Source organism: Ranitomeya variabilis, chromosome 1 (assembly GCF_051348905.1).
Source record: "Ranitomeya variabilis isolate aRanVar5 chromosome 1, aRanVar5.hap1, whole genome shotgun sequence".
In the NCBI taxonomy this organism is placed as follows: Eukaryota; Metazoa; Chordata; class Amphibia; order Anura; family Dendrobatidae; genus Ranitomeya; species Ranitomeya variabilis.
Window position 1 is genome coordinate 682,650,798 of NC_135232.1, and position 288,358 is coordinate 682,939,155.

General features: G+C 43.9%; 3 protein-coding genes and 1 long non-coding RNA gene across 4 annotated transcripts; 2 read left to right on the forward strand and 2 right to left on the reverse strand.

Moving 5' to 3' along the window:
* Positions 1-11,281: 11,281 nt before the first annotated feature.
* On the forward strand, positions 11,282-172,648 carry MNAT1 (MNAT1 component of CDK activating kinase). Its single transcript, XM_077265553.1, has 8 exons — positions 11,282-11,625; positions 30,548-30,700; positions 34,164-34,237; positions 43,947-44,050; positions 48,136-48,276; positions 58,211-58,330; positions 98,111-98,232; positions 172,272-172,648. The coding sequence occupies exons 1-8, from the start codon at positions 11,537-11,539 to the stop codon at positions 172,390-172,392; spliced, it is 924 nt and encodes a 307-aa protein (XP_077121668.1). The 5' UTR covers positions 11,282-11,536; the 3' UTR covers positions 172,393-172,648.
* LOC143817160 (uncharacterized) lies at positions 61,221-92,910 on the reverse strand. The gene is made up of 3 exons (XR_013224082.1): positions 92,298-92,910; positions 68,033-68,205; positions 61,221-61,705 (listed from the first exon to the last, which is right to left on the reverse strand). It is a non-coding gene; the product is annotated as an uncharacterized LOC143817160 (long non-coding RNA).
* A 1,125-nt stretch (positions 172,649-173,773) lies between the features above and the next one.
* On the reverse strand, positions 173,774-184,346 carry TRMT5 (tRNA methyltransferase 5). Its single transcript, XM_077265526.1, has 5 exons — positions 184,259-184,346; positions 180,006-180,640; positions 176,844-176,968; positions 174,908-175,556; positions 173,774-173,963 (listed from the first exon to the last, which is right to left on the reverse strand). The coding sequence occupies exons 1-5, from the start codon at positions 184,261-184,263 to the stop codon at positions 173,896-173,898; spliced, it is 1,482 nt and encodes a 493-aa protein (XP_077121641.1). The 5' UTR covers positions 184,264-184,346; the 3' UTR covers positions 173,774-173,895.
* On the forward strand, positions 184,269-225,889 carry SLC38A6 (solute carrier family 38 member 6). Its single transcript, XM_077265538.1, has 16 exons — positions 184,269-184,583; positions 187,780-187,910; positions 188,515-188,588; positions 193,022-193,074; positions 193,453-193,492; positions 201,898-201,976; positions 204,611-204,693; positions 205,167-205,225; positions 216,155-216,220; positions 219,934-219,984; positions 221,955-222,034; positions 222,502-222,602; positions 223,449-223,573; positions 223,675-223,819; positions 224,626-224,720; positions 225,189-225,889. The coding sequence occupies exons 1-16, from the start codon at positions 184,500-184,502 to the stop codon at positions 225,270-225,272; spliced, it is 1,350 nt and encodes a 449-aa protein (XP_077121653.1). The 5' UTR covers positions 184,269-184,499; the 3' UTR covers positions 225,273-225,889.
* Positions 225,890-288,358: the final 62,469 nt, after the last annotated feature.

A 288,358-nucleotide genomic window follows, 5' to 3' on the forward strand; every position in this document is an offset into this window, starting at 1 on the left:
TTTAGTATTAGCAGCAAGGATGGATTTTATTAGAATAAAACCTAACTTGTAATATGTAGCATGAGAAATGCACACTAACCACAAGTGCTAAACAAACAAAATACAAAAAAGTGCTCAATAAAAAAAGGGCATATTAGAAAAATGGTACGGTTTCGCTCTCTTGATGTCTCGAATGAGCCATCCAAGGTCCAAAGGACAGCATGGTGGGGTGATGGGGGTATTTTGCTTGTAGACTACCCTGTCATGCCTCGTGCAAGTTCCCTTACCCAAGTGTGGTCCTGCTCTCACTAGTATCCCTTAATTCCCTCCCGGGGACGAAACGCGCGGGGGGTTTATTAAGGAACACTAGTGAGGGCAGGACCACACTTGGGTACGGGGGACTTGCAAGGGGCATGACAGCGTAGTCTACAAGCAAAATAACAACCCCCGCTCCCATGCTGTCCTTTGGACCTTGGATGGCTCGTCCGGGACATCAAAAGGGTGAGACCGTACCATTTTACTAATATGTACTAGTTATATTGAGGATTTTTTTGTATTTTGTTTCTTTAGCACTTGTGGTTAGTGTGCATTTCTCGCCTTTGCATGATACATATTAAAAGTTAGGTTTTATTCTAATAATATCCATCCTTGCTGCTAATACTATTGACTGATCAGGTTCCATTTGCTGTTTTCTACAGCATATGCAGCTTTAGTCACTAATTCGCCTATCTTCAAGTGGGCACAGGATCACACAAAATAAAAACCTCCAGCAGAAAACAAGCTCATTTGGAGATGATTTTAAAAGTACTCACTATTAGCTTCATTGATATCCTCAGTATAAAAAGAAAGCTTATAATAAAATAATAAATATAAAATACATTCTGTATAATACAAACAAACACAAATGGGATAAATATAAAACTGTAACAAATAGTCATCACTGGTTCTTTACTGCCAAAGTATAAAATCAATCACCTTGAAACTTGGAAAACCAACTGCTTAAAAATCCAGCGTGCATTCATGTTTGCTATTAAGATACGGAATGAATCTACAGTACAGAAGAGCTGTGTATTAAGCCTCTGTTTTTCGCGTACAAGTGCTATCTGTGAAAATCTTGTACCTGTGATAGTCCATGGGGTCATTCACGTGTCCATGATTTTTCACGGACCGAGTCGTCCGAGGAAAATCTCGGATACATCCGAGGGTCGGATCAAAACCAGCAATGCAAGTCTACAAGTCCGTGAAAAATCAGAAGGCACTCAGATGACAGCCAAGTGCATTCCGATTTCCATGGACTGTCAGAATGAAGACAGAGAAAAACTGATGACACTTGGATCACAATCAAAATAATTGGTTCATTTTCCTCATACGTGAGAAAAATGGACGTCTGAATGATGTCTTAATTGACATTTCTTATCCCTTATGACTGACAACTACAAAGTAAATGTTCATTAAGATTTAGTGAAGGGGCAATCATGGAATAGCTAGACCATACCAAAGGTGTCCAATGTCAAACACAGGCTGCCAATGGCAGATAGCTTAAAATCTGCTTATTCACGTGGACTCCTAATGGCTCTGATCTCAAATCTAACTATAAAGGTGCTTAACAGGGCACTAGAAGAATACAGTCAGGGTTTCATCAGGGATGGTTATTTTACAACCTGCGAAAGGACCGGAGAGTACTTTATATATTCCTGTTTCATATATACGAACTCTAGTTACAAATGTAGTCCAACAGGACTGAAAAATGTCTTTAGTCCCGTACTGTAGAGTCTGTAGACCGTTAATATAGCTTACAAGGCCAGACTTGGCTCCAGCTACTCCACTTAGTGGGTCCAAGAAAATGCTCTATTCTTCACCCTTTTATATCTATAGAGGGATCTGGGCTACGCTGCAGTGGTTCATGGGTTGTGACCATTGAGTAGATGCTGGCTGGTGGAGTGGGATGGCTTAGAATCATCAGCAAGCTGGTCAGTATCAGAAAATCAGCAGTCAGGGAGGTGTGTATGAATATAGGTGTAGTAAAGTCCAGGGGGTAGAAGCAGAGATGAAGGTAAAGGAGGTGTCAGACAGAGGTTCAAAACCAATAAGGCAACTGAAGGGTCAAATAGCATAATGAGTACAAGAGCCAGGTCAAAAATACACAATCAGGAATAATTGCTCCAGGAGTAAGGTAACAGCACAATAACTGGCACTGAAAAGGTGTCACATGGGGGCTTAAAGGGAATCTGTCACCAGATCTGAGAGCAGCATGATATAGCGACAGAGACTCTGATTCTAGCAATCAAATCACTTACTGGACTCCTTGATGTAGTTTTGATTTATCAGCAGATTATCACTAGAAGACCAGTAAACCTGCTGCCATGTAGTTCTCCATATTATGAGCTCTGTATAACCCAGCCCCCACTGATTGGTAGCTTTCTGCCTATGCACAGTGTATGCAGAAAGCTGCCAATCAGTGGTGTGGGCGGGGTTATACAGAGCTCACCATTCAGAGAATTGCTATATCTGCAGCAGATAAAACAGTTTTAATCAAATCTGCAGCACCCAGTAGACACATCATTGAAATAAGAGATCGGGTGACAAAAACCTGGTGACAGATGACCTTTTTGCTGCATAGCCAATTCATTATTTTAATATACAGAGTGAAAAAAACGGACTCAATTCAAAATGACACAGACTGCGGAGTGAGCTGTCAATCAATTTAAGGGGCGTGATTAAAGCTGTGCTGTCTGTGTAGTGAGCGGTCACTGTAACAGCTCTCTGCCCTTTCCCCCCCACAATAACTGGGGATAACATTGGACAAAATGCCTTACCAACACCAAATCAGATTACAAATGTGCTAGCAGGATGCAGCAGACCCCAGGATAAAGGTGGGGGCAGCACAGGTGCAAAATACTGATGAAAACAACCACTCAAAAACCTACTAATTTATGGAGAGGTGGCTGCCTTGTATGTAAAATGAACCCAGATGAGGCTTGTATAGGACACCAATTCACACAGATAGGTATGATGCACAGTTTCTGGCTTACAGCCTATTGATGATGCCCCATACTATTAGACCCAGTGGGCCGCCCAGTACTATGTAAGTGCACACCACAAGGACAGACGCCCTCAGTACACCCAACAAACACTAAATGTCTAGGCTACATCCTGCATAAAGATGGAAAATAATGTATAAGATAAAACACATTACATGAAGAATTGGTCGATATTTTGGCCAAAATATGTAAGCTCGCACCCCACGTCAAGGCTCCTCATACTTGCGAGTCCTAACACTAAAATTAAAAACGGCTAACATGCTAGTGCATTTGTAATCTGATTTGGTGTGTTGGGAAGGCTTTTTTTTTTCTGGATATTTCCCTCCCCCTAATAATTGGAAGCGAGCGGCTGCAGGGAGAATATAACGTCATTTTCTCCCTGAGGCCGCTGCTCCAGTAAGCTTGCCAGACATGGTGTAAATGCTTTTACCTGCAGATTACCCATATATCCGCTTGGAAATATCATTTTTGCAGGTCACAGGTTCCTTTCAGTAAATACTACTTCGTGGCATTAAACCATACACCTGAAGACCGATGTGGCGCTATTTTTGAAAGAAAGCAGGCATGTGGGTTTTTTTTGCTTTTTTTTTAAATTTTTTTTTGCACAATTCCAATAGAATTGTCTCTGATGCCACAATCAATTATCCAATGATACTATTAAATTGTGACTTAATTTGTTCCTTCATATTTCAGCTTTCATTCAAGAGTGGAGAGAGCGTGTGGCCAGTTATAAAAAATTGTGTCATAAGGAGCTCAGGATCAAGAGAACCTTCCTACAGAGTCCAGAGAGGGTGGATGCAAATGAAATCTTTCTGTGTCTGCCGAACGTGTATATAGAATTTTGGAGCCTTTGCTGGAGTGAAAATATGTAATTAGCATGCAGCATTGTTGTTGTATTGGTTGACATTGAGCAGACCATTTGGGCGGACGTGACAATAGCAAGAGAACAGATGCCTATAGATTCTTGGAGGCCCCTTTGGAAGTGTCCCATAGGGCTTGAAAACTCATAGGATGAAGAATTTGCACTATAACCTAATTTACATCACTCTCCAAAATACAACAGGATACATTTTCCAGGTCTTGAGGACTATATGTTTTTTTTTTAAGTCATTTTAATTTTGTCTACGTAATAAACGAATTGAAACCAGTGGGCAGTCATGTAATGGAGGGTCCTCCAGGGAGGTAGATGCTATGTGTGGCCTCTCTTCAGCTGCCAAATAGATTAGGGTTCGGAATGGGAAACTTTGCAGCTATTAAGGTGATGATCTAGCCCAAAGTAAATATGTTACCATACGTAGTCAATGTTCGCCAACATACCTGGAGTCCTACTTTTAAAAGTTGCTGCTTGTCTGCTAAATGGCCTCCACGGTCTCACACTACACCATGCACAGCCTATTCTGGAAGACTGTAACAACCCCCCTGCCTGTAAGGCTGCCGTCACACTCGCAGTATTTGGTCAGTATTTTACACCAGTATTTGTAAGCCAAAACCAGGAGTAGGTGATAAATACAGAAGTGGTGCATATGTTTCATTATACTTTTCCTCTATTTGTTCCACTCCTGGTTTTGGCTTACAAATACTGATGTAAAATACTGACCGAATACTGCTAGTGTGACGGCAGCCTAATAGTTTATGTCTGAGTCTTCCCTCCTCCACCAAGTTGCTTATCTTAATGAATAAAAAAAGTGTGACCAGCTCACCCAAAACCACTCCTGCTCAGTGGTAGCAATAAAGGCAGAGGGATATCCAGACGTGTTTTTTGGATGAAAAAAAATGCAAAAATTTTTTTTGTAGAATTGAATAAAAGAGAACATTCCCAGTACTATAGGGGAAAAAAATGACAGTTTTTACGACATGCTTCAAACTGAATCTCAGTCCTTACTCATGAGTAACGACTGAGATTTAATGATGAGTGAACATGCTGGGATAAGGTGTTATCTGAGCATGCTTGGATGCTGAGTGACTTTGCCATGCTCAAATAACATGTTTGAGTCCGCCTCGCGTTTCGACAGCTACAACACATGCAGGGATTGCCTAACAAATTGTGCATAAAGAGGTTTGTATACAGTATGTGGTGACTATTTTGCTTGCGGGCAATTGGTGCTTAAGAACAGAGGAACAGCAGCTTTTATAAGAGTGTCAGATAGGTGTGAGACTGGTGGGGTCTAACCTCCAGCACCCCCAACGATCAACTGTCATGTGCTCCGATAGCGTCAGTATATACTCTCTCTCTATATATATATACTGTTCACAAAAAAAAAGGGAACACTAAAATCCCACATCCTAGATATCACTGAATGAAATATTCCAGTTGTAAATCTTTATTCATTACATAGTGGAATGTGTTGAGAACAATAAAACCTAAAAATGATCAACATAAATCACAACTAATATCCCACGGAGGTCTGTAGTTGGAATGATGCTCAAAAGCAAAGTGGAAAATAAAGTTACAGGCTGATCCAACTTCAGTGGAAATGCCTCAAAACAAGGAAATGATGCTCAGTAGTGTGCGTGGCATCTACGTGCCTGTATGACCTCCCTACAATGCTTGGGCATGCTCCTGAGGAGGCGGCGGATGGTCCTCTGAGGGATCTCCTCCCAGACCTGGACTAAAGCATCCGCCAACTCCTGGACAGTCTGTGGTACAACGTGACATTTTTGGATGGTGCGAGACATGATGTCCCAGATGTGTTCAATCGGATTCAGGTCTGGGGAACGGGTGGGCCAATCCATAGCTTCAATGCCTTCATCTTGCAGGAACTGCTGACACACTCCAGCCACATGAGGTCTGGCATTGTCCTGCATTAGGAGGAACCCAGGGCCAACCACACCAGCATATGGTCTCACAAGGGGTCTGAGGATCTTATCTCTGTACCTAATGGCAGTCAGGCTACCTCTGGCGGGCACATGGAGGGCTGAGCGTCCCTCCAAAGAAATGCCACCCCACACCATTACTAACCCACTGCTAAACCGGTCATGCTGAAGGATGTTGCAGTCAGCAGATAGCTCTCCACGGCGTCTCCAGACTCTGTCACATCTGTCACATGTGCTCAGTGTGACCCTGCTTTCATCTGTGAAGAGCACAGGGTGCCAGTGGCGAATTTACCAATCCTGGTGTTCTGTGGTAAATGCCAAGCGTCCTGCACGGTGTTGGGCTATGAGCACAACACCCATCTGTGGACGTCGGGCACTCAGACCATTATCATGGAGTCGGTTTCTAACCTTTCGTGCAGACACATGCACATTTGTGGCCTGCTGGAGGTCATTTTGCAGGGCTCTGGCAGTGCTCCTCCAGTTTCTCCTTGCACAAAGGCTGAGGTAGCGGTCCTGCTGCTGGGTTGTTGCCCTCCTATGGCCCCCTCCATGTCTCCTGGTGTACTGGCCTGTCTCCTGCTGGCGCCTCCAGCCTCTGGACACTACGCTGACAAACACAGCAAACCGTGCCACAGCTCGCATTGATGTGCCATCCTGGATGAGCTGCACTACCTGAGCCACTTGTGTGGGTTGTAGAGTCCGTCTCATGCTACCACGAGTGTGAAAGCGCAACCAACATTCAAAAGTGACCAAAACATCAGCCAGAAAGCATTGGTACTGGGATGTGGTCTGTGGTCCCCACCTGCAGAACCACTCCTTTATTGAGTGTGTCTTGATAATTGCCAATAATTTCCATCTGTTGTCTATTCCATTTGCACAACAACATGTGAAATTGATTGTCAATCAGTGTTGCTTCCTACGTTTCCTAAGAAGTTTGATTTACTTGGAGTTATATTCTCCTGTTTAAGTGTTCCCTTTATTTTTTTGAGCAGTGTATATATATATATATATATATATATATATATATACAGTATATATATATACACAGCACAGACCAAAAGTTTGGACACACCTTCTCATTTAAAGATTTTTCTGTATTTTCATGACTATGGAAATTGTACATTCACACTGAAGGCATCAAAACTATGAGTTAACACATGTGGAATTATATAATTAACAAAAGGTGGCTACTTTGAAGAACCTAGAATATAAGACATATTTTCAGTTGTTTCACACTTTTTTGTTAATTATATAATTCCACATGTGTTAATTCATAGTTTTGATGCCTTCAGTGTGAATGTACAATTTCCATAGTCATGAAAATACAGAAAAATCTTTAAATGAGAAAGTGTGTCCAAACTTTTGGTCTGTACTGTGTATGTATGTATGTATGTACGTACTCGTATATATACAGGTCCTTCTCAAAAAATTAGCATATAGTGTTAAATTTCATTATTTACCATAATGTAATGATTACAATTAAACTTTCATATATTATAGATTCATTATCCACCAACTGAAATTTGTCAGGTCTTTTATTGTTTTAATACTGATGATTTTGGCATACAACTCCTGATAACCCAAAAAACCTGTCTCAATAAATTAGCATATTTCACCCATCCAATCAAATAAAAGTGTTTTTTAATAACAAACAAAAAAACCATCAAATAATAATGTTCAGTTATGCACTCAATACTTGGTCGGGAATCCTTTGGCAGAAATGACTGCTTCAATGCGGCGTGGCATGGAGGCAATCAGCCTGTGACACTGCTGAGATGTTATGGAGGCCCAGGATGCTTCAATAGCGGCCTTAAGCTCATCCAGAGTGTTGGGTCTTGCGTCTCTCAACTTTCTCTTCACAATATCCCACAGATTCTCTATAGGGTTCAGGTCAGGAGAGTTGGCAGGCCAATTGAGCACAGTAATACCATGGTCAGTAAACCATTTACCAGTGGTTTTGGCACTGTGAGCAGGTGCCAGGTCGTGCTGAAAAATGAAATCTTCATCTCCATAAAGCATTGACCCTGCCCTTGATGAAACACAGTGGACCAACACCAGCAGCTGACATGGCACCCCACACCATCACTGACTGTGGGTACTTGACACTGGACTTCAGGCATTTTGCATTTCCTTCTCCCCAGTCTTCCTCCAGACTCTGGCACCTTGATTTCCGAATGACATGCAAAATTTGCTTTCATCAGAAAAAAGTACTTGGGACCACTTCGCAACAGTCCAGTGCTGCTTCTCTGTAGCCCAGGTCAGGCGCTTCTGCCGCTGTTTATGGTTCAAAAGTGGCTTTACCTGGGGAATGCGGCACCTGTAGCCCATTTCCTGCACACGCCTGTGCACGGTGGCTCTGGATGTTTCCACACCAGACTCAGTCCACTGCTTCCTCAGGTTCCCCAAGGTCTGGAATCGGTCCTTCTCCACAATCTTCCTCAGGGTCCGGTCACCTCTTCTCGTTGTACAGCGTTTTCTGCCACATTGTTTCCTTCCAACAGACTTACCATTGAGGTGCCTTGATACAGCACTCTGGGAACAGCCTATTTGTTGAGAAATTTCTTTCTGGGTCTTACCCTCTTGCTTGAGGGTGTCAATGATGGCCTTCTTGACATCTGTCAGGTCTCTAGTCTTACCCATGATGGGGGTTTTGAGTAATGAACCAGGCAGGGAGTTTTTAAAAGCCTCAGGTATCTTTTGCATGTGTTTAGAGTTAATTAGTTGATTCAGAAGATTAGGGTAATAGGTCGTTTAGAGAACCTTTTCTTGATATGCTAATTTATTGAGACAGGTTTTTTGGGTTATCAGGAGTTGTAGGCCAAAATCATCAGTATTAAAACAATAAAAGACCTGACAAATTTCAGTTGGTGGATAATGAATCTATAATATATGAAAGTTTAATTGTAATCATTACATTATGGTAAATAATGAAATTTAACACTATATGCTAATTTTTTGAGAAGGACCTGTATATATATATATATATATATATATATATATATATATATATACAGGTCCTTCTCAAAAAATTAGCATATAGTGTTAAATTTCATTATTTACCATAAATGTAATGATTACAATTAAACTTTCATATATTATAGATTCATTATCCACCAACTGAAATTTGTCAGGTCTTTTATTGTTTTAATACTGATGATTTTGGCATACAACTCCTGATAACCCAAAAAACCTGTCTCAATAAATTAGCATATTTCACCCGTCCACTCAAATAAAAGTGTTTTTGAATAACAAACAAAAAAAACATCAAATAATAATGTTCAGTTATGCACTCAATACTTGGTCGGGAGTCCTTTGGCAGAAATGACTGCTTCAATGCAGCGTGGCATGGAGGCAATCAGCCTGTGACACTGCTGAGATGTTATGGAGGCCCAGGATGCTTCAATAGCGGCCTTAAGCTCATCCAGAGTGTTGGGTCTTGCGTCTCTCAACTTTCTCTTCACAATATCCCACAGATTCTCTATGGGGTTCAGGTCAGGAGAGTTGGCAGGCCAATTGAGCACAGTAATACCATGGTCAGTAAACCATTTACCAGTGGTTTTGGCACTGAGCAGGTGCCAGGTCATGCTGAAAAATGAAATCTTCATCTCCATAAAGCATTTCAGCCGATGGAAGCATGAAGGGCTCCAAAATCTCCTGATAGCTAGCTGCATTGACCCTGCCCTTGATGAAACACAGTGGACCAACACCAGCAGCTGACATGGCACCCCACACCATCACTGACTGGGTACTTGACACTGGACTTCAGGCATTTTGGCATTTCCTTCTCCCCAGTCTTCCTCCAGACTCTGGCACCTTGATTTCCGAATGACATGCAAAATTTGCTTTCATCAGAAAAAAGTACTTGGGACCACTTAGCAACAGTCCAGTGCTGCTTCTCTGTAGCCCAGGTCAGGCGCTTCTGCCGCTGTTTATGGTTCAAAAGTGGCTTTACCTGGGGAATGCGGCACCTGTAGCCCATTTCCTGCACACACCTGTGCACGGTGGCTCTGGATGTTTCCACACCAGACTCAGTCCACTGCTTCCTCAGGTTCCCCAAGGTCTGGAATCGGTCCTTCTCCACAATCTTCCTCAGGGTCCGGTCACCTCTTCTCGTTGTACAGCGTTTTCTGCCACATTGTTTCCTTCCAACAGACTTACCATTGAGGTGCCTTGATACAGCACTCTGGGAACAGCCTATTTGTTGAGAAATTTCTTTCTGGGTCTTACCCTCTTGCTTGAGGGTGTCAATGATGGCCTTCTTGACATCTGTCAGGTCGCTAGTCTTACCCATGATGGGGGGTTTTGAGTAATGAACCAGGCAGGGAGTTTTTAAAAGCCTCAGGTATCCTTTGCATGTGTTTAGAGTTAATTAGTTGATTCAGAAGATTAGGGTAATAGGTCGTTTAGAGAACCTTTTCTTGATATGCTAATTTATTGAGACAGGTTTTTTGGGTTATCAGGAGTTGTAGGCCAAAATCATCAGTATTAAAACAAAAAAAGACCTGACAAATTTCAGTTGGTGGATAATGAATCTATAATATATGAAAGTTTAATTGTAATCATTACATTATGGTAAATAATGAAATTTAACACTATATGCTAATTTTTTGAGAAGGACCTGTATATATATATATATATATATATATATATATATATATATATATATATATAGATATATACACATACACACACACACAATGCACAGGGGAGAGAACCACAGCTCTGTATATTATGTGATGGCTGCTGATGAGTGCCGTGATTTTTCTTTTCATTGCCATTTTCAACATTTAGGAAATAATAGTTTGTGCATTTTTGGCGCATTTTTCTCTATAGGTTTGGGGAGCTTGGAAAACCTCACATAAAAAAACACAGTTGTGTTTCATAACGTAGAATCAAAACTTGTAGCTGCGTTCACACGATGTGTTGTACAATAAAATCGCCATGTTTTTTGGAAAACTTTCAGTGAAAACAAACCTCACGCAGCAATACTATACTAATAGAGAAAAAATGCTTCAAATCTGCACCAAACACTCATCAAAAAAGGGGAAACTAGAGCAAAAGCACAGAGAGGATTGTTATTGTGTATTGTGGTGCAGACACCTGCAGATGGAAAGCAGCAGAACAAATGTAGCATTTGTGCTACGTGTGAACAAGGCCTGGGAGGTTTTTTTTTTCTGTTTTAGATCTTAAAGAACGCTCGGAGGGGAAAAAAAGTGTGTGCCATGTCTCCTGACGGAAAATGCTCAAAACCAGCCGCTGTTTTTTTTTTTTTTTTTTAAATCTTCCAAATCGAATTAAAATTTTTTCAAAACATTTCAGAAAAAAATCCCCTCCAAAAGTAGGAGCTTTTCCTGAAGCAGTTTTCACCAATCCAAGTGTCATATGGGGCAGTGCAACATTACAGAACTGGGACCCCAGGAATAGCGCCACCTTGGTCTGCTTCTGGTATTGCAGCAGTCACTTCTGGTGGAAGGAGCTGCAGTACCAGACAGGAACATGCACAGCAGTGGAGCTTACAGTCCCTCTGGTACTAAGGGGTTAATAAGCTGCACCCACACAGTCTCCCGGTATTTCCCGTCCTGTCAGTCCGGTGGCCGCACACAGAGCTCAGCACCGGCCGCTGCGTCCTGACAGACGGAACCAATCTGCCGGGGGAACGCGCTGCGGGGGAAGAGTGTTAGCGGCGCACCGACAGAGAAGAGATGGATGACCAGGGCTGCCCGAGGTGTAAGACCACGAAGTACCGCAACCCGTCCCTGAGGCTGATGGTGAACGTGTGCGGCCATACCCTGTGAGTGCCTGCGTGTAGGCGGGAAGATAGGCCCGAGCTCCGTGCAGACTGAGTGCTGCTGTCAGCCAGTGCTATCTGATGTGCATGGCCGCTCTATGCCAGTGTACGGGGAAGCCTCAATAAAGCGAATATGTGCGGCTTGTAAAATCCACACCTAAAGTTTGCAGCAAAGTATCAGTCAATGACGTATTCATGATCCCACATTAAAGGGTCTGTGCACACGTTGCAGATTTCCTGCGGAGCTGCAGCTTTTTTTCTGCGCAGAAACGCTGCAGATCTGCAAGTGATTTACAGTACAATGTAAATAAATGGCAAAAAAATGCTGTGCTAGTGGATGGAAAACGCAGCAGATTGCAAAAAGGACCATGTCACTTATTTTGTGCAGATCTGCTGCGTTTCTGCACCCATTCCATAATAGAAATCTGCAGGGGGAAAAAAAAGGAAGAAATCTGCACAAAAATCTGCAACGTGTGCACATACCAAAAAAGGTGCAGATTCTGACCTGCGTTTTCTGCTAAGAAATGCAGAATCTGCACAGAAAATTCCACAGTCAAATCCGCAACGTGTGCACATAGCCTAACACGCAGCTTGTGCACACGATGCGGATTTGTAGTGTTTCTGCAGCTCCAAAACCGCAATGGATTACTACTTAAGAAATGTTAATGACAATCCTGAAGTGTTGTACACATGATCTGGAAATTTCCATCCTTGTTTTTCAGCGTTTTATTTTCCACAGCATGTCAATTCTTTTTGCAGAATTGCAGCGTTTCCTCACCCTTTGAGTCAGTCAGATCTGCATCCTGTGCACATAGCCTAAAGGGGTCATCCAGGATGAGAGCAAAGGATTTTTTTTTTTTTTTTTAAGGCCGCAGTGCCATTTTGGTCAGCAGGATGACTGGTATCGCAGTTCACAGACATAAACGTAATGTTAATAGTGTATAGGATTTAGCCACTTCAATATTTGGCTTTCCAAAATGGGGTGGAAAAGGCAGGACACTCAGCTGAATGCTTCTGCCTCTTTATCCAGCAGTAAGATTCAGCACCCCAACCCCTGTGATCACAACCTGGTCAGTCAGAAATCAAGTGGTAACCATAAAACATTCCAAATGGAGCATTTTTTTTTTTTTTTTTAGGGTCACCGGTGTTATCTTCAAATTGCAGCCATTAGGTATGGCTTTTTCCCAGGTGGATTCCCATAAACTTTTCTTTTATGTTTAAAAAAAAAAAAAAAAAAAAGCCTTGGGTGTCAAAGATTTCACCGGTGGATCCCACCACTAGCACCAGTGTTTCAGGGTGAACACCAGAGATCTTGATCATGCAGATCACACTGCTGCCACCAGTTTGTCACAGAGATGCAACTTCGCTGACTGCAATTATCAAGGCAATTACACAATTGACTGACAAGTGGTGGATGAGCCCACGGCTGCTTCCACTACTAGGCGGGGTATTGGGGAATTCACAGTGAGCGTATGGTATATACACCTCTGATCCCAGCTCATGAGATAGATATGTAATCTATCTTAAATGTTACAGGTGGCATATGGCTTCAGGGGTGTGATTTGCAGAGCAAGAGGAACAGAGCTATTAAAGTTTATAAATTTTAATCCCAAAAAAAGGGCAGTCTTTATAAAAAAAAAAAAAAAAAAAAATATGTACAAAGATTATTCAAAATGGGAACAAGACAATTCAGTATATGCAATCACATAGAATCAAAGGGCTACCAAAAGAAAAAGTACTAAACCTGTGGAAATGGCTCAGAGCTTAGTGGAGGGAGAAAAATGGTCAGAACCCACAGGCTTATATGGGGGAGGGAATGGGGGGGTTGGCCGTGGGATGTACTAAGTCTTTTATAAAATTATGAGATCCCCAACTGTCATGATATCTTCGCCCCTGGAGGTTACAGGCGGGTGATACAGTTGTCATGTTTCTTATCATGATTTTACCCTTCTAAAGAGGTGAAACATGGAATTAATAGCATCATCCATCTGTCCAACATTCAGTTGGAGGGATTCTGCCAGCCTTACAGTGATGTGAGTGAATGTGTTCTATTCATCCCTTCGCCACAATGCCATAAATATAGCTCCCATGAATATTGGATATTTGCAAACCCCAATATTCATCACTGGCCACTGGTTCCAAAAAGTGTGCGATCAGTGCTATGTACAGAGGTAGCTCTTGTCTTTGAAGTGTACTTCTCTGCCTAAACAAATCCAAGTCTTGGTGGCTGGTTCTCAAAGCAGATCTCCTGTTGTAATTACCTGTTCACGACAGAAGGTCCTACTTCAATGTACGTTGAGGTGTCCTTATAAGTTTGTGCCAAAAGATTAGTAGACGGAAATGAAAAAAAAAATGTAGTAGCCTAGCTGTGACATACACAAGGCCGCTTTCAGACTATCTGTGCCTGTATTACAGCCACAAGTCCCAGTCAACCATGCGTCTAATGACATGATCTGAGAGCATGATAGGTCCATAGGTCAGCTCGACACTTGCAGCCTTGTGTGAAACTGGCTTGAAAGAAAGCGAGGGCCTAATGGCAAGAATTCATGATTCCCCAGTTGTTGTATATTGACACATGGTGGATCTATTGCAAAAAATCTTAGCAGCTGAAAATCTGCTCACTATATCTGAATAGGGCTGTGTCTGCAGAAAGCGCATGGATGTCTGCAAACCCAACTCAGAATTGCAATTGAAAGTAAAACAAAAAAAAATCCTGTTACACTTTGCCTTCCATTAGTCCATATAGATTTTCTTTCTTTGAAGCATACATCTATGTTAAGCGTTACTTCCATCATTGATGTCTTCTTCTAGCTGTGGCTCCTTGACTTGTCATTTTTTTTTACTAGAACACCTGTGTTACCCAGTCTAGAGAGGATTCCTCCTCAATTAGGTCACTCTCTTCCCGTCTGGTGCCAGGCGTAGCGTCACTCATGAAAACCACACTGGCGGCCTCAGCATCTTCTGTGCCGTCTGCAGGTTCAGCTGCTGTGCCCTTGAAGCCATGGATGTTTTGAAGCCTTAGCAGCTGAACCAGCAGTCTTCAAAGACACAGAAAACAGGCCCAAGCAGCAGACACCAGTGTTGAAAGATGCCAAAGCCGGCTTTTAACCTGAAGTCAGTAGTTGAACATGTGTGAGACCACCACAAGAAGTTACTCTATTAGCCTCGTTATGTCTGGGGAGCTCAAACAATTTACTTTTATAGTCTGCTTTTTATTTCTGTTTCACTGAACATTTACGTTTTCACCCTCTCACGTGTGCGTTCTCTTTTTAGTAGTTTATTGTGTGTATACAGTGGGTACGGAAAGTATTCAGACCCCTTTAAATACTGTTCACTCTGTTTCATTGCAGCCTTTTGGTAAGTGCAAAAAAGTTAATTTTTTTTCTCATGAATGTACACTCTGCACTCCATTGTGATTGGAAAAAACAGAAATGTAGACATTTTTGCAAATTGAGCCGCCTTGGGAAAGATGCAACAAGTTTTTCACACCTGGATTTGGGTATCCTCTGCCATTCTTCCTTGCAGATCCTCTCCAGTTACGTCAGGTTGGATGTGAACATTGGTGGACAGCCATTTTCAGGTCTCTCCAGAGATGCTCAATTGGGTTTAGGTCAGGGCTCTGGCTGGGCCAGTCAAGAATGGTCACAGAGTTGTTCTGAAGCCACTCCTTTGTTATTTTAGTTGTGTGCTTAGGGTCATTGTCTTGTTGGAAGGTGAACCTTCGGCCAAGTCTGAGGTCCAGAGGATTCTGGAAGAGGTTTTCATCCAGGATATCTCTGAACTTGGCCGCATTCATGTTTCCTTCAATGGCAACCAGTCGTTGTGTTGTCCTGTCCCTGCAGCTGAAAAACACCCCATAGCATGATGCTGCCACCACCATGTTTCACTGTTGGGATTGTATTGGGCAGGTGATGAGCAGTGCCTGGTTTTCTCCACACATACTGCTTAGAATTATCACCAAAAAGGTCTTTCTCCATCGCCACATTGGGGGACACAGGACCATGGGTGTATGCTGCTGCCACTAGGAGGCTGACACTAAGTAAACCAAAAAAGGGTTAGCTCCTCCTCTGCAGTATACACCGCCCACTGGCTCCGGATAGAACAAGTTCATGCTTAGTGTCCGTAGGAGGCACACTGGGGAATGCTATTCAGACCATTCTTTATTATTTTAATTTTTTAGTTTTAATTTTTACTTTTTACCTATTTTTCACAAGATGACTGGGGCGACAAACCCTTTCAAGGGGCTGATCTCCCCCAAACAGGCGAGCACGGCGAGTGTCGCCTCCCCGTACCCTCTCCTGTGACATGGGATGCCAGGCCTGAGCTATTTTTGGAGCGACGGTTCCCTTCAGGGCGCCAATCTCTCTGCACCAGCAACAGACGGGGACACGGAGTGTCGCCTCCATGTACCCCCCTCTGAGCCAGGCCACAGCCGGACACAGCCCTGTGAAATCCTAGTGGATTGAACCCATAGGATACACAGAGGCTCCCTCCCCATGGCGTCCGCTGTACAACCACTGAATGAACAGTGGTGCTGCATGGAGCTGGACGGTCCCTCTCCACCTCCCCATCAAAGGGGATGGTGGATTGAGGGTTCCTGCACCGTCCCCCTGCATTACTGACTTTGCAGCAGAGTGGACCTCTGCTCCTTGATCCTCCAGCTTCAGTGGTGAGTTTCGGCAGGGGGGTGGGGGGGCTCCCAAGCGCATCGTGGGCCCGGACGCTTCTCCCGGCTGGGCACATCTAATTTAGTCCCCGGCTTCGGCCTCGACAAGGCCACAGGCCGAAAACTCCGCCCACAGCGCGCATCACGCCTGAAGCCCCGCCCACCGGTCTGGCGCTTCTTGTTCACTGCGAGAAGTGCCCTCCTAATCTCGGCGGCCATCTTCTGCCTCCCTAAGGACGAAGGGCACAAGATCACCGCTGGGGACATGGTCACAGGGACAACAAGGCCACCGCTAGGGACACGGGCACAGGACTTGGGTAACTGCTCTGCCACACTGCCCACAGGTCCCCTCTCAAAGTGCTCCGCTGGTCTTACAGCCGCACACAAAGTGCTCTGCTGATTTTTCAGCCACACACAAAGTGCCTTGCTGACCTTACAGCACATCCCTGCAGTATTTTGGAGGTTCACAGGAATACAGCATGTCTCTACCCAAAGCCTCCAAAAAGTCCTCGAAAACACAGTGTTTTTCACTTCTTGCACCTCCTGTCAGGCTGCGCTACCAAGTGGACATACTACTCAATTCTGTCATGCTTGCGACCCTAAATGCGCTCAGGAGCCCCACCCCACGACAGAGCCCGCCGTTACCAGTCCACCTGAGTGGGCTTTGTCACTATCGCAATCTATGGCTTCTTTAACTAAGGTGATTAAGTCCCTCCAGGATCCTTCCAGGAGCAGGATCACGAATCCTTCTGTCTCAGAGAATTCCCCTACATCAGGGGAACCATCGGCTTGCAGGCGCCGTTCTCATTCAAGAAACAAACGGGCATCTAGGAAGCGTCTACATAGCTCGTTCCCCCAGGCCCTCCGGTGCCTCAGCGTCCGTTAGCTTCGCTTCCCGCTCTCTCTCTCTAGGCGCCTATAGCGACTATGACTCTAAACCTGAGTCTGATGGGCCCCTTGACCTAGAGTCGCCAGATTATCAGACTACAGTAGATAGTCTCATTGAGGCCGTCAACCAGTCACGGCAGGTCGACGAGGAGCCCACTACTTCCCATTTGGATAATGCAGTGTCCTTTAAAAGGACCAAACGTACTCATAGGGTGTTTGCCAATCACCCTGAGTTCCAGGACATAGTTCGGTGACATAGAGAGCGTGCGGACAAACGCTGTGCAGGTCAGAGATCTCTGGAGACCAGATATCCCTTCTCCCCTGACCTCCGCAAACAATGGACAGAATCGCCTCCAGTGGATCCTCCCGTGTCACGTTTGTTCTCCAAAACTCTTCTGTCCCTGCCGGACAGATCCTTCTTCAAAGATCCCACAGATCTCCTGATTGACAGCCTTGCCCATTTGGTTTTTGAGGCATCAGGCTCGGCACTTTTTCCCTCCTTTGCAGCTACCTGGGTAGCCAAAGCCGTGACTTACTGGGCAGTTTCCCTTCACAAGGCCATACAGAAGCGTGATATCCCTTCCAAGATAGCGGAGTTGGCCAATCCAATTTCTTTGGCTGGTGATTACTTATTAAACGCTTTCCTGGACGCTGCTAATTGCTCTGCACTTACAGCTTCAAATGCAGTGGCGATTAGAAGGGCGCTATGCCTGAGAAACTGGTGCGCGGACTCTGCATCTTAAAAGTCCTTAACGTCCCTTCCCTATCTCAGTGGTCGCTTATTCGGAGAAAAGCTGGACCAACTGATTTCAGATGCTACAGGCGGGAAGAGTAAGTCCCTTCCCCAGCAGAGAATTAGGCTACCAATCCGCCGACAGCTGCAGACTCGTTTTTGGTCCTTTTTACGGGTGGTCCTCTACAGTCAGTTCGGGATGTCCCGCTGCGAGAGACAAAAGTCCACAGACCTAGTACAAGCCCAACCGCTTGTGGAAAGGCCGCCCCATGCAGTCCAGATCTAGGGGATCCAGACCCCAAAGATCCTCAACGAAATGACTCGCAACATTGTCCGGACGACACCAGCAGAGTAGGCGGCCGCCTTCGCCATATCTGGCTCGCAGTCGTTCACGACTAGTGATGAGCGAATATACTCGGTACTTGAGAGTTCCCGAGCATGCTCGGGTGTCCTCCGAGTATTTGTAAGTACTCAGAGATTTAGTTTTCAGCACCGCAGCTGAATGATTTACATCTGTTAGCCAGCATAAGTACATGTGGGGATTCCCTAGCAACCAGGCAACCCCCACATGTACTTATGCTGGCTAACAGATGTAAATCATTCAGCTGCAGCGCTGAAAACGAAATCTCCGAGTACTTACAAATCATGAGTACCGAGTATATTCGCTTATCACTATTCATTACGAGTGGGTCGGGGATCTGGTGTCCTCCGGAAACAAAATCAAATTTTTCTCCAACCTGATTTTTTTTTTTTTTTTTTGCCTCTCGGCCTCCCGAAGCGGGAACGCGAGCTCAGGCCTTTTTCCAGGCCATCGAGTCACTACGCCGAGATGGGGGTCATTACCCTGGTCCCAGAGAACGAAAGGTTCCAAGATTTTTATTCAAATCTGTTCACTGTCCCCAGGAAGGATGGTACAGTCAGACCCATCCTGGATCTAAAGCTTTTAAACAGATTTGTCAAAGTCCAGCATTTCAGGATGGAGTCCCTCTGTTCCGTCATCGCCTCGATGGAGCAAGGCGAGTTCCTAGCCTCCATCAACATTTGGGATGCGTATCTTCACATTCCAAGCTTCCCTGCTCACTAAAGGTTCTTTCGTTTCGCTGTCCACGGAGAACATTTCCAGTTCACGGCCTTACCTTTTGGTCTCGCCACCGCCCCCAGAGTCTTCACAAAGGTCATGACGGCTGTCATTGCCATCCTACACTCTCTGGGCCTAGTCGTCCTCCCCTATTTAGATGACTTACTGGTCAAATGTCCATCTTTCCAAACCTGCGAGTAGTGCGTCCACATTTCTTTGGATACCCTTTCTCTGCTGGGCTGGTTAATCAACCTGAAAAAGTCTTCTCCTGTCCCAGCTCAGCAGATCTCCTTCCTGGGCATGACTCTGGACACTTTCCGAGAGTGTCCCGAGGGTTGGTGATTCTCCCTCAGGACAAGGTCCTAACGCTTCAACAGGGGGTCCAGAGGCTCTGACGACCGTCTCCCTATTCCATCCGTTTCAGCATGAGGATTCTCGGGAAGATGGTAGCCGCAATGGAAGCAATTCAATTTGCGCAACTGCATCTCCGTCCCCTACAGCACGCACTATTGGACGCATGGGACAAGTCCATTTTCCCTCGATCAACCGTGTCCATTGACCCCCCCTCGGGTCAAGCAGGCACTCCAATGGTGGACGCTCCGGGCCTCCCTCCTCCAAGAGAAGTCCTTCCTTCCAGTCCATTGGCTGGTGGTCACTAATGATGCCAGCCTCCTTGGCTGGGGAGCTGTTTTTCATCATCACACTGCCCAGGGGAGCTGGTCTCCTCAGTTTCGCCTTCCCATCAAATTTCTGGAGATCCGTGCGATTTGGCTGTCCCTGCGGCGGTTCCATCATCTCCTAGTGGGCCGCCCCATCCGTATCCAGTCTGACAATGCCACGGCTGTGGCCTATATAAATCATCAGGGAGACACTCGCAGCAAGGCTGCAATGCGTGAGGTGGAACACATTCTTCGTAGGGCTGAAAGGAACCCCTAGGTCATATCGGCCGTTCACATTCCAGGGGTGCAAAACTGGGTGGGCCGCAGACTTCCTAAGCCGTCAACGCCTTGCCTCGGGAGAGTGGTCTCTCATCAGGACATTTTCCAGCAGATCTGCCTTCGTTGGGGTACTCCGGCCGTAGACCTGATGGCTTCCTGGTTCATTGCCAAGGTACCTCAGTTTTTGGCCCGGTCGCGGTCCCGGGACCCGAGGGCAATCGGGGTGGATGCGCTGGTCCTTCCTTGGAGTCACTTTCGTCTTCCTTACCTGTTTCCTCCCTTCCTCCCGAAGGTCATCAGGAAGATCTAGGCGGAGGGGGTGCCTGTGATCCTCATTGCTCCGGATTGGCCTCGCCGAGCGTGGTACACGGAGCTCGTCCAACTGATCGCAGACGTTCTTTAGCGACTACCAGATCGTCCAGATATGCTTTCTCAGGGTCCGATTTACCACCAGAACTCAAGGGCCCTGTGTTTGACGGCTTGGCCATTGAATCCTGGGTTCTGACCCAAGCTGGTTTTTTCCGCAAAGTAGTTTTCACCTTGATCAATGCACGAAAGCAGGTGTCATTGCACATCTATCATCGACCTGGAAAATCTTTTTTGAATGGTGCAGAAGCAGAGGTCGCCTTCTGCTGGTTTTCAACATTCCCACCATCTTGGAATTCCTTCAATGTGGTCTGGACTTGAGGCTATCGCCGAGCTCCCGCAAGGGGCAGGTGTCGGCCTTGTCCTTTCTTTTCCAGCGTAAGATTGCTTCCAAACCCCAGGTGAGAAAATTCTTTCAGGGAGTCTAGAACTATCGTTCTTCTTTACCTCTCACAAAGGCTTTCTCCCACAATTGCTCAGTTTGGCTGGACGGCCAGGGCTAGGAAGACTTCTGGTGGTCCCAAACTTCTTCCATTTAAGGATTATGGAGGCCACTGTGCTCTTAGGAACCTTGAGTACTGCAGAAATTCCGTTGTAACCTTGGCCAGATCTGTGCCTTGTCACAATTCTGTCTATGAGCTCCTTGGCCAGTTCCTTTGACCTCATGATTCTCATTTGGTCTGACATGCACTGTGAGGTGTGAGGTCATTGGCTACGTTCACATTTGCGTTGTGCGCCGCAGCGTCGGCGACGCAACGCACAACGCAAACAAAAACGCAGCAAAACGCATGCACAACGCTGCGTTTTGCGACGCTTGCGTCCTTTTTTTGGTTGATTTTGGACGCAGCAAAAATGCAACTTGCTGCGTCCTCTGCGCCCGGACGCGTGCGCCGCAGTGACGCATGCGTCGCAAAACGCAAGTGCAACGCATGTCCATGCGCCCCCATGTTAAATATAGGGGCGCATGACGCATGCGGCGACGCTGCGGCGCCCGACGCTGCGGCGCAGACCGCAAATGTGAACGTACACTTATATAGACAGGTGTGTGCCTTTCCAAATCAAGTGCTATCAGTTTAATTAAACACAACTGGACTCCAATGAAGGAGTAGAACCATCTCAAGGAGGATCACATGGAAATGGACAGCATGTGACTTAAATATGAGTGTCTGAGCAAAGGGTCTGAATACTTATGACCATGTGATATTTCAGTTTTTCTTTTTTTATTAAATTTGCAAAAATTTCTATATTTCTGTTTGTTTGTTTTTTTCCAGTCAAGATGGGGTGCAGAGTGTACCTTAATGAGAAAAAAATGAACACTTTTGAATTTACCAAATGGCTGCAGTGAAACAGTGAAAAATTTTAAAGGGTTATGAATACTTTCCGTACCCACTGTAAGTATCCGTCAGTGCATTTATTGGGGCAGTCTGACTTTTCAAAACCGCAAACTTTAGACTAGACCCGCTTAAAACGGACTTTTCAGCATGGTTTAGGAATGTAAATCTTAATATGATGCACATATTTGATACAATATAATAATAATAATATAATAATAATAATAATAATAAATATAATAATATAATTGATACATATTTTGATGCAATTCATGGTGTCATTGTTCAGTAATCACTCATTGAAGTTATATATTAATGAAGCGCAAAGTGCCTTGGGGGCGCACTCTGCGTTAGAGATAGCAGCAGGGCTATAAAAAGATCACCATGAGAGAAAGCATCTACAGACTCGGGGAGGGCTGAGTAAATAGGTTATAGAAAGGAAGGACATAAGTGGAGAATAGAATCTGTGCAGATTAAGGAGCTAATAAAGACAGTAGCACACTGGATACACACAGCTCACATCCTGCTTATATTACTGGGAGAGATGCTCCCTCGAGATAAAAATCTAAATGTTTGATCAGACTACAAACTGCATCTCAGGATTTAAAAATAAATTAAGGAATGAGGATTGCCGTCAGAGACTTTATTAGCTAAAGGTAATAATAATAATAATAATCTTTTTATATAGTGCTAACATATTCCGCAGTGCTTTACAGGTTGCACACATTATCATCGCTGCCCCCCTTGGGGCTCACAATCTAAATTCCCTATCAGTATGTCTTTGGAATGTGGGAGGAAACCGGAGAACCCGGAGGAAACCCACGCAAACACGGAGAGAACATACAAACTCTTTGCAGATGTTGTCCTTAGTGGGGTTTGAACCCAGGACTCCAGCGCTGCAAGGCTGCTGTGCTATCCACTGCGCCACCGTAATAATTATCATATGTAAAAATATATTTTTCCATGTCAAAAGTGAACCTGTAAACAGAATTAAAAAGTTGGTATTTCTGCTCTCATCCTTTACAAGTCACCTGTGTAATGTGTACATGAACTGTCCTGATTCTCATATGATGGCTTAAATGATGGATTGATTTCTCAGGACTAACGGCTCATTCAGCTGCCTGTGTATGCACGTACTACCTGCGAGGGCTTCTGACCTAACAGATATGAGGATGTTGAGTTTGAATTGGGAGACCCCCAGCCAGTCCACATGTCTGAGAGTGCAGGAAGGGTGTTGCTGAAATCTTCACTGCTGTGGTTTAGAATATGTCATACTAGATGTCTTCTATCTGAGATATTATTGTGTAGTGTCTCTTTAATGGAAATAAAACCCCTCCTGGGGTGTGAGGTATGTGCCTTGATTAAAAATAGTGATGCTCCGGACTGTATGACCTAATTTCTATTTTCACACTCCATGAGTGACCACCACACACGTAGCTGGTCAGATCAGTGTCTTTTTCTTTTCTTTTCTTCTGATCTTTGTAATTCCTGGGGTCATGGCATTGCTAAGATGACCTTAAAGAGGTGCTGTCAACAGGTCTATGCTCTTATTTGATACCCGCTGCTCCATGGTGTATTTGTTTGTTTTTTTTTGTTTTTTTTTATATTTTTTAAACTTTCCATACAGCTTAATTGCTGTAACTTCTAAAAGATACGGTCAACCCTACTGAAATTTGGACTGTACATACTTTGGTTCATGAGAAGTGAGAGTGCAATGAACCTCAGCGATGGAGTCTAGAAACATCCTCGCCAACATTTCGCCCTGCTGGTCGTCTTCACTACAAGAGACTTCAGTAGTTTGTGTGGTGCTTGCATTTTACTCCTGCCAAATTCCGTCTTCATTTGTTAACAATGTTAAAATACAGTTTGGCGGAGCTTGTTCTCATTGGGAAAGCTTATTGGAAAATGGAGTTCTTTAACCCCTTTCTGACCTCGGACGGGACAGTACATCCGAGGTCAGATCCCCTGCTTTGATGCGGGCTCCGGCGGTGAGCCCGCATCAAAGCCGGGACATGTCAGCTGTTTTGTACAGCTGACATGTGCCCACAATAGCGGCGAGTGGCATCGCAATCCACCCATTAACTAGTCAAATGCTGACAGCGGCTTTTAACTAGCGCTTCCGGCCATCGGGCTGGAAATGAGCGCATCGCTGACCCCCGTCACGTGATCGGGGGTCAGCGATGCGTCGGCATGACAACCAGAGGTCTATTGAAGACCTCTATGGTTGTTGATGTGGTCGGCACACCCTGTGGTCGGCGCTCATAGCAAGCCTGTAATTCAGCTACATAGGGGCGATCTGAGCATCGCTCCTGTGTAGCAGAGCCGATCAGGCTATGCCAGCTTCTAGCGTCCCATGGAGGCTATTGAATCATGGTAAAAGTAAAAAAAAAAAAAATATGAAAAAAATATTAAAGTTTAAATCATCCCCCTTTCGCCCCATTCAAAATAAAACAATAAAAAAAATCAAACCTACACATATTTTGTATCGCCGAGTTCAGAATCGCCCGATCTATCAATAAAAAAAAAAAAGATTAACCTGATCGCTAAACGGCGTAGCGAGAAAATCATTTTAAACGCCAGAACTACGTTTTTTTGGTCGCCGCGACATTGCATTAAAATGCAATAACGGGCTATCAAAAGAACGCATCTGCACCAAAATGGTATCATTAAAAATGTCAGCTCGGCACGCAAAAAATAAGCCCTCACCCGACCCAAGATTACGAAAAATGGAGACGCTACGGGTATCGGAATATTGCACAATTTTTTTTTTATTTATTTTTTTTTTTTATCGAAGTTTGGAATTTTTTTTACCACTTAGATAAAAAATAACTTGGATATATTTGGTATCTATGAACTCCTATTGACCTGGAGAATCATAATGGCAGGTCAGTTTTAGCATTTAGTGAACCTGGCAAAAAAGCCAAACAGAAAACAAGTGTGGGATTGCACTTTTTTTGCAATTTCACCGCACTTGGAATTTTTTTCCTGTTTTCTAGTACACGACATGGTAAAACCAATGGTGTCGTGCTAAAGTACAACTCGTCCCACAAAAAATAAGCCATCACATGGCCATAGTGACGGAAAAATAAAAAAGTTAATGGCTCTGGGAAGGAGGGGAGCGGAGGGGACCTCCCGTCATAATCCATCGATTTTTTTTTTTTTTTATTTTTTTATTTTTTTTATTTTTTTTTTATTTTTTTTAAAAACAGGATCCTCTATTTTCCCATAGACTTGTATTAGCGACGGATTATGACGGATGGCCATCCGTTTCATCCGTTGTGCACTGGATCCGTGGGAAAATAACTCTCCGTCGAGCGGATATAATGGAAGCCCATGGGCACAGGATCCGTCGCTGACCGTCCAAAACAGGAATCCAGTGACGTATCCCGTTTTCCTCTTCTGAGCATGCCTGGAAGGATTTTCTAGTGTCCCTCTCCCTCTCCTATTTTAAGACATCCGTCAATACCTCACATCGACGCATCCAGATTTGAAGTGATTTTGGAGGTTCTATAAATATATTGGAAAAACTTCAAAAGTGATATCATTTTAAAAGCAGCACCCTTCGACGTATTGAAAACTGCTCTCATGTAGTTTATTAACCCTTCAGGTTCTGTTGAAGAATGAATGCAAACTGACATGACAGGAATGAAAGTGTATTTTCACCATGTAAATGTTGTTAACTTCTGAACAGGTCACTATAGCTGGCAGACTCTAAGGCCGCTATTTGGCCATGAACTGCCATCGCAAACATCAGGACCACCCGATAAAGATCTTAGGGTGTCGATGGGGTTTATAGAGGGAGCCCCCACACTCTGGTAACCATTTATATGATGTAGTCACTATTGACTGCAGCATCTAAGGGGTTTAACAGATATGGACGGTGCCAACACTGATCATGGCTGATGCAGCAAGTTGTCAGCTATAGTGTACAGCCGACAGCTGCTGGATTGTTGCCCACGTAGGGTGCTATTCTCTTTATACCTCAGGTCAGCAAAAAGACGTACTGGTGGTCATTAATGGGTTAAAATATCAGTTTCTCATGAGCCAAAGTATGTACAGTCCAAATTTCTGTACATTAGTTTTTTAAATAAAGTACTGTCATAGGTATACTGCGACAGAGAGGAGCCAGAAGACCGCAGCGTCTGATTTCTCCTACTCCTGTTCTGATTAGAAGCACTTCACCTTCATATTAAACGGTGTAAATTTCTTTAGACAGTGTAGGGGTTAATCTGCTCTGTTGTGAGCTCTTGAAGCTAAGGGTACCGTCACACAGTGCAATTTTGATCGCTACGACGGCACGATTCGTGACGTTCTAGCGATATCGTTACGATATCGCTGTGTCTGACACGCAGCAGCGATCAGGGACCCTGCTGAGAATCGTACGTCGTAGCAGATCGTTTGAAACTTTCTTTCGTCGCTGGATCTCCCGCTGTCATCGCTGGATCGTTGTGTGTGACAGCAATCCAGCGATGCGTTCGCTGGTAACCAGGGTAAACATCGGGTTACTAAGCGCAGGGCCGCGCTTAGTAACCCGATGTTTACCGTGGTTACCAGCGTAAAAGTAAAAAAAAACAAACCGTACATACTCACCATCTGATGTCCGTCAGGTCCCTCGCCGTCTGCTTCCTGCTCTGACTGAGCGCCGCCGTACAGTGAGAGCACAGCACAGCAGTGACGTCACCGCTGTGATCTGCTCTCACTTTCCGGCCGGCAGACAGTCAGAGTGGGAAGCAGACGGCAAGGGACCTGACGGACATCAGATGGTGAGTATGTACGGTTTTTTTTTTTTTTACTTTTACGCTGGTAACCACGGTAAACATCGGGTTACTAAGCGCGGCCCTGCGCTTAGTAACCCGATGTTTACCCTGGTTACCCGGGGACTTCGGCATCGCTCCAGCGCCGTGATTGCAAAGTGTGACCGCAGTCTACGACGCTGGAGCGATAATCATACGACGCTGCGACGTCACGAATCGTGCCGTCGTAGCGATCAAAATTGCACTGTGTGACGGTACCCTAAGACTCTTAGCTGAGCACTGTTTGCTAATCCTATCTCTTATATAGACTGAGTCCTGAATAAGGCCGGGGTCACACTTGTGAGTTCAGTGCGAGAAACTTGCGCATCAAGTTCTGGCACTGCCGCCGGCACTCGGGACCAGACTGTGCGGCTTCATGTATTTCTATGCAGCTGCACGCTCTGGTCCCGGGTGACAGCGACAGTGTCGGGATTTGATGCAAGAGACTCGCTTTGAACTTGCAAGTGTGACCCTGGCTTAACACACATTGTCAGAGCTAGTTTTTGCTGCATGGCTTGGAGAATACTTGTTGGTGGCTATTTGATTAGGCATTTGGTGGGTTTATCTGTGACTGTTGCTTAGTTGTGAGTGTGATAATTCCCTTTCTTCTCCTACTTTGGTTTTACCCCATCCTCCACTCCCTGATGCATCCCTCTGTTATTTGTGAGTGTATATTTGTATGTATGGTAGTTTACTTTACCCCTATTCATATTACCTTGTTAATCTGGTTGGTGTACTACGGTGCACTATTACTCCCCTCTTCCCTGGGTGGGTGAAGGGTACATACTGAGGGCGGATTCAGGAGCTAAGGCAAGGTACGTGGCCCTGGCATCTTCACCTTCAAAAGTAACCCAGGGAACAGGGAGAGCTTGGGCGCCCTTTACCATTTGGGACAGGAAAGGAGCCCCTGGTCCCGGGTCACCTGACAATAGAGTCTTGACAATTACTTTTCTGGGTAGTAAATGAATCGCCCTGTATTGTTTTTATTTTCATTACCAAGGGGGTGCTGCTCAGAGTAGTAATACAGAATAGCTTATACACAAGCCCTCAGATAATGCTGTGAGCAACTCCCCCTTGTAAAGGCCATAAAAATGGCACCTTAGATTGACAAGCCTATATAATGGGAACTGTGTAGTGGATTTAAAAAACAAAACAAAAAAAAAAACAGATTAATCACGGGAGCATCAGGAATAAAATATGTGACTGCCTTCCCGCACACCTGCCCTCTGACTGCTTTCCTGCATGCCTCTATGCCTTGTGGTGACCTACCCCCTCCGCTCTCTGGTGACTGCCCCCTCCGCCTCTGGTGAGGGCCTTCCCATGTCTCTGCCCTCAGTTGGTCACAGGGCAGTATTTTACTCTATTTCGGGTCTGTTTTGACCTCCCTGCAAGTCTATGCTCCATTGTCCCTGTGAATGCCTCTGTGCTCTCAGGTGTCAGCCTCCCTGTGCTTCTCTGTTCCCGCACCATTTTTGTATTTGGTGTGGGTAATGAATGATCCTGATGGCAGCTCTGATTTAAAGACATGTGGGTCTTGCGTCTAACAGCAAGATTGTTTTTCTGACTTTTATTTTTTTTTTCAAAGCCATATAAGACTTACAATGTGCACTGACATTGGGGTTTATAATGTCTCGTTTCCCCATGAAGCTTCTGGACTGGGCATCTTTACCTTGCAATTGTCTTCCTATGCCAGGGGTGGGGATCGTTACTTGGGAAGCTTGTATCGCATCAGCCCAAGATGTTAATTATGCTCTGCAATCATTGCAGTGGTTATTAGCATTCACGCTGGAGGTCACGGCTGCTCAGTACTTCTATTTGTGGCCTCCTTCTGCTGGATCAGCAGCAATGGGCAGAACATTTTCTTTGCAGACAGCACTATTTGCCATCTGCGTTTAGGACTTTGTCCATTTGGAGATCAGGAGTTGAGCTCCATAACTTCTTCTACGCTGATGCTTTCCTTATAAAGATGGTGGCGGCTTTCCAGTGAGTTTGCCGGTGACTGTTTGTTCCCTGCAGTCCCATCTCTGTACACAGTGTTCAGACTGAGGGATGGGAATAGCAGGGTCACCACGATTGTGACATTGGAGAAATTATTGCACGGGCACAAATCCATGAAAACGTCTCCTGGTGCGCGCCACAGGCTCAGGGCTTATATGCTATAACTAACCGTGCAACAGAAAGGTAAAAGTAAAATCTGCAAATACCATATTAAAGGCAATCGGAGACTTGCTGAACATCTGGCCCCTCTCCGCACTCTTAAGTACTCAGTTACCCTGACTGGACTTTTGGACACACCAGGTCACTGACAGTGACTTTCCGTATATCGATTGTGACCCACGTGGTTTCATTGATCCGAAATTAGAGAACCATGTGGAACTATAATATTGCTTCAGAAGAACAAAAGGGGTCCCAATGTTTCATTTGCAACACCGTTATTAGGGGGTCGATTCCCTACTAATGCTAGGAGCCTGCTTCACAGATATCATATTTAGCTGACCAAAATATGGTGCCATTTTTCCAATAAAACACTGGACAGTGTTTTGGTACCCGGCAGGACTCTATTATAAGTTCGTATCGTCCGTCCGACACCATTAGTGCCAGTCCAAGGATGGTTTCATTGTAACGCCATTGCACAGATGTGAACGCAGCCTGAGCCTCGCTGTCTCCACAAATCACGTTTGGTTCCTGCAAAAATCACACAAAGAAAAATACACACCTTGTAAAACAAACATGTGCAAACCTGTTTTCTGTCGATCCCATAGTAAACACGCTCCGTGCAATCACTTTGAAGTATTGTGCGGATTATTCTGTATAATGGTCCTCTGTGGAAGCATTGTGCAATTGTGAGCGCATGAAAGGCACAGTTATGTATCGAGGATAACCGCTGTGCAGGTGCATAGGGTTTGGTAGGATTCTCTCCGAACTGTGCAGAATAAAACTGGAGAGGTAATCTGGACGCATCAAGACGTAGATCATTATGATAGCGCACTTTCTGATCGATTGCAGGAATTCTTTTTTGGACGTTTAATTTGTTTTTTTAAGTGTCAAACATAGCAGCCTTCATTTGCACTTGATGCACCGCTCTGCAGCATTGGCTTCAGTTCTCCTGTGAGAAATGCATCTAGGAGTTCATGATAGTGGAAGATATTGGGACAAACTTAATTGGGAATCTGTCAGCAGGATTTCACCCCCCCAAACTATAAGCGCTTTCAAAGACAAGTCCAGCAATACCTTTACATGGCCAGTCCTTTCCTCCATTGCTGAAAAATCAGTGTTTAAATTGCTGAAGAGCTATGGTAGATCTGAAGTCTGTCATTCCAGCTCTGTTCCACCTCCCAGCGCCGCTGATTCCTGCTTGATTGATGACTGTCAATGAAGCTAAAGGAGGTGAAGCTAGGTTGGGCATAAATCTGGAGTGATAGAAGCTTCAGATCTACCATGTTAATTCAGCCTCGATTGCATATCAATTCAAAAGCCTCTAACTCCAGCTCATATTTCCCACCCGTATCTGCCGCCTCTTGCTTTACTGTCTGCCTCTAAGCTTTATACAACTTAGCCACCACTCAAGCAGAAGGCAGGAAATAGAGCTGGAGTGACAGAGGCTTCAGATCTACAGTAGCCCTTCAACTTCATTTGCATATCAATTCAAACTCTGATTTCTTAGTAGTGGTGGAAACGACTGGCCATGTAAGTGTTGGTGAACTTGTCACGAAAAGAGCTGCATGCGTATATAAATAGTTAAGAGGGATGAAATTCTGCTGACGGATTCCCTTTAAGTTGAAATATGTTTATCTGATTTTAATGATGTTAGAAAAAGCATAAAGTGCACATGGGCTTGTGTGTAACTGGTTGCTGAAATATTTTGAAACACTGGTGTGTTTTTTTAAACTTCTGGATGTTTTATGCTCCCATAAATCTGCAGAATCTCCAAATTCAGCATTTTTAATTTTATTAATGCATTTTAATAAGCAATTTCCTTGTATTTCAACATATTTCTTAGTATGTTCAAAAAAGAGCAATCATAGGAAGGTGCCTATTTAGTTCCCGCCTGCCTGCCTGTTCCAGTTTTAGTAATGTGATATATTTGTTATGATTTTGCATTTTTCAGACTCACTTGTTATTGTTTTTCTAGATGTGAAAGCTGTGTGGATCTTCTTTTTGTCCGTGGTTCCGGCACATGTCAGGAATGCAATACTCCCCTCAGGAAAAGCAATTTTCGAGTTCAGCTCTTTGAAGACCCCACAATTGATAAGGAAGTGGAGATTCGGAAAAAGATCTTGAAAATGTAAGTCTGACCATGTGCAGCGACACCGGGATAGATCACTCTAATGGCTGTGTCAGACAGCCATATGAATCGGATGGAGGCATGACCACAATGCACGGACTGGCTGACAGCTCTTCTGATCCGTGCACGACAGCGTCATATATTTCAATGCAGCTGTCGTGCTTAGGTCGAGGGAACCATGGCCAGTCCGAGCATTGCGGTCTGATCTCTGTAACACTTTTACGAGTTAGTCTTCCAACTGCCCCCTAACTTTGGGCTTTTGGAGCTGGCAATACACATGAGAGAGCTGGATGGAGTGGCCAAGGGCTCCAACAAATTACAAAGGGGTGTACTTCCATCTAGGGCATGCATGCAATATCAACAGTACATGACATATGCCACACCACATTGCTGATAGGTGGGGATTCAATTTTGGGGACCCTTGCTTATTGGGGAAGCACAAAAACAGAGGAGCATTTTGCAGCTTCGCTTCACCTGTTTTTCTTCTCTCCCCAAATACGGAATTTTGGGGTTTGAGAGAAGCTGATGAGAACCTAGTTGGCATGTGACTGCGACTAAGAAAATCGCACATCTGTCACGTGATGAATGCTTAAACTGGCAATAAAGAGGAATCCTGACGTTGTGCATATTGCACACAGTCAGGGCTCGACTGTCGGCAGTCACATAGAGTAACTGAAAAAATTATGCTCAGCCAATAAAACTCAATGAATCTGCTCAGAATTGCACCCAAACAGTCTCCACAGCTCTGCTATAAGGCTGCCAGATACTTAAAAAAATGTTCCTCATTAGAAACTTATAGGGGGTTCATCCTGCACTGATCCCCTTGATCAGTGAGGGTAGGAGAGTATGGAAGTGCCGTCTAATGATTTACTCCATTTCCTGTGAATGTGATGGAAGTGTTAGGGTACTGTCACACCGTGCAATTTTCGTCGCTACGACGGCATGATCCGTGACGTCGCAGCGTCGTATGAGTATCGCTCCAGCGTCATAGACTGCGGTCACACTTTGCAATCACGGCGCTGGAGCGATGCCGAGGTTCGCTGGTAACCAGGGTAAACATCGGGTTACTAAGCGCAGGGCCGCGCTTAGTAACCCGATGTTTACCGTGGTTACCAGCGTAAAAGTTAAAAAAAACAAACCGTACATACTCACCATCTGATGTCCGTCAGGTCCCTTGCAGTCTGCTTCCCTCTCTGACTGAGTGCAGCCGTACAGTGAGAGCAGAGCGCAGCGGTGACGTCACCGCTGTGATCAGCTCTCGCTTTCCGGCCGGCGCTCAGTCAGAGCGGGAAGCAGACTGCAAGGGACCTGACAGACATCAGATGGTGAATGTGTACGGTTTTTTTTTTTTTACTTTTACGCTGGTAACCACGGTAAACATCGGGTTACTAAGCGCGGCCCTGCGCTTAGTAACCCGATGTTTACCCTGGTTACCAGCGAACGCATCGCTGGATCGCTGTCACACACAACGATCCAGCGATGACAGCGGGAGATCCAGCGACGAAAGAAAGTTTCAAACGATCTGCTACGACGTACGATTCTCAGCAGGGTCCCTGATCGCTGCTGCGTGTCAGACACTGCGATATCGTAACGATATCGCTAGAACGTCACGAATCGTACCGTCGTAGCGATCGTAATTGCACTGTGTGACAGTACCCTTAGTGGTTTTTTTCTCCATACCTGATATACTCATTTACATTTGTAAAGTTAAAGAGATTGTTCACTTTGTGATCAAAAGGATTGTGCACTTATGAGTGTAACCCTATTTTAAGGTGTTTGGTTGCTGGGACCTCAACCAATTTTCTGTAATTTGTAGGGGAACAGGGTAGCAAATGTTCATTTCCCTTTAGCACCAAAAGAGAAAAAAATTGAACATGTCATGGGTTCAATGAAATTAATGTGCTGCCCGTGTGATACATGAAAATGTCAGAGTAAAATACGCTCTTCATAGCTGCTCTCCATACTTGGTCAACAATGAATCTGCCCCATCAGTAACTCCGAATACCCTAATAGGGGACCAGACATCCTCTGTAAGGACTCCTGCAGGTGTTATTCCTATAGAAGCACAGTAACAATAGACTGACATGTCCTTGGACGTAACCAGAGCACAAATGACCATTGTGTTCATTGCTGGCTGCATTCAGAGAAGATCCCACTTTGTGCAATGACTAATAGGTTTAGAACATCTTTAGATTTCGGTATAATGGCCCCATCACATGTTCTGTACATAGCGACTCCTAGTCCAGACTCTCCCACGTGCTGTGTCGCATGTTCTTTCCATTTCTTTCCTTTCGCTAGTGTTTGAAAAATTGGATTTTGGGGGGTTTTGATCTGCTCCGTACAGTGCTTTTTGCATTTGGTTTAATGGTTTGTGTAGATAATCATTTCTCTTAAAATTGATGTATCAACATTCTTTTTTTATGGCAACACAATTTGGAAGAGATTCTCTTAACCATCCTGTTTTATGTGAATGTCAGCCCCATGATCAGCTGCAGATATGGCTTCAGAAACGCCCAATGATAACCCGCTATTAAATGCCTGCAGTTCAGACATATATATTGTAGGGTTTCACACTCCAGTAGACATTGGGTAGCGTTCACACAGGCATTGCGGTATGGTCCAAATATGTGCAGTTTTATTACTTTCATAAAAATCCAAGGGATTCAAAAACCAAAGGGCACAAAGGTATCACAGCAAATAAACAGTTCATTCAGCAGGGTACATATACCAGTGCAGGGCTCACCCGAGTAGATTAGTCTTTTCTCCCCAGAGCAAACTTTGTACACAGAAAAGGCACAATCAGACCAGTGTTGGTATTACCTTCAGCCTTACCCCCAGCATCCTCTAATGCCAAACAGAGGTATTCAACTCCGTGCACAGTTCACATTGGACAGCCTATAGCTTCCATATGTTTCTCTGCAGCTCCAACACACAGACTGCACAGCTTTCCTAGCTGACACATGCAGTCCCCATTCAGAGACTCTGGATTGTCTTCTCTCCCAGTTACAGCTACAACTCACATTTTGGCTGGATACTCACCAGCTTCATTACACTTAACTCTGCTTCATTCAGCAGACTGACAGACCTCTAATTAAGGCCCTCGTTCTAGTTAAATGTAAGTCAGGTGCATCTAATCAAATCCCGTAAAGCTAGGACTTAACCCTGTCCTACCTGTCTCTGCTACAAAATAAATATTAATACAATATATATATATAATTTTAATTGTTTTTGTTTTTCTAGAATGTCCCATCTAAAATTGTGTTTTGTAGTAATATCCAGGTAGCAACGATCGGAGCGTCTCCTGAAGTGCTTTCTGCCTCTTTTCCTAAATTGCTCTTCGTACTGACGCCTTGCATTGTGAAAATAGAATAAACTGAATTTCTATTGATTGAATTTCCATTAGGCCGAATAGATGTTGCTAAAATTATTGAATTACATGTGATTTTCTCCATCTTCTCACTAGATATAATAAGCGCGAAGAAGACTTTCCATGTCTGAGAGAATATAATGATTTTTTGGAAGAAATTGAGGAAATAGGTAAGTCTGAGGAAGTTTGTGAATTTTCAATCAAATCGCTTCCTGAAACTGTCATTTACCAACCTGGGGTAAGAATTAATTATTGTGGAGATGTAGCTTAACCATTTATTAACGGGGGTTCTCCACAGGGAACCATCTCCTTTCCAGTGTCCAGGCCCTCTAACTGCAGCAGTAATCACAAAGGGAGAAATGCTAAAGGTTATACATTTTACTGTAATCTAACTTTGTGGTATTAGACAATACCTCCCTAATATTAACAAGCTACATGGTGATAAATATTGCAGGATGAACATTTTTAGTTGGCTCTGGATATCAGATGGTGAAGTCTAGAGCTGATGACTTCTACTCTGCACAGTCACATTTTGCACTTTTTTTCAGGGCATATAAATATGAAAAATGGGGAAAAAATTGGACAAGAAATGAAGAATATTTCTGCACCCCCCTTTCAGACCTCCTCCTACTGCAATTTAAAGCAGAGAAATCATTAAAAAAATAAAAAATTTCCATGCAAACGAGATCAGTGATGTCCTTCTCACAAATTGTAAAGGCGTCGGGTTAAAAGTTCATTTAGACAAGCCAATATTGGGTCACTTAACGAGTGTTGATCAACAATATACGAGCTTATCCTCGCTCGTTTAATGGCCTGCGTACATAGGCCGCTGCTTTCTGATGTGGCCAGAACAATCGGTATTTCACTCTCTGATTCTTAACCTATGTAAATGCTCTTTAAAGGGATTGATCGGTGGGGGTCCAACTGCTGGGACACTCGTCGATCGCCAAAACAGAGAACTTTTATCCCTGTTAGAATGGAGTAGGAGTACATATGTGCGCCTGCCACTCCATTCATTTCCTATGGGGACACTTGAGTGTTGCGTTCAACTTTTTCTGGCAGCCCCATAGAGAATGAATAAAGCGCTGTTAAGCATGTGCAGTGCTGCTCCTTTTTAACCCCTTAGTGACGGAGCCACATTTTTGAATTCTGACCAGTGTCACTTTATGGAGTAATAACTCTGCAACGCTTCAACAAATCCCAGTGATTTTCAGACTGTTTTTTCGTGACACATTATACATTATGATAATGGTAAATTTAGGTCGATATGTTTTGTGTTTATTTATAAAAAATATCAAAAATTTGAGATAAATGTTAAAAAATTAGCAATTTTCAAAATTTGAATAATTATGCCTTTAATCCAGATAGTCATACCACAGCAAACCATTAATAAATAACATTTCCCACATGTCGCCTTTACATCAGCACCATTTGTAAAATGTTATTTTATTTTGTTAGCATTTTAGGAGGTTTAAAAATGTAGCAGCAATTTTTCATTTTTCAAGGGAGTTTACAAAATTTCTTTTTTTAGGGACTTATCCATGTTTGAAGTGACTTTAGGGGTCCCATATATTGGGAAACCCCCAAACGTGAAACCATTTCAAAAACAGCACCCCCTGACATATTGAAAACTGCTGTCAAGTAGTTTGTTAACCCTTCAGGTGCTTTACAGGAATTAATGCAAAGTGGTATGACAAATGAAAAGTGTATTTCCAGTCCACCACCTGACAGCACCATTGGAGGACGTCCTACTTATCCGCAGTGGGACAGGAACCACAAGCAGTTAAAAGGACCCTCCCCACTCCACCCACCAGTGTTTTTCCTGTCCCACTGCGGATAGGAACTGCAAGACGTAGCCTCCGACGGTGCTGTGCAGATGGTGGGGATCGGGGGGCCCAGCCTTTCCCTTCCCCGCCGCAAGATATCTGCGGCTGATACCTGCGATGGGGGGTCCCTCAGCCTCCCCCAGTGTAGCGCTGCTCCTGGGGCCAAGGTCCGTTTCTCCTTGCTTGGGCTCTCGGTCCGGGCGCTGTCTGCTGGAGCGGCGGCTGTTCCCGCATGCGGCCGCAGCCATTTTCGACGAGGGCTCTCTGTGCGGCAGCCGCTGCCGGCTCCAGGACACGCGGCCACGTCATTTCCGGTCGGCGGCCGCGTCACTTCCGGTCGCGGCGAGCATCAGACCGGAGGACTCCAGCGGCGGCGCCGGCCTTCAGGAAGGCCTTTGTCAGCATGGTCGACCGCGCGGGGCTCGGTAAGGAGGCAGGATCAACCAGGTAAAACCTATATAAACATGCTATGGGGGTCGTTGTTCCGCCGGCTATCCTGACAAGGGTGCACACGGCTGTATTGTAATATTATCCTCATCATGGAGGAGACTACCAGACCTGAGGGGACTGACCAGCTTCAGGGGCACTTGAGTAGGCTATGTAAAAGCCATACCACAAAGCCCACCCCTTCCCCCCCCCCCTCTGCTTCCCTACTTACGGTGCCACGTATATCTATTTACCCTAGGCTGAGCCTCCCATCCCCACAACTGAAAGGAAAAAATCGGGGAAGAATAAATGCCCGATTTGTGCCACTAAGTTTCCAGAAAATTGGCGGAAACCATTGTGCAGATCGTGCACATCCAAAATTGTGGGTGATGAGCAGACGGCACTACTATCCAGCATGAGGACCATGATTCTGACCAGGAAGAAAGAGACGGATCTGTGGGCAAAGGGAAGAGATATCTCTTCTCCGCAGCAGACACAGATGAACTTCTTTATGCTGTACGTAACACCATGCAGCTACAAGATACACCAGAGGAAACCTCGATCCAGGACGAGATGTTTGGCGGATTACATGCCCAGGTGACAAAAGTCTTCCCCGTCAACAACCACATCCGTTCCATGATCCTGGAAGAGTGGCAGGAAGCGGAGAAGAAGCTAGTGATTCCCAGGGACTTTAGACTTCGTCTGCCCTACAACCCTGAGGACATTAAAGTGTGGGATGAAGTTCCCAAGATCGATGTCCCACTAGCAAAGGTGGCGAAGAAGACCTCAATTCCATTTGAGGACTCTTCCGCGTTAAAGGATCCTATGGATCGTAAAGCGGACGGTTTGCTAAGGAGAACTTGGGAGTCCTCCGCGGCAATAATACGGGCCAATATAGCGGCAACTTCCGTAGCCCGGTCAATGCACTTATGGATTGACGATTTAGAGGATCACCTCAAAGCCAAGACTTCTAGAGAGGTTATCCTTAAATCATTGCCTTTGCTCAAACTCGCAACAGGCTTTATGGCGGACGCTTCTGCCGAATCTGTACGGTTTGCGGCTAGAAGCGAATCCCTGTCTAATGCGGCCAGAAGAGCCATATGGCTAAAGACCTGGTCGGGGGATCTCCAGTCAAAAAATAAATTGTGTGGAATCCCATTCTCAGGAAATAAAGTATTTGGGCCGATTCTAGACGATATTCTAGAAAAAGCCTCAGATAAAAAGAAGGGTTTCCCTGAGGAGAATACCAAAAAATATCAGCCCTTTCGTAGGTCCCGACCTGGTCAGAGGACAAACTACAAGGGGAAAGGGAAGACTGGGAGGTGGTCTTATCCAAAGGGTGGAAAGGGTAGAGACTCCATCTTCCCTAGTGCAGGCACACCAAAGTCAAATAAATGACATAAAGGTGGGAGGTCTGTGAAGGAAGCCCCTGTTCCTCCCACGTCACCAATCCGTGACGTCACTACACAGGCACAGCTCTCCGGCGCCCCCTTTGTCTCTCAGGTCAGTAAGGGAACTGCACCTAGAGCAAATGGCCGCCGGGGAGACTGCCCTGTTACCCACACTGGGTATTCTAAGATTCGCAATCAGAGTAAAAGGATCAGCCCAAAATTAATTTATGATTTAATTGCCTTAAGGGCGCACTAGGTAATTACAAGAAATATACAATCACAATATACCAAGAGTTACAGTCAGAGTACAATATAACAACAATGATACAAGGCTTAAGGTATAAAGCTGGAGGTCACTTTACCAGGTTAGAGGTCGCTTGTGGAAGCCGGGGGGGCGCAGCGTTCCGCAGGTCCAAAACTTTAGTTGCCGGGCAGCCCCCAGAAAGCGTGTGCTTGCCCCCCTCTGGCTGGCATATGCCCTGTTTCTTAGCTGGTCATCTTCTGTGTGTCACTCTCCACATGTTCCAGCTCTTAACCCTGCCGTGTCCCTCCCCCTGTAGCTGGGTGGGCTTAGCAATCCCCACCCCTCTGCCTCCCTGCGATATTTGTTCCAATATCTAATAAATGGGATAACTGCTCTCAGGATGATCGGATCAGCACACGGGCAGTACCAGCGCCTGTGGTTTGTTCTGCCGGTCGTACTGGGATCAAACCTGGACCCATTCGGTCCCTGTGGGAGGCTGATCTCTATATCTCGGGTTTCAGACCTCCCACGGATACAGGAGTCGCACCATTAGATGCACCATTTCTTTAGGACGAGGGGAATATTTTTTATGAGCCGGTACCTCGGACGATGCGTCCATAATTCACGATTCCATGTCAGAGACGGTTCGGCTGGACGACCATACTAGATGTGTATCCAGTGGCTACTTGACATGCGTGCTTTAATTAAGCCCCCATGCATTTCCAAGCCCCCTGCTGGTGTGGTTTCCTCCCTGAGCTTTGAAGTACCTTCTGCAATCTCCTCTGAGCTCAGCCGATTACCATACTAATAGGCACTATGTTCATTAGAAAAGGTGGGGGCCAGGAGCACTCCTCTCTGCAGACCTGTGACCAGGAGACAAAATGGAGTCACGCCAATCTGTGTTAGTAGGCCCGTCCAAGATGGCGGCTGTTCCCTCATCACACCAAAGAGAGACAGAGGAGGAGGCAGAGACTGCCTCAGAGAGACAGAGGAGGCAGAGACAGCCTCGGAGAGAGACAGAGGAGGGGGCAGAGACCATGGTAATGCTGATGGGTTGTCCCGGCAAGGAGAAAGTGCGGAAGGGCGCACGGGGGAACACAGGAATGTGATGCCCCCTAGCGCCCTCTAAAGCAGGGAGGTGTGATGAGGGAACAGCCGCCATCTTGGACGGGCCTACTAACACAGATTGGCGTGACTCCATTTTGTCTCCTGGTCACAGGTCTGCAGAGAGGAGTGCTCCTGGCCCCCACCTTTTCTAATGAACATAGTGCCTATTAGTATGGTAATCGTCTGAGCTCAGAGGAGATTGCAGAAGGTACTTCAAAGCTCAGGGAGGAAACCACACCAGCAGGGGGCTTGGAAATGCATGGGGGCTTAATTAAAGCACGCATGTCAAGTAGCCACTGGATACACATCTAGTATGGTCGTCCAGCCGAACCGTCTCTGACATGGAATCGTGAATTATGGACGCATCGTCCGAGGTACCGGCTCATAAAAAATATTCCCCTCGTCCTAAAGAAATGGTGCATCTAATGGTGCGACTCCTGTATCCGTGGGAGGTCTGAAACCCGAGATATAGAGATCAGCCTCCCACAGGGACCGAATGGGTCCAGGTTTGTTCTGCCGGTCGTACTGGGATCAAACCTGGACCCATTCGGTCCCTGTGGGAGGCTGATCTCTATATCTCGGGTTTCAGACCTCCCACGGATACGATATTCTAGAAAAAGCCTCAGATAAAAAGAAGGGTTTCCCTGAGGAGAATACCAAAAAATATCAGCCCTTTCGTAGGTCCCGACCTGGTCAGAGGACAAACTACAAGGGGAAAGGGAAGACTGGGAGGTGGTCTTATCCAAAGGGTGGAAAGGGTAGAGACTCCATCTTCCCTAGTGCAGGCACACCAAAGTCAAATAAATGACATAAAGGTGGGAGGTCGATTACAGAAATTTCTAGGGGGTTGGCAGAAGGTATCCCAGAATCCTTGGATTCTACAAGTAGTTGCACAGGGATACAAATTAGAGTTCTCCAGCAGTCCCCCAGAAAGATTTGTAGTGACCCGACCCTGCCCGCTCTCCGACTCCTCCATGTGGGGGGGAGCCTCAGCTGAGCAAATCTGTAGGGCGGCGACTTGGAATAGTCTTTCTACCTTTGCTAGACACTATAAATTAGATGTCGTATCAGACCAATTAGCCTTTGGTAGAAAAGTCTTACATGCAGTAGTCCCACCCTAGTTAAACATCCTTTGGTATTTCTCCAATGGTGCTGTCAGGTGGTGGACTGGAAAACGGTAATTAGTTCTTACCGGTAATTGTATTTCCAGGAATCCACCTGACAGCACTACTAGTTCCCTCCCACTGCAAACTTTTACTACTGACTAATGTGATATAACATTGGTGTGTAATTGTAAATAAACTCTCTTTTTTGCATCCATCCAGATGTGGTACTTAGAAAATCACTGGTGGGTGGAGTGGGGAGGGTCCTTTTAACTGCTTGTGGTTCCTGTCCCACTGCGGATAAGAAGGACGTCCTCCAATGGTGCTGTCAGGTGGATTCCTGGAAATACAATTACCGGTAAGAACTAATTACCGTTTTTTACCACCTAAATGTCTCTAACTTCTGAACAGAATACTACAGCCGTCTGACTCTATGGCCGCTATTTGGTCGTGAATTGCAATTGCAAACATCAGGGCCACACAATCATGATCTGAGGGCACCAATTTGGATAAAGAGGAAGCCCCCAAACTCTGTTATCCATTTATAATGATATAGTCACTATTGACAGCAACATCTAAGGGGTTAAACAGATTTGGAAGGTGCAAACACTGATCGTGGCTGATGTAGCAAGTTGTCAGCTATAGTGTACAGTGGACAGCTGCTGGATTGTCACCTGTATGGGGAGGCTATTCTCTTATATATCAGGTCAGTTAAAAGACGTATTGGCTGTCACTAAGGGGTTAACTGGGATAAAATTGCCCTTTTGAGGACAAAAGTCCCCATTCTGCCCATCGGTTCGAGTCCTAACTTCAGACCCCCACCAATCAATAAGCTTTCATTTATCCATTAGATAGGTCATAACTTATTTTTACCGGACATCTCCTTTTAAGGTTGGCCAAACTCGCTCATCTTCCCACCATTTAATGTGTATTAGGGCTCATACTCACATGCGAGAAACTCGGATGAGTCTCGCACGTCAATACCCGGCACTCAGGAGCGGAGCATGCGGCCGCATGTATTGCTATGCGACTGCACACTCCGATCTGAGTGCCGGCGGCAGTGCCGGGTATTGACGTGCGAGACTCATCCGAGTTTCTCGCATGTGAGTATGAGCTCTTAGGTGTTCAGCCGATGTTAGTTTCGACAGATATTGGGGTTTAAGAAAGAACTTGACATGTTGAATTTTAATGTATGCCCAAACTCTCCTCCTCAATAGAGATAAAACTAGGATCAAAATCAATTTTATCAGGAGAAAAGATGAGCAAAAAATATACCAAAGTTTTAAATCCAACAATTGTTTTTATTTAGTAACAAATTTATAACATACTCATTAAATACATAGGTCTCAAATTACAATTATGTGAATCACACCAAAGTGTTTAAAAGTATGACACAGAGAGGAGCGTATCGGACCAAAATAAATCAGCATTTTTGAAGGTCATTTTAGTAGTTAGTACTAAGTAGCAGTGTATTCACATGGACTAAGTATGTCTCTGACTACAATAGTATCCCTCACTACTTGTAACACGGCACACATACCATGTGTTACAAATAACCTAATCATTCCTTTAAATGCTTAAAAATATCAGCAATATTTACCCATAGTGGGGTCCAAGGTCCGGCTCCTAGTCTGTATCATAAACCCCAACGTACGTTTCGCATATTATATATCGTGTATCGTAGTGTCGCTTCCTCAGGGGGCGTGGGGGCCCACGCCCCCTGAGGAAGCGACACTACGATACACGATATATAATATGCGAAACGTACGTTGGGGTTTATGATACAGACTAGGAGCCGGACCTTGGACCCCACTATGGGTAAATATTGCTGATATTTTTAAGCATTTAAAGGAATGATTAGGTTATTTGTAACACATGGTATGTGTGCCGTGTTACAAGTAGTGAGGGATACTATTGTAGTCAGAGACATACTTAGTCCATGTGAATACACTGCTACTTAGTACTAACTACTAAAATGACCTTCAAAAATGCTGATTTATTTTGGTCCGATACGCTCCTCTCTGTGTCATACTTTTAAACACTTTGGTGTGATTCACATAATTGTAATTTGAGACCTATGTATTTAATGAGTATGTTATAAATTTGTTACTAAATAAAAACAATTGTTGGATTTAAAACTTTGGTATATTTTTTGCTCATCTTTTCTCCTGATAAAATTGATGTATATATGAGTTATTGTACCTACATGGGTCCATAGTAATTTCTGGTACCGTTTAGTAGGATCAAAATCAGTAGGTTTGTGAAAATAAATGGACAGCACGGCATCCATATGTCATCTGAGTGCTGTTTTTTTAACTTTTTAATGAGCAGGAGAATCTTTGATTCCTCTTCAAAAACTGATGCACAGACCAAAAATGAATGAAAATCCGATCCAAATCTCTAAGAACAACTGGACTTCCAACAGAAAAAAAATCTGCCAAGGCTGGAACTAAATCTGTTGTAACCGCTCTTTACTCAGCAGTGTGGGTGAAGAGGAGGATTATAATCACTCATGTGAGTGAACCACAAGCTTCCTGCATGCAGACCTATTTTTCTATTTTGCTTTATCTGACCGGTCGATTTTTAAGTCCTTCTCTGAGATCTAGTGAGGCCATCAGGCCATCCTATCTCTTGTCCTCCTTCACCATAAATGAATGGCTGATAATACAGTACAAAGTTTACTTTACCTTGTTGGCATTTCTTTACGCCTCTCGCTGATGCAGACAAAGTATAGAAAAATATGTTCTTATACTATGCTGGGGAGTTAGGAGCTGGTGTAGGACTCCTCTATTATCCACCCAACACTGCTGCCTCCTGCTTGACTGACTGCCTCATTGCTGTGTGTCTTCAGGGTAATGAGCTGCCAATCAAGCAGGAGGCAGGAAATAGAGCTGGAGTGACACAGGTTTCAGATCTAGCATAGCCCTTCAGCCTCACTTGAACATCCATTCAAATTTTGGTTTCTCAGTAATGCAAGAACGGACTGGCCATGTAAAGGTATTGATAGACTTGTCTTTGAAACATTGGGGACGGAGCGGGGTTAAATCCTCTTGACAGGTTCCCTTTAGACTATGTGCACACGTTCTGGAAAGTGTGCAGAATTTTCCTGAGAAAATCCTGACTACTTTCGCAGGATATCCGCTTGCGTATTTTTTGTGTTTTTCTCGCGTTTTTTGCACTGATTTTTCACATTTTTTTCTGAAGCTTCCCAATACAATATATAGCTGTAAATCCGCAAAAATCAGCAAAATTAATGAACATGCTGCATTTTTTTCCACGATGTGTTTTTATTGCAGAAAAAAAACGCAACATGTGCACAAAAATTGCGGAATGCATTAAAAATAATGGGATGCTTAATGTATGCAATTTTTAAGCGTTTTTGCTGCGGAAAACCGCTGAAAAACACGCAAAAAATCCGGAACAGGTGCGCATAGCCTTAGAGTAGAAAAAGCTGCATACTACAAGTCCTAGTTAGCCTCTATATATCCGTCAATGATGTCCATTTATTTATAGATAATTTTGCCTTTTTAGGAGTACAGGGAATTGATCGATTTAATGTATACCGGTAAATATTCATGCGGATGTAATGCAAGTGATTTATTACACCAGTTCTTTATTGACTGTATTATATGTAGTGTAAAATGCTGCATTCTTCTGTACGAATTTTTTTTTTTTCTACCACCTTTTTTGGCCCATTTGATGACTCTTCATAAACTCTCGTATTTGGGTTTTTATTTCTTTTAACTGGTTAAACTTTTTCTATCTGTTTCTCTCTTGGACAGTATTTAATCTGACTAACAATGTGGATCTGGACAACACAAAGAAGAAAATGGAATATTACCAAAAACTAAACAAGGACACAATTCAACGAAACAAGATAAAAATGGTCAGTACCATATCAAACACCAACCTATTATTATTGGGTATAGTAAAACCCAATGATAAAAGGTGACTTTTTAAAAATTAGAACTGTTGAATGTAAAAGATAAGGTCCAGCCTTTTAGTGGGGTTGTCCTATGAACAAAGTACTTTTTAATCAATAGCTCTTAAAATAATAGGATGTTCCACAATTGAATCTGTTGCAAACCTTTTTTGTCCTGTGCTGAGATAATCTTATAAATGTGCCCCTGCTATATACTTTTATTTGCTGTTTCTGACCATGTAGAGCTGCTCCAGTTTATGGCCAGAAAATAAAACCGCTCCTGGCCGGGGGAGAAAGCTTAAGTGAGTCACTTATAATAAATGAGTATACAGATGAAACAGCTGGAGCTGTTGAGGTATCACATTTCCCTGCATTGTTTATCACAGGAGTGTGTATTTTTTGCCCACATCTCCATCCTTCTGGGCTCATCATAAATCAAGTCAGTGATGTAGGAACTCCAGTGGCCACTTAGCTTACATGTGACTGACTTGATTTATCATGAGCACACAGGACTGGTGACGGGGCAGAAACACTTGCTCCTGTGATAAAACAGGCAGGGAAATGTGTCAGAAAGTAGAGGCTGTGAGCCCCTGCTATGTAGTGTCTGTATACTGACATATGTGACTTAAACTTTCTTCCTGCCCAGGAGTTGTGGTATGATCAGACCTTGTTCCTGCACGGTCAGTCACATACATTACACAGTACACAACGGGCACACATTTATAAGATTATCTCAGCACAAGATGTTTATTTTATTAACACGTCCAATTCTGGAATGTATCATTCTAAGATCTATTCATTAAAGTGTATTTTGTTCGTGGGACAACACCTTTTAAATTGAGTAAAGATATTGCTTCCACTATGACACGAGTTTCCTATCTCCTTGAAGTACGCACCACAAAAAAAAAAAATTAAAGGGGTCTTTTAGTTATTCGCTCTCCTATAACAGCACCACGAGAGAGGGGATCCACCCTTCAAGGACAATGGTTTCCTGTACTTGACTGGTGAACCTCTTTCAGACATACCTGTGAAGAAGATAGAAGAGTAACTCATTCCCAGGCTCGGCCAGTCGGTTCAGGCAGGCCTGGATCCACTGCCTCAGCCGGTGCGGGGTCCCTAGAAGCACCACAGTGGGTCCAGGGGGACTGCACGGTAATGAGCGGAAGCAGGAGAGTGTTGTCCAGGCAAAGATTACTGGCTCTGTCGTGGTCGCAGTTGAGCATGCCTGGGACTGATGGTGTGTGGCTTCTGGGGGTTGCGGTCCTGACACGTGTGCTGGCGTGCTTCCGGGGGCCAGGACACGCCCCCTGTGACGCAGCCGGGGTGCGATTCCTGGGGTTGTGGGCTGGCGCGTCCGGAGGAATGGGGGGGCGCCAGGCTGTGGGTTATTCGGGTCTGCATAATCAGGCTCGCAGGGAAGTCGCCGGCAGTGGGCATGCTGGGGGGCACGGTTGCGGGGGCATGGGCACAGCCTGCAGACCACAGGGGAGGAAGCACCTGGCAGACCACATGGAGGACCTGCTGACTAGAGATGAGTGAATTTGCTCGGGTTCCCTCTTATTTGGCAAGCTATATCGCTTGCCGAATAAGCTGCAAAGAAAACCCGGCTTCCTGGATCGCGCCGGCCGATCAACTAATCGGTGCCGCAGCTGCATGTGTCGCGGCTGTGTGACAGTCACAACACATGCATGGACAGCCCAACAAACAGGCTCTCCAACTTGTGCAGATGTAGGGATGTTCGGACATAGACCTCTTTGCCACCAGGGGAACAGAAAGGTGCATCGGTTCAGTTCTCTAAACCCCAGAGAAGGTCCACAGGGAGTAGATGCTCTGCTGATTCCATGGGACTTCAGTCTGGCATGTGCCTTTTCCCCAATAGCCCTGATTCCATTGGTGTTGAGAAAGATCCGGGAGGACAGGGCACGAGTTATCTTAATCGCCTCCTTTTGGCCCAAAAGGCTGTGGTTTTTCCTTGCTGAGGATGATGTCAGTCACCAATCCATGGGTTTTTCCGGAACTCCCAGATCTCCTCTCCCAAAGACCAATCTTCCATCCACAAGTGTCCAGTATACATCTGATGGTGTGGAATTTGAGAGGGCGCTGTTGATGGGGAAAGGGTTTTCTCACAATCTAGTGGCCACTCTACGTCAGAGTTGGAAAGTATCCACAACAAAGAAATATGCCAGAACCTGGAATAAGTTTCTATTTGCCTCAAATGCAGATATTGGGGGAGAGGTTCAGGTAGGGCAAGTTGTGGAATTCCTACAAAATATATATATCTACTATATAATTGTGTAAGGGTCACTTCCGTCTGTCTGTCTGTCCTTCTGTCTGTCACGGATATTCATCGTGGCCTCTGTCTGTCATGGAATCCAAGTCGCTGATTGGTGTTGGCAAAACAGCCTCGACCAATCAGCGACGGGCACAGTCCGGAAGAAAATGACCGCTCCTTCCTCCCCACAGTCAGTGCCCGCTCCGTACTCCCCTCCGGTCACAGCGCCCGCTCCGTACTCCCCTCCGGTCACAGCGCCCGCTCCGTACTCCCCTCCGGTCACAGCGCCCGCTCCGTACTCCCCTCCGGTCACAGCGCCCGCTCCGTACTCCCCTCCGGTCACAGCGCCCGCTCCGTACTCCCCTCCGGTCACAGCGCCCGCTCCGTACTCCCCTCCGGTCACAGCGCCCGCTCCGTACTCCCCTCCGGTCAGCGCTCACACAGGGTTAATGGCAGCGTTGACCGCGGTGTAACACACTCGGTTAACGCTGCTATTAACCCTGTGTGATCAACTTTTTACTATTCATGCTGCCTATGCAGCATGAATAGTAAAAAATATCTAATGTTAAAAATAATAAATAACTAAAAAATAGTTACATACTCACCCTCCGGTGGCCCCCCGGATCGAAATGGCCGGTTACCGATGCTCCTCGCGACGCCCCGGTGACCGCTGCATGCAGTGCGGTCTCGCGAGATAATGACGTGCGGTCTGGCGAGACCGCTACATCATCATCTCGCGAGACCGCAATGCAATCTTCAGACCGGAGCGTGCGAGGAGCATCGGTAACCGGACGCTTCGATCCGGAGGCTCCAGAAGGTGAGTATGTAACTATTTTTTTATTTACATTTTTTTTTATCAGGGATATGGTGCATACTACGTGACTGGCCAATATACTACGTGACTGGGCAGTATACTACGTGGCTCTGTGCTGTATACTACGTGGCTGGGCAATATACTACATGACTGGACAATATACTACGTGACTGGGCAATATACTACGTCACTGGGCAATATACTACATCACTGGGCAATATACTATGTGGCTGGGCAATATACAACGTGGGCTGCGCAATGTACTACGTGTGCTGCGCAATGTACAAAGTGGGCTGCGCAATGTACAACGTGGGCTGCGCAATGTACCACGTGAGCTGCGCAATATACCACGTGGGCTGCGCAATATACCATGTGGGCTGCGCAATATACTACGTGGGCTGCGCAATATACAACATGTACTGCGTGGCCACCCCGGAGCACGAGCATATCATTAACTCAACACTGAAAATAAAGATTAAACAACCACAAGATGGATTTCATCAACCAAGGTATCATTGTAGTCAGTATAATGGTGCCGACCTGACACTGTGTGTAGGTTACTGTGCACAATCCTGCTGACAGGTTCCCTTTAAAGACCTGTTGATAGTTGGGGTCCTGTTGGGAGATTTTGCATTGGGACCTGTGAGTTTCTAGTTCCCCACTGATTATTCCGTATTCTGAGAATAGGTGACAAAATATAATCCAGGCACCCCTTTTATTTTCAGAATATGAAATAAAAAAAAAAATTACATACTTGTCTAAAAATGATAAAAAGTTAGTACCGTATATATTTTTGTAAGGACTGGAGGGGAATAAACTTGTGGATATACTTTTATATATTTGGTGGATATAAAAAATGCATGATGTCAGCTATTTAGTTACTGGCTCCAACTTTATAAAATGAAATGTGTCACTATATTTAGAAAGAATAATAGTTATTACTAGTCATCTCTTTCGTTATAGACCAGGGAGCAGGAAGAGTTAGAAGAAGCTCTGGAATTGGAGAGACATGAGACTGAGCAGCGGAGGATCCATCTACAGAAAGAAGAGCATCTTCAGCAAATGATGAAGAGGAAGAATAAGCAGGAGCTGTTGGATCAGCTGGTACGTAACAATTTACCTCTCCAACTTCTTTTTTTTTTTTTGCATTGCTGATTAATGACAACTGTAGTTGTTCACCACCTTTACTGGTCAGGTCTGCAAGGGGCGTACATTCGAGACGGACGGCACCTTTAGACTCATTCAGCTTAAAGAAAAGGACTAATATTGGCTCACAGTTATATTATCAATCTGTGTAGCAACGGATGCTAATATGGGAACCAGAGAACTCTCCGGGGTCATACTGATACATGGAGGCAAAAAGATGTTTTTTTCCCCCTTATGTTGTGTAAAGTTCTGTAAGATGTTTATAAGTCACAGATCTGTACAACATGGATCCGGCAGCATTCGTGAGGGCTTTCATCGTGGTAAAGCACTTCACTTATTAAGCTATTGATTGTTAGTAGTTGTCCACATGCCGCGTCAGCTAGAGTTAAAAGCTTCTGCGGAAGGAAACTTTGCTTCTGTGGGCGCTGTGCAATTCTTCATTACCCGTACATGGGAGTGCCAGTAAAATTACCCCACTGGTCAGTGGATTCGGTTGACCATTTATTCATATCCACATGGCGAAGGTAGGGACAATATCTTCTGCTTCTTTGAATGACCCAATACACAAAGGCTGAAATTTACCATTCCCTCTATACCAGATTTGTAATGTCGAAAGTTGAAAAATCTGTGGCATTCACACCTCAACTTTGCGTCTTTTTACCCTTGTGCGGCTTTCTAAAAAGTGACGGGGGGGGGGGGGGGTCAGCGTACTTGGACATGGGCCATGCAGTAACATGCCCCAGAACATTGTCAGTGTAGATTTCATTTTCTGTCACACAAAAAGCCCAAATTACAAAAGGGAATGATTAATAAATTTGGTGCACCTTACTTGGCTTCAAGTCCCAAGCTTGATTCACCAGGGATGAAAAAAACTCCGCCCCCCCCCCAAGGTGAGGTGTAATGATGCCGGCATTCAGTATAGAGCTGCCCCCTGTTTATCGTAATGTCATTATATCATCTCTTCCCTATATTTGGAAGCATGCATGGAAATCGAAAAATGCAGAGCTTCAGCTGTTCTGGTCAGTCGTGACGTTCCTGCTACTTTAAATTGATTTAAGGTGCATTAGTTGAGGAGTCTTCGGATCATTTGTTTACGGCATTAATAATCGTACTCGGGTAGTATCTGCTCTTTGTAGTTTTACTTATTTTAGGCTATGTCGACACGATGCGTTTTTGTGGCAGTTTTTTACACACGGAAATGGTCCAGAAACGCAATGGAATACTAAAGCAAGATAATGCAATGACAATCCTGTAGTGTTGTGCACATGATCACTAAATTTCCATCCTTATTTGCAACGTTTTATTTCCTGCAGCTTGTCAATTCTTTTTGTGTTTCTGCAGCGTTTTTGAGTCATTGACTTCAATTGAGTCAGTCAAATCTGCTGCAAAAACGCAGGTCTAAAAAAGTTTGCGGATTTGCTGTGTATTTGCTGCCAAAAGCGCTGCGACTTGTCAAAGGGAAATTATGTCAGAAGGAGGAGGAGTGTGTGGGTGGAGTGTGTGTGTGTGTGTGTGTGTGTGTGTGTGTGTGCAGAGAATGTGTGTGTGTGTGTGTGTGTGTGTGGGTGGGTGTGGGGGCAGAGAATGTGTGTGTGTGGGTGTGGGTGGAGAATATGTGCGTGTGTCTGTCTGTACCCATGCGACCTGTGTACCCAGGCGTCTTCTGATGAGTCCCATCTGGCTGTGTTTTGTCACATATAACAGAGACAGCATGAGCCGATGATGGGAGAATAATCTCATCATCCGGCGCCTGTGTTCAATTGTAAAAAAAAAAAAAAATCAAAACATTTACATATTCACATACAAAATACATACTCACCGAACACCTAATCCCGTATGCCCATGTCTCCTGCAAACAATCAAAGATGATAAACCAACATATATTTACCTTTCCGCCGTAGTCCATTTAATACCGAGTGTTCCACGGCGATCTCACGTGTAGAACTGTCACATCGGGAGATGTGACTGCTCTACCTGGCCTCCGGCGATACACTGCGGGAGTGATTACCTCCTGTCAGTGTATCACTGAGCTGCCGTGAGAGTTCACCGGAGTTCATCAGCTGATCAGCTCCGGTGCTCTCACTTACAGCACCGCTTCGTGAGAAAGTTCTTACACAGCGGTAGTGCCGTAAGTGAGAGCACCAGAGCGGCTGAACTCCGGTGAACTCTCATGGCAGCTCAGTGATAAACTGTGGGAGCGATTACCTTCTGTCAGTGTATCGCCGGAGGCCGTGTAGAGCGGTCACATCTCCCTATGTGACTGTTCTACGCGTGAGATCGCCGTGGGACACTCGGTATTAAATGGACTACGTCAGAAAGGATAGTATTATATGTTGGTTTATTATTTTTTGATTCTTTGCAGGAGACGAGGGGATTAGGTGTTGAGTAAGTATGGTAAATTTAGATTCAATAAAGGACTCTGTGATTATTTCAAATTAAGGACTTTATTCTGGGTGTCAGTTTTATACAATATCACTATGGGGTTAGTAATGGACAGGTGTCTTGTAGACGTCTCTCCATTACTAACCTGTGGGCTTGATGTCACCTGACAATACAAAGGTGACCTCAACCCCACAAATATGAACCCCACTTGCCACTGCTACAGGGCAAGTGGGAAGAGCGAGACTAAGTGCCAGAATTGGCGCATCTATAAAATGTGCCATTTCTGGGGTGGCTGAGGGCTGATTTTTTTTAGCCTGGTGGGTGCTAATATCCATGGCCCCTTCCTAGGCTATTAATATCAGCCTGCAGCTGTCTGCCTAGACTTTGCTGGTTTGGTTTTATAGGGGGGCCCCATGTCAGTTTTTTTTCTGGGGTTCCCCTGTAAACTAGCCAGTAAAGGCTAAGCAAACAGCTGTGGGCTGATATTAATAGCCTTGGAACCTTTATGGCTATTGGCTCCTACCCAGAATATTAACATTAGCCCTCAGCCGTTGGCTTTCCCTCTGTTTGTTATGAATATTATGCGGGAGCCCACGCTTTTTTTTTTTTTTCGTTTTTCGAAAAATAAACAGATATTGGATTTCACGCAGATTACTGACAGCTTCTATTTTGTTACAGCATATGTAGTTTAATTACTGTATATACTCGAGTATAAGCCGAGATTTTCAGCACCAAAAAATGGGCTGAAAGTGCCCCACTCGGCTTATACTCAAGTCATGGAAGGCGGGGGGGGCCGGCGAGTGAGGGGGAGCGACGCCTGTCAAATACTCACCTGCTCCCGGCGCTCCTGACGCGGTCCCCACATGTGCCACGGTCTTGGGGAGCTGCAGCTTCTTCCCCTGTTCAGCGGTCACTGGTACCGCTCATTAAAGTAATGAATATGGACTCCACTCCCATAGGGGTGCCGCTCCCGTAGACCGTGGGACATGCAGGGACCGCGTCAGGAGCATCGGGAGCAGGTGAATATGTCCTATTTACCTTCCTTCGTTCCACCGCCGCCCCGTCTTCCGCGTCCTCTGCAGGGATTATTCAGGTCAGAGGGCTCGATGACGTATTATTGTGCGCACCGCCCTCTGCCTGAACAGTCAGTGCGGAAAGACTGGATGCTGAGGAGCAGCGGGCAGCGACGAGAGGTGAGTATGTCATTTTTTTTTTTTTTAGTGCAGCAGCAGCATTACATGTGGCACAATGTTATATGGAGCATCTATGGGGCCATAAAGAACTGCATGGAGCATTATATGGGGCATCTATGGGGCCATAAAGAACTGCATGGAGCATTATATGGAGCATCTATGGGGCCATAACTGTATGGAGCATTATATGGGGCCATAATGAACTGCATGGAGCATTATATGGAGCATTTATGGGGCCCTAAAGAAATGCATGGAGCATCTATGGGGCCATAATGAACTGCATGGAGCATTATATGGGGCCATAAAGAACTGCATGGAGCATTATATGGGGCATCTATGGGGCCATAACTGCATGGGGCATCTATGGGGCCATAACTGCATGGAGCATTATATGGGGCATCTATGGGGCCATAAAGAACTGCATGGAGCATTATATAGAGCATCTATGGGGCCATAAAGAACTGCATGGAGCATTACATGGAGCATCTATGGGGCCATAAAGAACTGTATGGAGCATTATATGGGGCATCTATGGGGCCATAAAGAACTGTATGGAGCATTATATGGGGCATATTTGTATATGGAGCATCTTATAGGCCCATCATGAACTGTATGGAGCATTATATGGGCTCCTGATTCAATATGGATATTCAAAAACACTTAACCTACTGATGTCTCAATTAATTTTACTTTTATTGGTATCTATTTTTATTTTTAACGTTTACCAGTAGCTGCTGCATTTTCCACCCTAGGCTTATACTCGAGTCAGTAAGTTTTCCCAGGTTTTTGCTGCAAAATTAGGGGTCGGCTTATACTCGAGTATATACTTTGTTAATCCTCCTACACAGGCTGGTGACTGTGTGTGTGTGTGTGTGTGTGTGTGTGTGTGTGTGTCTTTATTTAATATTAATGAGGGTATCCGGCTGAAGAGGTTGAACAAGGAAATTACATCACGATTCTTTTTTTATATTTATTTAGCTCTATGGATTTACAAAAATGTATAAAAAGCTTGCGTATTTCCAGTGCGTATTTCCAGCTGCATTTTCTGCCAGAAACCTTGCAGAAATTTCTACAAGCAAATGCACAACGTGCGCACATAGTGTAAAGCCACAGTCCTCAACTCAAGGACTGAATGTTACTACAAATTTAGTGCACTATTTCCGTTGTTGTAACACATGAATATGAATACCAGGCCTGGTGTTCTTTTATGGCTTTAACAGTGGCATCAGAAGCACTGGTACGTCTGTACGGGCACTACTGCAAGTCCTATATTGGGGCATTTTTGCAGACACTAGTGGGCTTCTTTCTGATCTGTACTGCTTTATACCTACAGGTACAGGCGAGCTTTTCGCTCCAGCATTCGTGTACATAAGAGAATACACCATGTGCTCTGTTAGAAGCCTGGGAGTCGCGAAGCATAGAAGGAGTTCGGTCAAGGGAATCCATTTTTATTGGCATTGGTGGTGTAGGTTTCAGGACCACCGAAGCAAGGAAAGCGGGGGAAATAATGTCACAGGATCTCCATTGTATAAATCCAATAACACACAAAAGCTTTTTATATGGCAGAGTGGAGCCCAGTGGCACGGGTAATTGTAAGGTGAGGCAGCGCTTATTACTATGTTGCATAGGTTTCTTAATTAATATTCTATATATTTGTTTGCCAGTTACACTTTTAACACTGCAGATCACAGTGTCAGACTTTGAAAGCTGTTTATTTTGCCTAGCATTTAGCTGAAAAGGACATGTGGTAGGAACATTGTGAAATGGCTAAGAGGTTACAAAAGACCATGTTCAATCTGCATGTTCTCGGCAAGGCTAACTGACTTCAAGCCCATACTCACTTCATCCCTAATGTCCGCTCCAGCTGGATGCCAGTCTAGTAGTGCTCCTCCCAAATGTTCTTTTCAGCTAAATGCCATGCACAATATCGAGCACTAGTTCCTTGATCTGAGCATCCACTAAATTACATCTTTTTTGGGCATCCACTTTAAGTCTTTTGTGTACTTTGAGCAATATTGTTTGTCTTATAAGCGAGTTATGATAAAACCTACCATATTTTTCCCCCCGTTCTACAATTTGGGGGAATTTAGAATGAAAACACTGAAATCTCCATTTAGTTGTTTTTATTGGCAGAAGTCCGTTCCTCTGGCCCAATCTGATGTGAACGCTGTTTTATTAAACAATACACAATATATATTATCATCGACATTTTGTGAGATAGATTCAATCCTACTTTAATGACTAAATCTCGAATTACAGAGCAAACAGTATAAGATCTCTTTCTTCATTTTGGAAGGCTTAACGGTGATTAACACCCATCGCTTTATTGAAAGTACTCATCCATGTCTAGTTTGAAAGTGCTGACAATTTAATCTAAACTTTTTTTTTTTTAATTAAGAATTATTCTAGTTCTAGGGAATTCCAATAAAAAGACATATATCCTCAGCAATCATTGATTGTTGCAAAGTTCAGTCCTTTTTATTTTCACAAGGAGATACTGTCTGAAGAAGGATGTGAGTGTGAAGCGACAGTGGGCTGTGTTTCAGTTCCCTGATTTTTACTGATCTGTCTCCTTGTAAACAAATAAAATAAAAAAGTGTGTGTATTCTGTATATGTAGACTTAAAAAGGATGCCCATAAAAGATGTAATTTGGTGGATGCTCAGATCTCATTAAAAATAGATCAAGGAACTAGGGCTGGATATTGTGCTTGGCATTTAGCTGAAAAGGACATTTGGGAGGAGCACAGCTAGCCAAGTATACCACTGGAGAGGACATTAGGTATGAGGTGAGTACAGGCTTGAAGTCGGTTAGCCCTGCTACTGAGAACAAGCCTTGCAATGCCTATTGACTGAAAGAATGCAAAAGACCATGCTCTTTTCACAGTGTTCCTCCCCCATGTCTTTTTCAGCTAAATTCTAGGCAACATATACAGCTCTTAATAGTAATAAAGAAGCCTATGCAACATGGTGTGTATGTATATATACAGTGGGTACAAAAAGTATTGAGACTACTTTAAATTTTTCACTCTTTGTTTCATTGCAGCCATTTGGTAAATTCAAATTCATTTTTTTCTCATTAATGTACACGCCGCACCCCATCTTCACTGAAAAAACAGAAATGTAGTAATTTTTGCAAATTTATTAAAAGAGAAAAACTGAAATATCTTATGGTCATAAGTATTCAGACCCTTTGCTCAGTATTGAGTAGAAGCACCCTTTTGAGCTAGTACAGCCATGAGTCTTCTTGGAAATGATGCAACAAGTTTTTCACACCTAGATTTGCGGATCCTCTGCCATTATTCCTTGCAGATCCTCTCCAGTTCCGTTAGGTTGGATGGTGAATGTTGGTGGACAGCCATTTTCAGGTCTCTGCAGAGATGCTCAATTGGGTTTAGGTTAGGGCTGAAGCTGGGCCAGTCAAGAATGGTCACAGTTGTTCTGAAGCCACTCCTTTGTTATTTTAGCTGTGTGCTTAGGGTCATTATCTTGTTGGAAGGTGAGCCTTCGGCCAAGTCTGAGGTCCAGAGCACTCTGGAAGAGGTTTTCATCCAAGGTATCTCTGTACTTGTCCTCATTCATGTTTCCTTCAATGGCAACCAGTCATCCTGTCTCTGCAGCTGAAAAACACCCCCATAGCATGATGCATCTTATTTCTCATTGTCTGGGACTCCTTTCATTTGGTTTTTAGCAAACTCTATGCGAGCTTTCATATCTCTTGCACTGAGGAGAAGCTGCGTCAGGCCACTCCGCCATAAAGGCCCAACTGGTGGAGGTCTGCAGTGATAGTTGACTTTGTGGAACTTTCTCCCATCTCCCTACTGCATCTCTGGAGCTCAGCCACAGTGATCTTGGGGTTCTTCTTTACCTCTCTCACCAAGGCTCTTCTCCCACGATTGCTCAGTTTGACTGGACGGCCAGGTCTAGGAAGACTTCTGGTGGTCTCAAACTTCTTCCATTTAAGGATTATGGAGGCCACTGTGCTTTTCGGAACCTCGAGTACTGCAGAAATTCTTTTGTAACCACGGCCAGATCTGTTCCTTGCCACAATTCTGTCTCTGAGCTCTTTGGCTAGTTCCTTTGACCTCATGATTCTCATTTGGTCTGACATGCACTGTGAGCTGTGAGGTCTTATATAGACAGGTGTGAGCCTTTCCAAATCAAGTCCTATCAGTTTAATATATATATATATATATATATATATATATATATATATATATATATATATATATATATATATATATATATATATATATATATACACACACACATATACTAGATGGTGGCCCGATTCTAACGCATCGGGTATTCTAGAATATGTATGTATGTATGTATATAGCAGCCACATAGTATATAGCACAGGCCATGTAGTATGTAGGAGCCATATAGTATATAGCAGACAAATACTACATGGCCTGTGCTATATACTATGTGGCTGCTACATGCATGCATACATACATACATATTGTAGAATACCTGATGCGTTAATACAGGCCACGCAGTATATAACACAGCCCACGTACTATATAACACAGCCCACGCAGTATATAGCAGCCACGTAGTATCTAACACAGGCGACGTAGTATCTAACACAGGCGATTTAGTATCTAACACAGGCGACGTAGTATATAGCACAGCCCACGCAGTATATAGCAGCCACGCAGTATATAAGACAGGCACACAGGCGACGTAGTATATAGCACAGGCCACGCAGTATCTTACACTGGCTACGTAGTATATAGCAGCCACGCGGTATATAACACAGCCCACGCAGTATTTAGCAGTGTGGGCACCATATCCGTGTTAAAAAAATAAAATAAAAAATAATTAAAATAAAAAATAGTTATATACTCACCCGCCGGGATCCAGCGGAGCTCTGGCGATGCGCTCGCGGCTGCCGCCCCGTTCCCAGGATGCATTGCGAAATTACCCAGATGACTTAGCGTTCTTGCGAGACCGCGAAGTCTTCTGGGTAATTTCGCAATGCATCTCTGGGAACGGAAGATGGCGGCAGGCGCGAGCGCATCGTCGAACGACGGAAGGTGAGAATAGCAGGTTTTTTGTTTTTTTATTTTTAACATTAGATCTTTTTACTATTGATGCTGCATAGGCAGCATCAATAGTAAAAAGTTGGGGGGGACACAGGGTTAATAGCACCGGTAACGGAGTGCGTTACCCGCGGCATAACGCAGTCCGTTACCGCTGGCATTAACCCTGTGTGAGCGGTGACCGGAGGGGAGTATGGAGCGGGCGCCGGGCACTGACTGCAGGGGAGTAGGGAGGGACTAATCGGACTGTGCCCGTCGCTGATTGGTCGCGGCAGCCATGACAGGCAGCTGGCGAGACCAATCAGTGACGCGGGATTTCCGTGACGGAAGTTGCCGACAGAAAGACGGAAGTACCCCATAGACATACATATATATATATATATATATATATATATATATATATATATATATATATATATATATATATATATATATATATATATATATATATATATATATATATATATATATATATATATTACTAGATGGCGGCCCGATGCTATCGCATTCGGAGGGCGGTAATGTCACGATGAGGGCAGGCTTTGTAGTGTTGAGAATCTCTCCCCCACCTCTCCACTCGCTTTCCCCATGTGCTGACTTCTCCCGTCTGTGCTCTCTTCTTTGACCTGTCTACCCCATGTCTGCTGTCTCTCTCCTTCCTGTGCTGTGTTCTCCCCTCATGTGCTGTCCCGTTTGAGCTGTCTTCCCCCTGTACTCTGTCTCTCTGCTGGTGTGTGTGTGTGTGTGTGTGTGTGTGTGTGTGTGTGTGGTGTACGGCATATACAGTGTGTGTGTGTGTGTGTGGGGTGTATGGCATATACAGTGTGTGTGTGTGTGGTGCGACGGGGTTCCACTGGTGGTACCGCGCAGTTTCCATATTGAGACACCCATCACTTGGGTGTCCGAATATTGAGGTCGGTGAAATTCTGCCGCTTGGAATTCTGGGATCCTGTCACATCTGGATGTGAAGACATTACAAGGTAAGTATATATGAAGGAAAAAAAAAAAAATGGATTGAGCTTTGCAGCTATTGGTGAGTGCCATGGATCACGCTAACATTACATTTTGTGATGGGCTACAATCATTTGACATTTCGACCAATCTAGATCTTTATCCAGTCACGTTTGAAAAACAGTGAATTGAGCAGAAGAGCGCAGAGCACAGGTCGATATGTGCCATTTTTTTGTCTCCCTTATTTGCATGTGTTTGTCAAGTTTTTAATGTAAATATGTTTATTACATTTTACTCCCTTTCCCTTCCAACCATTGCAGGAGACTTCTCACCTTCCGGCATCTATTCTCCTGGCCCAACACAAGGGTAAAACCACTCAGATCGAAGTGCAGATTGAGAAGACAAGACCAGCAGTCACTTTTTCTACTGGCATCAAAATGGTAAGTCCGTTTCAGTATGTGTTAAATAGTTAGTATTGTGTCCATCAGTCTTTGTCAGAATGTATTGTGCATGACAAGTGATTATTCAGACCAAACGGATATGGTTGTCTTGCTTGTTTTGGTTTCCAATCTCAGGAACCCTGTTGAAGGGAATCTGTCAGCAGGTTTTCTCTATGTAATCAGAGAGCAGCTGAGGCCTTGATTCCGGCGAGATATATATGTATATATATTATACACACTTACTGGGCTGTGTGTTGTGGTTTTAATAAGATCAGGAGACTCACTACAGGACTAGATGTCTTGTGCCTCCTGGTCCAGCCAGCTTCTGTCAATGTGCAGTGTACACAAAGTTTCCAATCAGTGGTGTGGGCGGGGTTATGCACAGCTCAGCATTCAGAGCTTCGCTAGATCTGCAGCAGAGAAAACTGTGATTATATGAAAATGAGAGCAAGCAGCCCAGCAAGTGACACATTGCTGGAATCAAGGTCTCTGCCGCTGCATCATGCTGCTCTCGGATTACATGACAGAAGCCTGCTGACAGATTACCTTTAAAAATCATCTGTAGAGGACTTTAGAGCTTATGGAGCATTAAAGGGGTTGTCCACTAATTGGACAACCCATTTTTAAATAAAGTTGCAAATGTAAAATAACCGATACCTCTCGCGCTGGTACCATCATCCCAGGGCTCACGTGATGATGTTAAGCCACGTGAGCCCTGCAGCTAATCCGCAGTCCCTATTGGGCTGCTGCGCTCCCACATCTTCCTCTTGTACAAGGTTTGGCCGAAGGAAGTGAGAGCGCAGCAGCCCAATAGTGACTGCAGATCAGCTGCAGAGTTTACGAGGCATAACGGCATCAATCGAGCCCTGGGAGACCTAGCACCAACAACGCTGGAACTGCACCAGTGCAGGAGGTCAGTATATGGTGCTTTTATTTTACCAGGGGGAATGCTCTTTTAAAAAGGGGTTGTTCAGGTAGCAGACAACCCCTTTAAGATAATCTTTCCTTCACCTGTCTGTACAGGTTTTTGCCAATATACATCTTTATACTTCTGTTTTAAACTTTAAGGGAACGTTAGGCCTCATTCAGACGTCTGTGTTGTATCCATTTTCACAGATAGAACACACACCAATTCTAATCTATGGTGCTATTCACATGTCCGTTTTTTTTTCCTGGTATTGCGGCTGAAATGGGTCAATACAAGTGTATGGGTCCATGTAAAAAAAAAAAAAACACATATAGCACACGGATGGCATCTGTGTATCCGTGTGCCATCCATGTTTAACATTGCAAAGTATAGGAGAAGCTGTGTAATTTCGTTCTTTATCCATTCATGAAAAACACTGATGGTAAAAACGGACATATGGGTGACACACTAGTGACACCGGCACCATTTTTTCATGTACATGTTTCAACGTGGATATGTGAATGAGAGCTAACCTTGCTCATATTTAGACTGTGAGCCCCATTGGGGACAGCGAATATGTGCAAACTGTAAAGCGCTGCGGAATATGTTAGCGCTATATAAATAAATATTATTATTATTTGCAGTGACCATTTGGTATGTGCAGCAGGAAAGTTTGTACCATTTGTCAAATGTACCCCACTAAAATGTCTTTTTGGCTGGTATACTCTTTTTTTTGCTATTTTTTTTTTTCTTTAAAAATTACTGTAGTTTGCTAAACTCTTTTTTTACAGACTCAATCACCACATTATGTAAGGTAATGGCATTTAATAAAACTGATATACCCCATGTTTTGGCTATAAATATTATCCAGAGTAAAGAAGAGATCCATCAAGATGAAAAATTAGGGATGAGCGAACATACTCAGCTATCACTCGAGTATCACAGTGCTCGGATGTACTTGTTAATTGGTGAGTAATGGGTGGTGCTCTATGTAAACTCGAATCCCCTGCTGGATAAAAGCTTTGCTTTCCCATTGATTCCAATTATACTCGTTACTGGAAACAAGCATGCGAGGATCGGGAATTACTTGGTTCCAGCAACGAGTATCCAAGCATTTTAGTCCTCGCTCATCTCTATTGAAAAAATATCTTTATTAACAGCAATAAAATCAGAGCAAGTTATAAAGCACAGTGCCTCAAGGAGGTAACACTACTATATTCTGACTAATAATTATATTGATACCATCATAAAAATTAATAGTAGTAAGTTGTTCTGAAGAATAGTGAAAAAACCTTGTAATCAGTCTCTTAAAGCAAGAAATCCTTCTAGTCCTCCACCAATAATAAAGACACAGAACACAACAAAGAGAAAAATGTCAGTTGCGCAGTATATAAAATATTGTAGCCAGATAAGGGCATAAAATGTCAGTTGTGCAAAAATATTGATAAATGTACTGCATATCTAAGCCTTCAAATGAGCTGCGGTAGCAGTATAGTACACACACACACACACACACACACACACACACACACACACACACACACACACACACACACACACACAAAAAAAAAGAAGTGCATAGACAGCTCAAGCATAATCTGGAGAAATACCTATGAAGATGAGCATGCCGTAAGATGAAATGACCAGACATGTCAGGTGTAGTGTGTCCACATCCAAACATGCGTTTCGCCACAAGCTTCTTCCGGAGGTGTGGCACACAGGAGGGTCGCAGCCTATTTGAATAGTTTGACCATCAAAAGATGCTGTGAAAGACCCGATGACGGTATGGATGTTGTGGCACATGATATGTCTGCCACACACCATATGGTAATTGAACTTCCTGGAAAGTACTATTTGACCCGCATACGTGGAACAGCTATGGGGTATACATAACTATATAGGTGCCATTGTGTGCTAAATAAAATGCACGACTACAATAAAAATGACACTGTATCCAAGGAGTATATTGATTGCACCCTCCCACTCACTGTGAATAAAGTAATCCCAGCCTCAAAGGATAAAGGATACAGACGTCATGTGTTACAATATATCCGCCCATAACTGAGGGCATAGCTCACACTTAATCAGTTCTTGTTGACCCTATTAGTGAAGGAATAACTAACCTATACAGCGACAACATAACTAGAATAAAAAGAATAACATCCCACTATCGCTGTCACCAAAAATCCCTCCCAGCACAAGCATTGACATTACAAAAAAAGGCCATTGTGTAGAGATGATGATTTAGTTCACTTTTGGACAACTGCGACTTTACGGTGAACGCATGATCCCAATGGAAAGTTCTTCAGATGCCTACTGCTGGAATGGGGGTGAAGTGACTGTTATATCCTAAGGGACGACATCAATATGCAAGGTGTCCAAACTTAGTGTAGAAGCCCAGATGCAGTCCTTGTTTACTTCATGGTATCACACCAACGTCTTCCACAGTTAGTCCAAGATGACTATATCTAAAACCAAGATAAAGAGAGAATACCTTTAAAATAAAGATTAAAAAGAAACAGCCTCAACTTCAAAGAATACCCCCCAACTCCTAAAAATGATACGTCTTTATAAGAATGCTGTGAAGCCCAAATGTTCATTGAGCCCTTTGTGGGCTGAGAGTACCCAGCCAGTAGACCCATCTACTTTCCACTTGGGACAGAATTTTACCAATGGCTCCCTCACAGGGGCCCAAATCTACCTGATCGATCCCCTTAATTGTGGGACCTCTTGGATTAGTCATGGAAACACTTGAAATGTCGTGGCAAGGTTTTGAGAAGAGTGCAATCCTGTATGGATTAGGCCTTCTCTACATCCCTAATATGTTCCCTGACGTTTGAGCTCTCTAGTGGTTAAACCAACATATATGTTTCCACAAGATTCTAGACCCATCAAAGTTCATACATTTTCTTCATTTAGCTAGATTCAAACATGCTTTCTATAGACCACCTGGGAAAAATCTCTTGGGTGCCAAAGAGCGATCTCAGGTAGATTTTTTTTTTTTTTTTTGAGGGGTCACAATGACTATGCACTAGAAGGTCTTTTAGATTAGCTGATCTTTTGGCAACGAAGGAGACGCTGGTACGATTTGCTCCGAGGTAGGGTCCACAAGAAGAACATTCCAATATTTGTTTGATAGTTCTGAGATCCTGCCTTTGAGTACAGACAGTGGATATGAAATGTGCCTGTTCCTTGACCTCCTTTTTCATCTTTTTTGATGTTACCATACAAGAATACATTTCTTGTAATCTTGGCCGTCCTCTTACAGCCCCGTCTAATTAGTCTATTTACTATAGCCTCTTTCGTGAGATCTCCGGGCAAAGTCTGCAGATAGATTTTCAAAGAAGCTTTTCTCTGAACATATACTTTTAGCTGTAAGAAATTGTTCAATTGGGATTTTTTTTTTAACTTGTTCTGATTTTGTCATTAATAAAGATTTTTTTTTTAAATTTTGATGAGTAGTATTTATAGCCAGAGCATGGATTTATTTTTTAGAGGCATCATTGCAAAAATGTGTATACCCTACAGTATACCTTTTTTTTTTTTTTTTTTTTTAACGTAATGGACGTAGGTAGTTTGTTGTGGAATCTTCTGCATATACCTCTAATGTACACTGCTAATGTCCATTATATCCCCGTATCCCAATTTGTACGTATATACAAGAGGTTTTCTGGGTTTATAGAAAAAGGAATATTTAGCTTCTGTGCCCTTCTCTTAAGCTAAAATGAGCAATAACATAATTGCACGTTAGTCATTCAGATCAAATCTCTCCTTCCTCTCTCTATCCACACCAATGAGCAGGTTTGCCTTCAACCTAAAGGGGTTGTCCTGTTTCAAATATTATAGGCTTGTAGACTTAGGAAAAGATTAAAAATAAATATAAGCTAAGCTTTTACTTTCCTCCTTCGAATGACTCTCCACTGCTGCGTCTGTCTTTTTGATCGGCTGCAGCGTTGACAGCTCTGCAGTAAATTACGGGGCTCAACAGTTCTACCTAGCAAGATGGAACAAGCCACCAAACGCAGTGATTGTCCGCAGTGCTGTCTGCAAATACCAAAGAGGCAACAATCGGAGGGGAGCGTAAGATCCCAGTTTATATTTTTTTAAGCTTGGGAATCCATAGGATGATTAATATTTTGAAATGGGACAGTCGCTTTAATAGAAATGCAGACAATACCTTTAATTTAGTAAATAAATCCTCATTATACAATGATAGAAATTGTTCTGACGATACAAGACAGAGCTTTAGATGTTATGGTAGTAAACAGAAGTTTCATGTACGTGGCCGGTTGGTGTGCAGCGACGATCACGTAATCACCGCCGCAGTGTGTAGGTTTTGGCTAACATTGGCTAATTTGTTCCTTTTTATAGCGGCTCAGATTTGTGAAATGACTGTTTTTATGTTTTATTAGTTTGCAGTAATTTCCTGCAGAGGGAAAAGCTGCGAAATGGTGTTGTGGGTGGGCTGGAGGTGTGTGGATTCAGCTTATTCATATTCCCCATGGATTTCATTTCCAAACCTCTCTTCTTTATTTTTTTCTCATTAAGGAATAATAAAAAAAAATTCTGGAAAAGACACTGATTCTGAACCCGATCTATAGAAAAATGTGCTTTTTCTGGCAGCGTAAAACATAACAAAGGATGGTCCAGCCTGCCTTCTCTCGTCCTAAAGAGAAGTAGAAGCACTTTATAGGAGTCAGCTCTGTGTGACTGGCTCACCGCTGACTCCAGTGTCGCAGCACTCGTGTACGGTAACCCTGAAAGTCCACTATCCAATAATATTTGTATTCTTCCATCTGGAAAAGTCCCACGTTCTATAGATGAATGTCTTAATATAAGTTCATAGCATTCACAGCTCTATTTTAGGCTGTAAGTTCAGTTCAGAAAAACAGGAAAAAAATTGGTGAAACTATTTAAAAATGACCCCCCCATTGTCGTGTGGGGTATGCGCACACGACATCTTTTTCTTATTCCACCCCAGAAAGCACTCGAGTGAACATATGCTACCTGCTGTTCATATGTTCAGTCTGTTAACAACTACTGCATGCTGATTGTATGTGTGTGTATATCTATATATATATATATATATATATATATATATATATATATATATATATATATATATATATATATATATATATATATATATATATATATCTCAATGCGAGTTTTAATAGGATACAGATTTTTTTTTTTTGTCAAGGGAGCAAGGAGAATTTTAAAAGTGAATGGTTTCCATATTTTTCCAGGGTTTGCGAAAAACATTGGTGAATGTTGTGTGCAAAATATATGGTAAATGAAAAAATGCCATTGGCAATTTGTGTGATAAAGAAAAAAAAAACGTATCACAGCAAAAAATGTTTGAGACATTAGCAGCAGCACCACTTCCATTAGCCATCCTTGCAGTATTAGTACAAAACGCAAGTCACACCTTGTCCCTTTTGCCTCTGGCAAGTGTGTTAGTGGCTAGGAAGCAGAGGTCGTAATGGAATATGTCACATCACTAGTCTCTGTTATAGCTGTGTGTTGTTACCTCTAACTGTGACACCATCAGCTTGAGTACGTGCTCTGCTTTAGTCTACCTTCTACTCCACCTTAACAGATAGTATAGTATAGTATAGTATAGTACAAAGTGGAATTTCCATTTCATCAATAACACCTGCATCTATTGTGACCCTTAAAAGGGAATCTGTCACCACCTGCGATACTTTTCAGCTATTACTATGGGCATACAGGTATTAGAGATGCTAATCTAGTCTGTATGCCTCATAGTTGCTGTCTAGACGTGGAGAAATCCCTGCCTCTGCTCTTCATTATACTATCACCTCCCTCCCATGCTGTTATGATCCGGTGACCTTGGAGCCGCATGAGAGACTTTCTCAGGAGTAGGTGGTACCTGTACTGACCGCAAACCCTAAACTGACACCGCAACTAGAAGTAGCCGTGGGGTGTACCTAACATGTCCTAGACACCTCGACACAGCCGGAGGACTAAATACCCCTATAGGTGGAAATGGGAATTCTATCTTGCCTCAGAGCAGAACCCCAAAGGATAGGCAGCCCCTGACAAATATTGACTGTGAGTATAAGAGGAAAGACACACGCAGGCAGAAAAACAGAATTTAGAAAAAGAGGCACTTCTAGCTAAATAGAAAAGGATAGGACAGAATTCTAAGCGGTCAGTATTAAAATCCTAAAAATATCCACAGCAGAAAATACAAATATTCTACATCTAACTAAAGACATAGCAAGTATATCTGCAACTCCTGAGAATCCAGCATGACTGAAAAATCCAAACAAAGTCTAAGCTGGACAAAAACACAATGAATTGCGCTGAATTGCAAAGCACACTGCATGTGTGCACAGAGACAAAAAACCAGACACTTATCTTAGCTGAATTGGCAGCAGAGCATGAGGAACCAGAGAGAGATGCAATCCCTCCAAGAACAATGGACAACTGGCCAGGAGTAATGGATCCTGCACACCTAAATACCTAATAGAGCTGCAATCAGCAGAAACACCTGCCCTGGATTACAACCCCAAGACAACTGCACTACCACTAACAACCACCGGAGGGAGCCCAAGAGCAGAATTCACAACACATGCACATTACACAGACCTGTGACGTGCAGTTGTGGATCCAGAATCCCGCTCATGCGTCCAGCAGTCACTCGCCAATCTGTACCTTTGCGCAGGATTCTGTTGCGGGATTCAAGCACTAAAATTTGTAAATTGTAAGCTTGTGAGCAGGGACCTCACTCCTAATGTCACTGTTTAAATTGTCTTAACTTGTATTGAATTTATTGTCTGTACATGTCCCCGCTTAATTGTAAAGTGCTGCGGAATATGTTGGCGCTATATAAATAAGTTATTATTATTACAACATTTCTATTACCTGTATGCCCATAAAAATAGCTGAAAAGTGTCCCAGGAGGTGACAGATTCCCTTTAATCTCCTACATCACAGCACCCCGTGGGCTAAAGAAGATGCTATACCAGAATAACTTTTTCCAGTTGATCTTTTTGGAAGAGATGAACTGTCAGTCTTTGTACTTAATTGACGAGCGGCTGGATGAGACGCAGGACACAATTCTAATGCCAAGCTGTCTCTGCGAGCTGTAGTGGTAGCACTCTGAATCAGGGCAAATATTGAAGTGGGAATAAGATGGTGGGGGGTGCAAGGATCTCTGGCTACTTTCCACACCAAGGCAACTCTTCTTCTTCTCCTCCTTCTTCTCGTCCAGACATTGACAAGGTTCGAAAAAAAGATTTTGATTTTAAATAATAATTTTCTCCTTCAAACTTTGCTTTTGTCAAAGAATGCTCCCTTTGCAGCAATTACAGCATTGCAGACCTTTGGCATTCTAGCAGTTATTTTGCTGAAGTAATCTAGAGAAATTTCACCCCACGCTTCCAGAAGCCCCTCTAACAAGTTGGTTTGGCTTGATGGGCACTTTTTGCGTACTATATGGTCAAGCTGCTCCCACAACAGCTCAATGGGGTTGAGATCTGGTGACTGCGCTGGCCACTCCATTACAGATAGAATACCAGCTGCCTGCTTCTTCCCTAAATAGTTCTTGCATAATTTGGAGGTGTTCTTTGGGTCATTGTCCTGTTGTAGGATGAAATTGTCTCCGATCAAGCGCTGTCCACAGGGTATGGCATGGCGTTTGCAAAATGGAGTGATAGCCTCCCTTATGCAAAATCCCTTTTACCTTGTACAAATCTCCCACTTTACTAGCACCAAAGCAACCCCAGACCATCACATTACGTACATCTTGCTTGACAGATGGTGTCAGGCACTCTTCCAGCATCTTTTCAGTTGTTCTGCATCTCACAAATGTTCTTCTGTGTGATCCAAACACCTCAAACTTGGATTCTTCTGTCCATAACACTTTTTTCCAATCTTCCTCTGTCCATTGTCTGTGTTCTTTTGCCCATATTAATCTTTTCCTTTTATTAACCACTCTCAGATATGGCTTTTTCTTTGCCGCTCTGCCCTGAAGGCCAGCATTCTGGAGTTGCCTCTTCACTGTAGACGTTGACACTGGCATTTTGCGTGTACTATTTAATGAAGCTGCCAGTTGAGGACCTGTGAGGCTTTGATTTATCAAACTACAGACTCTAATGTACTGGTCTTGTTGCTCAGTTGTGCAGCCGGGCCTCCCACTTCTCTTTCTACTCTGGTTAGAGCCTGTTTGTGCTCTTCTCTGAAGGGAGTAGTACACACCGTTGTAAGAAATCTTCAGTTTCTTAGCAATTTCTTGCATGGAATTGCCTTGATTTCTAATAACAAGAATAGACTGTCGAGTTTCACACGAAAGTTCTTTTTTTCTGGCCGTTTTGAGAGTTTAATGGAACCGACAAATGTAACGCTCCAGATTCTCAACTAGCTCAAAGGAAGGTCAGGTTTATAGGTTCTCTAATCAGCCAAACTGTTTTTGGCTGTGCTAACATACTTGCACAAGGGTTTCAAGGGTATTCTAACCATCCATTAGCCTTCTTACACAGTTGGCAAACACAAAGTACCATAAGAACACTGGAGCAATGGTTGTTGGAAATGGACCTCTATACACCTATGAAGATATTGCATTATAAAACCAGACGTTTGCAGCTAGAATAGCAATTTACCACATTAACAATGTATAGAGTGTATTTCTGAATCATTTAATGTTAGCTTCATTGGGAAAAAAAACTGTGCTTTTCTTTCAAAAATAAGGAAATTTCTAAGTGACCCTAAACTTTTGAATGGTAGTGTGCCTCGCCCCCTTCTTGTACCTCGCCCCCTTCTTGTACCTTTTCACCAGATAGGGTTGTCGAAAAGCTGATGTCATCAGAGAAGGAGGTTGTTGGCCTCGGCTGTACACAGAGGCAGATGCAGGCAGTTTAAGGTTGTGATGGTGGCGAGTCGTACATATGGGAGTGTGCAAGATGGTAATATCCCACTATCATATTAGCTTGCAGTGTGGCTTTAAAATAGAAAATAAAATTGTACGATTAAAATAAAACAGCTGGAAATATTCATCAATATGGTACTATTTGCTTATTTTGGAATCCGTATGTTTTCCTTGACTGATTCACATCTCTACAACTATTTGCAATAGTAAAACAATTGATAGTTAGAGCCTCACCCCCAATTTATTTTGTCTACATGCCAAAGGAAAAGTGTAGTAACTGGTCTAAGGTTCTGCTCTTCGCTAGATTATTAACAAATGAAAAATAAGATTAAAAAATGAAGTAAATAAGGATCAAAGCGATGAGCTGCACAATTGTTCCGATATTGAATTTGTCGAGAAAAATTTTCACTTTAAATTTAATGGTTTTATCGTTCACTTTACTGTCCTAAGGTAGGCTAGGTTCACACACAGTGATTCTGGCGAAAATCCAGATGCAGTGCTCAGCAAATAGCACTGTATTTGTGTGAACCTAGCCTTATAGACACATGAGCACCGAGGCTCAATTCATCATTTGAACTTTTTTAAAGTCGCTTTTCTTTTTTGTAATTGGGCATTCGTTGCCAGATTTTTCGTCAAATTTTTAAAAATGGCGCACACTGTTCATGAATTTTACGCAGAGTCAAAATTGATCTTTTTTTTCCGTCTTGAACTGTTTATTTTTGAGACTTTTTAGTGCAAAATGATACAAAAAAAACCTGACGTACATAAAATAACTCCAGGGATATACTGTAATGTTGCACATAAAGAATCAGCCACAAACGTCTGGAATCTCTAAGCGCTGCCCGCAACCGCATGGTCAGTCTGGTAATGGCGTGACCAGCTGATCTAACATGTCTGGGGGTGTTCCTCCCAATTCTCTTCCTATTTATGATGTGAGGTGGGAGAAAGGTTGAACAAGTTGAATTTCAGAACAGTCTACTAGTGGCTTAATTGTTGTCTGACAACTTGGAGCACGTAGACTCTGAGCCTAGTGTGTACTAGGGTCAGGAAAGGCAGCGGTCTGTATGTGTATAGCTTGCTCAGTAATGGACAAATGGCATTGGTTGACTTCCGCTCTTGCGGATTAAGGCAAGTGAAAGCTCTTAAACACTGAGTTAGCTGAATTGCCTTCATTTTATTATTTAATTAGATGAAGAGTTATTCTCCGCTTTGTTTTGGCTTTGTACTCCTCTGACTTGCTGTAAGATTTTGTGCTTCTTAAAGATTGCCAGTTTGGACCTGCGTCATTCTTGCGCCGCTGGCTGCTTTCCTTCTGCAGCTTTGGAGGAGAAGCTGGCTGCTTTCCCTTTGCATCATATGGAGGAGAAGCTGGCTGCTTTCCTTTTGCATCATATGGAGGAGAAGCTGGCTGCTTTCACTTTGCAGCATGTGGAGGAGAAGCTGGCTGCTTTCCCACTGCAGCATATGGAGGAGAATCTGGCTGCTTTCCCTGTGCAGCATATAGAGGAGAAGCTAGCCAGATTCAGCAATCCAGCCAGCTTCAGAACAGCACTTGCAAGCTCTATAGTAAAGAGCTTGTAAGCATGCTCTCCTTGCCTAAGAAACCAGCCACTTCTGATAGACTGCAGCGGTGGCTGGTAACCTGAATTACGAGCAGTAAACACAGAACTGAAAGTTCCTCTGTTCAGACTCCTAACTATGGCTGTGATGCAATTGTGACCATAGTCTTACTCGGTAATGGTTGTACATAATCTAGGGAGAGTCTCGCCCCGTGGAAAATCAAATATTCTCCAGTGAAAGGACTTTGCCAATAATGGCATAAGAACTTGTAGCATTCTCTTAGCAGTTCTCCGTGATGTAACTACATACAAGGGAGATAATTGTTTATTTTAATTTTTTTTCTTTATTTATATATTTTGAAAGCGAGATTATATTTAGCCGTGCACACGAAACCCGACCATTGTGTAAGAATCGTCTCTTCATTCACTCCGAATAATCTCCTCCATGTATTCAGTTGAAGGGCGCTGTGCCAAGAAGAACAGGTTTGACCCGTCTTTAAGGATTTACAGCCCAGTAAACTGCACAACTGCGTAGGCAGAGGTCACAGCAGAGGTCAGAGAGTTTGTTCTTCATTTCTGGCATTGTATGATGGTATTCCCCAGAAGTTTGTACAATTGCAAGTTCCAAGAAATAAAGTTTAAAAGTTGTTTTTTTTAAGGAGTTGTCTAGTGAAAACAAGTTATTGGCTATCCATAGCATAAGCAATAACTTGTAGATCGGTGGAGGACTGACCTCAGGAACATGCACCAATTGGCAGAACAAGACACTTTTAATCTCATTAGAGTGGAGTAGTAATGCACATGCCTGTCCACCACTTCAGTCATTCTGTATGGTGCTGCTGAGTACTGCTCCCAGCTTTTTCCGGGACCCCCATAGAAAATAAATGGATTGGCAGTTGAGCATCCGAACTGCTACTCCATTTTGTCAAGGGGATAAAAGTGCCCCATTCTGTTAATTTGGTGTGGGTTTGAGCAGTCAGTTGCCCACCGATCAGTAAGTTAGCACCTATCCCATAAATAGGTGATAACTTTTTTCACCAGACAACCCCCTATAATGCACTACCCACCTTAACAACATCCCATTGCCTCACTGCCTCTTTAAGTGCCACCTTCCATTAGTATGTGAAAAGGCAGTAATTATTCACTCCTTTTGGATCATGATTCACTTCCTATCCTATTCAATTCCCTCTGCTCCCAGAGATGTAGCAGAAGAAATTGAGTGGTGTCAGCGTTTGACACTAATTAACTGTTTAGATGCTGCCATCAGTAGCGACTGCTGCATGTAAAGCGTGTGACAATGCGAGATTGCTCCCTCTGTCACTCCATTGGCTCTCTGCACCGTGGTCATGGGGTGCCGATGGTTGCTAGACCATGCCAGTCATATCTGGTGTCACAGTCATCTGTAACGACTAGTATAAATGTATTATTTATCCCACACGGAGAGCAGAGAAAAAATTATACAAAAAAACTATGCAGGAATTGCTATTTTGGTTAATGTCTTTTCAGAAAAAATGAAAGTAAAAAGATGTATATATCTAGTAACTATACCATCTACAGCTTGTTACACGTAACAACCCTCTCAAACAGTTTTGTATTCCTAAAACTGAGAAAGTTTGTTTTCCAGATGACAGGTTCACTTTTAGATTATTTTTTCTTTGTTGGATGAATACAATATTCTATGTACTCCATTTTATACAGTGCATCCCACAAAAAATGAACATGAAAAATGGTGAAGTTATGGCTTTCGACATGCTGGAAGTAAAATAATAATAATAATAATAAACAACTTTCAGCCCACTCCTTAAATCTTTGTCCTTCATGGGTAACGGATCCTTACAAATTCCATTGATTATTTCCATCAGGTTTTTGACAATATTTCTGGTTTCTGTTGTACAAGCTATAAGGCTTTGAGACCTGCTAAGATGAATTCCTGTGTACAGTATATGCAAGAATTGGTAACATTTGGTTAGCGTAACAATTTCCTAATGTATTTACTTAGTTTCTGGTGGTTGTCTGATCAGAGCTGTGAGACTTCCCATTTAGAACGTTACTGAAGCTTTTTGTATACTAGAAGTATAAGACAAACAGGTCATTGGGGTAACATTGGTTGGGTCCTCAGAAATTATGTAATCAATCCTTTACCCTTCATTTTTGACAGTACACGAACTGACACTGATGTGACCCTTAAGATATGGGATATGTTTCTAAATTCTGCTAACAGAATATCCCTTTACATTACGTGTAAAGACCGGAGCGCGCCAACGGTATTTTTTTCTTTAAAAGGAATCTGTCAGCTGGGTTTGCGGCCTGAACCATGGGCAGCATGCATCGGACGCCACCTGCATTATTGTAGCCTGTCTATTGTTGTTTTTTTGTGTGTTATTTTTGGGCAATTATTGTTTTGATCATTAAAGAAAAAAAAAAGGAATCGTAATTATTTTTTTCTCATCTGCAAAAATGTGATTATCACTGGGGTATTCTGACCCTTTCTTATTGGCACTGTCCCCTTTTGAACACCTCTTTGTCGGATAATCATGCTTTTATATGTAGAGTTTCCTGGGCTGAGTCTCGCTGATTTTTCCCATATGCTGCTCACAATGCATGAATAGACCTGCAAAAGAATTGTCAGAATAAAACCAACAAAGCTGAATTCTTACTAAATAATCTTCCCAGAAAGAATACCCAAAACCCTTAGACCTGGCATGCTGAATTCTCCTCTTTATTCATAATTTTTTTTTAAATGCTACTTGTTTCATAGGAATTTTCTGAATAAGCTGTTGTGTGTACATGAGGATTATCGCTGTATCTGCCGCATTATATGACTTATATCCTGCTTTAATAAGCAGTCTCCCCTCTGCAGGCTCTCTTAGGCTATGCCATAACCTGCCGACCCCAAACTATCAGCCTCAGGTTTTCACTGCACTGGTATGTGGAGACCAGTTACTATATCCCTCCAAACACTGCACACACAGAGAAGGAAATATTCTCTTCCCCAGGATCTCTTGAGCGCATGCTGTGCTGCTGTGACTCCAGCTCAGGAGTGAGATGGTAGAACACTTACTAGAAGCTGCTGTAGCACCTCTGCATGTCTGTCTCTCTTCAGTTATTGTTAACTTGATATGTTCTGTTTACACAGGATGACATACTGCCGAGAACGATTTTTTTTTTTTTTAGGCAAGCTTAAATCTCAGTTCCCCCAAGGAGCTAGTGTTTTGCTTGCTCCAAGGGTGATTGGCAGTCTAGTTAGAAAGGCTGATAATCATGGAAACGAGCACTCGCTAGTTCACCATTATCAGCGAGCATAAATATACCAGTCACACTTTAATCCCTTTAATCTTTACATGTGATGCAGATGTCTGCAATGTTACAAAGCCAACATCTGTCTTTAACCACTGAGCTCTGGTTGCTGCTGGGAACCATTTAAATACCACTGTCCATCTTGCAGGTTCAAGTCCTCTGAGGGGACTAAAAAACAATGTATATGAAAAAATAACCTTTTAAAAAATAAAATTTGCAATCACCCTGCATTTTTCCAATAAAAAAAATTAAACATGTGGGATCTCTGTGTCCGTAAATGTCTAATTTATCAAAATATAAAATTACTTAACTCGATCGGAAAATGCCGTAACTAGGGTTGAGCGACCTTAGCTTTTTTAGGATCGAGGTGGGTTTTGTGAAACCCGACCTTCTCGGATGTCGGATCGTATGGAATCGGCCGATTCTACTGTAAAGTCGGGTTCCGGACCCGGAACACGAAACCCAATGTATGTCAATGAAATTATTTTTTTTATTCTCTCTCTCTCTCTCTCTCTCTCTCTCTCTCTCTCTCTCTCTCTCTCTCTCTCTCTCTCTCTCTCTCTCTCTCTCTCTCTCTCTCTCTCTCTCTCTCTCTCTCTCTCTCTCTCTCTCTCTCTCTCTCTCTCTCTCTCTCCCCTTCTCTCTCTCTCTCTCTCCCCTTCTCTCTCTCTCTCTCTCTCTCTCTCTCTCTCTCTCTCTCTCCCCTTCTCTCTCTCTCTCCCCTCCGTGCAAGGCATATGTTATTTTTTGACTCCGGAAATTACTACGTACGGGTCTCAGATAATTAATTTTAAAGTCCTGAGGAATATATTGGTGTAATATAAATAAAATTAATATTAAAGTGGCGACACATAGTTTTATTATTTTTTGCAAACTTTTGTATTTTTTATTTTTCTTCACTTAAATGGAAAACAAATTTATACTAATTTTCTATTACTATAATCATACTGACCTGGAGAATAATGATTCGGAGTCATTGTTAACACAGAATGAGCATTGTAAAAAAATAAATAAATAGTCATGTGCACAAACCCATATTGTGTCCCCCATAAGGTCATAAAAGACCATTTGGGGTTAGCGCTTCTGTTTTTTTTCTTTAAAAAAATCTGAGATTCTTGTACAGTATATTAGCCCCAGTTACACTGGAATTTCAGCCTCCTACCCGCATAGCAGAGCTGAATGGGTCTCCTAGTACTTAGTAGTTTCTTGCCTGCTCCCTCCCTACACCCAGCGATCACATGAACGCTGGATTTGGAGGAGGAAGTGCTGTTAATGTTTCCTATTACTGTAGGCACAGCGCTTGTTCAGTGATGCATATACAGCGATTGAGAAGGCAGAGATGGTAACAAACCATTACTATCTTCTCTATGGGAAGCCTACCTGTATCGGACAGCCAGTTCCCCGCTACCACAGCTGCATGACAACGTCACTGCAGAGTAGAATGCAGACTGCCAGGTCATTTCTTGTCTATAGGAAGTCAGGAAGTGGTTAAAGGGACAATTTTACTAATTATACTAGTGGTCCCGCTATATAGGTCCTAGAACAACAATACAAATAATATCTGTCTTTGTAGTAATCTGAGGTGCAAGAGCTGAGAAATCAGGCTTTGAAATCCCATGCAAATTATCCTGGTGCGTTGGCAGCTTGTTGATATATGCAAAGTGCAGTGACACGCCCAGCGTCGGACTGGAGCACCTTGGGCCCACCAGAGAAAATCAATCTTGGGGCCCACTATGTAGCTACATAGAAATAGATACAAGACCACCAATTGTGCGGTAAAAAGCACTAATATCAGGGTATAATATAAGGTAGTTCACATCTTAATTATGTAGCAAGGGTTGGGGTAGCCCCCTCACAGAATATAATTTAGCCCCCTCATAAAATATAACGCAGTCCCCTCTCATAGAATATAATGCAGCACCCCACAAAATATAATGCAACCCCCTCAGGTATAACGCAGTCCCCACCATAGAATATAATGTAGCACCCTCATAGGGTATAATGTAGCCACCACAGAATATAATGTAGTCAACTGAGAGAATGCAGCCCCACCACAATATAATGCAGCCCCCCGTAGAGTATACTGTAGCCCCCTCACATAGTATGATGTAGCCCCCCATAATATAATCTAGTCCCCTGAGAATAATGCAGTCCCTCCACAGAATATAATGTAGCCCCCCTCATAAAGTATAATGCAGCCCCTCTCCACCTCCATCATTGCCTTCTCCCCCACCACCCCTATCATTCTCCCCACCACCTCCATCACTGCCCATTCCACCACCTGCATCATTGCCTCCTCCCCCACCATCATTGTCCATTTCATCCCCTCCATCATCACCTTCATCATTGCCTCCCCCACTACCATCATTGCCCATCACCTCCATCGTTGCCTTCCCCACCACCATCATTGCCCATTTAATCACCTCCATCACTGCCTCCCACCACCACCATTGCCCATCACCTCCATCATTGCCTCTTCCCCACCACCATCATTGCCCATTACCTCCATCATTACCTATCACCTCCATCATTGCCTCCCCCACCATCATTGCCCATCACCTCCATCATTCCCTCCCTCACCATGATTTCCCATCACCTCCATCATTGTCTCCCCCACCATCATTGCCCATCACTTCCATCATTGCCTCCCCTCACCTCTATCATTGCCCATCACCTCCATCATTGCCTCCCCCACCACCATCATTGCCCATCACCTCCATCGTTGCCTCCCCCCCACCACCACCATTGCCCATTTAATCACCTCCATCATTGCCTCTTCCCCACCATCATTGCCCATCACCTCCATCATTCCCTCCCTCACCATGATTGCCCATCACCTCCATCATTGTCTCCCCCACCATCATTGCCCATCACTTCCATCATTGCCTCCCCTCACCTCCATCATTGCCCATCACCTCCATCTTTGTCTCCCCACACCACCATCATTGCCCATCACCTCCATCATTGTCTCCCCCCACCAATATCATCGTCCTTCACCACACACACACACAGCTCACCGCAGCAGCAGCTCCTCATCACACACACGCACGCGCGCACTCTGACACACACACACACACACACACACACACACACACACACACACACACACTCTCTCTCACTCTCTCTCTCACTCTCGCACACACACGCGCACACACACACCACAGCTCACCTCCCCGCAGCAGCAGCTCATCCCAGCAGCGTCTTCCTCGCTGGATTCCTGGAAGCTTTCTGACTGAGACAGCTGCACGCTGGATGATGACGTCATCCAGCTGGGTTGTCTCAGACAGGAAGCAGGACGCCGGGAGGTGAGCTGCTCTGTGAGTCTGTCTGCCTGCGTGTGTATGTGTGCGGTGCAATGCGTGTGTGCGGTACTTTGTGAGTGTGTGTGGTGCGCCTTTACATGCGGGCAGTGTTAGCTGCACCCTGCGGCTAACGCTGCCCACTATTAAAGAGAAATGGTATTCACGCCTCTCCACGCCCATAGGGGCGTGGGGAAGCGTGAATATTCATTTGGCTTTAGCAGCGGGGACAGGATCCTGTCTCCAGCTGCTGCTACTGGCACAGGGCGGGCCCCCTTGACTCAGGGGCCCTATAGCCACTGGCAAGGGGCCCCTGGAGCAGTGGTGGCCCTAGGCAGCTGCTGGCCAGTATGCCAGAAGGTGTCAGTGCCTGGGCCCACCGAAGAATCCTCTAGTCTTCCGGTGGGCCAGTCCGAGCCTGGACACTCCTCCAATGCACTTTCTGGATAATTTACATGCGACTATAACGCTTTATTTCTCAGCTCTTGCACATTGGATATGTAAGCATTTGAAAGTAACACACTATGGGCATAACTGCACCAAACTTTACAGGTTTCTCTTTCTTGCAAATTCTAAAACAACTAGTATTTTTATTTTTCCTCGTTGAATTTACTTCTAGGTCTGTGAGACGTCATACAGGACCCATTCATACAACTTTGTCATGTGCATGAGCCCTAAGGGCTTACTCCTAATGAAAGGGGGGAAAATAAAGAAATGAAAGCGACTAATAAATCTCTGCCAAAATGGAAATTCTGGAATATTTATAATCAGATGAATAAAGTAGCATTTCCTTCCGATAAACAAGCCATCATTTCAGACTCGCCCACTGTTAAAAGCATTGAGCCCGGAGATTAATTAGTAAACTCAGGAATGTGCTAGAGCAAATGTGTGTGATTGGCAGCCACATCTGTTCTAGCAACTGGTGGCCGCCTTACCCCGCTCTCCTGCTCGGAGATTTCCAAAAAGGCTTAAGAGTTCTCGGCCACATTCTACTTTTGTAAGTTGGAACTAATTTGCTGCCTGCGAAACATCCCCGGTTTAGTTAGGGATGGAACAGTTCAACTATTTTGAAATGGGATTTTTAAAGAGGCAGTGTCACAAAATAGAACGGCAAAACCATGTGATTGAAGTCGTTATCTTGTCCGGGCCATCCAGTCTTTACTAAACATACAGGATATATAGAATGTATGTGTCGTCTCAGGACAGACAAGTATATTCCCCCCGCTTTCTAATTACTGTGTGTATGATTGTAGTTGAGAATTGGATTTCTACAACATAAAAGAATACACTCAGGTGCTAATTTCAGATTAACATGTGAGCAGAGCCAGCTGTTACAACATGTTTTCACACGATTTGGTAAGATAATCCTGCCTGTTCCGGGTACTGTCATTATTTTGTTAAATTCACTGTACTTATTCGCCCTTTTCTTACTTTCGACTCTGCAAAAACTCTTGCTGTCTCACTTATTCATTCTGTCTGGACTATTGTAACTCTCTACTAACCGGCCTCCCTCTTACCAAACTCTCCCCGCTCCAATCTGTCCTGAATGCTGCTGCCAGAATCATATTCCTCACCAACCGTTACACCGATGCCTCTACCTTGTGCCAGTCATTACACTGGCTACCCATCCACTCCAGAATCCAGTACAAAATTACTACCTTCATCCACAAAGCACTCCATGGCTCAGCACCACCCTACATCTCCTCTCTGGTCTCAGTCTACCACCCTACCCATGCCCTCCGCTCCGCTAATGACCTCAGGTTAGCATCCTCAATAATCAGAACCTCCCACTCCCGTCTCCAAGACTTTACACGTGCTGCGCCGATTCTTTGGAATGCACTACCTAGGTTAATACGATTAATCCCCAATCCCCACAGTTTTAAGCGTGCCCTAAAAACTCATTTGTTCAGACTGGCCTACCGCCACAATGCATTAACCTAACTATCCCTGTGTGGCCCATTCAAAAAAATATATATATATATCAGGTTCCTCTCATCATGTTCTCATACACTTTATGCAGTTAATAGCACTCTATGTCTGTACTGCTACATACTTAGGCAGTTAAGTGGTTCATGCAGCTTTACATGAACACCCGAGCCTTACACTATGGCTGGTCCAAATAACTAAAGCAATTGTTACCATCCACCTCTCGTGTCTCCCCTTTTCCTCATAGTTTGTAAGCTTGCGAGCAGGGCCCTCATTCCTCCTGGTATCTGTTTTGAACTGTGATTTCTGTTATGCTGTAATGTCTATTGTCTGTACAAGTCCCCTCTATAATTTGTAAAGCGCTGCGGAATATGTTGGCGCTATATAAATAAAAATTATTATTATATTATTATTATTACTTAATGTGCGCACAGAGAAAAATACCTCATTTGTAGGTGATTTCTCAGTGTATGTGTATTTTGTATTTATTTTTTTTTAAAGGGAATCTGGTATCGCTTTCCTATCTGAAAGCAACATGATCTAGCGGTTCGGACCCTGATTCCAACGATGTGTCACTTACAGGGATACTTACTATAGTTTTATCTGCTGCTGATCTACCAGACCTCTGAAGGCTGAGCTCTGTATAACCCCGCCCACCACAGGCTGCTTTCTACAGTGTACAAAGAAAGCTGCCAATGAGTGGTGGGGGTGTGGCTGGACTAAATGGTGGCAGGTTTTAGTCCTCTAAAGATAATCTACTGCTGATAAGTTATTTTTATCAAATCCACAGAAAGCAATCTAGTAAGTGACACATCACTGAAATCAGGGTCTCTATCTCCATATTAAGCTGCTCTCAGATTAGGTGGTAACCACTTTCTTTTAAACACATCCTTAACCCCTTCATGACCGGAGCTTTTTTCGGTTTTGCGTATTCGTTTTTCACTCACCTTCTTCCCAGAGCCATAACTTTTGTATTTTTCCTTCAATATGGCCATGTGAGGGCTTATTTTTGGTGGGACGAGTTGTACTTTTGAACGACATCATTGGTTTTACCATGTCATGTACTAGAAAATGGGAAAAAAATTCCAAGTGCGGTGAAATTGCAAAAAAAAGTGCAATTCCACAACTTTAAAATTTTTTTTTTTTTTTTTAAATCATTTACACCAATGCTAAAACTGACCTGCCACTAAACATGTCTAGGTTCTTTTTTATCTAAGTGGTGAAAAAAAACAACAAACTTTGCTAAAAAAAAAATAAAAAATAATTATGCTATTTTCCGATACCTGTAGCGTCTCCATTTTTCGTGATCTGGGGTTGGGTGAGGGCTTATTTTTTGCGTGCCGAGCTGACACTTTTAATTATACCACTTTTGTGCAAGTATGTTCTTTTGATCGCCCGTTATTGCAATGTCGCGGCGACAAAAAAAGTAATTCTGGCATTTCAATTTTTTTTCTCACTACGCTGTTTAGTGATTAGGTTAATACTTTTTTTATTGATAGATCTGGCGATTCTGAACGCAGCGATACCAAATATGTGTTTGATTTTTTTTTTGTTGTTGTTTTATTTTGAATGGGATAAAAGGGGGGTGACTTAAACTTTTACATTTTTAAAACTATTTTTTTGGCATGCTTCAATAGCCTCCATGGGAGGCTAGAAGCTGCCACAACTTGATTGGCTCTGCTACATAGAGGCGATGCTCAGATCGCCTCTATGTAGCAGAATTACTGCATTGCTATGAGCGCCAACAACCATAGAGGTCTCAAGAAGACCCTCTGGCTGTTATGTCGACGAACCGATGACCCCCGATCACATGATGGAGGTCAGCGGTGCGCATATTTCCGACCCGATGCCTGGAAGCACGCATTAAATGCCGCAGTCAGAGTTTGACAGCGGCATTTAACTGCTTAATAGGCGTGGGTGGATCGCGATTCCACCCGCGCCTATTGCGGATACATGTCAGCTGTTCAAAACAGCTGACGTGTCAGCTTTGATGCGGGCCCACTGCTGGAGCCCACATCAAAGCGGGGGTACTGCCATTGGACATACTATCCTGTCCAATGGCAGTAAGGGGTTAACTACGGTATTATTTTGAATGCTTAGACAATCTCCAATGTTTCTAGTAGCCAAATCAATCTCTTCTTAAGATGGGAGCAATTAGGGAAGTTGGGAGGAGCGGCAGAGGGAAATCAAATTCCTTTTAAGCCTCTCTTGGCATCATCCACAGAATGATGGCACCATTTATGATACCTGTTTTTAGTCAGTGGAGTGAAAATGGAGCTGACATGATGGCTGCCAGCAAAATTTGAAGACATCGTTCCTTGCCAAGTTAAAAAAAAAAAAACAAAAAAACCCAGAGCACCGTCATTCATCGGGTTAAGCACATGCGCAGTAAGTCCAGCTTGTAAGGACTCATCGATCTGCGCACGCACCACTCCTGGGAGTAACGGCGCATGCTCGAGATCTAGGGCGGAGGGGCAGGTCACAGAGAGGAGTGACCTGTCAGTCACTTAACAGTGGGCCGGCAGTGGGAGGAGAAAGAGGGAGAGTGGCCAGAGAGCTGTAACTGCAGGCCATGTTCCCTGGACTTGCAAGCTCATTTACATAGATATTCCCCTATGGATTTCTAGAAACTGGAGAAACGGACTTATAATCTAAAGGGGTAGACATAATCAACATCTCGGGTTCCTGAAGCCAGGCCATTGTGTGAGGCTACCCTATGGTGCTCCAGCTGCCAGTCTAACCCTAACCAGGTTGCGCTCCATTCCTATGTACTGCTGAAACCAGACGACAAGTCTTAATGCCGCCTTTAAGTATTCCTTTCAATCCATTTTAGTCCCATTACATAAACAGTCCATTTAAACTTGTTTTGGGGGATTTTTTTGTTTCACAAACTAAACATGTCTAACAAAATCCTACCCACACTGTTTTAATTTCCAAACCATACACTCGTGCCAAGAACCAACACAGCGAATACATTCTGGACATTTGCCTGAATTTGACTAAACAGGCTGCAGAGCAGCTGAAATCTAGGCGAGCCTTCCTCCGCCAGGACGTTTCTCAGACTTTTCGGCTCTTATTTCTGGCTTTTTACCATAGGCTGGTTTCACGATCGGGTTAGAGAAGACCTATAGACATCATGTCTTCAGAGACTTCGGATAGTGTTCTGTTTTTTTCCCTCCCTGAAGACATTATTTCTGATAATAAGCCACTTTGACGGCCTTATAAAATAATGGGGTGGAGAGGAACACGGTCATTTGGGCAACTGTTGTGCCTGAGAAAGCTCTAATCTAACTTTCCAATGAATGAATATATTCATGTCTTTGTAAAAAAAAAAAAAAAAAAAAAAACACTGTAATGGATTCTTCATTGCTGAAAAGGCCAGAAAAAAAAATCTGCCAATTGTCAAAATCATAGAAAAAGAAATCAAGAAAAGACCTCCCAAACAAATTATTAAAAAAAAAAAATTTTTAAAATGAATCTTTGAAAGCGGACGTTTTTTGGCCATTTGTAAAAATACATTGTGCACACACCCTAAACAGGGGCTGTAAGCAGACTGACTCTGCAGAACTGGTGAATGTAATAGATGGGAGACCTGCAGCAAAGTGGGAGCCTCAACTGCTGACACTCGGGCTTGTGCAGCGTGAGACCACGGTAGTGTCAGCGTCGAATACCGCAGAGCCCTAGCCTAGGTGATCTGTTATGATCCGGTGACCTTGGAGCCGCATGAAACTTTCTCTGGAGTAGGTGGAAACTGTACTGACCGCAAATCCTGAACTAACACCGCAACTAGAAGTAGCTGTGGGGTATGCCTAACAAAACCCTAGACACCTCGACACAGCCGGAGGACTAAATACCCCTATAGATGGAAATAGGAATACTACCTTGCCTCAGAGCAGAACCCCAAAGGATAGGCAGCCCCCCACGAATAATGACTGTGAGTAGGAGAAGAAAAGACACACGCAGGTAGAAAACAGGATTTAGCAAAAGAGGCCACTCTAGCTAAATAGGAAAGGATAGGACAGAATACTAGGCGGTCAGTAGAAAACCCTTCCAAAAATATCCACATCAGATAATACAAAAAATTCCACAATCTGACTAAAGACGTGGAAAGAATATCTGCAACCCCAGAGAATCCAACAAGACTGAGAAAATACTGACACAATCTAAGCTGGACAAGAAAACACAATAGAATAGCACTGAATTATGAAGCACACAGCATGTGTGCCACAGAAAAAAAAACAGACACTTATCTTTGCTGATTTGGCAGAAAGGCAGGAGGAACAGGAGAGGTCCAACACCTCCCAACAACAATTGACAACTGGCAAGGACTAATGAATCCTGCACACCTAAATACCCCAGTCAGAACTGCAATCAGCAGACACACCTGACCAGGACTGCAACCCAGGGACCACTGCATTACCACCTACTACCACCGGAGGGAACCCAAAAGCAGAATTCACAACAGTGATCACTTTCACTGCTGGCAATAATGCTTTAGCCTCTTCCTGACTGAGCACTTATTTTTTTTTTTTTTCTCCCTTTTGTTTTTAAGCTCCCTCCTCCCAGTGCCATATTTATTTTTGTTTGTCCATTCACATATCAGCACGGGGGTTTGTTTTTTGCATGACAAGTTGTCTATTTTTACGTCAGTGTAATTGTGTGAGTGCTTGTTTTTTTGTGTGCTGGTACTAACTTATGTAATTGATATTATTTTGAGTTTTGCTAATTTTTAATTGCACCTATGATATAGTAATGGCGACTGAAAAATCACAAATATGATGATTCGATTATTTTTTTAAAATTTAAACTTATATCTTGATGAGACTTTTACAGACATAATGACACCAAGTTATATTTATATCTTTTTTTAATAATGTAATTGTTCTATTTTTAAACTGGTAAAAAGGGGGAGGTTGTTTAATAAAAAAACAAAAATTATATATATATTTTCTCTCTCTCTCTCTCTCTCTCTCTCTCTCTCTCTCTCTCTCTCTCTCTCTCTCTCTCTCTCTCTCTCTCTCTCTCTCTCTCTCTCTCACACTCACACACACACAATATAAATATATATACATTATAGATAATGACTTTTGGGATATATATCTATATCATATATACTCGAGTATTAGCCGAGATTTTCAGCCCAAAAGAATGGGCTGAAAGTGCCCCTCTCGGCTTATACTCGAGTCATGGTCGGCGGGTGAGGGGGAGCGACGCCTGTCAAATATTCACCTGCTCCCAGCGCTCCTGACTCGGTCCCTGCATGTCCCACGGTCTCCGGCGCCGGCACCTTCTTCCCCTGTTCAGCGGTCACTGGTACCGCTCATTAAAATTATGAATTTGGACTCCACACCCATAGGGGTGGAGCCGCATATTCATTACTGTAATGAGCGGTGCCACGTGACCACTCACTACAGGAAGAAGCTTCCGCTCCCCGAGACCGTGGGACATGCAGGGACCGCCCTGGGAGCAGGTGAGTATGTCATATTCACCTTTCCGGGTTCCACTGCCGCCTCGGCTTCTGCGTCCTCTGCAGTGACTGCTCAGGTCAGAGGGCGCGATGACGCATTAGTGTGCGCGCGCCCTCTGCCTGAACAGTCAGTGCGGAGAGACAGGACGCTGAGGAGCAGCGGGCAGCGACGAGAGGTGAGTATGTCCTTTTTTTTTTTTTTGTGCACCAGCATTATATGCTATATGGAGCGTCTATGGGGCCATAAAGAACTGCATGGAGCATTATATGGGGCATCTATGGGGCCATAACTGCATGGAGCATTATATGGAGCATCTATGGGGCCATGAAGAACTGCATGGAGCATTATATGGGGCATCTATGGGGCCATAACTGCATGGAGCATTATATGGAGCATCTATGGGGCCATGAAGAACTGCATGGAGCATTATATGGGGCCATAAAGAACTGCATGGAACAATTATATGGGGCATCTATGGGGCCATAACTGCATGGAGCATTATATGGAGCATCTATGGGGCCATGAAGAACTGCATGGAGCATTATATGGGGCATCTATGGGGCCATAACTGCATGGAGCATTATATGGAGCATCTATGGGGCCATGAAGAACTGCATGGAGCATTATATGGGGCCATAAAGAACTGCATGGATCAATTATATGGGGCATCTATGGGTCCATAAAGAACTTAATAGAGCATTATATGGGGTATATTTGTATATGGAGCATCTTATGGGGCCATAATGAACTGTGTGGAGCATTATAATGGGCCTATTTTGTACGGAGCATCTTATGGGGCCATAATGAACAGTATGGAGCAATATATGGGGCTCCTCATTCAATATGGATATTCAAAAACACTTAACCTACTGATATCTCAATTAATTTTACTTTTATTGGTATCTATCGTATTTTTGTTTTTGACATTTACCGGTAGCTGCTGCATTTTCCACCCTAGGCTTATACTCGAGTCAATAAGTTTTCCCAGTTTTTTGTTGCAAAATTAGGGGGGTCGGCTTATACTCGAGTATATACGGTGTGTGTGTGTGTGTGTGTATATATATATATTCCCAAAAGTCATTATCTCAGTAAATTAGATTAACAAAAAACACTTGCAAAGGCTTCCTAATTGTTTAAAAATGTGCTTTAGTCTGTTTCAGTAGGCTCCACAATCATGGGGAAGACTGCTGACTTGACAGATGTTCAGAAGGCGGTCATTGACACACCCCACAAAGAGGGTGTAACAACTCTGCTGGCATCATGGCATGGCCTCTCATCTCTCACACTATTTTACCCACTGATCCAGGTCATGATGTGGTTTCTGTTTCTTGCCAGCTCCATATTCTGTGCCTCTGCTCTCTGCATGCTTCCTGGCTGTGTGCATAGGGGGGCAGTGCCTGAACTCTCTGGTTCTTATAGGAATCAGGTGCATTTGTCTAATCTGTTTCTGACCAATTATCAAGGGACCTCCAGTATTTAGTGCAGCTCCACCCAGTGGTCTAGGCCTGTGCAATGTGTTAACTCAGTTTGTGTTTAGCTTCCGAGTTTGCCAGGCCTTGCGCTGTGTTTCCTCCCTCTCTGGAGGCTTTTCTCAGTGTTCTTGCCTTGATCTTATTGTCCGCCCTCCAGGAGGCTGTATATCCTGGTCCCTGTGTCTCTGTTCTTGTTCCTTGGCTTGTTCCATTACCTTGTCTGAACTTAGTCCTATCTCTGTCTCCTTGTCTGTGGCTTCCTTCACTGCTGTGTCTTTCCTTGTGTTCTCAGTCTGCTTATGCTCCGCACTCTTGCTGCTCTTTCTGCTCTGAGCCCTTGTGACTTTGCCTGGGCTCCGCTCTCTTGCAGCTTTGCCTCTGCTCCGCACTCCTGCGGTTCTGCTCCGTTCTACTCTGCTCTGCTGCTGCAGAGATCTCTTGCTGCAGCTCCTCTCTGCATTCCTTGCGGTTCCGCTCTGCTTAGCTTTTGCTGCTGCAGAAACCTCTTGCTGCAGCTCCCCTCTGCATTCCTTGTGGTTCTGCTCTGCTTAGCTTCTGTTGCTGCTCCATCTGCTGCTCTACCATTCCTATCTGTAGCCTTGCGATTCTTCTCCTGTATGAACAGGTCCCAACCTGTTCTTTCACACTCCATTGCTTGTTTCCGTACCTGCATCTTCTGTGTGAACAGGTCCCTACCTGTTCCTTCATACACCGTTCCTGCCATCCCTTTGTTCTCTGCCGTTCCTGCCATCCCTTTGTTCTCTGCCGTGCCTGCCATCCCTGTGTTCTTTGCCGTGCCTGCCATCCCTGTGTTCTCTGCCGTGCCTGCCATCCCTGTGTTCTCTGCCGTCCCTGCCAGCCCTGTGTTCTCTGCCGTCCCTGCCAGCCCTGTGTTCTCTGCCGTGCCTGCCAGCCCTGTGTTCTCTGCCGTGCCTGCCAGCCCTGTGTTCTCTGCCGTGCCTGCCAGCCCTGTGTTCTGTGCCGTGCCTGCTTGTCTACTCGTCCCAAGTTTCTGCAGTTCTCATCTGCCAGTCGCCCGCACCTGTCCTAGTGTTCCTGTCTCCCAAGTGGGATCAGCAGCCACAGCCAGACACCTCCATGGAGTAGCAGCTGTCTGCTGCACAAGCCTGACCTCACCATCAGAGGTTCCAGCGAAAACCCAGGCAGCTGTCATAGTCATGCCCCTTCCAGGGTAGTCTGGTTTGTGGCACAGTGGGGCCACAAACCCCCCAAGCTCACACCCACCAGACAGGGCGTGAGCGTGACAGTTTGACAGAGGGTAAGCCACAAAAGGTCATTGCTAAAGAAGCTGGCTGTTCACAGAGCGCTGTATCCAAGCATATTAATGGAAAGTTGAGTGGAAGGAAAAAGTGTGTCAGAATAAGGTGCACAAGCAACCGGGATAACCGCAGCATTGAAAGGATTGTTAAGAAAAGACCATTCAAAACTTTGGTTAAGATTCACAAGGAGTAGACTGCTGCTGGAGTCATTGCTTCAAGAGCCACCACACACAGAAGTATCCAGGACATGGGCTACAAGTGTCACATTCCTTGTGTTAAGCCACTCATGACCAATAGACAACGCCAGAAGCATCTTACATGGGTCAAGGAGAAAACAATCTGGACTGTTGCTCAGTGGTCCAAGCTATTGCTTTCAGATGAAAGTACATTTTGCATTTCATTTGTATATCAAGGTCCCAGAGTCTAGAGGAAGAGTGGCGAGGCACACAATCCAAGCTGCTGGAGGTCTAGTGTGAAGTTTCCACAATCAGTGATGGTTTCAGGAGCCATGTCATCTGCTGCTGTAGGTCCACTGTGTTTTATCAAGACCAAAGTCAGTGCAGCCGTCTGCCAGGAAATTTTAGAGCACTTCATGCTTCCCTCTGTCGACAAGCTTTTTGTAGATGGAAATTTCTTTCTCCAGCAGGACTTGGCACCTGCCCACACTGCCAAAAGTACCAATACCTGGTTTAAAAAACCAGTATCGCTGTGCTTGATTGGCCAGTAAACTTGTCTGATCTTAACCCCATAGAGAATCTATGGGGTATTGTCAAGAGGAAGATGAGACACCAGACCCAACAATGCAGACAGGCTGAAGGCTGCTATCAAAGCAACCTGGGCTTCCATAACACCTCAGCAGTGCCACCGGCTTCATCACCTCCAAAAGGAGCCCCGACCAAGTATTGAATGCACTTACTGAACATACATTTCATTAGGCCAACGTTCCGGATTAAAAAAAATATATATATATATATATATATTATATATATATATATATATAGGATTACATGGTGACTTTGGCTGTGAAACCTATTGAACGGCCAACGTTCACTAGATTTTGCTGATAGTTGTACAGGGAGGACTGTCACTCACAGAATTGCCAACATGATTGGTTCACTTTACATGAACGTTTTCCCATGAAGCCCAGCCACAGGCAACATGAGTGCATCAACAATTGCGCCATTTACTCACCGCTGTCAGCGATGGCAGCATTTAAATAAACTGCAGCAATCTGGGCTCGCTCCAGTCACTGCTGTTACAAGCATCTGTCACATATGGTGTGCACTCACCCCAGCTGTTAAGGGGTTAAAAATGGGCTCATGATGGTCTAACTTTTTTCCTCTTACTGCCATGGGGCATCAGGTGACTTCCATAACCAATCAGCAGTCACTACTTGGCTGCAGGGGTCACAGGAAGCCAGGACAGCTGCTGGAGTCTGGCAGGTAAATGTGTTTTTTCTATATCATTTTTATTATTATTATTTTCACTTTGTAAAGTAGTGTATAATCCCTGTAAGGTACAACACCAGGTTACCAATTTCCTCTATATGACTGTTCCTCCATGCTTTATCCTACTATAGTATACACTACTAGTGTGAGACCACCATAGACCACCTCAGGCGCGGCGGCCCCTACTATCACTGTCAGGACAATGAATGGCTCCAAACTTCCCAAAGTGCAGAATTCTTTTTTTTTTTCCTTTTTAGCAGCAGCAGTTAATGTGGGGAATGTAATCACAGCACAAATGTCCGTGCACTCGGCTTTCTTCCACTTGATAAGGCTCATTAAATTCTGAAATAGGTTGTGCTCCACTTTATTGTCTCTTAAAATCCCGGCCAATGCAAAATCGATGCGCAATCCTCCGTGCTGAGCCCAGCAGTCGCCTGCAGCAGCCAGAAGCCAATGTGTTGTTTCCTCGGACGTCCCTGCTGCATTTTGCTCTGTGAATATTCACCAGCGCTCACCGGATCATTTTTGTGTAGATTTGACTAACAAACTATTCCCCGATCTTCACCTTTTCTGCCGTCTATCATCTACACCCTGTATTATGCTGTATGCAAATATCTACAGCACACACCATCTCCATATGTTATTTTATATATCATTTTTTTTCTCTTTCTCTGAAGCCTTGAAATTTCCTACACTTTTTCCCAACATAGAAAGTAGGAGGTTACCCATTTGGTTCAGACTTTTACTGGCTGTTGCAGTTCTGTTCTGGGAATAAATCGCCAGATTATCAGCTGTTTTGGATTATTACACACCAGTGAGATTCGCCACTATAATTTTGCGACATTTTGCAAATTATTCACCCTTTTTTTTTTTTTTTTTTTCTTTTGATGGGGTGCGCTGCTGCTGATTGACAGCTTGGACCCACCTGTATGGTGCCCAGTAACCGAGCATGAATTAGCTTGGCTGGATGATCACAGCCAGGTATATTATTTTCTGAAGCGCTCTGGCGTTTCAGAGAAAGTATACCTTGTAAATCTGGTCAGGGCCATAGCTGGAGATCACACTAGTCCGGCTCTGCCTTTGGCCGGCTCTTAGCAGCATTGCTCCAAATGATTGACAGGTTCCTCCCTTGTGTGTACATAGGGAGAGGCCTGTCACTCACCTTCTACAGGGCTGGGAAGAGCTGGCCGGAGGCGGAACCAGACTAGTCTGATCTCAAGCTATGGCCCCTGGCCAGAGCGTTTCACAAAATAATATACCTGGATGCGATTCATGCTGTCCGCGGTCTTGGCAGCATGGATGCCTTTAAGAGGTTCCCTTTAAGAAGATTAGACCACCCCTTTAATGGTAATCCAAATAGAGAATAAAGCCACAAATATATAAAAAGTGCTCTATATATATATATATATATTTGGCACAGTAGCTCCGCCCCACCACATCACCACATATAATCCTGCCCTCCACCCTATTACCACACATAATACCGCCCCCACCACATTACCACACATAATACCGCCCCCCCCACCACATTACCACACGTAATACCGCCCCCACCACATTACCACACATAATACCGCCCCCCACCACATTACCACACAATACCGCCCCCCCACCACATTACCACACATAATACCGCCCCCCACCACATTACCACACATAATACCGCCCCCACCACATTACCACACACAATCCCGCCCCCACCACATTACCACACATAATCCCGCCCCTCCACCACATTACCACACATACCGCCCCCCACCACATTACCACACATAATCCCGCCCCCCCCACATTACCACACATAATCCCGCCCCCACACCCCATCACCACACATAATCCCGCCCCCCACACCCCATCACCACACATAATCCCGCCCCCCACCCCATCTCCACACATAATACCGCCCCCCACCCCATTACCACACATAATCCTGCCCCCCACCACATTACCACACATAATCCCGCCTCCCCACCCCATCACCACACATAATCCCGCCCCCCACCCCATCTCCACACATAATCCCGCCCCCCACCCCATCTCCACACATAATCCCGCCCCCCCACCCCATCTCCACACATAATCCCGCCCCCCCACCCCATCTCCACACATAATCCCGCCCCCCCACCCCATCTCCACACATAATCCCGCCCCCCCACCCCATCTCCACACATAATCCTGCCCCCCCACCCCATCTCCACACATAATCCCGCCCCCCCACCCCATCTCCACACATAAAAATCTCCACACATAATAACGCCCCCCCACCCCATCTCCACACATAATCCGGCCCCCCCACCCCATCTCCACACATAATCCCGCCCCCCCACCCCATCTCCACACATAAAAATCTCCACACATAATCCCGCCCCCCCCCACCCCATCTCCACACATAATCCGGCCCCCCCACCCCATCTCCACACAATCCCGCCCCCCACCCCATTTCCACACATAAAATTACCACACATTATCCCGCCCCCCCACCCCATTACCACACATTATCCCGCCCCCCCACCCCATTACCACACATTATCCCGCCCCCCCACCCCATTACCACACATTATACCGCCCCCCCACCCCATTACCACACATTATACCGCCCCCCCACCCCATTACCACACATTATCCCGCCCCCCCACCCCATTACCACACATTATCCCGCCCCCCCACCCCATTACCACACATTATCCCGCCCCCCCACCCCATTACCACACATTATCCCGCCCCCCCACCCCATTACCACACATTATCCCGCCCGCCCACCCACCCCATTACCACACATTATCCCGCCCCCCACCCCATTACCACACATTATCCCGCCCCCCCACCCCATTACCACACATTATCCCGCCCCCCCACCCCATTACCACACATTATCCCGCCCCCCCACCCCATTACCACACATTATCCCGCCCCCCCACCCCATTACCACACATTATCCCGCCCCCCACCCCATTACCACACATTATCCCGCCCCCCCCACCCCATTACCACACATTATCCCGCCCCCCCCACCCCATTACCACACATTATCCCGCCCCCCCCCACCCCATTACCACACATTATCCCGCCCCCCCCCACCCCATTACCACACATTATCCCGCCCCCCCCACCCCATTACCACACATTATCCCGCCCCCCCCACCCCATTACCACACATTATCCCGCCCCCCCCCCACCCTATTACCACACATTATCCCGCCCCCCCCCACCCCATTACCACACATTATCCCGCCCCCCCCCACCCCATTACCACACATTATCCCGCCCCCCCCCACCCCATTACCACACATTATCCCGCCCCCCCCACCCCATTACCACACATTATCCCGCCCCCCCCCCACCCCATTACCACACATTATCCCGCCCCCCCCACCCCATTACCACACATAATTAATAATTAACCTTATGATAAGATAGGGACAAACTTTTTAGGGTTTAAGCGGCATTTAGTTCCAAAAGTAGGTAGGTTGTTCATAGGCTGTAAGATTTTCCTACAGGAAAAAATTGGGCACACGGGAGGTGGTGGTCTCTTATACTGTCTTCTGGTATTCGTCTCCATTTTTTTCTGAAAAAGTCGTATGAGAATGGATTTCCTGGACGCAGTGTGAATACAGCCAGTCTTCCTACAGTTATAGGGGTAGTATTATTACATTTCAGGTATATAAAAACCATTGAAACCTTACTTTTAGACATGGGAAAGCAGAAGTATTACTGGTCAAGTTGATTTTCCCCAAAAACTGTTGGGTTTGGCACAGTGCGTTTCTCAGTACAGTAGTCCAACCACGGACGCACCACTCTTGGAGGGGTTTTATTGTTTGGGGGTGTCTGAGCATGGTCTATGGAAAGTGTGTAGTATAGTATTCATGAGAATAACTGGAGGAAAATGGCTGCGTGAGAAAGTGAGCAGAAAAGTGCAGTGCAGAGAATATATTTTTCATTGTGATGGACAAACCTTTCGGTCCAGTAATTGGATGTGCCTGCACTGATCAGGGAGGCGATGGCCTTCCCATGGCAGAGGATTGAAACGGTAAGGGTTACTCTACTATTGTAACATGTTTTTTAGCCCATTTACAAAAAAAATACTAAACAACACATTCAACTTTTTTGTTCATTTATTTTTCACCCCAAAATGTTTTCCAAATATTTGGTATTGGGGATTTCTATAAAGAGCGATGTACCTTGCCTATATCCTACCATTCGTGCAGAAATTTGGCCCCTTTATCCCAAAGTTACCAGTTTGCTCACACAGTAGAAAAGCAGGCGTGCTTCATATATTAGTGCTCAGTAAGATCTATTGGAAAAATAAGTCAAATGTTTTGTAAATAGTAAAAAAAACAATTTCGAGTTTTTAGTTGCTCTTGGAAAATAAAATAAAAAAAGGTACATAATGTTTCAAAAACGGAGTTCCCATTTACCTTCTGGCGCAGTATGTTATATTCGGTCGGCCCAGGGCCTGGATATTTTTTTTTTTTTTTTTGTATAGGAGTCGTAACTGGTTTCCTATGTTTCTAATTTCCACAGTCAGTAAACTTGACGTGAGAACTTGTGATGTCATAATGGCAGACTGGTGATTGAGTGCCCCCTGCAGGGCTGGGACTCGGAAGAATGACCTCTGCCTTTGCCAAAGCCAATTAGGCCATCAATCATGTCATTTATTCGCTTGGCGCTGTTTATCTAACATGTCTTGTCACTGCATGTTTTTTCCTCATTATTGGTTGTTCAGTAATTTGATAGTTTTCCGTATCCAAAGGGGGTTTACAACCTTAACCTTGTTGAGTCATTAGGACCCAAAATACCTCCTCTTAGGGCCTTCAAGGGTTAAAGTTGCGTCTTGTGATATCGCACCAAACTGCGCCTGTTGTGTCAGTTTTTTCTCTTGCTATTGATAAATGATATGTTTCCTGTGTCTTTTGGGGGACAGTATGTGACTTTAAAGGGTTACTGTTATAAATGACATAGGCAAGTTTTGATCCTCTTTCTATTTTGTTTTTAAAAACCCCTGGCCATGATAATATCATATTTGCCATAACCCTTGTCATCAAGTGAAATCCTGTTGTAAAGTGCGTTCCTGCTAAAATAAATAAAAAATAAACTTATATTATATGTGTATCTATGTGCATATCCTTGTGTTACTTTAGAAGGATTACAATTTATAACTGGACTTCACTTGATGACAGGTGTATGTGTAATGTATAAATATATTATATGTCTATAGAAATATATGCACACATACGCAAACACGCGAATTGAACACTTCACTAATTTTCTAAGTAAATATATTTCTAAAGGTGCTATTGACATGAATTTCTCCCCAGATGTCGGTAACAACAAATCCAATCCACACAGGCAAAGGGACAAAACTATAGATGTTCGTAACGAAGTTGTGTGTGATAATGAGACTTGACACAGGGAGAAATTGTTGAACACGCTTATTGAAATGTAATACTTTGTACAAAAGCCTTTGTTGGTGATGACCGCTTCAAGATGCCTCTTGTATGGAGAAACTAGTCACAGGCATTGCTCAGGTGTGATTTTTCTTCCACACAAACACTCTTCATAGAAGGAGCCCAAGGAACCTTCAGGATGTGAACTCTGAGCTTCAGTTCCTTCCATACATTTTCTATTGGATTCAGGTTAGGTGATTGGCTCGGCTATTCTAGCAGCTTTATATTCTTTCTCCGAAGCCAACTGAGAGTTTCCTTGGCCGTGTGTTTAAGAAAATTGAATTGCTGAAATGTCCAACTTCGTTTCATCTTCATCATCCTGGTAGATGGCAACAGATGTTTTTTCAAGAATGTCTCAGTACATTTGTCTATTCATCCTTCCTTAAATGCAATGCAGTTTGCTAGTGCAGTGTCCTGAAAAATAGCCCCACACCATGATGTTCCTGTCTCCAAACCTTACTGTTGGTATGGTGTTTTGGGGGTGATATGTGGTGCCTTTTGGCCTCCAAACATGGTGTGTATTATAGTATTCAAAGAGTTCAATTTTGGTCTAATTTGAGCAGACTATATTCTCCCAGTATTTCACAGCCTTGCTTAAATGTTAAGCTAATTTTAAATGCACTTCAACGTTCTTTGTGTTTAACAATGGAGTCTTCCATGGTGAGTGTGCAATACAGGCCATGGAGGTTGCATGCATTTCTTATGGTTTTCTCTGAAACAATTGTACCTGTTGATTCCAGGTCTTTCTGTAGTTCTCCACATGTGGTCCTTGGATCTTGGACAACTCTTATGATTATTCTTTTCACTCCTCTGTCTGAAATATCAAGGGGAGAACCTGGTCGTGGACGGTTTATTGTGAAATTATGTTCTTTCCACTTCCGAATTATGGTCCCAACAGTACTCACAGAAGAAAAAATAGATAAACATATACTATAATACATGCAGTGAAATGTAAAAGTTTGTGCACCTCTACTGTTATTATGAATAGTTAAACAGATTGAAGATTAAATCATTTCTAAAAGGCCTAAAGTTAAAGATGACACATTTCCTTCGTATTTTTTGCAAAAAATATACATTTTCATCTTCTATATTTTAAAAATTACAAAAAGGAAAATGGTCCAATGCAAAAGTTTGGGCACTCTGCATAGTTAGTACCTAGTAGCACCCCCTTTTGCAAGTATCACAGCTTGTAAACACTTTTTTTTGTAGCCAGACAAGAGTCTTTAAATTCTTAGAAAATTCTTCCAGTTCTGTGAGATTCCTGGGTCATCTTGCATGCACTGCTATTTTGGGGTCTAGCCACATATTTCCAATGGTGTTCAGATCAATGGACTGTGAGGGCCATTGTAAAAGCTGTCAACATTTGCCTTTTGAGGTAGTCAATTTTGGATTTTGTCATGTGTTTAGGATCATTATCCATTTGTAGAAGCCATCCTCTTTTCAGCTTCAGCTTTTTTTTTCACAGATGTTATGTTTGCATCAAGAATTTGTTGACATTTCATTGAATATATTCTTTGCTCTACCCGTGAAATGTTCCTTGTGCCATTGGCTGCAACACAACCCCATGCTTAATAGTTGGTGAGATGTTCTTTTCCTGAAATACTGTGACCTTTTTTCTCCACACATGCCTTCGACCATTGTGGCCAAAAAGTTCTATTTTAACCTCATCGGTCCGCAGGACTTGTTTTCAAAATGCATCAGTTTTGTTTAGATGTTATTTTGAATACTTCTGACTCTTAGTTTTATGGTATGGTTTTAGGGCTCTGTATATGGAGTCCACAAGCTATTCTAGGAAAATCTGCTCTCTGTCAGTCCCTCCTGAGTCTCGCCGTATTTCTAAGCAGTAGTGTACAGCCACATATGGAGTATTTCTACATTCGGAAGAAATTGTTGGACAAGTTTTGGTGCCATGTTTACACATTTTCCAGTATGAAATTATAAAATCTGGGGCTAATACACAATCTTGGTGGTAAAAATGTAAGTGATTTTTTCTTCACTGCCCAATGGTATAAAATTCTGTGACCCATCTGTGGTGTCAATATGATCACTGCACCCCTATATGAATTCATTGAGAGTTGTAGTTTGTAAAATGTGGTTACTTATGGGGGATTCTGCTGTTCTGACACCTCAGGGGCTCTGCCAATGTGACGTCACCCCAAGATCCAGTCCAGCAAAACCTGAACTCCAATATGGCACTTCTTCCCTTCTGAGCTTTACACTGTGTCTCAAAAGTAGCTTTTGACCACATATGGGTTTTCTGTGTTCTCAAGAGAATTTACACAACAAATTTTGGGTTCCATTTTTTCCTGTACCCTTGTGAAAATCTAAAAATAATATTTTTGTGGGAAAAATTAGATTTTTTTATTTTTTTACGGCTCTACGTTATAAATTTCTGTGACGCACTTGGGGTTCAAGGTGCTCAACACACATCTAAAAACATTCCTTGAACAGTCTATTTTCCAAAATGGTGTCTCTTGGGGGTTTCCACTGTTTAGGCACATCAGGGGCTCTCCAAACGCGACATGGCGTCCTCTAAATATTCCAGCAAATTTTGCTTTCAAAAGTCAAATGGCACTCCTTCTGCTGCTTACTCTTATAGTGGTAATGTCCCTCAACTCTGTACTAATAACCCCCCATCCTGATGTATATGGCCTCACTAAGGTATATAGGGCCTCCAATCCAGGTATACATGTTCCCCATCCCCATCCTGGTATACATAGCCACCATCCTGGTATATGTCCTCACCCAGTTATATATGGCCCCCCATTATGGTGCACACATACAAAAAAAAGTTCTTCTTACCTTTCTTCCTCTCCCTCACAGCACTGTGTCCTGTGCTGATGCCAGCAGTTGATTTGAGCGTGTTAACAGCGCTTGACGTCACTACCATGCCCCCTAACATGCTGAGGTCAGCTGCTGGAATATTGACTCCTCCCCATGTCCGTGGCTTTGAGCGTGGGGAGCAGTGAATATTCATTCTCTTTAATAGTGGGCACACGTGACCTCCCAGCCACTGCAGGAAGCTGGTGGCTACGGCTAATAGTGTGCCCGCTATTAAAGAGAAGGAATTTTCACTGCTCTACACGACCATAGTCCCTCCAACCCTGTGGCGCCAGCTTCAGTACATATAGGTGGGAGGGACTATGGGTGTGGGGAGCAGTGAATATTAATTTTCTTTAATAGCGGGTACAGTGTTAACCACAGCCACCGACTCCTTCCTTCTGTGACCCGCTGCTCCGCCGCTGCCGCCCCACCATCCACAGCCTGACTATATGATAAGGTACATCCCGCCTATAAGATGCACCCCCCACTTTAACATTTTTTGAGCACTTTAGCTTTGTCTAAAATAACGAATGCTCGCTTACTAGTCCCTACTGCCCCCATTCCAAAGCTTCTCGGTTACCCACTTGTCCCTGAATTTCCTGTTGCATAAGATGGATTTGTGACTTCTGCAGCCAATCACTGTCCGCACTGGTGACCTTCACATTACTGCTACATCTGGTGATTGGCTGCAATCAAGGCCACTGGCAAACGGGTGTCTAATGGCAAATAGTTATAGCTGCCTATACACATGACATAATTATTTCTCCTGACTCCTCCATTGCACGCACACTGTGCTTGATTGAGCATGCAGCTTTATTTCACATGAGCAGTGGTACAAGCTATTGCCAAACACCTGTGCCAGGAGCTGATCCTACAGGTGGAATAAAGTACTGGGCCTGGTAAACCCAACATTCCTGATCTTTCTTTCCCTGACATTTGCACCCCCCATACTGGTTGTTAGTGTCTGGGGCCCATACAGTCACAATACCTGGGCATTGTCCAGCTTCCCCTCCTGTCAATGGAGATGGCTGAGAACAACATTTGCTACATTGTCACTACCTAATTTACTGTGTTTCCCGTGCTACAAACGTTTAGCTTTTTTAGTTTGCATATTGTCACGTAGTTTTCTCCACGTGATTAATTGCTCTATAAGCTAATACTTCCAGGAACTCATTAATTGCTATCATTATGAACAGAGCCTTTACTCTAATACTGTATTACTGTAAGAAATTAATTCCTTTCTGAATTACAACAGATGTTGCAGCTTTTGAATATTTGCGGTAAATTAAAAAGGGGGGTACTACCATCCTATGAAGTGATGGCATACTGCTAGGTTACAATATCCCTTTTATAATGCTTTCTTGTAGCAATGTCCATATATTTATTGCCAAATGGAAAGTATCCCTATAGGGCAAACCTGAGAAAGCCTTTATAGGGGTGATGTCTGTGATGGGTTGTCCTGCTTTGGTTGAATGGAGGTACAGATCTCTACGCAAGGGAGAATGGAAACCATCTTTAACATTTTGTCAGGGAAAGCTTCCCTTCTGTTATGCCGATCCCCCATTTATGGCTGAATTCAGATGTCTTTGTATCATGGTCCGAGTCCAGTCTGCGATGCACGGACCGGCCACAGATCTCCTTACCTGGTCTTATGTAGGCATATATGAAGCTGACAAGTTTGGGCCAGGAGACCCATGGCCAGTCCGTACTTGGACCATGAGACGTGGATGTGTGGATTTGGCTAAAGGGAGGAGGGATAAGAAAAAAAGAAAAGAACAATTGATAGAAAATTCTAAAAATGATATCCAGGGACCATGGTCAGAATCTTGACATTAAAGCGGCCGTCTTGTCCTGTCCTAATCAATCCACAAGACTTTTACTTGTCTCTGTGATTTACCTTTTATGATTCAGTTGTTACAAATGTGTGTATTTATTTATTTATTTATTTTTTTTTTATGTAGGGTCAACATGTTTCTTCTATGCCAGTCTCAAAATTGGAGGAAACTTTGTATCGATATCAACCTGTTTACATAGAAATGTACGGCCCATCAGTTCCCGAAATAGAAGTGCTGAGTAGAATGGGGTAAGTGTATTTTTCTGTTCGTACACGTGCCGACAACTTGGAATCATTCACGGACATAAGCCGTCTATAGGAAGCCAAGTGTCAAATATATACATGGTTAATTGGCGAACATCTGGTTCAGTAAACAATGTGCTGACCGTGGGATGTGTAGAATTTTGCTGTGACGTAAGTGAATCTTTTAGAGCTTTGTAACTCAGCCTTACACTATGTAAAATAAGCTCTAAACATTTGAACACATTCTGTGGTTTCTACTAGCAATCATTTCAGAGGCAGCTCAGAAAAGCTAAACCTCTCTTGTAATTAAGGCACAGTCCACTCTAAAGTAAAAAAAAGAAGGAAAAAAATATCTAAAAGCCGTAAGCCGCCATGTTGTTCTTGTTGATGGAGTCTTTAAAAAACACTGTTTTGATCATTAAAGCATGCCTCGCTTCCTTTTACCATGCTTCATAGTGGTTTCCTTGCATGATGACAAATTGCCCATAGTGACGGCACCTCGTGTAAGTCCAGACATTACATTGCTGCAGCGGTGGCAACACTGGACTCAACACCACGGCTGTGGCATGAGATTGGCCTTTGCAGTTACGTCGGCTGTCGTAAGGAACACGTAGGGAGGAGAGGTATAGGAAATTGGAAGTTGTTGACTAGATAAGAAATGGTTAAGGTAGTTACCGTATTTGTCAGATTATAAGATGCTCCAGATTATAAGACGCACCCCAAATTTTCATGAGAAAAATAGGAAAAAAAACCTTTAATAAATAAAATGGTGGTGCTTCTTAAAATACATGCGTCTTATTGCTTACCGGGGGCGGTGGCTGCTTTGAAGCGAGGTCCCAGGGTCGCTGCTGGAGGAGGCAAGAGGGGAGTGTTGCCGCAGGCTGGGATGAGGGGGTGTTCCGATGTGTGGCACGCCGCTGCGCTGTGTCCCAGTGGCGGTGCCAACATTTTGTGAAAGGTGAAAGGTCAGAGCCCCCTCCGGCAGTCCTTCCATGGTTTCCTGTGCGGTGGTGGACTCTGGGAAAATGGCCGCTGGGAGGCGGGACATGCGCAGATGTAGATCTCGGACACAGCGCAGCACCGCCACTGTGGACACAGCACCGCCACCGGGACAACCGCAGCAGCACGTCGATAAGGTATATCTGCATTATAAATTTTTGGGGAAAAAGTGTGTCTTATAATCCGAAAAATACGGTTAATTTTTGTTCTTTGAGGCCTCCTCCAAAACTCTTTAAGTCCCTTTCAATGTTTTTCTACCACCAACTTACCTGTCTTCTAACGTGAAAAAGATGAGACCCTAATGGCCGTAATTTCATGACTCGTTTGTGCTGTCAATCAGTTGTGCATCTTTTTTTTTTTTCTGCCGTATCCGGCTTTGAGGTGGGCACCAAGTGGTCAACTGTAATTTGGTCTTAAAATTCTTCTAAATGCTTGCTGTCATTTCAGTAAACTTTCCATAGATAAGTAGTACAAACAAATATAAGAAACTTTTTGTTACATTTATTCTTGGATAAATATTCTTTTTCCATTTATTTGAGTTGTCTCTTATACCCTGCCATCTTCTACCTGAACTCCTCATTCACTCTCAAAAACTCAGAGGTATCAGGTTACATGCTCCCCATAGATGTCTACTAAAGGTACCGTCACACTAAGCAACGTCGCCAGCGATCTGTGACGTTGCAGCGTCCTAGGGAGCGATATCGCTGTATTTGACACGCAGCAGCGATCAGAATCCCGCTGTGAAATTGCTGGTCGCTGCTAGAAGGTCTGCACATTATTTGGTCGCTAGGTCGCCGTGTATCGCCGTGTTTGACAGCAAAAGCAACCATACCAGCGATATTTTACACTGGTAACCAGGGTAAACATCGGGTTACTAAGCGCAGGGCCGCGCTTAGTAACCCGATGTTTACCCTGGTTACCAGCGTAAAATGTAAAAAAACAAACAGTACATGCTCACCTGCGCGTCCCCCAGCCTCTGCTTCCTGACTCTTACTGATCGCCGGCCCTAAACTGAAAGTGAAAGCACAGCGGTGACGTCACCGCTGTGCTGTTAGGGCCGGAGCTCAGTCAGCGTCAGGAAGCAGAGGCTGGGGGACGCGCTGGTGAGTATGTACTGTTTGTTTTTTTAACTTTTACGCTGGTAACCAGGGTAAACATCGGGTTACTAAGCGCGGCCCTGCGCTTAGCAACCCGATGTTTACCCTGGTTACCCGGGGGCCTCGGCATCGTTGGTCGCTGGAGAGCGGTCTGTGTGACAGCTCTCCAGCGACCAAACAGCGACGCTGCAGCGATCGGCATCGCTGACGCTATCGCTGCAGCGTCGCTTAGTGTGACGGTACCTTAAGAGAGAAAGGCAGTAACAGCATGCTGAGGAAAGATCTAATAGATTAGGGATTGACAAAAAGCGCATATAGGGCATTAACCAAATAGCATGCTGTTTTATCACATTTTTATTTTGCGCTCACCTTGTGATGCTGTGAAACAGCAATTGAATAGCCTTCGATAACAATATGCCAGGATAGACCAACGTTGATATGTATCAAAGGGATAAATGCGGTTGTACTGTTCTGATGGTAAGGAATTGACAGGATTCAAATGAATAGATTGTAGTGTATTTCCATACATGCATACATTAGACCTGGTCTTCACCCGTCTCTGCTCTCTATCGAACTTCACCACCTCCCCTCTCCCTCTATCCGACCACCATCTGCTCACTTTCTCATCCCTGTCCTCCTCACTGGTCACTCATGTCCAGCAACATGCGCACCCTCGCAGAAACCACGCACACCTAGACACCCACACACTCTCTGACTCTATCCTACCACTGGCATCCATATCCAACACATTGCTACTGCTTTCTACAATGCTACTCTCGCATCAGCTACTGACATGGTTGCCCCTCTCGTTCATGGCAGAGTGCGACGTATCAATAGACAACCCTGGCACAATAACACCACTAAAAATCTCTGGCAAGTGTCCAGGGTTGCAGAGCGGCGTTGGACGAAAACACATTCGCAAGATGACTTTACTGCATTCAAACAGGCAACACTCGCTTTCAAATCTGCTCTCACCTCTGCTAAACAGGCCTACTTCACAACCCTCGTATCTTCCCTATCCTACAACCCCAAACAGTTATTCAAAACCTTTAACTCCCTCCTCCGCCCCCCACTGCCCCATCCAACCTCCCTCATCTCTGCTGAGGACTTTGCCACACACATTAAAGGGCCACTGTCACCCCCCTCCAGCCGTTATAAACTAAAAGAGCCACCTTGTGCAGCAGTAATGCTGCATTCTAACAAGGTGGCTCTTTTAGTTTTAGGTTCAAGTATACCCCAAATAAAGCGTTTTTATACTTAGCCACAATTCCGGTCTCTAGCCAGGTAGGCGGGTCCTCACTCCCCAGCTTCGCCAGCTGGAGGGGGGTGACAGTGGCCCTTTAAAAACAAGATCGACCAAACAAGGCAAGTCTTCATTGTTCAACCACCACAACCCCTTTGTATACCAGACCAATGCCCAAACCCCATAACCTCCCTATCCAATATCACTGAAGGGGAGCTTAATTGTCTCCTCTCCAATTTGCACCCCACCACCTGTGCGCTCGACCCCATCCCATCCCACCTCCTCCCCAACCTCACCGCCACTCTTATCCCATACCTAACCCACCTTTTCAACCTATCACTAACTTTTGGCACCTTCCCTTCTGCTTTCAAATATGCCACAGTCACGCCTATCCTTAAAAAGCCAACCCTCGATCCGACTGCCATGTCTAGCTATCGCCCAATATCGCTGCTCCCTTTCGCTTCTAAACTCCTTGAGCAGCATGTCCATGCTCAACTTTCCTCCCACCTCTCATCGACCTCTCTCCTTGACAACCTCCAATCTGGCTAATGCCCCCACCACTCCACCGAAACTGCCCTGAAAAAAATTACTAATGACTTATTCACCGCCAAAGCTAACAGACAGTTCTCCATCCTCCTCCTTCTCGACCTGTCCTCTGCCCTTGACACAGTCGACCACTGCCTACTGCTACAGATTCTTTCTTCCCTTGGCATCAAAGACCTTGCCCTATCCTGGATTGCCTCATACTTTTCCTACCGCACATTCAGCGTCTCCCACTCCCACACTACCTCCTCATCCCACCCTCTCTCTGTGGGAGTCCCCCAAGGCTCTGTTCTACGACCCCTACTCTTCTCAATCTATACACTTGGCCTGGGACAACTCATAAAGTCTCATGGATTCCAGTACCACCTTTATGCTGATCTGCCTCTCTGGCCCAGACGTCACCTCTCTGCTGTCCAGAATCCCAGAGTGTCTATCAGCCATATTCTCCTTCTCTCGCTTTCTCAAACTCATAATCTTTCCTCCATCGCATAGATCTTCCTTACCTGACCTATCTTTCGCAATTAACAACATCACACACTCCCCCGTATCGGAAGTCCGCTGCCTCGAAGGAACCCTTGACTCTGCCCTGTCATTCAAATCCGCCCATTCAAGCTCTTTCCACCTCCTGTCGCCTCCAGCTCAAAAATATCTCCAGAATCCATCCTTTCTTCAACCGTCAATCTACTAAAATGCTTGTGCATGCCCTCATCATCTGCCGCCTGGACTACTGCAACATCCTTTTCTGTGGCCTCCCTGCTAACACCCTTGCACCTTCTTCAGTCCATCGTTAACTCTGCTGCTCGACTACCGTATTTTTCGGACTATAAGACGCACCGGACGATAAGACGCACCCCAAATTTTCATAATAAAAATAAGGAAAAAAAAAATGTTTCAAATGGGGGTACGTCTTACAGTCCGAATTCAGCTTACCAGTGAAGGGCTCGCCACAGGTGGAGAAGTGGTCACAGGGGCCTTTCGGTGGTCCAGGCTGGTGCGTTGGCCTCCAGGAAATCCCATCCCAGGCTGGTGCTCTGTGCTTGGGCAGGGGTGGAGGCTCTGTGTCCGGGGCAGGGGCTGGGCTCCGGGCACAGGCTGGGCTCCGGGGCACAAGCTGTGCTGCGGGCAGTGGCTGGGCTCTGGGGCACAGGCTGGGCTCTGGGGCACAGGCTGGGCTCTGGGGCACAGGCTGGGCTCTGGGGCACAGGCTGGGCTCTGGGGCACAGGCTGGGCTCTGGGGGCACAGGCTGGGCTCTGGGGCACAAGCTGTGCTGACGGCAGTGGCTGGGCTCTGGGGGCACAGGCTGGGCTCTGGGGGCACAGGCTGGGCTCTAGGGGGAAAAGGCTGGGCTCTGGGGGCACAGGCTGGGCTCTGGGGGCACAGGCTGGGCTCTGGGGGCACAGGCTGGGCTCTGGGGGCACAGGCTGTGCTGGGGGCACAGGCTGGGCTCTGGGGCACAGGCTGTGCTGCCAGCAGTGGCTGGGCTCTGGGGCACATGCTGTGCTGCGGGGCTGTGGCAGCGGCTCTCTGGGCTCAGTGGGGGCTCCGACGGCATATACTTACAAATTATGCGGCAGCAGCAGCGGCGGCGGTCCCGATGCAGCCATGCTGGTGCAGCTGTGGACGTGCTGCAGGCAGGGACTGTGCTGCAGGCAGGGGCTGTGCTGTGGGGCTGTGGCAGCGGCTCTCTAGGCTCAGTGGGGGCTCCGACGGCATTTCTTCAAAGCCCGGAGGCCCCCCGCTCATCCGACATGTTGCGGTGGCCTCCGAGAACATAGGCGCCAGGAAAATGGCCGCCGGGCCGGCGCATGCTCAGATTCAGATCTCGTTGACGAGATTTGAATCTGAGCGTGCGCCGGCCCGGCGGCCATTATCCTGGCGCCTATGTTCTCGGAGGCCACCGCAACATGTCGGATGAGCGGGGGGCCTCCGGGCTTTGAAGAAATGCCGTCGGAGCCCCCACTGAGCCTAGAGAGCCGCTGCCACAGCCCCACAGCACAGCTCCTGCCTGCAGCACAGTCCCTGCCCGCAGCACGTCCACAGCTGCACCAGCATGGCTGCATCGGGACCGCCGCCGCTGCTGCTGCCGCATAATTTGTAAGTATATTCCGACTACAAGACGCACCCCCATTTTCCCCTTACATTTTTGGGGAAAAAAGTGCGTCTTGTAGTCCGAAAAATACGGTAATTCTTCTCTCTCCTCGCTACTCCGCTTCCCCTCTCTGCAAATCTCTTCACTGGCTCCCATTCCCTCAGCGTATCAGGTTCAAATTACTAATACTTTTCTTTTTTCTTTTCAATGGTCTTTTTATTGAAAGTATTATAGGTACAGAAACAAGAAAAACAGAATTAAATGCAACATATTATCATTACCTTACAAGCAGCAAATATCCCACCCTGTTTTAATTCGAGCACAACAGCACAGGGTTGTACTATAGGATAGAATATGAAACAGTATGTTCAAATTACTAATACTGACCTACAAAGCCATCTATAACCTGTCTCCTCCATATACAGTATCTCTGAACTATTCTCCCGATATCTTCCCTCATGCAATCTCCGGTCCTCCCAAGACCTCCTTCTCTCCTCCACACTTATTCGCTCCTCACCCAACCGCCTCCAAGACTTCTCCCGAACATCCCCCATCCTCTGGAATTCTTTGCCTTCAGATGGAACCTGAAAGCCCACCTCTTCAGGAAAGCCTACAGCCTGCACTGACCCCGCTGCCTCCTCACCACTACCGGAGCTACCGCCTCACCAACACCGGTGCTCCTGCAAACCTCAACCTATTGTCTCCATCCCCACCATCCTGTAGAATGTAAGCCCGCAAAGGCAGGGTCATCGCCCCTCTGTATCAGTCTGTCATTGTTACTTTGTTTACTGTAAGTGATATCTGTAATTTGTAGGTAACCCCTTCTCATGTACAGCACCATGGAATCACTGGTGCTATATAAATAAATAATAATAAATTCCAACATGTTTCTAGGTCAAATGGACCTTTCAATATAGTGATTCCCATGAGGAAGAGGTCCATTCAACCTAGAAATATGTTAGGAATAAACTACAGTCTATTTCTATTCTTTTGAATCCTGTGAATTATTATCCAGCAGCACAGCACACCCACATTTCTCCCTTTGGTACATAGTGAGGAATGCAGAGGCACTTGCACAAATGGTGGGCTGCTTTCCTGCTAGTTTTCTATTTCATTCCAGTGCTGGCTTCACATCTACCCTGCTCAATACTGTTGTATGTATAGTTATGGGATGCAGATCTTGAACAGATTTACTGCATCACTCCATTTACTTCAGTGAAGCTCTAATATAGGAGGTGGTTCAGTGTGAGCAGGGATTATATGTTGAGGTTCCCAGATATCAGAAAACTAGCTTGGTCGACTGCTATCTCTCCTGGCCCACACTCTGTTTGACTGGACGTACATGTGCTTCCAATGGGGAGAGTGGAATAAAATGCTTCTAGACATAGGCTAATCTCCCACAGACAGTAGAATTGTAATGTAACATGCCAAATCTGGGCACATTAATCGGTCATGGTACCCGATGAAAGCACCAGATGGCAATGTTGTTACTCTACAAGTGTAGAGCATAACTAGGTTTATTCAGTGCATTTATCGGGGGTTGTCTTTCTAGAAATATGTAATGTTACAGGTCCATGCCTACATGACTGTGTTTAGCCATGCCGAGGGTGCACTGAGCCCCATAATTTGCATTAGATGTAAAAGAGGAAAATAATTGTATCTGTTAGATCTGAAGTATTATCTGACATGAAAATTAGTAGTGAGTAATAGAAAACCCCATTACATGGAAAATCAAGGCTTTTATTTCCATCTCATACATAAAAGGCATATCCACAGGAGATTTATATTGTAGGTATATGGCGGTCCTGTGAGAAAGATTGGGTGCAGAAAAAGGTGGATGCACTCCATTAGACTAAAAATATTAACATATTTGAAGTGCCAAATATGTTAATATTTCTATATCTACAGGATATGACATAAATGTGTAGTAAATGCGGATCCCGCTGACTGACCTGCAGCTATTCCGACAACCGGTCAGTGGGAGGTGGTTGGAATTTCCATGCAAATTAATGGGATTTCAGACCACCTCTCCATTGGCAGTAGTGGGCAATAGGGCTCCGTTCTCACAATAAACGCGGGTGCCATGTGCTGTGGATATGCCATAAATGTACAAGATGGAAATTACCCCTTTAAACAAATCTGACACTTATCACTAGTGGACACTATGTACCATAAAAAGATCTTTGAGTCCATATCTTCAAAAATTACCAGACTCATACTTCGTTGTTACCACCAGTTTCTTCTTCTGAATGGTTTTCAACTTTTCTAAAAACTATATCCACTCTGATCAAAGTAACATTTTTGAGAAACCAGCTAGAAGATGTTTTATGATGCTAATGGTGCTGGAAAAGGTTACAAAACCATGTCTCAAAAGTGTGGCCTCCATCAGTCCATTGTCAGACAAATAGCTTCCAGATGTCAAGTTTTAGCCACGAGATTGCTTTATGCTTAAGGATAAGAGTCTTCTATAGCCAGATTTTTGTTGCCAACATCTCAGATGATTCATGAGTAGGAAAAGTGTATTTTTATTTGGCTAAAATTAAAAAGTTTTACATGTGGAAAATCAAGCAGCAGACACTGTAAAAAGAAGCTTGTCTAAGCCTTTGAAAAATGGTGGTATTGTCTTGGTTTGGTCTGATGACTAGATATACAGAATGTCAAGTCCTCTATTAAGTCAAATGGATGAGAACGTCTTCTGTACACAGACCAAAAATGTTCATGTGATGATGCAATGGGAAAACGGTTACATATCAGATTTATGTTTGAGATTTGCCAATACATATAAAAAATCCAAATATTTGCAGTTGTAATTAAAGTGGTCTTCTCAGCACCTCGGCAGAGGACCAACCATTGTGGCACCTAAGTCTAGACAGTCCGTTTCTCTTTGAAAGTTTTTCATACATATAAGTACATTAATTCTGTCCCCCTTATCCTTTGTGTCTAAGGCACATAAGCCTACATCCAGTATGGGTATGGTTTTTAACCTGTTCTATATGACTTTGTGATGGACCTGCGATCTAACCATTTCCATCTGTCTTCAGATGGTTGACCTTTTGATACCTGATCAATCCCTGAGTGAAGTCTTTACATATTTGCAGTGCTCACTGTTGGATTTGCTAAGCCGCTGCACACCAGATGTTAGGTGGTTATTGAACCCTTATTTTAAACATTTTAATGTGGATTATAGACAAAACATTCAAGAAGAGTAATTCAATCACCAGCTCGTACGGACCAGAGGAGGAAGTATCTGTTACGTAGGAGAGCTGAAAATCGTATGCATGTTGTAAAGTGTGACAAGTTCCAATAGTGTCCATGCTGTATAATGATGAGTTCCCCTGAGCAAAGGTCCTTGAAGGCCAATTAGTCTCTTTACAATACATCACATTAGACTGAAACTAAAAATGCAGAAAGCAACTTGCAGATTCCTAAATATAAAAAAATATGTAGACTGTTGCTAAAATGGCAATTGATTTCTTGGAAGTCTTGACACGGTGACCACTTTCAGAAGAATAACAGTTCTTTGACAACCCCATCGCTCCTTAACACATATCCCAAGCAAAATGGTTAAAGGTGGCCAAGAAAGAGATATGGAGGAGAAAGCAAGCTGGGCAGGCACTCCATAAAAATCTGGGAATTTTAGGTGAACATCTGAGCGACAGCGCTGTATATCATAACCGTATATAACTAGAAAATTTCCCCTGGCCACTTGTTTTTTTTACTCTGCGATTCATGCACTTGGGTTCATCTATAGAGCTGGATATTAGCTTTGACCGTCTCTGTAGACTTCTTCGGTGACGGACTTGCTGTTTACTTCTGCATACATTTGGCCGCTTAATGAGTCTTTGGAAGAATGATCATACCTCTGTTTTCTTTTTGTATGACCATCAAATGTTCTCTGCGGCATTCTCATTCTCAGAAGAATTCCTCACGTTGTTTTATGTTGGTCTGTGAAAGTGCTTGACTACAATGTTCTTGGCTTTGCTGGTTGTAGGCCTTTTAGACATATTCTCTGTATTTCAGTCTTTAAGAGCTCAATGACTTTAGCAGAAGACTTGCATCCAAGCCGACGGTTATACGATACTGCGTAGGATGTATTGTTAAGATCCTGCTGCTATTTAATTTAATATATATTCCGATATGAGGAGCCGAGTTTGGAGACGTTCTCTACTGGTCCATTTGTTCTCTTTCAAAGGTTTAACAATGAGTGGTTTTATTTAGGAGTCGGTCCTGGTAGTCTGATAGCAAGTTTATTGCCCCAGCATGCTAGTGAGAAGTTAGGACCAGTACTGGACATAAGTGAATAAGGGTTGTACATGAGCCCTATTGGGGCTTATTGGTTAGTCGCTGATTAGAGGATCAGATGTCTTCTAGGTTGTGTGCATGTAGACTTGGTTACCGCATTTGTCCCTTTCAAAAGTGACTACAACTATCTACGAAGGAAGAATGTATTTTAAAAAACTGTATACTTAAATGGCTTGAGCTCCATTTTTCTATTATGCAGTTCCAAATCCTGTGCAAGGGCACATATCTAAAAAGGTAGCATTTTAGCTGCCTACAGCCACCACTGTACAGAGCTTAACACTTTTTTTTTATTGAAGGACCTTTCTTTTGTTTGTTTTTTTGTGAATTTATTTTTCATTCACCAAACTTTATTTTAAAATAGTGTCAATAAATAGACACCATAAAACTACTCTTGCACCATCGATCTTGGTGGTCTACACCAGTCCTGCAGTGATGATGTCCGATGCACCATTGATGTGATCACTGTGTCCAATCTCTTGCTACATGTTATTGTACTGCCAATGATAAATGCAACTTAATTGTGAGTCTATACACTGATTAGCTGCAGAGTTCTAAAACTACCCTGACTGACTAGATCTTTTTCAGCTACTAATATTTGGCAGTTTGAAACCTGTCACAAGCAGGAGGCAGGGGAGACAGACTGAGGCTGCATGACATGAAAACTTTGCAGTCTGAGCCAAATAAAAGCAGTTATATGTAATTTGTATAAAGCTGGCCAGAAATATTATATTAATGTCAGGCAAGCCTGCCAATTTTGGCAGGACCTACTAACTATCTAATGTGTATAAGGTCCTCCCAACATTTCCTGGTGGCAGAAGAAAAAAGGACTGGGCAGTCTGATTTCAACATGTCAAATTCTTTTGTCCTCAGGGGAGCTAAGGGGAAATAATCCACCGCTAGAGGTGTCTGGTGGTGGTTTACTTACACTGCATTAGCTCTGAATATCCAGAAGAATAATTGGAAATACAGGCTACATTATAAGAATCAAATGAGGGGAAGTAGCCAAGATGGCAGATGACACATAAACGGGACATCAAATAAAAGGCGTAATCACAAGCGTCTCTACTACAATATGAGAATGGGTCTGTTTGTTGAGATCCCCACCGATCATCAAAATGATATAAATGGTGCTGCGGTGCACGTGTGTATAGATGCCCCAGCCATAGGACTGTCAGAGATAGCTCTTTAATGGGTATCTGAGGCTGGCCCATCAAAAATTAATATAGTGGTAACGGACATGTTCAGCCGTCTCTCCATTGAAATGAGAAGATCCGGGCAGATCTCGCCGGTAACCTCTATCCTGTGGAGTGACCCTTTAATAGTCTATACAGGATCTACATCATTAGTAAACATTTGAGGTTGGAAAATGGAGCTAGAATATTACAAAAGTCATTGGCAAAGCAATTTGGACTAAAAACCGAGTAGTGGAATTATACAGCCGTCCATCTGCTGATTTTGCAGTTGGATATGATTGCTATAAATGCTGAGAACATCTGTTCCAAGCGAATGATTTTATCTATTACATAGTGGTAAAATAAAATACCAAAGCGCATCTTTGCCCTTCTCTGCCCTGCCACTGGCGAGTTAGGCGCCTTTCCTGCCCCATATTATCTGTGCAGATCCTAGTTTGCGGCTGCACACGTTGTTCTTTAAGTATAATAGACCGGTTGTAAAACTCAATTTTTCTTCCAACCAGAAATGACAAAATGTGATGAAGAAAAGCCAACACCAACTTTTCCGAGCCGCCAGCAAACTATTCCGCACCCACAAACACAGTAACTGTAATATCGTGGAGCTGTCCCTTGTTGGACATGGGTTTGTGCAGAATCTGTCTATGCTATTAGACACTGGAAATTAAAGGTAGACCGCTTATAAAGCGGAGACGTATTTTCTTTTTTCTCCGCCCACCTGGGGGGTATTAGCGTGGGCTCTGTAACAGCGAGGGGTCCCAGGAGTGCGATAAATGCACAGAATATGGAAAATGTTGAAAGAAGCCTAGAGGAAGTCTGCTTGCATGGTGTAGTTAGTTATATTAAAACTTGGCTGCTGCGAGAGCACACCACTAAATTAACCTCAAAAGCTGGCCATGACGGCAAAATATCCATAGTAATTGTTTTTGTTGGCTTTTACCTTCAATATTAACTCATCGATCTTTACATGAACCTCTGCGCTTGGAATGCTCGTCTGGCCGAGTTATTTTTTTTTTTTCTTTTTTTTTTTTTTTTCCCTAATTTTTTTTCTTCAAACTTTTTTTTTTTTTTTATGCAATCATGGAAAAATATGTTTCTGCTCGGAGCAGTTGTCAAACAAGTTTCTTTCATCGACAATCAGACGTAAGGCAGCTGAATGGAGCTGTTTAGTCTGGAAGGCATGCCCAGGAGATTACATTCACTGTAGGAAATGTAATTATACAGAATACTCTTTTTGGAGGGTGGGACTTAAAACTTTGTAAATTCCATTGTTTACCCATATGAAAAAATATTGTATACAGGACATTAATCTAAAAAACTAATGGGAAACTTTTTTATTTAATTATTATTATTATTATTATTATTATTATTATTATTTTATTTTTATACAGGACAATAAGCTAAAAAACAAATGGGAAAGGTTTTTTTTAATATTTTTATTTTTTCATTTTTTCTTAATGTAGTGGATGGTTAAATACTTAGTGAAGAGAAAATACTTTAAAGAAAAAAAACCAACTTGGAAATATTTACTCTCCATACATGAAGTATCGTCTTTCATGATGTATACGTCTTTCCTGTATTCATGCGGATTCTTTTACTCCAAGTAATTACGTCTCGGGGGACCGCCACATTTTTATGCTTAGGTCAAAGAAAAAAATGCTGCTTTCACCAATTCTGATTATTATTATTATTATTTTTTTCTTGAAGCTAATTTTAACCTGGGAGGAATAATGCATCTGATCACTGGATTTAGTTTCTGACACTTAAAACATAAGTGTGTTTAATGCTTTTTTATTATCGGCGATGTTCACCATTCTGAGTTTATTGCCTTAAATTAGCAGTATAACATTTATACATAAATTATTTTATTGCTCAGTCACAACGGGAAATACACACTCACTTCTTCTCCCAGAACATAGTAGGGACAAGGAGATTTAAAGGGAAAGTCCTATGAGTTCTGCCTAATGCAGGATATGCTCTACTATGATATATAATATGACTTCTATATTTGTGCTGTATGAATTTCCATCAGCTCCAGCACTAGACATAATGCAGTCTGTCTGTTCCTTTAAGGCTATGGTTACTTGGAAATGTATAGTAACGCAATAGCCCACAGAAATCAATGGAGCCATGCTGAAAATGCTGCTCAATACAACAATGGAATCCTCAGGACTTGATGTATTGTCATAGTAGGCGCTGCCTTAATCATTAGGGGTGTCTGTCAAAAGCACATGCTAATAAGTTACTTCTATTGTCCCGGTTATCACCTGGTTTATGCTGCCCAATCTGAGGTCTCTGGAGTCCTCTGTATTTGTGAGACACAGTATATTGCCCACGTCCTCTTTTGCGGTGGTGATTACCGTATATACTCGAGTATAAGCCGACCCGAGTATAAACCGAGGCACCTAATTTTGCCATGGAAAACTGGTAAGCTTATTGACTCGAGTATAAGTCTGGTATGTATTGTCCCCTCATTGCTGTCCTGCTCGGTGTGGCTCCCCCTGTTGTATGCATGGCTCCCCCGGTCCCCTCATTGTATACATGGCTCCCCCCGTCCCATCTTGTATGTATGGCTCGGCTCCCCCGTCCCATCCTTGTATGCATGACGGGCTCCCACGTCCTCCCCCGTCATAATCACTTCCTTGCACCGTCGCTGAACGTCCCTGTATCTCCGTTGTCCCAGCGCAGCAGCTTCTTCCTGTGCTGAGCGGTCACATGGTACTGCTCATTAAGGTCATGAATATGCGCTCCTCGCCTATGGGAGTGGAGTCCCGTGCATATTTATTACTTTAATGAGTGGTGCCACCTGGCCGCTGAGCACAGGAACAGGAAAGAGCTGCCGGGACGGAGATGCAGGGACCGAGATGCAGTGACGGAGGGTGAGTATTGATGTCTTCTGGAAGCCGGCGGCTGCAGCTGTCACTGTGCTACAGCCGCCCACTCCCCCTCCCCCACCGGCTTTCTGGACCATGACTCATGTATAAGTCGAGGGGGGCGTTTTCAGCACAAAAAATGTGCTGAAAATCTCGGCTTATACACGAGTATATACGGTAACTGCTTTCTTTATATGCATTGTTTTTTTTTCCAATATATGTGACTTATACAGTACTGTGCAAAAGTTGTAGAGAGGTGTAAAAAAAAATGCAAAGTAAGAAGCTTTCATAAATGGTGTTAAGATTTTTTTTATCAGCTAACAAAATGCAAAGTGAAAGAACAAACGACAAATCTAAATCCCATCAATACTTGGTGTCATCAGCGTTTGCCTTTAAAACACCAACACTTCTTCTAGGTACTTGAACTTTCACACTGTTTTTGAGGAAGTCGGCAGGGAGATGGTTCCAAACATCTTGGAGAACTAACCACTGATCTTTTGTAAGCCTGTGCAAATCCTTGGTTGAAAATTACAGGCAGATGCATATCCATCATGCAGTGCCATCAGGGAGGCATCTGATTGGCTCGAAATTTATTCTGTAGCTGGACAACGACCCTAAATATGCAGCCAATTTCATAAAGGACAAGTAGTCCTGGAAGTGATGATCCGGCCCTCACAGAGCCCTGATCTCCGCATCATCCAGTCAGTCTGGCATTACTTGGAGACACAGAAGGATTTGCACAAGTGACATCCACAGAAGATCTGGGGTTAGTTCTCCTAGATGTTTGGAACAACCTCCCTACTGAAACGCTGTACAAGTACCTAGAAGAACACGTTCACTTTGTAGTTGATTTTTTATCATTTAACAAAATATAAACACTATTTCTGAAAGCTTTGTGACTTTGCAGCATGTCTCCACACTTGCCTAAAACTTTTGCACATCACTTGTACATATGCTGAAATATTGCAGTTTTCGCATTGGCTACTAGAACATGAAAGGTAATAAATCTCCTCTTTCCTAGAGCTCACTTTTCAGACTGGGTCAGGGTCTGCAGAAGCCAGAGACATTAATAACGCTGCCACTATACACACAAGGTTCTGTATGCAGCACCTCCACCACTCCCTGGTCTATAGGGGCCACATTTTATACCATCTCTTCCCAAAGAGTATATTTGTCTTCTGACTCCAGTCACACTCTGCTATACTGTCAGTGTAGACTATGCTGGTGGGAAATGTCTGCCTCCAGTATGATGGCTGCCCCAGGAAAGCTTCCAAGCCTTCTCCAAACTTGTTTGTCTTGAAATTAGTATAAAATACATGATACATTTTCGTTTCATCTTTTATTTAACTTTTGGACCTTTTAGGATTTTATCAACCTGAAAAACGAATGTTAGCCATGGAAATGAAGTGACAGTCTAGACCTGTATTATGTGGCCTTGACACGTGAATAATTTACTATGAATTGCATTTAATAAAGCTGAAATAAGAAAAAATAAAAAAATCTGACGTGTGGCTCAAATCACCAAAAGATGTTAAAGGATTTTCTCATCAAACACATGAGCCGTTAAAGAAACGAGGTTTAGTAGATGACAAACATGTTTTATTCACCTCATAAGAACCTCCAATATTCCTCCTCATCCTGTGTGTTTATAGCACCCGAAATAAAAGCGGTGAAATATTGCCTGGAAAGAACGCCGATATAAAAGCATTCTTCATTTCACTTCTGCGCGGCCTTTCTTCAGACTAAAATTCAACCCTTATTATTCTTTGGATACAAGCAGCTTTAAATGCAACCACATATACTGCCGTCCTTAGGATGAAGGTAGGGAGGAGGAAGCATGGTTTTCATTTGGTACAATTTCCTGCGGTTTGTGCTTCTAAACAGGATTCATATTTACACCAGCGAATGTCAGCACAAAATCACTGCGCGATCCATTTTATAGTCGCGGAGGAACGGCTCATAACTCAAAGTATTGAAGGCAGCGTTTGGATTCATCACTTTCTGTATTGAGTGGTCCACAGAAGTGATGAAAACTGCGAAATAAAGATCCTGATCCATAAACACATCATACAAACAGCAGAGATGTGCAGAGATAAAAAAAATAGTAAATCCGCCATAGGAGTTTGACCATCCTCATTACTTCTTGTTTTGTTGTTTGTTTTGGTTCTTCCTTCCCTTGAATTAAATTAGAATTATTGTACTTTTTTTTTTTTTTTTTTTTTTTCAACCAGATTGGTTAAAATTTTATCTGATAGGTCATTTTGATTTCAGTTGATACTTAACTATATAACATAACTGATAATTAACCCTGGTCAGGAAGGGTCTGGTAGTGGTCTACCCAGAGTGAAGGATTTACTGGTTGATTGGACCAGTCATGGAAGCTGTTGAACTGGAATATAGAAAAAATGACAAGACAGATTTGAACTTTCTTCAATTCTTAATTTCTAAAAATTCTATTTTAATTTCCAGTATATAGAATACTATTCTCAAATATTATAATGTAATAAACAATTTCCAGTTACCATATTCACTACAGTGGACTCTGGTCAGTAGATTCGGTGTAGACGATCTTGTTCACTCCAACAAGCAGGCGCATAGGTAGAGACATCGTTCAGACACTGAGGGTCTGCGCCTGTGGTGGACGTTTCTGAGGATTCTCTCCTTCCTCAAGCACACAGGTGATCATATTTGACAAGGCATGGTAACTGTTGAACGTGGAATATGGAAACTAACCCTTTTTGGACTCCCCAGTTTTGTGTCTTTACACTTCAAATATAGCACAATCTATACTTAGTTTTTGAGCTTTAAATAGAAAAAAACACTATATAAGATAGAAAATACAGCGACAGTGGAATATTAAAACATAACTTTTACTAATATTGGATAAAAGTCACAACAGTGTCACCCAAAGTGATATAAAAATAAGGGGCAAGGTCCCCACCAAGAGACCTACAAGAAACCCCCGTTAGGATTCAAAACAACTCCGCCTGAGTTAGCAGAAAAGCGGAATGTATACAGACCAACGTATGGTTTAAACAATAGCTGCCAGAGACATATACATATGAATAGCAGAACCGTATATATTACAGTTGGTTGCAAGTAAAACAATTATCGCTGCATAGAAAAAAAATGGCACCTATAATGATAATGCTACAAATAATTGTTAAAATGAAGACGGAAAAGGAACAATCTCACCAATTCCAAGATGCGTGAGCAGGAGCACCGGAAAAACCTCTAGTCAGGAAACGATCCGGGACTTGATGAAAAGGGATGACAATACCCTGTCATTCCCTATGGGGCTACCGGTAAGCTATCCCCAGAGCTCCTGCCCTTACAAGGGCAGTCCACAGCTACCCCTGTAATAGAATGCCCTGCACTCTCCCTGTGTTCAGTCCCGACGCATTTCCTCCAAGTCAATCATCAGGGGACCTGCTTGTATAGAGAGATGAGTGCCTAAATATTAAGAAAGGGAGACAATAAGTTCTGCCACCCACTATGCTGTCTTAAGAGCAAATATCGCTGTCAAATATCAGCGTGAGCACCTGCAACTGTGATCGGAGGTAAAAAGTTTACCTCCAATCACTGGCGTCAGCTGATGGGACCACTGCTCCCAACAGCCAACACCTGCTGCCGCTAATAACAGTGAGAGGAGGCGGCAGCTGATAAATACTCCTAAGTAAATAATTAAAAAAACAAAAAACTGCTCTGGTTCCCCTGTATTTTTGATATCCAGACAGGCAAAACTCAGAGCTGGGGGCTGCATCCCTCAGCAGTCAGCTTTAACAAGGTTTGTTATCAAGCTGTTTTTTCAATCATTAATTAAAATAAACAGCGTGGTGTGCTCCCCAGTTTTTACAACCAGCCTTGCTAAAGCAGACAGTTTGGGGCTGCTATTCTCAGGCTGGTAAGAGGCCAAGGACATTGCCCCCCCTCCCCCCCAGCCTAAAAATAGCAGCCTGTAGCTGCTTTAGGTGTTCAACGAATGTTTTAAATTATTTTTTTTGTTTTAATATTTTGGACATTTATAGACCCAACGATATTAAAATGTTTTTTTATTTCTTTATTTTAAAACTTTTATACTTTCTAACACTTTTTTTTTTTTAAATTTGGTAATCCCTCTTCCTGAGAGGACATTAACCTGTAGTAGTATATGGTACAAATCGTGGTCCCCTTCGAAGCTCAGCCTATACTGCTCCCGAGCCCGCTCCATACATGCACACCCTGACCATGGCGTACATGGGCAGGGAGTGCAAACTGGATTGGAATCATGTGTAGAGACCAGTTTCCAAAAGAACTGAACAAATGCAACTTGTGTTGGTGATCATAGATGTTGTAGGGAGTAACATCCTTATGGCACCTGGCGGGACTAGTTAGACATTACTTAAGGTACCTTCACATTAAGCGACGCTGCAGCGATAGTGACAACGATGCCGATCGCTGCAGCGTCGCTGTTTGATCGCTGGAGAGCTGTCACACAGACCGCTCTCCAGCGACCAACTATGCCGAGGCCCCCGGGTAACCAGGGTAAACATCGGGTTGCTAAGCGCAGGGCCGCGCTTAGTAACCCGATGTTTACCCTGGTTACCAGCGTAAAATGTAAAAAAAACAAACAGTACATACTTACATTCGCGTCCCCCGGCGTCCGCTTCCTGCACTGACTGAGCGCCGGCCCTAACAGCAGAGCGGTGACGTCACCGCTGTGCTGTACTTTCACTTTCACTTTACGGCGCTCAGTCAGTGTGGGAAGCGGACGCCGGGGGACGCGAATGTAAGTATGTACTGTTTGTTTTTTTTACATTTTACACTGGTAACCAGGGTAAACATCGGGTTACTAAGCGCGGCCCTGCGCTTAGTAACCCGATGTTTACCTTGGTTACCAGTGTAAAACATCGCTGGTATCGTTGCTTTTGGTGTCAAACACGACGATACACGCCGGTCTGACGACCAAATAAAGTTCTGAACTTTGTTCAACGACTAGCGATATCACAGCAGGATCCTGATCGCTGCTGCGTGTCAAACTAAACGATATCGCTAGCCAGGACGCTGCAACGTCACGGATCGCTAGCGATATCGTTTAGTGTGAAGGTACCATTAGGGTACCGTCTCACATAATGATTTACCAACGATCAAGACCAGCGATACGACCTGGCCGTGATCGTTGGTAAGTGGTTGTGTGGTCGCTGGGGAGCTGTCACACAGACCGCTCTCCAGCGACCAACGATGCCGAGGCCCCGGGTAACCAGGGTAAACATCGGGTTACTAAGCGCAGGGCCGCGCTTAGTAACCCGATGTTTACCGTGGTTACCAGCGTAAAAGTAAAAAACAAACAAACCGTACATACTTACATTCCGGTGTCTCTCCCCCGGCGTTCTGCTTCTCTGCACTGTGTCTGCGCCAGCCGGAAAGCACAGCGGTGACGTCACCGCTGTGCTCGCTTTCCGGCTGGCCGGCGCTCACAGTGCAGAGAAGCAGAACGCCGGGGGACAGACACCGGAATGTAAGTATGTACTGTTTGTTTTTTTTTTTACTTGTACGCTGGTAACCAGGGTAAACATCGGGTTACTAAGCGCGGCCCTGCGCTTAGTAACCCGATGTTTACCCTGGTTACAAGCGAACGCATCGCTGGATCGCTGTCACACACAACGATCCAGCGATGACAGTGGGAGATCCAGCGACGAAAGAAAGTTCCAAACGATCTGCTACGACGTACGATTCTCAGCAGGGTCCCTGATCGCTGCTGCGTGTCAGACACAGCGATATCGTATGGATATAGCTGGAACGTCACGGATCGTACCGTCGTAGCGACAAAAGTGCCACTGTGAGACGGTACCCTTATGTTACTTTGACTTGCCAATCATCTGATTAACTGTTGTCTGTATTTCCATTGTATTCATAGCTTTGTCGCCTGGTGTGAATATGCTCGTCACACTGTCCTTTTCTGTAAAGAAAAAATGTCACTGGATTTTTTTTTCCATTAACATGCACTACCTCCTCCAATTGCCGCTGGTCCACTGATTCTTGAATAGTTTTTCTTTCTATGCCCCTCCGCTACATAGTTATGCATATGGTAATAAGGACGTAAATGTTCCCTTCAACCTACTGGGTGTAAGCCACAGAACTTCAGTTCTAGAGGAGAAAAAGCAAAATGCAATGTGTTACACATTCAGTCAGTTGAAGGGAGAATGTTTTTCTTTATTCCCGGGGAGCGTAACGAAGGGGCGCTGAAAAAAAAAATTGTGCTACAATGGGCAGAGCATACACACCGTATATACACACCGTATATACTCGAGTATAAGCTGACCCCCCCTAATTTTGCAACAAAAAACTGGGAAAACTTAATGACTCGAGTATAAGCCTAGGGTGGAAAATGCAGCAGCTACCGGTAAATGTCAAAAATAAAAATAGATACCAATAAAAGTAAAATTAATTGAGACATCAGTAGGTTAAGTGTTTTTGAATATCCATATTGCATCAGGAGAGCCATATAATGCTCCATACTGTTCATTATGGCCCCATAAGATGCTGGATACAAAATAGGCCCCATATAATGCTCCATACAGTTCATTATGGTCCCATAAGATGCCCCATATAATGCTCCATGCAGTTCTTTATGGCCCCATAGATGCTCCATATAATGCTCCATGCAGTTCTTTATGGCTCCATAGATGCCTCATATAATGCTCCATGCAGTTCTTTATGGCCCCATAGATGCTCAATATAATGCTCCATGCAGTTCTTTATGGCCCCATAGATGCCCCATATAATGCTCCATGCAGTTATGGCCCCATAGATGCCCCATATAATGCTCCATGCAGTTCTTTATGGCCCCACAGACGCTCCATATAGCATTGTGCCACATGTAATGCTGCTGCACTAAAAAAAATGACATACTCACCTCTCGTCGCTGCCCGCTGCTCCTCAGCATCCCGTCTCTCCGCACTGACTGTTCAGGCAGAGGGCGGCGCGCACACTAATAAGTCATCGCGCCCTCTGACCTGAACAGTCAATGCAGAGAAAGCGGAAGACGAGGCGGCAGTGGAACGCGGAAAGGTGAATGACATACTCACCTGCTCCTGGCGCGGTCCCTGCATGTCCCACGTCTCAGGGAGCGGCAGCTTCTTCCTGTAGTGAGCGGTCACATGGCACCGCTCATTACAGTAATGAATATGCGGCTCCACCCCTATGGGAGTGGAGTCCATATTCATAACTTTAATGAGTGGTACCAGTGACCGCTGAACAGGGGAAGAAGCTGCCGCGCCCGATGACCGTGGGACACGCGGGGACCGCGCCAGGAGCGCTGGGAGCAGGTGAGTATTTGACAGGCGTCGCTCCCCCTCACCCGCCGACCCCCCCGCCTTCCATGACTTGAGTATAAGCCGAGAGGGGCACTTTTAGCCCTTTTTTTGGGCTGAAAATCTCAGCTTATACTCGAGTATATACAGTATGTATTTATAATTATACATATATACTTTTTGAGAAGTATACATTTTATATATTTTATTATTATTATAGCGCCATTTATTCCATGGCACTTTACATGTGAGGAGGGGTATAAATAATAAAAAACAAGTTCTGTAATCTTAAGCAATACAAGTCACAACTGGTACAGGAGGAGAGAGGACCCTGCCTGCGAGGGCTCACAATCTACAAGGGATGGGTGAGGATACATTAGGTGAGGGGTAGAGTTGGTCGTGCAGCAGTTTTGTGGTTACTGTAGGTTGTAGGCTTGTCGGGAGAGGTAGGTCTTCAGGTTCCTTTTAAAGATTTCCATGGTAGGCGAGAGTCTGATATGTTGTGGGAGAGCGTTCCAGAGTAGGGGGGATGCGCGGGAGAAATCTTGTATGTGATTGTGGGAAGAGTAGATACTGAAGGCGCTTTTGTGATAATCGGAGGTTGCGTGCAGGTAAGTACTGGAAGACTTGTTCACAGATGTATAGAGGAGACAGGTTGTGGATGGCTTTGTATGCCATGGTTATGGTTTTGAATCGGAGTCTCTGGGTAATGGGGAGCTTGTGCAGGGATTGACAGAGGGGAGAGGCCGGGGAATAGCAGGGGGACAGGTGGGCAGCAGAGTTTAGAATAGATTGGAGGGATGCAAGAGTGTTAGAGGGGAGGCCACAGAGCAGGAGGTTGCAGTAGTCAAGGCGGGAGATGATGAGGGCATGGACTAGGGTTTTTGCAGATTCTTGGTTTAGGAATGTACGGGTCCGTGAAATATTTTTGTGTTGAATTTGGCAGAAAGTGGAAAGGGCTTGGATATGTGGTTTGAAAGAGAGATTTACTTTAATGGATAGGTATGTTGGGGGGGTCGAGTGAGATGGGGGGAAAGATGATGAATTCTGTTTTGTCCATATTAAGTTTTAGAAATCTAGCACAGAAGAAGGATGAAATAGCGGACAGATATTGCGGGATTCTGGTTAGTAGGGTGGTGATATCTGGTCCAGAGATGTTGATCTGTGTGTCGTCAGCATAGAGGTGATGCAGCAAGCCATGAGATTCTATGAGCTGTCACTGGCCAAAGGTGTAAATGGAGAAGAGCAGGGGCCCTAGGACTTTACCTTGCGGGACTCCGACAGATAGGGGGCGAGGTGAGGAGGGGGTGTGGGAGTTGCTGAATGCCCGGTCTGTTAGGTATGACGAGATTCAAGATAGGGCCAAGTCTGATGTCAAGAGATGAAGGGGTCTGTAGTAATAAGGAATGGTCCTCTGTGTCAAAGGCAGAAGACAGTTCCAGGAGGAGGAGGACAGAGTAGTGTCACTTGGCTTTGGCGGTTAGTAGGTGATTGGTGACTTTAGTTAAGACAGTTTCAGTGGAGTGATGCGCCCGGAAGCCAGATTGTAAGCGGTCGAAGAGGGAGCAGGAAGAGAGTTCAAAATGGACATGTTGTTCCAGTAATTTTGAGGCATAGGGGAGAAGTGATATAGGGCGATAGCTAGATACAGAGGATGGGTCAAGAGAGGGTTTTTTGAGGGTGGGTGTGATTGAGGAATGTTTGAAGCATGAGGGGACCAGTTGTTGGTGACAGGTTGAAGAGATGGGTTAGGGTTGGGATGAAGACACTGATGAGGTTTGAGATGAAGTGGGATGGGATCGGGTCAAGTGCACAGGTGGTGAGATGTGATCTTGAGAGTAGAGTGGAAAGTCGATCTTCTGTATTGGTAGAGAAGTTGGTTTTAGAGGAATAGGGCTGAACGTTTACGAGGAGGAGGGGCTCTGGGGGTTGTAGGCCAAAGCTTTCTCTGATGTTCTGAATCTTCTGCTTGAAAGATGAGGCAAAGTCTTCAGCTGAGATGTGTAGAGGGAGGAGATGCTGGGGGACGGAGAAGAAAATTGAAAGTGTAGAATAGATGTTTAGGGGTGTGAGACAGGGAGGATATGAGAGATGAGAAGTAGGTTTGTTTTGCTGCAGTGAGTGTGGACTTGAAAGTAGTGAGGGACTGTTTGAATGCGATGAAGTGCTCGTTGGAGTGGGATCTCTTCTGTCTCTGCTCAGCAACCCTAGAAGTCCGGCTCAGTTTTTTGGCAGTCTGGTGTGCCAGTGGTGTCTGTTGATTTTGCAATATATGTAAAACTTTCTTCTCACCCCCAATGTGAGTGGTCTTTTTTGTCCTTTCTCATTCTCGGGTCCTCTACCAAAGGCCTGGAAGTTTGAGGTTTCTGGGCAGGATCTTCGTTGTTCCCAGCGTTGCGCTTTTCTAGACATCGAGTTCAGAAGTTGCTCCTGGGCTCTGTTGTAGCCATTTTCCCAATATATATTGCCTGTTTTTTTATCCTTCATATTTGCCAACAGTGGCATCTATGCATATAGTTTACATTACGTGCTGTCCAAATAACAGTGGAGGTGTTACTCTGCAATACCCTTTCATTGCAATCTTATTCCTATCCATTTGTCTGTAGGTTTCTGCATAGGTCCCTTGTAGTTTTCCAGAAATAGAAGAGTCCATGGTCAGCATGTCCTTGCCCTTTATATCTTTAGTTGCTGGCACAGGAATTCTGAGTAATGATTTATTACACTATTCAAAACTGCATTCTTGCATACCTATATTTTCATATTAGCGTGCTTACGTGTGTCCTCAAGCAGCTGGAGGTGACCAGACTCGTGGCTCCGAGCCCTTGTGTTATGAAGGGACATTCATCCCTATACAGCCAGATGCAGGTTTCTCTCTTCTGCTTTCCCCAGTAAACTCATAGTGGTGACATTTATCCTTCCACACTGCGGAGACTCTGCACAAACTATTTTACTCATCTGAATGCCGCTCTGCATGGATTTCTGCAAACAGCATTCAGATAAATGTGACATTAAAAAATACATAAAATAATTCTGTAACATTTATTAGAAATGTCTTCCTTTATAAATGTTGACTTATGCAGGTTATATTACATCAAACCAATCAAATAATCCAGGATCCCTTCTATGAAGCGCATAAGCATGAAAATGTCTTGTTGTGGTTTAAAGCTAAAGCTGTGCCAATTTTTCATATTGCAATTGAGTAATTTATTTGTTCTTTTATTATTCTAAGTAATTTTTCCTATAGAAGAAATAAAAATAAAAAAACCCTACAACTTTATGCTACTACTTCTTGTATATTTTATGATGAATACTTTTAATCATTTATAAAATAGTATGAAAAAAAAACCTCATTGTAAGCGATCTGCTTGGGACATTAAGCTCTTCTTTACACAGTAGTAAATCACCAATATAGCTGGTCCCATAGGAAAACATATGCTGCAATGTTGCCGATCAGCCACTAGAGATGTTAGATTCATGATGGCTCTGGCATGATTAGGAATGTGACATAAAACCAAAAGGAGGTGGGGAACAAAAAGTTATATTAGGCTGCATTCACGCGCCTGCATTTCATGATCCGTGATTTCCAGACTCAATGCGAGTTTGTGTTGGGATTGGGATTAAGCCAAACCACCGACTCCTCAATTTCCCTGACTTTCGACTCCATGACTCCGACTCCCCAGCACTGCTTCTCTACTGAGCATTTACATAAAGTGCAGCACAGATTCATCTCAACTCCGACCCCACAGCACTGGTCACTACTGAGTATTTACATAAAAAGTGCAGCACAGATTCATTAAATCCGGAACAGAGCAGATATTTATAGAACATTTCATGACTTTCCCAAATTCTAATGAAAACATTAACAGCACATCCTGCATTGTACTACTGTACACAATTTATTATATATTTTAGGAGTCAGGCCATTTTATACTGACTCCACCAAAATGGGCACGGACTTCGACTCCACCGCCCTGCTTTCTATACATTGTATCTAGATTAGAATTTCTTCCTCTGCAAAGAAAGAATCCACAAATCTCTGCCCATCCAAATACTGCAATATTCCCATCTTTGCAGCCTTTGGATGTGTCATAAACATGCACTAAATATGGGCCCTGCATCTATACAACGGTCACTGATGTCCTCCACTGTCAGTGGTGAGGGGGTCCCCATAAATTCATATCAGAAATCCAACCACCTCTGCCATGAAAGGGGTCCCGCTCTTGACTTATATCTACTGTGTATTTATGGCTTTTTCTATGGAATATCCCTATAGAAAAGGAGTAATATTTGTATCTCTGGTACAAATGTTCTGGAAGTGTTTAATATCTATATGTGCAGTATAGGCAATGACCACCCAGGATCTCGGATATTCAATATACCGTAGTAACCGGTGTGTCTATATGCATTTTTCAGTTTCTGATTCTCTCTAGATAAAAAATTAGGTTGCAAATCTCCTGTTTTGCTAAGTGACTGTAATATGGACTGCAATGAACAGTACGAGGGTATGAAGACTTTATCATCTTGCTTGGAGTTTTGCTTGCTGACATAGTGAACTGCTAATTTACAGCTTGTTAAAAGCCCTCCTGTAGTGAAAAAGGCCCCCACTGAATGTTCTCCCATCTCAGGGTCAAGTGCACGTGACTGCTGCCTTAGTCATAGTTCTATTTGTGGAGCCGGCTGCAGTGGCCATGGTGTAATCCATACTGGTCCTGCAGAGAAAGCTCTTAACGAGAATTCAGCAGACTGCGCGGTGCTTGCTTTGCACCTACCGTAGGAACGTGAACATGCAGCACCTACTGGAGGTTCTATAGGGGATGATGGATTCCTTGTATCTAGCAGTGTTGACCATGGAGTCTAGGCTAGGCCTAGCACAGTGTGCAGGGTGGGAGAGGAGGGACAGCTGCTGGGGGCACTAGGGGAGAGGGGAATATGACAAATGTGGAGTCAGGTGTTCCATTCATGGGGAATGCATTTAAACGCTCCATTTCCAGAACTCCTACCAACGGAAGCTTTTCGCTGCTAAAGGAATGTTTCCTGCCAGTGATATCATAGTTACCAGTAGTCATTAACCTTTCATTACTAAAATGGAAAGATAATGAATTCCGGAATGATTTAGGGAGAAAACCCTTCCCTACAATGTAGTATGTGGGATAACGTGATTAGGACAAGATGCACTTCAGTGTGTTCTTATAGGCTCAGGAGATTCACTTACTGAGCACTCCCCCTGTACGTGGACTTCAGTCCATCAGGCGGAGATCCATGGATCCAAAATAAGGCCCCGTCACACTTAGCGACGCTAAAGCGATCCCGACAACGATACAACCTGTCAGGGATCGTTGCTGCGTCGCTATGTGGTCGCTGGTGAGATGTCAAACAGTGAGATCTTCCCAACGACGCAGCAGCGATGCGGCGACCTGTAGCGACCTGTACAACGATGTCGTTGTGACCCTGTCACATGGCAGCTATTATGACGATTCAGACCTCGATGAGGGACGTCCTGTGTGACGTTGTAGTCAACGAGGTCGTTGGTAAGGTGTCAAACACAGCGATGTGTGCTACCCAGCGGGACCTCAACGATCAAAAAAAGGTCCAGGCCATTCCGACACGACCAGCGATCTCACAGCAGGGGCCTGGTTGCTGCTACGTGTCAAACATAGCGAGATCGCTACTGAGGTCGCTGTTGCGTCACAAAACTTGTGACTCAGCAGCGACCTCGCTTAGTGTGACGGGGGCTTTAGACTTCATTTAGTTGGAGACGACATTGATAAGATTGGCGTTTTCCAGGTTGTTTATGGGGAAGGGGAATGTACCACATAAGAGACAGACCATAGAGAAGATACTTTGTAGGAGACCGATGCAGCCTGAGGAAGCTTTAATGTTGAGAAGTAAAAGAACAGATCTGACTGAGAGGTCCCGGACAATCCCTTTAAGAGTGGCCACAATAGTGTAAATTATTTGCTCCCTTCCTTCACAGGTAGTCCACTTCTTTTACTTTTGATGACCTGTTCTTGGGATAGTCCCCTACACTGTCACATTGCTACTGTGAATCAGCTCCTATCTGAAGCATTCAGCAGAGGCCTCTAAACAGTATACGGAGCTTTGATGCTCTGCCCCATACACTGTTTACATCTGGCTGCTGTTGGAGCTGATAGCAGCTGATCGTGGGTGGGATAGGTGTCGGACCCCCACCAAACTTATGTCGATGACCTATCCTAAGTATGGGTCATCTGTATAAGGAGTGAAAAACCCCTTTAAACTGTATCTGTTATCAGATTTCACCAGAGTGCATACATTTAAATGGATCTCGTAGATCTGATGAGACTGGTGTACTTACTTTAAAAATTGTTAGAATAGCTGGTATAATCCTTTTGCTAAATTTTCCGTTCCCAGTTGTAAAACAAATAATTTTGAGTCCAGCTGCATATTAGTATGACATACAGCTATTCCTGCATGGATTCTCAAAGCAAGTACTCCAGCCTCATCAGGACTGAGACCTTATTAATATTGCATGCAGTGTGTATTTTGATATCTAAGAACAGATCCACTTTAAACTGATGTGAAATGACTGTAATATGACTGCATTTTGACAGCAGCATAGCCATTATTCACACCACCCCTGAAGTTTCAATGTACCAAATCTGGATTAATCTTGTATTCTGTCCTAACAAATGCTCTTGTGTTATAATGGGTAATCATTTTATATGGGTTAAACCCCCCAAACCAGTGGGGTGCTCACCAGTAATGAGGAGAGGGGTATCAAGTCCTCTGTGTTAAAGGAGAACTCCCTGGAAATTTCTGTAAACTTGTCTAAATGTGTACAGTACAGACCAAAAGTTTGGACACACCTCATTTTAAGAATTTTCTGTATTTTCATGACTATGAAAATTGTATATTCACATTGAAGGCATCAAAACTATGAATTGACACATGTTGAATTATATAATTATATACTTAACAAAAAAATGTGAAACAACTGAAAATATGTCTTATATTGCAGGTTCTTCAAAGTAGCTACCTTTTGCTTTGATGACTGCTTTGCACACTCTTGATGAGCTTCAAGAGGTAGTCACCGGGAATCGTTTTCACTTCACAGGTGTGCCCTGTCAGGTTTAATAAGTGGGATTTCTTGCCTTATAAATGGGGTTGGGACCATCAGTTGTGTTGTGCAGAAGTCTGGTGGATACACAGCTGATAGTCCTACTGGCAAGAAAAAAGCAGCTAAGTAAAGAAAAACAAGTGGCCATCATTACTTTAAAAAATTTCGAAAAATTGGGAAAACTTTGAAAGTGTCCCCAAGTGCAGTGGCAAAAACCATCAAGCGCTACAAAGAAACTGTCTCACATAAGAATCACCCCAGGAAAGGAAGACCAAGAGTCACTTCTGCTTCTGAGGATAAGTTTATCCGAGTCACCAGCCTCAGAAATCGCAGGTTAACAGCAGCTCAGATTAGAGACCAGGTCAATGCCACACAGAGTTCTAGCAGCAGGCACATCTCTACAACAACTGTTAAGAGGAGACTTTGTGCAGCAGGCCTTCATGGTAAAATAGCTGCTAGGAAACCACTGATAAGGACAGGCAACAAGCAGAAGAGACTTGTTTGGGCTAGAAAACACAAGGAATGGACTTTAGACCAGTAGAAATCTGTGCCTTGGTCTGATGAGTCCAAATTTGAGATCTTTGGTTTCAACCACCGTATCGTTTTGCGACGCAGAAAAGGTGAACGGATGGACTCTACATGCCTCATTCCCACCGTGAAGCATGGAGGAGGTGTGATGGTGTAGGGGTGGTTTGCTGGTGACAATGTTGGGGATTTATTCAAAAGTGAAGGCATTCTGAACCAGCATGGCTACCACAGCATCTTGCAGCGGCATGCTATTCCATCCGGTTTGCGTTTAGTTGGACCATCATTTATTTTTCAACAGGACAATGACCCCAAACACACCTCCAGGCTGTGTAAGGGCTATTTGACCAAGAAGGAGAGTGATGGGGTGCTACGCCAGATGACCTGGCCTCCACAGTCACCAGACCTGAACCCAATCAAGATGGTTTGGGGTGAGCTGGACCTTAGAGTGAAGGCAAAAGGGCCAACAAGTGCTAAGCATCTCTGGGAACTCCTTCAAGATTGTTGGAAGACCATTTCCGGTGACTACCTCTTGAAGCTCCTCAAGAGAATGCCAAGAGTGTGCAAAGCAGTCATCAAAGCAAAAGGTGGCTACTTTGAAGAACCTAGAATATAAGACATAATTTCAGTTGTTTCACACTTTTTTAAGTATATAATTCCACATGTGTTAATTCATACTTTTGATGCCTTCAGTGTGAATGTACAATTTTCATAGTCATGAAAATACAGAAAAATCTTTAAATGAGAAGGTGTGTCCAAACTTTTGGTCTGTACTGTATATAAGGTTATTGAAATAATAAACTCCCCCATCACCGTCGCCTCTTGTTTCCAGCTCTGCTCCTGACCTCTTCTCAGTCACACTGGGCTTTCTGTGAGAACCGGAAGCATCTCTTATAATGTAAGTCTATGAACGGTCAGAACGAGGCTCTATAGACTGACATTGGATCAGAGACTTCCAGTTCAGACATAATGAACCCCAATGTGAATTTAATGAGTCAAGAGGTCTGTGTTTTCTTGATTGGTGGGGATATTAATGATTTATATGGTTAGGCACAGGATACATTGTGATTTTATGCCAACCCCTTTAAGAAGGACCTGTCATCTCCTGGGAAACTTAATGAAGTAAAAGGAGACCAAAATATAAAACTTCTCAAATGTATATAATAAGGAAAACTGAAAAAAATATTTCTAATTTAATGATAACTCTAGCTCTTTTAGAAAGGGAGACTGAAGTGTTGGACTCACCGCTGTCGAACCATTTTGACAGCTTTTTGAGTCTTCTTGCTTGTGAACTGTGAGATACCTCTGTGACTTACAGGAGTATTCCCATCTCCAAGATCCTATCCCAATATGCAGTAGATGCAATAATAATATTAGCAAATACCTTCAATCAGAAATGTAGTATAGTTTTTCTGATTCACTAAGTCTCTTAACTCATGTGCAGGCATTGGGTATCCATGGTTACTACCACTGATATAGCGACAGCTAGGTGTTAGTAGGTATCCATGGTTATATCCAATGTCCTGCAATACCTGCACATGAAGAAAGAGGAATAGGGAATCAGAAAAACTATACAAAATTTCTAATTGGAGGTATTTGCTAAAATTAATATTATACCTACTACATATTGGGATAGGATGTTGCCATTGGGAATACTTTTTTAATGCTGGATGTAGTTGTGTAATATGGAGCAGCAGGAGGAGGCTAGAAACAGCAACAGAGGTAAATACTATGTCCTCCTTCTACTCACTGTGTTATGGCCGTGTGTGCTACACATGGTAAGAGACACTAATTAAGTCTTTAAAGACAGCTGGTTCTTGCCTTTGCAAAATAAACTTTGACAAGTAGCCATCAGAGGATGGATAGAAATGATAACAATATGCAAATTTTGAACAAATGGAAACATTTTTAGAATTTCTTGATTTATTCAGGATGGAGTATGAGCACCATGTGCAGAAATCCCCCGACTTGCATATCTTGTCTACTATCAATGAGGTTATTAATGGCCATCTGAGGAATGTTCTGCCGCTGAATGCACTGGCAAATCATCAGGATCCGCTGCTGGCAGCTCCCTGTACAGTTGCCAACCAATGATGTCCTGGATCTGCTCGATAGGAGACCAGTCTGGAGACGCTGCAGGCAATGGTAGCACACTTGGGCCACACTGGCTGTTCAAAGTAGCACGAGCAAAAAGCTGACTGGTGATGTCATGTTGAAAAGTCTCCTGAGACCCTTTGGAGAAATTGCCGTGCCACGGGTGCCACCACTTAATCATTGTAATGCTGAGCTGTTAGCGGGCCTGCAATTAATACTAGAGGGGTTTGGCTACAGAACATTATGCCACCGCACACCATTAGCCCAGTTGTGACCTTCCCTTGTGAAGGCCTCTTTATGATCTTGGCCACGTGGGCTCCAGAACAACCTTTGGTTATCACGATGTCCAAAACAAAAGCAGGATTCATCACTGATGAGGGTAGCCCTCCATTCCGATTTTCATCTGGAGACCACGTAAGCAATATCATAGAAAGTCCTTTATAAGGGAAAGTCAGGCTAGTCCTATTCCTAGGGTTGCGATGTGGGGTGGCATAATATATGGTGCCAACTTTTTTTTTTACTATTTAAGAAGTATCATTTCTCCTTGCAGAGATTGACATGCTAACCATGCCAAGATGAGGAGACTTAAAGCCGCAATGCTCCTCTGGGTAATATGCTAATTATGCAAATTGTCTCTTCAGAGAGGAAAAGAGCTAGAACTCTAGTGCCACCTATTGGAAGGTAGCAATCCTACAAGTCAATGTTGAGCCTTTAACGAGCCTTGTCACATGACTTAGGATAATAGCCAAACCAGAATCTCAAATCTCACCTTCCAATAGGTGGCACTAGAGTTCTAGCTCTCTTCCTCTCTGAAGAGACAATTTGCATAATTAGCATATTACCCAGAGGAGCATTGCAGCTTTAAGTCTCCTCATCTCGGCATGCTTAGCATGTCGATCTCCGCAAGGAGAAACGATACTTCTTGGATAACGGTCTGAAGCCTCTCACACAGCCAAACCAGATCTCCGCTTTGCACTGACGAGGGGCAGTACCCCGAAACAGTGTCTGCAAATTGAGATTCTGGTTTGGCTATTATCCTAAGTCATGTGACAAGGCTCATTAAAGGGTCCTTCCAATAGGTGGCACTAGAGTTCTAGCTTTCTTCCTCTTTGAAGAGACAATTTGCATAATTTACTAATTAAACCCTTAACGACCGCTGATACGCCTTTAACGGCAGCAGTTAAGGGTACTTAAAGCACAGTGCCGTTAATTAACGGCGCTGTGGAAAAAATGAATAGCGCCCCCCAGAGTCAAATTTTCTCTGGGGTCTCGGTTACTGGGGGTAGCCGAGACCCCAGAGAACATGATTCGGGGTTTTTTACCGACCCCCGAGTTGCGATCGCCGGTAGTTAACCTTTTACCGGCGGTCGCAAAAAAAAACAACCCGCGATTTGCCATTTAATTTCTCTGTCCTCCGATGTGATCGCACATCAGAGGACAGAGAAATGGGGTCCCCGATCGCCCCCCAATACTCACCTGTCTCCCCCGGTGCTCCTCGTGGCTCTCGATGGGCGCCGTCATCTTCTTCCGGCCAAAAAATGGCGGGCGCACTGCGCCCGCCGGCCGGCACCCGGGAGATCTTTGGGGCCTCAGCTGCCGGGGTAGCTGAGACCCCAAAGAACATGATCGGGGTCGGTTTTTACCGACCCCTGTTTTGTGATCGCCGGTAATTAACTGTTTACCGGCGACCGCAAAAAAAAAAAAAGCGATGTGTAATTCTCTGTCCTCTGATGTGATCGCTCATCAGAGGACAGAGAAATAGGGGGATTCGAGGACCCTATCATACTTACCGGTGTCCCTGGGTCCTCCTGTGTCCTCTCCTGGCCGCCGGCTACTTCCTTCGGTAAGAAAATGGCGGGCGCATGCGCAGTGCGCCCGCCAGGATCTGCCGGCCGGCAGCTAGAGGAGTTGGGGCTAAATTTAGGGTTAGGGCTAGGGTTGGGGCTAAATTTAGGGTTAGGGTTGGGGCTAAATTTAGGGTTAGGGCTAAATTTAGGGTTAGGGTTGGGGCTAAATTTAGGGCTAGGGTTAGGGCTAAATTTAGGGTTAGGGTTGGGGCTAAAGTTAGGGCTAAGGTTAGAGTTGGGGCTAAATTTAGGGTTGGGGCTAAAGTTAGGGCTAGGGTTGGGGCTAAAGTTAGGACTAGGGTTGCCGCTAAAGTTAGGGTTAGAGTTGGGATTAGGGTTGGCATTAGGGTTACGTTTGGGATTAGGGTTAGGTTTGGGATTAGGGTTAAGGTTAGGGTTGGGATTAGGGATGTATTGGGACTAGGGTTAGGTTTGAGGTTAGAGTTGAGATTAGGATTAGGGGTGTGTTGGATTTAGGGTTCTGATTAGGGTTATGGTTGTTTTGGGGTTAGGGTTGTGATTATCGTTAGGGTTGTGATTAGGATTATGGATCGGGTTGGCATTAGGGTTAGGGGTGTGTTGGGGTTAGGGTTGGAGTTAGAATTGGGGGGTTTCCACTGTTTAGGTACATCGGAGGTCTCTAAACGCCACAGCCAATTTTGCGCTCAAAAAGTCAAATGGTGCTCCCTCCCTTCCGAGCTCTGCCGTGCGCCGAAACAGTGGTTTACCCCCACATATGGGGCATCAGCGTACTCGGGATAAATTGGACAACAACTTTTAAGGTCCAATTTCTCCTGTTACCCTTGTGAAAATAAAAACGTGGGGGCTAAAAAATCTTTTTTGTGGAAAAAAAAAAAATTTTTTATTTTCACAACTCTGCATTATAAACTTCTGTGAAGCACTTGGGCATTCAAAGTTCTCACCACACATCTAGATAAGTTCCTTGGGGGGGTCTAGTTTCCAAAATGGGGTCACTTGTAAGTTCCTTGGGGGGTCTAGTTTCCAAAATGGGGTCACTTGTGGGGGGTTTCTACTGTTTAGGTACATCAGGAGCTCTGCAAACGCAACATAATGCCCGCAGACCATTCTATCAAAGTCTGCTTTCCAAAACGGCGCTCCTTCCCTTCCGAGCTCTGCCATGCGCCCAAACAGTGGTTTACCCCCACATATGGGGTATCAGCCTACTCAGCATAAATTGCACAATACATTTTGGGGTCCAATTTCTCCTGTTACCCTTGTGAAAGTAAAAAATTGGGGGTGAAAAATCATTTTTGTGGAAAAAATATGATTTTTTTTTATTTTCATGGCTCTACATTATAAACTTCTGTGAAGCAGTTGGGGGTTCATAGTGCTCACCACACATCTAGATAAGCTCTTTGGGGGGTCTAGTTTCCAAAATGGGGTCACTTGTGGGGGGTTTCTACTGTTTAGGTACATCAGGAGCTCTGCAAATGCAACATGACGCCCGCAGACCAATCCATCAAAGTCTGCATTCCAAGCGGCGCTCCTTCCCTACCGAGCCCCGATGGGTGCCCAAACAGTGCCCCCCTCCCACATATGGGGTATCAGCGTACTCAGGACAAACTGGTCAACAGATTTTGGGGTCCAATGTCTCCTGTTACCCTTGAGAAAATAAAAAATTGCAGGCTAAAAAATCATTTTTGAGGAAAAAAAAAGGATTTTTTATTTTCACGCCTCTACTTTATAAATTTCTGTGAAGCACTTGGGGGTTTAAAGTGCTCACCACACATCTAGATAAGTTCCTTAAGGGGTCTAGGTTCCAAAATGGGGTCACTTGTGGGGGTTTCTACTGTTTAGGTACATCAGGGGCTCTGCAAACGCAACATAACGCCCGCAGACCATTCTATCAAAGTCTGCTTTCCAAAACGGCGCTCCTTCCCTTCCGTCCCTTCATTTACTGCGACCTACATCGTCACCTACATCTTTAATTGGGCGCCCCTTAGCAGGGCCACGGACCGGGTCAGGCCACCGTGACATCCCCAGAACCAAGGGACCCGGTACCGAGTACCCCGCTGCCCTGCGTTTGGGGGCCGCTCCATTAGGGTTAGGGTTAGAGCTAGGGTTAGGGCAAGGGTTAGGGGTAGGGTTAGGGCTAGGGTTGGGGCTAGGGTTAGGGTTTCAGTTAGAATTGGGGGTTTCCACTGTTTAGGCACATCAGGGGCTCTCCAAACGCGACATGGTGTCTGATCTCAATTCCAGCCAATTCTACATTGAAAAAGTAAAACGGCACTCCTTCTCTTCCAAGCTCTGCAGTGCGCCCAAACGGTGGTTTACCCCCACATATGGGGTATCGATGTACTCAGGAGAAATTGCACAACAACTTTTGTGGTCTAATTTCTCCTGTTACCCTTGTGAAAATAAAAATTTGGGGGCAAAAAGATCATTTTTGTAGAAAAAATGCGATTTTTTATTTTTTTATTTTCACGGCTCTACGTTATAAACTTCTGTGAAGCACCTGGGGGTTTAAAGTGCTCACCACAGATCTAGTTAAGTTCCTTAAGGGGTCTAGTTTCCAAAATGGTGTCACTTGTGCAGCGTTTCTACTGTTTAGGCACATCAGGGGCTCTCCAAACGCGATATGGTGTCCGATCTCAATTCCAGCCAATTCTACATTGAAAAAGTCAAACGGCGCTCCTTCTCTTCCAAGCTCTGCGGTGCGCCCAAACAGTGGTTTACCCCACATATGGGGTATCAGCGGATTCAGGAGAAATTGCACAACAACATTTATGGTTAAATTTCTGTTTTTACACTTGGGAATATAAAAAAATGGTTCTGAAGTAAAATGTTTGCAAAAAAAAGTTAAATGTTCATTTTTGCCTTCCACATTGTTTCAGTTCCTGTGAAGCACGTAAAGGGTTAATAAACTTCTTGAATGTAGTTTTGAGCACCTTGAGGGGTGCAGTTTTTAGAATGGTGTCACACTTGGTTATTTTCTATCATATAGACCCCTCAAAATGACTTCAAATGTGATGTGGTCCCCAAAAAAAAATGGTGTTGTAAAAATGAGAAATTGCTGGTAAAGTTTTAACCCTTATAACTCCCTAACAAAAAAAAAATGTTGTTTCCAAAATTGTGCTGACGTAAAGTAGACATGTGGGAAATGTTATTTATTAACTATTTTTGTGACATATCTGTCTGATTTAAGGGCATAAAAATACAAAGTTTGAAAATTGCAAAATTTTAAAAATTTTCGCCATATTTCCGTTTTTTTCATAAATAATCGCCAGTAATATCCAAGAAATGTTACCACTAACATGAAGTACAATATGTCACGAAAAAAGAATCTCAGAATCAGCGGGATCCGATAAAGCGTTCCAGAGTTATAATCTCTTAAAGTGACAGTGGTCAGAATTGTAAAAATTGGCTCGGTCATTAAGTACCAAATTGGCTCTGTCACTAAGGGGTTAAGAAAACATTTGGCATTCTCAGACTGGAGATTTTTGTAAATATCAACTATTAGCTAATGTCTGCAAAGCGCTGTTAAATTAATGGCACTATATAAATGCTAAAAATAAATTACCACAAGTGGTGGCAAGGATCCCTAAAGCTACCCTAAAGTACCAGACTTTATAGCAGAAGTCAGGTCACAATTCTGAGTTGTGGGATTCCTGTATCTAGAGCTGGATCTTACAACCCTCGGCTGCTCTCCGCACTGTGAAAGTGCAACATCCCATACGTTATTGCAAGGTTTTACTCTTTGCACTACCCCAGCACACTCACATACTTTACTAAATGGTTACTGACCTCTCTAACGATGCTGCCTTTCACTAACCGCCTAGTAAAGTATGCGGCAGTGCCGGGTCAGTGCAAAAAGCAACATCTCGTGATGACAGTGAGGAGGGCCGCAGAAGTGCTGTCATCCTTCAGGCCACTAGTTTGGACCCAAATAATAATATGTGTATGTGTGTATATATAATGTACAGCTCTGGCAAAAATTAAGAGACCACTGCAAAATTTTCAGTTTGTTTGATTTTTCGCTTGCTTCAGCAAGGCTGGAATCGGGCAGGTTGTTCTTTGCGAAGGACGTATGAATCAAGCCGCATACAAGGTTATCCTGGAAAAACAGTTGATTCCTTCTGCTGAGGCAATGTTCCCTAACTCTGAGGACTGGTTTTTCCATCAGGACAATGCGCCATGCCACACAGGTCAATCAAGGTGTGGATGGAGGACCACCACATCAAATCCCTGTCATCGGCAGCCCAATCTCCAGACCTGAACCCCATTGAAAACCTCTGTAATGTAATCAAGAGGAAGATGGATAGTCACAAGCCTTCAAACAAAGAACAACTGCTTAAATTTTTGTACCAGAAGTGGCATAAGGTCACCCAAAAGCAGTGTGAAAGACTGGTGGAAAGCATGCCAAGACGCATGAAAGCTGTGATTAAAAATCATGGTTATTCCACAAAATATTGATTTCTGAACTCTTCCTGAGTTAAAACATTGAGAATTGTTGTTTCTAAATGATTATAAACTTGTTTTCTTAGCATTATTTGAGGTCTGTAAGCACTGCATTTTTTTGTTATTTTGGCCATTTCTCATTTTCTAAAAATAAATACAAAATTTAGTGCTTGGAAATACGAAGACATGTTGTCAGTAGTTTATAGAATAAAAGAACAATTTACATTTTACTCAAAAATATACAATGCCTTGTGAAAGTATTCGGCCCCCTAGAACTTTTCAACCTTTTCCCACATATCATGCTTCAAATATAAAGATACCAAATGTAATTTTTGGGTGAGGAATCAACAACAAGTGGAACACAATTGTGAAGTTGTACAAAATGTATTGGTTATTTTACATTTTTGTGGAAATTCAAAAACTGAAAAGTGGGACGTGCAATATTATTCGGCCCCTTTAACTTAATACTTTGTTGCGCCACCTTTTGCTGCCATTACAGCTGCAAGTCACTTGGGGTATGTCTCAGTTTTGTACATCGAGAGACTGAAATTCTTGCCCATTCTTCCTTGGCAAACAGCTCGAGCTCAGTGAGGTTTGATGGAGATCGTTTGTGAACAGCAGTTTTCAGCTCTTTCCACAGATTCTCGATTGGATTGAGGTCTGGACTTTGACTTGGCCATTCTAACACCTGGATACGTTTATTTGTGAACCATTCCATTGTAGAATGCTTTATGTTTGGGATCATTGTCTTGTTAGAAGAAAAATCTCCATCTCAGTCTCAGGTCTTTTGTAGACTCCAACAGGTTTTCTTCACGAATGGTCCTGTATTTGGATCCATCCATCTTACCATCAATTTTAACCATCTTCCCTGTCCCTGCTGAAGAAAAGCAGGCCCAAACCATGATGCTGCCACCATCATGTTTGACAGTGGGGATGGTATGTTCAGGGTGATGAGCTGTGTTGCCTTTATGCCAAACATAAGTTCCGGACTGGACCAAGGGAACCCAGTAGATGTAGTGTATATGGACTTTTCAAAAGCTTTTGATACGGTGCCACACAAAAGGTTGATACATAAAATGAGAATAATGGGGATAGGGGAAAATATGTGTAAGTGGGTTAAGAGCTGGCTCAGGGATAGGAAACAAAGGGTGGTTATTAATGGAGCACACTCGGACTGGGTCGCGGTTAGCAGTGGGGTACCACAGGGGTCAGTATTGGGCCCTCTTCTTTTTAACATATTTATTAATGACCTTGTAAAGGACATTCAGAGCAGAATTTCAATATTTGCAGATGACGCTAAACTCTGCAGGGTAATCAATACAGGGGAGGACAATTTTATATTACAAGATGATTTATGTAAACTAGAAGCTTGGGCTGATAAGTGGCAAATGAGCTTTAATGGGGATAAATGTAAGGTCATGCACTTGGGTAGAAGTAATAAGATGTATAACTATGTGCTTAATTCTAAAACTCTGGGCAAAACCGTCAATGAAAAAGACCTGGGTGGATGGGTGGATGACAAACTCACATTTAGTGGCCAGTGTCAGGCAGCTGCTACAAAGGCAAATAAAATAATGGGATGTATTAAAAGAGGCATAGATGCTCATGAGGAGAACATAATTTTACCTCTATACAAGTCACTAGTTTGACCACACTTAGAATACTGTGTACAGTTCTGGTCTCCGGTGTATAAGAAAGACATAACTGAACTAGAGCGGGTGCAGAGAAGAGCGACCAAGGTTATTAGAGGACTGGGGGGTCTGCAATACCAAGATAGGTTATTACACTTGGGGCTGTTTAGTATGGAAAAACGAAGACTAAGGGGTGATCTTATTTTAATAAATCAAATTATATCCATGAGATACAATTGCCATGGATAAAGAGTGACATAGGCTGAAGTATAGTTAAAAATAATTTTTATTGCAACATATAAAATAAAAACCTAATTATAAAACAGGACTGAAAAAACCTCCATGGTATAAGTGTGCCTTGTATTTTGCACTTATAAGTCCACTGCTGTTTTCCTATATATTACGTACAGATAGATATTCTTTGTCTGTTTTCAGTGGTTCATTAATGCAGCAGTGTTCCTATGTGCATTACTGTTCAATATTGCAGTCCTTGCTATTGTTATTGGTATACATTTTTCTATTATTTGCTATTTGTACCACCTGTGTCTGCATTCACTTCCCTCCCTTTGGAGGTTTTTTCAGCCCTGTTTTATAATTAGGTTTTTATTTTATATGTTGCAATAAAAATTATTTTTAACTATACTTCAGCCTATGTCACTCTTTATCCATGGCAATTGTATCTCATGGATATAATTTGATTTATTTAGAGTTGAGTGTCCTTTTGGGCAACCTATTCTATTGATGGACGGATAGTATTAATTTGATCTTATTTTAATGTATAAATATATGAGGGGACAGTACAAAGACCTTTCTGATGATCTTTTTAATCATAGACCTGAGACAGGGACAAGGGGGCATCCTCTACGTCTGGAGGAAAGAAGGTTTAAGCATAATAACAGACGCGGATTCTTTACTGTAAGAGCAGTGAGACTATGGAACTCTCTGCCGTATGATGTTGTAATGAGTGATTCATTACTTAAATTTAAGAGGGGACTGGATGCCTTTCTTGAAAAGTATAATGTTACAGGTTATATATACTAGATTCCTTGATAGGGCGTTGATCCAGGGATCTAGTCTGATTGCCGTATGTGGGGTCGGGAAGGAATTTTTTTTCCCCAATGTGGAGCTTACTCTTTGCCACATGGTTTTTTTTTTGCCTTCCTCTGGATCAACATGTTAGGGCATGTTAGGTTAGGCTATTGGTTGAACTAGATGGACTTAAAGTCTTCCTTCAACCTTAACCCCTTCCCGACATGTGACGGTATAGTACGTCACATGTCGGGACCCCCGCTTTGATGTGCGCTCCGGCGGTGAGCGCACATCAAAGCCGGGACATGTCAGCTGTTTTGAACAGCTGACATGTGCCCGCAATAGGCGCGAGCAGAATCGCGATCTGCGCGCGCCTATTAACTAGTTAAATGCCGCTGTCAAACGCAGACAGCGGCATTTAACTACCGCATCCGGCCGTGCGGCCGGATATGAGCGCATCGCCGACCCCCGTCACATGATCGGGGGTCGGCGATGCTCCTCCATTGTAACCATAGAGGTCCTTGAGACCTCTATGGTTACTGATTGCCGGTGGCTGTGAGCGCCCCCCTGTGGTCGGCGCTCACAGCACACCTGCAAATCTGCTGTGTAGCAGCGATCTTATGATCACTGCTGCATAGCAGAGCCGATCGGGCTGTGCCTGCTTCTAGCCTCCCATGGAGGCTATAGAAGCATGGCAAAAGTAAAAAAAAAAAGTTTTTAAAAATGTGAAAAAAATAAAAAAAATATAAAAGTTTAAATCACCCCCCTTTCGCCCCAATCAAAATAAATCAATAAAAAAAAAAACCCAACCTACACATATTTGGTATCGCCGCGTTCAGAATCGCCCGATCTATCAATAAAAAAAAAGCATTAACCTGATCGCTAAATGGCGTAATGAGAAAAAAATTTGAAACGCCAGATTTACGTTTTTTTGGTCGCCACGACATTGCATTAAAATGCAATAACGGGTGATCAAAAGAACGTATCTGCACCAAAATGCAATCATTAAAAATGCCAGCTCGGCACGCAAAAAATAAGCCCTCACCTGACCCCAGATCACGAAAAATGGAGACGCTACGAGTATCGGAAAATGGCGCAGTTTTGTTTTGTTTTGTTTTTTGCAAAGTTTGGAATTTTTTTTCACCACTTAGGTGAAAAATAACCTAGTCATGTTAGGTGTCTATGAACTCGTAGTGACCTGGAGAATCATAATGGCAGGTCAGTTTTAGCATTTAGTGAACCTAGCAAAATAGGCAAGCAAAAAACCAGTGTGGGATTGCACTTTTTTTTGCAATTTCACTGCACTTGGAATTTTTTTCCCGTTTTCTAGTACACGACATGCTAAAACCAATGATGTCGTTCAAAAGTACAACTCGTCCCGCAAAAAATAAGCCCTCACATGGCCAAATTGACGGAAAAATAAAAAAGTTATGGCTCTGGGAAGGAGGGGAGCGAAAAACGAAAACGGAAAAACGGAAAAAGCTCCGGGGGTGAAGGGGTTAATAACTATGTAACATATCGTTTGGCATTGTTGCCAAAAAGTTCGATTTTGGTTTCATCTGACCAGAGCACCTTCTTCCACATGTTTGGTGTGTCTCCCAGGTGGCTTGTTGCAAACTTTAATCACTTTAATGGATATCTTCCAGAAATGTCTTTCTTCTTGCCACTCTTCCATAAAGGACAGATTTGTGCAGTGTACGACTTATTGTTTTCCTATAGACAGACTGTCCCACCTCAGCTGTAGATATCTGCAGTTCATCCAGAGTGATCATGGGCCTCTTGGCTGCATCTCTGATCAGTCTTCTCCTTGTTTGAGATAAAAGTTTAGAGAGATGGCCGGGTCTTGGTAGATTTGCAGTGGTATGATACTCCTTCCATTTCAATATGATCGCTTGCAAAGTGCTCCTTGGGATGTTTAAAGTTTTGAAAATCATTTTGTATCCAAATCTGGCTTTAAACTTCTCTACAACAGTATCACGGACCTGCCTGTTGTGTTCCTTGGTCTTCATGATGCTCTCTGTGCTTCAAACAGAACCGTGAGACTATCACAGAGCTGGTGCATTTATACAGAGACTTGATTACACAGAGGATGATTATATTTATCATCATTAGGCATTTAGGACAACATTGGATCATTCAGAGATCCACAATGAACTTCTGGAGTGAGTTTGCTGCACTGAAAGTAAAGGGGCCGAATAATATTGCACGCCCCACTTTTCAGTTTTTAAATTTCCACAAAAATTTAAAATAATCAATAAATTTCGTTCAACTTCACAATTGTGTTCCACTTGTTGTTGATTCTTCAACAAAAATTTACATTTGGTATCTTTGTTTGAAGCATGATATGTGGGAAAAGGTTGAAAAGTTCCAGGGGGCCGAATACTTTTGCAAGGCACTGTACCTATGAAGAGAAAATTCAGACAAATTGAAAATTTTGCAGTGTTCTCTTAATCTTTGCCAGAGCTGTATACAGTATATTCTCTCTCAAACGTGATCTGGCTCCTTGAGGTGTCCGACCCGATAACTGATACACCTGTTGAAATTGAATGATTTAATTGCAAACTGTAGCATCAGTTCTTGCGTCCGTTTTCCTCTAGGGTTAAACAAACCAACAACAGATGGCCACATAATTGAAAACAAGGCCTAACATAGTGAAGAAAACAGAAGTGGGTAAAATAAAAACCTACCAACATATACAGTACAGACCAAAAGTTTGGACACACCTTCTCATTTGAAGATTTTTCTGTATTTTCATGACTATGAAAATTGTACATTCACACTGAAGGCATCAAAACTATGAATTAACACATGTGGAATTATATAATTAACAAAAAAGTGTGAAACAACTGAAATTATGTCTTATATTCTAGGTTCTTCAAAGTAGCCACCTTTGCTCTGATGACTGCTTTGCACACTCTTGGCATTCTCTTGATGAGCTTCAAGAGGTAGTCACTGGGAATGGTCTTCCAACAATCTTGAAGGAGTTCCCAGAGATGCTTAGCACTTGTTGGCCCTTTTGCCTTCACTCTAAGGTCCAGCTCACCCCAAACCATCTCGATTGGGTTCAGGTCTGGTGACTGTGGAGGCCAGGTCATCTGGCGTAGGACCCCATCACGCTCCTTCTTGGTCAAATAGCCCTTACACAGCCTGGAGGTGTGTTTGGGGTCATTGACCTGTTGAAAAATAAATGATGGTCCAACTAAACGCAAACCGGATGGAATAGCATGCCGCTGCAAGATGCTGTGGTAGCCATGCTGGTTCAGAATGCCTTCAATTTTGAATAAATCCCCAACATTGTCACCAGCAAACCACCCCTACACCATCACACCACCTCCATGCTTCACGGTGGGAATGAGGCATGTAGAGTCCATCCGTTCACCTTTTCTGCATCGCACAAAGACACGGTGGTTTGAACCAAAGATCTCAAATTTGGACTCATCAGAGCAAAGCACAGATTTCCACTGGTCTAGTCTCCATTCCTTGTGTTCTTTAGCCCAAACAAGTCTCTTCTGCTTGTTGCCTGTCCTTAGCAGTGGTTTCCTAGCAGCTGTTTTGCCATGAAGGCCTGCTGCACAAAGTCTTCTTTGTAGAGATGTGTCTGCTGCTAGAACTCTGTGTGGCATTGACCTGGTCTCTAATCTAAGCTGCTGTTAACCTGCAATTTCTGAGGCTGGTGACTCGGATAAACTTATCCTCAGAAGCAGAGGTGACTCTTCCTCTTCCTTCCTGGGGCGGTCCTCATGTGAGCCAGTTTCTTTGTAGTGCTTGATGGTTTTTGCCACTGCACTTGGGGACACTTTCAAAGTTTTCCCAATTTTTCCGGACTGACTGACCTTCATTTCTTAAAGTAATGATGGCCACTCGTTTTTCTTTACTTAGCTGCTTTTTTCTTGCCAGTAGGACTATCAGCTGTGTATCCACCAGACTTCTGCACAACACAACTGATGGTCCCAACCCCATTTATAAGGCAAGAAATCCCACTTATTAAACCTGACAGGGCACAACTGTGAAGTGAAGACCATTTCCGGTGACTACCTCTTGAAGCTCATCAAGAGAATGCCAAGAGTGTGCAAAGCAGTCATCAAAGCAAAAGGTGGCTACTTTGAAGAACCTAGAATATAAGACATAATTTCAGTTTCACACTTTTTTGTTAAGTATATAATTCCACATCTGTTAATTCATAGTTTTGATACCTTCAGTGTGGATGTCCAATTTTCATAGCCATGAAAATACAGAAAAATCTTTAAATGAGAAGGTGTGTCCAAACTTTTTGTCTGTACTGTACACTAAACAGAAGGAGTTAAAAAACCTTGAGTTTTTCAAGCTTACACCACTTCAAGAAATGTATGTTTCGGGTTTTTTTTCTTTTCCTTAAACATTTTTGGAAGTTGATTTTGAAGAGTTTTTTCCCCTGAAGTATTCTTTTCAACATTTTATTTGGACAGTGCCTAGTTTGGAGAAGTTTCCTTCTGAATCTGCTTCAAAGAAGCGACATGCACTTTTCCCTTTTTTTTTTTTTTCCATCAAGCGGTTTTCCATATCTCTTCAGGAAAAAAAGCTAAAAAAAAAAAAAAAAATGCTTGCATGAGCAGCAAAGTGAATTTCCCATAGAAATTAGTTGGAAGAGTTTCCCAAGAGTTTTTGAGTTTGATTTTGAAAAGGATCTGTTTCGAAAAATGTCTATACAACTCAGTGTGAACATAGTCTAAAGGTATATGCACCTAGAGTCTTTTTTTTTTTTTGGCATTTCTTCTCTGTAATCTTCCAGAAAAAGCGCTTACTAAGCATTACCAAGAACATAAGCACTACAATGTAAATGCGACATTGCTTTGCACACAACAGTCTTTGCTACTTCTTTTAACCGCTTCAGGGTTTAGAAACAGTGAAGTAGTTGCAAGAAGCAGCATGTCCGTCCTTCAGGCGGCTTCCGCTATAGTTTGGTAAGATGCAAGCAGCGGCGCTGCCACAAAATCTATAGCGAGACCACCAGCGAAGCAGCTTCATGCAAAAGACTGTCAACTAATTAACAACTAATTAAAGTGGCTTTGTCGGTGTCTTCAAGACATCGTGTACCCATATCCTTAACCCCTTAAGCCCGTATGACGTACTATCCCGTCGAGGTGGGGTGGGCCTTAATTCCCGGTGACGGGATAGTACGTCATACGCGATCGGCCGCGCTCACGGGGGGAGCGCGGCCGATCGCGGCCGGGTGTCGGCTGCATATCGCAGCTGACATCCGGCACTATGTGCCAGGAGCGGTCACGGACCGCCCCCGGCACATTAACCCCCGGCACACCGCGATCAAACATGATCGCGGTGTACCGGCGGTACAGGGAAGCATCGCGCAGGGAGGGGGCTCCCTGCGGGCTTCCCTGAGACGATCGGTACAAGGTGATGTACTCACCTCGTACCGAACGTCTTCTCCCTGCAGGCCCCGGATCCAAAATGGCCGAGGGGCTGTATCCGGGTCCTGCAGGGAGCACTTCCGGGTCGGAGCAGGCTGCAGATGAAAGCTACAGCCTGCTCCGATGAAAGTATGATCGCGGATCTGATAGAGTGCTGTGCACACTATCAGATCTGCGATCTGTGATGTCCCCCCCTGGGACAAAGTAAAAAAGTAAAAAAAAAAATTTCCACATGTGTAAAAAAAAAAAAAAAAAAATTCCTAAATAAATAATAATAAAAAAAAAAATATTATTCCCATAAATACATTTCTTTATCTAAAAAAAACAAACAAAAACAATAAAAGTACACATATTTAGTATCGCCGCGTCCGTAACGACCCAACCTATAAAACTGGCCCACTAGTTAACCCCTTCAGTAAACACCGTAAGAAAAAAAACGAGGCAAAAAACAACGCTTTATTACCATACCGCCGAACAAAAAGTGGAATAACACGCGATCAAAAAGACGGATATAAATAACCATGGTACCGCTGAAAACGTCATCTTGTCCCGCAAAAAACGAGCCGCCATACAGCATCATCAGCAAAAAAATTAAAAAGTTATAGTCCTCAGAATAAAGCGATGCCAAAATAATTATTTTTTCTATAAAATAGTTTTTATCGTATAAAAGCGTCAAAACATAAAAAAATGATATAAATGAGGTATCGCTGTAATCGTACTGACCCGAAGAATAAAACTGCTTTATCAATTTTACCAAACGCGGAACGGTATAAACGCCTCCCCCAAAAGAAATTCATGAATAGCTGGTTTTTGGTCTTTCTGCCTCACAAAAATCGGAATAAAAAGTGATCAAAAACTGTCACGTGTCCGAAAATGTTACCAATAAAAACGTCAACTCGTCCCGCAAAAAACAAGACCTCACATGACTCTGTGGACCAAAATGTGGAAAAATTATAGGTCTCAAAATGTGGAGACGCAAAAACTTTTTTGCTATAAAAAGCGTCTTTTAGTCTGGTTTCACACTTGCGTTTTTATCTGCATGCGTTTTTTAAAAAAACCGCATGTGTGAAAAAATGCATGTAAACGCGGTAAAACGCATGCGTTTTTATAGAAAAACACAAGAAAACAAGAAAAAAACCCTAACCCTACCCCTAACCCTAACCTGAAATACGTGGCACTGAAATACGTGGCACTGAAATATACGTTTATATACGTATATAAGTGCCACGATATTTCAGTGGCCACGTATATAAGTGCCACGTATTTCAGTGCCACGTATTTCAGTGCCACGTATTTCAGTGCCACGTATTTCAGTGCCACGTATTTCAGTGCCACGTATTTCAGTGCCACGTATTTCAGTGCCACGTATTTACGTGCCACGTATTTACGTGCCACGTATTTACGTGCCACGTATTTACGTGCCACGTATTTACGTGCCACGTATTTACGTGCCACGTATTTACGTGCCACGTATTTTTCAGTGCCTGAAATACGTGGCACTGAAATACGTGGCACTGAAATATCGTGGCACTGAAATATCGTGGCACTGAAATATCGTGGCACTGAAATACGTGGCACTGAAATACGTGGCACTTAAATACGTGGCACTTAAATACGTGGCACTTATATACGTGGCACTTATGACTGTCAGAAAATGTTCAGTAAACGGTTAGGGGTGAGGTTAGGGGTAGGGTTTCAGGTAGAATTGGGGAGCTTCCACTGTTCAGGCACATCAGGGGCTCTCCAAACGCGACATGGCGTCCAATCTCAATTCCAGCCAATTCTGCGTTGAAAAAGTAAAACAGTGCTCCTTCCCTTCCGAGCTCTCCCGTGCGTCCAAAAAGGGGTTTACCCCAACATATGGGGTATCAGCGTACTAGGGACAAATTGAACAACAACTTCTGGGGTCCAAGTTCTCTTGTTATCCTTGGGAAAATAAAAATTTGGGGGGCTAAAAATCATTTTTGTGGGAAAAAAAATATGTTTTATTTTCACGGCTCTGCGTTGTAAACTGTAGTGAAACACTTGGGGGTTCAAAGTTCTCACAACACATCTAGATAAGTTCCTTGGGAGGTCTAGTTTCCAATATGGGGTCACTTGTGGGGGGTTTGTACTGTTTGGGTACATCAGGGGCTCTGCAAATGCAACGTGACGCCTGCAGACCAATCCATTTAAGTCTGCATTCCAAATGGCGCTCCTTCCCTTCCGAGCTCTGTCATGCGCCCAAACAGTGGTTCCCCCCCACATAGGGGGTATCAGCGTACTCAGGACAAATTGGACAACAACTTTTAGGGTCCAATTTATCCTGATACCCTTGTGAAAATACAAAACTGGGGGCTAAATTTCATTTTTGTGAAAAAAAAAAAATAATAATATTTTCACGGCTCTGCGTTATAAACTGTAGTGAAACACTTGGGGGTTCAAAGTTCTCACAACACATCTAGATAAGTTCCTTGGGGGGTCTAGTTTCCAATATGGGGTCACTTGTGGGGGGTTTGTACTGTTTGGGTACATCAGGGGCTCTGCAAATGCAACGTGACGCCTGCAGACCAATCCATTTAAGTCTGCATTCCAAATGGCGCTCCTTCACTTCCGAGCTCTGTCATGCGCCCAAACAGTGGTTCCCCCCCACATAGGGGGTATCAGCGTACTCAGGACAAATTGGACAACAACTTTTATGGTCCAATTTATCCTGATACCCTTGTGAAAATACAAAACTTGGGGGCTAAAAAATCATTTTTGTGAAAAAAAAAAATATTTTTATTTTCACGGCTCTGCGTTATAAACTGTAGTGAAACACTTGGGGGTTCAAAGCTCTCAAAACACATCTAGATAAGTTCCTTAGGGGGTCTACTTTCCAAAATGGTGTCACTTGTGGGGGGGTTTAATGTTTAGGCACATCAGGGGCTCTCCAAACGCAACATGGCATCCCATCTTAATTCCAGTCAATTTTGCATTGAAAAGTAAAATAGCGCTTCTTCCCTTCTGAGCTCTGCTATGCACCCAAACAATGGTTTACACCCACATATGGGGTATCGTCGTACTCAGGACAAATTGCACAACAACTTTTGTGGTCTAATTTCTTCTCTTACCCTTGGGGAAATAAAAAAATGGGGGTGAAAAGATCATTTTTGTGAAAAAATATGATTTTTTATTTTTACGGCTCTGCATTATAAACTTCTGTGAAGCACTTGTTGGGTCAAAGTGCTCAACACACATCTAGATAAGTTCCTTAAGGGGTCTACTTTCCAAAATGGTGTCACTCGTGGGGGGTTTCAATGTTTAGGCACATTAGGGGCTCTCCAAACGCAACATGGCGTCCCATCTCAATTCCAGTCAATTTTGCATTGAAAAGTCAAATGGCGCTCCTTCCCTTCTGAGCTCTGCCCTGCGCCCAAACAATGGTTTACACCCACATATGGGGTATCAGTGTACTCAGGACAAATTGCACAACAATTTTTGGGGTCCAATTTCTTCTCTTACCCTTGGGAAAATAAAAAATTGGGGGTGAAAAGATCATTTTTGTGAAAAAATATGATTTTTTATTTTTACGGCTCTGCATTATAAACTTCTGTAAAGCACTTGTTGGGTCAAAATGCTCACCACACATCTAGATAAGCTCCTTAGGGGGTCTACTTTCCAAAATGGTGTCACTTGTTAGGGGTTTCAATGTTTAGGCACATCAAGGGCTCTCTAAATGCAACATGGCGTCCCATCTCAATTCCAGTCAATTTTGCATTGAAAAGTCAAATGGCGCTCCTTCCCTTCCGAGCTCTGCCCTGCGCCCAAACAATGGTTTACACCCACATATGGGGTATCAGCGTACTCAGTACAAATTGCACAACTATTTTTGGGGTCCAATTTCTTCTCTCACCCTTGGGAAAATAAAAAATTGGGGGTGAAAAGATCATTTTTGTGAAAAAATATGATTTTTTATTTTTACGGCTTTGCATTATAAACTTCTGTAAAGCACTTGTTGGGTCAAAGTGCTCACCACACATCTAGATAAGTTCCTTAGGGGGTCTACTTTCCAAAATGGTGTCACTTGTTAGGGGTTTCAATGTTTAGGCACATCAGGGGCTCTCCAAATGCAACATGGCGTCCCATCTCAATTCCAGTCAATTTTGCATTGAAAAGTCAAATGGCGCTCCTTTGCTTCCAAGCTCTGCCATGCGCCCAAACTGTGGTTTACCCCCACATATGGGGTATCAGCGTACTCAGGACAAATTGTACAACAACTTTTGGGGTCTATTTTCTCCTGTTACCCTTGGTAAAATAAAACAAATTGGAGCTGAAATAAATTTTGTGTGAAAAAAAGTTAAATGTTCATTTTTATTTAAACATTCCAAAAATTCCTGTGAAACACCTGAAGGGTTAATAAACTTCTTGAAAGTGGTTTTGAGTACCTTGAGGGGTGCAGTTTTTAGAATGGTGTCACACTTGGGTATTTTCTATCATATAGACCCGTCAAAATGACTTCAAATGAGATGTGGTCCCTAAAAAAAAAATGGTGTTGTAAAAATGAGAAATTGCTGGTCAACTTTTAACCCTTATAACTCCGTCACAAAAAAAAATTTTGGTTCCAAAATTGTGCTGATGTAAAGTAGACATGTGGAAAATGTTATTTATTAAGTATTTTGTGTGACATATGTCTGTGATTTAAGGGCATAAAAATTCAAAGTTGGAAAATTGCGAAATTTTCCAAATTTTCGCCAAATATTCGTTTTTTTCACAAATAAACGCAAGTTATATCGAACAAATTTTACCACTAACATGAAGTACAATATGTCACGAGAAAACAATGTCAGAATCGCCAAGATCCGTTGAAGCGTTCCAGAGTTATAACCTCATAAAGGGACAGTGGTCAGAATTGTAAAAATTGGCCTGGTCATTAACGTGCAAACCACCCTCGGGGCTTAAGGGGTTAAAGTGAACCTGTCAGAGGGATTTTGCACAGTAACCTACACAGTGTCAAGTTGGCGCCGTTATACTGATTACAATGATACCTGGGTTGATGAAATCTGTCTTGTGGTTGTTTAATCTTTATTTTCAGTTTTGTGTTAATGATAGGCCTGTCCTCTGGGGCGGCCTGTGGGGGGGTCTTCATGTGGTGCTCTGATTAGGTATTCATCCTGATCAATCACTGACCTGCCTCCTATTTTACATATTGTATATCTTATTGTTTGAAAAAATAAAAAATAATCACGTTCACTATGCAGGTTGTGCTGTAGCATGATACGATCTATAATATCCATATTTTCATTTGATTTTGTCATATAAATTTCTTGAGGGAGAAAAAAAATATCAATCAAAATGGCAACAGCGGCCGTGCCTGCGCAGTAGCTTCCTTTTTGCTAGAAAAATTTTTTGGGCTCCATCAAAATGGTGCTGGTGGCACCTGTGCAGTAGCATCTATTGGAACGATGCTACTGCACAGGCGCCAACGTCGTCATCTTAACGGAGCCTAATTTTTTTTTTCTCTACCAAAATGGCACCTGCGCAGTAGCATCTATCGCAATCCAATAATTGCTACTGCACAGGGGCAGCTGGCGCCATCTTAGTAGAGGCATTTTTTTTTTCTCTAGCAAAATGACACCTGTGCTGTAGCATCTATCGCGTTCCAAATGATGCTACTACACAGACACTGCCGCCGAATCCATTTTGATTGATTATATTTTTTTTTTCTCTCAAGAAATTCACATGACAAAATCACATGAAAGTATGGATATTATAGATCGTATCATGCTACAGCACAGCCTGCATGAGGAATGTATTTTATTTTTATTTTTTTCCATCATACATGACGGCACCACGAGAGAGGGGATCCGCGCATCAAGGACAGGAAACCTTCAAGATAAAAGGGGCGGCTCCTCTCTCCACATCAGTTGGTTTCCTGTCCTTGACGGGGAACCCTCAAGATGAAGACTTCTGATGAAGACAGAAGAGGATGCCTGGGTCGGGTGGATTTGGGCAGGCGCTGGTCTGCTGCACCCGTCACCAGGTACCGGTAGTCGCCTCGGGGGTCATGTATTCCATGCCCCCCCTGAGCGAAGCATGGCCACAACCCGTGAGGCAATGCCCGGGTAAAAAATTATCCTTGGGGGCTGCAGATAGCGTTTCCCCCCTGTTGATTGAAAATCCTGCTGTCCTCGGGGGTCACTACATGGTGCCCCCCTGTTGACCAAGGGTGGCCATGCAGCCCGTAAGGCACATCGGTGCCCGGGCTGAGTAAGTCTCCTCGGAGGTTGGGGCCCTCCCTGTTGAGCTTTTAAAGCAGGTCTCCCCCCTTCCCCCTCCTCCCTGGTGGTACCTGAAGCTGCACAGAGTGTGGTATGGAGCGGTGTCCGGAGCACTGAGAGAGCATCTGGACGCTGAGAGTAAGTGCTACGCTGCCTTTCTGAACATCTGTGGCATGGACACTCCCGTAAGCTCCAGCCGGCGCCAGGTACCCGGGAATGGAGGTACGTGCACACAATACCCGGCGGCAGCACTCGGAACGTTTGATGCGGGCAGGGGGGCCAGAATCTTCGGCGCGCACCGGAAGCAAAGGCCGGGTGTGCGCCTGGAAGTAAAGCGCGCATAGGCGCTGAAGGGGCGTGCACCGGAGATAATAGTCGTGTGCACGCGTAGGACCCGGCGGCAGCACTCGGGGCAGGATCAACCAGGTGAATGGTGGATCTAATAGCGCGCACCGGAAGTGGTTGCCGGGTGTGCGCTCTGACATAATTATACAGCGCAGGCGTTGCGCTAGCGGCCGGCAGATGCAGGATCAACCAGGTGATTGATTGCATCTATGAGCACCGGAAGTGGTGCAGGCACGATCAGCCAGGTAATCAAATCATGACAGGTGCGCATATGCACCTGACTACTGAAACGACCAGTAATGGCAGGATCAACCAGGTTATCCATTAAAAAAAATTTTAAAAAAAGAGAAGGAAGTAAATCTATTTAAACGAGCCAGAAGTGCTGCCCTCTGTCACTAAACCAGGCCAGGTTGAGGGTGACTACTCTTGTTACGTGGTAGTGTGTATGATGGAGAGCTTTTCACCAGAACATTTGATGCCACAGCAAGAGATGCAGGAGAGGCGGTCTCGCTCAAGTGAGAAGAGCCAGATCCGCCATGGCAGCAGCAGAAGCCGCTCGGACAGCGTACGGACGGATCGCCATACCAAGGAGGGGTCCCTGGTCTCATTGGGAGACACGGAGAAAACCAGCCAACCTCCGGACCCGGTACCCGTACTTTGAAAGCGTCCGAGTGGTGAGTGAACTTCGAGAAAGTCCAGCACGCTAATGTCTGTTCTTTTCTCTTCTCTTATCTCCGTCTCTCCCCTCTTTTTCTTACATTGGGGGGTGGAGTATAGGAGGTCCCCAAGAAGTGTAAGTCGAAGTCTAAAAAGAAGGAATGTCCCTTATGCAAAAAAGCGTTAAAACCATCCTGGAATAAAAATCTGTGTCAGGATTGCATTAGCAAGACTGTAGCAGAGGAAACACCCTCCTTTACAGAGAGTCTAAGATCACTGATCCAATCAGAGGTCTGTAGGTCTGTGAAAGCATTGCAGACAGCCGACACAGATACCAGATCTAGGGACAGATCCAGCCCCTCAGTAGCATCCCAAAGAGATTCCTCGGAGTCAGAGGGGGACTCGGATACAGCTTGCTGCTCAGATAGTAGCTCAGAGGAGGAAGACGCATTTCCAGCGGAGGCTACGGAGAAGCTTATTAAAGCTGTTCGCTCTACCATGTGGCTGGTAGATGAGAAGGCAAAAAAGACAGCCCAAGAACTTATGTTCAGTGGTCTGCAAAAGAGAAAACGGAGGTCATTCCCTATTAATGAACAGCTACAAGAACTGACTAAAAAGGGAATGGCAAAAACCGGAAAAAAGGTCCCAGATAACCACCTCCCTAAAGAGAAGATATCCTTTTGAAGAGGAGGCGGCCTCATGTTGGGATAGAGCCCCGAAGATTGATGTGGCAATTTCAAAAGTTGCCAGAAAATCCTGCCTGCCATTCGAGGATCTAGGTTCTCTAAAAGAACCTCTGGATAGAAAGGTGGACAGTTACCTGAAAACAGCATGGGAATCCTCGGCAGGAGCACTAAGGCCAGCTATCGCGGCCACTTGTGTAGCCAGATCCCTAAAGATCTGGATAGACAACCTGGAGGATCAGGTAGAACAAAAAGTTCCCAGAGAGACTATCCTAGAGGCAATACCGGCCATGAGAGCAGCGGCAGTATTTCTAGCTGAAGCATCAGCAGACTCAGCTAGACTGGCAGCAAAATCAGCAGCTTTAGCCAACACAGGACGCCATGCCGTATGGCTTAAATACTGGCCAGGAGATACTCAGGCAAAGATGAAGCTTTGCTCTTTGCCATGTGAGGGGAACTTCCTGTTCGGACCGGCATTAGACGAAGTGTTAGAAAAAGCCGGTGACAAAAAGAAAAATGTTCCTAAGCAGCCATTTCAGCCCTTTCGGCGCTCCTTTCAGAGAGGCCGAAAATTCCGAAGGCAGCAGTTTAGAGACCGAGACAGGAGCAACTTCGATAAGCGGTCCAGGGGAGGAAAAGGCTTCTATTTTGGCAAGTCCCCCAGGGACACCAAGAAACCCTCCCAGTGACGGTCCTTCTCAGGTGGGAGGGAGGCTCTCTCACTTCCTTCCAGCCTGGGAGAGGATCTCCTCCAGCGTATGGATCCGACAGATTATAGGATCAGGCCTAAAACTAAAATTCCACCACTGGCCTCCAAGAAGATACATGCAGACCCCGGTACAGTCCTCCCAAGAGAAACAAGACAGTCTGGAAGGAGAAATAATATCACTCCTAGACAAACACGTCTTGGAATAAGTTCCAACAGAGGACAGGGATGGAAGGGTTTTACTCCCCCCTTTTTCTCATTAAAAAAACGGACAATTCTTGGAGGACAATAATAAATTTAAAAGGCCTCAACAAATATCTAATAATTCCATCTTTCAAAATGGAGACCATAAAATCAGCGGTGAAACTTCTATATCCTCAGTGTTACATGTCCGTCCTAGACCTCAAGGACGCTTATTATCACGTCCCAATCAGACAACAAGATTGTCAGTTTCTCAGAGTGGCAGTTCAGATGGGGTCCCAGCTACGTCACTTTCAGTACAGGGCTCTGCCCTTTGGGATAGCAACAGCCCCACGGGTGTTTACAAAACTGATTGCAGAGGTCACAGCACATCTCATAGAAAAAGACACTGATAATACCCTACTTAGACGACTTCCTGATAGTGGGGAAAAACTTTTCTCACTGTCAGGAGCAGGTCAGAATAGTGATGGACACTCTACAGACACTAGGATGGCAACTGAACCTCAAGAAATCCAAACTAGAGCCAGCAATGGTCCAGAATTTCTTAGGGATAACAGTAGACTCCGTGGCGCAGGAGTGTCGCCTCCCAGAGGAAAAAGAGGAAAAGATCAAACAAATGATTATGTCCACATTAAAAAAACCAGAGATGACTTTAAGAATAGCCATGTCGGTGTTAGGGTCTCTAACCTCCTGCATACCGGCAGTAAAATGGGCCCAGTTCCATGCAAGAGAACTGCAGTGGTGTGTGCTGCAGAACGACCTGGAACTTCAGGGGCAGCTAGAGCAGAAGCTCATTCTCCCACTCTCTGTACTCCAATCACTCAGATGGTGGTTACAGATAGTCATCTCCGAGAGGAGTTCCCTGGACATACACAGCCTCCAAAGTAATCACAACGGACGCCAGTCCATGGGGATGGGGAGCTCACTCAGACACACTATGGGTCCAAGACCCCTGGGCTCAAGAGGAGGAAAATCTATCCTCAAACGAGTGGGAACTCCTAGCAATAGAAAAGGCACTAGAGAGATTACTTCCACACTTGACAGGGCATCGTGTGAGAGTCCTATCGGACAACCGAACAGCGGTCGCATACGTGAACCACCAGGGGGGCACCCGTTCTCGGTCACAGATGCACATAACCAGAAGACTCATGACTCTAGCCGAAAGGCATTTCCTTTCATTATCGGCCCTGCATATTAGAGGTGTGGACAATATAAAGGCAGACTTTTTAAGCAGGAACCACTTGAGGCAAGGGGACTGGTCCCTAAAAAAGTCAATTTTTGCAACGGATAGTGCACATGTGGGGAAGACCCAGTGTAGACCTCTTTGCCTCAAAAGCCAACAAAAAAGTTCAAAAGTTCTGCTACCTGAACCCAGCAGACAGGCCGTTGGCCGTAGACTCCTTCAGCATAGAATGAACGTCAGGACTCCTGTATGCCTTCCCACCGATAAGTCTAATCCCAGCAGTTCTGAAGATCAGGGAGGACAAAGCCAGGGTAATTGTGATGGCTCCCTTCTGGCCGAAAAGACCATGGTTTTACTGGCTGAGAGTGATGTCAGTGACGGACCCGTGGGTTCTCCCAGAAGACCAGGACCTTCTAACACAGGGTCCCTTCAACCACCCGCAGAATTCCGGGCTACATTTGACAGCCTGGCATTTGAACGGTCGTTGTTAGAGAAAGAAGGGTTCTCAGCTGGTTTAATATCCACCTTGCTTAGTAGCAGAAAACCAGTAACGACCAAGATCTATGGGAGAATATGGAAGAAATTCCTGTCCAGCTCAGGGCCAATACGGGAAGGGGAGGTCCCGATAGTGGCAATACTGGAGTTCCTGCAAAAGGGCTTAGATCTGGGGTTAGCTGTTAGTACCCTCAAAGTACACATTTCAGCCTTAGGCCTCTTTCACACTAGCGTCGTGCACTGCACGTCGCTATGCGTAGTTTTGCAGAAAAAAAACGCTTCCTGCAAAAGTGCTTGCAGGATGCGTTTTTTCTCCATAGACTTTTATTAGTGACACAGTGCCACACGTCGCAACCGTCGTGCGACTGTTGCGTCGGTCCGTCGCCTTTAAAAAACGTTGCATGTAACGTTTTTTGGTGCGTCGTCTGCAGCATTTCCGACCGCGCATGCGCGGCCGGAACTCCGCCCCCGACTCCCCGCACATCACAATGGGGCAGCGGATGCGTTGAAAAACAGCATCCGCTGCCCCCGTTGTGCGGCGCTTCCACATTATGCGTCGGGGCGCCGCAACGTCGCATTGCGACGTGCAGTGCACGACGCTAATGTGAAAGTAGCCTTAGCAGCCTTATTCAACTGTGACCTGGCAAGCAATAGGTGGGTGGTGAGGTTTATCCGAGCCTGTAGTAGAGCAGACTCTGTTCCATCCCCTACTCCTCCACCATGGGATCTAAATTTAGTGTTAACAGCTTTGACGGAAAGCCCCTTTGAGCCGTTAAATACAACATCAGATAAAGTACTAACATTAAAGACAGCTTTGTTAGTGGCACTTACATCGGCCCGTAGGGTTGGGGATTTACACGCGTTGTCAGCTGACCCCCCTTACACACAAATTAGGGACGATAGGGTTGTATTAAAATTAGATCCGGCATATCTCCCCAAAGTGGTATCGAGATTCCATAGGGCTCAGGATATAACCCTACCCTCTTTCTGTCCCAATCCTAGTAACAAGAAAGAGGAGAGACTCCATTGCCTAGATGTCAGGAGATGTATCCTACAGTATTTAGAGATGTCAAAATCCTGGAGGAAACAGAGGGCTTTATTTGTTTCGTTCCAGGGGTCAAGGAAGGGCCTTAAAGCCTCAAAACAAACTATAGCTAGATGGGTGAGAGAGGCCATTATTCTAGCGTATAGTAGTGCAGGCAGGGTTGTTCCACAGGGTCTGAAAGCCCATTCCACGAGGGCCATGGCGACGTCGTGGGTGGAGAGAGCAGATGCTACCATCGACCAAATCTGTAAGGCGGCCACTTGGTCCTCTCCGTCTACATTTTTTAAACATTATAGGCTAGACCTATATGCTACCTCTGATCTCACATTTGGGAGAAGAGTGTTACAAGCAGTGATCCCTCCCTAAAAGAGAATACAAATCTCTCGTGGTGCCATCATGTATGATGGAATAACATGGGTATTACATACCTGGTAATGTGCTTTTTCATGAGACATGACGGCACCCTTATATTCCCACCCTTTTGATCACGTCATTAGTTGGGTGCATTATTAGCTTTATTTGTATTATACACTCCCAGGGGTATCAGTGAATGGAACCGTATAGGATGTATTATTTATGTGTACACTAACCAGCGGAGTTCTTCTCGTACTCTGTAAAACAACTGATGTGGAGAGAGGAGCCGCCCCTTTTATCTTGAAGGTTTCCTGTCCTTGAAGTGAAGGATCAATGACCTGTCAGAAGCCATACTGGTGAATAGCTAATCAGAGCACCACATGAAGACCCCCCCACAGGCCGCCCCGGAGCACGGGCATACCATTAAAGGGAACCTGTCACCCCGTTTTTTCAGTATGAGATAAAAATAGCGTTAAATAGGGCCTGAGCTGTGCTTTACAATAGTATATTTTTTGTCCCCTGATTCCCCACCTATGCTGCCGAAATACCTTACCAAAGTCACCGTTTTCACCTGTCAATCAGGCTGGTCTGGTCAAAAGGGCGTGGTGAAATGGTTTTTTCTCCCCCACCTCTTGCTTAGCTTTCCGGCGTTGGCGTAGTGTTCTGCGCATGCCCAACAGCCGGATTCACTGCGCAGCTGAAGAAAAAGAGCACGCTCTGCGCTATTCACCGCTTTATCGCTGGCGGCGGCCATCTTCCTGAGGCCGCGCGTGCGCAGATGGGAGTGCTCTGCTGCCCGGGGCTTCAGGAAAATGGCCGCGGGATGCCGCGCGTGCGCAGATGGAGATCGCGGCGGCCATTTTCCTGAAGCCGAGTTTGCATCTCTGCTTCAGGAAAATGAAGCCACTTCTTTTGACCATGTTTGTATGTTTGTAACCAGCGGCCCGAGGAGATCAGTGCAGACCTCTGGTCAATCAAATGATGTCAGCCTGTCCACATGAGCTGCAGAACTGCCAGAGTCAGAGCTTTGCTCTCCGAATTACTACAGACCCACTGGGATCCATTCACTGCAGTAATTATTGGGAATCTGGAAACAACCATCATGGATTTACTAGGCTCATAAATGATCTTAGAAACATTTAAGACAAGAGTGAAGATCTTAAAATTGTAATCCTCTGTGGGAAGGGGGTGACTTAACTATTCGGAAACTTTTTCATTACTTTTCCAAATATGTGTAACCGTCCAGTGTATGTGTGTGTGTGTGTGTGTGTGTATATATATATATATATATATATATATATATATATATATATATATATATATATATATATATATATATATATATATATATATATATATATATATATATATATATACTAGCTGTACTACCCGGCTTCGCCCGGGTTAATGACTGTTGTTAGCAAAATAGAATGTGTTAACAAAAATTTATTCTGCACACAAAAACCACAAAACAAATAGATAGAAATGTAATTATTAAAAGGCAAAAACTAAGCTAATAGAAGAATTTCACAACATATATTAGCTTTGTTATACTGAGAATGTCTTTGTTGCCTATATTAACCAATCAGAGCTCAGGTTAATTAACTGTAGCAAAATAGAAGCTGAGCTGTGATTGGTTGCTATTGGCAGCCTGATAAATCCCCAGCCAACAGGAAGCCCTCCCCCCTGGCAGTATATATTAGCTCACACATACACATAATAGACAGGTCATGTGACTGACAGCTGCCGTATTTCCTATATGGTACATTTGTTGCTCTTGTAGTTTGTCTGCTTATTAATCAGATTTTTATTTTTGAAGGACAATACCAGACTTGTGTGTGTTTTAGGGCGAGTTTCATGTGTCAAGTTGTGTGTGTTGAGTTGCGTGTGGCGACATGCATGTAGCGACTTTTGTGAGATGAGTTTTGTGTGGCGACATGCATGTAGCAACATTTTGTGTGTCGAGTTGCATGTGACAGGTTAGTGTAGCAAGTTGTGTGCAGCAAGATTTGTGCATGGCGAGTTTTGCGCGTGGCGAGTTTTATGTGTGGTGCGTTTTGAGTATGTGCAAGTTTTGTGTGAGGCAACTTTTGCATGTGGTGCAACTTTTGTACATGTGGCAATTTTTCTGTGTGTGCAAGTTTTGCATGAGGTGAGTTTTCTATGAGGTGAGTTTTCCACGTGTGGCGAGTTTTGCGTGAGCCTAGTTTTGCATATGGCGAGTTTTGCATGTAGCGAGTTTTGCGCGTTGCGAGTTTTGAGTGGTGACTTTTGTGTTTCGACTTTTGTGTGGCGAGGTTGGGTGTGTGTGTGGTGAAATGTGTGCTGAGGGTCGTATATGTGTTCAAGCACGTGGTAGTGTGTGGCGCATTTTGTGTTTGTGTTCATATCCCCGTGTGTGGTGAGTATCCCATGTCGGGGCCCCACCTTAGCAAATGTACGGTATATACTCTTTGGCGCCATCGCTCTCATTCTTTAAGTCCTCATTGTTCACATCTGGCAGCTGTCAATTTTCCTCCAACACTTTTCCCTTCACTTTTTCCCCATTATGTAGATAGGGGCAAAATTGTTTGGTGAATTGGAACGCGCGGGGTTAAAATTTCACCTCACAACATAGCCTATGACGCTCTCGGGGTCCAGACGTGTGACTGTGCAAAATTTTGTGGCTGTAGCTGCGACGGTGCAGATGCCAATCCCAATCAGCTTTATATATTATATATATATATATATATATATATATATATATATATATATATATATATATATATATACATATATATACATATATACATATATACATACACATATATATATATATATATATATATATATATATATATATATACACATATATACAGTGCCTAAAAGTAGTATTCAACAGATTTAGCAGGTTTAATAAGATGCAAATAAGTTAGAGCCTTCAAACTTCAAACAAGAGCAGGATTTATTAACAGATGCATAAATCTTACAAACCAAAAAGTTTTGTTGGTCAGTTAAATTTTTATAAATTTTAAATATAAAAGTGTGGGTCAATTATTATTCAACCCCTAGGTTTAATATTTTGTGGAATAACCTTTGTTTGCAATTACAGCTAATAATCGTCTTTTATAAGACCTGATCAGGCCGGCACAGGTCTCTGGAGTTATCTTGGCCCACTCCTCCATGCAGATCTTCTCCAAGTTATCTAGGTTCTTTGGGTGTCTCATGTGGACTTTAATCTTGAGCTCCTTCCACAAGTTTTCAATTGGGTTAAGGTCAGGAGACTGACTAGGCCACTGCAACACCTTGATTTTTTGCCTCTTGAACCAGGCCTTGGTTTTCTTGGCTGTGTGCTTTGGGTCGTTGTCTTGTTGGAAGATGAAATGATGACCCATCTTAAGATCCTTGATGGAGGAGCGGAGGTTCTTGGCCAAAATCTCCAGGTAGGCCGTGCTATCCATCTTCCCATGGATGCGGACCAGATGGCCAGGCCCCACAGCATGATGCTGCCACCACCATGCTTGACTGTAGGGATGGTATTCTTGGGGTCGTATGCAGTGCCATTCTGTCTCCAAACGTCACGTGTGTGGTTGGCACCAAAGATCTCGATCTTGGTCTCATCAGACCAGAGAACCTTGAACCAGTCAGTCTCAGAGTCCTCCAAGTGATCATGAGCAAACTGTAGACGAGCCTTGACATGACGCTTTGAAAGTAAAGGTACCTTACGGGCTCGTCTGGAACGGAGACCATTGCGGTGGAGTACGTTACTTATGGTATTGACTGAAACCAATGTCCCCACTGCCATGAGATCTTCCCGGAGCTCCTTCCTTGTTGTCCTTGGGTTAGCCTTGACTCTTCGGACAAGCCTGGCCTCGGCTCGGGAGGAAACTTTCAAAGGCTGTCCAGGCCATGGAAGGCTAACAGTAGTTCCATAAGCCTTCCACTTCCGGATGATGCTCCCAACAGTGGAGACAGGTAGGCCCAACTCCTTGGAAAGGGTTTTGTACCCCTTGCCAGCCTTGTGACCCTCCACGATCTTGTCTCTGATGGCCTTGGAATGCTCCTTTGTCTTTCCCATGTTGACCATGTATGAGTGCTGTTCACAAATTTGGGGAGGGTCTTAAATAGTCAGAAAAGGCTGGAAAAAGAGATAATTAATCCAAACATGTGAAGCTCGTTGTTCTTTGTGCCTGAACTACTTCTTAATACTTTAGGGGAACCAAACAGAATTCTGGTGGGTTGAGGGGTTGAATAATAAATGACCCTCTGAAAAGACTTTACACAATTTAAAAAAAAAATAAACAAAGAAATAACATTCTTTTATGCTGCAGTGCATTTCACACTTCCAGGCTGATCTACAGTCCAAATGTCACAATGCCAAGTTAATTCCAAATGTGTAAACCTGCTAAATCTGCAGGGGGTTGAATACTACTTGTAGGCACTGTGTGTGTGTATATGTGTATATGTGTATATACGTATATATATATATATATATATATATATATATATATATATACATACATACATACATACATACATACATACATACATACATACATACATACATACATACATACATACATACATACACACACACTAGATGGTGGCCCGATTCTAACGCATCGGGTATTCTAGAATATGCTATTGCCCAGCCACGTAGTATATTGCCCAGCCACGTAGTATATTGCCCAGCCACGTAGTATATTGCCCAGCCACGTAGTAGATTGCCCAGCCACGTAGTATATTGCCCAGCCACGTAGTATATTGCCCAGACACGTAGTATATTGCCCAGCCACGTAGTATATTGCCCAGACACGTAGTATATTGCCCAGACACGTAGTATATTGCCCAGACACGTAGTATATTGCCCAGACACGTAGTATATTGCCCAGACACGTAGTATATTGCCCAGACACGTAGTATATTGCCCAGACACATAGTATATTGCCCAGACACGTAGTATATTGCCCAGACACGTAGTATATTGCCCAGACACGTAGTATACAGCACAGACACGTAGTATACAGCACAGACACGTAGTATACAGCACAGACATGTAGTATACAGCACAGACACGTAGTATACAGCACAGACATGTAGTATACAGCACAGACACGTAGTATATTGGCCAGTCACGTAGTATGCACCATATCCCTGTTAAAAAAAAAAGAATTAAAATAAAATTTAGTTACATACTCGCCCTCCGTTGGCGCCCGGATCGAAGCGGCCGGTTACCGATGCTCCTCGCGCTCCGGTCTGAAGAGTTCATTGCGGTCTCTGGAATTTGTGCAATGTTCCTCTAGCTCCTCCCCCTCCATAAAATTTTAAAAGCACAAGCTGTCACCTCTGATCTCAAGAACGGAATTGAGAATGATCAGTCCAGGAGGAAAAAGAATCTGATTCCTATAAGTTTAATTACAAAGTTGCTTAGTTTCATCATTTTAATTTATCAAATAAAAATTAAAATGTTGGTTACTCTTTAACTACATTCAGTCCTCAAAAAAAATAAAACTCATGCTGCAATGTGAGGTAATTTACTTTGCTATGCTAAGCTGCTATAATCAGCTAATTTGTGGTAATAAGAGGAGGCTTGTAAGGCACTATATGGATTGTAAACCATGGCAGATCTGTCACTGACCAGAGAAAGTGCATTCCCGGATGGATATGGAATGTGACATATCTCCTCCAGCGAACAATAATTATGTCCTTGTTATATGGCCCATCTCTACAGGGGATAATGGTGAATTATCCCCTTGTGGCTGAAGTAGTTTTCCTGCAAGTCTAAGGCTACTTTCACATTTCCGTCTTTTGCAGACCGTCACAATGCGTCGTTCTGTGGGAAAAACGCATCCTGCAAAGTTGCCCGCAGGATGTGTTTTTTTTTTCAGATAGACTTGTATTATCGACGCATCGCGAAGTATGGACACACGTTCCGTACGTCGTGCACTGGATGCGTCGGTATTTGGCGGGCCGTTGTATCGAAAAAACGTTCAAGGGAACATTTTTTCGTACGTTATGTCCTGCGTTTTTTACTGCTCATGCTCGGCTGGAACTCCACCCCCTCCTCCCTGGGACTTTACAATGGGCAGCGGACGCATTGAAACACTGCGTCCGCTGCTCACGTCACTCACAAATTCACAAACTTCCGTCAGTACGTCGCACCGACGCCTGGTGACGGCCGAGTACCGACGGAAATGTGAAAGAAGTTATAAGACACCAATGGCGCATAGGAGTCTAATTTATTCCAGTATGATTGCAGGAGCAGCAAGGAAGGAAGGATAGTGCGTTTCATCATCTATAAAATAATAATCCTAGACTGGCTATAATGTGTAGTGCTCATGTCCTGTAGATGTGTCCGGTCTCTGCTGGGCTCTGTCCTGTAGATGTGCCCGTTCTCAGCTGGTCTCTGTCCTGTAGATGTGTCCAGTCTCTGCTTGTCTCTGTCCTGTAGATGAGCCTGGTCTCTGTCCTGTAGATGTGCCCGGTCTCTGCTCGTCTTTGTCCTGTAGATGGGTGTGGTCTCTGCTGATCTCTGTCCTGTAGATGTGCCTGGTCTCTGTCCTGTAGATGTGTCTGGTCTCTGCTCGTCTTTGACCTGTAGATGGGTGTGGTCTCTGCTGATCTCTGTCCTGTAGATGTGCCTGGTCTCTGTCCTGTAGATGTGTCTGGTCTCTGCTCGTCTTTGACCTGTAGATGGGTCCGGTCTCTGCTGATCTCTGTCCTGTAGATGTGTCTGGTCTATGCTGATCTCTGTCCTGTAGATGTGTCTGGTCTATGCTGATCTCTGTCCTGTAGATGTGTCCGGTCTATGCTGATTTCTGTCATATAGATATGTCTGGTCTCCGCTGTTCTCTGTCCTGCCTCTGCTGTTCTCTGTCCTGTACACGTGTCCGGTCTCTGTTGGTCTCTCCTGTAGATGCGTCCGGTCTCTGCTGGTCTCTGTGCTGTAGATGTGTCCAGTCCCTGCCTTGTAGATGTGTCCTGTTTCTGTCCTGTAGATGTCTGGTCTCTGCTGGTCTCTGTCCTGTATATGTGTCCGGTATCTGCCTTGTAGATGTGTCGTGTCTCTGTCCTGTAGATGTGTCGTGTCTCTGCTGGTCTCTGTCTGTAGATGTCTGGTCTCTGTCCTGTAGATGTGTCCGGTCTCTGCTGGTCTCTATTTTGTAGATGTGCCCAGTCTCTGCTGGTCTCTGTCCTGTAGATGTCTGGTCTCTGCCCTGTAGATGTGTCCGGTCTCTGTCCTCTACATGTCTGGTCTCTGTCCTGTAGATGTGTCCGGTCTCTGCTGGTCTCTGTCCTGTAGATGTGTCCAGTCTCTGCTGGTCTCTGTCCTGTAGATGTGTCCAGACTCTGCTGGTCTGTCCTGTAGATGTGTCCGGTCTCTGCAGATCTATGTCCTGTAGATGTGTCCGGTCTCTGCAGATCTATGTCCTGTACATGTGTATGGTCTCTGTCTTGTAGATGTGTCCGGTCTCTGCAGATCTATGTCCTGTACATGTGTATGGTCTCTGTCTTGTAGATGTGTCTGGTCTCTGTCCTGTAGATGTGTCCTGTCTCTGTCCTGTAGATGTGTCCGGTCTCTGCTGATCTCTATTCTGTAGATGTGCCCAGTCTCTGCTGGTCTCTGTCCTGTAGATGAGCCTGGTCTCTGTCCTGTAGATGTGCCCGGTCTCTGCTCGTCTTTGTCCTGTAGATGGGTGTGGTCTCTGCTGATCTCTGTCCTGTAGATGTGCCTGGTCTCTGTCCTGTAGATGTCTGGTCTCTGCTCGTCTTTGACCTGTAGATGGGTCCGGTCTCTGCTGATCTCTGTCCTGTAGATGTGTCTGGTCTATGCTGATCTCTGTCCTGTAGATGTGTCCGGTCTATGCTGATTTCTGTCATGTAGTTATGTCTGGTCTCCGCTGTTCTCTGTCCTGCCTCTGCTGTTCTCTGTCCTGTACACGTGTCCGGTCTCTGTTGGTCTCTCCTGTAGATGCGTCCGGTCTCTGCTGGTCTCTGTGCTGTAGATGTGTCCAGTCCCTGCCTTGTAGATGTGTCCTGTTTCTGTCCTGTAGATGTCTGGTCTCTGCTGGTCTCTGTCCTGTATATGTGTCCGGTATCTGCCTTGTAGATGTGTCGTGTCTCTGTCCTGTAGATGTGTCGTGTCTCTGCTGGTCTCTGTCCGGTAGATGTCTGGTCTCTGTCCTGTAGATGTGTCCGGTCTCTGCTGGTCTCTATTTTGTAGATGTGCCCAGTCTCTGCTGGTCTCTGTCCTGTAGATGTCTGGTCTCTGCCCTGTAGATGTGTCCGGTCTCTGTCCTCTACATGTCTGGTCTCTGTCCTGTAGATGTGTCCGGTCTCTGCTGGTCTCTGTCCTGTAGATGTGTCCAGACTCTGCTGGTCTGTCCTGTAGATGTGTCCGGTCTCTGCAGATCTATGTCCTGTACATGTGTATGGTCTCTGTCTTGTAGATGTGTCTCGTCTCTGTCCTGTAGATGTGTCCTGTCTCTGTCCTGTAGATGTGTCCGGTCTCTGCTGATCTCTATTCTGTAGATGTGCCCAGTCTGCTGGTCTCTGTCCTGTAGATGTGTCCGGTCTCTGCTGATCTCTATTCTGTAGATGTGCCCAGTCTCTGCTGGTCTCTGTCCTGTAGATGTCCGGTCTCTGTCCTGTAGATGTGTCCGGTCTCTGCTAATCTCTATCCTGTAGATGTGTCCAGTCTCTGCTGATCTATGTCCTGTACATGTGTATGGTCTCTGTCTTGTAGATGTCTGGTCTCTGTCCTGTAGATGTGTCCAGTCTTTGCTGGTCTCTGTCCTGTAGATGTCTCGTTTCTGTCCTGTAGATGCGTCCAGTCTCTGTCCTGTAGATGCGTCTGATCCTTGTCCTGTAGATGTGTCCGGTCTCTGTCCTGTAGATGTTCCCGGTCTCTGCTCATCTCTGTCCTGTAGATGTCTGGTCTCTGCCCTGTAGATGTGTCCGGTCTCTGCTGGTCTGTGCTGTAGATGTGTCCAGTCTCTGCTGGTCTCTGTCTTGTAGATGTCTGGTCTGTCCTGTAGATGTGTCCGGTCTCTGCTAATCTCTATCCTGTAGTTGTGTCCAGTCTCTGCTTGTCTCTGTTCTGTAGATGCCTGGTCTCTGCCCTGTAAATGTGTCCTGTCCCTGCTGGTCTGTGCTGTAGATGTGTCCAGTCTCTGCTTGTCTCTGTTCTGTAGATGTGTCCTGTCCCTGCTGGTTTCTATCCTGTAGATGTCTCGTCTCTGTCCTGTAGATGTGTCCGGTCTCTGTCCTGTAGATGTGTGTCCGTTCTCTGCTGGTCTCTGCCTTATAGATGTGCCCAGTCTCTGCGTGTCTCTGTCCTGTAGATGTGTGTCCGGTCTCTGCTGGTCTCTTTCCTGTAGATGTGTCTGGTCTCTGTCCTGTAGATGTGTCTGGTTTCTGCTGGTCATTGTCCTGTAGATGTGTCCGGTCTCCGCACAGGACAGAAACCAGTGATGTCTGGTCTCTGCCGATCTCTGTCCTGTAGATGTGTCCAGTCTCTGCTGGTCTCTGTCCTGTAGATGTGTCTGGTCTATTACAGGACAGAGACCAGTGATGTGTCTGGTCTCTGCCGATCTCTGTCCTGTAGATGTGTGTCCAGTCTCTGCTGGTCTCTGTCCTGTAGATGTGTCTGGTCTCTGCCGATCTCTGTCCTGTAGATGTGTGTCCGTTCTCTGCTGGTCTCTGCCCTATAGATGTGCCCAGTCTCTGCTTGTCTCTGTCCTGTAGGTGTGTGTCCGGTCTCTGTCCTGTAGATGTGTCCGGTCGCTGCTGGTCTCTGTCCTGTAGATGTGTCTGGTCTCTGCTGGTCTCTGTCCTGTAGATGTCTCTGGTCTCTGCTGGTCTCTGTCCTGTAGATGTGTCTGGTCTCTGCTGGTCTTTGTCCTGTAGATGTGTCCGATCTCCGCTGGTCTCTGTCCTGTAGATGTGTCTGGTCTCTGCTGGTCTCTGTCCTGTAGATGTGTCTGGTCTCTGCTGGTCTCTGTCCTGTAGATGTGTCTGGTCTCTGCTGGTCTTTGTCCTGTAGATGTGTCCGATCTCCGCTGGTCTCTGTCCTGTAGATGTGTCCGGTCTCCCCTGTTCTCTGTCCTGTAGATGTGTCTGGTCTCTGCTGGTCTTTGTCCTGTAGATGTGTCCGGTCTCCGCTGGTCTCTGTCCTGTAGATGTGTCTGGTCTCTGCTGGTCTTTGTCCTGTAGATGTGTCCGGTCTCCGCTGGTCTCTGTCCTGTAGATGTCCGGTCTCCGCTGGTCTCTGTCCTGTAGATGTCCGGTCTCCGCTGGTCTCTGTCCTGTAGATGTCCGGTCTCTGCTGGTCTCTTGTCCTCTGTAGATGTGTCCCGTCTCCCCTGTTCTCTGTCCTGTAGATGTGTCCGGTCTCCTACAGGACAGAGACCAGTGATGTGTCTGGTCTCTGCTGGTCTCTGTCCTGTAGAACAATAACGCAGGGCGTTTTTTGAATGGAAGTTTAGAATTGAAATAATTGCCATTTTTTTCTACAAATAATTACAATAGTCTCATTGACGTTGTAGATACTGTGCTATTTTTCCAATGGAACATTAGTATGTGCCCCCCATCCACAATAAGCTTATGGGACTGTTCATGTGATTGGCTCTTAATGGAAATCTGTCAGTAGGATCGATGCTCATGTGGGTATGTCAAGAGACGGAACAAAAATACAGCTCTTGGTGACAAATATTTTTTTTGCCTAGTCTTCAAAGGATTGAAATACTAAAAATGTGCATTTTTTATTTTTTTTATTTTTAAGCATGGTTACGGTACTTTAAAGGGATTTCTGTTCCCAGAAATACACATAGATTGCCTCTGCAATATATCTTATAATCAATAATAGACCGTGGGAGACGATTCGCATTTCATCCTAGAACTGGAAACCAATAAAAGTGCCCTGCAGTCATTAGGCAGTACACGATAATTAAGGCACAAGGGAAACAGCCTAACTATGGGCGTCCAGCAATCTTAAGAAGCTTTCTGGCGTGTCAGGGACCTGTCTTATAAGTCTATGTGCCTGGTTCTAAAGCAGAGGAGACCCCTTACAAGAGGTCGGTGGGTTTCCAGGAGGTAAAGCACTTGCTACCAAACCTTTAAAGGGAACCTGTGAAGCTTATTCATGCTGCCCGAATTCAAGTAGTATGAATCCGACACTGGCTCCTTTATCACAGTCATCTACGTTTCATTCTGAAAGTCTGTGGTGTTTCCTAGTGAGGCAGAGGTAGAGACTTCTCAGTAAAGGGGGTGGGAAGCAGCTGCCAGAGACCTGCCTCCAGGACTAGTCCTCCTATTTACATCAGAATAAAGCATCCATGGCTGTAATAACGGAGCCGGTCTCCGATTCTTGTTGCACTTGGCTCAGACACGATGTATCCGCTGTCAGGTATTTCAGGCCAGCCTTTACCTTGTGCCCTGGCAGAAGTATCAGGGTATTTTTATAATGAGATACCATCGTGCTCTGCGGGTGAGTCTGTAGCCATATGGTGGTCTACATGTCATTATATCCTGTGTGTATAACTGTGGACAGATAAGACATTTGCAGTATTAAGCTGCACTGCAGAAGTCTCTGATACTAAATATGAAGCATAAAGCCGAGGTTCACTCCAGGACACCATATATGCAGCCTCAGTGGTGTTTCTGTAAAGCTCGTCTCTGGACAATCTGTCGTTATTAGGTTGAGGTTTACAACAATAAAACCTGTAATTGTATGTGGTCTGTGCTAGAAAAGGAGGGCCCAGTCTCTCCCTATGGGAAATTCCTCTCTTTGCACCGAGGCCGCCACTCAGGAGCTGTGTGCCAAGAGACTTCGGATTTAATGCCGACTGTTAGGATTTTATACTTCTACCTCAGTCATAGGAAGAGTGTTCTCATGTAGGAATCCCCTCATAGTGAAGTGTATGCACCAGAACAGTACAATAAGGTCCACTACACAGTGCAGACTTTTACTACTGGCAAAAGTAATTAGCAGATTTACTGACCTGTGCCAAAATTCTGGTGCCATTTGGCTTACGTGCCCAGCACCACACTTGTGTGGTTTAGGCACTTTCTATGACTTTTCTAACAAAGTGTGGCTTGATTTTTGGCACACAAATGTGCGCTCGTATTGTAGGCATGTCCCCATATTGTAGGCATGTCCCCATCCGGGTCCCCATATTGTAGGCATGTCCCCATCCGGGTCCCCATTGTAGGCATGTCCCCATCCGGGTCCCCATATTGTAGGCATGTCCCCATCCAGGTCCTCATATTGTAGGCATGTCCCCATCCAGGTCCTCATATTGTAGGCATGTCCCCATCCAGGTCCTCATATTGTAGTCATGTACCCATATCCAGGTCCTTATATTGTAGTTATGTCCCCATATTGTAGGCATGTTCCCATCCAGGTCCCCATATTGCACATATGTCCCCATCCAGGATATGCATGGCCTCCTCATCCCCATCCTGGTATGCATGGCCCCCTCAGAGTACAATGCAGCGCCCCCCCCCCCCCCACAGTATAACACAGCTTCACACACACAGTATAATGCAGTCTCCCCCAACCACACACAGTATAACGAAGCCACCCCCCACCACGTACAGTATAACGCAACCCCACACAGCCACACTCTAATGCAGCCCCTACCACACACGCAGTCCCCCCCACACACGCACACACGTGTAGCCCCCCCCTGCACACACACACTCTGCTGGCTCAGCGTGGCGCACAATGAAGTGATGTCATCTGTCTCCTCCATCACTGATTTCAACTGTATCTGCGTCTGTGATGCCGATAAGTTGAATGTGAGGGGGAGGGTCGGCACAACGGTGGTACCCATAGCCGCGTGGTGTGCCGCTATTAGCACACACCACTGGCTGGGGGCCCTTGAGAGAGTGGGGGCCCTAGGCAGCTGCCTTGTCTGCCTGCCCCTAATGCTGGCCCTGCCTGCAGGCTGCATGAAACAGCCTCTCAGGCACAGCATATTTGAGACCCCTGCTCTAAGAACTACAGGGTGGGACATTTATATGGATACACTTGGGTGGGCCATGTATATGGATAGACCTAAATAAAATGGGAATGATTGGTGATATCAACTTCCTGTTTGTGGCACATTGGTATATGGGAGGGGGAAAACTTTTCAAGATGAGTGGTGACCATGGCGGCCAACTTCGGCCATTTTGGATCTAACTTTATAAATGGCCCACCCAGGTGTATCCATATAAATGGCCCACCCTGTATTTGCTGTTCATACATTCAGGCTTTTGAGCATCTTTTAGCAGCTTCAGTTTTCCAAAGACACCAAGTGGTTAAAATAAATGATCCGACCGTTCTCCAGGCATTTTCCAGTATGAAGACCCTCTATACTTTACAATACATGTCAATGGGGAGGCTCACAAGATGCCTTTGAGCATTTTGCCAGTGTTTTTGCTTCAAATCCGGTAAAAAAAATACAACACAAAAAAGCTGAAAAACATTAAAGAAAAGAAAATTCTTCATGATTACAGGAAACATTACTTTTCTATGGCTTTTTGTAGAGTCTTCTTCCTTAAACTTGCTGGGTTCGCTTCTCTTAAAAAATAAATTGTGCGCATTTGTTATTATTGGCCCCTGTAAACGTGCCAGCAGTCACGCAATGTGCCCATGTAAACGGGGGACCAGCAATCACCCAATCTGATTGCTGGTTCTGGATTTTTCCTCCAGCCATGGAGCAGCGGTAGCTGCCTATTTAAACCTTCACTCACACAAGCGTATAACATGGCCGTGTTCTATGTGATGTTTATCGGATAGCCCTCGGCCCAATGTTATACTATGGGGCAGAGCAGATCTGTGATGTATATAGGATAGCACTTGGCCCAATGTTATACTATGGGGCAGTGCAGATCTGTGATGTTTATAGGATAGCACTTTGCCCAATGTTATACTATGGGGCAGAGCAGATCTGTGATGTTTATCGGATAGCCCTCGGCCCAATGTTATACTATGGGGCAGAGCAGATCTGTGATGTATATAGGATAGCACTTGGCCCAATGTTATACTATGGGGCAGAGCAGATCTGTGATGTATTTAGAATAGCCCTTGGCCCAATGTTATACTATGGGGCAGTGCAGATCTGTGATGTATATAGGATAGCACTCGGCCCAATGTTATACTATGGGGCAGTGCAGATCTGTGATGTTTATAGGATAGCACTTTGCCCAATGTTATACTATGGGGCAGAGCAGATCTGTGATGTTTATAGGATAGCACTCGGCCCAATGTTATACTATGGGGCAGAGCAGATCTGTGATGTATTTAGAATAGCACTCGGCCCAATGTTATACTATGGGGCAGTGCAGATCTGCGACTTTGTTTTCTTTTGCCGATTCAGCATGAGGAAAAAAAAAATAAAAAATCGCAGCATGCTGTGAGTGGCTCCATAGTTCGGAACACGTGCAGCCATACACACACACCCACAGACTTGTAACATTAGATTGCACCCCTATGACCTCAGAGTGTAGCCCGACATCTGTGGACTCAGACAGTGGAGTCTTGCCCGCACCTGTGCTCCGATTCTGTCATATGAAAGGTTCTGACAGAGTTGGAGCCAAGTGTTATTGATTGAGCTGATTTTCTTGCATCAGAGAATCATCACTCGTAAGCAGAACTATTTTTTATATTGTCTCCTATGTTCAGGTATTGTGTGCTTCTCCCTTCAGTCACGGTTTCCTTAATGCTTTCCATGATTGTCTATGTGCTCTCTGCAGGGGCTGCTTTTCGCAGCACATTGAGTCTTTGCTCTGCTGATTCTGGAGAACAGCATTCATCCCTCACCACATTGCTGAGCTTTGTCCCTGCATTCTGGTGTGATGAAAAATTCTGAGCCTGAGTGTCAAACTTCTAGTCTCTAGTCTAATTGCTGATAGCTGACCTGTAAATGCTGGTGATGTCACCCGTTCAGCCAGTCCTAATGGTGTCATCCCTATATGCTGGAAGTGGCTGCATCTTACAGAGGGTCCTTCACCCCTAGAACTCCATTTATACTAAACAGATTGGCATATGGGGGATCTAACACTGCATGGATACACCGGCAGTTATCAACACCAGGTCACAACACTAATGTGCTGCAGCATACAGCAGCCCCCCATGATAAAGCTGGGGGGGCAGCAACAGTACTAAATACTCACTCCATCATTAATGGTGGGGTGTCCGGGAGAGTAATACAATCTCTATATACACATCAGGATAGTTAATAGATGGCAAAATAAAGGAGCACTCTTATTTTTAACATTTTGGAAGTGATAGACTTTAATGGAAAAGCTCCATATACAATTGTAAGGGGTCATGTAAAAGATATATATTTGTCCTGTAGTGATCAATTCTTTTTATGAAGGAACAGTAATTCTGGGCAGTTGTCCTGATGTATGCGGGATAGGAGCGTTGCCGTCACGTCGCTCCTGTGCTGATTATTGGACTGTGAGGTTGAGGAGTGAAATGATTTCTCATCTCGGCGAGTCACTGATTTGCTTCCTTAGAGTAAGAACTGCAGGTCTTGTACCAGGGACACCGGGGGCAGCAGGAATTGGGCTGTATTCACATGGATGCAGAATACACAAGTGTGAATAAGGGACTATGGGAATAATTGTGTTGTGGAAAAACATGTGGTCTGCCATGAAAAAGCCACAACGGTGCAAGTGACAGACGTCAGCGGAGGATGTTGGGGACAGTTCTTCAGCTTCTCCTTGTTTTGTATAGATTAGAGACTTGCGCAGCAGAAGTGTACAGCGCTGGGCAGATTATATGCAGAGGATGAGTTTTCATAATATGTTATCCACAGGGGATTTTCCACCCGATGTGCACTTCCGTCACCGTGAGCAGTTCGTGTCCAGCGCTGACTTTGCCTCTTGCGTTCCATATATTTCTACTTTCCTTATCACCGCACGTATCTGTTGTGTACACGGCAGTCTGAGCAGGTTACAATCAGGGTTTCATCGGAGGCCAAGTGAAACACAGGTGAAGCCGTATAACCGCAGGAATATTAACACCCCATAATTCCTATTCCTGTTGGAGATGCCCCTTCCCAAGCATGATGGCATCAACACAGCATTAAACCATCTGAGGTGTTTTACTGGTGGTCCTGTGTTTTCTTTTTCCTCCCCGTCTCCTACCAGAAATGCATCTGGTTTAAGTTTCTTGGTGCTACCCCAGAAGGAGTCGCCCACACTGTAGGTCTGTTTGTTGTATGAAGCCATGTTAATGACCCCCCCCCCAACTCGGCCGTGCCAAGATGTTAGCAATCACCGCAGAACCAGTAGTAATGGGCTTGTAATCAGTTGTGTATCAGATGCTTTTCCCCAGAAGCTGATTGTGATTTAAACCTGAACCATATTTGTGCCTGGACACGGAGGAGCGGCCTGGGAATCGCATCCATCTGGACGGCCCCAGGAACATGAATTAGCATGTCATTTATATATTTACCAGCTAAAACAATGTTCTCCTTTGTTCTAGGTATCTAAACCATGTTCGGGCTGCTTCCCCACAGGATCTCGCCGGAGGCTACACTTCCTCCCTCGCCTGCCATCGGGCGTTGCAGGACGCCTTCAGTGGGCTGTTCTGGCTGCCACGTTAGCACCTACCAAGCCAATCTGCTACAATTACTGCCATCTGCACCATACCTGGGCTGCTGGGCACCTTAATAAAGACAGCTGTGTTTCAGGACTAATGTTTTTGTGTGTTTTTTTTTCGCTCTTATGGCAAAGCCCAGAGCAACTGAAACAACAAGTCCCGTCTGAGGGAAGCAATGAATAATTCCATTTATATCAGGGATTTCTCTTAAGAAGTTGTAAATTTTCTGTTTTATTTTTAAATAAAGCCGAGTTTTATTAGTTTTGTGGTTTTCCGTTTTGTACGAGGATTTTTACTTTTAAATAAATATTGCTGTGGAATTATTCACAGACTGTGGAGCTGTGTGTAAACATGGAGGGGCACATGAATGAAAAGGGGGTTTTAGCTGTCAGGTTTACATCTGTGTCTCTCATCCGAATGCAACGGTTTGTAACCTGTGGTTCCACAGATAGTGCTAAATACAACACTACACTACATCTCTATAGTAGAGATGGTGGACCAGGACAGAAATACTCGGCGTTTGTACTGGACAGTCAATGATCAGGCTTGAACGCCGAACACAAACTTTCTGCTGAAGTTCGGAGTAAGTCTGGAGAGAACGATAATTTTTCCATTCTTCAATCCATTATTTTTCAATGGGATTCGTGTTCTGGTACCAGAACCCAAACTTCAACCAGTCTGCCAATCCCTAATTTTGTAGTTATGCAAACGCTATTTGAACCACAGGATAAACCCACTGCATTAAGGTCTGTATCACTGTGCACAGATAGGAGGATTTGTCTTATATTCTATGGAGGCTAAAATTGGAGAAGGTGCAAATCAATTCGCAGGACTCGGTACAGTAATCAGTGGTCTCAGACTGGGAGCCCTATGGACCACCTCCTACCTGCCAGAGAAAGGTGTCATAGGTGCACCGGATGCCATCAGGTAAGAGGTGGTTTTCAGGGCTCTTGACCAGTGGCCACAGCACAGGGTCATAGGAATTAATTTGTGCCAACTCTAGTGAAAATACATAGGTAAAGCTCATACAGGTAGAACATTAACTGATAAAAATGACTAGTCACTATGACTAGTCACTTGTGGAGCTCCCGCTTAGGCACTTTGAGACTGAACATTACCCCCTTTAATAACATCCCTCTTCTGCCAGGCAATAAATTAATGGCCAAACAGTGGGAAAATTGACAAGCAAGGGTTTGTACCAATATGTGGAACGCCCATTGACATGAACAAAGAAGGCCACGCAACCGTGGCTGAGGGGAAGAAAGTCTATTCGCAAATAGTGGCAAGGCCCACATCAATCAGACATGTATGCCACAAATGGGCACAAGATACGAAGGTACTGTACCTAAAAGGTACAGTATGACATTTACCACTGATGTAAATAGTATTTGGATAGTCATTATTTTATTAAAAGGTAGCATCAGAATTGAATAAAGTAACTTTGGCCCCTGGGCTTGGACTCATCTGAAAATTAAAAAAAATTAACAAAACCTTCCATGAGCTGAATCTATACTTTAGCCTCATTGTCCACACCTTCGTCTGCCTCTGTTCGGAGACGTTTTGGGACCGGTTCTCCTGGAAACAAAATAAAACAGCAGCATTAAGTCTAAAACATATTTAAGCATTTGCAGAATTATTGTAGGAGGGCTGAGACACTCGGGCTGGAATCTGAGTATGACACAAGGATGGGTGCGGGCCAGAACGCTGCAGCTTGTGGCAGTTTTAGGGTTCGTTCCCATGGATTGGATACACAGAAGATTTTGGAGATGGAAAATTATCTGCTTAATACCATAACAGCATTGTCAAAGAGACTTAAAATAACATAAGAATCTCCAGCAAAAATTGATCCACACGGCTGATACTAAAATCTTTAACTTGTCACTCATGCCTTGCAATACAAGGCATGAAATGTAGAGCAAATCTGGTACAAAATCTATAATATTTTCTGCTGCTGTAGATAAGTCCTGTGGGAACATACCCACAAAGGTGGAGTAGTCTAAAAGTCACTCATTTTATGGGCAAAGTGGCACATGCATACTAATTCTAATAATCAGTACGTTTCTATAGGGAAATCTGTGCCTCCCTACCGGTATCATCATTGTATGGCTGCTGGTAACGCTTCTGTAATACTGGGGACTAGTGATGAGCGATCGTGCTCGGATAAGGTGTTATCTGGTCATGCTTGTACACTACCAGGGTGTCTTCGGTGTGCTCAAAAAATATGTTTGAGTCCCCGCCACTGTGCGACAGCCGCAACACATGCAGGGATGGTCTAACAAACGGGGTAATCCCTGCATGTGTTGCCGCTGTCAAACAGCTGCGAGGACTCGAACATATTTTTCAAGCTTGCTGAAGACACTACTGGTACTATACTAGATTTTGTACAGAGCCAGGATACAGCCATGTGTATGGAGATGAAAACCAGTTCACACTTCTATATCAAAGTCTTACATCTTGGCAATATTAGCATTTTAAACAAGAACCACTACAGCCCGCAGCTAAAACTTACTACAACTCACCTTCATTATTCATTTGGCTTCCAAAAAGAACCTCAGCAGGCAACTGAAAACTGATGCACATCATCTCCTTGTTTGGTGCAACCTTCCTTACAAGATGGATGGAGCTAACCACCACGGTGGCTCCTAACATCTCCTCCACCCGGTCTTTTACTTCTTTCTCTGGGTTGTCGTCTTTGGAGAAGCCATAGCAGTGCACAGTCGGTAGAAGGACCTCGTTGTGCGGCTGCTCGGAGAGGAGATGTCTGAAGGCATCGAGGAATTCTAGAGCCAATGCTGGCAAGTTCATCACAATGTGAAGCATCTTTTTCCCATCTGGAGAGGACTTTATTTGCTTTGATAGCTCATCCTTAACCACTGTCCTGATAAACTCCCGGCCATCAGTGTTGAAGGCCTGAACCTTTCTATCCACTTTATTCAGTTTGCAGTTATGGACGAGCCATCTGTACGATTCTGGATTTAAATCGTTGGCGTAAACCATGCAACTTTTCTTAGCAGCAGGAATCGCGAATGGTCCCACTCCAGCAAACACATCAAACACCACATCCCCACTCTTCAGGAACCCGGTAATCCTGTCATGTTCTGTAGAGAGTCGTGGGTTCCAGTAGACTTTGGAAAAATCAAACTCATACGTGAAGCTGTTCTCTTTCACCTGGAATAAGAAGACGACAAACTAAGCAACTGGACACAAGACGGCCACTGAGTCCTTAATGTAGTGGGCTCTAGTTGCCAGAGACCTGACACCGTACCACCTCCTGCCATATAACTGTGTGCTTTCAGCAGCACATAGGAGCCTTGCCCATCATTCATCAAGTACACAGAACCTACATATGTCCCATAAATACTGATGAGCAAGCGTGCTCGGATATTGTGTTATGCGAACATGCTCACGTGTCATCCGAGTATCTCGGGCGTGCGCGATTAATACGTTCAAATCCCCGCGGCTGCATGTCGACAGCCACAACACATGCAGGGATTGTTTGTTAAGCAATCCTTGCATGTGTTACAAATGTCGAACAGCCTCAAGACATGCAACCGCGGGGACTCGAACACGCCCGAAAAACTCATAACACAATATCCGAGCGTGCTCGCTAATCACTACCTATAAACCATTGCTGGGTGATCAGCAATCAAGCCTTGTTCAGATGTCCACTTTCTATTGGTATGAATGAAAATAAATAAATACAAAAGTTTGATACCCCATTGTGAAGGTGGTATTCTCTAAATCCATTGCCTCTATGGGAGGATATCGCCATAATATAGTGCTATCATACGGAGTCCAGGCTGCAGGACGGAGATAACAGGCTTCCATTTACCCTGTGCATAATGGCTCTTAATGCATGTAATGAATATGCACGGTAAGGGGATTCGGATGGCTTTTTTTTTTTTTTTTTTTTTCCTTCAATGTACTTCTTAAAACCAAACGTTGCACTAATTCACACCTAAGAGATGTGCAGTTTGGGGGAGAAGTATAACACTTGGCACCCATTACATCAACATTGTAAAATAATCAATAAGACCAATATCCTCCTACTCCCATTAAAGCCAAATCTGAACACTTGGGCTGCCGACACTCAGATGAAGGAGTCAGACCTAAGTATGGACCACAACCCGGCAGCGGGTCTCTGGCTCCAAACGTGACAGCCTCATGCATGCTATTGAGTTCAGGGGACCCTCAGCCGGTCTGTGCATCACCACCTGCAACACATGTTGTGTGACACTGGCCAAAATTAAGACTTAATTCACAGCAATATTACATGGCAAACATGAAATCAAATCCTGTTTAAAAAGAAAAATCAGGAAATCCTCCCCAAACCTTTCTTACTCTGCAGTGACTGCGCGGAGACTAGAAGTGACCTCACAATCGCCGGTTGCATGTGTGACAAATATTGAGGTTCAGGTAACTGGAGGAGTGTGACGATCTCAGGAGGTCACGTACCTTCGTCATCATGTTTTCCTCTCCAGCCAACACTTCCATCTGGAAGTTCCTATATGTGGAGTCAATGGTGTTGGTTTTATTGACAACAGAGGTAATTCCCGGATTTTTATCCAATATCACCTGACCTGACCGAACGGGGAAAGAGACATTTTGGTCACTGAATCTTTGCGATTCTTATTGCATCTAAAGTATGTTACAGAGGTACGGCCAGTCTCACAAAAGCAGTTTATTTACAGCCAAGGATGGATTCGGATCAGGAAAGGTCCCTAGAACTAATGAGCGAACATGCTTAAATAAGGTCTTATTCCAAGCACGCTCGTGTTCTAATCGAGTATTTTCGGCGTACTCAAAAAAAAAAAAAAAAAAGCGCTTCAGTCCCAGCGGCTGCATGTTTCGCAGCTGTTCAACAGCCCCAACACATGCTGTGATTTCCTGTTTGTTAGTCAGTCCATGCATGTGTTATGGCTGTTGAACAGCCGCAAGACATGAGGCGCAGCGACTCAAGCGCACCAAAAATACTTGATTAGGACACGAGTTTGCTCTGATAACACCTTATCCGAGCATGCTCGCTCATCACTAGTCCCTAGTTTTGCTGTCTTTTGGAGGAAAAGTGATCACTATGTTCCCATGTACCAAAAAAAGTAGCAGATTTATCACTGCATATTCCCTTGCAGAAAATCTGCTGCATTTTACAGTGCCAGCAAAGAGTGTGACATTTTAAGAAATCTCATGCGTACGCTGCAAAAAAAACTGTAGCATTAATTGACAAGACATGTAGGTGTGAGATCCAAAGATGGACAGTTATCACCTATACACAGAATAAATGATAAAAGTCTGATCGCTCGGGGCCCGGCCCATCACTAGAATGGGGTTCCCACATCCTCCATTTTGACCGTCCGCAGTGACGGAGTGTGGATGAAATACCAGACGAGCAGGCACAGTGCTACTCTGCTCAATGCCTAAGGGAATGACAAACTGCCATGGACATGCTCAATACGCACTCCATTCACAGATCTCTATACTGTGTTTGCAAAATAAAAATGAACAGGGGTCTCTGACCTTGTTCTAGAGACTGATAACGATCCCAGTGATCACACATTTATCACTTATCCTATGGTTGGGTAACAGGGTCATTCTGGGACAACCCCATTAAAGAGGACCCAGATATCTGTTTTAATAAATAGTTGCATTCCCCATAATCATTTTGGAGCATATTTTAATAGAACTCTTGTGTTCTGCTCCTCAATTACACTGGTCAACAGCATTTTTGGTGCCAAAGATATTTCATCGAATTTAGGGTATTTTTGGGGTGCTGATTCTAAATATGTCATCAGTTTTGCCAGATTGGCTCAAGTTTTTGAGATTTTTGGTATCTTATTTATAGCACTTGTTGGTAAATGCGACGCATCATCTCATTAATTTCTTTGGATTAGTACTTGAACTGAGCAGTTCTCAATATAGTTTTGTGTTAATTAGTGTTCTAAAAGTTTGTTCATAGCTTGATTTTTGCACTAACTTTATGTTGTTGTCTGTTTTCCAGTGAAAAGCATGAACTCATCAAGAAGAAGTTGTCTTAACGATCCAGACTCATTCTGTTACATTTGTGGTGAATACACACTGCCAAAACATAGAAGAAACATAACAGACTTCGTAAAAAAAAGTGTATTTTGCCTATTTTGGGGTTAAAGTTTTGGGCACCACACATAGTGTGCAAAGCATGTATCGAATTATTACGAAAATGGAGCAAAGGACAAAGAAAAAGCTTCAAATTTGGTGTTCCAATGGTGTGGAGAGAGCCAAAAAATCATCATGATGACTGTTATTTATGGTAAACACAGGTACAGGCACATCTTCACAATGAGGGACAGGCCTTCTTGCAGATTCCATGTTACTCCCATTTTCGTTTCTTATGCTTATTGAATCCTTGCACTTGCACTGCACAGAAATAACAGTCATCATGATGATTTTTTGGCTCTCTCCACACCATTGGAACACCAAATTTGAAGCTTTTTCTTTGTCCTTTGCTCCATTTTCGTAATAATTCGATACATGCTTTGCACACTATGTGTGGTGCCCAAAACTTGTCTTGGTCCCCAAGCATAACCCCAAAATAGGCAAAATACACTTTTTTAACGAAGTCTGTTATGTTTCTTCTATGTTTTGGCAGTGTGTATTCACCACAAATGTAACAGAATGAGTCTGGATCGTTAAGACAACTTCTTCTTGATGAGTTCATGCTTTTCACTGGAAAACAGACAACAACATAAAGTTAGTGCAAAAATCAAGCTATGAACAAACTTTTAGAACACTAATTAACACAAAACTATATTGAGAACTGCTCAGTTCAAGTACTAATCCAAAGAAATTAATGAGATGATGCGTCGCATTTACCAACAAGTGCTATAAATAAGATACCAAAAATGTCAAAAACTTGAGCCAATCTGGCAAAACTGATAGCATATTCAGAATCAGCACCCCAAAAATACCCCAAATTCATTAAAATATTTTGGACACCAGAAAAACATTTTTTTTTTGTTGACCTGTGTTATTCCTCCTGGAAGCCTATGAATGACTTGACCAGAAGAATGATGAGACCAAGTTGTCAATACTAGAGATGATGCGAATGGATTTGCAGGACGCGGGCCATCGGCCGGGTCAGTAATCTCAGGCAATTAGGCAGAAGCCCCGAGAACCACCTATTACTTGAGGGCTCCTCTTGATGAGCTGGCCTGACTTGACGCACGTGCTGGGCTGGCTAATAAAAAGAAGAGCCTTGGATGCTGGGAGAAAGGCGGTCCAGTGGCCAGATTCTAGTCATGAGCCCGCTGGACCGGGCCCTATTTATCGAATTGCACCATCTCTAGTAGATGCTAGAGATGAACAGCACAGAGTTTTCAGAAAAGATGAAGCTTACAGTAATTCTTATAATATGGAGAAGTATTAAGTAAAGCAATCGTGGAGCAAACAAATCCTCTTTAAATAAGTTACTGACAAATACATGAAAAGTATTAAGCAAATTCAAGTCTCCATGGCAGGTTTGTGTTTTTGGAGCATGGCAAATAGGTTTAGTCCATCCCTGATCTATATATAATGGTCCACACGGCTCATGTTACTATTATGGAGTGGTGATGACAATGAACAATCATAAAGCCCTATACTTACCGATCAGGTTTTTGTAAGGAAGCTGGTGGTCTCGAAGATTCATATGAGCGATGTGTCCTACACGGCTGAAACTAGTGGGGACATCTTGTCCTTTAGGTAAAACCGCTTCTAAGATTTCATCAGTCTTAAAATGGTCGTACGTGAGCTGCAGATCTACCTGTAAGACCTGCGGGCTGATGTCCAGCTGATTAAAAATCTCACGATCGCGGTCATCAAACGAGTCCTCAGCTCTGACCGTGAACGGGTCCAGTATCACCTGCTTGATGTCGCCATCTGTCGGGTCATCAATTATCCTCTTCAGATTCGGCCGGTGGAGGAGTTTGGGTTTTAGGGTTTTCATGACTTTATTAATAATGTCTTTTCTTATGTGGAGAACAGGAAGCTGTATGGTTTTAGTGAAGGCGTCGCGGTCCAGATTCACCATCCCGCGGACAATGGGATTCGGGGTGAACAATCCAGCATCCTCATTACTCTCCTTTATCTCCATCTTGGCTGAATGTCTCAGTTTCTGACATGTACTGAACACGAGTCGTTCACAAAACCTCGCCTTTGATTGTTTAGGTTCTAATTTACTGAGGGTGACTATGCCGTAAGAGTTTAGACGAGATGCCGAATGGTAAAAAAATCTAATAAGCCTGGAAAACAAACACATAAAAATAATGTGACCCATAAGCAATAAAAACACAACTGAAAGACAAGTTAGCTTTATTTGTAACTTCCATTACAGCGATGGTCAAACTTAGCACATTAATGGAACCACAAATGACATTTTCTGCACCTTCTCCTATTTACAAGGACGAGTTCCCCTCTATGATAAGTGAGCAAGCTGAGCTCTTGGTAGTTCCTCCGCATTACTATAATTGAGATTAATAATAAAGGGGGACTCTGGCTACTTTGTACATCTGGGGGTGGGTGAGCAGGGCTGCCGAGTCTACAGGGCTACAAAGTGCACAGTGCCTGTCAGTCATGGACACTGTCCAGTAGGTATCACGAGACGTGACATCTCCGGACCTTCTCACCTCCTTGGGCAAACGTGAGTGGGACCGGAATACCCTTCTTGTGCGCTCTTTACTGCCCGGTCATATTAGTGTAGGACACTGCGAGACACATTGTATGTACGCGGAGCTTGCGGCATGCAGCCCATTGTTGCCAACCACTGTCTCGAGCTGTGTTTATATGTCCAGTTTTTATTTCCATTTTTATGATCCGTTTGGGAATCATGAAAACAGAAAGACAGTTATGATACAGGAACCGTTCATGTGACATTTTAAAGGATAATAATTGCATTAGTGTGTAATAATTTACCATAGATTATAATGTAACATCCAGCAACATTGCATTTGTGATCTAAACAAATAAAAATGCTGCTAAAAAAAATACCATGAAAAGTGCAGAAGAATGATGTGCGAGTCCAACCTGATGCCTCTCTTCTAGTCACCTGACTGCTGCAGCCAATTACAGGCCTCAGTGACAGAAGAGCGGGGATACCATCAGCTCCAGGGCAGACCACCGGACCAGACTGTGCTGCATCCACAGAGGTAACGGTAGATAAGTCAGATTTGTTTTTACCGTATCCAGGTACCCGATAATGTTGGTATTTGGGCTGAATAACACCTTAAGGGAACCATGCGGCATGAACCGAGGGCAGCTTGACTGCCGCAAATAATGTTTTAACCTGAAATACTCTGACATTTCAGGGAAACAGTTTAAAGATCCAGCTGGGGCCATAGGGAAAGGTGAGAATGGTCCGGCTCTGGTGGGCTGCTGCAGGTGATTGACACATCTCGCCCTGCGTGCGCACAAGAGAGACCTGTCTATTACTCACCTGCCTCCTGTTTGTTTGCTGAGCTCCTCTACCAGCTCCTGCTCTGCATCTATCTTTTGACCCTGTATAGATGCTGCCTTTGTTGCTTTGGACCATCTTGCGTCCTCCCTGCACGTGGTCTCCAGTGTTCCAAGTTCTTGCTCCACACATGCCCTGCTGTCTGCTACATTAAAACCTGGGGACTATGTGCCCACCCGGACCTGAGGCTTTGTGGATCCACCTCACTATGTGAGCCTAACACTGTCAATTAACTAGAGTGGTGTGGGGTGAAGGCAGCCAGGGGCATCACTGAACTAGTCTAGTCTCTTGCCGGAGCAGCCGAGGGCATCACTGAACTAGTCTAGTCTCTCGCCGAAGCAGCCGTGGGCATCACTGGATTAGTCTAATCTCTGGCCTAAGCAGCTGAGGGCATCACTGGACTAGTCTAGTCTCTGGCCGGAGCAGCCGGGGGCATCACTAGACTAGGTCTAGTCTCTGGCCGGGGCAGCCAGGGGCATCACTGGACTAGACTCCTCTCTGGCTGTGGCAATCAATGGGCTGGTCTTGTCTCTGGCCGAGGCAATCACTGGACTGGTCTTGTCTCTGGTCAGGGCATCACTGAACTAGTCTCGTCTCTGGCCGGGGCATCACTGAACTAGTCTTTTCTCTGACCAGGGCGGCTGGGGGCATCACTGGACTAGTCTCGTCTCTGGCCGGGAACATCACTGAACTAGACTCGTCTCTGGCCGGGGGAATCACTGGATTAGACTCGTCTCGCCAGGGGGCATCACTGGACTAGACGCATCTCTGGCCGCAGCAGTTGAGGGCATCACTGGACTAGACTCGTCTCTGTTCGGAGCAGCCGGGGGCTTCACTGGACTACACTCGTCTCTGGACGGAGCAGCCGAGGGCTTCACTGGACTAGTCTCATCTCTGGACAAAGCAGCCGGGGGCATCACTGGCTGGAGCAACCAAGGGCATCACGGGACTAGACCCATCTCTGGCTGGATCAGCCAGGGGCATCACTGGACTAGACTCTTCTCTGGATGGAGCAGCCAAGGGCATCACTGGACTAGACTGGAGCAGCCAAGGGCATCACTGGACTAGTCTTGTCTCTGGCCGGGGCAGCCAGGGGCATCACTGGCCGGATCAGCCGGGGGCATCACTAGACAAGTGTCGTCTCTGGCTGAAGCAGCTGTGGGCATCCTTGGACTAGTGTCATCTGTGACTGGATCTTTAAACTATATTTTCTGTGAAATGATGGAGCAGTCATGCAACCAGGCTCTCATTCCACGTTTTGTGCAACATGAATTGAGGTACAGGTTCCCTTAAGGCCGGTTTGACACGTCAGTGGCTCCGGTACGTGAGGTGACAGTTTCCTCACGTACCGGAGACACTGACACACGTAGACCCATAAAAATCAATGCATCTGTGCAGATGTCATTGATTTTTTGCGGACCGTGTCTCCGTGTGCCAAACACGGAGACATGTCAGTGTTCGTGGGAGCGCACGTATTACACGGACCCATTAAAGTCAATGGGTCCGTGTAAAACAGGGACCGCACACGGACGTTATCCGTCTGGGGTCCGTGTGCGTGCAGGAGACAGCGCTACAGTAAGCGCTGTCCCCCCCACATGGTGCTGAAGCCGCCACTCATATGTTCCCTGCAGCAGCGTTTGCTGCATAGAAGATATGAATAATAGTGTTTAAAAGAAAGATTTAGGTGTCCGCCGCCCTCCCACCCCCTGTGCGCCCCCCCCCCCCCCGCTGTTCAGAAAATACGATTCATATTACGATTATACGATACGATTCAGATTATATAGGGGATAGGAGTGGCTGATAGCCCTGGCTCCCTGAGCTCACAACTTATCCAATTAACCCCTGTACTGCCAAACACCATTTAATAAGAAGGTGAAGCGCTTCTATTGAGTGCAGGAGTAGGAGAACTCGGACACTGCGGTCTTCTGGCTCCTCTCTGTCGCGGTAACCCCGTGACACATTCATGTTTGCTCCGGGTGAGCGCGTGGCAGTGCAGGATGGGAGAAAAAAAAATGGATGAGACCTAGTAAAATGCATTGCTGCCAAGAAGCGGTACGACAGGTTACTCAGGGCAGTGCTTGGCCTTAGGTAATGGGCACAGCATGCAGCAGCGTGTACACCTTATGGGCTGCGTCTGACAGCAAGCTTGCTGACTGTTTCCATTAGCAGCCAGCAGAATTGTGTGCGCTGTAACCAGGTTAACCACTACTTAGGTATGTCTGCAGTGCAATAAGTGATGGACATGTCCTTTAAATCATATAACACGTGTCAGCTGTGGATACTATGTGTCACCGAGGTGGAACCACGAGTCCCAGCATGCCCTTATGTCTGTGCCTCAGTGTGTCACCATGTTCCCCAGGGACCTGTAATGTCACACCACGCTGCTGTGTGCTGCCCCCCACAGACTCACCTCATGCTGTAGCAGCTCCATACTGGCGCTTACGTCATCACTCGGCGACTGAGGGCACAGCCGGCATCCCCGTGACTCATCACTGCGCGACGCCGCAGTCACATGACGACAGAAGTAAACAGGAAGCAGCGGGCGGTGATCAGCTGTAGTGGCCGCTGCCGGGGCGGGATGTGAGCGCGCAGAGGGCTGATGCCGATCGCCTCTGTATTACACGCCGGACTCTCCTGTAAGGAGGGTCACCATGCTGCCTGCAGGGCACTGCATCAATACGAACTATGGGCACCACGTGTCTTTTCAGGAGGAGATCGTCCCACTGCTGGGAACCGTGAGTTCTGCTCCCATCTATGTGTATATGGAGTAAAGGGGTTGGCCACTTTTTTTTTTTTTTAACTTAAATTCATGTTTTTAAGGTCTAATAATAACTTTTGCAATTCGGTTTCCTGTACAGTGTTGCACCCCTTTGCTGTTACAGGCTCTTTGTTTCCTGCAAATTCTACCTTGATGTGGTCAGTGGTTATTAATCAGCTGAGAAAAGTCAGATACCAGTCTCCAATCAGACCATCAGAACGCGCTCACTGACCGATTCTCTGTGAGCTCATTCTGCAGCCGACAATGCAACACAACAGCTATAGGAGGCAAACGGGGCAACATTTTGTATGAATCCCGATTACAGAAAATGATTTATAACCAAACATGCATGCAGAAAATAATGTCCCCAAAGGTCGACAGCCCATTCTGGCAGTGGTAGTTCTGCATCCTTAGATGATCACGGATTAATAATAATATGTTATATAGCGACAACATATTCTGCAGCACTATACAATTAAGTTATATAGCGCCAGCATTAAGAGATCTCAACTGTAAAGTATCGGTGTAAATGGCTTCATACATACTCCGCCAATGTGTAGAAAGTGGTCGGCCATGTAGGATTTGTTGTGTATCATGTTAACTGTTCACTCCTGATGGTTGTTACTTTTTACATAATGATCCCCTGTATATCTAAGTGCTAGTGACCAGTAGATGAGATTGTGTGTGTGTGTGTGTGTGTATCCGAGTCCTTGTGACCAGTAGATGAGGTTGTGTGTGTGTGTGTGTGCGCGTCCGAGTCCTAGTGACCAGTAGATGAGGTTGTGTGTGTGTGTGTGTGTGTATCCGAGTCCTTGTGACCAGTAGATGAGGTTGTGTGTGTGTGTGTGTGTGTGCGCGCGCGTCCGAGTCCTAGTGACCAGTAGATGAGGTTGTGTGTGTGTGTGTGTGTGTGTGTGTGTGTGCGCGTCCGAGTCCTGGTGACCAGTGGATGAGGTTGTGTGTGTGTGTGTCCGAGTCCTGGTGACCAGTGGATGAGGTTGTGTGTGTGTGTGTGTCTGAGTCCTGGTGACCAGTGGGTGAGGTTGTGTGTTTGTGTGTGTCCGAGTCCTGGTGACCAGTGGATGAGGTTGTGTGTGTGTGTGTGTGTGTGTGTCCGAGTCCTGGTGACCAGTGGATGAGGTTGTGTGTGTGTGTGTGTCCGAGTCCTGGTGACCAGTGGATGAGGTTTTGTGTGTGTGTGTGTGTCCGAGTCCTGATGACCAGTGGATGAGGTTGTGTGTGTGTGTGTCCAAGTCCTGGTGACCAGTGGATGAGGTTGTGTGTGTGTGTGTCCGAGTCCTGGTGACCAGTGGATGAGGTTGTGTGTGTGTGTGTGTGTGTGTGTGTGTGTGTGTGTGTGTGTGTGTCCGAGTCCTGATGACCAGTGGATGAGGTTGTGTGTGTGTGTGTCCGAGTCCTGGTGACCAGTGGATGAGGTTGTGTTTCTGTACGAATTAGAAAGATAAGCGCATGCATAGCCGTATATAAGGTGCCAGAGTAGGTTCCAATACCATGAAGTGTAGCAAAACACTCGGCACTCAAACTTAGCTTTATAAGTGGTTTAATTGTATCCACGCTTAGTAGCAAAAAAAGTTTAGGTCCTATTAGCCGGACCTTCATCAGTCACAGCGGTAAGTTGTGAATAAAAACAGATGGACCCACAGGATTGTGGGTTCTCAGTAAAGTCGTAGCAGAAGGTGGACGCAGTCCGTGTCTAAGGAGTGTAGCCGAATCCGGCAGATAACCTTAGAAGATCTAGAGCCTGCCGGATTCGGCTACACTCCTGAGACACGGACTGCGTCCACCTTCTGCTACGATTTTACTGAGAACCCACAATCCTGTGGGTCCATCTGTTTTTATTCACAACTTACCGCTGTGACTGATGAAAGACCGGCTAATAGGACCGAAACGTTTTTTTGCTACTAAGCGTGGATACAATTAAACCACTTATAAAGCTAAGTTTGAGTGCCGAGTTTTTTGCTACACTTCATGTGTTTCTGTATGAGTCCTGGTGACCAGTAGATGAAGTTGTGTGTGCGTCCGAGTCCTTGTGACCAGTAGATGAGGTTGTGTATGTGTGCGTCCGAGTCCTGGTGACCAGTAGATTAGGTTTTGTGTCTGTTCGAGTACTGGTGACCAGTAGATGAGGTTGTGTATGTATGTGTGTGTCCGAGTCCTGGTGACCAGTAGAAGAGGTTGTGTTTCTGTACGTGTCCTGGTGGTACGTGTCCTGGTGACCAGTAGATGAGGTTGTGTTTCTGTACGTGTCCTGGTGACCAGTAGATGAGGTTGTGTTTCTGTACGTGTCCTGGTGACCAGTAGATGAGGTTTTGTGTGTGTCCGAGTCCTGGTGACCAGTAGATGAGGTTGTGTATGTGTGCGTCCGAGTCCTGGTGACTGGTAGATGAGGTTGTGTTTCTGTACGAGTCCTGGTGACCAGTAGATGAGGTTGTGTGTATGTGTGTGTCCGAGTCCTGGTGACCAGTAGATGAGGTTGTGTATGTATGTGTGTGTCCGAGTCCTGGTGACCGGTAGATGAGGTTGTGTTTCTGTACGAGTCCTGGTGACCGGTAGATGAGGTTGTGTGTGTGTGTGTGTGCATCTGAGTCCTGGTGACCAGTAGATGAGGTTTTGTGTGTGTCCGAGTCCTGGTGACCAGTAGATGAGGTGTGTGTGTGTGCGTGCGTCTGAGTCCTGGTGACCAGTAGATGAGGTTGTGTTTCTGTATGAGTCCTGGTGACCGGTAGATGAGGTTGTGTTTCTGTACGAGTCCTGGTGACCGGTAGATGAGGTTGTGTTTCTGTACGAGTCCTGGTGACCGGTAGATGAGGTTGTGTTTCTGTACGAGTCCTGGTGACCGGTAGATGAGGTTGTGTTTCTGTACGAGTCCTGGTGACTGGTAGATGAGGTTGTGTTTCTGTACGAGTCCTGGTCATGGAAGTGCAGATGATGAAGAGATGAGTGCATGTCTCTTATATCAGCCATCAAGGTCTCTCGTTGGAACACCCCAGTAATGGTTTCTTGATGGCTTTTCTGCATGTTACTGTATTACACGCACTGTCACAGTCGCGATCTGAGCCCACCCATTTTCCATCCTGCGTGTGCAGACTACAGGCTGCTGCTGTCACATGTCAGTGGCTCTAGAGACTGTATCATGAATTTGTGTCTTGCAGAGACCACAGCAGAGATCGTCCCCCGGAGCGTCTTTTGGATTTTCTGTTTTCAATTTAATGAACGCCATCATGGGAAGTGGCATTCTTGGCCTGTCATATGCCATGGCCAGCACCGGAATAATTGGATTTAGGTGCGTTTCTTACCTTCTTACTTTGATTACTATAGAACCAACATGGTTGTGATGTATGTGGATAATAATCTTGTGTCTGATGATGTTGATGCCTCTTATAAGCACAATCTGCTTTTTCTTGTTGGATCCATTACAAATAGGTGACTACAGATGCTGCACTAACGGATCTGTTGCCCATTGATTCCAATGTTAAATTAACGGATCCAGCAGAGATCAGTTAGTGAATAATGGACTAAACTTGTGTCGGCACAACTTGTTTCCTAACAGATTTTTGCTGGATCCGTTGTAACGGATCATTACTGCACATGTGAACATAGCCTAATATGCCACATGCTTCTTTAATAAACATAGGACTGTATATAATTTGTAGATCTGCAAGGTAATGAAAGAGGAAGCCGGTCAGCAGGCTCTTTGCTGATTGTGAGTCTTTCTTTCCACCTACTACTTGCATACATTTTGTTAAAATGTCCTTTGACCTGGAAATGGAGCATTAGTCACAACATATCCCTGTGTTCTGCACAAAATAACTTGCTGTAGTGAATTCCCCCACATGCTCCTGTACCCTGTATACATGAGTCCTGATTAACCCCTCTCTGTCCTGCAGTATCCTGCTGCTGTTAGTCGCACTCCTGGCCGCCTACTCCATTCATCTGCTGCTTTCCTTGTGCCTTCACACGGGTAAGTTAATGAGATCTGTACATGTCTTGCATGCCTCCATATAAATCCCAGGCAGACAGTCATATACTATAGGCCTGTAGATAACTGTGTACATGATTGAGGGCTGCTTAAAGGGCTTGACTCATCTTATCGTTATCTCACCACCGCCCTGCCTTCGTGCCTCGGTGCGCTCCTGATGATTGACAGTTTGGACCAACGGCACCATTGCACAGCTGGGCCTGAAGAAAGCGCTCCCTGATGCTGCAAAAAGCAGTTTTTCCCCTGCAGAATCGGAGGAGCTAGTTGGACTCAAAGATCTGTCTATCTTCAAAGCAGCGTTTACAAGCTCTATAGAAAAGAGCCTGTAAGCGCTGTTCTCCGTGCTAGTCCGGCCACCTCTGATAGACTGCAGTGGTGGGCTGTCACATTGACTTAAAAATCCCTCTGTTCTTCAGAACAAAGAGGATTTTTATTAAGGGGCAAGTTACAAAGTCACTTGTTTTTACGCTTTTTAAGATAAGACAATCCCTTCAATAAATGGATTGTAAAATCAGTTGTTCGCTGTCAGCATTTGAAGAACATGTTCTTCAAATATTCTTAGTAGTTTGTGCAAGCAAAGATCATTACTAATCATTTAGGTTTTTATCTTAAAGGGAGCCTGTCAATACAGGATGACTGTTCAAACCAAGCAGAAACACTTGATGCACCCTTGGTGTGACCAACAGTTCAGTGCACCTTCCCACCGACTTATTTTTCCCCAACTCCATTCCCCCTCTATTTTGATTGACAGCTATGGTTTTATGAAGCCGGAGAAGAACTGAAGTAGGTGGCAAGGTGCCCTGAACTGTATGGTGCACTCTTGGTGTGACCAAACGACTGTGCTTGGTTTGAACTGTGGTCATTCTAGGCTGACAGACTTCCTTTATAGGGAACCTGTTAACCTGTAGATATGGGGTTAAGGGGAAATCTGCTCTGAATTTGTCTAGGCTTTCTGCACAGGTTTCTGAAAGTCACAAATTATGTTGCCTGTTGCACATGACTCTTTGCTATTTTCCATCGCTGTTGACACATCTGAAAAGGGGGTTTGGATGGATTTATGATCTGTGACTTTGTATACCAATTTTTCCTCCTCTTGTATTCTCACTGCTCCCGAGTGTTCGGGTTTTGTTTGGGTTTTTATTTATTTTAAATCCATCATGCTCTTCTTTTTATTCAGTCCTCATATTTCTGGTCTTTACCAAGGGGGCATGGCTCACAGCCTAATGACACGCCCCAGAGGATCTGGTGAGCCATGCCGCCTAGGAAAAACCGTAAAAATCTCAATTTAATAAAAAAAAAAAAAAAAAAAAGCCCCACATTTCTGGAGCCATATGGTAGATTTTAAGAAAAAACTGATAACTTGGAGCAGCAAGAGTAAAAAATAAGAGCAAAACCCTGGCCACTTATCGCCTGGTGACAGATCTTCTTTAGAAAAGCTGAAAATCTCTCGCCAGTAGTGGGGTGGCCTAAAATGTGGAAAAATCATTTTAGACAGAAGTGTTAGGATCATCGGAAGTTCAGAGTCCTATATTATAACCCTGTAACTATTGGCGCTTGGCAAATAAAAAAAAAATGCAAACACTTGACTTTTATTGCCCTCGAAAACCTGACCTTTGTACTCGGCTATTCTGTGCAGACTGCCCACCATATAATCCGTCAGACATTTCCTTAGACATGCGGTTCTGCATCATTCTGTCCAAAGGTGAACTACTCTCTGCCTTAAAATAGTCTCTGAAGGACTCAGAAAATCCTCTGGCTGATGTGAATATTAGGCTGGGTTTTCCCATTGTATTCATACTTTTATAGCTAATTTTAATTATTAAGAATTACAACTGAATTTCAGCATTCCAAAAATGTCTACTCCCCACTTCCAACACGTGGAGCCCCTATTGTACAAATGTAGAGCTCAGTAGATCTATGCATGGTCTGAGTGTTGTAGTTGAAGGCTCGGTGCATGTTGCATCTGATGCATATGTTTAGCAAATACACGCCAGAGCCTTTCATGGTGCATGTCTTGTACAAAGGGCTCCATTCACCAGATGGAGGCCGAAAGAGTATCATTATTGAATTGGTATTGGAAAGCATGGCCTCCCAATGCACACAACTTTCACAGAAGAAACCTTGTTTTTTACAACTGGGACCCACAGGGAACCTCTTCCAATGTTGGTCTGTCCAGCACCATACAGGGGGGACCTCTTCCACTGTAGGTCTGTCCAGAGCTATACGAGGGGGACCTCTTCCACTGTAGGTCTGTCCAGCGCTATACGAGCGGGACCACTTCCACTGTGGGTCTGTCCAGAGCTATACGAGGGGGACCTCTTCCACTGTAGGTCTGTCCAGAGCTATACGAGGGGGACCTCTTCCACTGTAGGTCTGTCCAGCGCTATACGAGGGGGACCTCTTCCACTGTAGGTCTGTCCAGAGCTATACGAGGGGGACCTCTTCCACTGTAGATCTGTCCAGCGCTATACGAGGGGGACCTCTTCCACTGTAGGTCTGTCCAGAGCTATACGAGGGGGACCACTTCCACTGTAGGTCTGTCCAGCGCTATACGAGGGGGACCACTTCCACTGTAGGTCTGTCCAGCGCTATACGAGGGGGACCACTTCCACTGTGGGTCTGTCCAGAGCTATACGAGGGGGACCTCTTCCACTGTAGGTCTGTCCAGAGCTATACGAGGGGGACCTCTTCCACTGTAGGTCTGTCCAGCGCTATACGAGGGGGACCACTTCCACTGTGGGTCTGTCCAGAGCTATACGAGGGGGACCTCTTCCACTGTAGGTCTGTCCAGAGCTATACGAGGGGGACCTCTTCCACTGTAGGTCTGTCCAGCACTATACGAGGGGGACCTCTTTCACTGTAGGTCTGTCCAGCGCCATATGGGGGGGACCTCTTTCACTGTAGGTCTGTCCAGCGCCATATGGGGGAGACCTCTTTCACTGTAGGTCTGTCCAGCGCCATATGGGGGAGACCTCTTTCACTGTAGGTCTGTCCAACGCTACACAGGGGGGGCCTCTTCCCCATATGGGGGTAACTTCCACTGTAGGTCTATATGGTTCCATGATGGGGGGGGGGGCATCTTCCACTTTAGGTCTATATGGTGCCATACATTGAAGAAATGTATTTGTTGAGAACGTACAACACTAAAGAAAGACTTGAGTGAATGCAGAGACTAGGGGCTCGTCCGGAAGAGCGTATTGTACAGATGTGTACTGTCAGAGTAGAAATCTGACACCACACTGGCCAGTGCAATTCAATAGGGTTGTTCAGATGAGGTGTTTTTTGTTTTGTTTTTTTACATTGACCAAGTGACAGTGTGAAGAAAATCACCACTAGTGCCTTTCCAGCATCGGATGAGAATCGCCTGTACAAGTCTATAGGCAAAAGAAAACTGGACCTCATCTATGTGGCCTCTGATTTTTACAAATGAATTGCAATTGTTAACCTAGGAAATGGCATTTGATCATGCACATGTATAAAACGGACGCACTGATGGTGCAGAGTTGTCTGGGTGAAACTCTGAACCCGGCCTAATACGGACCCCAATACTGTAATGGTAAAAATGGACGGCACTCAGACACGGGGCATCCGCATGCCAAATTTTTAATTTTTTTAATCATTGACTTAATGACCCACATTGGCTAGTAAGATCTACAACGTGGATCAGAAACTGATGTTGCAGTGTTTTGGGGCTTTTTGTTTTGTGTTTTTTGTTGTTGTTGTTTTTTTTTGCTTTGTCCACAAAAAAAAGATGGACATGGGGATATTTTCATGGTACTTGTTCTAGCCATGAAAAAAACGTATGCGAAATACGGACGTCAAAATCAGGGCATTGGTCTGTTTTTATTTATTTTGCTGCTCAAAAAAAAAAATTAGCTGTTCTATGGATGTTGCACAACTTTTTTTTTTTGGGTGGGGGTGGTGTCCTGAGTTTGTCACATGCAATTAGAAGTGTGCAAAATCCAATGAACAGAATGAAACCATTGCTGGTATCATAACGGAGATGCAGTGACACGTTACTTAAAGGGGTAGGTGACATCGTGTTGATTGATGGGGCGCTGACCGCTGGGACGATCGGCAGAATGGGGAAGTTTTATCCTCTTTACAAAATGGAGCGTCAGGTGAGACGCCCGATCTCTGCTCCATTCATTCTCAATGGGGCTGCCGTGCTGAGTCACAATCTTTGCTTTCGGGGTTGCAATTGACTTGTGATTTTTGTTGCTCAACCAAAGTTACCCCGTAATCCCAGCCCTATCCCGGCCACATTATGGCTGTCTGACACTGCCGGGTTAGGAATGAATGTGTATAGACTAACTGGGGGACAGGTATATTGTGCAGATGGTGGGAAAGAAAACATGAAGATGTGTCTAAAAAAAAAAAACCACAAACCCTGATCCATTTCCTTCTGTTTGCAGCTGTCACTTCGTATGAGGACCTTGGCCTTCTTGCATTCGGCTCACCAGGGAAGGTACAGTTGTTTTCTCACTAGGTTTTTTGTTTTGTTTTTTACGATCAAAGCCTATATCCAAGCACCCTGTGGTTTAATTCTCGTGTCCCTGAACAGAAATTCTAGATATATTTCCAAAAACCATTTTACACACAAAAAAAATCCTGCATTGCCCCCACCACATATTCCGATATCTCCTGATGATTAGAATAAATTATAATGTTATTTCCCATAAGCTCCGCAGTAGCCAGATGTAATTTGTGTACTGAGAACGCAGGATCATCGGAGGGGAAATAACCACAGGATCATATTTGCAGTTACGGCCATCCATCTTTCATTTCAGCCAGACGTAATTGCTTATTCTTCTTATTGGCCATTATTTCTTGTTTTTTTGCTTAGATCCTAGTGGCGAGCACAATCCTCGTCCAGAACATTGGTGGTAAGAGCGGCCCGTGGAAGCACATTTCTACAATGCAAATGAACAGTGAAGTAAAACGCACACGAACACTTATTGTTTGATTGTATCAAAACTGCAATCCAAGCGGTGAAATCCCAGGGCTTAGAGGGGTTGTCCCTTTTCAGAAACTCGTTAGTAAACTCCATTGATGACTTTCATGAGTTTCTAAAAGTAGTTGTGGAGGGCAATCTGTCTCCTGAGGAAGCGGCACTTACATGAATTTAAACCTGTGTAATGCTCAATTTCTCCTGTGGAGGCAGTGCAGGGAACTCTTGTGGCTGGTGTTTGCCACAGCTGACAGATTATCTATGGGTGCTTAGGGACATCCTGTAGTCAATTTATTAGGCAGGCTTTTCTAAGAAAAAAAAAATGGACTGTGCAAAGTGGAGAAGCCTCTTATGTTGCTTTGGTCTCTTGCGGGGAAGTACAAGAATGATGTATTTTTCACATTTCTACATGATGTACATCTTGTATGTCTTGCTCTCTAAATAGCAGATTGTCCCCTTGTTCCCTATGGGATAGCTTTCTTCAGGCCTGTAGCAGACATGATGGAGTCAGACATCATTAATCTGAGCTTGTTCCTTGGGGCAGATGTTACATAATGGATCCTAGGTCATATGGTCACTTGGCCTAGCAGAAGCTCCCAACCATGTGGTCACACGCCATCAGCCGCAGCATGAGCCTTGGAGGGTGGTCCTGATGTTTTGTAGCCCTTGCAGTGGCGTCGGTTTATGAGCATTTCACCAATAAAGGGATTAATTATCCATGAGACTCCCACTTAGGACCCCTTATTGTAGGTATATGTGAATGGTCACATGCACATTTCTGGTCCTAAAGAAGTGAATGGATCAGTGGCTATGCATGCACACTACTGCTTCACTTACATGGGGGCATAGGACCGCTGTTATCAGTGGAGGTCCCAGCAGGCAGACCCCTGTGGATCCACTGGTAATCAGATTTATTATCTTTATTTTTTATTCTAGGCAGATATTTTTTATCTTTGAGAGTTGTATACATGGCATCCCTCCACTATATACCCTGTGTGCGCTCCTCCACTTACATGACTCTGTGGCTGTAAGTGCAGGTTCAGTAGACCATGTAATACCATTTAGGAACATTTGAAACAAAAAGGAAGCCAAACACCTTTACAGCTGGCATTTAGTTCCTGGCTTATTTCGATGGAGAAGGGAAAAGGCAAATCTCCTAGACCGTGCGCGCTCCCATTAGTTCCGCTGTATAAACACATGTTCTGAAACTCCTTGTTTACCGCGTTCCTCAACACTATCCTTAAGAAACCTCCTTCCACTCATGTAGTGGTTATATCCGCCCAATGTTCCCCTCTTTGTAGGCCCCCACAAGAGGGGCATCCAGAAGATGCTTATCACAGTAATTCTCAATTCTCAACTCTTCACCTATTAGAGTGCAAAACTGCTTCAAAAGCCACTCTTGAAAACCCAGGGGTTACCATGTAATGTGTGGCGGCCTCCATCTTCCCTCTAAGAGTCTTGGTTGTCAGTCCCATGTAAATTGGTGGTGGGGAACACATAAGAAAATGAATCGAGTGAACGGGCTGATCTCACCAGGATTGGCTGACCATCGAATATGCATGGGGGCTACTGACTCTCCACTGGGGACATAAAGAACAGGAGGGTTACATTTTAGCTACCTAATCTGTTGGTTCTGCAGGCAGATAAGCCGCTGATAGAGGTCTGGCGGCGGTGTACACCGCTCCTTCCAAAAACACAAATGCTCTGCCAGGCCGAGCTTTCATTTGTACAGGGGTGTAAGGAGAGATGGCGGTCGTCTGACTTGTCTCTGAGGTACAAGCGAGTGTATTTAGATGCAGCACTTGTGCCATGCTTCTTGCCACGTGAGGGATAGCCAGAGCTAATTGCTGTTGTTTCAGCTAACTTCACCCGTGGTTGGCACAAAATGGATGACCATTTATTAGAAAAACCACTTGAGTCACCTTTTCTCCTTCTGAATGTATCTGCATGGCAGGTTTACAATCGCATAATCCACAGCCTTTCACAGTACCAGTAACACTTGAGATATTACTAAATCTCATCCACCTAGATTAAACTCTGTTTGAAATTTGCAATAATAATAATAATAATAATGTTATGTAGAATTGGATTTCGAAACCTCCGCAAATCCGCCCATTTCCCTCTGCGCTGCTGACAACATATGGTGCGACTGGAAACATGTGGATTTCACCAGGCGAGGCTTATGTGTTCCCGCTCCGTACCTTTTGATTGCTATTTCTTAATGACTGATATACGGCCTGCATGCTGCAAGCACCGGTGACGCCAAGGTTTAAAATAGCCTATCCTTCAGACCGCGGCTGTACCCTCGGTGTCACAGCGGGAGCGTAAACTGCTGGGTTAGCGCAATTTGTCTGCCTTTGATTCGAGGCTTCTTTATGGCCACTGTGCTGTTAACCCTATTGCAGCCACGCTCCTATTAATCATTACTGAACACAAATCCTTCATCACCCCCCCAGAAATTCTGTAAAATCTCCTTTCTGCATTCTTAAGACCCATCTGCTGGCCGAAGAACAGGGTTAATCATCTCCTCACAAAATCCCTGACACCTAATTAACACCTTACTTGCTAAATTTGTTAAAAATGTTGCAGACCTTTCCTTACCCCCACAACCTTTTCTGTCGGAAACCCGATACTCTCCGCTTTAACCGTCTGGCTGTGCTGACCTCTGTAGTGCGGCTTTGGGTGGATGTCTGCTTTTTAACAAGATTGGGTTGTATTTTGTCCGTATGCGATGTGAAACGAGAAGTTTTGTGCTGGGTAAAATGTAAAAATGATAGTAATTCCGGATGTAAAGTGATGACATTTTTTTTTTTTTTCAGATTTTGTAATTTTACTGTTGCGTTTCACCTGCAGCATCTGATGAGGCTGTAGGCCGGTATTCCACATCGAAACAACTTGGCAAATAAACGTAAACGTTGCGTTCATGGGTCTGTCTCACATCCGGCTAGATTTGGGCCGAGGACACTTGATCGTGTCGGCACCTGTGCGGTCACATGGAACAGCGTGTAAAATAAGTATTGAACACGTCACCAATTTTCTAAGTAGATCTATTTCTAAAGATATCATTGACATGAAATTCTCACCAGATGTCAGTAACGACCCATCCAATCCACATAGGCAAAGACATCAAACCATAGATGTCCATAAATTAAGTTATGTCTAATAATGAGAAATGACACAGGTGCAAAAAGCCAAGGAAAGTCCTGACACCAGCTGAAATCTATCAGTAATTAGAAAGCAATCCTGCCACTTAGTGTAAAATAATATCAGCCGGTTCAATTGATGCCTATAAAGAAGTGTCTCGTTAGCAAGGTGCCACACAAGAAACATCTCATGATGGGTAAACTCAGTGAGCGGTCTCAAGACTGTCACAACCTTATTGTTGCAAAACATACTGATGGCATTGTTACAGGAGAACTTCTAAACTACTGAAGGTTCCAGTGAGTATTGTTGGGGCCATAATCCGGAAGTGGAAAGAACATAATTTCACTATAAACCGATTAAGACCAGGTGCTCCCTGCAAGATTTCAGACAGAGGAGTGAAAAAAATTCAGAAGAGATGGCCAAGAGCCAAGAACGACCTGTGGAGAGCTACAGAAAAACCTGGAATCAGCAGGTACAATTGGTTCAAAGAAACCCATAAGTAATGTACTCAACCACCATGGCCTGTATGCACGCTAACCATGCAACCTCCATTGCCTTTATGCACGCTCACCAGGCAGCCTCCATGGCCTGTATGCATGCTCACCACACAACCACCGCGGCCTGTATGCATGCTCACCACACAACCACCGTGGCCTGTATGCATGCTCACCACACAACCACCGCGGCCTGTATGCATGCTCACCACACAACCACCGTGGCCTGTATGCATGCTCACCACACAACCACTGCGGCCTGTATGCACGCTCACCACACAACCACTGCAGCCTGTATGCACGCTCACCACACAACCACCGCAGCCTGTATGCACTCTCACCATGCAACCTCCATGCCCTGTGTGCATACTCACCACACAACCACCGCGGCCTTTATGCATGCTCACCACGCAACCACCACGGCCTGTATGCATGCTCACCAGGCAACCACCGCGGCCTGTATGCATGCTCACCACACAACCACCGCAGCCTGTATGCACGCTCACCACACAACCACCGCGTCCTGTATGCACGCTCACCATGCAACCACCGCAGCCTGTATGCACGCTCACCACGCAACCACCGCGGCCTGTATGCACGCTCACCACACAACCACCGCAGCCTGTATGCACGCTCACCACACAACCACCGCAGCCTGTATGCACGCTCACCATGCAACCTCCATGCCGTGTGCACGCTCACCACGCAACCACCGCGGCCTGTATGCACGCTCACCACACAACCACCGCAGCCTGTATGCACGCTCACCATGCAACCTCCATGCCCTGTGTGCACGCTCACCACTCCATTGCTGAACATAAAGCATGTTGAAGCGCACTTACAGTTTGCTCAACAACATTTAGACAAGGCTGTGATATACTGGCACAATATAGTCTGGTCCGTTGAGACCAAAATTGAACTCTTTGGATGCCATAATACACACCATGTTTGGAGGCCTCAATTCACTGCATATCACCACAAAACACCATACCGTATAGGATCTTTGCTTCTCTGAATTGTCCTGGAAAAATCACTGTTACACAGGACAATTATATATTTTATTTTTTTACTTAAATGTATGCGTTTTCAGCTGAGCAAAAAAAATATTGGTTTTCTTTAAAAAAAATCTTGCCCCATTTCCCTTCTGTAGCCTCTGTGTTGTACTGTCTTCTCCCAACTGCAGAGGAGTTACCTCCGCATCTGTCAGTGAGTTTGCTAGCACTTTGTAACTCTTGTGTGAGCTCTTTTCAGCTGAGTTATGACCACAGACCACATCAGAGTTTAATATGCAGAGAAGCAAAGAGCCAAAATGGTGCTAAATGTTTACTGAAACTAAATAGGAAAAATGATTTTTAGCCTGAAATGCATGCATTTAAGAAAAAAAAAATGTATATAATGTGTGTATATTCCAAAAGGTGAGAGCCCCTTTAATGTAGGCATATTAGTGTACTCTTTATGGCAAGGACATTGCAGTGCTACATCTAACCCTGTGATCTAGTGTAATTATGTAACACACCAGTATTAATTTGATGTTCTGTAGGGCCGGACAAATATTGACATGGGATTGGTCGCTATGAGTTACTGCTATTGCGCACTTTTGAACTTCTGATAGTAAATCACTCCCTCCTGTCACAGCTCTGGATAGCCGGAGTCAGGCTGAGGAAACTTGATGCTTTATGTTGGAAATGCACTTGATTGTGTGATGAAAGAGCAGAGAGGATGGAAACCATTGTCAGCCATCTAATTAGATTAGTGCCTGGCCGGGAGGTGCGGTGCCACACTGCCATCTGCTGGACGCCAATGTGCATGCACCACCAGGCTACTACAGGAACGGGCTTCTGCATCCATCTAGCCAGAAACTTTATAGGTCAAAGCTCAGCAGAAAAAATATAGTGATGAAGTATATGTTGGGTTCTTTCTTTTTTTTTTTCTTTTTCCAGAAAGCCAAAGAGCATGTTCTAAAATGTATAGTGTATTAATAAAAAGTAAGACTACATATGTGTAATTTGTATTTTGTAATAGATGGCCAGTAAGATCTCAAGGGCAAGCATCCTGTACAGTGGTCAGACTTCCACCTAGCATTAACTCCATTTAATATAAAGGTTTCCTTATTTCTGTCTCGCCGACGGGCCGCCCTTATTTTATATTTTCATGACCTAACACTATATTATGGCACTCCCCAATAATGAGACACAGAATGTGTAAGTTGCAGCGGCTTTCTGCCCTTTACTTGCAGATTGTGTTGGGGGTTTGCCATCGATTTCACCTCCGCACTCTGGCATCACGCGGTGGGACAGTGCAGGGCCCATAGACTTCCATGGATGCCATATGCACATGTCCTAGTTAGTCCATATTGCTGCCTCCTCTCGGTACAGTGACCGGCGCACTAGCTAACATCTTGCTCCGTCTTTCACCGCTAAGACATATAATATATTGCGCATAGGAAGTCCATGACTTTTCGGGGCGGTGGAGAATTTGACACATTCTGTCCTCGCCAGACTCGCCCTACAAATGTTTATTATAGAAATGAAAGAATCCCAAAGCTGCAGGATAAACAGGCGACTTCCTCCCATAGTGCATCTGTTTGTTTAGTGATGGCTAATTAATCCTTTAAGTAGCTGACAGCCTTCCCCCAAGTGCTGAAAGTCCGATTGTCTTCCTAATTCAGTGTAAACACTCCACATAGTCTCTGGTGCAGGCCCAAATGGGGACTCGTGATGCCAACTCTATGGCCATGTGCACACGGGGCCGTATTTGCAGCAGATTTTCCTGAGTGTTGGCAGCGAAAACGCTGCACCTTTTCCCCCCCCCCCCCCCCCCCCCCTGTAATTTTTTTTTTCCGCATTCATTTGGATGAAACCTGCTGCAAAAACACTGAAAGAATTGACAAATCTGTAGGGAAAAAAAATCTGCTGCGTGCGTATGAGATTTCAGAAATGTCATTCATTTTGCTAATGCTGCAAAACGGCGCCCCCCCCCCAAATGGCGTAGAAGATGGAGGCTGGATAGATTAGGCGCATGGCGGCACGTTCATGTAAAATGGCAGATATGGCATTGGCTTGTTCCATAAGGCTTGTTCCGCAGGTCGCAGACTTCATGGTTTTTCTGCTCTTCCTGTTGGGTAGTTGTAAGGTCCCGGGAGGTGTGTTGCCTGGCCCTGAAGGGGTTAATATCCTGCTCGTAATCGCCTGTAACACGATATTCCTCACTTTAGCTGACCTGCTGTTCTGTTCCTCCGCCTGGAGAGGTGAGGACGCTGGCGGTGGCGCTGCGCCGGGCTGCAGGCGGCAGCTGGATTCCTGGGGCCCCATATGGCACTGTGAGAGATTCTCCATCATTCAGGAATAGCTCCGCTTTTTTTGCACTGACCCGGTTGCTGCTTGTACTTGACCTTCCAGTAGGTATCGGGCACTTAACATTCACATCGGTGACATTTCACATCAAATAACATTCTCCGGTTTCTCCTTCCTTTTTACTTCTAATGAATATTGCTTCTGTGAAAATCTCATTAAAAGGCTGTTCTATTGGGATAAAGGCTGGTACTGTGCGGCCCAGAGGGCGGATGGTAAATTGGGGAGACTAGGTGGTCTAACTGTATATAGCATACGGCCGCCGATCACCCCAGCAATCGGTTGTCATCCGTGTCTGGAAATCCGGTACAGCGCCACCACAGGAGAAACTGAGTATTACACAGCGCCTATTCACATTTTTTGTACATGACGGGCCCGTCAGAGTAAGATGCTCTCACGAACCATCTCTTTGGGAACAGATGACTTCTCTGTGCACTCACCTTTTTTTAAAAGGGTACAAGAAAATAAAATGGCCGAAAAAATAATTAACTTAAAATTTCACCCCTTTCCTACTCGGGGTGTAATCCTACGTCTGGCCCTCATGCAATGCCCAGCAGATGCTGGCTGTATCATACAGTTGGTATCTACCTGTAACGGCAGCAACCAGAGCTTTCTCCGATCGCTGCTGTCAGGCACTAACAGAAGCATATGAATAACGCGACTTCCGGTGGGCACACGCTAGCTCTCATCGCCTCTTGTGATGGGGGTATGCTAATCGCGATAACTAAAGACTCCCATGACTGTCTTTGACTTCAAAGAATATTGTAATTTTCTCTACATAATGCAATATGGTAGTATTGCAGCACGTAATCAAAGAAAGATTTCCAAAGTTGTGTTTATTTTTCTCCACCCAAAAAAACACTATACTGAGTTTGGTATCATCGGAATCCTTACTTACATTGAAATCCATACTGGAAGTCGTTTTCACCGCCCAATAAACAATGTAAAACAAAATAGTAAAAAATACAAATCAAGGGGGGGGGGTTACATATTTTTTTTGTACCATTTCATCACAATTAAAAAAAAAATTTTCTATTTCACCGCATTGAATGACGTCATTCAAAACTACCAAAAACTACACTTTGTCCTTTAAAAAAAAAACATGTTGAGCGAGAATTAAACGCAAAAACAAAAAATGACTTGGTAAAACGAGAAGAAAAAAAATAAAAATCAAAGGGCAGAAAAGAATATTGGCCACTGCTGTAAAGGGTTAATATGTATAAAGGTCTGCACAGCTGTTTTGCCCCCACTGGAAATCTTCCCACATGATCTGCGCTGTCTACAACTACATGGAGCGGATATGTTTTACTTTACCTTAACTCTTTTCTTTTCTCTTTTTTTTTTTTTTGCAGCAATGTCTTCCTATCTGTTCATTGTTAAATCTGAATTACCAGCTGCTATTGCTGGGTTCTTGGCTGACGACCACAGTGGGTGAGTGTTACCAGTAACAGCGTTACGTGGGAAGAATAATAAACTGGACGCCATTTCAATTCCAAAACAATATCTTAGTTTTTACACTTTTTTTTTTATTTTAGAACACTGAACTGGATATTAAAGGGAATCTGTCAGCAGGTTTTCACTATGTAATCTGAGCAGCATGATGTAGGGGTAGATACCCTGATTCCAGCAATGTGTCACGTACTGGGCTGTGTGCTGCCGTTTCAATAAAATCAATGTTTTATCAGCATGAGATTATCACTACAGGACTAGGTGTCTCGTGCCTACTAGTACAGCTATGCCCCAGCACTGATTAGCAGCTTTCTGTGTACAACGTATATTGATAGAAAGCTGCCAATCAGTGGTGTGGGAGGTTATACAAGGCTCAGCATTCCGAGCTCTGCAGCAGAGAAAACAGTGATTGTATCACAACAGCTGCTCCCAGTAAATGAAGTGACACATCGCTGGAATCAGCGATGTGTCACTACATCATGCTGCTGTCAGATTCCTTTTTAAGCATCTTTCTAGTTTAGTGTTATTGGAATTGTCTTGGTTACATGATGCCTTATGCACACGGCCATATAATGGCTACCTGTTGGTTTCAATTCGTGCCATTTTACCGAGGCGTTTGGGTCAGGAAACTTGCGGGCGCTCCTTGCTATAACGGATGTGTGAACGCATCCTGAAATCTCACCCCCCGCCCCCCCCCCCCGTCATCAGAAACTGACAGACACTGCAATAAAAAAAAAAAAATCAAAACATGTCAATATACAGTTAGGTCCATATATATTTGGACAGAGACAACATTTTTCTCATTTTGGTTATAGACATTACCACAATTTAATTTTAAACAAAACAATTCAGATGCAGTTGAAGTTCAGACTTTCAGCTTTCATTTGAGGGTATCCATATTAAAATTGGATGAAGAGTTTAGGAGTTTCAGCTCCTTAACCTGTGCCACCCTGTTTTTTAAAGGGACCAAAAGTAATTGGACAATTGACTCCAAGGCTATTTCATGGACAGTTGTGGGCAATCCCTTCGTTATGTCATTCTCAATTAAGCAGATAAAAGGCCTGGAGTTGATTTGAAGTGTGGTGCTTGCATTTGGAAGGTTTTCCTATGAAGTAAACATGCGGTCAAAAGTGCTCTCCATGCAGGTGAAACAAGCCATCCTTAAGCTGTGAAAACAGAAAAAAAACCCATCCGAGAAATTGCTACAATATTAGGAGTGGCAAAATCTACAGTTACATCCTGAGAAGGAAAGAAAGCACTGGTGAACTCATCAATGCAAAAAGACCTGGGCGCCCACGGAAGACAACAGTGGTGGGTGATCGCAGAATAATCTCGATGGTGAAGAGAAACCCCTTCACAACAGCCAACCAAGTGACCAACACTCTCCAGGAGGTCGGCGTATCAATATCCAAATCTACCATAAAGAGAAGACTGCATGAAAGTAAATACAGAGGGTTCACTGCACGGTGCAAGCCACTCATAAGCATCAAGAATAAAAAGGCTAGACTGGACTTTGCTAAAAAACATCTAAAAAAGCCAGCACAGTTCTGGAAGAACATTCTTTGGGCAGATGAAACCAAGAACAACCTCTACCAGAATGATGGAAAGAGAAAAGTATGGCGAAGGCGTGGTACAGCTCATGATCCAAAGCATACCACATCATCTGTAAAACACGGCGGAGGCAGTGTGATGGCTTGGGCATGCATGGCTGCCAGTGGCACTGGGTCACTAGTGTTTATTGATGATGTGACACAGGACAGAAGCAGCCGAATGAATTCTGAGGTATTCAGAGCCATACTGTGTGCTCAGATCCAGCCAAATGCAGCCAAACTGATTGGTCGTCGTTTCATACTACAGATGGACAATGACCCAAAACATGAAGCCAAAGCAACCCAGGAGTCTATTAAAGCAAAGAAGTGGAATATTCCTGAATGGCCAAGTCACCTGATCTCACCCCAATTGAGCATGCATTTCACTTGTTAAAGACTAAACTTCAGACAGAAAGGCCCATAAACAAACAGCAACTGAAAACCACTGCAGTGAAGGCCTGGCAGAGCATCAAAAAGGAGGAAACACAGCGTCTGGTGATGTCCATGAGTTCAAGACTTCAGGCAGTCATTGCCAACAAAGGGTTTTCAACCAAGTACTAAAAATGACCATTTTATTTAAAATTATTGAATCTGTCCAATTACTTTTGGTCCCTTTAAAAACAGGGTGGCACATGTTAAGGAGCTGAAACTCTTAAACCCTTCATCCAATTTTAATGTGGATACCCTCAAATGAAAGCTGAAAGTCTGAACTTCAACTGCATCTGAATTGTTTTGTTTAAAATTCATTGTGGTAATGTCTATAACCAAAATGAGAAAAATGTTGTCTCTGTCCAAATATATATGGACCTAACTGTATGTAGCAGATTTAATCACTCTTTGCAATGCAAAAAGGTGACATGTGCGCCAAATCCTCAATGCAGCCATTTTTTTTATTTATTTACCGGTACGTTGTTTTCTCAGTCCCTTTTCCTTAAAAAATCAACAGAACTACAAGTCCCAGCAAACAACCTTTTACAGCTATCTAACTGGTCGGAATCATTTCTCATATTAACCATGTGTGTTTCAGGGCCTGGTACCTGGACGGTAGATGGCTGTTAATAATTACAGCAGTGTGCATTGTACTACCGTTGGCGCTGCTCCCCAAAATAGGTAAGGGGGAAAAGTAAAATTATGTATTATGGGATAAAAGTCTCATTTTTAATGGGAAGGCAAAAGGAAAGGGGCCCTGGTAAAAGGTAAAGGAACTATTTTTTCTTTATTTTTTTTTGTGGGGGGAGGGATATTTTAATTTGTGGCAGCCAGGGGGCCTGGCTCATTAAGCCATTACTTAGGTTGCAGTAGTATGTTGTCTGTTACACAAAAAAAATAAAATCTTTACAGGAGAACATAAAAGGGCAGCTTTTACTTACGGCATTCCATTAGCGGTAAAGCTCGTCCTAATTCGGCCCTACAAAACGACATGAATGATCTGTGACAGGCACTGGGAAAAGGCTGTTATTCGGAGCCCTAAGCTCCAGATACCACGCACCGTATAATAAAACATACCAGAAATGTCAAGCCTTAGCTCTGCATTAAGATCGGGTTCCATATAAATTGCTTTTTATTTTACTGTTATTTTACAGGCTTTCTTGGCTACACAAGTAGTTTGTCATTTTTCTTTATGGTCTACTTTGCCATTGTGGTAAGTCCTTAAAATAACTCTTTCGGGGGGCTTAAGTGGCCGAAATGACTTACTCCCTTTTACACTTCTTTAATGAGTCCGGGCTGAAAGGACTTTATTTTTTATTTATTTATTTATTTTATTCATATTTCTTTCTCCTAATGCATTTTTATCACCTACACCTCTTGGATTCAGTTGTAGGTCACGGTGGGTTTCAGGAGTAAAATATGCCGAAATAATAAATTTAGATATTTAAAGTTTTAGGAAGTCTTTAGAATTTAATCTACCTCTAGAGGACAAATATTATTTCATACCTTGTATAAAGAGAAAGGGAAAAATTCAGACTTGGGCTGCACCCAACTGTGTCACCTTTTTAAAAGGAGTCGTATAGCGCCCGGTTGATTGCCGGAATTCTGCGACGTGAGAAGTGAAACTGTGTGCGGGGCGATACAATGGTTTTCTCATTCCGTACGAGTTGTGGCTGTAAAAATAAAAAATAAAATAGATTTATAAAATGAATATCCATGTGTACTATGTACAGTATATATTATGTACAAGAGCGAGGCCCTCCTTCAGAATCTGGTAGAGTACTACTCCTCTCAACACTGGATTGTTCTGTTCGGGGAGCCTGATGAAGGCCTGGTTTAGATCGAAACGTTACATATTTTGCAGATATTGATAACACTAATGATTTGGCATGCCATACGAGTGCCAGGCCTTCATGGCATTATAATTAACCGGGAAATCGGTTTCTTTCTCCACTTATGAGCCACTTCTTCCCCTCCACACAAAAAAATTGTTCAAATGAGTTTTGGTTCGGGCTTGTGCACATAACCGATTATTTTTCTCAGACAAGTGCTATCCAGGGTTTTCACAGATAACACTAGTTTATATGATGTTCAATGGGGCTGTGCATTTGTCCGATATTTTTGTTTTGGAAAAGATCGAAGACCTGTTTGATTTGAGTATTCAATCGAAATCCGCAATGCAAGTCTATGGGTCCTTTGAAAAAGAATCGGACTGCGCTCAGATGACGTTAGTGCGGTCCGATTTCCATGGACTGACAGAATGGAGAAGGTGGAGATCTTTTCTTGTGGTTTTCTTCAAATTGGCACATACAGTTAATTAATTTGGTGTAAAATGGAAAAAAAAGCTGTTCATTTTTTGTCTTTAACAGTTTTTTGCGACTCTTTAGCCCCAAAAGTAGCAAAAATGCTCCAAATTGAAAACTTAACCAGAAAAATTACTCCAGGCAGGAATCTGAGTGAGATGTGCCAAAATAATGACATTTGGTAAAAGTCAGATTTTATGAATCTGTATAAAACATCTGAATAAGCAAAGATGTTGAGAAGGAAAAAGAAAACAATGAAAAACAAGTTAAAAAGTGGTGCAAAACGTATACAGGATAAGGTTCCAAGTACTAAAGGAGGAAATTACTCTAGAAAAATGGAAAATCTAGCAATGATGAATTGGGATGAAAGTCTGTAGAGGGGAAAAAAATGGTGAAAATGTAGGATACGAGTCATAACATGGCAAGATATATAGTGTTATTAGTTATTATTAGTGATCAGGAAGTGTTACCTGCCCGTTACTTATACTCATCGTAGATGGCTAGACACCAACCGCAACCATTTTTATTTTTTCTCATGTGGGTTAGCCATAGAGTAACAATTATAACAGCACTCCCACAGTAATACAGTAGGGAAAATAAGTATTTGAAGCACTTCAGATTTTGCAAGTTTTCTCACCTACAAAGAATGGAGAGGTCTGTACTTTTTATCGTAGGTACACTTCACCTGTGAGAGAATCTAAAAATAAAGTCCAGAAAATCACATTATATGATGTTGCCATAATTTGCATTTTATTGTACAAAATAAGTATTTGATAGATTAGAAAAACAGAAGTTAATATATTTGGTACAGAAACCTTTTGTTTGCACTTACCGAGGTCAAACATTTCCTGTAGTTCTTGACAAAGTTTGCACACACTGTAGCAGGGATTTTGGCCCACTCCTCCATACAGATCTTCTCCAGATCTTCTCCAGATCTTTCCGATTTCGGGGCTGTGGCTGGGTAACATTGAGTTTCATCTCCCTCTAAAGATTTTCAATTGGGTTCAGAGACTGGCTTGGCCACTCCAGGACCTTGAAATGCTGCTTCTTCCTGAGGGAAGGAGGTTGTTGGCCAAAATCTCAAGATACATGACCCCATCCATAATCTCTACAATATGGTGCAGTTGTCCTGTTCCCTTTGCAGAAAAGCACCCCCAAAATATGAGGTTTCCTCCATCATGCTTCACGGTTGGGATGGTGTTCTTGGAGTTGTACTCATCCTTCCTCCTCCAAACCTAACGAGTGGAGTTGATACCAAAAAATTCTATTTTGGTTTCATCTGCAACATGACCTCCTCCTATGCCTCCTCTGGATCATGCAGAACTGTAAATGGGCCTGGTGTTAGCAGGGTGACCTTGCGTGCCCTGCAGGATTTTAATCCATGACCGCGTAGTGTGTTACTAACAGTAATGTTTGAGACAGGTCCCAGCTTTCTTCAGGTCATTGACGTGGCCCTGCATGTAGTTCTGGGCTGATTCCTGAACTTTCTCAGAATAATCCTTACCCTACGAGGACGAGATCTTGCATGGAGCCCCAGACTGAGGAAGATTGACAGTCATCTTGTGTCTCTTCCATTTTCTAATAATTATGCCAACAGTTGTTGCCTCCTCACCAAGCTGCTTGCCTATTGTCCTGTAGTACATCCCAGCCTGGTGTTGGTCTACAATTTTGTCTCTGGTGTCCTTAGACAGCTCTTTGGTCTTGGCTATGGTGGAGAGGTTGGAGTGTCATTGAGTGTGAGGAGCGGTGTTTTTTATACAGATAAGTTCAACAAGTGCAGTTAATACAGGTAATGAGTGCAGAGTAGGAGGCTTCTTAAAGAAAAACAAACAGGTCTGTGAGAGCCAGAATGCTTGCTGGTTGGTAGGTGATCAAATACTTAATTTCATGCAATAAAATGCAATTTAATTATTTAATAATCATACAATGTGATTTTCTGTTTTTTTGTTTTTTAAGATTCTGTCTCACAGTTGGTGTACCGAAAATAAAAATTACAGACCTCTCCTTTCTATGTACAGTAGGTGGGAAAACTTGCAAAGTCGGCAGTGTATGAAACACAAATTTTCCCAACTGTCTGTACAAATTAGTTCACCTACAGAAAGGAAAAACTAGTGCCCCCTACTGAGATTACTACTCTTTAAATGTCAATGACCCTTTAAGTCTCGTTAAAGGATATTAACCAACCCATAGTCTCCTCCACAGAGACATTATCTGCAAACAACTGTTTTAGGGTTCTTGCCTCTCATCCGGTTCAGCGTAGTAAACTGGTTGGTTGGGTGAGGAGGTCTTGGGGAGAGCATTTCTCCTTATCGAGACCACCATCTAACTATTCTGTTCTGAACGAACAAGGTGCAAAATCCCGAACCAAAACAGCAGTCTGCACCTGGTCAGAAGCGATAGTTAATTAAATTTGAGAACAAAGGAGGATGCAGTGTGGTTTTTATATTTGATATAAAATAAATATCTTATTTTTGTTAGGTCATAAAGTGCAATATTTTCAGCTGTCATTTCTAGTTATTTCCATATTGGATAAAGCTATTATGTTTTCTCTTTTTAAATCATAATGACAACCCAAAACATCCAAATGACCCTGATTAAAAGTTCACATAACCTGGTGATTTTGGCCTGATAATATGCACAGAAGTTGACACAAATGGGTTTGAATGGCTAGGCTACTAAAGGTCTCTTCCTCTCGTGTGACCTGTTTGCTTGTAATCAGTGTCTGTGCATAAAAGCTGAGTGAGTTTCTGGGATCCAGACAGACTCTTGTATCTTTCATCCAGCCACTGACGTTTGTGGATTGTGAGTCATGGGGAAAGCAAAAGAATTGTCAACGGATCTATGGGAAAAGGTAGTTGAACTGTATTAACATGAAAGGGATACAAAAAGATATCCAAGGAACTGATAATGCCAGTCAGTAGCGTTCAAACTGTGATTAACAAATGGAAAAACAGGGGCTCTATAAAAACAAAACCATTGTCAGGTAGATCCTCAAAAATGTCACAACTGCCAGGAAAATTGTTCAGAATGCGAAGAAAAACCCACAAATAACATCATTTGAAATACTGGACTCTCTGAAAACTAGCGGTGTGGCTGTTTCCAGTAAGGAGTCACTTGAAGAAAAATGGAGTGCATGGTTGAGTCTCCAGAAAAAAGCTATTGTCTTTGTGGCAAATGCCACAAAGTATCTCGCCTACAATATGCAAAACAGCACAGAGACAAGCCTCAAAACTTCTGGAACAAGGTAATTTGGAGTGATGAGACCAAAATTGAACTTTTTGGCCACAACCAAAAACATTACATTGAGAGAGAGGTCAACAAGGCCTATGATGAAAGGAAGACCATTCCTACTGTAAAGCACGGAGGTGGATATCTGATGTTTTGGGGATGTGTGAGCTTAAAAGGCACAGGAAACTTGGTCAAAGTTGAAGGAAAGATGAATGCAGCACGTTATCAGCAAATACTGGAGGCAAATTTTCAATCATCAGCACAGAAGCTGCACATGGGACTTCTTCTTTCCAACATGACAACAATCCAAAACACAATGCCAAGTGGACCTGTCATTGGCTACAGCAGAACAAAGTGAAGGTTCTGGATTGTCCATCTCAGTCTCCTGACCTCAATATCATTGAGCCACTATGGGGAGATCTCAAGCGCGCAGTTCATGCTAGACAGTCCAGGAATTTGCAGGAACTGGAGGCTTTTTGCCAAGAAGAGTGGGCAGCTTTACCATCTGAGAAAATAAAGCACCTCATCCACAACTACCACGAAAGACTTCAAACTGTCATTTATGTTAGAGGGGGCAGTACACGGTATTAACAAATGGGGTATGTAAACTTTTGATCAGGGATGTTTTGGGTTGTCATTGTTATTTAAAAAGAGAAAACACAGTAGTTTGGCAATAAATGGCTTCACCCAACCACTAACCATGAGTGGAGAAAAGTTTTGGTGTTATCATTCATATTCTCTGGAAAAAAGGCCAAGAAAGCCAAAATTCTCCAGGGGGTATGTAAACTTTTGAGCACAACTGTAACTTGAAGTGTTCTCTGTTTTATCGAATCATTCTCCAACCAGTGTTATCTGTGGACCAGTACAGTTCTGATTTTTTTTTTTTCTCATGCCAATTCACTGAGGGGAAAAAATGTGCAGCATGCTGTTAATGGGTCCCTGAATCGGACAACCCCCCTCATACAAGTCTGTGAGTGCGTGTGAAACATCGGACTGCACTCTGATGGCAGAGTGCAGTGCGATTTTCACTCACTCAGACAATGGAGAAGATGGCTTAACAAAGTTCTCTGCCTTCTCCACAGTGTGCTTCAGTTTTTCTGTCATGCGAGAGAATCAGATCACACTAACTGACACTCGAAGCAGAGTTTGAGGAGAGTGTCATTAACATAATCAAATTCTATAGCAGAAAGAATATATGCCAGTCTTAGGGGATGGAGTCTGACTATATATATATATATATATATATATATATATATATATATATATATATATATATATATATATATATATATATATATATATATATATATGTTGAGTACAAACTGCTACTGTGTAGATAGAAACCATGCTGTAACTAGAATGTAAGCAGTATGTACAGGTGCTTCTCACAAAATTAGAATATCATCAAAAAGATAATTTATTTCAGTTCTTCAATACAAAAAGTGAAACTCATATATTAGATGGTCATTACAAACAGAGTGATCTATTTCAAGTGTTTATTTCTGTTAATGTTGATGATTATGGCTTACAACCAATGAAAACCCAAAAGTCATTATCTCAGTCAATTAGAATACTATATAACACCAGCTTGAAAAATGGTTTTAAAATCCGAAATGTTGTCCTACTGAAATGTATGTTCAGTAAATGCACTCAATACTTGGTCAGGGCTCCTTTTGCATCAATTACTGCATCAATGCGGCATGGCATGGAGGTGATCAGCCTGTGGCACTGCTGAGGTGTTATGGAATCCCAGGTTCCTTTGATAGCAGCCTTCAACTCGTCTGCATTGTTGGGTCTGGTGTCTCTCATCTTCCTCTTGACAATACCCCATAGATTCTCTATGGGGATAAGGTCAGGCGAGTTTGCTGGCCAATCAAGCACAGTGATGCGATTTTTTTTAAACCAGGAATTGGTACTTTTGGCAGTGTGGACAGGTGCCAAGTCCTGCTGGAGAATGAAATTTCCAAAAATCTTGTTGGCAGATGAAAGCAAGAAGTGCTCTAAAATTTCCTGGTAGACAGATGTGCTGATTTTGGTCTTGCTAAAGCACAGGGGACCTACACCAGCAGATAACATGGCTCCCCAGACCATCACTGATTGTGGAAACTTCTGAAAACAACACCTTGGACCACTGAGCAACAGTCTAGTTCTTTTTCTCCTTGGCCCAGGTAAGGCACTTCTGGCGTTGTCACAAGGAATGTGACACTTGTAGCCCATGTCCTGGATACATCTCTGTGTGGTGGCTCTTGAAGCAATGACTCCTGCAGCAGTCCACTCCTTGTAAATCTCCCCAAATTTTTGAATGGCCTTTTCTTAACAATCCTTTCAAGGCTTTGGTTATCCCGGTTGCTTGTGCTCCTTCTTGCTTGTGCATTCGTTGCTTGTGCACCATCAGCTTCTTTAGCAATGACCTTTTGTGGCTTACCCTCATTGTGGAGTGTGTCAATGACTGCCTTCTGGACATCTGTCAAATCAGCAGTCTTCCCCATGATTGTGGAGCCTACTGAAACAGACTAAAGGATATTTTTAAACACTTAGGAAGCCTTTGCAGGTGTTTTTTCTTAATTATTCTAAGTTACTGAGATAATGACTTTTGGGTTTTCATTGGCTGTAAGCTATAATCATCAACATTAACAGAAATAAACATTTGAAATAGATCACTCTGTTTGTAATGACTCTATATAATATATGAGATTCACTTGTTGTATTGAAGAGCCAAAATAAATTAACTTTTTGATGATGATCTAATTTTGTGAGAAGCACCTGTATATGTTTTTGCTTCACAGCCCAAGTAAGGACCGGTTGAGGGTCTCCTGACCCAAACTTGACAACCTAATGGCATATACGGTATGTGACTGTCCGGGTGGGGTCAGGAGACTAGCGGGCAAGTCCATGCATTGTGAATCCAGCCACAATTGCAGCATCATCATATGCAGTAACGCTCAATACAAATAGAAATGAAAAAAAACAAACTGCAAATTTAGGATTTTTTAAGTGTTTTTTTTTATAAATGACCTTATTCCCTACTCTAGGGTTTGTTTATTACTTCTGTAATATAATTAGGCAGAAATATACGCAATGGTCCAGTGTTTTCACTCTTACAGAATTGTTTACAGTGTAAATGTGGATGGAAATTTCTCGAGACCTTGAAGGAACCATGTTATCATTGCCAGGATTAAGTTTTATTTGTGGTGTTCAGCCCACACCTCTGGGAACATGACAAGAGCCAATTTTTTTAGAATTTCACTATTCACCAAGCAACCAGTCAGGAAACTGTTGTGTCGTTTGCTAAAAGAAAATTATTGAACTTGCCAAAAATCTGGTATATCCATGACCCCAGAGAAATAGGCTGGACCACCATGATTTGTAATAATGGTTGCAGCATTCATCTTGCCTGTTTCTCCTGCCACTGGTGCGAGGACTCTGCTTCTAACTCTTGACCGTCTGAGTCCTAAAATTTGAATAATTGTGTATTTTGTGTGATTTTACATTTTTATAAAAGGTTCCTTAAATTTGTACATGTCTGTTAGCTTGCTAAAAAAAGAAGTGTGTGGTATATCAAAAATGTCCACCATAGCTCAGATACACAGTTCAGATAGTTTTTATAGTAATTGTTTCTTTATAAGGTAGGGAGTACCATTTTTTTTTCTAATGCCCTGCTTCATATTACAGAGCTGCAGAATTAAAAGGGACCTTCCAAGGATTTTTTTTTTTTTATCTAAACTGAGCTCCTTCCCCCAGTTGCCGCTGCTCCACTGATTCCGAAACAGTTTTTATTTTTCCTCTATGCCTCTCCATTTCAAAGTGGTTTCCCGGTAATAAAAGGTGTTTACTTTCCTTACAATTAACTAGCGTGTACCATAGAACATCTGTGTGGGCGTGGCCGTGTTTTGATTGGCCGGCATCAAAGAGGTGCAAAAGAAAAAAAAAAAAAGCAAACGCCCACAAAAAAGTTCAGGTGGTTCACATAAAAATTAGCTGCATTATTACTTGGAGGCATAACTCTGGAATAGAGGGGCACAGGAGAAAAAAAGATAACTGTTCCAGAATAAGTGTAGACTCAGCAATTGTAGGAGGCATTATATTTAAAGAGGTTGTCCACTACTTTTACATTGATGATGTTAGGATAGGTCATCAATGTCTGATCAGCCGGGTCCGGAATCCTCGGCGATCAGGTGTTATCGGCGGCGGCTGCCACCAGCCAGAAGTATTCACTTGCCGAACTGCTCCGTCTACTTGTGGTGGCAGCCGCAGAGTACTGCACATCTGCCCACTATTGATTTGAATAGGAGGCGGATGTGTAGTACCTTGCGTTGGCGACATCCAGAAGATGGACCAGCTCCGCAAGTGAGTACTTCCAACTGACACCGATAACAGCTGATCAGCGGGAGTGCCTAAGGATAGGTCATCAGTGTAAAAGTAGTGAACAACCTCTTTAAATAAGAAAATAAGAAAAAAAAATCCAGTGAAATGTCCTCTTTAAATTATAAAATGTTGCTGTTTGCCACCTCTAAGAGGAGCTCTGGAGTGCACCGTGCATATTAAAATCCTATTAAACTCAATAATCGGTCTGACTGCAGAGAAAACCTATTTATGTAATTTAAAGGGAATCTGTCACCCCAAAAATGGCCTATAAACTAAGGCCACCGGAATCAGGGGCTTATCTACAGCATTCTGTAATGCTGCAGATAAGCCCCCGATGTAACCTGAAAGATAAGAAAAACAAGTTAGATTATACTCACCCAGTGGCGTTCCCGTTGCGGTCCGGTCCGATGGGCATCACGGTCCGGGTCCGGCGCCTCCCATCTTCATACGATGACGTCCCCTTCTTGTCTTCCTGTCGGGGCTCCTGCGCAGGCGTACTTTGTCTTCCCTGTTGAGGGCAGAGCAAAGTACTGCAGTGCGCAGGTGCTGGGCCTCTATGACCTTTCCTGGCGCCTGTGCACTGCAGTACTTTGCTCTGCCCTCAACAGGGCAGATAAAGTACGCCTGCGCCGGAGCCACAGCAGGAACACAAGTAGAGGACGTCATCCTATGAAGATGGGAGGACCCGGACCGTGACACCCATCGGACCGGACCGCAGCGGGACCGCCCCTGGGGGAGTATAATATAACTTCTTTTTCTTACCATTCAGGATACATCGGGGGCTTATCTACAGCATTACAGAATGCTGTAGATAAGCCCCTGATGCCGGTGGCCTTAGTTTATAGGCCATTTTTGGGGTGACAGACTCCCTTTAAAAGGGTTTTCTCATAAAGACAAACCTTCAGGATTACTGAGAAGTGGGTCCCCTGCTTTGAGACCCCCACTCTGAGTTGCGGCTTCCGTCTGGTGGACAGCCATTCATTTTAATGAATAGTATATTCTCCCTCCATCCTTTGCCAGAAGTGACTTTTTTTTTTCAAAGCATTTTCTCAGATGGGGAAACCCCTTTATCTTTATGACTGTGTAAAGGATTAGAGGATAATGTGAATAATCATGTTTATAGGAAAAAGTCCAGAACTCCTTTAAAACAATCCTGCAACTTCAGACAACTACAACGTTTTGATAGAAAAGATAATCTATAAATCCTTTTTTTTTTAATTTTTTTTATTAATAAATCACTCCAAAATCGTATTTGCTAGATGCATCCCTTTTATCTAACTTGCTATCCATTACATACATTTAGTGCAATCGATCGCTAATACAAATGTCGAGACAGATTACAGAATATGTTGTTGAGGCTTTAGCTTTCTGCTCATTTCAGTTTGACAGCCGAGAGTAGAAAGGAGATTCAGTTTTGGGGCAGTCAAGACCTTGGCAGGTGCAATGAATGCTGAGAATTAAGGGAAATGCAGTTCTAGCATCTATAGTGCTGGCAGAATGCTAACAGATGCCATCTACTCTTTAAGTCGGTGGCAAGTTAGAAAGCATGAAGTTCGGAATAGACTAGTATGTGAACAAAAAGCAGTTTATCTTTAATATGCTCTTCTAATCTTGGTTCAGTTATCACCATCAAATGAAGTTCAGTAATTCAGCTCTTTTACATTTTTTGTACTATTGGATGATCAGCATACTGATAATCTGTGCCAGAAGCCCAGTTTTATAGTACTGGTATTTTTTTCTGTATTTTTGGGCACATACCAAACGTAAATGATTTTTATTCTATGACACTAGTGATCATTTTTTGTGTCTAATAATAAACAAGGCTTTAAAGTTAGCAAATTCTTGAGCAGTTCATCCCCGAGGACACGACTGTATGTCCTCAGTTTCCAGGGAACAGAAGCTCGGAGACGCTCATCTGGCATCTTTCCAATTACCATAGTCATTTCCAGGTGATCTAGTGAGTTATACAACATAACAATGCAAAGTTTCCAAGCCGCCATAGCAGCAGCATGGCGGCGGGGCATGACACTGCAGGTGTAATCCGCTCCTATCAGCACTGAGTATCTCTGCTCCTGTATTAAACAGTAATTGCTCATACATTTCCTCTTCTACATCTGAAGTTGGCCACAAGTTATGACTGTTTGCTGAACTAACGAGCTGAGAAATTGATCATAAGGATAAGGTTGCTTTTTTTTCCCCCCTAACCACAGTTCCCGCATCCTAATATTTATCCATTTACTTTTCAGGTAGTGATTAAAAAATGGTCCATTCCTTGTCCTCTTCCTCAGAATCACACTTTACTGTATACGGAGGTAAGAATTTGCCTTTGGGTCAGTAGATTGAGAAATGAAAGTGACAGAACCATGGGTAATCCATTCTGTAATAAACATTGACAACTCAACTGCTAGCTGTCTGCTTTCACCGTATGTACCAAGGGTGGCCAGCTGACTCGCTTTTGGGGGGCCTTAATAATGACTAGCTGTCGTTCAAAGGCTTCATCCACTGCAAATATTTCACATGTGAGACGTACCCTTCCAAAAACAATCCCAATTCTAATTCATTGTTATTCTCTGAGTACCCCCAGACTTCACAGTGTCAGTGACCCCGGTTTGTGGGCTTCATGGCTTTTGGTAGCACTGCAAAGTGGCACCACCTTCCAGATATTGCAGTGTAGCCAGAAGTACAGTATCAACACACAATATCCTTATAAAGGCCTCACACAGAATTATATATACAAGTGCTTCTCACAAAATTAGAATATCATCAAAAAGTGAATTTATTTCAGTTCTTCAATACAAAAAGTGAGTCTCATATATTATATAGAGCCATTACAAACAGATTGATCTATTTCAAGTGTTTATTTCTGTTAATGTTGATGATTATAGCTTACAGCCAATGAAAACCCAAAAGTCATTATCTCAGTAACTTAGAATAATTAAGAAAAAACACCTGCAAAGGCTTCCTAAGCGTTTAGAAAGGTCCCTTAGTCTTTTTCCGTAGGCTCCACAATCATGGGGAAGACTGCTGACTTGACAGATGTCCAGAAGGCAGTCATTGACACACTCCACAAGGAGGGTAAGCCACAAAAGGTCATTGCTAAAGAAGCTGACTGTTAAGAGTGCTGTATCCAAGCATGTTAATGGAAAGTTGAGTGGAAGGAAAAAGTGTGTTAGAAAAAGGTTCACAAGCAACCGGGATAACCGCTGCCTTGAAAGGATTGTTAAGAAAAGGCCATTAAAAATTTTTTGGAAAGATTCACAAGGAGTGGACTGCTGCTGAAGTCATTGCTACAAGAGCCACCACACACAGATGTATCCAGGACATGGGCTACAAGTGTCACATGCCTTGTGTCAAGCCACTCATGACCAATAGACAACGCCAGAAGGTCTTACCTGGACCAAGGAGAAAAAGAACTGGACTGTTGCTCAGTGGTCCAAGGTGTTGTTTTCAGATGAAAGTAAATTTTGCATTTCATTTGGAAATCAAGGTCCCAGAGTTTGGAGGAAGAGTGGAGAGGCACACAATCCAAGCTGCTTAAGGTCTAGTGTGAAGTTTCCACAATCAGTGATGGTTTGGGGAGCCATGTCTTCTGCTGGTGTAGGTCCACTGTGTTTTATCAAGACCAAAGTCAGGGCAGCCGTCTACCAGGAAATTTTAGAGCACTTTTTGCTTCCCTCTGCCGACAAGATTTTTGGAAATGGAAATTTAATTCTCCAGCAGGACTTGGCACCAGTCCACACTGCCAAAAGTACCAATACCTGGTTTAAAAACAACAGTATCCTTGTGCTTGATTGGCCAGCAACTTGCCTGACCTTAACCCCATAGAGAATCTATGGGGTACTCTCAAGCGGAAGATGAGAGACACCAGACCCAACTGTGCAGATGAGCTGAAGCTATCAAAGGAAACTGGGCTTCCATAACACCTCAGCAGTGCTACAGACTGATCGCCTCCATGCCACGCCGCATTGATGCAATAATTTGTGCAAGCCCGACCAAATATTGAGTGCATTTACTGAACATGCATTTCTGTAGGCCAACATTTCGGACTGTAAAATCATTTTCAAGATGGTGTTATAAAGTATTCTAATTTACTTAGATAATGACTTTTGGATTTTCATTGGCTGTAAGCCATAATCATCTACATTAACAGAAATAAGCACTTGAAATAGATCACTCTGTTTGTAATGACTCTATATAATATGAGTTTCACTTTTTGTATTGAAACTGAAATAAATTAACTTTTTGATGATATAATTTAGTGAGAAGCACTTGTAATATTGTAAAAATCTTAAAATAGTTTTCTAAAAGTACCCACAAACCTAGTTGCTACAAAAGCAATAATCATACAAATGTGGCTCATTGCCCCTATAATACAGAATGCTTATTTTTTGCTTTGGTCCATGGCACTATTCTCTACGCAGTGTGATTGTCCTTCTCTCTCTGGTGTCCTAACTTGGCTTTAAATTACAATTATACAGTCACGGACTTTGATTACCTTCAGTATAAATGCACAGGAGCTGTGCAACCATCATCAGTATCTGTGATAGGAGTTTCTATTCACCCCTGTGGAGAACTTTAGCTGTACAGTCAATGCAATTTCATCATACAGGAAATTCTGTTACCTGAAATGTTGAACCCCTTCAAAGAAGATAAAGCTACATAAATCCCAGGAGGTAACCATGACCATACTGAAAAGAAGTATACTATGAATTTTAATACAGAAAGAAACAACCAAATAAATTAAACATTGTTAGAATTCTATATGTTAGGAGATTAGTGACAGGGTAAGTTTAAAGGGAAACTGTCGCCCCCCTCACCCTCCCCTCGGGATGTATATGACCTATTAATATAGGCATACAGGTTGTAGAAATGCTAAACTAGTCCTACCTGTCTGCCTGAAAGCTGCGGTCTAGTTGTGGAGAAATGTTATATTCTGTCTTTTATGTTAATCAGAAATCCCTGCCTTCGGTCTTCATTATAATTTTAGCCTCCCTCCCATGCATATCAGTTGTGGTCCCAGAATCTGCAATTTCTCAGAAATACATGCCTCATCCTCCCTTCTATGTGCACTGCATTCAGGGATCGCTTGAATACAGAAATCATTAGCTTAAAGAGAGAATATAACATTTCTCCACAACAAGACCATTTAATATGAGGATCAACAGGTGAGACTAATGTAACATTTCTATTACCTGTATGCCCATATTAGTAGGTCATATGCATCCCAGGGCGAGACAGATTCCCTTTAAAAAAAAAAATAAAACAAAGTAGCTCTACGGTGAATTTATTTAAATGTAATTATTTCTTCTCGTACCAACTTGTACAGTCAGATTGGAGTCAATATGGCACAAGGGATTAATGATCGATATCTATAGCTGGACAGAACTATGGTCTACCAGCAGTTCTTGCCTCAATTCCTGATACATGGGTGACATCATGTTAAGAGATTTAAGAGCCCCCAGGTGAGGTGCGCAACAACTCCAGCGATGGAGTTCACACTTGACCACCTCTCTATTCCTTTCTATGGGACTCGCAGCTCGGCAATGTCAACCAGTGCTTTAGAAGTCAATGGATTGGTGGTCACGCATGTGAACCATCGTCTATTTCACACAGATGACTTTAGAACCTTTGTTTTAGTGACCGATTAAAGGTCCCTTCGGTTAGACCCCCCTAGCAATCATGTTCATCACCTATCCTGTGGATAGGTTAAAAATGTATATAGTGAGACAAGCAAGGAGAAAAGAAAACAACAAAATGTCAAATGTCTTGCCCCATGCTTGACCCTTTCCAGAGTCCCAGACTACAGCTCATTAACTCAAATGTCCCCGGCACTGATGTCCTTTCTCTACTGGTCACCACTTCTGTTCCTCCCCTTGGATTCCCAGATCAGTGACCGTACTGACTACTGAAGTCTCCATTCACCTCTTATTTTGGAGAGGTGCTATTGAGAGCCAATCCAGATCATGTCTATGAATGATTATTCTTACTTTACCAAACTGTGATGTTTTTTGTCTTTTTTATATAGATTTCAAACAGTACTGAATGTAAGCCAAAACTTTTTGAGTTTTCCAAAGAGGTGAGTTCTATGTGAGCGTAGATAAGTATTGTATGTTTAGATATTTGTCTTTCTTCATGATAAATGGTTATTAATACCTGATAATATATAAGAATAGGATGCCGCGTAGCTAAAAAGTGGTTTGTTCCTACAGTACAACACCAATTTACTCATGTCGGAGTCGTAGTGAATGTAGAAACTTAATCACTGTATTTCCCGCTCATAGATCATTTTAAGAGGCTCTTGGCATAACAATAATGATGGGGAGTCACAGGGATCAGAGACCCTCTGATCTTCTGAACTTCAAAAGCTGGCACCATTCAAGGGGATAATGGGCCCCAAGGGAGAGTTAGGTTACACCAGGGATGACCGATGGTGGGATCTAAAATGTTGGGGACATTTAGAAACCTAATCCAAGGATGCTTGTTCTTGTCAGGCTTGATTTAGCCATTGGCTTTTATAGCAGTATTAGATTACAGACACAACAAAAGTTAAGTGTCCGTCCTTGGTTATTATCTGGGATATGGCTACCTGTGCGTGGTAACTGCAGAGATTGTGTCACATCGAGAGAGGCCAAGTGTGAAATGGTTTGTTTTTCTTTCGTATTGGTATTTTACTTGTCGTTTTCCCTTTTTATAGTGTTAAAGGTGAGGAATTTTACCATATTTTATTTAGCTGTTGATTTTTCTGCATTAAAGCCATAAATATATTGTTCTAACAGATGCAACCAACTAGCTAAACAGACCTCATGTCTGTGCCACTGGAGTAGCTGTTGAGGTTTAGAAGTGGAAGACTCTTCATGGAAGCCTTGGCAGTGATTTTACTGAAGCGTTTTCTTTAGTGTCTTTGCGGCGACTTTTTTTTTTTTTTCAATTCTGCATATAAGCTACTGAGCAGCTTCCCATGCCTGAAGAATGGACCGGTCACTTCTTTTAGCCAGTTCACAACTTGCCTGACGCAGTGCAAAGAAGCTTACAAAGACAGAATATCTGCACAGCAAATATTTTTGACACTGCAGAGCATGATTTAAAGAGATTGTCTACTTCTCCGAAAATCCCTTCTGAATCCCTATTTTTCCCCCCTAGTAAAGTAACAACACTTATACTCCCCTCCGGTGCAGACTCTGTTCCAGTGGTGTCAGCACTGGCTCTTCCGGGGCTCACATGACATAATGTCACGCAATCCCTGCGACCAATCAGCCCTTATTTTACGCTTTCCGCTTTCTGACGTAAGTGAGATCTGGAGGAAGCAAGTGCTGTGACTGCTCTCTCCCTTCCTCAGGATGTCTCGATTTTGTTCAAAGAAGAGAAAAGTGAATCCAGCGCAGGGATCGAATGACCTAATGTTATGCGGGTCTCAAAAGACCCAGTGCTGACACCGCTATAAGAACGTCGGCACCAGAGGCGAGCATTAGTGTTATTATTTTACTAGGGGGTGAATTGGAATTCGGACAAAGTTGTCTGAGTAGTGGACAACCTCTTTAATTTTGGGGGCTTTTTCAGGTGGGTTCCTGTGCAGAATGTGGATGAACAAGATGTAATTTGCACATACTCTTACAGTTTGTTCTTACGGGTTGGATATGAAATTACACGCCCAGCGTTGAGGAAGATATTTCATGAATCTGGATGAGCACAGCAGATTAGATAACTTAGTATGGAAGTTCTGCTTCAAATACATCCCATGCACGATATCCATACACATTGGATAGAAGTAGGTTGATGGTAGAGCCACTGAATGATTGATCATGATGACGGCAGACAGTAGAAATACTCGTCTTAGTCCACGCGGCCTCCTGTCCAATGTGGAGGAGGCTCATTGGGCTAGATTATATTAACTAAAAATGACCCCAATTTTTTGCTACCCAAGCAGACTTCATTTATTCCATAAATTATTCTTTCCTCTGTGCACCATCTAATCGTATTATTTCTTTCATGTAGTATAAACCATTTTCCTTTTTGTTGGAAACACTTTATTTTTGTCTTTCATCTTAGAGCGCATTTGCACTACCTACCATGGCTTTCTCATTTCTGTGCCATACGTCCGTTCTGCCCATTTACTGTGAGCTTAGGAGGTGAGTAAGTCTGTGATCTACCCCCAGATTAGACACATTGATATCACTCCAAGAAGTCCCGATAATTTTCTAGTACTTTACCTATTCATGCTTTTTGTTTTGTGATGCTTCTGGGAGAAGATTGTAATGGCCGAATGAAGTGTGCTAAGAAAATTTGCTTTACAACTTCTTTTTTCTGTATTTTCCTATTTTTACATCATCTTATCTTCCCGCCAAAGAAAAGGATCTTCTTATTAAATTCCATCTGATAAATCCTTCTTTCCCCTTGACATTGCCTGTCGAGAAAGAGTAAGTAGTTCCCCATACTCCATATTGCTAGGTTCGGCCAACTAATCAGCATGCCCCATGGGCTGTGTCTCATTTCTCAACCTGATCAACTCTGTAATGAATTGTGCTAATATCCTCTTATTGGAAACCTACTGGTGATCATTTCAAATAATATTTTGTCCCTTTTTTTTTTTTTTCAGTCCGTCCAAGAGCCGGATGCAGAATGTGGCCAACCTCGGAATATCCCTAAGCTTCCTCATCTATTTTATTTCGGCATTGTTTGGTTACCTTACTTTTTATGGTACGTTCTCGGACTCTACCGTGTGAACCAGACTTCACATTTTTGTTCTGTATATTAAAGTTTGTCACCCGCTTTCAGTGATGAAGTTCATCTCGAATTCTAGAAAAGCCAGAGAATATTCACGGCACTTGGTTGGAACTGAACTACCTTTACCTACATTGGTGGGTGTGGTGGCAGCAAAGTGTCATCTTTGGCCACCATCAAAGTTACCTTGTGGTCCCAGCCAGAAAAGTAAACTGTGTATGTGCAGTGGTGATTTTATCCTAACTGTAGCATGCACCAGAGAAGTCCATTGGGGTCTGTTCACATCTACATCATAACAGAAGCCATAGTATTGTAACAGATCCTAACGACTCCAGAAGGAGCCAATTGAGAACACCTATTCCATAGCAGCAGGCATATCCCGAAAGAGGCACACCATGACACCATCATAGTCTGCCAGGCCTTTGACTAAGTATGGCAGCATCGAATGTGGAAGTGAGTAGTGTAGTTGGAAAGGGAAGACAGGCAGCGAACCATTCATTTAAAGAGATTTTCCCACTACAATGATATTGATGATTGATGACCTATCCCACATATAACTCATCAATATCCGATCAGTGGGATTCTGCTACCCAACAACCCTACTGACCAGCTGTCATCAGCTCTGTAAACACTGTACCGAGCTCCATACACCAGGTAGTGGCCGCTCCTGGGTACTGCAGCTCGGCTCCTGTTCATTGGTGTCTATATAGCATTGATTGGAACTGAATACAACCAATGTTGGGTAGTGTCGGATTGTCTACTGAAATAGTTATATGTTGGTGCTAATACTGCTCCATTGTGTATATTGTGTCGCCATTGCAGACAAGGTGGAGTCTGAGCTGCTACAAGGTTACAGCAGATTTCTGCCTCGGGACGTTCTGATTATAACCGTCCGACTCGTCATTCTTCTGGCCGTTCTCCTGACGGTGCCACTTATTCATTTTCCTGTAAGTAGCTATTTATATAGATTGTTTTATATTTTGAATCTTTGTACAAATTAAAATTTTTAAATTACGGTACATTTATTTTGTTGTTCTTTTTTTTATAGGCAAGAAAGGCTTTAATGATGATGTTCTTCTCCAACCAACAATTTTCCTACCTCCGTCACATAGTAGTGACCCTGGCCTTGAATATAGTTATCGTACTTCTCGCCATCTTTGTTCCAGACATAAGGAATGTATTTGGTGTGGTTGGTAAGTTGGGCTTGGATGTCTGTTATCTCCCTCTTTTCTCTATATGCGGCTCGGCCATCCCTCCTGTCCTAGTAAATACTTGTAATCCTCCTTACATAGCAATTCTGAGCATCTTCTTAGAACTCTGCATTGTACCTTCTGTATGACTAAAGTGACAACAATGGCGCCCCTGCTCATCAAAGATAGACAGTCCCTAGCATTATTTCCATAGATAGCAAAGGATATATACTACAATGCATAGAACTAAGTAGTAACACCCCAATAAGTAATAGACCTCATTCAGGCGTCCATTTTTGCTGTACGTGTTCTAACCATTTTTCATAGCTTATAGAAAGAGAAGTCCGTTTTTGTGAATTAATCTCGCCCATCTATTTTTTTTAATTTATTATTTATTTATTTATTTTTTTTACGGCCTACTGTCAAACCAACATGTTGCACTTGGACGCCATCCATGTGTCATCCGATTACCGTCTTTCCTTTTTTTTTTCTTTAACAGTCTAACAAGTAGGAGAAACTTGATTTTTTTTTGTATTTTTTTTTTTTTGTATACAGGAAACATTAAACTTGGATCCTGCACACTGATGGGGAAAAAACGGTCCATGTTTTCTCATACGCAAAAAAAAAAAATGTGAATGAGGTTTAACCGGTGTAAACCATTGGGCTTACATGTCCACTTTAAACAGAGCGTTTTCCCCTTTTGATAAAAAAAAAAAAAAATGCTTTCTGGTTTAGGTAATACACAGATTATGAGTTTATTTAATCGTGGGTAAAGCAGACTTCTGAGCGTCTTTTCCTCGCCTGTTTAGGATCCACCACTTCTACGTGTCTGCTCTTTGTCTTCCCTGGAATCTTTTACTTGAAGCTTAGTTTTGAGGACTTCCTATCCCGCCAGAAGTTTGGGGTATGTGGAATTTTTTTTCCTGTATGCTGTATAAACCGCTGTATCGAATTGCTGTAACTTGTGGGCATATAACCAGCTGCATGTTTATGTAGCGTCCTCCCCAGCTCGGTGAGAACCGTGCCCACTAATATAGGCGCAAGGCTTCTTCTCTCTAATTTTCCTTGCTTTGTTGGTAAGACCGACCCCTTTATCAGCCTCCGTAGAAATGCAAAGTATTTCTTAGCCCAGCTAAGACGCCTTTAGCCTAAATTGAACTTTTTTTTTCTACGGAAGTGCCCATCACTGTTGTGAAAAAGTCTGCACACTGTTTTGTTTTCCAGCAGTCCGCGTGAGCTCGCTTTATGTCGTCAGCCTGTTTTCCCAAACCAACAATGGGGGAATGATCTGAACTGAAGGCTGTTCTCACACAGTGAAAATTGATTCCTTCCACAAGTACTAATTTGTGTTTGTTTTCCTTTGTGTTCCCAGGCCTGTGGGTTGGTCGTTCTTGGTATTTGTGTTGGTGCCTGCAGTTTAACGCTAATTACCATGAACTGGGCTTACAATGAATGAGAGGATCGCAGCGGACTCTAACATCTGAACAGAATGTGCAACGATTTACAGCCAACGGATATCCAGTTTCAGGGGGAAAGTGGTTGAGAAACAGTTTATGTTGAAAGCACGAGACTCATCCACCTGACAGGTCTTCTGGGAAAGTAAACTTGTCATTGCCTAAAATATGGGGGGGGCGGTTATTATTCTGTTCATTAAAGGGAAGGTGGGGGGGTTAGTATTGGTATAATGTTACATGACCAAAGCTTCAGGTCATCCCTAGGAAACTGTAAGGACTGGCTCCATTATGCAAAACTAAGATGTCTTTAAAGCTGTGACTTTCCAGATGCTGTGACTGTGCAGCCCCAAAAATGCCATTTTACTTGCTGGGAGTTGTAGTGTTATAATAGCTACAGATAACAAACCAGAATATTCATGTTCTAATAAAGAAGAGTCTCCACTTCCTTCTTCTTCTTCTATTTTTATTTTTTTTTCTTGTTTTCTTTGTTTTTGAACGTAGTTTCATCAGTCCTTTTTTTTTTTTTTTTAACGTCTGTTAATGTTTACAAATTTGTTATAAAGGATGGGAGGGTAGAGAATGCCCCCCTCTGATAAAAGGGATTTTGACCATTTTTTTTACATGCTTTCCTATCTATAGAAAAGGGATGACCTACTGATCACTGGGACACCCAGCGAGCCCACATCTCTGTCCTCCGATATCTCCGGCAAGCCCAAAGAAAATGAATGGGGCAGAGGTGCGCATGCTCCATCTCTGTTCCATTCAGACCAGGCTTCACAGAGACCCGAGAGGCCTCAAATATATTGGGAAAACTATCCATATTTTTGATGGTGCTGGTAAATATTAATAATAGACATACATTGAATAGAAATAACTCTGCAGATACTTTTTCTTTACTTAATTTAATTCAATAAGTAAACTTTTTTTTTTTCTCGATTTATGTCTAAAGTGAATTTCGGCTGATTTCCTGACAGCAAGTACAATTCCATGTGCCGTAACCTTTTACAACACATTGGAAATAAATTGCCGTTTTTTATTCAGTTCTTCGTCAATGGCAAAATGTCTTGACATTGTGCACGTTTGCACTTTTTTTTAATAAAAATTTTAACATCTCTGAAGCTTTGATCTGTGGTGTTCTTGGTACCGAGACCCTCACCGATCTCCTGAAATAAAAGGGTAGAAGTGCTCAGCTAGGTGCTCTCCACCTTGGAGACTAATGATGGAGCCTGTGACCCCATTTTTAGTCTCGGAAGAGAGCAGCTTATTGCTTCTACCCCTTCGCTTTAGCAATCAGTTGGCGATACCAGCACCTGGATCCCCCACTCATTATATGTCAAAAGTTTCATAAAGTGCAGTTACTTTGCTTTACTTTAAATAAGTATGGAAGTATGGAGGGTGGTTTCTGGCTTTGTGCACATGGCTGATCTACAGCTCCTTGCTGCAGACTAATTTGGGGTGAGCGCTATTCCTCCAGCTTTACTGTAACCTGTCGCAGTATATACTCGTGTATTTGCCGAATTTCCCGTACATAGGTGGATCTGCCTCCCAACTATGCCGTCGGGCTTCTGGCACTTAGCATGGACGGCTGAGATCTTACCGTTGGGTAACTCTACTTCTAAACACTCAGCTGATCTTGTAATCTTCGTTTTAAGCCTAATTGTAAATACGCGGTTGGTTTTGTTTTGCAGATCCGGCCGCACCATTAACAAACAGTTTATGGCTTTAGATTACCGTTCACATTTGTCTTGGAGGAAAAGCTTCTAATCACTATTTTGCTTGTCCTTATTCTGGGAGAGGAGGTTCATGGTCACTGCCTGTTTATGATGTGTCAAAAAAGGGAATTAGCACTAAATAAAGGGAATGATATATACAGGTCCTTCTCAAAAAATTAGCATATAGTGTTAAATTTCATTATTTACCATAATGTAATGATTACAATTAAACTTTCATATATTATAGATTCATTATCCACCAACTGAAATTTGTCAGGTCTTTTATTGTTTTAATACTGATGATTTTGGCCTACAACTCCTGATAACCCAAAAAACCTGTCTCAATAAATTAGCATATTTCACCCGTCCAATCAAATAAAAGTGTTTTTTAATAACAAACAAAAAACCATCAAATAATAATGTTCAGTTATGCACTCAATACTTGGTCGGGAATCCTTTGGCAGAAATGACTGCTTCAATGCGGCGTGGCATGGAGGCAATCAGCCTGTGACACTGCTGAGATGTTATGGAGGCCCAGGATGCTTCAATAGCGGCCTTAAGCTCATCCAGAGTGTTGGGTCTTGCGCGTCTCAACTTTCTCTTCACAATATCCCACAGATTCTCTGTGGGGTTCAGGTCAGGAGAGTTGGCAGGCCAATTGAGCACAGTAATACCATGGTCAGTAAACCATTTACCAGTGGTTTTGGCACTGTGAGCAGGTGCCAGGTTGTGCTGGAAAATGAAATCTTCATCTCCATAAAGCATTTCAGCCGATGGAAGCATGAAGTGCTCCAAAATCTCCTGATAGCTAGCTGCATTGACCCTGCCCTTGATGAAACACAGTGGACCAACACCAGCAGCTGACATGGCACCCCACACCATCACTGACTGTGGGTACTTGACACTGGACTTCAGGCATTTTGGCATTTCCTTCTCCCCAGTCTTCCTCCAGACTCTGGCACCTTGATTTCCGAATGACATGCAAAATTTGCTTTCATCAGAAAAAAGTACTTGGGACCACTTAGCAACAGTCCAGTGCTGCTTCTCTGTAGCCCAGGTCAGGCGCTTCTGCCGCTGTTTATGGTTCAAAAGTGGCTTTACCTGGGGAATGCGGCACCTGTAGCCCATTTCCTGCACACGCCTGTGCACGGTGGCTCTGGATGTTTCCACACCAGACTCAGTCCACTGCTTCCTCAGGTTCCGGTCACCTCTTCTCGTTGTACAGCGTTTTCTGCCACATTGTTTCCTTCCAACAGACTTACCATTGAGGTGCCTTGATACAGCACTCTGGGAACAGCCTATTTGTTGAGAAATTTCTTTCTGGGTCTTACCCTCTTGCTTGAGGGTGTCAATGATGGCCTTCTTGACATCTGTCAGGTCGCTAGTCTTACCCATGATGGGGGTTTTGAGTAATGAACCAGGCAGGGAGTTTTTAAAAGCCTCAGGTATCTTTTGCATGTGTTTAGAGTTAATTAGTTGATTCAGAAGATTAGGGTAATAGGTCGTTTAGAGAACCTTTTCTTGATATGCTAATTTATTGAGACAGGTTTTTTGGGTTATCAGGAGTTGTATGCCAAAATCATCAGTATTAAAACAATAAAAGACCTGACAAATTTCAGTTGGTGGATAATGAATCTATAATATATGAAAGTTTAATTGTAATCATTACATTATGGTAAATAATGAAATTTAACACTATATGCTAATTTTTTGAGAAGGACCTGTATATATGGAGGACTCGTTCATACACAGGAGCACTCGTTTGGCCGAGCACTCCTGTGTCCTCTATGAGAAAGCTGTGACCAGACGTCTCTGCCGGCTGCTTACCTCCAGGAGATGACATCTGTAGGCCGTCTCCGCAGCGAGTGACAGCCGGCCCTAATGATGGGGGTGGTGACTGAACCCACGCCAGCTCCACCTTCATGACCAAAACCCAAACACCGCCACGAGCAGTAAAGTTAATTTCCTCCCGGCAGCAGGGCGCTAACATTAACCCTATATCTGCCCGTTAGTGGTCTTAAAGGGAACCTTTAAATGCAATTGTGTACTGAAACAGTGATAATGTGTCATATTGGATGTGTTTGGTTTTTTTTTCATTTATTTTATTTTTAAGCTGGAACTAGATCTGTTTGGTATAGTTTTTAGCTGTGTGGTAAAGATGAGGACACAGTTGTCCTATTTTCAATCACCAATTCAAAAAGACAAAAGGTTTATTCCTCAATTTCAGGATAAGGAAAGAGCCGTAATAGATTTCTTTTCGCTGTCCAAGTAACTTACTAAAATGGGATCTAGATGTTTATGGATATTAAGTAATATGTTTTATATATACATAAAAAAAGAAAAAACATACAGAATATATAAGGCCTTGTGTATGTTGGTGTATTACAGCTCTGTACAGAACCGTGGCTGGGCACCATTGAAGTCTATAGGGCCCTAACCATACCTCATTATGTTCAGAACCGCCAATGGACGCAGTTGCCTTACATATGTATGGAATATTGTTAATTTCCACTCATAACGACTTATTTCATCTCCAACCAAAAACTTTGATATTTGCTGCTAAGATTGTTATATTTGTGCCAATTGTTTTATCTTTTTGTAAACTCTATAAATAAAAAACCTTCTAATGTAGAGATCATTGTGTCTTTTAGATTTATTTATTTATAAATATTTTATGCAAAAAGTCACTGGTTTTCTTACATTTGTTCCTTTTTTAGTTTGTTTGGGTTTTTTTTGCATTGCACACGTATCCCCTAAACCAGAGGGAAAGTTTTGTAGGTATTCTATCTCGACTTTAAAACTAAGACCCCCTGGTTCTACCGAACAAAGCTAGCAGGTCCACACAGAATAATAGTCTATGCAAGGGGGGAGAGAAGCAGAGTGATCGTGCAGACTCTAACCAGCTTATCTGAGAGCTGGATTCGCAGCCACACAGCTCAGTAATGTTGTAGATTATCCTTTCTATTATTATTTTTGTCTCTGCTGATTTTGTCTGTATACTGGCAAAGGAATGAAGAGCATGATTCCTGTTTTGTGTGTTCGTAGTGTAGGAGACATTATAGCAGCTGGTCCGTTCCCACTAGCTAAGCGTTAATTGCAAATTAAAATTAGAACCTGAAGATGGGAAAACTGGTAAATTCAGGAAACAAGTATAGCTTACTCTTAATAGTTACTTGAAAATCTAGATCTCCTTTAAAACTTGGTACAACGCCCTTTAAAGGGAACCTGTCACCCCCAAAATCGAAGATGAGCTAAGCCCACCAGCATCAGGGGCTTATCTACAGCAATCCGGAATGCTGTAGATAAGCCCCCGATTTATCCTGAAAGATGAGAAAAAGAGGTTAGATTATACTCGCCCAGGGGCGGTCCCGCTGCGGTCCCGTCCGATGGGCATCGCGGTCCGGTGTGGGGCCTCCCATCTTTTTACATTGACGTCCTCTTGTATTCATGCTCCGGCGCAGGCGTACTTTGTCTGCCCTGTTGAGGGCAGAGCAAAGTACTGCAGTGCGCAGGAAAGGTCAGAGAGGCCCGGCGCCTGCGCACTGCAGTACTTTGCTCTGCCCTCAACAGGGCAGACAAAGTACGCCTGCGGCGGAGCCGCAGCGTGAAGACAAGAAGAGGACGTCATCCTATGAAGATGGGAGGCTCCGGACCGTGACACCCATCGGATCGGATCGGACCGCCCACCCAGGTGAGTATAATCTAACCTCTTTTTCTCATCTTTCAGGATACATCAGGGGCTTATCTACAGCATTCCAGAATGCTGTAGATAAGCCCCTGATGCTGGTGGGCTTAGCTCATCTTCGATTTTGGGGGTGACAGGTCCCTTTTAAAGGGAATCTGTCAGTGGGAATACAGGTCATACAAATAAAATGATATCTTGATATCTTATTCTAGTGAAATCTACGTTTTTTTTTTCTTATGTACAGTACAGACCAAAAGTTTGGACACACCTTCTCATTTGAAGATTTTTCTGTATTTTCATGACTATGAAAATTGTACATTCACACTGAAGGCATCAAAACTATGAATTAACACATGTGGAATTGTACACTTAACAAAAAAGTGTGAAACTACTGAAATTATGTCCTATATTCTAGGTTCTTCAAAGTAGCCACCTTTTGCTTTGATGACTGCTTTGCACACTCTTGGCATTCTCTTGATGAGCTTCAAGAGGAAGTCACCGGGAATGGTTTTCACTTCACAGGTGTGCCCTGTCAGGTTTAATAAGTGGGATTTCTTGCCTTATAAATGGGTTGGGACCATCAGTTGTGTTGTGCAGAAGTCTGGTGGATACACAGCTGATAGTCCTACTGAATAGACTGTTTGCTGCTTTTTTTCTTGCCATAATACAAATTCAAAAACCATCAAGCGCTACAAAGAAACTGGCTCACATGAGGACCGCCCCAAGAAAGGAAGACCCAAGAGTCAACTCTGCTTCTGAGGATACGTTTATCCGAGTTACCAGCCTCAGAAATCGCAGGTTAACAGCAGCTCAGATTAGAGACCAGGTCAATGCCACACAGAGTTCTAGCAACAGACACATCTCTACAACTGTTAGACTTGTAGTTTTACTACATGATGTACTGAAAGAAAACAGGAAGAAAAAAATTTTCCAAGTGGGATGAAATGGTGAAGAAACCTCGGAAATGTCTCTTAGGTTTTTTGCTTTTACAGCGGTCATTTTATGATAAGTGACCTGATTTTGCCGGTCATTGATTACGGCGATACTAAATCTGCAGGGGTTTTTTTATTTGTTTTATAGAAATGGTGAAGAAAAATATTGGTTTCAGTAGCAGTTTTCTGAGACCCATTATGTTTTGATTTTTCTGTCAATCAAGCTGTGTTTAGGGCTTGGTTTTTTTTTGTTTTTTTAATTGAAAGCTAATTGTTTCATGAATACCATGTTGAGGTACATACAACATTTTAATACGAAAAAACACTAGCACCGTCACTAAGGAAAAACTAAAGGAGAAGCAGGAAAGTGGTAAGCTGCAGACAAACTTCAGGTCCTATGTGATAAATCAATAGTCAAACAAATCTAATATATAAAGCTGAATGTGTGTGTGTGTGTGTGTGTGTGTGTGTGTGTGTGTGTGTGTGTGTGTGTGTGTGTCCGGGATTGGCATCTGCACCGTCGCAGCTACAGCCACAAAATTTTGCAGTCGTACGTCTGGACCCCGAGAGCGTCATAGGCTAGGTTGTGAGGCGAAATTTTAACCCCGCGCTTTCCAATTCAAACTATTTTGCCCCTATCTACATAATGGGGAAAAAGTGAAAGGAAAAGTGTTGGAGGCAAATTAACAGCTGCCAGATGTGAACAAGGGGGACTTAAAGAATGAGCGCGATGGCGCCAAAGAGTATATACCGTACAGTTGCTAAGGTGGGGCCCCGACATGGGATACTCACCACACACGGGGATATGAACACACACACAAAATGCGCCACACACTACCATGTGCTTGAACACATATACCACCCTCAGCACACATTTCACCACACATACACCAACCTCGACACATAAAAGTCGGAACACAAAAGTCGTCGCTCAAAACTCGCCACGCGCAAAACTCTCCACATGCAAAACTCGCCACATGCAAAACTCGCCACATGCAAAACTAGGCTCACGCAAAACTCTCCACACGTGGAAAACTCACCTCATGGAAAACTCACCACACGCAAAACTTGCACACGCGGAAAAATTGCCACATGCACAAAAGTTGTAACACATGCAAAAGTTGCCTCACACAAAACTTGCACATACTCCAAACGCACCACACTTAAAACTCGCCACGCGCAAAACTCGCCATGCTCAAAACTTGCTGCACACAACTTGCTACACTAACCTGTCACATGCAACTCGACCCACAAAAAGTTGCTACATGCATCTCGCCACACAAAACTCAACTCACAAAAGTCGCTACATGCATGTCACCACACGCAACTCAACACACAACTTGACACTTGAATCTCGCCCTAAAACACACAAGTCTGGTATCCTTCAAAAATAAAAATCTGATTAATAAGCAGACAAACTACAAGAGCAAAAAAATTACCATATAGGAAATACGGCAGCTGTCAGTCACATGACCTGTCTATTATGTGTATGTGTGAGCTAATATATACTGCCAGGGGGGAGGGCTTCCTGTTGGCTGGGGATTTATCAGGCTGCCATTTTAGCTTACAAATACTGAGGGAAAAATACTGACCAAATAACGTGTGAACGAGGTCTAATACAGGAGAAGATGACATACAGGTACATACTATATACAGGGGAGATGACACAGGTATACACTATATACAGGAGCAGATGACACAGGTATATACTATATATAGGAGGAGATGACATACAGGTATATACTATATACAGGAGGAGATGACATACAGATATATTATATATAGGAGGAGATTACATACAGGTATATACTATATACAGGAGGAGATGGTGCACGTATATACTATGTACAGGAGGAGATGACCTACAGGTGCATACTATATAAAAGAGGAGATGACATACAGCAGGTATATACTATATACAGGGGAGATGACATACAGGTATACTATATACAGGAGATGACATACATGTATATACTATATATAGGAGGAGATGACATGCAGGTATATACTATATACAGAAGAGATGACATACAGGTATATACTATATACAGGAGGAGATGACATGGGTATATACAATATACAGGAGGAGATGGCATACAGCAGGTATATACTATTTACAGGGGAGATGACATACAGGTATATACTATATACAGGGGAGATGACATACAGGTATATACTATATACAGGAGATGACATACAGGTGTATACTATATATAAGGGAGATGACAAACGTATATACTGAGGGGAAAATGAGAGGTGTGAGGTGAAAATGAAAAGGTGTGAGTGCAAAATGAGAGGAGTGAGGGAAAATAGTGGAGTGATTGGAAAATCACAGATGTGAGGTCGACATGACAAGTGTTAGGGGGGAATGAGAGGAATGAGGGGGAAAATGAGAGATGTGAGGGGGAAAATGAAAAATGTGAGGGGGGAAAATGAGAGGCGTGATGGGAAAATAAGAGAAGTGAGGTGCTATAACTAACCACAGATATTTACTATGCCCAGGCAACGCCGGGCTCTTCAGCTAGTAAAAAATAAAATAGATTTTGTCACGCTAGTAAGCTTAACCCCTTTACCCACAAGGGTGGTTTGCACGTTAATGACCAGGCCAATTTTTACAATTCTGACCACTGTCCCTTTATGAGGTAATAACTCTGGAACGCTTCAACGGATCCTGATGATTCTGACATTGTTTTCTCGTGACATATTGTACTTCATGTTAGTGGTAACATTTCTTTGATATTACCTGCGTTTTATTTGTGAAAAAAAACGGAAATTTGGCGAAAAGTTTGAAAATTTCAGTTTTCCAACTTTGAATTTTTATGCCCTTAAGTCACAGAGTTATGTCACACAAAATACTTAATAATTATTAACATTTCCCACATGTCTACTTTACATCAGCACAATTTTGGAACCCAAATTTTTTTTCGTTAGGGAGTTATAAGGGTTAAAAGTTGACCAGCAATTTCTCATTTTTACAAAAACATTTTTTTTTAGGAACTACATCACATTTGAAGTCACTTTGAGGGGTGTATATGATAGAAAATACCCAAGTGTGAAACCATTCTAAAAACTGCACCCCCCAAGGTGCTCAAAACCACATTCAAGAAGTTTATTCACCTTTCAGGAGTTTCACAGGAATTTTTGGTATGTTTTAAAAAAATTTACTTTAGCTCCAATTTGTTTTATTTTACCAAGAGTAAGAGGAGAAATTGGACCCCAAAAGATGTTGTCCAATTTGTCCTGAGTACGCTGATATCCCATATGTTGGGGTAAACCCCTGTTTGGGCGCACAGGAGAGCTCAAAAGGGAAGGAGCAGTGTTTTACTTTTTCAACGCAGAATTGGCTGGAATTGAGATCGGACGCCATGTCGCGTTTGGAGAGCCCCTGAAGTGCCTAAACAGTGGAAACCCCCCAATTCTAACTGAAACCCTAACCCAAACACACCCCTAATCCCAACCCTAACCACACCCCTAACCTAATCCCAACCGTAAATGGAATCCAAACCCTAACTTTAGCCCCAACCCTAACCCTAACTTTAGCCCCAACCCTAACTTTAGCCCTAACTTTAGCCCCAACCCTAACTGTAGCCCTAACTTTAGCCCCAACCCTAACTTTGGCCCCTAACCCTAATGGGAAAATGGAAATAAATAATTTTTTTAAAATTTTATTATTTTTCCCTAACTAAGGGGGTGATGATGGGGGGGTTTGATTTACTTTTATAGCGGGTTTTTTAGCGGATTTTTATGACTGGCAGCCGTCACACACTAAAAGACGCTTTTTATTGCAAAAAATAGTTTTTGTGTCTCCACATTTTGAGAGCTATAATTTTTCCATATTTTGGTCCACAGAGTCATTTGAGATCTTGTTTCTTGTGGGACGAGTTGACGTTTTTATTGGTACCATTTTCGGGCACGTGACATTTTTTGATAGCTTTTTATTCCGATTTTTGTGAGGTAGAATGAACAAAAAACAGCTATTCATGAATTTCTTTTGGGGGGGCGCTTGTACCATTCCGCGTTTGGTAAAATTGATAAAGCAGTTTTATTCATCGGGTCAGAACGATTACAGCGATACCTCATTTATATCTTTTTTTATGTTTTGGCGCTTTTATACGATAAAAACTGTTTTAGATAAAAAAATAATTATTTTTGCATCACTTTATTCTGAGGACTATAACTTTTTTATTTTTTCGTTGATGACGCTGTATGGCAGCTCGTTTTTTGCGGGACAAGATGACGTTTTCAGCGGTACCATGGTTATTTATATCCATCGTTTTGATCGCGTGTTATTCCACTTTTTGTTTGGCGGTATGATAAAGAGTCGTTTTTTGCCCCGTTTCTTTTTACGGTGTTCACTGAAGGGGTTAACTAGTGGGAGAGTTTTATAGGTCGGGTCGTTATGGGCCCAGCGACACTAAATATGTGTACTGTCATTTATTTATTTTTAATTTATTTAGAGAAAGAAATGTATTTATTGGAATATATATATATATATATATATATATATATATATATATATTTTATTTTTTTTCTTTATTTAGGATTTTTTTTTTTTTAACACATTTAAATGTTTGGTTTTTTTACGATCTGACATGCACAGCAGGGAGGCTTCCCGGCGCCTGCAAGCCACCTCCCTGAGGGACCCGGAAGGCCCCCCGTGGCCATTTTGGATCCGGGCCTGCAGGGAGGAAAGACGTAGGAGACCCTCGGAGCGATGCGATCACATCGCGTTGCTCCGAGGGTCTCAGGGAAGCACGCAGGGAGCCACCTCCCTGCGCGATGCTTCCCTGTGACGCCGGAACGCTGCAATCATCTTTGATCACAGTGTGCCGGGGGTTAATGTGCTAAAGTATGTCCTTTAAGTGTTAAAACATTTTAAAAATTAGGATAAGTGTCCTTAAAAATAATGTAGTTTTGGGCATGAGATAAATGTATACAACCAAAAATGAACATATTTCTTTTAATATAACTTTTTGTGTTTACATAGTCCAAGCAGCCTGCCAAAAAAAGAAGGAACATTGCGGTTGACGAAGAGCCCTTGGACATAGAAAACGAGACGCTAATAACACTAGTGGAAGCGAATCCGTCCATATGGGATCAAAGTGACAGCTCCCACAGTGATATTATTAAAAACCGGAAGTTGTGGGAGAAAATAATATGCAGTTGGACCCCCGGTATTTGGATAAGTCCGCATCCTCTAAGAAAAAAATTGGTAATTATTGCTGAACTTAAATTGCTAAAATGTAAAGATTGTAAGCTCTCAAATATTTTTTTTTGCTTTTTCTTTGAAGCCAATGCTGTCCATACCCGGTGGAGATACATTAGAGATCGATTTGTACGGGACTTCCGCAGCAGCCAAAAGACCCCAGTGGAATTTTTGGCCCCTCAGGAACCCACTTCCTCGAGACCAAGAACCATGGACATGCCGTCATACAAAGCATAATACAGAGGCCAGGGTGAACCGGGTATGGAAATGCAAAGGCAATGTAGCAGTCCAGCGTACAGTTGGGCAGACAATACGCCCGCGCAATATCACAGTATGTAACTACTGTTAAAAAAAATCACCAAAGTTTGGCAATTATAGCCTTTAAAATGTTTGTGTAAAATGTTTGGGTACCAAAGTTAATCGTGTATATTTTTGTTCATCCCTATGGGATCGCATATGTTAAAATGTCTACCAACAATCAGGTTGGACTAACAATGTCTTCAAAATATTTGTCGTAAATTTTGCTGTTATTATGAAACATTTCATATTCTTGTATGGATTTAACTTATTAAAATTTATTAAGGTTATATAAACTAAAATAAAAATAAAAATTAACTAATTAAGAATTGCCCCACACATTGCACATACACCAATATAAACAGTCTTTAAAATTTTCACACATGTATGTCTTGCCATGGAACAAGACCTTCATGTATGAAGTAATTTGCAAATTGATCACGAATCTGCATTATCTCAACTGTAGACCGAACAGTGGTTGAATCAATGCTGATGAGATTCGACTCACAGTCATCGGGGTCAACCACCTGGGGTTCATGCCTGGAAACAAAATTGTGCAGACAGATGCATGCCTTCACTACACGGTCCACATTTTCAGGTTGCAGTTGCAAGCAAGTCAGTAAGATACGCCATTTTGCGGTCAAAATACCAAAGGCACATTCCACATAACATCTTGCTCAGCTCAATCGATAATTAAAAATGCGTCTTGTGGAGTTTAGACTACGGCTTGCGTACGGCTTTAGGAGATTGCGTCCGAGTTGGAATGCCTCATCCCCAACTAAAACATAGGGCAAACTTGGGCCTTCGGTCCCCGAAAGTGGTCGTGCTGAGGGTATGTTGAAGCTGTTGCTGTACAAACATTTCCCCATGTTGGACTCTTTGAAGACTCTGGAATCGTTCGTCCGTCCATATGCACCAATATGCACAGCAACAAAACGGTATCTAGCATCCGCAATAGCCATCAATACAATGGAAAAGTATTTTTTGTAGTTATAGTACAGGGATCCACTATGCACTGGGTTTTTCTCAAAATTTTGGGAAATCGATAGCCACATTTCTGTTGTCGGGGTTGGTAGCACAAGTGGTTGTAAGTTGTTCCAAATGGCATCACAAGTATCACGAACTAGTTGACAAATGGTCGATTTCCCCAGTCGAAATTGAAAATGCAGTGACGCAAAAGTTTCTCCAGTAGCCAGATATCTGTCGACAATCCAAAAAAACAAAAAAATTAGCACCATGGACATATTGTAAAGATTTTTAAGGACAACGAAAATAAAGGCAAGTTAAAATGGCATTGGACAATTGGCAAAGTGTAGATAAAAGACATGCTCCACGATAAATTACATCCTGTCTTTGTCAATAGAAGAATGTTAAAAAAAGGATAATTACCTCAGAGTCACCACTAAACGTTGCTCCGCACAAATACTATCACGGAAAGTGCTGCACTGATGATATAGCTCATCCTTCACATGTGAGAGCAGAACATCAAAAGTTTCAATGGACAACCGAAGATAACATTGAAATTTAACCCCTTCATGACCCAGCCTATTTTGACCTTAATGACCTGGCCGTTTTTTGCAATTCTGACCAGTGTCCCTTTATGAGGTAATAACTCAGGAACGCTTCAACGGATCCTAGCGGTTCTGAGATTTTTTTCGTGACATATTCGGCTTCATGTTAGTGGTAAATTTAGGTCGATAATTTCTGAGTTTATTTGTGAAAAAAACAGAAATTTGGTGAAATTTTTGAAAATTTCGCAATTTTCACATTTTGAATTTTTATTCTGTTAAACCAGAGAGTTATGTGTCACAAAATAGTTAATAAATAACATTTCCCACATGTCTACTTTACATCAGCACAACTTTGGAAACAAAATTTTTTTTTGCTAGGAAGTTACAAGGGTTAAAATTTGACCAGTGATTTCTCATTTTTACAAAAAAATTTACAAAACCATTTTTTTTAGGGACCACCTCACATTTGAAGTCAGTTTGAGGGTTCTATATGGCTGAAAATACCCAAAATTGACACCATTCTAAAAACTGCACCCCTCAAGGTGCTCAAAACCACATTCAAGAAGTTTATTAACCCTTCAGGTGTTTCCCAGCAGCAGAAGCAACGTGGAAGGAAAAAATGAACATTTAACTTTTTAGTCACAAAAATGAACTTTTAGCAACAATTTTTTTATTTTCCCATAGTAAAAGGAGAAACTGCACCACGATCGTTGTTGTCCAATTTGTCCTGAGTACGCTGATACCTCATATGTGGGGTAAACCACTGTTTGGGCGCACGGCAGGGCTCGGAAGGGAAGGAGCGCCGTTTGACTTTTTGAATGAAAAATTGGCTCCAATCTTTAGCGGACACCATGTCGCGTTTGGAGAGTCCCCGTGTGCCTAAACATTGGAGCTCCCCCACAAGTGACCTCATTTTGGAAACTAGACCCCCAAGGAACTTATCTAGAAGCATAGTGAGCACTTTAAACCCTCAGGTGCTTCACAAATTGATCCGTAAAAATGAAAAAGTACTTTTTTTTCACACAAAAATTCTTTTAGCCTCAATTTTTTCATTTTCACATGGGCAACAGGATAAAATGGATCCAAAAATTTGTTGGGCAATTTCTCCTGAGTACGCCGATACCTCATATGTGGGGGTAAACCACTGTTTGGGTGCACGGCAAGGCTCGGAAGGGAAGGCGTGCCATTTGACTTTTTGAATGGAAAATTAGCTCCAATCGTTAGCGGACACCATGTCGCGTTTGGAGAACCCCTGTGTGCCTAAACATTGGAGCTCCCCCACAAGTGACCCCATTTTGGAAACTAGACCTCCCAAGGAACTAATTTAGATGTGTGGTGAGCACTTTGAACCCCCAAGTGCTTCACAGAATCTTATAACGCAGAGCCATGAAAATTAAAAATAATTTTTCTTTTCTCAAAAATGATTTTTTAGCCCACAATTTTTTATTTTCCCAAGGGTAACAGGAGAAATTGGACCCCAAAAGTTGTTGTCCAGTTTCTCCTGAGTACGCTGATACCCCATGTGTGGGGGTAAACCACTGTTTGGGCACATGCCGGGGCTCGGAAGTGAAGTAGTGACATTTTGGAATGCAGACTTTGATAGAATGGTCTGCGGGCGCCACGTTGCGTTTGCGGAGCCCCTGATGTGCCTAAACAGTAGAAACCCCCCACAAGTGACCCCATTTTGGAAACTAGACCCCCCAAGGAACTTATCTAGATGTGTAGTGAGCACTTTGAACCCCCAAGTGCTTCACAGAAGTTTATAATACAGAGCCGTGAAAATATAAAATCATTTTTCTTTCCTCAAAAATTATGTATTAGCAAGCAGTTTTTTATTTTCGCAAGGGTAACTGGAGAAGTTGGACCCCGATAGTTGTTGCCCAGTTTGTCCTGAGTATGCTGGTACCCCATATGTGGGGGTAAACCACTGTTTGGGTGCACGTCAGGGCTCGGAAGGGAAGGAGCACCATTTGAGTTTTTGAACGCAAGATTGGCTGGAATCAATGGTAGTGCCATGTTGCGTTTGGAGACCCCTGATGTGCCTAAACAGTGGAAACCCCTCAATTCTAACTCCAACACTAACCCCAACACACCCCTAACCCTAATCCCAACTCTAGCCATAACCCTAATCACAACCCTAACCCCAACACACTCATAACCACAACCCTAATCCCAACCCTAACCCCAACCCTAACCACAACTTTAACCCCAACACACCCCTAACCCTAATCCCAACTCTAGCCATAACCCTAATCACAACCCTAACCCCAACACACTCATAACCACAACCCTAAACCCAACCCTAATCCTAACCCTAATCCCAACCCTAACCCCAACCACAACTTTAACCCCAACACACCCGTAACCATAACCCTAACGACAAGCCTATTTCCAACCCTAGCTCTAATTCCAACCCTAACTCTAATTCCAACCCTAAGGCTATGTGCCCACGTTGCGGATTCGTGTGAGATTTTTCCGCACCATTTTTGAAAAATCCGCAGGTAAAAGGCACTGCGTTTTACCTGCGGATTTACCACGGATTTCCAGTGTTTATTATGCTGATTTCACCTGCGGATTCCTATTGAGGAACAGGTGTAAAATGCTGCGGAATCCGCACAAAGAATTAACATGTTGCGGAAAATACAACGCAGCATTTCCGAGCGGTATTTTCCGCACCATGGGCACAGCGGATGGTACTGTAAACCTGAAGGAACCGCAGCCAAATCCGCACCGTGTGCACATAGCCTAGTTCTAACCCTAACCCTACCCCTAACCCTACTGTTGTGAATTCTTCTCTTGGGCTCCCTCCGGTGGTTGTTGGTGGTAGTGCAGTTGTCTTGGGGTTGTAATCCAGGGCAGGTGTTTCTGCTGATTGCAGCTCTATTAGGTATTTAGGTGTGCAGGATCCATGAGTCAATGCCAGTTGTCCATTGTACTTGGAGGGATTGCATCTCTCTCTGGCTCCTCATGCCCTGCTGCCAATTCAGCTAAGATAAGTGTCTGGTTTTTTGTCTCTGTGCACACATGCAGTGTGCTTTGCAATTCAGTGCAATTAATTGTGTTTTTGTCCAGCTTAGACTTTGTTTGGATTTTTCAGTCATGCTGGATTCTCAGGAGATGCAGATATACTTTCTATGTCTTTAGTTAGATGTAGTATATTTGTATTATCTGCTGTGGATATTTTTAGGATTTTAATACTGACCGCTTAGAATTCTGTCCTATCCTTTTCTGTTTAGCTAGAAGTGCCTATTTAGCCTCTTTTGCTAAATCCTGTTTTTCTGCCTGCGTGTGTTTTTTCCTCTTATACTCACAGTCAATATTTGTGGGGGGCTGCCTATCCTCTGGGTTTCTGCTCTGAGGCAAGATAGAATTCTCATTTCCATCTATAGGGGTATTTAGTCCTCCGGCTGTGTCGAGGTGTCTAGGACGTGTTAGGTACATCCCACGGCTACTTCTAGTTGCGGTGTTAGTTTAGGGTTTGCGGTCAGTACAGGTACCACCTACTCCTGAGAAAGTCTCTCATGCGGCTCCAAGGTCACCGGATCATAACAGTACAACTGGCCAACAATGAGTTAAATGCATCTCAGAAGAAGGGAAGAAAGAGGCATTTTTTTTCTGTAGCCTGCTTTGTCTTTTCTTCCCTCTTTTCCTCTGGGTGACTGAGGAGTCTTGTGCTAGCATGGATGTTCAGGGATTAGTTTCTCGTATAGACCAGCTTGCTGCTAGGGTACAGGGTATTTCTGATTATATTGTTCAGACTCCGCTGTTAGAGCCTAGGATTCCTACTCCTGATTTGTTTTTTGGGGACAGGTCCAAATTTTTGAGTTTTAAAAACAATTGTAAACTGTTTTTTGCTCTGAAGCCTCGTTCCTCTGGTGATCCCATTCAGCAGGTTAAAATTGTCATCTCCCTGCTGCGTGGCGACCCTCAGGATTGGGCATTTTCCCTGGAATCTGGGAATCCGGCCTTGCATTATGTAGATGCCTTTTTTCAGGCTCTAGGATTATTATATGATGAACCAAATTCTGTGGATCAAGCGGAGAAGACCTTGTTGGCCCTGTCTCAGGGTCAAGAAGCGGCAGAATTGTATTGTCAGAAATTTAGAAAATGGTCTGTGCTGACTAAATGGAATGAGGATGCTTTGGCGGCAATTTTCAGAAAGGGTCTTTCTGAATCTGTTAAAGATGTTGTGGTGGGGTTTCCCACGCCTGTTGGTCTGAGTGATTCTATGTCTCTGGCCATTCAGATTGATCGGCGCTTGCGGGAGCGCAGAACTGTGCGCGCTGTGGCGTTGTCCTCAGAGCAGATGCCTGAGCCTATGCAGTGTGATAGGATTCTGTCTAGAACGGAACAACAAGGATTCAGACGTCAGAATAGGTTGTGTTTTTATTGTGGCGATGCTTCTCATGTCATTTCAGTCTGCCCAAAGCATACAAAGTGAATCGCTAGTTCAGTTACCATCGGAACTGTACAACCTAAATTTCTGTTATCTGTGACCTTGATCTGCTCATTGTCGTCATTTTCTGTCATGGCGTTTGTGGATTCGGGCGCCGCTTTGAACTTAATGGACTTTGAATTTGCCAGGCGTTGTGGTTTCCCCTTGCAGTCTTTGCAGAACCCTATTCCTTTAAGGGGCATTGATGCTACACCTTTGGCTAAAAATAAACCCCAGTTTTGGACACAGGTGACCATGTGCATGGCGCCAGCCCATCAGGAAGATTGTCATTTTCTGGTGTTGCATAATTTGCATGATGCTATTGTGCTGGGTTTTCCATGGTTGCAGATACATAATCCTGTGTTGGATTGGAAGTCTATGTCTGTGACTAGTTGGGGTTGTCAGGGGGTTCATAATGACGTTCCTGTGATGTCAATCTCCTCTTCCTCCTCTTCTGAAGTTCCAGAGTTTTTGTCTGATTTTCAGGATGTATTTGATGAGCCCAAGTCCAGTTCCCTTCCACCGCATAGGGACTGTGATTGTGCTATTGACTTGATTCCAGGCTGTAAGTTTCCTAAGGGCTGACTTTTCAACCTGTCTGTGCCGGAACATACCGCCATGTGGAAGTTATGTTAAGGAGTCTTTGGAGAAAGGGCATATTCAGCCATCTTCTTCACCGTTGGGAGCGGGATTTTTTTTTGTTGCTAAGAAGGATGGCTCCTTGAGACCCTGTATTGATTATCACCTCTTGAATAAGATCACGGTCAAGTTTCAATACCCTTTACCTTTGCTTTCCGATTTGTTTGCCAGGATTAAGGGGGCTAGTTGGTTTACTAAAATTGACCTTCGGGGGGCATATAATCTTGTTCGTATTAAGCAGGGTGACGAATGGAAAACTGCGTTTAATACGCCCGAAGGCTATTTTGAATACCTTGTGATGCCATTCGGGCTCTCTAATGCTCCATCTGTTTTTCAGTCCTTCATGCATAATATCTTCTGGAATTATCTTGATAAATTCATGATTGTATATTTAAATGACATCTTAATTTTTTCCGATGATTGGGAGTCTCATGTGAAACAGGTCAGGATGATATTTCAGATCCTTCGTGATAATGCTTTGTTTGTGAAGGGGTCTAAGTGTCTCTTTGGAGTGCAGAAGGTTTCTTTTTTGGGCTTCATTTTTTCTCCCTCATCTATAGAGATGGATCCGGTTAAGGTTCAGGCCATTCATGATTGGATTCAGCCCACATCTGTGAAGAGCCTTCAGAAATTTTTGGGCTTTGCTAATTTTTATCGCCGTTTCATTGCTAACTTCTCCAGTGTGGTTAAACCCCTGACCGATTTGACGAATAAAGGCGCTGATGTAACGAATTGGTCCCCTGTGGCTGTCTCTGCCTTTCAGGAGCTTAAACGCCGATTTACTTCTGCCCCGGTGTTGCGTCAGCCAGATGTTTCTCTTCCGTTTCAGGTTGAGGTTGACGCTTCTGAGATTGGGGCATGGGCCGTTTTGTCTCAGAGGAATTCTGATAGTTCCTTGATGAAACTGTGTGCCTTCTTTTCCCGTAAGTTTTCGCCTGCTGAACGCAATTATGATGTCGGCAATCGGGAGTTGTTGGCTATGAAGTGGGCGTTTGAGGAATGGCGACATTGGCTTGAGGGAGCCAAGCACCGTATTGTGGTCTTGACCGATCATAAAAATCTCATTTACCTCGAATCTGCCAAACGGCTGAATCCTAGACAGGCTCGATGGTCCCTGTTTTTCTCCCGTTTTGATTTCGTGGTCTCGTATCTTCCGGGTTCTAAGAATGTTAAGGCTGATGCCCTCTCTAGGAGTTTTTTGCCTGATTCTCCTGAGGTATTGGAGCCGGTCGGCATTCTGAAGGAAGGGGTGGTCCTTTTTGCCATTTCCCCTGATTTGCGACGAGTTCTGCAGGAATTTCAGGCTGACAAATCTGACCGCTGTCAAGTGGGGAAACTGTTTGTTCCTGATAGATGGACTAGTAGAGTGATTTCTGAGGTTCATTGTTCTGTGTTGGCTGGCCATCCTGGTATTTTTGGTACCAGAGATTTGGTTGGTAGGTCCTTTTGGTGGCCTTCTTTGTCGCGTGATGTGCGTTCTTTTGTGCAGTCCTGTGGGACTTGTGCGCGGGCCAAGCCTTGTTGTTCCCGTGCTAGTGGGTTGCTTTTGCCTTTGCCGGTCCCTGAGAGGCCCTGGACGCATATTTCTATGGATTTTATTTCAGATCTTCCGGTTTCCCAGAGGATGTCGGTTATCTGGGTGGTTTGTGATCGGTTTTCTAAGATGGTTCATTTGGTGCCTTTGCCTAAATTGCCTTCCTCTTCTGATTTGGTTCCGTTGTTTTTTCAGCATGTGGTTCGTTTGCACGGTATTCCGGAGAATGTTGTGTCCGACAGAGGTTTCCAGTTTGTTTCTAGGTTTTGGCGGGCCTTTTGTGCTAGGCTGGGCATTGATTTGTCTTTTTCTTCCGCATTTCATCCTCAGACAAATGGCCAGACCGAGCAAACTAATCAGACTTTGGAAACTTATTTGAGATGCTTTGTGTCTGCTGATCAGGATGATTGGGTGGCTTTCTTGCCATTGGCCGAGTTTGCCCTTAATAATCGGGCTAGTTCGGCTACCTTGGTTTCGCCCTTCTTTTGTAATTTTGGTTTTCATCCTCGTTTTTCTTCGGGGCAAGTTGAACCTTCTGATTGTCCTGGTGTGGATTCTGTGGTTGACAGGTTGCAGCAGATTTGGGCTCATGTGGTGGACAATTTGGTGTTGTCTCAGGAGGAGGCTCAGCGTTTTGCTAACCGTCATCGGTGTGTTGGTTCCCGGCTTCAGGTTGGGGATTTTGTCTGGTTGTCTTCCCGTCATGTTCCTATGAAGGTTTCTTCCCCTAAGTTTAAGCCTCGGTTTATTGGTCCTTATAGGATTTCTGAGATTATCAATCCTGTGTCCTTTCGTTTGGCCCTTCCGGCCTCTTTTGCCATCCATAATGTTTTCCATAGATCTTTATTACGGAAATATGTGGTGCCCGTTGTTCCCTCGGTTGATCCTCCTGCTCCTGTGTTGGTTGATGGGGAGTTGGAGTATGTGGTTGAGAAGATTTTGGATTCTCGCTTTTCGAGGCGGAGGCTTCAGTACCTTGTCAAATGGAAGGGTTATGGCCAGGAGGATAATTCTTGGGTTTTTGCCTCTGATGTCCATGCTGCTGATTTGGTCCGTGCCTTTCATCTGGCTCATCCTGATCGGCCTGGGGGCTCTGGTGAGGGTTCGGTGACCCCTCTTCAAGGGGGGGTACTGTTGTGAATTCTGCTCTTGGGCTCCCTCCGGTGGTTGTAATCCAGGGCAGGTGTTTCTGCTGATTGCAGCTCTATTAGGTATTTAGGTGTGCAGGATCCATGAGTCAATGCCAGTTGTCCATTGTACTTGGAGGGATTGCATCTCTCTCTGGCTCCTCATGCCCTGCTGCCAATTCAGCTAAGATAAGTGTCTGTTTTTTTGTCTCTGTGCACACATGCAGTGTGCTTTGCAATTCAGTGCAATTCATTGTGTTTTTGTCCAGCTTAGACTTTGTTTGGGTTTTTCAGTCATGCTGGATTCTCAGGAGATGCAGATATACTTTCTATGTCTTTAGTTAGATGTAGTATATTTGTATTATCTGCTGTGGATATTTTTAGGATTTTAATACTGACCGCTTAGAATTCTGTCTTATCCTTTTCTGTTTAGCTAGAAGTGCCTCTTTTGCTAAATCCTGTTTTTCTGCCTGCGTGTGTTTTTTCCTCTTATACTCACAGTCAATATTTGTGGGGGGCTGCCTATCCTCTGGGGTTCTGCTCTGAGGCAAGATAAAATTCTCATTTCCATCTATAGGGGTATTTAGTCCTCCGGCTGTGTCGAGGTGTCTAGGACGTGTAAGGTACATCCCACGGCTACTTCTAGTTGCGGTGTTAGTTTAGGGTTTGCGGTCAGTACAGGTACCACCTACTCCTGAGAAAGTCTCTCCTGCGGCTCCAAGGTCACTGGATCATAACACCCCTACCCCTAGTTCTAACCCTATTGGAAAAAAAAATATATTTTCTTTATTTTATTATTGTCCCTACGTATGGGAGTGATAAAGGGGGGGGTCATTTACTATTTTTTTTATTTTGATCACTGTGATAGGTTTTATCACAGTGATCAAAATGTAGCTGGAACGAATCTGCCGGCCGTCAGATTCGGCGGGCGCACTGTGCATGCCCTGCCATTTTGGAAGATGGCGGCGCCCGTGGAGAAGACGGACGGACACCGGAAAGCTCGGTAAGTATGAGGGGGGGGATCGGAGCACAGGGGGGGGTGATCGGAGCACGGGGGGAGCGGACAGGAGGACGGGGGAGCGGACAGGATGACGGAGGGGAGCGGAGCACAGGATGGAGGACTGGGGAGGCGATCGGTGGCGGTGGGGGGGTGCAGACCAGTGTTTCCAGCCATGGCCGATGATATTGCAGCATTGGCCATGGCTGGATTGTAATATTTCACCAGTTTTCATAGTGAAATATTACAAATCGCTCTGATTGGCTGTTTCACTTTCAACAGCCAATCAGAGCGATCGTAGCCACGGGGGGGTGAAGCCACCCCCCCCCCGGGCTGAAGTACCACTCCCCCTGTCCCTGCAGATCTGGTGAAATTGGAGTTAACCCTTTCACCCGATCTGCAGGGACGCGATCATTCCATGACGCCACATAGGCGTCACAGGTCGGATTGGCACCGACTTTCATGACGCCTACGTGTCGTCAAAGGTCGGGAAGGGGTTAAAGGGATGATCCCGAAGCTGAACATACAGGGTGTGAAAGGCACCATACATATTCCGTAAAAAATTCACTTCATGGATCCAATATCTCCTTTGGGAAATACGCCTTCTCTGCCGAAGTCGCAACTGCATCAAGCGAAATCTAACAAGCTCAGACACAAACATCTTGCTTGCAGAAGTTCACTCAATGCTTTCAAAATGGAGAATGTTATCCACACACACCCAACGCTGACAAAAGAGAAAAAAAAAAAAAAAGAGAACAACTTTATTGACAGTGCCTGAAGGCAGACAAACTCATGCTTCACGAACAGATATTAACGTGACATAAGCGTTAACGTGAAGCCAAATTTACACCAAATATGGCTCATTTCAGTATATGCGTTTAACGGATCTGTTAAACAGATTGTACTAAACGCAATGTGAACCTAGCCTAAGGTGTAATGTACAACTGTTTGCAAAAATGATTGAGATTTATTAAACTAAATACATGAAGAAAGGGCATTTATTAAATATTTTAGTCACTTTACGCTTTGAGTGTGTGGCCTCACTGAGGTTCTAGTTTAACTGGGAAAGACAAATTTTGGCACAAATTTCTTGCACAAAGTTGGCCAACTAAAAGGTGGAGTAACCTTACACTAGGCCGTCTAAAGATGCGACAAATTTATCAAAGCATAAATGTGATGCATTTTAAGACTGATCAAAGTTTGTACTGTCTTAAGGCTTATCCCATTTACACTACAAGATTAGCTTGAACAAGAGTTTCTATGAACGCTCATGTTACGATAATCTCTCAGTCCAAAATGGCAGCCGATTATCAAAGATGAATGCGCGTTTCGCATCTTGCTTAATCAACGTGCGTCAAGGGGCATATGGTGACACATGACTGACGATATGATTCGAGTGACTAGTTAATTTGTACAAGTTTTATCATTGCGGTTTGCACAAAAGGTTATCGTTCTTGCCAGCACATTGTTATATGTAAAGAGGACTGACGCTGCCGAGAACCATGGCAGCCTGTTTGCACTGAACTCTGACAGATCATTTAGCGCATATATGAAGCACTGTCTGCCTGTTTAAACTTTTCATTATATTGTATAGCTTGGTGCCGTTACTGCTAACAGGGACATAAGTCTTTAAATTTCCATGTCACATTTGATGATACTTCTCATCAAATGTGACATGGAAATTTAAAGACGTAATGGCAGTGCTATTTATCAATGTCAGGATGGTCCGGCCAGGATAACCTATGCTATTACATTTAATTTATCGGCCATTTAGTAAAATATATTTGCACCCTTGAGACTTGAAATAATTTTTGAAACTTCCATGGATTATACAGACCACAGCTGGATCTTTTGTATAAAACAAAAAAAAAATTAGAAAAAATGGATTTGTTCTCGTGGGGAACCACATTTGCTCCATAAAACCACAATAGCTTTAAGACTGAACTTTGTTTATTTGTCTCCAAGTGACTAATCCCGATGCAAAGGATGAGTGACCTTGTGGTCGGGACAATGGCCAGTGAAGCAATTTTTCCAGGAGGGAAACTAAGAAAGATTCCGAAACACAGAGTTAAACTCTATAGAGCACTTTGTCTTTGTATCAGAACAAATGTATACTAAAATAACAATATCTAATGCTTTCCAGCGGAAATATAATGTGCTATATATAATAGTGTGGGGCCGTCATTTTACATTTTTCATTGCTGGAAAAAAAACATTTTTTTATTAGGACGTCTCAAAACTGATGCCTCTACTAGTACAAGTCAATAATTATTTTGAGTATCCGGCAGCTCGTTTATAAAAGATAATACTTGTATTCCCAATAAATGCAATTTTGGTGCATTGTTCCTTTTGATATTCCTCTGAAAAATGGCAACTTTGGTAAAACTATTACCCTTTGCAGAGTGACCATATTATACCATCTGCACTGACTGAATAATGTCCAATGAACATAACTAGTGATGGGCAAACTTGAACAGTAAAGCTCAGGGTCCGTACCAAACACCTACTGTTCGGGCACAGACCCTAGAAACAGACTTCTCCAATAAGTCTGCGTTACTGTTTGGGTTTGGCATTCCGAACGTCGGGTGTTTCCCACGCTCTCATCTGCATGACAGCGGGAGAAACACCTTTGGCTCTGATTGACGGTAAGATTACCACTGGTCAAAGAACTGTGGTTAGCATGCTGGCAGATGTCAGCGAGCAGCAGCTGTGACCTGCGGTTAAAACGTTTACCGCCAGTCACAGAGGCGTCAGTTGATGTGAGTACTACTCTCATTAGTCAATGCCAGCTTCACGGATAACAGCGAGAGCAGGTGCCTACTGATGGGAGTATATCAACCTATAACTAAATAATAAAAATGACATGGGGTCTCTTCTATTTTTGAAAACCAGCATGGCCAACATTTTCTGTGATTGAGGTCACCGTAGTTCATCATCCCGACTCATAGTAAAGTGTGGGAACACAGCCTCAGTGACCTGCAGTTACCTTGATGATGTGACTGATAGTCACTAATGCTGCGTTTTCAGCTTGTACGGTCACATCTTGGCATCGTCCAAGATATAAGTCACATATTGCAGACATGGATTACGGCGTGGGATATCTTCACTTTGGACAGGTCAGCAATGTGGTTGTTTTATTAATTTTATTTTTTTAACGGGACAAGGGCTTCAATGGAATGGGCATAAAGTGAGTATAATGGTGTTTTTAGTTTGAAGATTTTCTAAACAGGGTGTGGCTTTTTATTTCTAATAAGACTTTATTCTGGCTGTGTGTTTATTTACAATTAAACTATAGCATTAGTGACGGATAGGTGTCTTGTAGACGCCTCTCCATTACTAACGGCTTGATGTCACCTGACAATTCAAAAGTGACATCAACCCCACAAATATGAACCCATTTGCCATTGGGCAAGTGGGAGGAGCCGGGCAAAGCGTCTGAGTTGGCTCATCTAATAGATGCACCTTTTGTAGGGCGGCTGCAGACTGCTGTTTTTAGGCTGGGGGGGCCCATATCCATGGCCCCTTACCGGTCTGAGAATAGTAATACCCAGCTGTCATCTGACAGCGTGGGAACCGCAGATCTCTGACCGTCAGTAACGATCTTCCCACCATTCAGACGTAATGTTTGCTGTGCTGTCATGCCGATGACAGCGTGGCAAACAATGAATGTTTGGGCCCCATTTATTTGAATGCGGTCAGGGTTCGGGTACTGTTCTAGTACCCGAATTAATCTTTTTTTCAAATTTTCGGCGAACCCACCAGACCCAAACATCCAGGGGTTCGCCCATAACTAAACACAACTCTAATTCATAGCAAACAATGGTAAAATTATTATTCACAGCTTTTGAAGAGGAATAACAGAGGCACACCACAAGGTGGAAGTCTAATAAAAGATTCTCAAGATTTGGTTATTTTTTGCGGGAGTAAATTTATTGGCGAATAACTAATAGGAGATGTCATTTTCATTGAGGAAAAAAACTGCTTCTCCTCCTCCAAACTGCGTCACACTAGGGCTATGTTAGTGCGGCGCGCCCCCACACCGCCGCAGGGCCGAGGGGTACCCGGAGCCGGGCCTCTAGTTCTCAGTCTCGGGGTTGTCACGGTGGCTAGACCCGGTCCGTGGCCCTGTCCGTCAGTGGGGGACGTCCGGTGTAATAGGTGGTAGTAATAGTAGCGATGGAGCGGTGCAGTGGTGGGGTGTAAGTCGCGGTAAATAACGAGGACACCAGGTTGCAGTCTCTTTACCTCTTTACTGGAGATCTCTGAGTCCTCAGTCCAGAACACGGTTCACCAGGCTACGCAAGTCCGGCCGGTCCAATGGCACCTCCAGAGTTCTCCTCTCAGGTGGAAATCTGTGCCTTCCTTCTAGCGCTATGTGTTGTAGTCCTTCCCTGCTGTGCTTACGGAAAGTAACCCCACAACGGTTGTGTCTGTTTCTTAAGTTCCCTCACAACTCGATTTGATGTTCCTCTGTAATCCACCCCTTCCCTGTATTCAGGTTGGAATGGCACCCGTTTGTCAGGTAGGCCTGGAGTTCTTCCGGGACCCTAGAGTCGCCCCTCTCCCGCAATTGCCCCCCAAGACTTCATAGGTGATATGTGGTAGACAGCCCGCCTGAGACTGACTGTCCTGCCGCTGTTTGGAGTATGGCTTGAAGCTGTATTCTAATCCACTCCCTCGGCGTTCCGGCCACCGGTATTGCGCCTCAGCAGGGTGCTGCCTCTTTCAACAAAACCCCTGCTGGTATTCTCCTTCTGCTTGATCTCGTTTCTCACTCAGCACAATCTGTCTCGCTTCTAGTCCTTTCCTTGAGTCCCGCCGCTTCCAGGAGCCTGCGCGGACCCGTTACGTTCTTTCAATGCCAAGCCTCTGCCAGGATCCCACCCCTGGCAGAGACCCTACAGTCTCTCCCTTCACAACACCCCCTGCCACAGGGTGTTGCTCCGTTCAATCCCGTCAGCGTTCTCTCTAACTTTCTGCCTGACCCCCAGTTTACCCACTATGGTGGGGAGTGGCCTAATGAATAGCACCCTTAGCTCCCCCCGGAGGCCCAGCTGTGAAACATATTGGTGTCTGTGATACCTGATTGGAGGAACTCCTTCGGTGCCATCGAACGTACCATGGCTCCCCTTAGCGGCGAAGCCACAGTACTGCAACGACCAGAACTCTGGGGCGCTGCACTCCCCCCTAGTTAAACACAGTACTCCGGGACTGGGAAGAAAAACAACAATACAGATTAGTAAACAGACATACAATTTTGTTGAGTGCAAAACAATAAGTATACTTGAACAGGCTTCCCTTTATGGGAGGTGAGGACACTTTTAACGTTACAAACATAGTCAACATTATAAATTACAGGCTATGCATAACTCCTGTTACCCAACCGGGTATTCTACTTAGTGCAAATTCGGGAACAATAAATTAACATTGCCTTTAAGAAACATACACTCTTAGTTTACCAAAGGCCTTCCTATAATCACATTACAGGGTAAGGTAACTTCACATTCTCCTACTTTGAACCTGCAGGACCGCCTGTCCCTATGGCACCAGACCTACTGCCTCTCCTTTCTTTTACAGGACCGCCCTGTTCATCCAGGGCCTACTGCCTTTCTCTACTATACATGGTATAGACATAACATTCCTTTCGTTTAAAGAACTCTGAGCCAGCTCTACTCGGCTCCTTTAAGGACTCACTCTCTAACCCCTACGGGTTCACTCTCTGTCCTTAGTAACAAAGTAACTTTCAATGGGGACGCGGGGTTTACCTTCTATCCTCACCTTCATTATTACTTCGCTTACTTTCAGCTATGCAGATCTCTATCTCTACCCCTACGGGCTCTCTGCATCTTTTCTTTCTGCAAAACATTATTTAGATTTCACATTTCAACAAATTCAACACATATAACTTAGCATGTAAAACAGTTACATTTCTTTTCAAGGCATCATTATGGCATTACTGTTCTGCAACAGTATCTCTCTCAAGTTCAGTTTCTCACATCCCCTTTAAGAGGAGACCAAGTCTTTCTAAGGTAGCTCGTCTTCTCAGCCTACCGGCCCATGCAAAGGTTCCGGCATGGTATCTTCGCAAAGTGTCTTTAACTAGAACCGGTAGGAAAGATATCTTCACAAAGTGTCTTTGGCTCAAACAAATAGGGCAAATATCTTCGCAAAGTGTCTTTGGCTAAAACCAGTAGGGAGCACCTTTAAGAAGGTGCAAACTATTTACAAGGGAAGTTCGAATCATGCACAGTCCATGATTTCTGCAGTTTGTATAACTTTTGTGCAACAACTTCAGAAAAGGAAAACAAACAAAGAGGATCCCGGGTCAACAGAGGGATCCATTAACCCTGGGCGGGTTTAGCAGCAACTTAAAGGAATAAAAGACAAACAGTAACTATTTACATTTTCAGGTTTCCGAGGTTTATTCTTCTTCTGGTGGCTTGGGTTCCTGAACCCCGGCCACTGTAGCACGGACACCAGCGGCAAGCTCCACAGGGACCACCTGGTCGCCTGCTGTCTGAATTTGAAGCCTAACTCTGTCGGCAAGTTCAGGAGCTGCTACAAAGCGTACAGTAGAAACAGTAACAAGGTCTGGCAACCCTGGATTGACCACAGTTGGGGCCACAGGTGCCATTCTCTCAGACTCGTATCGCTGAACTTTCCGGGCACGCCATCCTTGTGTGTTCCAGTGACGGGTATACGTCACCTGATCCCCCTCCCGGAGTGGTTCACCTTCTCGATCACAGCAGGGAGTCTCCACATCATAGCCGGCAACGAAGATGCCAGTAGGTAGACCCGACTCCCAAATGGAACCCCACCCCTTCTTCGGGTGGAATGCCGCCACCGTCCCTCGCCTGACAGCATCCGTCCCATCATAGATCATTTTTTTGCTCTGCAGTTCCCGTCTTTCAACTTCGGTGCGCTGTCCCCAATGCTGGAGCACGCATTGTTTGTATTGGTCCCAGGTAAGTATCGCAATAGTGAGACCTTCCATTGGAATCCCATCCTGCTCGACCCAGGGAACATCCCATCGGAACATCACCCCTCCTGGGTCCATTTCTATGGGCTCTCCCCACCTGGTTGGCAATGGTGGTAACAACTTCCCCAACGCGCCGGGGGTGAGAACCGCCCGGTCGATTGTAAACGCGGGGTTACTGTTGTGGGGAGGATCGGTCGGGAGAGCAGAACCGTCCAGGGGAGTAGGGGCGCCGCCCATACCTGCGCCTGATGTGGTTCCACCGGCGTTGCTCTGGTCCGTTAACGAGGACACTGGAGTCTGCTGCAGCCCGGACCGGGGCTCCTCCAATGGGATGCTCGGACTCGGCTCCGCCGGCTGTGGTTCCTCCTCCTCTAACTCCGAGGTCGGGATTGGTGGACGTAACTCCGCTGTCGGATCCGCAGGCCTCCGGTCCACCTCCGGTGAAGAAAGGCAGGCCTGAACCGCTTCTTCCTCGCTCAGGCACTCGCCGTTCATCATTGCTGCCTGATAGTCGGTGGCAGTGCATGCACCTAACTCCGCCATTTCTCCGAGGTCGGGCTTCTCCGTCACCCGCTTCCCGCCGTTGCATATCAAGGGGTGTTTCTCTTCTGCTTTGGGGCAGGTCATTCCTCTGCAGCCAGAAGTGCAGGGGGCGGTAGCCATTTCTCGCGCCACACTGGGAGTCTCCGCCCATAACACGCCCTCCTTCCCCTTGGGTGTAGCAATGGCGGCGCCTTTTGGCGGGAACTTTTGGCGGCTAATGGCGCAGCACAGTCTTACAATAAAGTACAGTCCAAGCACAGTAAATCACAGTCTCTAGGCACACATGACCTGATTCTTCAGGCTTAAGTAGATCCTGTTCGTGACGCCAAGTCTGCGGCGCGCCCCCACACCGCCGCAGGGCCGAGGGGTACCCGGAGCCGGGCCTCTAGTTCTCAGTCTCGGGGTTGTCACGGTGGCTAGACCCGGTCCGTGGCCCTGTCCGTCAGTGGGGGACGTCCGGTGTAATAGGTGGTAGTAATAGTAGCGATGGAGCGGTGCAGTGGTGGGGTGTAAGTCGCGGTAAATAACGAGGACACCAGGTTGCAGTCTCTTTACCTCTTTACTGGAGATCTCTGAGTCCTCAGTCCAGAACACGGTTCACCAGGCTACGCAAGTCCGGCCGGTCCAATGGCACCTCCAGAGTTCTCCTCTCAGGTGGAAATCTGTGCCTTCCTTCTAGCGCTATGTGTTGTAGTCCTTCCCTGCTGTGCTTACGGAAAGTAACCCCACAACGGTTGTGTCTGTTTCTTAAGTTCCCTCACAACTCGATTTGATGTTCCTCTGTAATCCACCCCTTCCCTGTATTCAGGTTGGAATGGCACCCGTTTGTCAGGTAGGCCTGGAGTTCTTCTGGGACCCTAGAGTCGCCCCTCTCCCGAAATTGCCCCCCAAGACTTCATAGGTGATATGTGGTAGACAGCCCGCCTGAGACTGACTGTCCTGCCGCTGTTTGGAGTATGGCTTGAAGCTGTATTCTAATCCACTCCCTCGGCGTTCCGGCCACCGGTATTGCGCCTCAGCAGGGTGCTGCCTCTTTCAACAAAACCCCTGCTGGTATTCTCCTTCTGCTTGATCTCGTTTCTCACTCAGCACAATCTGTCTCGCTTCTAGTCCTTTCCTTGAGTCCCGCCGCTTCCAGGAGCCTGCGCGGACCCGTTACGTTCTTTCAATGCCAAGCCTCTGCCAGGATCCCACCCCTGGCAGAGACCCTACAGTCTCTCCCTTCACAACACCCCCTGCCACAGGGTGTTGCTCCGTTCAATCCCGTCAGCGTTCTCTCTAACTTTCTGCCTGACCCCCAGTTTACCCACTATGGTGGGGAGTGGCCTAATGAATAGCACCCTTAGCTCCCCCCGGAGGCCCAGCTGTGAAACATATTGGTGTCTGTGATACCTGATTGGAGGAACTCCTTCGGTGCCATCGAACGTACCATGGCTCCCCTTAGCGGCGAAGCCACAGTACTGCAACGACCAGAACTCTGGGGCGCTGCATTAGTATTGCAAGAAATGACATTTATTTGAATGGGGCAGAACTACAGCACCAGCCACAGAGGCTTTGGTGCAGTTTCTGCACTGGCGGACAGATAGAAGAGGGCCCCTTATCCAAAAATGCAGACCCCTGCTTCCATGTTCAAAAGATCAGGCTGATCAGAACACCCCACAAAGGTTTTGGAGAACTTTTTTTTTCCTATTTTGCCCAGTTTCACTGTAATCAATTACAATGTTTTATAACAGATCCTTATGTTTTATATGTGGACATGTGGTTTGCTTTTCTGTTTGTTTTATTTATTTTGTCATTTCTTGTGTTTTTGCCTTTTTAGTTTTGGATTGTTTGAACTAAAGTCTTCGAGACTATCGTCTGTGGAGTTTTCCAATGTTTTCTGCACCTGGTTCTGCTTAGGCTCCTGACGCTCGATATGTTTTGCAGTATTTGTATAATGTTTTTTCTTCGGTTATCTTTTGCACTGACCATCTTGGAATCTGGCTTTATTTGTAGTTACAGACCCAATATTCTGCCTTGATGAAGACATATTCATTTCAACTTTTCAGCATAAATTACTTTCAGCATTTTGTAAGAATTACATGATGGCTGCTAGATTAATCAGGCTGCTAAATTAATTCTGGACATGAAATAAGTCATATTTTCCATAGCTTAATTCTCTTTAATTTTTCCACCAGGAGTTTTAAACAGTCTTACGGATATACTCCTTATGTTATCAGGTATAGTGCAAAGACGACACATTTCATTAAAAGGAATCAAACCAGCTTTTTGCTCATCTGAGAACGGCATGACGTCCGAGACCCTGATTCCAGCGATGTGTCACATACTGGGCTCCTTGCTGTCATCTCGATTCAATCACAGCTCTCTCTGCTGCAGATCGAGCAGTTCTCTGAATACTGAGCTCTGTATAACCCCCCGGCTCCACCACTGATTGGTAGCTTTCAATGTACACTCTGCATAGGCAGAAAGCTGCAAAATCGGTGGTTGTGGGTTATACAGGACGAATAAATACAGAGAACTACATGGCAGCAGGTTTATTAGACCTCTAGTGCAGGGACTTTTATCAAAACTCCAGTAAATGACATAGCTGGAATCATGGTCTCTGTCTCTACATTATGTTGCTCTCAAATTACGTAGGAAAATGCTGCTGACAGATTCCCTTTAAAGCAGAATAGATCATTGAGGTGGATGTCACCAGAGTAGTCTAACTCAGTGAATTAGTTAGTAACCTGCAGCACTCCAGCTGTTGTGAAACTACAACTCTCAGCATGCCATGGCACCTGTGGAAATGTTGGGAGTTTGTCATTTTACAACAGCTGGGAGTGTCGAAAGTTTCTGAATCCTTCCTTTAGCAATTCCACAATCTAGTAATATGTCTTAAAGTAGGTATCCTGAGATTAGAAGAAAGGTGCGCTTTTCTCCCAGAAATGAGCCGATTTTGTTCATAGTTTTCTGGTGTAGCAGAGATGAGTGAAGGAGCTCAGCTGCAATGGTAGACACAGCGTATGGACAGGAATGGCACCGTTTATGGGAAAAAAAATGTTACAATCTCATGCAATCCAAATACCACAAAGCTATAGCGACCCGAATTATTGCAGAATAGAAAGTTCACATTTATAGGTTATGGCACACCCAAGCAGCTACTCACTGGATTGCTGCAGACGAGCTTACAAGACCTATGGAATAAATTACAGCAACCATCTAGTTATTTATATGCAGCTGTTTTGCTAGGATATGACCGCAAGAAAAAAAAAAAAAAGGTTAAAAATAAGACTTCTTTAACTTGTTTTTTTTCCCCATGCATTATTGATTTAAGTGGATAAGATCCTATATAGCCAATAAGGTACTGAATGCACTCTGACCGCTCCTTCACTATATCAATAGCCGGCTCCTTTGCCTCTAATCTTCTTTGGTTTCCAGTACCTTCTCTATGCTGAGGACACCCAATTATACACTTCTCCTGATATCACCCCTGCATTACTACAAAATACCAGGGATTGTCTATCCGCTGTCTCTAACATCATGACCTCCCTCTATCTGAAACTGAATCCCTCCAAAACTGAACTTCTGGTGTTTCCCCCTCTACTAACTCATCTGTACCCAATATTGCAATCATCTTGGTTGGTTTAACCATAATTCCCAAGCGGCACGCTCGCTGTCTTGTGGTCATATTTGACAGACCTTCACTTTATTCAGAATAATCACTCACTCTTGTTACCTGCATCTTAAAAACATCTCCAAAATCCGACTTTTTCTCACTTTTGAAATGGCAAAAACTCTTAGGGTATGTTTCCACGGTCAGGAAACGCTGCTTGTTTGACGCTGCGCAGAGCTGCAGCGTCAAACAAGCAGCGTCCAGATGTTCCAGCATAGTGGAGGGGATTTTATGAAATCCCGTCTCCACTATGCGTGGAAACCCGCACGCGGCGGCCCTGCGACTACGGACATGCTGCGCGTCTTTTCAGATCGCAGCATGTCCGTACACCTTGCGGGGACGCAGCGTCCCCGCAAGGCATATCACAGGGCGCTATGGGAGAGAGCGATCATCCCGGATGTGAAGAGTTAACACATCCGGCATGATCGCGTCCCAGAAAGGGGGCGGGGCTTAGCGCCGAGCGGCTTCGCCGCTGCGGCGATACCGCCGGCCATCCTGACCGTGGAAACATACCCTTACGCTCTTCTTCATTATCTCTTGGACTACTGCCACTCACTACTTATCAGTCTCCCTCTAACTTTTTTCTCTCCAATCCATCCTGAATTTGGCAGCCACAGTATTATTCCTGTCCAGCCCCTACACCGATGCCTCTGGTTGCCCAGTCGCTTCAGAAAACAATACAAACTTCTCTCTCTCACCGACAAAGTTCTCCACAGTTCTGCAGCACCCTACATCTCCTTCCTTATCTCTGTTTATCACCCATCGTGCTCTCCATTCTGCATCTGATCTAAAGGCCCCGTCTCACATAGCGAGATCGCTAGCGAGATCGCTGCTGAGTCACAAGTTTTGTGACGCAACAGCGACCTCAGTAGCGATCTCACTATGTTTGACACGTACCAGCAACCCGGCCCCTGCTGTGAGATCGTTGGTCGTGTCGGAATGGCCTGGACCTTTTTTTGGTCGTTGAGGTCCCGCTGACATCGCTGAATCGGTGTGTGTGACACGGATTCAGCGATGTCTTCACTGGTAACCAGGGTAAACATCGGGTTACTAAGCGCAGGTCCGCGCTTAGTAACCCGATGTTTACCCTGGTTACCATCGTAAATGTAAAAAAAAAAAAACACTACATACTCACATTCCGGTGTCCGTCAGGTCCCTTGCCGTCTGCTTCCCGCACTGACTGACTGCCGGCCGTAAAGTGAAACCACAGCACAGCGGTGACGTCACCGCTCTGCTGTTAGGGCCGGCGCTCAGTCAGTGCAGGAAGCGGACGCCGGGGGACGCGAAGGTGAGTATGTAGTGTTTGTTATTTTACACTGGTAACCAGGGTAAACATCGGGTTACTAAGCGCGGCCCTGCGCTTAGCAACCCGATGTTTACCCTGGTTACCCGGGGACCTCGGCATCGTTGGTCGCTGGAGAGCGGTCTGTGTGACAGCTCTCCAACGACCATACAGCGACTAAACAGCGACGCTGCAACGATCGGCATCGTTGTCTGTATCGCTGCAGCGTCGCTAAGTGTGATGGGGCCTTAAGACTAACATCCTCCATAGACTCCTTTTCCAAGACTTCTCTTGTGCTGCTCCAGTTTTTTGGAATGCTCTACCCCAGATGACCTGATTAATACCTAGCCCCCGCATTATTAACAGTGCTTTAAAAAACAAATCTCTTTATCACCTCAACTCACTAATCTACAGTGGGGAAAAAAAGTATTTAGTCATTCAGCAATAGTGCAAGTTCCACCACTTAAAAAGATGAGAGGCGTCTGTAATTTACATCATAGGTAAACCTCAACTATGGGAGACAAACTGAGAAAAAAAAATCCAGAAAATCACATTGTCTGTTTTTTTTATCATTTTATTTGCATAATATGGTGGAAAATAAGTATTTGGTCAGAAACAAACAATCAAGATTTCTGGCTCTCACAGACCTGTAACTTCTTCTTTAAGAGTCTCCTCTTTCCTCCACTCATTACCTGTAGTAATGGCACCTGTTTAAACTTGGTATCAGTATAAAAAGACACGTGTGCACACCCTCAAACAGTCTGACTCCAAACTCCACTATGGTGAAGACCAAAGAGCTGTCAAAGGACACCAGAAACAAAATTCTAGCCCTGCACCAGGCTGGGAAGACTGAATCTGCAATAGCCAACCAGCTTGGAGTGAAGAAATCAACAGTGGGAGCAATAATTAGAAAATGGAAGACATTCAAGACCACTGATAATCTCCCTCGATCTGGGGCTCCACGCAAAATCCCACCCCGTGGGGTCAGAATGATCACAAGAACGGTGAGCAAAAATCCCAGAACCACGCGGGGGGACCTAGTGAATGAACTGCAGAGAGCTGGGACCAATGTAACAAGGCCTACCATAAGTAACACACTACGCCACCATGGACTCAGATCCTGCAGTGCCAGACGTGTCCCACTGCTTAAGCCAGTACATGTCCGGGCCCGTCTGAAGTTTGCAAGAGAGCATTTGGATGATCCAGAGGAGTTTTGGGAGAATGTCCTATGGTCTGATGAAACCAAACTGGAACTGTTTGGTAGAAACACAACTTGTCGTGTTTGGAGGAAAAAGAATACTGAGTTGCATCCATCAAACACCATACCTACTGTAAAGCATGGTGGTGGAAACATCATGCTTTGGGGCTGTTTCTCTGCAAAGGGGCCAGGACGACTGATCCGGGTACATAAAAGAATGAATGGGGCCATGTATCGTGAGATTTTGAGTGCAAACCTCCTTCCATCAGCAAATGCATTGAAGATGAAACGTGGCTGGGTGTTTCAACATGACAATGATCCAAAGCACACCGCCAGGGCAATGAAGGAGTGGCTTCGTAAGAAGCATTTCAAGGTCCTGGAGTGGCCTAGCCAGTCTCCAGATCTCAACCTTATAGAAAACCTTTGGAGGGAGTTGAAAGTCCGTGTTGCCAAGCGAAAAGTCAAAAACATCACTGCTCTAGAGGAGATCTGCATGGAGGAATGGGCCAACATACCAACAACAGTGTGTGGCAACCTTGTGAAGACTTACAGAAAACGTTTGACCTCTGTCATTGCCAACAAAGGATATATTACAAAGTATTGAGATGAAATTTTGTTTCTGACCAAATACTTATTTTCCACCATAATATGCAAATAAAATGATAAAAAAACAGACAATGTGATTTTCTGGATTTTTTTTTCTCAGTTTGTCTCCCATAGTTGAGGTCTACCTATGATGTAAATTACAGACGCCTCTCATCTTTTTAAGTGGTGGAACTTGCACTATTGCTGAATGACTAAATACTTTTTTGCCCCACTGTAACTTCATTGTTCCCTCTTTGTAAATTCTCCTGAGACTGCTCCCTCCTATTCATCTGTCCCCATATCCTCCATCCACCCAACAGCACACCGTAACTGCACTTAGGCAGATACTGGCTCGTGATCGGATCATGTCGCTCTGTACAAAATTATGAAATGCCCTATTATAATGATGGCTGCATTATACATGACAAGCACTTTTTTTTACCTTTTGTTCCACCCCCACTCCCATTTCTTTATAGGGCCCTCACTCCTCTTGTTACTGTTGAACTATGCGTTGCTTTGTATTGTTTTGATTCTGTACATGTCCCTGCTTAATTGTAAAGTGCTGTGGAATATGTTGGCACTATAGAAATAAAATTATTTATTAAGAAAATTAATAGTCTGAGATTGCGTTCAGTAGCAATTCTTCAAGCGCAAGAATAGCTCCATAAAATGGCATCAGATGACAAAAAACAAGCTTGTATGCCCCGCTATAGTTGAGGCATACAGTAGCTATGAGTGCTCTATCACAGCTTCACTCTAATCTGAGCCTAAATTTGTCTTTTTAAAGGCTTCGCCTCCCCCTCGTCATTAGCCCGTCAGACCTGCAGGATATGCCAGGGACAACACACATTCCGCTAGTCTCTAAGGGAATTATTTCCAGTGCAATGGTCCCTGTGAATGGGTTACAGCGCACCTAGACGTGTCAGATTTCAGCTTTATACAGCACTGCTGGCATTTGTGTAATGGTCTCCTCAGGTATCTCTCTATGGAGAGTAATCTCACCTGTAAAATAACCCTGGCACTCTCCCTATCCAGCGGACGCGAGATGAGGCAGCAGTAATGTTTAAAACATTTATGTGTTTTGGCAATCTAAATAGCTTTGACAGGTTCTTGGCTTTCTGCATCCATAGATCCACCTCGCGTTCGGAGCCCCCTCCCCCTGCGTTCAGGCCATGAAATAATATATTCCAGACAAGACTTTGTTTTGGGACTTTTATCCAGACAAAAAAATTAGTGGTTTGTACATTCTGAAGATATGAAGAAATACAAGTTTCCAGAAGGATTAATGACAACATCTTCTCATCAAGAATTATTTTCTGAGTGTATCAGGGTTTCGCTTTTAATCCAATACAAACATTATTCTTCTTATATTTTATCTACGGGTCTTGGGTCACTTTTCAGAATAATGGAATATATGAGACTGATTCGTTTTACCCATCTAACAATACAGTGAAGAGTTCTCTTAATAAATTACATGGTGTCCAAAGACATGCGAGTCCTCCAGCTGCTTCTGAGCATGCGCTACATAGGACCAGGAGAGCAGGAATCCCCCCGTCTGTGTGTGCTGTGTATAATCATGGCGACAAAGAAAATCCTACAATAGCTAAGCTTACTATGGGGTTAATCGCAATCAGTGTAAAAGATGACCGCTGTGTACTGACCGCTCTTTACCAGGAGTGTAAATGTGATTGGCTAATTCCGAATATCACCACATCCCCAATTATCCACATTTATGCAACTACATTATTTTACTTTTATTTTCCCCCTCAAAATATTTTCAGTTTGGTTCTCAATGGATTTGTACAGATTAGAAGTGACATTAAAAATGTGAAAAGATCAGAAATAATTCTAATTGGTATGATTGTTTTTACCTGGCATTTTAGCAGGGAATCTGCAGCGTTTTTATATTCCCTGTATATACAGTCATGGCCGAAAGTGTTGATCCCTTGAAATTGTTCCAGAAAATTATACACATAACAAAACGTGTATTTGCAATATGTTTATTTTCTCTGTGTGCATTGCAACAACACTAAAAAGAAAAGGCAGGAAAAAAGGCAAATCTGACATAAATTCCCACAAAACCCAACAAATGGGATGGACAAAATTGTTGACACGTTTCCAAAATAGTGGGCAAACAACTTTCTTTCAAGCATTTGATGCTCGTTCAAACTCACCTCTGGCAAGGAACAGGTGTGCACAATATGAAAATCACAGCTGAAACCAGATAAATAGGGGTAAACAGTAGAATGATGTATTTTACCAAAAAGCTCCATCCACGAGACGCATTCCAAGAAGGATTTTGGCCTACTCATGTACATGTTGGTAAACTTTGTCTATCTCTGTGTCAGCAGTGGGGTCCTACTGGCTCTCCTGCCAGGGCATTTCATTCACATATCGACGGATAGTTCACCCTGACACTGATGCACCCTGAGCCTGCAGGACAGCTTGAATTTATTTGGAACTTGCTTGGGACCGCTTATCCACCATCCAGACTATCCTATGTTGCAATCTTTCATCAATTTTTCTGTGCCATCCAGGGAGATTAGCTACAGTGCCATAGGTTGTAAACTTCTTGATTTAGTTGGGCACCGTAGACAAAGTATCATCAAGATCTCTGGAGATTGTTGACATTTTTCAACAATTTTGGTTCTCAAGTCCTCAAACAGTCCTTTCTTTTTATGTTCTCCATGCTTAGTGTGGCACACACAGACACACAATGCAAAGATTGAGTAAACTTCCCCTTTTTATCTGGTTTCAGCTGTGATTTTCATATTGCCCTCATCTGTTACTTGCCACAGGGGAATTTGAAAAAGCATCATATGCTCATATGCTTGAAATAAGGTTGTTTACCTATAATTTTGGAAAGGTGTCAACAATATTGTCTGGTTTGCTTTGGGGGTTTTGTGTGAAATTATGTCCAATTTGCGTTTTTTTCCATTGTTTTTGTGTTTTTGCAATACACATATAAGGAAATAAACGTGTGGATAACAAAACATGTGTAATTGCAATAACTGGAAGAAAAACTTCATTTTCTGGAACAATTTCAAGTGTGCCAATACTTTTGGCCATGACTATAATAAATAAATATATACTTTTTTCCATTAAGAATTACACCCAGCATACAGGACAGGAGAAGTAGTTCTGTACAGTGTGGATATATAGAATAATACAGATACTGATAATGAAGTCTCCTCCAGACTGTTTGGGACATCTGGGAGAATGATTATCCCAGGAAGAAAAGGTGAGCAAGACCTTAAGTCTTGCATCTTGCCATCATTAAAGCATTCAGAGACCATGCATGTGTGGGAGGTTTTCATCCCTGGAGTGAGCTCACACAATTTTGCCTAAGAGCACTGCCAAGAATGAAAAAATAAGACCATTTTTGATGAACAATGCATTTTGCAGCATGATGAAGCACCATGTCACAAAATAAAAATGCTAATTATGTTGCTCATTGGAAAAAAAAAATTTAAAATTTGGGTCCATGGCCAAGAAACTCATCAGATATCAATCCAATTGAGAACCTGGAGTTAATTCTCAAAAAGCAAGTGAACAATCAAAAACACTGAAATTGTGAGAAACTCCAAGCACTGATTAGGCAAGAATCGGCTGCTATCAATCAGGATTTGGCCCAGAAGCTGATATCCAGCTGCCAGATTGAATTGCAGAACTATTGAAAAATAAGTGTCAACATTGTACATATTAAGTCTCTGCATAAACAATGTATTTCTCAAAAAAAGTTTAACAACTTATGAAATGTTTTAAATTGGACATCAGTAACCATAGAAATATCAGACTAACAGATTGAAAAAAAAAATGAAGCAGAAAATTTGACACCACCAAAATTGTGTCCATCTCAAACTATTTGGCCATGATTAAATGTTATGTTGTATACATCACATAAGATGTAATGACACTGTGCTTTATGCATCACATAGGATACATTATATATATATACACTCACCGGCCACTTTATTAGGTACACCATGCTAGTAACGGGTTGGACCCCCTTTTGCCTTCAGAACTGCCTCAATTCTTCGTGGCATAGATTCAACAAGGTGCTGGAAGCATTCCTCAGAGATTTTGGTCCATATTGACATGATGGCATCACACAGTTGCCGCAGATTTGTCGTCTGCACATCCCAAAGATGCTCCATACAAGGCAGGATGGATCCATACTTTCATGTTGTTTACGCCAAATTCTGACCCTACCATCCGAATGTCGCAGCAGAAATCGAGACTCATCAGACCAAGCAACGTTTTTCCAATCTTCTACTGTCCAATTTCGATGAGCTTGTACAAATTGTAGCCTCAGTTTCCTGTTCTTAGCTGAAAGGAGTGGTACCCGGTGTGGTCTTCTGCTGCTGTAGCCCATCTGCCTCAAAGTTCGACGCACTGTGCGTTCAGAGATGCTCTTAGGCCTACCTTGGTTGTAACGGGTGGCGATTTGAGTCACTGTTGCCTTTCTATCAGCTCGAACCAGTCTGCCCATTCTCCTCTGACCTCTGGCATCAACAAGGCATTTCCGCCCACAGAACTGCCGCTCACTGGATTTTTTTTCTTTTTCGGACCATTCTCTGTGAACCCTAGAGATGGTTGTGCGTGAAAATCCCAGTAGATCAGCAGTTTCTGAAATACTCAGACCAGCCCTTCTGGCACCAACAACCATGCCACGTTCAAAGGCACTCAAATCACCTTTCTTCCCCATACTGATGCTCGGTTTGAACTGCAGGAGATTGTCTTGACCATGTCTACATGCCTAAATGCACTGAGTTGCCGCCATGTGATTGGCTGATTAGAAATTAAGTGTTAACAAGAAGTTGGACAGGTGTACCTAATAAAGTGGCCAGTGAGTGTATATAGTCTGTGTATCCTAACACAGGATACAATGAAAATGTGTGGTATACAGTGAAGGAAATAAGTATTTGATCGCTTGCTGATTTTGTAAGTTTGTGCCCACTGACACTGACAGAGACATGAACAGTCTATAATTTTAAGGGTAGGTTAATTTTAACATTGAGAGAGAGAATATCAAAAATAAAATCCAAAAAATCACATTGTATAAATTATAAAAATTGATTTGCATTTTGCAGTGAGAAATAAGTATTTGATCCCTCTGGCAAACAAGACTTAATATTTGGTGGCAAAGCCCTTGTGGGGGCGCTGTGTGTGCGCTTCGGGATGCGCTTGGAGGCATAATTATGATGGCTTTATTGTGAATGGCCGGTATGTGTGTCGCAGAGGAAGTTACTCTGCTCTGTCAGCTTAAAGCAATGTTGTTGTTTGGGATCTGTAGTCCCACAAGTGTAGTTGTTGGTATAATTATGAACGGAGGCTGGCAGGGCTAGTTATGAGAAATGGGCAGGTCAAACTAGACACACACACATCTCCCACTTATGGGAGTGGTTACAGCTACATAATGTGACCAGGGTGTGGGTCACATGTTGAGAGTGGACCTGAATGATCTGTGCTGTAGGTCCCGGGAAAGCCTATGTGTTGGGAGTGCTATCTCCCTGAATAGCACGCGGTGGGGCTTTGTACCTGGTGGTCTGTGTTGGAAGCTGTGAGTGGAGTCTTCCTGGATGCACCCGAGAGACCGTGGACCTGACGGTCTGTTGGAAGCTTCTGTGAGTGGAGTCTTCCTGGAAGCATCTGAGAGACCGTGAACCTGACGGTCTGTGTTGGAAGCTCCTGTGAATGGAGTCTTCCTGGAAGCACCTGGAGCAGAGGTGTCAAACTGCATTCCTCGAGGGCCGCCAACAGGTCATGGTTTCAGGATTTCCTTGTATTGCACAGGTGATAATTTAATCACCTGCACAGAATGTTTCCAGCACCTTATGGAATGCTAAGGAAATCCTGAAAACATGACCTGTTGGCGGCCCTCGAGGAATGCAGTTTGACACCTCTGACCTGGAGAGACCGTGTATCTACAGAGCCTGGGACAGCATCTGTGTTGGCGAAGCCAGGACTGACAAGGAGTCAGCGTGAGGAGCAGAGCTCCTGAAAGGTAACCCTGGACAAGGGGACTGTAATATACGGCAGAGAGGTTTATCTGCTGCATGAACAGATTGGTGGTCATGATAAGTTCATGGATGTAATGAAATAGACTGTATGTTATGTGGTTTATGATGTTTGATAAACCAAATAAACTGACTTAAGTGGAGAAACCGTGCCTGAGTGCTTAAATCCCGTGCCAAGCGAGTGTCCCCCAACCCACTTAGGTAGCGTTTCACCACAGCAAGCACAGCAGTCAGACTTTTTTTTGTATTTGATGATAAGGTTTAGGCACATGTCAGGAGGAATTTTGGTCCACTCCTCTTTGCAGATCATCCCTAAATCATTAAGATTTTGAGGCTGTCGCTTGGCAACTCGGAGCTTCAACTCCGTCCATAAGTTTTGTATGGGATTAAGGTCTGGAGACTGGCTAGGCCACTCCATGACCTTAATGTGCTTCTATTTGAGCCACTCCTTTGTTGCCTTGGCTGTATGTTTTCGGTCATTGTCTCGCTGGAAGACTCAGCCATGACCCATTTTTAATGTCTTAGCGGAGTGAAGGAGGTTGTCACTCAGGATTTTACAGTACATGGCTCCATCCATTCTCCCATTGATGCGGTGAAGTAGTCCTATGCCCTTGGCAGAGAAACACCCCCAAAACATAATGTTTCCACCTCCATGCTTTACACGGGAGACGGTGTTCTTTGGGTCATAGGCAGCATTTCTCTTCCTCCAAACTAGGCGAGTTGAATTAATGCCAAAGATCTCAATTTTTGTCTCATCTGACCGCAGCATCTTCTTCCAATCACTCACAGAATCTTCCAAGTGTTCGTTGGCAAACTTCAGACGGCCTGCACATGTGACTTCTTGAGCAGGGGGACCTTGCGGGTACTGCAGGGTTTTAAACCTTAACGGCATTATGTGTTACCAATGGTTTTCTTGGTGACTGTGGTCCCAGCTGCCTTGAGATCATTAACAAGTTCCCCCGTGTAGTTTTAGGCTGATCTCTCGGCTTCCTCATGATCAAGGATACCCCACGAGGTGAGATTTGGCAAGGTGCCCCAGATCGATGTCAATTGACAGTCATTTTGTATTTCTTTCATTTTCTTACTATTGCACCAACAGTTGTCTCCTTCCCACCCAGTATCTTACTTATGGTTTTGTAGCCCATTCCAGCTTTGTGCAGGTCTATGATCTTGTCCCTGACATCCTTATAAAGTTCTTTGGTCTTGCCCATTGTTGTAGAGGTTAGAGTCTGACTGAGTAATTGAGTCTGTGGACAGGAGTCTTTTATAAAGGTGACTATGTAAGACAGCTGTTTATGCAGGTAGCGAGTTGATTAGGAGTGTCTACCTGGTCTGTAGGAGCCAGATGACTTAACCCCTTTCTGCCATTGGACGTACTATTCCATCCATGTGGGGGGGGCCCTACTTCCCAAGGACGGAATAGTACGTCCAGCGCGATCAGGGGGGAGTGCGGTCGATCACGGCCGGGTGTCAGCTGACTATCGCAGCTGACATCCGGCACTATGTGCCAGGAGCTGTCACGGACCGCCGTGGCACATTAACCACCGGCACACTGCGATCAAACATGATTGCAGTGTTACGGCGGTACAGGGAAGCATCGCGCAGGGAGGGGGCTCCCTGCGTGCTTCCCTGAGACGATCGGTACAAGGCGATGTGCTCACCTTGTACCGAGTGTCTCCTCCTTGCAGGTCCCGGATCCAAAATGGCCGCGGGGCTGCATCCAAGTCCTGCAGGGAGGTGGCTTCACAGCGCCTGCTCAGAGCAGGCGCTGGGAAGCCTGGATCAGTGCACGTCAGATCGCCGATCTGACACAGTGCACAGCAAAGTGTCAGATCGGCGATCTGTCACTTTACTGTGATGTTCCCCCCTGGAGCAAAGTAAAAATGTAAAAAAAATAAATAAATTACGTGTGTAAAAAAAAAAAAAAATCCTAAATAATAAAAAAAAATATATTGTTCCAATAAATACATTCCTTTAGCTAAATTAAAAAAAAACAATAAAAGTACACATATTTAGTATCGCTGCGTCCGTAACGACCCGACCTATAAAAGTGTCCCACTAGTTAACCCCTTCAGTGACCACCGTTAAAAAAAAAAAAAAAGAGGCAAAAAACAACGCTTTATTATCATACCGCCGAACAAAAAGTGGAATAACATGCGATCAAAAAGACGGATATAAATAACCATGGTACCGCTGAAAACGACATCTTGTCCCGCAAAAAACGAGCCGCCATACAGCATCATCAGCAAAAAAATAAAAAAAAGTTATAGTCCTCAGAATAAAGCGATGCAAAAATAATTATTTTTCTATAAAATAGTTTTTATCGTATAAAAGCGCCAAAACATAAAAAAATTATATAAATGCAGTATCGCTGTAATCGTACTGACCCGAAGAATAAAACTGCTTTATCCATTTTACCAAAACGCAGAACGGTATAAACGCCCCCCCAAAAAGAAATTCATGAATAGCTGGTTTTTGGTCATTCTGCCTCACAAAAATCGGAATAAAAAGCGATCAAAAAATGTCACATGCCCGAAAATGTTACCAATAAAAACGCCAACTCGTCCCGCAAAAAACAAGACCTCACATGACTCTGTGGACCAAAATATGGAAAAATTATAGCTCTTAAAATGTGATAACGCAAAAAACATTTTTTGCAATAAAAAGCGTCTTTAAGTGTGTGACGGCTGCCAATCAAAAATCCGCTAGAAAACGCGCTATAAATAGTAAATCAAACCCCCCCCTTCATCAACCCCTTAGTTACAAAAAATTAAAAAAATGTATTTATTTCCATTTTCCCATTAGGGTTAGGGCTAGGGTTAGGGCTAGGGTTAGGGCTAGAGTTAGGGTTGGGGCTAAGGTTAGGGTTAGGGTTTGGATTACATTTACAGTTGGGATTAGGGTTGGGATTAGGGTTAGGGGTGTGTCAGGGTTAGGGGTGTGGTTAGGGTTACAGTAGAGATTAGGGTTAGGGGTGTGTTTGGATTAGGGTTTCAGTTATAATTGGGGGGTTTCCACTGTTTAGGCACATCAGGGGCTCTCCAAACGCGACATTGCGTCTGATCTCAATTCCAGCCAATTCTGCGTTGAAAAAGTAAAACAGTGCTCCTTCCCTTCCGAGCTCTCCTGTGCGCACAAACGGGTTTACCTCAACATATGGGGTATCAGCGTACTCAGGACAAATTGGACAACAACTTTTGGGGTTCAATTTACACGGTTTCCTTTGGAAAAATACAAAACTGGGGGCTAAAAAATAATTTTTGTGGAAAAAAAGGCTTATTTATTTTCACGGCTCTGCGTTATAAACTGTAGTGAAACACTTGGGGGTTCAAAGTTCTCACAACACATCTAGATAAGTTCCTTGGGGTGTCTAGTTTCCAATATGGGGTCACTTGTGGGGGGTTTCTACGGTTTAGGTACATTAGGGGCTCTGCAAATGCAACGTGATGCCTGCAGACCATTCCATCTAAGTCTGCATTCCAAATGGCGCTCCTTTCCTTCCGAGCTCTCCCATACGCCCAAACGGTGGTTCCCCCCCACATATGGGGTCTCAGCGTACTCAGGACAAATTGGACAACAACTTTTTGTGTCCAATTTCTCCTGTTACCCTTGGGAAAATACAAAACGGGGCTAAAAACAAATAATTTTTGTGGGAAAAAAAATAATTTTTATTTTCACGGCTCTGCGTTATAAACTGTAGTGAAACACTTGGGGGTTCAAAGCTCTCACAACACATCTAGAGGAGTTCCTTAGGGGGTCTACTTTCCAAAATGGTGTCACTTGTGGGGGGTTTCAATGTTTAGGCACATCAGGGGCTCTCCAAACACAACATGGCATCCCATCTCAATTCCAGTCAATTTTTCATTGAAAAGTCAAACGGCTCTCCTTCCCTTCCGAGCTCTCCCTTGCGCCCAAACAGTGGTTTACCCCCACATATGGGGTATCAGCGTACTCAGCAGTGGCGGACACTGACAGCTTTGGGCCCCTGTGCAAGAAATGTGTCTGGGCCCCCCTCCCTGCCCAGCATCATACCTCTCAACTTTTGAAGATGGGAAAGGGGGAAAAAGTTTGCGGCGCGCAATGCGCGGCGTGGCAAATTTTAGGCCACGCCTCTGGCCACACCCATTCATAACTAGTCACACCCATATTCATGTCCCAACCACACCCATTTAGCACTGCTGATCACACTGTTTCATAAAGAATAATTATAAAAAAAAAATATGGCCACACAGTGCTCCATACTGTATAATGGCCCCATATGATGCTCAATACTGTATAATGGCCACACATGATGCTCCATACTGTATAATGGCCGCACATGATGCTCCATACTGTATAATGACCGCACATGATGCTCCATACTGTATAATGGCCACACATGATGCTCCATACTGTATAATGGCTGCACATGATGCTCCATACTGTATATTGACCGCACATGATGCACCATACTGTATAATGACCGCACATGATGCTCCATACTGTATAATGGCCCCACATGATGCTCCATACTGTATAATGGCCGCACATGATGCTCCATAGTGTATAATGGCCGCACATGATGCTCCATACTGTATAATGACCGCACATGATGCTCCATACTGTATAATGGCTGCACATGATGCTCCATACTGTATAATGACCACACATGATGCTCCATACTGTATAATGGCCGCACATGATGCTCCATACTGTATAATGGCCGCACATGATGCTCCATACTGCATATTGACCGCACATGATGCTCCATACTGTATATTGGCACCACTGTACTATGTGCACATATATAGTGTTATATGCACTGAGCACTGACCAGGCTGCAGGAACTCACATTATAATACAGTATATTATTTTATAATGTGATTTCACATTAATGTGATATATGTGCACATAGTACAGTGGTGCCAATATACAGTACTAAGGAGCTGTAGTTGTCTAACAAGGTCCTCTTTTTTCCCTGTCCAGGGACAGTACCTGCATGATAGGCAACTTGAGCCATCTCTTTGGGGTCTCTGTCCACGTTGACTCCGGGCTCTGATTGCTGCTGTACCTCAGGTATTATGTCGGCAAATCCCTTTTAGTTTCTTGCCCTCTGGTTTTGCCGTGAGACCTGTAGTTCCTCACGACCTCAGGCTCCCAGGGCCCAGTTTCTGCTCTCAGCTTAGAGAGGCCCAGTCACAGCCCTCCTCTAGCTCCCAAGTCCTTCTGTGCTCCTTCACCGTCTGCTACCAACTGTCTGCTTGTCTGCACCAGACTAACTGACTCTTCCTCCAGACCACGATGTAAATAGGGAAGTTCCCCTGAAACCGGGTTTAGAGCTCCCCCTTCTGGCCTGGAGTCAGAATGTGTTGCATGTAAGGTTACCTGCCAAAGGGATACCTGGTTGTATTTCCTGAAGAATAGGTTGAAGAAAACCTTGAAATGTGTAGAATAAACCGCTGTCAAACTTTAATAACTTTCTGGAATCTCATCATTTGGGCAGCGCGGATGAAATCCATCTAAATGGAAAGGCATATATAAAAACTGACACATTTCAGCAAAGTGCGTTAATCCAACTGAATCATCAATTTATATAGTGGACATTTGCCGCTGGAGGACCTCTTTCTTTCTTGTCTCATAGATTCTCTATAGGGTTAAGGTCAGGCGAGTTTGCTGGCCAATCAAGCACAGTGATACTGTTGTTTTTAAACCGGGTATTGGTACTTTTGGCAATGTGGACAGGTGCCAAATCCTGCTGGAGAATGAAATTTCCATCTCCATAAAGCTTGTCGGCAGAGGAAAGCATGAAGAGCTCTAAAGTTTCCTGGTAGACGCTGCGCTGACTTTGGTCTTGATAAAACACAGTGGACCTACACCAGCAGGTGACATAGCTCCCCATACCATCACTAATTGTGGAAACTTTACACTAGACCTCAAGCAGCTTAGATTGTGTTCCTCTCCACTCTTGCTCCAGGCTCGGACCTTGATTTCAAAATGAAATGCAAAATTTACTTTAATCTGAAAACAACACATTGGACCAAGGAACAGCAATCCAGCTCTTTTTCTCCTTGGCCCAGGTAAAAAGCTTCTGGTGTGGTCCATTGGTCATGAGTGACTTGACACAAGCAATGCAACACTTGTAGCCCATGTCCTGGATACGTCTGTGTGTGGTGGCTCTTGAAGCAATGATTCCAGCAGCAGTCCACTCTTAGTGAATCTCCCCAAATTTTTTTAATTTTCTTAATCCTTTCAAGCCTGCTGTTATCACAGTTGCTTGTGCACCTTTTTCTACCACACTTTTTCTTTCCACTCAATTGTCCATTCATATGCTTGGATTCAGCAATTTGTGAACAGCCAGCTTCTTTACCAATGACCTTTTGTGATTTACACTCCTTGTGGAGTGTGTCAATGACTATCTTCTGGACATCTGTCAAGTCAGCAGTCTTCCCCATGATTGTGGTGCCTACTGAAACAGACTAAGTAACTTTTTAAATTCTTAGGAAGCCTGTGCAAGTGTTTTTGTTAATTATTCAAATTTAAAGAGATATCGATTTTTGGGTTCTCATTGGCTATAAGCCATAATCATCAGCATTAACAGAAATAAACACTTGAAATAGAGCACTCTGTTTGTAATGACTCTAAATAATATGAGTTTCACTTTTTGTATTGAAGAACTGAAATAAATTAACTTTTTCATGATATTCTAATTTTGTGAGAAGCACCTGCATTTCTGCAGGTCATCTCTTCTAATGCCCTCAAACATTTTGCACACTACTGATGTCAGGCTTACCAGATGGTAGTTGCCTGGATCCACCTTCTTACCTTTCTTATTGGTACCACTTGAGCCATCCTCCAATCCTGTGGCACCATCCCTGTTACAAGAGAGTCTAAGAATATGAGATACAGTTGTCTGTCAATTATTGAGCTCAATTCCCTCAGTATCAGTGGATGAATGCCATCTTGGCACTTTTTAAATTGCTCAGACGTAGATGTTCTGTTTGTGTTAAACTAGTTATATCGGGGTGTGAATTTTGACTTTCGCCTTTTTGAATGATCCTTTTAATAGACAGTACATTGGTGAACATGGATGAAAAGTGCTTGTTTAATATTTATGCCTTTCTTTATCCTCTGAGATTATCTTGTTATTGTCATCTTTTAAAGGGCTGATACTATCTTTTTTTTTCTTATTGGCTTTGATGCAATTATCAAAAATGTGATTTATTTTGTGGTTTGCGATTTGTTTCCCTGTAGATAACTTTGTTAGGTTGAATGCTATTTCAGTATTTTATCGGCTTTCATGATTTTGAATGCCCTTTGTTTTTGTCTTTATAAACTTTGTACTGTCTTATTCATCCATAATGGTTTCTTTTTATTCTTTGACATTTTATTACCAGAGGGTACACGTTTTCTGCAGGATTTTAGCAGTATTTCCTCAAAAATATATGCATGTCATAGGATACACTGAGACTGCTATATGTACATTACATAGGATACACTGAGACTTGACGAAACATCATATATGATACACTGAGACTGCTGCACATGTAACAATGGTTACATTTAAATTGGTATAAGCATCAAATAGGATCCACTAAAAAGACTGTGTATACACCATCTAGGATAAACTGAAAGTGCTTTATATACACTACAAAGGATACACATATTGCTATTCTCATCACATAGGATATACTGAGACTGCTACAAATACATTGCATAGTTGTCAAGACTTAGCTGTCAGGTGACCCAGGACCAGGGGCTCCTTCCCTGCCCCTAACACTAGGGGGCACCCTAACTTGCCCTATTCCCTGGGATACTTCTGAAGGTGAAGATGATGGGGCATCAACCATTGCCTTTCTCCTGAATCAGCCCTCCATCTGTTCTCTTCCCCCCACGCAGGGAAGAGGGGAGTTGCTGTGCACCGCAGTACACCAAGCCGATGAACAAGGCAACACAAACAAGGGTAATTGAAAATACCAGGCATACAAATATTCACTCATATATAACAGAGGAATGCACTGGGGAGTGGAGGATGGGGAAAAAACAAAGTAAGAGGGAAGGGAATTATCACACTTACAAATCCTTGCTACAGTCACAGATAACTCCCCCCAAACCCCTTCTCATATACCCACCAAAAAACTGCTCCTACAAGCCATGCAGCATAAGCTAGCTCTGACGATGTGTTTCAATCAGGACCCAGATCATTAAGAGCATAGGAGTGGCTAACCGTGCTCAACTGAGAGCTCCCAACATGGCCGATTAACCCCTGTTCTGCCAAAAGAAGTAAGCACCATTTAAAAGGAAGGAGAAGTGCTTCTTTTCAGCACAGGAGTAGGAGCAATCAGACGCTGCGGTCTTCTGGCTCCTCTCTGTTGTGGTAACCCTGTGACGATAGTATACATATCACCTAGGATACATTGAGACTGTTGTATATACATCACATTGGATACACTGACTTTTGTATATACACCAGTTAGGATGCACTGAGACTGCTATATATATATATATATATATATATATATATATATATATATATATACACACACACACACACACATCACGGAGGATACACTGCTGTACACATGAAATGGTAAACACAGATTGTTGTACACATCACTTAGGATATACTGGGACTGCTGAATATCTAAATATACATCATAAAGTATACACTGCTATATATGCATCACATATTTACAGCAGTCTCTGTTTGATAGGATACACTGAGAATGAGCTGTAATAGACAGTGATGTTGTGCTATAGACATCACATATGATACATTGAGACTGCTGTATATACATCATATGAAAGAGACTGCTGTTTAATCACAAAGGCCATACTGATAGGATTCACTGTGCTGTATATACATCTCATAGGATACACTGACACTTTGCTGAATACATCTCACAGGATATAATGCAATTTTTTAAAGATGTATAAAATAAAGTTCAGATTTTAATCCCAAGTGCTGAATTCCTAGCTCATTAGAATTAATATAGCTATGAACTGCCTTCGTCATTTACTGGATGAAATATATCAGAATCTTGCTGCATCTTCAAGGACGATACATACTCTTTGTTTCCAAAAGTTATCCTAAAGTTAGGTCATCAACACCTGCATAATAATAAACCATATTAAAGCTCCTGGGCACCAATGCAAAATATGTAACTAGATTCCCCACGTGATGTCTTATTATTGGGCAAGTTTGGATGCATTAGATCCTATGTATGTGGAGCGCCGCCAAGGGCTAGGGGTACTCGGTACCGGGTCCTTCGGTTCTCAGGGGGGATGTCACAGTGGCTGACCCGGTCCGTGGCCCTTGGGACGTCCGTTGTAAAAGGGAAAGGTCTTTAAAGGGAAATGTTCGTGACGCCACCTGTGGTATTCGGTCAGGGTGACCGACGCTGCTTAGGGGTCCACTGGGGTGATGTTATGGCAGCTAGATGGTATACCTTCCACAGGTGAAGTATGTCCCCAGGGCTTCCCAGTGTGTAGATGGTGGATGGTGTGAGGTGCAGTGAAGAACGAGGACACAAGGTTGCAGTCTCTTTACTTTTTACTGAAGACTTCAGCATCCACAGTCCAGAGCACCAGATCACAGGGCAGGCAGAGTCCGGCCGGTTTGGAAGCAAATCCAGTCCCCTTATCCAGATGGAAATCAGTAGCCTTCCTCTAGCGCCTGGGCGTTGTAGTACCTTATTGCTGAGCATCTCATAAGGTCCTCACAACTGTTGTAGATGTTCTAGATGTTATGTCTGTCTCTGTCCCCCAGATGGATAGGACAACCCGTATGACCAGTGGCCTGAGGCTTTTTACAGGGACTCTAGCATGCCCCGGCCTCTCCTGGGTGCCACCTTGCCTCCTGGGTATGGGGCGGATCAGTAACTTGCAATTAGCTGTCCTGCCGGTCTCTGGAGCAAGGCATAAAGGGCTGTTGCTCCCTCGGTGTTCCGGCTATCGGGATCCTGCACCTCAGAAGGAGGCAGCCTGTGCAGGGCAGAACTCCTTCTAGTTTCCACTCCTTTTGCTATGACTTCTTTCTCACCCTCTACAATACAGTTCTCTGTTCGTGTCCTTCCTTAGGAACTGCCACACGTGGGGCAGGCGCAGCTCCATGACCTTCTGTCTAGGCCTCTGACAGGCTCCCACCCCTGTCAGGGACCAACTACCTGAGCCGAAGCTCAGCCAGCAACTGCCTAACTTCCTCTCCAGGCCACCAGTTTTACCTAAGTGTGAAGAGTGCCTTAAAAGATAGGAGCATAGCTCCCTCTGGTGGACTGGAGTATGAAATGTGTTGTATGTTTGTGGTACCTGGTAAAGAGATCTCCTTTATTGCCTCCAAACGTAACATCACTCCCCCCTAGAGGAGAATGATATTACTGCAACGACCAGGACAATGGGGCGCTGCATATGACTCCTACCTATTTATAAAGGGATTGTGAAGGACAGTAATCTTATGATTTCACAGTCTTCACTTAAACAACTTGTGCACGGGAGCCACAAATGAGGAGGGACTTTGGAAAATATTTTTGTTATATAATAGGTATATGGTAGTATGTGAGCACATAATACGTTTGCTTTCTTACTTTTTATATTACTTACATACTGTTCTTTTATTATACTCATAAAAAGTAACCCCATTTATGCTCCATTAAGTTCATCATTTTGTCCAAATTACAGGTCGGGCATAAATTTTGTCTCTCTGTGCCAAACTACTTTTATTGGAGGAACTAGTGGAAAATTCTGTATTTCAAATCAATTTAGCATGTCGACTGTGCAACTTACAATTCAAAATATATATCACTGTTCACTGGTTATTGTAGCAATAAATATTAAGAATCTGAGTTTAGTTTTGTGCAATATTAAAGCAGAACTCCATCTAAATGTGTACTTTGACATAAGGTAGCTATGTCAGAATATATGACTAGGAATCAGCATTCGGAGGTTAGTGGAAGCTCCAGGACAAATAAGCAGTGGACCCTCTTTATCAGAAAAATAAATTTGGGTAAAATTAAAAATTTGCAAACTGCAACACAACCACAACAAAACAGTACAGTATCATGCAGAATCCAGTGTAGAAAATGATACCACTGCAATGTAAAGCGCCATGGAATAAACGGCGCTATAATAATAAATAATAATGTCAAATAATAGCTATATAGTGACTAATTTTTTTCAAAGAGACTGGAGAAAGCTAATGCTAGTCCACTTTGACTGTGACTTATCTCCTTGCAAAATTAAAGAATCATACAATTAAATTCAGTAGACTACCACACACGAGATGGTCGGCTGGTTCTGCTGAAATCAGCGGACTCGCCAAACTTTAATGGTAAATGGGGACCTTTCAAGTGCACAGTAAAACCACCACTCAAAATTGGCCATACACATTAGATGGCCATTAGATAGCTGTCGGCCATACGATCATTCGGCTGCCAGCTCAGCAGACTCCCCTGAACACAAGAGCACTCGTTCAGTCAAACGCTGTATAAGAAATCTGCCAAATGATACATCGACCGACGGCTTATTATAGGGAGAACAATGGGATCAACAGTCCGAAATATGACATGCCTGATTAAAAACCTCCCGACCATCAGTCGGCTGGCTCCCTCATACACATTAGACTGTCAGCCGAACCTGTCAATATTGGCAGGTTCGGCCGACGTAAGTCTAATGTGTAAGGCTAGCCTAAGGCCAATTTCACACTTGGGTATTACATCAGAAGTCTTCATCAGTATTTCAGGTGATGAAAAGTATGAATGTAAAAATGTGCATCTATTTCATAATTTGGATCCAGTCCTGGTTTTAACAAATAAGGACCAAAGTACACAAAGATAAAAAATTGCCTAAAATAGGAGCAATGTGCATGTTACAGTCTTTCCCCCTTTGGAGATGCAGTCATATTTTTTTTCCCTTTTGTTTTTTCCCTCCCCATCTTTGAAGAGCCATAACTTTTTTTATTTTTCCAACTACTGACATGTGGGAGCTTATTTTGCTGTAGGACAAGTTGTACTTTTGAATGACACTGTTCATTATACCATATAATGTACTAAAAAAAAGTTCAAAGTTTGGAGTAATTGAAAAAAAATAAAAGTACTGCAATTTCACAATTTTGGGGGTTTGGCTTTTACTGTGTGGTAAAAATTATTTGCTAAATAAGCTAGACCGCTACAGTTTTGGAGAAACTACATTTTATTAGTTTGTAGTTTCTCCAAAACTCCAAAGAATATTTGGCTTCACTCACCATATTCTGGCAGTGATAACTTTTTTCCTTTTTCAGTTTATAGAATTGGATAGCACTTTTCTTTTTTTCAGAAGAGCAGTCATTTTTATTGATATCACGTTGATACATGTTTCAGATTTTTTTTTATAACCACAACAACTATTCTGCTATTAGGATGAAATTGGCTCCAATCAAGCGCTGTCCACAGGGTATGGCATGGTATTGCAAAATGGAGTGATAGCCTTCCTGTCACGGCCACTCCTTCTGCGGCCGTGCCTGCTGCCGGGACCACCGCCTTTCCCTCCGCTCATACTTACCTGCTGCGGCGCGCTCCTCCTTCATTCTTCTCCACTCCCTGGTTCTCGTCGGGTGTGCGTGAGCACCACCCACTCCAGCACTTCCTCTTTCTGATTTACAGGTGCTCTGTATCTCCTCTGTGTGATGCTGGAGAACCGTGACCCAGAAGTCCTTCAGCACTCCATGTATTTAAGGCGATTACTTCCTCTGCTCCTTGCCTGTCTGTCATTTGTGCTTCTGTGACTCAGGTCCACCTTTGTCTTTGCACTGCCTGTTCTGAGTCTCCGCTCTGTCCAGCCAGTTCAGCTTCTCTTCCTTTCCCAGGCTTCCTTGTCTCCTCGTCCAGTCCAGCCTTCCCAGTGTCCGCTCCGTACTCTGTTAGTCTGGTGTCTCTTTCCTGTCCTGCTTCCTTTGTGCCTTCCCCTTCCCAGTGCTCCTTTGGTCTCGCCTGTATTCAGCTCTTACCAAACTGTACTTCATCTTACCCCGCTCTGTCCATCCTACGCCCAGCTTCTCTATTTTGTACCTCATACTACCTGTCTCCGGGTTCCAGCTTCTGCGGCAATAGTCTCCCTTGGGTCTGTCCCTAACACTCCCTGTATAGGGGGTGGTCTACCTGGTCAGCTCACCCTTGGGAGGTTCATTCTCGTGAATCTGCGGGTCCACTCCAGGTGTTCCAAAAGATCTCACTTCCTTATTCAAAATCCCTTTTACCTTGTACAAATCTCCCACTTTACCAGCAACAAAGCAACCCCAGACCATCACATTACCTCCATCATGCTTGACAGATGGCGTCAGGCACTCTTCCAGCATCTTTTCAGTTGTTCTGCGTCTCACAAATGTTCTTCTGTGTGATCCAAATATCTCAAACTTGGATTCATCTGTCCATAACACTTTTTTCCAGTCTTCTTCTGTCCAATGTCTGTGTTCTCTTGTCCATATTAATCTTTTCCTTTTAGTAGCCAGTCTCAGATATGGCTTTTTCTTTGCCACTCTGCCCTGAAGGCCAGCATCCCGGAGTCGCCTCTTCACTGTAGATGTTGACACTGGCGTTTTGCGTGTACTATTAATGAAGCTGCCAGTTGAGGACCTGTGAGGCATTGATTTCTCAAACTACAGACTCTAATGTACTTGTCTTGTTGCTCAGTTGTGCAGCGGGGCCTCCCACTTCTCTTTCTTCTCTGGTTAGAGCCTGTTTGTGCTCTCCTCTGAAGGGAGTAGTACACCCCCCTGTAGGAAATCATAAGTTTCTTGGCAATTTCTCGCATGGAATAGCCTTCATTTCTAAGAAAAAGAATAGACTGTCGAGTTTCACATGAAAGTTCTTTTTTTCTGGCCATTTTGAGAGTTCAATGGAACCAACAAATGTAATGCTCCAGATTCTCAACTAACTTAATGGCAGGTCAGGTTTATAAGTTCTCTAATCAGCCAAACTGTTTTCAGCTGTGCTAACATACTTGCACAAGGGTTTTCAAGGGTATTCTAACCATCCATTAGCCTTCTTACACAGATAGCAAGCACAAAGTACCATAAGAACTCTGGAGTGATGGTTCTTGGAAATTGGCCTCTACACGCCTATGAAGATATTGCATTACAAACTAGACGTTTGCAGCTAGAATAGTTATTTAACACATTAACAATGTATAGAGTGTATTTAGTCATGAAAATACAGAAAAATCTTTAAATGAGGTGTGTCCAAACTTTTGGTCTGTACTGTATATACATATATACATACACATATATACTTTCTACTGTAAAAAAAAGTGCGGTGTACATATATATATACACACATATATATATATAAGGATATGAATTCAGAAAAACAGGCAGCACTCCAGTATTTAAAAAAATGCAAAAGAGACTTTAACCCCTTTCTGACATTAGACGTACTATCCCGTCGAGGTGGGGTGGGCCCGTATAACCACCGACGGGATAGTACGTCATATGCGATCGGCCGCGCTCACGGGGGGAGTGCGGCCGATCGCGGCCGGGTGTCAGCTGCCTATCACTGCTGACATCCGGCACTATGTGCCAGGAGCGGTCACGGACCGACCCGGCACATTAACCCCCGGCACACTGCGATCAAACATGATCGCAGTGTTCCGGCGGTATATGGAAGAATCGCGCAGGGAGGGGGCTCCCTGCGGGCTTCCCTGAGACCCCCGGAGCAACGCGATGTGATTGCGTTGCTCCGAGGGTCTCCTACCTTCTTCTCCCTGCAGGCCCCGGATCCAAAATGGCCGTGGGGCTGCATCCCGGTCCTGCAGGGAGGTGGGAGGTGGCTTACCAAGTGCCTGCTCAGTGCAGGCGCTGGTAAGCCTGCAGCACTGTAAGTCAGATCGCTAATCAAAGTGTCAGTTAAAAAAATTCCTAAAAAAATATATATATTGTTCCCATAAATACATTTCTTTAATCTAAATAAAAAAATAATAAAAGTACACATATTTAGTATCGCCGCGTCCGTAACGACCCGACCTATAAAACTGTCCAACTAGTTAACTGTTATGACCCCAATGGCAGAGGGTCTCAGAAATAATTACTAAGTCTGCAAACACAAAAAACCAGCTCATAGGGCAGTGGTAACTGAGCTGACCATATATCTAATCCTAGCACCACAAATAGCAGCAGCCGGGGAACGTGCCTACGTTGGTTCTAGACGTCTCGCGCCAGCCGGAGAACTAACTAACCCTAGAAGGGAAAAGAAAGACCTTTCTTGCCTCCAGAGAAAAGACCCCAAAAGTAGGATACAAGCCCCCAACAAATAATAACGGTGAGGTAAGAGGAAAAGTGTCATGAATCCCAATGGCTAGGGATAGCACAGGACAAGCAAAGTACAAATATATTACGGACGAGCTCTAGGGTGATGGAACCTGGGCTGACCGCTGCCCTACGCCTGACAAACGCAACTAGAGATAGCCAGGGAGCGTGCCTACGTTGGTTCTAGACGCCACGCACCAGCCTAAGAGCTAACTAGCACTGCAGAGAAAATAAAGACCTCACTTGCCTCCAGCGGAATGAACCCCAAAAGATATAGTTGCCCCCCACATGTATTGACGGTGAAATGAGAGGAAGGCACACACATAGAGATGATATATATAGTTTTAGCAAATTGAGGCCCGCTGTAAACTAGAAAGCAGAACGATACAAAAGGGGACTGAGCGGTCAGCAAAAAACCCTAATCAAAAAAACCATCCTGAGATTACAAGAACCCATGTGCCAACTCATGGCACATGGGGAGAACCTCAGTCCACTAGAGCTACCAGCTAGCATAGAGACATAATAAGCAAGCTGGACAAAAAAACCAAACAACTGAAAATCAGCACTTAGCTTATCCTGAAAGATCTGGGAGCAGGTAGGCAGGAACCAAACAGAGCACATCTGAATACATTGATAGCCGGCAAGGGAAATGACAGAAAGGCCAGGTAAAATAGGAAACACCCAGCCACTGATGGACAGGTGGAAACCAAAGGCCGCAACCCACCAAAGTCACCCAGTACCAGCAGTAACCACCAGAGGGAGCCCACAAACAGAATCCACAACAGTACCCCCCCCTTGAGGAGGGGTCACCGAACCCTCACGAGAACCCCCAGGGCGATCAGGGTGAGCTCTATGGAAGGCGTGGACCAAATCAGTCGCATGAACATCGGAGGCGACCACCCAGGAATTATCCTCCTGACCATAACCCTTCCACTTAACCAAATACTGGAGTTTGCGTCTGGAAACACGAGAATCCAAGATCTTCTCAACAACATACTCCAATTCTCCCTCCACCAGCACCGGAGCAGGAGGCTCAACCGAAGGAACAACGGGCACCTCATACCTCCGCAACAACGACCGATGGAACACATTATGAATAGCAAACGATGCTGGGAGATCCAAACGAAAAGATACAGGGTTAAGAATCTCCGAGATCCTATAAGGACCGATGAACCGAGGCTTGAACTTAGGAGAAGAGACCTTCATAGGGACAAAACGAGAAGACAACCACACCAAATCCCCAACAAGAAGTCGGGGACCCACGCGGCGACGGCGATTAGCAAACTGCTGAGTCTTCTCCTGAGATAACTTCAAATTGTCCACCACCTGATTCCAAATCTGATGTAGCCTGTCCACCACCACGTCCACTCCAGGACAATCCGAAGGCTCCACCTGACCAGAGGAAAAACGAGGATGAAACCCCGAATTACAAAAAAAAGGAGAGACCAACGTGGCCGAACTAGCCCGATTATTAAGAGCAAATTCGGCCAGTGGCAAAAAAGCAACCCAGTCATCTTGATCAGCAGAAACAAAACACCTCAAATAAGTTTACAAGGTCTGATTAGTTCGCTCCGTCTGGCCATTCGTCTGAGGATGGAATGCAGACGAGAAAGACAAATCAATGCCCATCTTGGCACAAAACGTCCGCCAAAATCTAGACACAAACTGGGATCCCCTGTCAGAAACGATATTCTCCGGAATCCCATGCAAACGAACCACGTTCTGAAAAAATAAAGGGACCAACTCAGAGGAGGAAGGCAACTTAGGCAAGGGCACCAAATGAACCATCTTAGAAAAGCGGTCACACACAACCCAGATAACGGACATTTTCTGTGAAACCGGGAGATCAGAAATAAAATCCATGGAAATGTGCGTCCAAGGCCTCTTCGGGATGGGCAAGGATAACAACAACCCACTGGCCCGAGAACAGCAAGGCTTAGCTCGAGCACACACTTCACAAGACTGCACAAAGGTACGCACATCCCTAGACAAGGAAGGCCACCAAAAAGACCTGGCCACCAAGTCTCTAGTACCAAATATTCCAGGATGACCAGCCAACACAGAAGAATGGACCTCGGAGATGACTCTACTGGTCCAATCATCCGGAACAAACAGTCTTTCTGGTGGACAACGATCCGGTTTATCCACCTGAAACTCCTGCAATGCACGTCGCAAGTCTGGGGATACGGCGGACAATATTACCCCATCCCTAAGGATACCAGTAGGCCCAGAGTCTCCAGGAGAGTCAGGCACAAAACTCCTGGAAAGAGCATCTGCCTTCACATTCTTTGAACCTGGCAGGTATGAAACCACGAAATTGAAACGAGAAAAAAACAACGACCAACGAGCCTGTCTAGGATTCAAACGCCTGGCAGACTCAAGGTAAATGAGATTCTTGTGATCAGTCAAGACCACCACACGATGTTTAGCACCCTCAAGCCAATGACGCCACTCCTCAAATGCCCACTTCATGGTCAAAAGCTCCCGATTACCCACATCATAATTGCGCTCGGCGGGCGAGAATTTTCTAGAGAAGAATGCACATGGCTTCATCACCGAGCCATTAGAACTTCTCTGTGACAAAACCGCCCCCGCTCCAATCTCGGAAGCATCAACCTCAACCTGAAAAGGAAGTGAAACATCTGGTTGACACAACACAGGAGCAGAAGAAAACCGGCGCTTAAGTTCCTGAAAGGCCTCCACGGCCGCAGGAGACCAATCAGCAACATCAGCACCCTTTTTAGTCAAATCAGTCAAAGGTTTAACAATACTGGAAAAATTAGCAATGAACCGATGATAAAAATTAGCAAACCCCAAGAACTTCTGAAGGCTCTTAACAGATGTAGGTTGTGTCCAGTCACAAATCGCCTGAACCTTGACGGGATCCATCTCAATAGTAGAAGGAGAAAAAATGTACCCCAAAAAAGAAATCTTCTGGACTCCGAAGAGACACTTTGAGCCCTTCACAAACAGAGAATTGGCCCGCAGAACCTGAAACACCTTCCTGACCTGTAGAACATGAGACTCCCAGTCATCAGAAAACACCAAAATATCATCCAAATACACAATCATAAACTTATCCAGATATTCACGGAAAATATTGTGCATAAAGGACTGAAAGACTGACGGAGCATTGGAGAGTCCAAAAGGCATTACCAAATACTCAAAATGGCCCTCAGGCGTATTAAATGCGGTTTTCCACTCATCACCCTGTTTTATCCGCACCAGATTATACGCACCGCGAAGATCTATCTTAGTGAACCACCTAGCCCCCTTAATGCGAGCAAACAAATCAGTCAATAATGGCAATGGATACTGATATTTGACTGTAATCTTATTCAGAAGGCGATAATCTATACAAGGCCTCAGGGAACCATCTTTTTTTGCCACGAAAAAAAAACCTGCTCCCAGAGGGGACGAAGATGGACGAATATGTCCCTTTTCCAAGGACTCCTTAATATAATTCCGCATAGCAGTATGCTCTGGCAGTGACAGATTAAATAAACGACCCTTAGGGAACTTACTGCCAGGAATCAATTCTATAGCACAGTCACAATCTCTATGCGGAGGGAGCGAATTGAGCTTAGGCTCCTCAAAAACATCCCTATAGTCAGACAAAAACGCAGGGATCTCAGAAGGAGTAGATGAAGCGATTGAAATCGGAGGTGCATCATCATGAACCCCCTGACATCCCCAGCTTAACACAGACATTGTTTTCCAGTCCAGGACAGGATTATGAGTTTGTAACCATGGCAGACCAAGCACTAGTACATCATGTAAATTATAAAGTACAAGGAAGCGAATCACCTCCTGATGAACGGGAGTCATGCGCATGGTCACTTGTGTCCAATACTGCGGTTTATTCATAGCCAATGGTGTAGAGTCAATTCCCTTCAGAGGAATAGGAACTTCCAGAGGTTCCAGACTAAAACCGCAGCGTTTAGCAAATGACCAATCCATAAGACTCAGGGCAGCGCCCGAATCCACATAGGCATCGACGGAAATGGAAGACAGTGAAAAAATCAGAGTCACAGACAAAATGAACTTAGGCTGCAGAGTACCAATGGCAAAAGATTTATCAACCCTTTTTGTGCGTTTAGAGCATGCTGATATAACATGAGCTGAATCACCACAATAGAAACACAATCCATTTTTCCGCCTATAATTTTGCCGTTCACTTCTGGACTGAATTCTATCACATTGCATAGTCTCAGGTGCCTGTTCAGAAGACACCGCCAACTGGTGCACGGGTTTGCGCTCCCGTAAACGCCGATCAATCTGAATGGCCATAGCCATAGACTCATTCAGACCTGTAGGCGTAGGGAACCCCACCATAATATCCTTAATGGCCTCAGAAAGACCATTTCTGAAGTTTGCAGCCAGGGCGCACTCATTCCACTGAGTAAGCACCGACCATTTCCGAAACTTCTGACAATATATCTCCGCTTCATCATGCCCCTGAGAGAGGGCTAATAAAGCCTTTTCAGCCTGAATCTCCAGGTTAGGTTCTTCATAGAGCAATCCCAATGCCAGAAAAAACGCATCCACACTGAGCAATGCAGGATCCCCTGGTGCCAATGCAAATGCCCAATTCTGAGGGTCGCCCCGCAGGAAAGATATTACAATCTTGACCTGTTGAGCAGGGTCTCCAGAGGAGCGAGATTTTAAAGAAAGAAACAATTTACAATTGTTCCTGAAATTCAGGAAGGTAGATCTATCTCCAGAAAAGAACTCTGGAATAGGAATTCTAGGTTCAGACATGGGAGTGTGAACAACAAAATCCTGTATGTTTTGAACTTTTGCCGCAAGATTACTCAGGCTGGAAGCCAAACTCTGGACATCCATGTTAAACAGCTAAGATCAGAGCCATTCAAGGGTTAAGAGGAGGTAAGAAGCAGCTAGACAGCAATTAAGGGCTAGGCAGCAAAACTCTGAAGGGAAAAAAAAAAAAAATTTCCCTTAAACACTTCTCTTTCTCCTGCTTCAGCCCAAACAATTAACACTTTGTGGGCCGGCTATACTGTCATGAATCCCAATGGCTAGGGATAGCACAGGACAAGCAAAGTACAAATATATTACGGACGAGCTCTAGGGTGATGGAACCTGGGCTGACCGCTGCCCTACGCCTGACAAACGCAACTAGAGATAGCCAGGGAGCGTGCCTACGTTGGTTCTAGACGCCACGCACCAGCCTAAGAGCTAACTAGCACTGCAGAGAAAATAAAGACCTCACTTGCCTCCAGCGGAATGAACCCCAAAAGATATAGTTGCCCCCCACATGTATTGACGGTGAAATGAGAGGAAGGCACACACATAGAGATGATATATATAGTTTTAGCAAATTGAGGCCCGCTGTAAACTAGAAAGCAGAACGATACAAAAGGGGACTGAGCGGTCAACAAAAAACCCTAATCTAAAAAACCATCCTGAGATTACAAGAACCCATGTGCCAACTCATGGCACATGGGGAGAACCTCAGTCCACTAGAGCTACCAGCTAGCATA

Bases quoted from the DNA above. Each gene is read 5' to 3' on its own strand.
- MNAT1 (XM_077265553.1), top strand. From the start codon at position 11,537: ATGGATGACCAGGGCTGCCCGAGGTGTAAGACCACGAAGTACCGCAAC. The intron at 30,701-34,163 runs GTAAGTCTGACC...TCTTCTCACTAG, and splicing joins CGGAAAAAGATCTTGAAAAT to ATATAATAAGCGCGAAGAAG. The intron at 48,277-58,210 runs GTACGTAACAAT...CAACCATTGCAG, and splicing joins AGGAGCTGTTGGATCAGCTG to GAGACTTCTCACCTTCCGGC.
- TRMT5 (XM_077265526.1), bottom strand. The intron at 175,557-176,843 runs GTACGTGACCTC...TTCTTATTCCAG, and splicing joins AGGAAAACATGATGACGAAG to GTGAAAGAGAACAGCTTCAC. The intron at 173,964-174,907 runs GTGAGTTGTAGT...TTTTGTTTCCAG, and splicing joins AAGCCAAATGAATAATGAAG to GAGAACCGGTCCCAAAACGT.
- SLC38A6 (XM_077265538.1), top strand. From the start codon at position 184,500: ATGCTGCCTGCAGGGCACTGCATCAATACGAACTATGGGCACCACGTG. The intron at 187,911-188,514 runs GTGCGTTTCTTA...TCTGTCCTGCAG, and splicing joins ACCGGAATAATTGGATTTAG to TATCCTGCTGCTGTTAGTCG. The intron at 204,694-205,166 runs GTAAGGGGGAAA...GTTATTTTACAG, and splicing joins GGCGCTGCTCCCCAAAATAG to GCTTTCTTGGCTACACAAGT.